The sequence below is a fragment of the Mustelus asterias genome, chromosome 4 (genome assembly GCF_964213995.1).
Source record: "Mustelus asterias chromosome 4, sMusAst1.hap1.1, whole genome shotgun sequence".
Lineage (NCBI taxonomy): Eukaryota > Metazoa > Chordata > Chondrichthyes > Carcharhiniformes > Triakidae > Mustelus > Mustelus asterias.
In genome coordinates, this window is record NC_135804.1 from 28,141,804 (window position 1) to 28,430,161 (window position 288,358).

Genomic DNA, 288,358 nt, shown 5'->3' on the forward strand with positions numbered 1-288,358 from the left:
AGAAGTGGCAGATGGACTTCAACCCAGATAAATGCGTAGTGGTCCATTTTGGCAGGTCAAATGGGATGAAGGAGTACAATATTAAGGGAAAGACTCTTAGTACTGTGGAGGATCAGAAGGACCTTGGGGTCCGGGTCCATAGGACTCTAAAATCGGCCCCGCAGGTGGAGGAGGTGGTTAAGAAGGCGTATGGTGTGCTGGCCTTTATCAATCGAGTGATTGAGTTTAGGAGTCTGGGCATAATGATGCAGCTATTTAAGACCCTCATCAGACCCCACTTGGAGTACTGTGCTCAGTTCTGGTCGCCTCATTACAGGAAGGATGTGGAAAAGATTGAAAGGGTGCAGAGGAGATTTACAAGGATGTTGCCTGGATTGAGTGGCATGCCTTATGAGGATAGGCTGAGGGAGCTCGATCTTTTCTCCTTGGAGAGACGTAGGATGAGAGGAGACCTAATAGAGGTATATAAGATGTTGAGAGGCATAGATCGGGTGGACTCTCAGAAGCTTTTTCCCAGGGTAGAAATGGCTGCTACGAGAGGAAACAGGTTTAAGGTGCTGGGGGGGGGGGGGGGGGGGGGGGGGGGTAGGTACAGGGGAAATGTTAGGGGGAGGTTTTTCACACAGAGGGTGGTGGGCGAGTGGAATCGGCTGTCGTCCATGGTGGTGGAGGCAAACTCAATAGGGTCTTTTAAGAGACTCCTGGATGAGTACATGGGACTTAATAGGATGGAGGGTTATAGGTAGGTCTAAAAGGTAGGGATATGTTCGGCACAACTTGTGGGGCTGAAGGGCCTGTTTTGTGCTGTAGTTTTTTTACACACACACACACACACACACAGGAAGTATCCGCAAACACATCATTTCACCCCTCCCAAAATTCTCATTTGTTTAGCTGTGGATTGTAAAGATGCTGCTGCTGATGTTTCAATGTGTTTATAATATCAGGAAGGGGGAAATGTGGCGAACAGAGAAACATTCTGGCCACCCCTGCACTCAGGGTGCTGGTTAGCACGGCTGCTTCACAGCGCCAGGGACCCAGGTTTGATTCCTGGCTTGGGTCACTGTCTGTGCGGAGTCTGCACATTCTCCCCATGTCTGCGTGAGTTTCCTCCGGGTGTTCCGGTTTCCTCCCACAGTCCGAAAGACGTGCTGGTTAGGTACATTGACTATGCTACATTCTCCCTCAGTGTACCCGAACAGGCGCCGGAGTGTGGCGACTAGAGGATTTTCACAGTAACTTCATTGCAGTGTTAATGTAAGCCTACTTGTGACACTAATAAATAAGCTTTAAAACTTTGTGTGTGTGTGTGCAGCTGTTTGGTTGGTCTGTGTGTGTGTGTGCAGCTGTTTGGTTGGTGTGTATGTGTGTGTGCAGCTGTTTGGTTGGTGTGTGTGTTTAGGAGGCTGGTCCTGAGCTAGCCGATCACATGGTAGTGTCTGATTGACAGCGGGAGCTGCGGGACTCTGGCTGGGATTCGCTGTTATGGAAACCTGCGGGAAGGTTGGGCAGTAGAAATGAGAGAGCGGAGCGGGGGAAATGGCCAGGTCGGGCAGTGATGGGGAGCCGGGCAGCGGCTCGGCCGACGCGCTGGAGCCGCAGCTTCTGTCCCTGGACGAGGTGCTGAGAGCGTACGAGCAGCCGATCAATGAGGAGCAAGCCTGGGCGGTGTGTTACCAATGCTGCCGCTCCTTACACCGGGACTGGCCCCGGGAGCAGGTGCGCATTGGCCGCGTCAGGGAGCTGGCTGCGATCCGACTGCACCGGGATGGCACCGTGTCCCTGTGCGGGGAGCAGAGGAGCTCCTCACCCACGGGTAAGAATACTGCCCTCCCTCACTCCAGCAGCCCCAATATCAGGGAGCATGTACAAAACATCCAGCCACAAGTTTGTAGGCTTATCACTTTATTGCCCCAGCTAACCGCAGTTACTGAGAAGTCCCTACCATAATCATAGCTACCTGTCCCATCAACCACTAACAAACTAACCCTACCATAATTACAGTTACCTGTCCCATCAACCACTAACAAACTAACCCTACCATAATTACAGTTACCTGTCCCATCAACCACTAACAAACTAACCCTACCATAATTACAGCTACCTGCCCTTGTCCCATCAACCACAAAGAAGCTATCTCTACCATAGCGACATTCCCATCAACCACAAAGAAACTAGCCACACCATAATTATAGTTTGCCAACTCCCAGCAACACCGAAAAGCTAGTCCCTCTTTTTTGGATTGAAACCAATTAAAATAAATCAGATGAATTAAAGGGGCACCCTCCTGAAGGATACTACCCTAAACAACAAAAAAAATCACAAATGAAACTGAAGACATCAAATCAAAACATAGTTAAGAGTGTCAATGATGTACCCCAGTCCCCGCGGTGCCCATCAGGCATGGAAGGCCTTGAACCCGGTGCCAGTGGACTCCACGTGTTCCTTCTCCAGGAATGGCCGTGATAGAGGGGCAGACTGTTGGGTCCGACAACCCCCTTGGTCAGCCGCTGCCTGAAACTGGTAATTGCAAATCCACTGAAAAGTTGGTCATCTCCCAACCTAGTTATAGTTTCATTAGCAAGTGGCCAGCTGTGAGTAATTGCTGACTTATAGACACACTACAACAGGGTGAAAGCCAATACATCCACTATCACTATCTCAATGTATCCTCACTTATGAACATCGAATATTGTTCTTAATGCAATCCATATATACAAATATCTAATGAACATTTCAGTTTTAAATCTCCTTTATAGAGATTAATGCTAACCCTGAATGGTTATATTGACAGATCTCAGGATATTTAAATACAAATAGACTTCTACTGTGTACCATCCATGTTTCCAAACTGTTCATATGTTGTTGCTTTATTTAAAATGTTTCTGCTTTTGAAACTTTAGATTATGAAAAAATCCTGAACTATTTCCTTAATTAGCCTGTTCTATTTCTGCAACATAGATCCAGAATTTGAATAGAGTCATAGAGGTTTACAGCATGGAAACAGGTCCTTTGGCCCAACTTGTCCATGCCGCCCTTTTTTTCTACCACTAAGCTAGTCCCAATTGCCTACATTTGGTCCATGTCCCTCTATATCCACCTTCCCCATGTCTAAATGCTTTTTAAAAGACAAAGTTGTACCCACCTTTTACTACTACCTTTGGCAACTCATTCCAGACATTCACCACTCACTGTGTGGAAAAAATTACCCCTATGGACCCTTTGTATCTCTCCCCTCTCACCTTAAACTATTCCCTCTTGTTTTAGACTCCCCTACCTTTGGGAAAAGATGTTGACTATCTACCTTATCTATGCCCCTCATTATTTTATAGACTTCTATAAAATCACCCCTAAGCCTCCTACACTCCAGGGAAAAAAGTCCCAGTCTATCCAGCCTCTCCTTATAACTCAAACCATTAAGTCCTGGTAGCATCCTAGTAAATCTTTTCTGCACTCTTTTTCTAGTTTTATAATATCCTTTCTATAATAGGGTGACCAGAACTGCACACAGTATTCCAAGTGTGGCCTTACCAATGTCTTGTACAACTTCAACAAGACGTCCCAACTCCTGAATTCAATGTTTTGACCAATGAAACCAAGCATGCTGAATGCCTCTTCACCACCCTGTCTAACTGTGGCTCCACTTTCAAGGAGCTATGAACCTGTATCCCTAGATCTTTTTGTTCTATAATTCTCCCCATCGATCTACCAAAATGCATCACCTTGCATTTATCTAAATTAAACTCCATCTGCCATTCATCAGCCCACTGGCCCAATTGACCAAGATCCTGTTGCATCCTAGATAACCTTCTTCACTGTCCACTATGCCACCAATCTTACTAACCATGCCTCCTAAATTCTCATGCTTAATCATTGATTTAAATGACAAATAACAGTGGACTCAGCACCGATCCCTAAGGCACACCGCTGGTCACAGGCCTCCAGTTTGAAAAACAATCCTCTACAACCACCCTGGTTCTTCTGTCATCAAGCCAATTTTGTATCCAATTGGCTACCTCACCCTGGATCCCGTGAGATTTAACCTTGTGTAACAACCTACCATGTGGTACCTTGTCAAAAGCTTTGCCAAAGTCCATATAGACAATGTCAACTGCACTGCCCTCATCTACCTTCTTGGTTACCTCTTCAAAAAACTCAGTCAAATTCATGAGACATGATTTTCCATTCACAAAGCCATGCTGACTGTCCCTAATCAGTCCTTGCCTGCGAAATGACTGTCGATTCTGTCTCTCAGAATACCTTCTAACAACTTACCTACTGCAGATGTTAGGCTCACCAGCTTGTAGCTCCCAGGCTTTTCCCTGCAGCCCTACTTAAACAAAGACACAATATTTGCCACTCTACAATTTTCAGGCACCTCAGCTGTGGCCGTCGACGATTCAAATATCTCTGATCGGGGACCTGCAATTTCTTCCTTACACCCCAGGACGTTGTGGGAGGCTATTTCATCAGGTCCCAGGGATTTATCTACCTTGATGCTCTTTAAGACTTCCAGCACCACCTCCTCTGTAATATGTACACTCCTCAAGACATCACTATTTATTTCCCCAAGTTCCCCAACATCCATGCCTTTCTCAGCAGTAAATGCTGATGAAAAATATTCATTTAGGATCTCACCCATCTCTTGTGGATCTGCACATAGATGACCTTGTTGATCCTTAAAAGGCCCTGCTCTCCCTTGTTACTCTTTTGCCCTTTATGTATTTGTAGAAGCTGTTTGGATTCTCCTTTGCCTTATCTGCCAAAACAATATCATGTCCCCTTTTTGCCCTCCTGAGTTCTCTCTTAACTCTACTCCTACACCTTCTATACTCCTCAGGGGATTCACTTGATCCCAGCTGCCTATGCATCTCATATGCCTCCTTCTTCTTCTTGACCAGGGCCTCAATATCCCAAGTCATCTGGGGTTCCTTACTTCTGCCAGCTATGCTCTTCACTCTCAAAGGAATGTGTTTACCCTGAACCCTGGTTAACACATTTCTGAAAGCCTCCCACTCACCAGCCATCCCTTTGCCTGCCAAAAGACTCCCCAATCAACTTTTGGAAGTTCCTCTTTAATACCATCAAAATTGTCCTTGCTCCAATTTAGAATTTTAACTTTTGGTCCAAACCTATCATTCTCCATAGCTAACTTAAAACTCATGGAATTATGGTCACTGGTTCTAAAGTGATCCCTCACTAACACTTCTGTCACTTGTCCTTCCTTATTTCCCAAGAGGAGGTCAAGTTTTGCCCCCTCTCTAGTCGGGCCATCCACGTACTGAATGAGAAATTCCTTCTGAATACACTCAACAAATTTCTCTCCATCCAAGCCCCTAATACTATGGCTGTCCCAATCAATGTTGGGAAAGTTAAAGTCACCTACTACTACCATCCTATTTTTCTTGGAGCTATCCGTAAGCTCCTTGCATATTTGCTCCTCAATTTCCCATTGACTATTTGGGAGCCTGTAGTACAATCCTATCAAAGTGATCTCCCCCTTCTTATTTCTGAGATCAAACTGTTTTTGCCTCATGAATGTAACTTATTACTTTAATGTTTTAAGTGATGCTTTTTAGAATACCCTGAAGAATCATTGTCTTGACTAGCACTTACCCTGAAATAAGTTAACCAGATCTGATCCAGACAAGAACTAGTTACAAGAGGTATCTTGCAGGGAACTGTGAAGCAATTACCCAGTCATAGGGTCCTCGTAATATTTTTGAACGTCATTTGAGCTTCTTGAATGTACTGCACTTACTTTCATTTCCTTGTTGATCTTGATTAAAGCATAGCTTTGGACTCTGGAGTGTGAGTGTGAACTAATGAGTCTTATATCTCAATGAATCCAGCTGGACTCAATATTTTAGCAGAAGAATTCTGTGCTGCTACATACAACTTTGAATACTTATTTGTTCATATATTTCACTAACTGATACAAAGGCAAAATATTGCAGGTGCTGGAAATCTGAAAAAGAAGCAGAAAATGCTGAAAAGGTACAGCAAGCAATTAGGAAACTAGTTCCTTTATTGCAAGGGAAGGTGGAGTACAAGAATAAAGAAATTGTGTTACAGTTGTACAGGGTTTTGTTGAGATCACATCTAGAATGTTGTGTGCAGTTTTGAATTCCACATTTAACAAAGGATAAAAGCAAATTACTGTGGATGCTGGAATCTGAAACAAAAACTGAAAATGCTGGAAAATCTTAGCGCGGTGGCACAGTGGTTAGTGCTGCTGTCTCACAGTGCCAGGGACCTGGGTTCAATTCCGGCCTCAGGTAACTGTCTGTGTGGAGTTTGCACGTTCTCCCCGTGTCTGCGTGGGTTTCCTCGAGGTGCTCCGGTTTCCTCCCACAGTCCAAAGATGTGCGGCTTAGGTTGATTGGCCATGCTAATTTGACCCAAGTGTCAGGGGGATTACCAGTGTGAATTTGTGGGGTTACGGGGATAGGGCCTGAATGGGATTGTGGCCGAATGGCCTCCTTCAGGCCATTCGGCCCACCGTAGGATTCTATGATACCAGGTCTGACAGCATCATGGAGAGAGAATAGAGCTATCTTTTCGAGTCTGCATGATTCTTCCAAAGAATCATCCAGACTTGAAATTTTGGCTCTATTCTCTCTCCATGGATGCTGTCAGACCTGCTGAGATTTTCCAGCATTTTTAGTTTAAGAAAGGGTATATTTGCTTTGGAGACAGTACATCGAAGATTGTCCAGGGAACAATGATGAGAAGCTGAATAAATTGGGTTTATATTCTCTGGCATATGGAAGAATGAGACCTACAAAATTCTGAAGGGGCTTGATACAGTGGATGCTGAGAGATTGTTTCTGCTGGTCGGGGAACCTAAAACACGGGGGCACGGTCTCTGGATAAGGGGGTTGATCATTTTGGAATGAGATGAGGAGACATTTCTTCACTCAGAGGATTGTGAACCTTTAGGATTCTTTGCCCTAAAGGATTGTGGATGCTCCATCACTGAATGCATCAAAGTCTGAGATAGACAGATGTTTGATCTCTCAGGGAATTAAGGGATGCTATTGGGGGGGCAGGCTGGAAAGTGGAACTCTACCTATAAGGGTTTGCCTATTCCGCTGAGTTTCCCATCTCAACTGTGCTGCTGGCCAGATTGAAACAACTCTGGCACACTGCCATGCCCTTATTGCAGCCAACTGAAGTGTGAACTATTGGGTTGTATGCTTCTTATTTACAGTAGCTGGTGCATTAGCTTGAAGGTGAGAGGGGATGGGGGGAGAGAATCAGTAGATTCACAGCCTTGCAATTTTTCAAATCAAGATGTTATTATATTGCATAGAACTCTGAATCTAATTTATACATCCTACCCTGCCACCTGCTGCATAAGCGTGCACTACTAAGAACAGTTTTTGTTCCAGCCACCTCCTGATAACGACTTTAAAACAAAATAAAGTGATGTTGTTTATCATGTGGTGCAGAGCCAAATACTGATGTAAAATCCATTACACACCAGTGCATTGAGTATTAGTTGGAAATAGCTTTACCATGATGAATTTAGTATTTGAGGAGATTTTCAAAATTCTGCCCAGTCACCTTGAGGGGAAGAAGAGGAAGTTAATTTACAATGGAACAATATTACCTGGCTTTGCTCTGATTGTGTGTGTATATATTTTTTCTATATATATATAATTTGTATTTTATAACTTAGTATTTTCTCCTAAAAGTCATATATGGACTCAATTCATAAACCTCAAATCAACAAGATGCGCAAAAAGGCTCTGTGCAATTATCCATGTTGCTGTTGGTTTTTGAAGGTTTTTCAATGACATGCACAAGTACCCAAACCAGTTCACCCACAATTCTTTAATCTACATCCTCTTTAGGAACAGATACCCTAACCAATCACCTTCTTGCTTCCCTTATCTCAGTCAGAGTTCGCTGTCCACCCATTTTTCAAGTTTACCTGGGAGGTGTCTATCTAATCATGAGAATTTCGGATTGTGTACACCAACTGTCGTCATCGGTTGTTTGTAGTTTTATGACACATTTGAATGAGTAAATCACAAAAAATATCAAACGACATTGGTGGACACCAACCACAATAAAATAAAATTCTTATGTTTTATTCCAGTAATATTTACACTGAGCTTATAGAATCATAGAATCCTACAGTGCAGAAGGAGGCCATTCAGCCCATCGAATCTGCACCAACCACAATCCCACCCAGGCCCTATCCCCATAAACCCCATGCATTTACCCTAGCTAGTCCCCCTGACACGAAGGGGCAATTTAGCATGACTTAACCTTCACATCTCTTTGGACTGTGGGAGGAAACTGGATTACCTAGAGGAAACCCACGCAGACACGGGGAGAATGTGCAAACTCCATACAGACAGTGACCCAAGCCGGGAATCGAACCCGGGTTCCTGGCAGGCAGCAGTGCTAACCACTGTGCCACCGTGCCGCCCTTATCTATTACAGTGATACAAAGGGCTATTTGCAAACACATATGAAATTAATGGAGACTGTTTGCCAGGCTTTGTACTGTTTTGTTAGCATAAGTGGGGCTGAATTCTATGAAATAATTAATTCTATTAATTCTATGAAATTATAATTCTAAAAGTTTTGCCAGGAGCAGAAAAACATCATGAGAAGCTCTCTAATAATGGCAGCCCATTGTATATGAGCAGGTTAAGTAACAATCAGTCAAATGTTTGCATTTGGACAGCCACAGTAAGGTTAGAATTTTGGTCATTGATTAATTGTGTTGACAAGATAGTATTAATGAATTCCATCAAATGTGAAAGGTTGCAAATTTGTTGAATTAATTTGAGTAAACTATTTGTATTCTTTTGCAGTTTGTTTCTGCTTAAGACCTGATATATTTTTGTAAATTAAGGATTAAATAAAATGTCAGAAATCTTTGTTTTCAAATTCATTGCCAGAATGGCTGCTTTTCCAAGACAGCGGGAAGTGTAGACAGAGTCAATGGCTGGTTTGGGTGATGGAATGGGCTTTGTTCATGATCCTTTGTATTTTTTGTGGTCTTGGATGGGGCAGGAGACACACTAAGCTGTGATACAACCAGAAAGAATGCTTTCTATGGTGCATCTGTTAAAGTTGGTGAGAGTGGTAGGGGACACGCCAAATTTCCTTAGCCTCCTGAGAAAGTAGGAGCGTTGGTGGGCTTCAGCACTGGCATGGGGGGACCACGACAGGTTGTTGGTGACCTGGACATCTAGAAACTTGAAGCTCTCAACCATTTCCACTTCATCCCCGTTGATGTAGACAGGGGCATGTTCTCCGGACAATAGTCATTAAGGCACGCTGCTTGGTTTTTCTTTGATACGGGAATGATGGTCATCTTCTTGAAGCAGATAGGGACCTCAGATTGGTTTAAAGAGAGGTTAAAGATCTGCGAATACCCACGCCAGCTGGTCCGTGCAAGATCTGAGTGCTCATCCGGGTACCCCATCCGGGCCAGTCACTTTCTGTGGGTTGACTCTTGAGAAGGCTGCTCTCACATCTGTGGTGGTGAGCTTGGATACAGGTTCTTCTGAAGTTACCAGGATGGAGAGTGTGCTCTCGCTGACCTCTTGCTCAAAATGGGCATAGAATGCGTTGAGCTCATCGTGGAGGGGTGCATTGGTGCCGGCGATTTTACATGCCTTCATCTTATAGCCTGTAATCTCTTGCAGACTTTGCCATAGCCGGTCAGATTCCGTGTGGCGAGCCTGAGACTGTAGCTTGGTCCAGTACTGTCTTTTGGCATTTCTGACGGATCTCTTGCCCTGAGATGGTGGTGATGCGCCGCCTTCTTGAACTTCTAGCAGCATGATTTAACTAAGTGGCTTCATAGGCCACCTTGGGGGGCCTGTAGGAGTCAACCGCATCACTGTGAGAATGGAATCACGTCTGGGCCAGATTGGGGAGGGATAGCAGCCAGGTACCTACCTAAAGATTACTAGTAAACCATTTGGGTTTCAAAATTTAAAAAAATCATGCCTTCAAAAAATAAAACTGCAATTGTAAGACAGCAAATTACAGTTTAACTGTTTTCTTTGCTGTTCCTGACATCAAAAGAGCAGGATATATTACAACGGGAATTTCCCCTGTAAATCAGCAGTATTTTGGTGCTTTGCAACAGTTTCTCCAAACTTCCAGCCTGTTGTTCAGTATTGATATCACAGGAGTCCGAGATCGTTCTGCACAGTAGCTACCAATTACAAAGAACAAAGAACAATACAGCACAGGAACAGGCCCTTCGGCCCTCCAAGCCCGCGCCGCTCCCCGGTCCAGGATTGAATCCAGGATCCCCGCCCAATTTTCCAGCCTATTTACATCCTAATATCCTATCCACCGAGCTGTCCCTCACAGCTACGATGCTTTGTTCATCCCAACCTATTAACTCACCCCCACCCCCCCATTCCAGACCATGTGATCTCCAGGGAGAGGCGAAAACCCAGAGTGAAAACCCCAGGGCCAATATGGGGAAAAAAAAATCTGGGAAATTCCTCTCCGACCCCCTGTGGCGATCGAAACGAGTCCAGGAGATCACACTGGTCCTGATCAGAAAATGCTTCCCAACCCTATTCATTTCCACTTCTGCTTTACGAACACCATCTGAATTCCCTGCCCCCGAGACAGGTTCCCAACTATCCGCAGTCTCGCTCTGTACTGGCACCAGCAAGATGATCATAGAATGAAGCCTTGAAACGAGAAACAAAGAACAATTAGCCCGCGCCGCTCCCTGGTCCAAACTAGACCACTCTTTTGTATCCCTCCATTCCCACTCCGTTCATTTAGCTGTCTAGATAAGTCTTAAACGTTCCCAGTGTGTCCGCCTCCACCACCTTGCCCGGCAACACATTTCATGCCCCCACGACCCTCTGTGTAAAATATGTCCTTCTGATATCTGTGTTAAACCTCCCCCCCCCTTCACCTTGAACCTATGACCCCTCGTGAACGTCACCACCGACCCGGGGAAAAGTTTCCCACCGTTCACCCTATCTATGCCTTTCATAATTTTATACACCTCTATTAAGTCTTCCCCTCATCCTCCGTCTTTCCAAGGAGAACAACCCCAGTTTCCCCAATCTCTCCTCATAACCAAGCCCCTCCATACCAGGCAACATCCTGGTAAACCTCTTCTGTACTCTCTCCAAAGCCTCCACGTCCTTCTGGTAGTGTGGCGACCAGAACTGGACGCAGTATTCCAAATGCGGCCGAACCAACGTTCTATACATCTGCAACATCAGACCCCAACTTTTATACTCTATGCCCCATCCTATAAAGGCAAGCATGCCATATGCCTTCTTCACCACCTTCTCCACCTGTGACGTCACCTTCAAAGATCTGTGGACTTGCACACCCAGGTCCCTCTGCGTCTCTACACCCTTTATGGTTCTTCCATTTATCGTGTAGCTCCTCCCTACATTATTCCCACCAAAATGCATCACTTCGCATTTATCAGGATTGAACTCCATCTGCCATTTCTTTGCCCAAATTTCCAGCCTATCTATATCCTTCTGTAGCCTCTGACAATGTTCCTCACTATCTGCAAGTCCTGCCAGTTTTGTGTCGTCCGCAAACTTACTGATCACCCCAGTTACTCCTTCTTCCAGATCATTTATATAAATCACAAACAGCAGAGGTCCCAATACAGAGCCCTGCGGAACACCACTAGTCACAGGCCTCCAGCCGGAAAAAGACCCTTCCACTACCACCCTCTGTCTTCTATGACCAAGCCAGTTCTCCACCCATCTAGCCACCTCCCCCTTTATCCCATGAGATCCAACCTTTTTCACTAGCCTACCATAAGGGACTTTGTCAAACGCTTTACTAAAGTCCATATAGACAACGTCCACGGCCCTTCCTTCGTCAACCATTCTGGTCACTTCTTCCTAAATTAATTTAGGAAAATCTTCTAAATAATTATAGTAATTGTATAATTCACCTATGCAACAATTTTTAGACTTTAGAAGAAGAACATTTATGAGGTGCTGAATTACTTTGTTGTGCTTGAAAATAAAATAAAAACCAACCTTATTTTGAAGGTTTATTTTGAAAATTATTAAGGTAATCCTTGTGTAAAAATGACAAGAAGAGAAGTTTATTCCATTTGTAAGGAAGACCTCATTACTGTCACCCCTCAGGCAAAATAGCTTTCTCATGTATAAATGCTGTGTCCCACACTTAACTACTAGTGATCCTTCACTTTTGGTTTGTTTATATGGACCTACTTAAAACAGCAACTTTATATTCCATCACAATATTGTGAAAATCAATCTTTGCTTGGACCAAGTTAGTACTCTTGGATTGATGAGCAGTTGGAACAGTGATTGTAATGTGAGCCATTTTAGTTCCCACCAAACCTGTTTTCTACAAAACGTCACACATTCTTAGGAACATTATTTTACACTAGGAAAAACATTGTGATGTTTATTCATTGAATGTAATAGTCTGTCACGCAAATCAGCCTCCCATCCAATGACTCCGTCTACACTTTTCGCTGCCTCAGAAAAGCAGCGAGCATAATCAAAGACTCCAGGCACTCCGAACATACTCTCTTCCACCTTCTTCCGTCAGGAAAAAGATACAAAAAGATCGGAGGTCATGTACCAACTGACTCAAGAACAACTTCTGCCCTGCTGCCATCAGACTTTTGAATGGACCTACCTTGTAGCTACACTAGGGTGTAGCTAGTTATAGCTAGCTACACCCTAGCTATGGCTGTAACACTACACCCTCTCCTTTCCTTCTCCCCATGTACTCTATGAACTGCATGCTTTGTCTGTATAGCGTGCGAGAAACAGCACTTCACTGTATCCCAATACATGTGATAATAATAAAATAAAATCAAATATATTGATCCTGTGCCATTACAATGTTTTGCATACTTTATGAAGTCGAGAGTGATTAAAATGTATATTCTGCCATTGTGGTTGGACCACTGAATCCTCTCCACGATAATTAAATCCTTATCTTGAATCTTGCACATGGTTGGCCGAATGCATTCTGCTCAAAGGTAGCGAATGTTTGTCATTGAACATGTTTGAGTCAGGAGAATTAATAAGATACTCTGTGACTAAGCCCTTTGACCAGCCTTCTCCTCAACTATTCATATATAAGGAAAACATGAAGAGGAACTCTGGAAGTTAATTTATATTCTGCGACCAGATTGCCCAGATGCATTTTATATAGACAGAGTAAGAATTGAAATGTAAATCATGTTCCACGGTCTCTACATCTGTTCATGCTGCAAAATGCTAAAAAAATTAAATGCTAATTGTAATCTAAGGGTCACATTGATAAGTTGAAAACTGCATCTGTTGATTTCAATTATTATTTTTTTTAATTGTCACCTGTAAAACCTTGTAATATTTAATCTATTCCACTTGACGCATTGAGAATGCCCCTAATTGTAATCTAAGAGCTGATATAAACTGCCCTGACTGCAATTTCAATCATTTGTTCCTGATCATTGCCAGCACAAGTACTCAGCTTGAACATTTGTATACTTTGTGCTTTTAATGCTAATTTTCCACAAAGATTTGCTGTCACATGAATGAAACCTACTTTCTTTCACTTTATTACCACAATTTGTAAATTAAAAGTTGGCATATTTTGGCTCTTCTGTTTAATATGTGGACTAAAACTTCCCTCAAATACTCCCATTTGTGCAGGACAAACATTTGAAGCAGGGACCTATTCTCTCCCTACAGATGCTGTCAGACTTGCTGAGATTTTCCAGTATTTTCTGTTTTTGTTTCGGAATTCCAGCATCCGCAGTATTTTGCTTTTATCCTGAAGCAGGGAATGCTTGACCAGCATTAACGTGTTATAATAACAGGAAATCTCCTCACAGCGCCAGGGATCCCGGTTCAATTCCCAGCTTGGGTCACGGTCTGTGCGGAGTCTGCATGTTCTCCCCGTGTCTGCGTGGGTTTCCTCCGGGTGCACCGCTTTCCACCCACAGTCTGAAAGACGTGCTAGTTAGGTACATTGGTTAGGTCCATTCTCCCTCAGTGTACCCGAACAGGCACCGGAGTGTGGCGATGAGGGGATTTTCACAGTAACTTCATTGCAGTGTTAATGTAAGCCTATTTGTGGCACTAATAAATTAACTTTTAAAACAATAGCTTATGGGGAATATAATTGCCACGGATTTGAGAATGTTACGTGTCCTTGAGTTAAATAGAACACTCTGCCTGCTTAAGGCAAAGTTATAGAACGAGCAAAGGTGATAGTTGACAAAAAGTTAATAAAAACATACTTCACTTGACTTGTGACTAAATTTGTCCCCCTAAAGTTGTCAGTCTTGGTAACAATTTATTTTCTCATTCTAGACTCAAAGGCGAAGATGTCCCCTCGGCTATGTTCAGAAGGACAGGTATGTGTCTGTCAATTATAGTAATTGCAATGGTTCATATTGCGTTTTGTCCATTTGATAAATATTCCATTTTATGGATCAGCCATTTAGAGCAGTGCTTCTCCGTGGTCTAGTCCATGAGTATTCTCCAGATATCTGTAAGCTCGTCCAAACTGCACGTTACAGAAGCTGGTAATCGGTGAGTTCACCAAAATCAGTTGGTGAAAAAGGTTCGGCAGCCCTGCGGCTCCACATTTTGTGGACTCACTGCCGCAGCTCTGAAAGCCCAGCTACCATTCCCAACAACCTAAAGGTGCAACCGGATTTACAAGATTTGTGTGGGGCTGAAAACAAAGGAGAGAAACGGATTGATCGTGGAGTCCAATGTGACCAGCTTGGAACCAAACATTACGTTAATGATACCTCACCAAAGGCAACATCATCCTCCCCATTAATAGTGGACAGTGAAGAAAGTTATCTCCAATTGCAACGGGATCTTGATCAATTGGGCCAGTGGGCTGACGAATGGCAGATGGAGTTTAATTTAGACAAATGCGAGGTGATGCATTTTGGTAGATTGAACCAGGGCAGGACTTACTCAGTTAATGGTAGGGCGTTGGGGAGAGTTACAGAACAAAGAGATCTAGGGGTACATGTTCATAGCTCCTTGAAAGTGGAATCACAGGTGGACAGAGTGGTGAAGAAGGCATTCGGCTTGGTTTCATCAGTCAGAACATTGAATACAGGAGTTAAGACGTCTTGTTGAAGTTGTACAAGACATTGGTAAGGCCACACTTGGAATACTGTGTGCAATTCTGGCCACCCTTTTATAGAAAGGATATTATTAAACTAGAAAGAGTGCAGAAAAGATTTACTAGGATGCTACTGGGACTTGATGGATTGAGTTATAAGGAGAGGCTGGATAGACTGGGACTTTTTTCTCTGGAGCGTAGGAGGCTGAGGGGTGACCTTATAGAGGCCTATAAAATAATGAGGGGCATAGACAAGGTAGATAGTCAATATCTTTTCCCAAAGATAGTGGAGTCTAAAACTAGAGGACATAGGTTTAAGGTGAGAGGGGAGAGATACAAAAGTGTCCAGAGGGGCAATTTTTTCACAGAGGGTGGTGAGTGTCTGGAACAAGCTGCCAGAGGTAGTAGGAGAGGCGGGTACAATTTTATCTTTTAAAAAGCATTTAGACAGTTACATGGGGTACGATGGGTATAGAGGGATATGGGCCAAATGCGGGAAATTGGGATTAGCCTTGGGGTTTTAAAAAAAAAGGACAGCATGGACAAGTTGAGCCGAAGGGCCTGTTTCCATGCTGTAAACCTCTGTGACTCTATTAATCCTAATGCGTTCTTTTGCGCTGGCAAGCAGAAGCAAGAGGGGTAAGGTGGATAGGTGACTCTAAAGAACCACCTAAGTGGTCCAGAAAGTTTGAGAACCAGTAATTTAGAATAGATTATAATAAAAACTGAACGATATAACCTGTTCAAAGCAAAATGTTGCAATTACTGTAAATCTGAAATAAAACCAAAAAATGCTGGATAAACTCAGCAGGTCTGGCAGCATTGGTGCAGTTCGATAGCCGTTACACAACTGATGAACAATTTAATATATACTTATTAGATGTTCCTTAGCAAGTGGAATAGATGTCTGAATACTCCCTCAGGCCTTCAGCAGCTTGGGAAATCTCACTTGTGCACTATGTTTGCTCCGTTCTTTGCTTCTTCTCACCTGAAATGACTGACTCCACATGAATACTGTGAGCACTGGACAATCTCCACCACCTCACCCAGTGCTCAGGTGCGAGTACAAAGAGGGAATCTTTAAACAATTATTCAGTCATGCGGATGAAGGCATCATGTCACAGGCCAATTCTGTACTTTCCCGATATCCACACACATGCACTTTCCAACATAAGTTACTGGGTTAAGAATTGTGACACCCCTACTGCCAAATTAGCTGAACCTCAAAGCTACTAGTGTAAATGGAACCGGACTAGTGATACTAATTTCTGTCTATTGATATAAGCCAGTTCAGAAGCTGTCAGCCTTGGTTCAATGCCCACACTTTTGCCCCTGAGCCAGTAAGTGTTGGCTTTAAGCCAAAGAGTTAAACCGAGAGGGAACACTCCACTGTCAGAGATGACATCTTTTGGACGAGACACTAAACAAAGGGCCCAGCTGCCCTCTCAGTTTAAGATCCCATTCAAGGAAAAATGTGAGAGTTCTCCTTGTCTCCGAGGCTACACTCATCCCTCAATCAAACCCGTCCTCAGCAGATCTCCAGTTCACTTATTGTGCGATCTTGCAGTGTGCAAACTAACTTCCATATTTACCAACATCACAACAAAGTGTTTCCTTGGTGTAAAGTGCTCAGGAATGTCCTACAAATCAGTACATAAATTAATTCATTCTTTAAGTTGAGAACTGGAAATGAAATCTTACTAGAGTGGTAATGAGTTAATAGCTCTGTTTCCATGGTGCAGGTTATTTGCATAAATATCCAACACTGTAGGTGAAGCTGAAAGGGAAGTTGGAGAATGAGGAAACAAATTGTTAACAGCCTTTGGAAAGATTCAGAACTATTCCATCTAACGTGCAAACTGTGAAAGGCTGAGGGGGGAGAGGCTTAGTAGTGGCAATTAGCCATGAAGGGTGAGGAAATCCTAATGTGCAACCATGAGTCTGCAGATCATTGCTGACAATTATAGCCCAAAACATGACCTCCTGTTTGATGGCTGCTGATGTGATGTGATGTTGCTTGAGTTGGTCGAGAGGAGGGTGCCTCTCTCTTCCTCTTTGTGTCACCGTCACGTTCCTGCCCTGATTGAGAGCCGCCCTGATCTCTGCATCTGTGCAACTTTAAGATTCGTGAAGAGAATGTAAAACCGGTAAAACAAATCAGTGAAACGGCCGACAAACGTCAGCCAATTGCAACGGCCAAAATTCAACATTATTATGCAAACTCTGGAGAGAACAATATGAATTAGTATCAAGGTTTAAAAAGAGGCCAGTTATGAATAGCAAACAGACAGCTTGCAAATGTTGTTGGCAAAGTGCTTGTTTTCCCAGTGCTGAAGTTGGTATCTTGAACTGTGCCAAGCCACTGGATTCTATATGTTCTGACCCACTCACCTGATGACGGAGCAGCGCTCTGAAAGCTCGTGCTACCAAATAAACCTGATTGACTTTAACCTGGTGTTGTGAGACTTCTTACTGTTCTATATGTTGGACAGTGCACAAGTTGAATATTTCACTGTGTTTGATGCTGGGAATTAATACTGCCCATTCTCACATACAGGTCAGAAAAGCAGAAACATTGTTCAAAGATTTGTACATACAAAGTTCCTGGTTAAATTGGGTAGAAGGTTAATGCTTGGAATAAACTCACTGCGCTATTTCAATTTTCAATGCCTGTTTTGATGTTATGAATACCAGGCATTAATATTTAGACAAGATGTGTCAAGTCAACTATTCATTTATTGAGTCCTAAAAGCATTTATATATAGGTGAAACTTAATTCAAGGTTATTCTGAAGTAACAATTTGTCTCCACATAATAGTTGGATAATATTTCACTAATATATGAATAATGCTGATCTGGTTATGATTGGAAGGCAATGGTTATGAGTGATTGTTCCTTGATGATAATTGGCCAAGTGTTTCTCACAAAGTGACTTGCCATTATAGATTGGAATAATATCGCAGCATAGAGAAGGAACACTGCAACCTCTGCATAGTGGCACATTGATCTGGTTTCTTGCATTACTTGTTGTATCAGAATTTTAAAACCTAGTCATTAGAACAAAGTGTTGGAACCTAAAAAGCAGCTTTCTGCATATATTAAAACGCCATCTGGACTTGTGCAACAGTATTCATCAGTTAAATTCACTGTGTTCCTGGATAGAGACTGTCGTAATTGCTTTTGCCCTGATTATGTGGTTATCTCCATTACTGCTCATTGCCACATCTATTGTGTCACACAAAGGCAGATTGTCGAATTCCCCTTCCTTCAGTCAACATGCTTGGGTGTGAAGTCATTATATGAAGCAGGTTGTTTAGAATCCCTACAGTGTCGAAGGAGGCCACTTGGTCGATTGAGCCTGCACCGACAACAATCCCACCCAGGCCCTATCCTCATAACCCCACGTATTTACCCTGCTGGTCACCCTGATGCTAAGGGTGACCAGCAGGTAAATAGCAATTTAGCATGGCCAATCAACCTAACCCGCACTTCTTTGAACTGTGGGAGGAAATCAGAGTTCCTGGAGGAAACCCACACAGACACGGGGAGAACGTGCAAACTCCACACAGACAGTGACCCAAGGCCGGGAATTGAACCCAGGTCCCTGGCACTGTGAGACAGCGATGCTAACTATTGTGCCACCACGCTGGCCATTTACTCATGGTGTGTTAAGGTGCTCAGCTTACAGGGATTTTTCTTTTCCCAAGAGTATACTTTATTCATAAAATTTATGAAAGTATATTTCATAATCATTTAATGTTGACATTACATAAAGTGCAAAACAACTCTCTTTTCCAGTACAGCATATTACTACATTTAAAATTGGAGTCAATATTTACAATTGCTATTGCATGTTACTACGCAGTTTGAGGGTTTCTTCCATTTCCAACTCCTCGGTGTACTATGACTGAAGGGCCTCAGACAGTGTCCTTCCTCCATTTTGCTCTTGTGGCCCCTGCTCCAAGCTTTAGTCATCCCTCAGCATCTAGCCCTGGACCTTGAAAGGTAGCAGTCTCCAACACTCTTTTGAGGACAACTCTTTGTACTGGAAGACCAACAAGTTTTGGGCAGACCAAAGAGTGTCCTTCCATCGAGTTACCGGTTCTCCAGGCACAGTTGATACTTCTCTTGGTGTGCATCCCTGGGAACAGTCCATAGAGCACAGAATCCTGCATCCTGGAGCTGCTTGGGATAAACCTCATCAAAAACCACTGGATCTTTTTCCAGACCTGCTTCATTATGACATCTTCCAGGAGGAGGTGGACAACAGTCCTTTCCCCATCACAGCCATTTCAGCGGCAATGCGCAGAAGGGATGAGACCCTTCTCACAACCAGCCAAGCTTCTTTTTCTTTGATTTATTGTGGTCACAAGTATTTATATACAGTGAAGTATTGTTTCTTGCACGCTATACAGACAAAGCATACTGTTCATTGAGTACATAGGGGAGAAGGAAAGGAGAGCGTGCAGGATGTAGTGTTACAGTCATAGCTAGGGTGTAGAGAAACATCAACTTAATACAAGGTAGGTCCATTCAAAAGTCTGATGGCAACAGGGGAGAAGCTGTTCTTGAGTCAGTTGGTGCGAGACCTCCGACTTTTTTGTATCTTTTTCCCGATGGAAGAAGGTGGACAAGAGTATGTCAGAGGTGCATGGGGTCCTTGATTATGCTGGCTGCTTTTCAAAGGCAGTGGGAAGTGTAGACAGAGTCAATGGATGGGCGGCTGGTTTGAGTGATGGACTGGGCTACGTTCACGACCCTTTGTAGTTTCTTGCGGTCTTGGACAGAGCAGGATCCATACCAAGCTGTGATAAAACAGCTTTCTGTGGTGCGTTTGTAAAAGTTTGCGCGAGCCATAGCGGACACGCCAAATTTCCTTAGCCTCCTGAGAAAGTAGAGTTGGTGCTTGTTCTGGTGATGAAGTATTCTTTGGCTCGGGGAACTATCTGATAGCATCCACCACCTCCTTTTCCCATAGGGCCTTGAGGATGTTATGTGCAGACCACTGCCTGTCATATCTCCGTTCTATGGTTATCATCAGTGGTGGATCAATGAAATGCATTTTAGTGACGCAGTGTACTGAGTGGGCCACATCAGATTATTGCATTCAGCTCTGAAGCTAGTTTGTGTTTCTAGAATCCTTGGACCATGCCATTGTTGTTACTGACTTTTTCATGCAAAGTATCTGAGGACATTAAAAAATTTCTGTTTGAACCCTTTTGAGAAAATCATAGTTGTGTCGACCTTGTGATTTTGCCTGGATTTAAAAAAATATTTCCCCAAACAGCTAGTGTTTTTTTAAAAAAGATTCTCCCTTCATATTAAAAAAAGTTGCTTTTTGCCCTTCCTCCTTTAGATTGTTTTTTTTATCTCTGAGACAGGCAGCCTCCAGCGAGCCCATTGCTGTTTTATAAGCAGGATTAGCTCTGGCTGATTTGCCTGGCATGTTGCTGGTCCTGCCCTTGCACTTTATCCTGAGGCCAACCAGAGATTAGGAACTTGCCATGTTGGAACAAACGTATACTCTGCTGCTGTACTCCATCGTATATTGTTGGACCAGCGTGTTATGCAAGCAGGCCATCTCTTTCCAAGTGAAAAGCAACAAGTGAGAGGATTTGAAAAGCTCACAAACCTGTGCGCCAAATATAGATGCAGTTTTGGTTCTTTTGGGATGCAAATTTGCTATGTAAATATTATGGTAGGAAATTGGGCAGGAACAGGGCATACTTTTGTGTACTGATTAATATCACTCAAAGCTTCAACCATTGTTCTTTGTTCCACATAAAGCCCTTAGCCAGTGAAAATCTGGATTGGTGATCACATTTTGGGTGTGCACAGAACTATAGTCTTTAACTCTTTGGACCAGTGTTTCTTTCTCTCTCGTCCTGTTATTGTTTTTGCATTCTGTAAGCAATTTTCTAAGATTGGCGCAAGTCATCATACCTGACCAATCAAGTCCTCAATCCTGCCTCCTTATAGATGTCAGTTACTGTTGATTTCCCTCAAAACTCAGCCCGTTATTCTTGTGGTTTCTATTTTTCTAGAACGTCAGAAGGAAAAAGTTGACTGTTCAGATTGCTGCTATAGTCTGTGACTGTCCCAGAATCAGATCAAAATGATTGGCTGTTACTGTGAACACTGAGTATTGAACTAGATAAACTTGATCGATACAAAAACAGAAAATGCTGGAAAATCTCAGCAGGTCTGACAGCATTTGTGGGGAGAGAATAGAGCCAACGTTTCAAGTCTAGATGACCCCTTCGTCAGAACTAGGTCTTGATAGATAATTCTTTCCTGCACTTCATTCTTTAGTCAGGGAGAGGGTTTAGAAATGGTGTGGGTGACGTTGAGGATATTGAATGATTCTCTGTCAAGAATTTGAAGCCAGTCCATATAAGTAAAGCCTCCAGCATAATATTCCAAGTGGTCATTCCCACTGTGTGTTCCTGGCCAGAGTTCATTTATCACTTTTGGTCTTTGTCCAGAGCCAACTGTAATAAACTAATGAATCTTTAATCTAGAATTAAACGTGTTCCTTTTGAAGTGATCACGATGAACAATCCGACCATTCTCAAAAAGGCACCAGTTTTTTAAACTTTACATCATTTATCCATTTTTAAGAGGCCAATGACAGTGGGAAGGTCAATGTTTTGCAAATTCGGTACCCACCCTACTGACCCGTGTGTGATCACCTCAGTGTACAAATCTCAAAGCAGCACTTTGTAGCCATGTGCCAGAATCTTAGAATCCCTACAGTGCAGGAGGAGGCCATTCGGCCCATTGAGTCTGCACTGACTCTCCCAACAGAGTATCTTACCCAGGCCCCCCACCCCCCTGCCCTATCCCTGTAAACCCCTCAACCTAAACATCTAGGGACATTATGGGGCAATTTAGCATGCCCAGTCCACCTCACCTGCACAGCTTTGAAGTGTGGGAGGAAACCAGAGCACCCAGAAGAAAACTGCGAAAACACAGGGGAGAATGTGTAAAGTCCACATTGAATTGAACCCGGGACCCTGGCGCTGTGAGGCAGCAATGCTAACCACTGTGCCACCGTGCCAATCATGGCAGGATTCATAATATCATCAAACCACTGATTATTTCTGTGGTCTGGTCAAACTTTATTGAAAAGGTTTAAAGAAAACATTGCAGAGGTTTTTATTGGATAGTAAAAGGTTAAAAGAAAAAAAATCTGAAATAAAAGCAAAAAGCGTTGGAAATGCAGCCTTGGCACCTATCACCTGCCAAGAGAAAGTGTAGGCCTTCACCTGCAGTGTGAATTTGGGAAAGGGCCAACGTGAAATGTTTGGCTAGCTTCCTTTTTCAGAGGCTGACTGTCATTGTGGATATATTTACTATTTCTGCTTTTGTTTGCGATAATTGGTGCTTCGCCATCCTGCACAGCAGCTATCAAAATACAGTGGAATGTGAGTAGCAATTATACAGGAGACACTCATCTGAGCTCAACCTACCATCTGCATTGTAGTCTGCCAAGTGCAGCTGTACTGCAGACTGGCCAGCATCAAGGTGTGATGACTGTATTCCTGCAATTATGAGTGCATCAGACACACAGTTCAGCTTTTATTGGCAGGCAGTTTTAAAAGATTAGGTGAAATGTGGCGGAAGATTTTGTTCCATCATCAGAAACAATATAAAATATTTAAAGTTCTGAGATGGGCGGGCTGCTGAATCATCTTTAACCAGATAGGAGTTGTACTTCAAGTGGTGAAGTACCTGAAGTGCCTCTGAGGTACCCCACTTGTAGGAGAGATTTTATAGCACTTAAATCAAGAGCTCATACCTACAATCACTGTTTACACTAATTAGAATTCAGAACTGTCTCTCTCGTTAACTCAGATGTTGGGGGTAAAACTGCACCCTCAAGGCGTCATAACTCCCCAACTTTAACATGCCTGGCAACCCTTTTTTTAAAAACAAAATGGCAAACAGGTTTGTATTCGTAAGCCTGAAGAAAAAAAATCAGCCCCTTTTAATGTCATCTTATTTTGCTGACTATTTTTTCCAAAAGACTATTCAGCAGGAACCGGAGATTTTTTAACAGGCTTACTATTGAACTGTGCAACCTTCTAAAGGAACAGAAGCTCTGTGCTATTGATAAATAGAAAGCATATCAAATGCCACTCCATCAGCACTTCCACTGAAGGTTTCCTTTCAGTGAGTAGAGATCAACCCATCCCCCTTCATCCAGCTCTTACTAATGCTGTCTTTGCATATAGACAATCCTGTACAGTTTGGAAGGTGCCAGAGGGTTGAATCAATGACTTTGGCACTAATAAAAGCTGCTGCAAGTTGTCCCATTTTTGTTATCACGGCATTGCTACAGTGTCCTGTTAGCAGCTCCACACACGGAGCGTAATATTCAAAACTCACTCTAGATATTGATGAAAATTTTTAATATTTTTGCATTTTTCAGCTAAAATCTTTGACATGTGAAAGAAGAGGATAAAACCTTCATTGTAAGGTTTGAAAAATATATAACTACAAGTGGAATTTAAAATTTATTTATTAGTGTCAAAAGTAGTCTTTCATTAACACTGCAGTGAAGTTACTGTGAAGATCCCCTCGTCGCCACACCCCAGCGCCTGTTCGGGTACACTGAGGGAGAATTTAGCACAGCCAAAGCACCTAACCAGCACGTCTTTCGGACTGTGGGAGGACACCGGAGCACCTGGAGGAAACCCACACAGTCGCGGGGAGAACGTGCAAACTCCACACAGACCGTGACCCAAGCTGGGAATTGAACCCGAGTCTCTGGTGCTGTGAGGCAGCAGAGCTAACCACTGTGCCACCGTGAATTTAAAAGCTTTTGGTGCTGTTAGGCTAGAGTAGTTTGCCTTGGCCGCTTCATGAGGATTAATAAAAGCACTCATTAATGGCGACAGGTACCGGCACTGGATCTATGTTATTTGCATTGGAGAATGAAGGACCAAAACCCAAAAAGCCATAGTCCAGTGAGGCTGGAAAGAACAGCAGTCAAAACAGACGAAGAAACCCACATTGCTTTGAAGAATTTTTGTGATAGGGAGGGAGAAATGAAGCAGTATGTTAATCCCATCTTCATTAGCCGTGTAGTAACTGGTGCAGGGAAATCTAGTACAGAACCAAGATTTCTGTCATCAAAGTCTGACAAAAAAATACGGTCTTCCCTTGTTACCGTGAAGAGCACATTAATGGAAGGTGGTTGCGATTGCCATTTGCAAACTGTGAAATTTATAAAACATTCCTTGAAATCACATGTTGTATCTATTTTTGGCTATTTTATCTGCTAGGCCCTATTGTCCATCGCACAGTCAGTTCCCAACAGAAAGAGAATCTTTCATTGAGTTCAAATGAACCAAATCACTTGAGTGATAGAAAATTGAAGAAACGTTTAAAAAATCTATGAGAGAGGGAACCTTATTCAGCCTCCACTATTGATCTGGCCCATACAGATCTTCCCTGGACAAATGTGGATTGGAATTTGAGATTTGGCAGTCCCATTTAACAGCGTGAAGATTGTGACAAATCTCTGAGATTCCAGAATTTTGACAATCTGATCCCATTCTCTAGTCTGACCCTGCGACTAACTTACTTTCCAACTAATTTGCATCAATTTTCATTGTATTTGCAAAGTCTTTAAGCGTATTTAAGAGCCATTGATGTACTGTGTATTTGTGAAGTGACGTGTTTTAATTTACTCAAGTTTCAGCTAATGCCATGTCAGTACTCTGAATCTACATGTGCTCTGCAGACTCACTTATCACGTAGCTGGAGCCTTGTTATGTGAGTTACACAGCCCTTAATGAATGAAATTGCCTGAAATCAATCAGCTCCTGTGCAATGTTCGGTTGAATTAAGATCTGCTGACATTGCCTTGTGAAGAGTGGTAGGTCAAGAGTTTAATAATTGCTTCAGATACTCGGTCAGAATGTAATCTCATCACATCACTGGTGCAGTTCTATTAGTGGGCGCACATCAGACCTCCTGCTGCCACTCAAATTACAACATTTCCTCTTTAAAGTCAGTATCAGATCTAACTGACTATTCCTATTTTAGTTCAGACAATTAAGAAGAAAATGTCAGTTAGGAAATGCATGATTCTAATAGGTTGCAGTCCATTGAAACAACCTCGGCCTCCTGTCATATAAAGCTGCCTTGATGGCAGTTCTGTGTCAGGATGCAGCACAATTTCCTTGAGGGTTTTTTCTGCTCCACCGCTGTAACATTGGTGAAGGTTTGGAGAAAGTCCCGTTTAATCAAGTAACGTGGATTTCCACTGGAATCACAGCAGCAAAGCAGGTGAAGCCCTGAGTGCAAACCATATGACTAGTTTAACAGCCCGTGGCTCATTCGCTGAAAGCTGTCCATTTAGGGAAGGTTCTGAATATTTTAAGCATGGCCACACAGTCTGATAGAACTCAAGTTTGCGGTGTCGTAGTGTGTTCGTGCAGTATTTTGTGTCACTGTGATGTAGGGTTTGTGTCCACTACGCTGTGTCATAGAGCAGCATATTGCATCTTTTCTACCGCAACTTTCTACCTGGTAAATTCCAGAGCAGGGCTGCACTGTCTGGGAAAATATTACACAGACATTTTCAAGAAGAAGCGAGGGAGAACAAAGTCCTGTACACACCCCCACTCTCTTCTTCCCCATCTCCAAGTAGCCAATTCTGTAGGGTCAGCTGCTGACTGCAAGTGTTATATTACTTATAAAGAGCTAGGAACTAATTACTATGAGAGTGTACGTCTGGGGTGCCACATTTACTGCTGCACTGCATTCGGGTATTAAGCAACAATGTATCAATCCACCAGTCACATGGAGAACTGCGAGAAAGATAAATATACTGGATGAAAGTCCAACATTTTGAGTCTAAAAGTGCGATTATTTCAAACATTTGACTTATTGTCACGTATTGGAATACAGTGAAAAGTATTGTTTCTTGCGCGCTATACAGACAAATCATACCGTTCATAGAGTACATAGGGGGAGAAGGAAAGGATAGGGTGCAGAATATAGTGTTACAGTCATAGCTAGGGTGTAGAGAAAGATCAACTTAATATAAGGTAGATCCATTCAAAAATCTGATAGCAACAAGGAAGAAGCTGTTCTTGAATGAGAAGATGAATCAGTAAACTGGCAACTTGCTGCCCTATTTGCCAGCTAATTCTGTGTACCATTGATATGTCCTTACAGAACAGGAAAAAATAACTCAACACAAGAACGCATTTCATTACAAAAACACATTGAATTAGGAAGACGTTAAATTATTGGCTGAAGTTCAAGTTTTGATAATGGGGTTATAATTCAGTTTCACAAGTATTCATTGAAAGTAGAAGCCACACTAAACCGTATGGGTTGAAGCAGAAAGTTAGAAAGGGACGTGGGTAGATTAGGTGAGTCAGGAAAATTGTGACAGGTGGGGTTCAATGTGCAGAAATCTGAAGTTTTGGATCTAAAAGTCAAATAATTTCTGAATGGCAAAAATGCAAGGGGGAGGCAGTGGTGTCGTGGTATTGTCACAGGATTAGTAATCCAGAGACCCAGGGTTAGTTTCAGATTGCCACAACTCACTGGGTGGAAAATGTGTTTCCTCACATCTCCTATAAACCTCTTGCCCTTAACTTAAATCCATGTCCCTTGGTTATTGACCCCTCTGCTATGGGGAAAAGTTCCTTCCTATCCACCCTATCTATGCCCCTCATAATTTTAAACACATCAATCAGGAGATTCCCCCCATGTACTCATCCAGGAGTCTCTTAAAAGACCCCCCCCCCCCCCCCCCCCACAGCCTTCTCTGCTCCAAGGAAAACAATCCCAGCCTATGCAGTCTCTCTTGATAGCTGAAACGCTCCAGCCCAGGCAAAATACTGGTGAATCTCCTCTGCACCTTTGAATATTGAAGAGTTCATGGAAATGTTGTGAAGTGTGTGTCAGAATGAGAAATAATCCAACCAAAAGGTTCCTTTAATTCCATGATCAAACACGACAATCACAGGAACTAGTAGATGTCAATTTCTTTGAAGTGGAAGGAAAGAGTACATTGTTTTGGTCAATACCTGTGGCAAGTGGATAAATGTTGAGTCTATGCCCTGTCTGTCACTGTCTGTGGGGATTTTGCACGTTCTCCCCGTGTCTGCGTGTGTTTCCTCCGGGTGCTCCGGTTTCCTCCCACACTCCAATGATGTACAGGTTAGGTTGATTGATCATGTTAAGTTGCCCATTAGTGTTGGGGGACTAGCTGGGGTAAATACATGGGGTTATGGGGATAGGGCCTGAGTGGGATTGCTGTCAGTGCAGGCTTAATGGGCTGAATGGCCTCCTTCTGTACTGTAGGGATTCTACTCTATGATTCAGTTTGCACTTAATGGATTGCCAGAAGTGTTGGTGTCAGATAATGGTCCACACTTTACATCAGAAGAGCTTGAAATATTTCTGAGTAAAAATGTGAGTTAAACCCCTTGTAATATTAGAAACATAGAAAAACTACAGCACAAACAGGCCCTTTGGCCCACAAGTTGTGCCGAACACATCCCTACCTTCTAGACCTACCTATAACCCTCCATCCTATTACGCTCCATGTACTCATCCAGGAGTCTCTTAAAAGACCCTATTGAGTTTGCCTCCACCACCACTGACAGCAGCCGATTCCACTCGCCCACCACCCTCTGTGTGAAAAACTTGCCCCTAACATCTCCCCTGTACCTACCCCCCAGCACCCTAAACCTGTGTCCTCTCGTAGCAGACATTTCCACCCTGGGAAAAAGCCGCTGAGAGTTCACCCGATCTATGCCTCTCAACATCTTATACACCTCTATTAGGTCTCCTCTCATCCTTCGTCTCTCCAAGGAGAAAAGACCGAGCTCCCTCAGCCTATCCTCATAAGGCATGCCACTCAATCCAGGCAACATCCTTGTAAATCTCCTCTGCACCCTTTCAATCTTTTCCACATCCTTCCTGTAATGAGGCGACCAGAACTGAGCACAGTACTCCAAGTGGGGTCTGACGAGGGTCTTGTATAGCTTATATAGTCTGACGAGGGTCTTATATTATGATATCACTCAGTATCAAATGGTGCTGCAGAAAGAAATTGTGAAGAGGCTTTGCAGTCCTGTCTGCCAGGCAGCAAGCGTGGCAGTAATGACCCTGTTTCTGTTTGACACAGCCAAGACAATTTTCTGTTCTCCTGCAGAGCAACCCCACAGTTTACAACACATTGCTCACTTTACAGGAACTTGGTTAGTGTTTATTTATGCTCAGAGGTCAAGGTTTACTTGGTTTGAGCCTTGCCTCAAGAGAAAAGCAAGTCAAAGTGAATCTGAGTCATAACACGCATGAAGATTAGAGAGTTTGCCGTTGACCAAAAGGTCATGTTGAAAAACCACCAAGGTGATAAAGAGAAGTGTGTGATTGGAGTTGTTATAAAGACATGAGGTGTGTTCATGTATCTAAAGAAGATTGGCGAGACTGTGTCAGAGTCATGGAGATCATTTGCTTGGAGGAGGAAATTTGACAAACAGAGAGCAGAAAAAACTTCCTTCAATCCAAATTCCCCCAGCCTCCATAGATAATGTCAGAAAGAAAATGAAAGTCAAAAAGTATTACAAAGTGAGCCAGGGTCTTTGATTAAGATAAATCAACCAATGCCACTGTCCCAGCCATTAAATTGAGTGGTCATCAAAGTTCAGGTTTTACCGAGACATGGGAAGACCAGAGTCAAGTTAATGGAAATGGAAGGTGATACGCCGACAGAAAGAGAAAGTTCTAGGTTCATTGAAATTATGTCAGAAGGAAGAAGAAAAATGTTGTTCTTTTCATTATTTCTTGTCGAATTATGATACTTTTGTTAAACACATAATTGGTGTTAAGGAATTGTTTATTTTTTAACACTTAAATTACTCTGGCTGTGATTACAGTAAAAACACATGCAACAAAACCTGTTAAATTTTCAGGTGTATTCAATGTTGGTTTAATCATATTGTATTCTGGGAACTTGCATTTAAAATACAAGTTTTATTTTGAGTGCAATGGGGGTGTGGTACTTTGTAAGAGGTGAGTATTTTATACTGTCCCCTCTGCTTCCCTCTCTGTTGAGGGGGTTTAAATGAAATTGTTTAATGGCTGCCCGAAGTTGACCATGTTTAAAGTTAGTTTATTTATTAGTGTTACAAGTAGGCTGACATTAACACTGCAATGAAGTTACTGTGAAAATCCCCTAGTTGCCACACGTTGGCGCCTGTTCGGGTATGCTGAGGGAGAATTTAGCATAGCCAATGCACCTAACCAGCAAGTCTTTCGGACTGTGGGAAGAAACTGGAGCACCTGGAGGAAACCCACGCAGACATGGGGAGAACGTGCAAACTCCGCACAAACAGTGACCCAAGCCGGGAATCGAATGCGGGTCCCTGGTACTGTGAGGCAGCAGTGTGCCACTGTGCCGCCATGCCGCCCATGTGTTAGTCTTAGTGCATTCTAATCAAAGCGTTTAAAACAAAAACGGAATTTGATCGGGTAGATGCAGTGAAACTACTTCCTCTGGTAGGGAAATCCAATACAAGGGGCACAGTGTTAAAGTTAGAGCGAGAAGAATGAAATTAGGAGGAACACTAATTTCACAAGAAAATGGTGGAGCCTGGATTCAATGGAAATTTCAGAACTGAGAACGATATTTTTGTTTTTATTAGTTATGGCTATCAAGAGATAAAGATCCACAAGTGTGACATATTTATCTCCTGTTACTGCAGCATGTCAGAAATTCTTATTGGAACAGCTGAACAAACTCTACTTTTTCATTCAGTCTTGCTAACTTTGTTGAGGCAGTCATATTTATTTATGGGAAAATTTGCGCAGGTTCTCTGCAGAGTGTCTCTGCTCTGCAATGTTGCTAAGTTTCCACAACACTGTAACTGGGTCATTATTCTCTGGCAGTGCTGATGTCAGTATGAGTGGTACCTATCCAGGGCCTGCCTTCTCTCACACACACCCAGGCCCGAATTGTGTTTTAGTAATGATGGTGAAATTGTCAGTTATTCCATTGAAACTGACAGCAACATCTGGAGTCCACACGTGAGGAGGATAACTCCAAAATTGTTGTCAGTGATTCTCTGCTTTTCCAGTGGGTGCGCTGCTGAGGACCCCCAGAGTGCAATCAATTAAACATCACTGAACTGAACAGAGCCTTCAACTCTGCTTTATTGTGACACATCCTTCTCATCCTTCCTGACCTGTGCACGGCCTTTGACATAGTTGACCCCTCTATCGTCCTGCAGCACCTCTCGCCTATTATCCCGCTGGTGGGACTGCTGGTTCCGTTCTTTTCTATCCTATATAATAACAGTCACAGTATCAAGTGCAATTGGTTCTCTTCCTGCTCCCACAGTTTACTTCTGGTGTCTCCTAAGGGTCGACCCTTGGGGCCCCTTTTATCTACATGCTGCCCCTCAGAGATATCATCCAAAAGCACAGCATTCGATTCCGTGTCTTTACTGATGAGACCCACTCTACCTCATCACCACCTTTCTGGGCCACTGCATTGTTGTTCAGTAATGGGGCTGCTTATCCACCATGCAGGCCTGCTGAGCAGAGGCTTCCTCACGTTAAATATAGTGAAGACCGAAACCATTGTGTTCAAACTCTATTCCCTAGCTAGTGGCTTCATCCCTCTCCCTGGCAGCTGTCTAAGATTAAACCCTATTTGACAGCAAGGTGAGCTTCCATATCTGCACCATCACTAAGCCTGCCTGTGTATCCACCTGCAGCTCATCTGCACCAGAAGTTCTCACTTATACCTTCATTCCATGTAGACTTGACTATTTCAATGCATTCCTGGCTGGTGTCTCACATTCTATCCTCCAAAATTTGAAGTTTTCCAAAATTCTATTGCCCGTGTCCTTACTTGATCCAAGTCCCATTTTCCTATCACCCCAGTGCTCGCTGACATATACTGACTCCAAGTTAACTAATGCCTCATTGTTCAAACTCTCATCCTTGTTTTCAAACTCTTCCATGGTCTTGTTCCTCCCTATGTCTGTACTGTAATCTTTCAGCCCCACAACCCTCCAGGATATCTGTGTTCATCTAAATCATGAGCGTTCCCAATTTTAATTTCTTCACCATCGGCGGGCGTGCTTTCGGCTGCCTAGGCTCCAAGCTATGGAATTCACTCCAGCTTTCTAACTCATGATGGTGAGCTGACTTCTTGAACTGCTGTAGTCCCCGATGTGTAGGTACACACACGGTGCTGTTAGGGAAGGAGTTCCAGGATTTTGATGCTTCGACAGTGAAGGAACAGCAATATGGTTCCAAATCAGGATGGTGAGCAACATGGAGCGGAACCTCCAGGTGGTGGTGTTCCTAGGTATCTGTTGCTTTTGTCCTAGATGGTAGTGATTGTGTGTTTGGAAAGTGCTGCCTAAGGAGCTTTGGCGAAATTTTACAGTGCATCTTGTAGATAGTGGAGGGAGTGAATGTCTGTGGAAGGGGTACCAAGGGGGCGGTACAGTGGTTAACACTGCTGCCTCACAGCGCCAGGGATCCGGGTTCCATTCCTGGCTTGGGTCACTGTCTATGTGGAATCTGCACATTCTCCCCGTGTCTGCATGGGTTTCCTCTGGGTGCTCCGGTTTCCTCCCAGAGTCCGAAGACGTGCTGGTTAGGTGCATTGGCCATGCTAAATTCTCCCTCAGTGTACCCAAACAGGTGCTGGAGTGTGGCAACTAGGGGATTTTCACAGTAACTTCATTGCAGTGATAATGTAAGCCTACTTTTGACTAATAAATAAACTTTAAAGTGGACTGCTTTGTCCTGGATGGTGTTGCATTTTTCAGTGTTGGAGCTGCGCTCATCCAGGCAAGTGGAGAATATGCCATCACACTCCTGACCTGTGCCTTGTAGATGGTGGACAGGGTTTGGGGAGTCACTTGTCACAAGATTCCTTGTCTCTGACCCTCTCCTGTAGCCACAGTATTTATATGGTTTGTCCAGTTCAGTTTCTGGTCAATGGTGACCCCCTGGATGTTGATAGTGGTGATTCAATGATGGGACAGCCATTGAATATCAAAGGGTAATGGTTCAGTCCTCTCTGCATTAGGGTTGGGGAAATGGTCATTGCGTGGCACTTGTTGCTGCTTGCAATCCATACCAGGAGGATGAAATCTTTCACTCTTTGGTCTGACGTATGTAAACATTTATATTTCTTGAAAGTGATCTGGAAAGGAGTATGTGGAAAAAATATTGGTTTATATTTGCCAGTATGAAGTGGTAACATTTGAATTTTGGTTCCTAAACATTTAAGAATCTTGTCCATTTCTTTCTACTTTTGAACTATCAACATGTACAAAAACACCAGCTTTTAGGGTACTTTGGATGTTCAAATAGGGAATGAAACTTCTTTATGGATTGAGTGATCTTTCATAAGTATTCAGCTAAGGAAACTTACACTTCTTATTATAAACCCAAAAGAGTTAACTATAAGAACCTAGAACAGAAAAATAATAAGGAAATAGAAAACTGTGAATAACAATATGAGAGATTCTGCTGTACCATGGAGTTGGTGTTGAATTTGGGTGGGTGTGGGACTGACAAACCGCTGCTGGCCTAAGTTACAGACCTGGTGTATTTCAACATCTCAATCTCATTTAAATGTGTCTGGTCTACTTTCTGCCCATTCCCAGTGGGAAGATGGCTCAGGGTGGCTATTGGCAGGAGAAGATCCAACTGCCCTAGGCTTCCTGCTGGCTGGCAGGAAAGTGGTTGCGGAACTGGTTTCCAAAGGGATTACAGGAATCGAGGGACAAGGGAACTTGGCAGCACATTTCTGCTCCTTCAGGTCTCATAAAGGTTTACAGCATAGAAACAGGCCCTTCGGCCCAACTTGCCCATGCCACCCTTTTTTTAAAAATCCCTAAGCTAGTCCCAATTGCCTGCATTTGGCCCATATCCCTCTATACCCATCTTATCCATGTAATTGTCGAAACGCTTTTTAAGAGACAAAATTGTACCTTCCTCTACTACTACCTCTGGCAGCTTGTTCCAGACACTCACCACCCTCTGTGTGAAAAAATTACCCCTTTGGACACTTTTGTATCTCTCCCCTCTCACCTTAAACCTATGCCCTCTACCTTTGGGAAAAGATATTGACTTTCTAGCTGATCTATGCCCCTCATTATTTTATAGACTTCTATAAGATCATCCCTCAGCCTCCTACGCTCCAGATAAAAAAGTCCCAGTCTATCCAGCCTCTGCTTATAATTCAAACCATCAAGTCCCGGTAGCATCCTAGTAAAGCTTTTCTGCATTCTTTCTCGTTTAATAATATCCTTTCTATAATAGGGTGACCAGAACTGTACACAGTTATTTAACCTATCCGCCGATCTTCGTCATCCTTCCCAGTAGCTGCCAACCCCTTTTAGACTGACCAGAATCCATGGCAGTATCTTTGCTGTAGTCACAGTTAAAATGCTATTAAGGCTGTATTGGCGTAGCAGGAACCTGATTTGCATCAATTCATGAGGCACCTTCCTTCTTTATGTGGCCATTCGATCTGCTACCTCAGGTTAAAATTGGAAAGGATAGGAAGGGTTCAAGCTCTGAATAGTTAATTGACTTGCTCATTGTTACTTGCCCACCTTCCTGGTTCCTGCCAGGTGGGCAGGGTTTTCTTCAATCCACTCTTCAGGGCTCCCGGTTGGCCACATGGTAAATTCCTAGTCTCAGATATGCTGGGCTGAGAGATGGGGAATGAGATGAGTTGCTACTGTACAAAGAGAGAAAACTAGAATACTTTAATGCACCTAATGTCAGCCCTGGCGCTCACCATCTTAATAACACAAAGGAGTGCTGCATAGGACTGAGAGAGCAGGGGGCGGCACGGTGGCACAGTGGTTAGCACTGCTGCCTCGTAGCGACAGGGAGCCGGGTTCAATCCCCAGCTTGGGTCACTGTGTGGAGTCTGCACATTCTCCCTGTGTCTATGTGGGTTTCCTCCAGGTGCTCCGGTTTCCTCCCACATTCTGAAAGATGTGCATTGACCCGAACAGGCGCCGGAATGTGGTGACTAGGGGAATTTCACAGTAACTTCATTGCAGTGTTAATGTAAGCCTTACTTGTGACTAATAAATAAACTTTAAAACTTTAGGTAAGGGAAATGTACAGGTGCAGAAAGCACTCAGCTGATGTTTCAAAGGTCACCCTGCTTTTTCTGGGGTTATCTGTTCCTGTTGGTGAATGTTTGACGGAATATTTGCAAGTTGTTTCCTGTCCATGGTGAGCTGATTGCTGTTGTTTTGCAATTTGCTCGTGTTCACGAATGAAAGTAAAGTCGCCTTTTCAACGCGGTGATCTCTTTCCTCTGTTTGTTATAGGTTTGAAATGTCACTGTTAAAATGATCTTTAAAAGAAACATTATTTTATTTAGAGCAGGCGTGTCCAGGTTACATGCTAACCAACTCAGTGAAGCATTGAGTGATCCAGACATTTGGAAAATATAAAGATTGTTATTGCTGTGAAATGGCCATAACTCTGAAATATCACTGTGTATAAAACAGAAATGAGAAAAAAATGGCATGACTGTAAATGTGACTTCAGATGCAATAAATGTCAACACCAAAAGAAGAAAATAGAATCCATACACTGTAACAAACAGTAAAATAAACGATATTTCTCCAGTCAGTCACGACAAATTTGAAAAGCACAATGCTGAGGCGCAACAGCTCACATTTATTGCACATCCTAAGATGCTTCAGAGGAGCATAATCGAACAACAGAACTGTGAAAGAGATCTGCCGCTCTGCCATTATATTGTGCTATACGATGGTGTCAGAGTGGTAATGTCACAGGACTAGTAATTCAGAGGCCCAAGATAATATTCTGGGGACAAGGTTTCAAATCCCACCAGGGCACTGGTGGAATTTAGTTAATTATCTGAAATTAAGAAGCTAACCTCAGTAATGGTGACCGCAAAATCATTGTTGCTTGTCGGGAAAAACCCCATCGTGTTCAACAATGTCCTTTGGGGAAGGAAATCTGCCGTCCTTACCTGGTCTGGCCGACATGTGACTCCAGAGCCACAGCAATGTGGTTTAACTGCCCTCTGAAATAGTGTGATTGTTTGCAGGAATATTTGCAAATTGTTTGCTGTCCATGATTCCTGTTGTCCTGCATTTTGATCACTTTCACATATTAAAACAAAGTAGCCTTTTCAAAATTATATATTTGTTATTGGTCAAGGGCAATAAGGATTGGGCAGCAAATGCTGGCATTGCCAGTGATGACCACATCCCATAAAGAAAGAAATATATATCTGAGGCATTGGGGAGGGGGTGGATATAAAATTGAATTCCATGCATTCAGAGATGTGCGGGTTAGGTGGATTGGTCATGCTAAAATTGCCCCTTAGTGTCAGGGGACTAGCTAGGGTAAATGCATGGGGTTATGGAGATAAGGCCACATGGAATTGTGGTCAGTGCAGACTCGAGGGGCCGAATGGCCTCTTTCTGCACTGTAGGAATCTATGATTTGACTTAAGTTTTTTTTTCTCTCCTTCCTTCCAGGTGGTGCAGTCCCTGGGATTTGCTATTTACCGAGCACTAGACTGGGGTTTGGATGAGAATGAGGAGCGGGAGTTGAGTCAGCAGTTGGAACAACTTATTGACCAGATGGCAAACAATGACTCTGAAGGCAGCAATGGCACAGCTGACGAGGGGTACAGTGGGCAGGATGACGAGGAGGAGGGTGACGGGGCACCCCGTTCAGTGAAGACTTTCGAACAAGTCATGAAGGCTTGTGCTGCACACTTGCTGAATCGTAATGAAGCAGACACACATTTTCAAGCAGTCTGTAGGGCGTTGTTTGTGGAAACCTTGGAGCTACAGACTTTCCTGATTAAAATCAAAGATGCTAAAGAGGTAAGACCAATGTTTCTTTTAAGCACTGGAGAATGCGAGATGTTTCAGATGGTTTTAAATTTATTTGTTTTTGGCGTGGTTTCACATGGGAACGGAAGTATCATTTCAGCATGGTGCTAGACTTGCTGTCAGGTTCTGCAGTAAGGCAAATGGCATGGGATGAGATCACTTGCAGATATTGATTTGAGTCTGGTGACTGGGTTTCCGGCAATTCGGATGGCATATTTGGCACACTGCCCATACTCATTAGCCAATGGGTGAATCTACTCCATTGTTGGACTGGACTCTGTAATAGAACCACTGCACATTCACATTAGAAAATTTTCTCTTCTCTTAAATTAAGAAGTGAAATGCCTGGTAGTTACATGATTTGTCTTAAATATTGGCCCAGGTGTTCTCGTCTTTGGATGTTCGACAAACCCCAGAAGATGCACTGGAGGATCCCTCAAGTCCCATTGCAATGACCTCGTAAGAAATTTCCAGGATGTTTCAACTTCAGATGGGCAATTCCACTGCCCCAAACCCTCAAAAAAAAAACCCTGTAAATCTATATTAGGAATCAGAGATCTCAGAGGGTTCCAGCTCACTTAACTGCATACTTACCCAGGAAATGTTGCACAAGAAAAACTATGTTTAACTTCTGGGTAACTATAAAACTAAACCCCCCCCCCAATAAGACCATAAGACATAGGAGCAGAATTAGGCCACACGGTCCATCGAGTCTGCTCCACCATTCAATCATGGCTGATATTTTTCTCATCCCCATTCTCCTGCCTTTCCCCCATAACCCCTGATCCTCTTATTAATCAAGCACCTATCTACCTCTGTCTCACTGATCCTCACTCAATGACCTTGCCTCCAGAGCCTTCTGCGGCAAAGAGTTCCACAGATTCATCACTCTCCGGCTGAAGAAATTCCTCCTCATCTCTGTTTTAAAGGATCGTCCCTTTAGCCTGAGGTTGTGCCCTCTGGTTCTAGTTTTTCCTACTTGTGGAAACATCCTCTCCACGTCACTCTATCCAGGCCTCGCAGTATCCTGTAAGTTTTTCAATAAGATCCCCCTCATCCTTTGAAACTCCAACGAGTACAGACCCAGAGTCCTCAACCGTTCCTCATATGATGAGCTCTTCATTCCAGGGATCATTCTTGTGAACCTCCTCTGGACCCTTTCCAAGGACATCCTTCCTTTGATATGTGGCCCAAAACTGCTCACAATACCCCCCCCCGGCCCGACCCTGTGACTCACCCTGACCTGACCTGACCCCACCTACCTGCTCTGCCACCACATATGCACTGTTTCCTGCCCCCAGCCATCCTCACGTACTCATTTACTAACGCACTGAAAAGCTATTCAAATGTCTCAAAGCTTTTTATGCTGCTGGTGAATGAAGATTTACCAAAATAGTGCTGTGAAAAGAGGGCATAGCTTGGTTTCTCCTGACAATCCTGTCTTGTGAAGAAGAACCCCGGGGTATTCTTAGCATTTCTGGAGAGACCCAGTTTGGAAGGCGAGGCCAGGAATGGGAGGTTCTAATGCTATGTTTAAAAATGAGAGTGGTATGGTGGTATGATGACTCCTCAGGAGATTCAGCACATTACTTCACCAGTTGTGCCCTTGTACTGCAGACTTTCTGTACAGACTACAGGACTCTCATAGATTTGCTATCAGCATTCATGCTGATAATCATTTCATCATTTATGACTATCCGAAAGGATGTTCTTGTGAAGGACCCTCTTGGGTCAAGTGATCACAATATGGTCGAATTTCTGATACAAATGGAAGAGGAGAAAGTAGGGTCCCATACCACTGTCCTCTGAACAGAGGGAAGTACGATAGGATGAGGGCTGAATTGGCTAAGGTGGACTGGGAGAGCAGACTGGTAGGTAGGACAGCTGAGGAACAGTGGAGGATTTTTAAGGAGATCCTTTTCAGTACTCAGCAACAATATATTCCGGTGATAAAGAAGGGCTGTAAGAAAAGGGATAACCAGCCGTGGATAACGAAGGAAATTAAGGAGAGTATTAAATGAAAGACCGATGCGTACAGAGTGGCCAGAAATAGTGGAGAATTGGAAGATTGGGAAAACTTTAAGAAACAACAAAGAATGACTAAGAAAGCGATAAAGAAAGGAAAGATAGGTTATGAAGCTAGACTAGCTCTAAATATAAAAAATGATAGTAAAAGCTTTTACAAATATATAAAAAGGAATAGAGTGGCAAGAGTGAATGTTGGACCCTTGGAGGACGAGAGGGGAGATTTAATAGTGGGAAATGAGGAAATGGCTGAAACTTTAAATAAGTTTTTTGTGTCGGTCTTCACGGTGGAAGACACAAATAGTTTACCGAATATTAACAATAGAGGGTTGGTAGGAGGAGAGGTACTCAATACAATTAATGTTACCAGGGAGGCAGTGCTTGGTAGACTAACGGGACTGAAGGTGGACAAGTCCCCGGGCCCGGATGGAATGCATCCCAGGGTACTGAAAGAAATGTCAGAGGTAATGGCGGATGCGTTAGTGGTTATTTATCAAAATTCGTTGGATTCTGGGGTAGTACCGGTGGATTGGAAAACGGCTAATGTTACGCCGCTGTTTAAAAAAGGAAATAGACAAAAGGTGGGTAACTACAGGCCGCTTAACGTCTGTAGTTGGGAAAATGCTGGAATCCATCATTAAAGAAGAAATAGCAGGCCATCTGGATAAGAATGGTTCGATTAAGCAGACGCAGCATGGATTCATGAGGGGAAAGTCGTGCTTGACGAACTTGTTCGATTTTTATGAAGATGTGACTAGTGCGGTTGACGGAGGGGAACTGATGGATGCAGTGTTTTTGGATTTCCAAAAGGCGTTTGATAAGGTGCCTCACAAAAGGCTGCTGAAGAAGATTGGGTCACACGGAGTTGGGGGTAGGGTGTTAGCGTGGATTGGGGATTGGCTATCTGACAGGAAGCAGAGAGTCGGAATAAATGGGTGCTTTTCTGGTTGGCGGATGGTAACTAGTGGCATGCCGCAGGGATTGGTACTGGGGCCTCAACTATTTACCATTTATATAGACTATCTGGAGGAGGGGACTGAGTGTAGGGTAACAAAGTTTGCAGACGACACAAAGATAAGTGGAAAAGTGAATCGTGTGGAGGGCGTAGAAGGTCTGCAGAGAGATTTGGACAGGCTGAGTGAGTGGGCGAGGATCTGGCAGATGGAGTATAACGTTAACAAATGCGAGGTTATTCACTTTGGAAGAAATAATAGCAAATTGGATTATTATCTAAATGGAAAGAAATTACAACATGCTACTGTGCAGAGGGACCTGGGGGTCCTTGTGCATGAGACGCAAAAAACCAGTCTGCAGGTGCAACAGGTGATCAAGAAGGCAAATGGGATGTTGGCCTATATCGCAAGGGGGATAGAATATAAAAGCAGAGATGTCTTGCTGCATCTGTACAGGGCATTGGTGAGGCCGCAGCTGGAATACTGTGTGCAGTATTGCTCCCCTTATTTGCGGAAGGATATATTGGCCTTGGAGGGAGTGCAGAGAAGGTTCACCAGGTTGATACCAGAGATGAGGGGTGTTGATTATGAGGAGAGACTGAGCAGATTGGGTTTGTACTCGTTGGAATTTAGAAGGCTGAGGGGGGGATCTTATAGAGACCTATAAGATAATGAAGGGGCTGGATAGGGTAGAGGTGGAGAGATTCTTTCCACTTAGAAAGGAAGCCAGAACTAGAGGGTACAGCCTCAAAATAAAGGGGGGTCAGTTTAGGACAGAGTTGAGGAGGAACTTCTTCTCTCAGAGGGTGGTGAATCTCTGGAATTCTCTGCCCACTGAAGTGGTGGAGGCTACCTCGTTGAATATGTTTAAATCACGGATAGATGGATTCCTGATTGGTAAGGGAATTAGGGGTTATAGGGATCAGGCGGGTAAGTGGAACTGATCCACTTCAGATCAGCCATGATCTTATTGAATGGCGGGGCAGGCTCGAGGGGCTAGATGGCCTACTCCTGCTCCTATTTCTTATGTTCCTATGAAAGAGAAAGCTTTGCATTTTGTTTGTCAAATCCTCAAGGTGGAGAACAGCATTATAATCAACTGGACCCGAGCATTGCACTGTCCTCTTATCGAAGAAAGCTAACTAGCAGAGATCCATTTTAAAAATAAGATGTCTAACAAGGAATTATAATGTTTCATAGAATCCCTACAGTTATGAAGGAGGCCATTTTGGCCCATTGAGCCTGCACCAACAGCAATCCCACCCAGGCCTTATCCCCGTAACCCCATGTATTTGCCCTGCCAGTCCCCCTGACACTAAGGGGCAATTTAGCATGACCGATCAATCTAATCCGCACATCTTTGGAAAGTGAGAGGAAACCAGAGCACCCAGAGGAAACCCACGCAGACATGAGGAGAATGTGCAAACTCCACACAGACAGTGACCCGAGGCCGGAATTGAACCTGTGTCCCTGGCACTGAGGCAGTGGTGCTAACCACTGTGCCACCGTAAAGAGTTTTGTTTTAAATTCTCTTTCCCAGTTAAATACTAAGCGACGTTGGCACCTGTCTTGAAGGAGTTACTAAGGCTGACTAGGAATTGTATTGAGGTTGATGGAGACAGTGATAAAACTCAGCATGAAGTGGGTAATCGTCAGCCCTCTCATTCAGTTCAGTTCAGCAAACCAGAAACCTTACAAATATCTAAAACGCTTAAAGACTTGCTGTTTAACAACAGCATTTTATGAACTAAAACAGAGGCTGTTACTCATAGTTTTCTGATCTGTTTTAATAAGGATTCCTGCTGGTGAGACTCCATCATTTTTTTTTGATTTAATAGTTTAAGAAAACAGTTTTCCTTTGGATAAGAGCACACGTATCGCATCAAGTCACATAGTAAATAGAGTGGGATGTGTTGTGTAGATGAGTCAGGTTCAAATGGAGCGTTCAAAAAGGGAATTAGACTGTGTTATCTGCAAAAGGAGAGTGTGCCGCATTACGGGGAGTAGGTGGGAGAATGGTGTATAGTGAATTGCTCATTCAGAGGGCTGGTCCATACATGATGGGCCGAATGACCTTGTCCTGCACTGTAACAATTCTATGATTCATACATTGGAGTGTGCCGAGAACAAGGCGCCATTTGAGAATCAAACATAATTTGACAATTGTTCCCAGTACTTTGCTTGATAAAGGGATTTGCATATATGCTGAATGAGCAGGTCAGGCAGGCTTCACTTTGCCTCTTATCAGGGTGATCAGGATTTATGTGATCGCTGCCTGGGCCCAGTGGGGTGGTTCTGGATTGCCTGAGTAACTTGCGAGTTTTAGGCAAAGTCTACATGGGTGACCGACCGGTGACCTACTCCTTTGCCAGTAACACTACTACTTGTACTCTGTTTTCACCCACCCATTGGTAATCTGTGAGATCTGACCCAACCAATTGCCTATTTCCACCCAGCCTAACCCTAAGTATAGCACTACTGCCTCACAGCACCAGGGACCTGCGTTCGATTCCTGGCTCGGGTTACTGCCTGTGCAGCGTCTGCACGTTCTCCCCATGTCTGCGTGGGTTTCCTCCGGGTGCTCCGGTTTCCTCCCACAGTCCAAAGATATGCAGGTTAGATGGATTGGCCATGGCAAATTACCCCTTAGTGTCAGGGGAATTAGCTAGAGTACATACATGGGGTTACGGGAATAGGGCTTGGGTGGGATTGCAGTTGGTGCAGACTCGATGCACCAGAAGGCCTCCCTCTGCATTGCAGGGATTCTATGATTTGCTCAGTGCCACCCACTGAATGGACGTTGTGAACAGATTACAAGCTCAAAGTCTGCTTTGAACATGCATCCTGACACTCCTTACTGCAGTCCGCTGTACCCCTGCTCCTGTCCTGTCACAACCACACACATCAAACGCACTTGAAATCCTTCAAGGGAGAGAAATGTTTGGTGGCCATCCAAAAATGTCAGACTTTATTTATGGGAGAATTTAACTGAGAAAATCATTTGAACAGGTAGCCATCTTGCCTCTGATTTAGCAACTCAAGAGTTTGGGTAGGAGCATACTCCATAGAATCCTACTCGGAGCCGATGTGTAAAAATATTCACCATTGTGTTTAATAGATAAACAAACTGATTAAACCAGAACAGCAGGAACAAAGACACTGCCTTGTACAAATACCCGAGCAAATATTCATGAGATGATTCAGCACAATGTACTTATGGCACATTTCTAATTTGAAACTTGCCTATTTGATTTTGTTTCTTATTACTGATGATTATCTAGTGATACATTAGCACTGGTGGCAGATCTATTCCACAAGAATGCGGCCCGCCCATAAATCCCTATGTTAACTATCTGCATTCTTTTCATTTCTGTAGCTATAAAAGTCACACGTATTTTACACCTGACTGGGCTTGTTGCTTGTTATAAACCAAAGCTGCTTTTATTGTGTCCTGTTTGGACGGTGGTCATTCAGTCACTCATAACCAGCCTGGCTCCACATGACCTCACCATTTTATATATAGTATATACGCCTGCCCTGAACATAATGTCACACTTTCTACCACTATGAGGGTATCAGACTTCAGTGTACCTACTCTGTTTTACATTCTCTCTTTTCAATAAGCTCATTAATGTGCAAGGGTCACAACTCCTAAAAGTTGTTTATCTGTTGGGTGTGAGAAGAATTGTGCTGATTATGGAGCACCTGCTAATGTGAATAGATGATCCAGAAATACTGAAGCTTATGCAGATCAATAATGCAAACATACAGCTCCTTCAATGCCCATTGTCAAACTCTCTTCTGACTAACATGCACCCGCCTACTGGCATTGTTTGCTGGTTACCTGTCGAGAAATGCGTCACTGATCAAATATTAAACAAAAAAATGGTGCGCAAAATGTTGACTTTTGATTTAAAAACATACAATAGTCTGATCGGTTAACTTGTTAAAAAACATTTTCAATGTTCAATTTAAGTGCAAAAACAAGCAAGGCAGCAATGTGAAGGGTGGCACAGTAAACATGAAAATAAACAGCTCCGGCATCAAGGGTTTGCCCTCAGATATGTGGTGCCGCATTGAATGGGCAGAAAGGAGTTATCTTTTGTGCTATTTAACTTGCAACACATATAATGTAATGCAGAAGCTGAGCTCTGGCGGGAAAGTGACTGTTCTCTTGTATGGACAGAAAGAGGGGTCTCAAGGGCACTTTTGAAAGAGGGACGGCAAAATAACTCTTACAGTGTCACTTCTAGACTTTGGGTCCATGAGAGTTAAAAGCTGTTAAGCAAGTGGTGACAGTAAAAACATAGAACAGTACAGCACAGAACAGGCCCTTCGGCCCACGATGTTGTGCCGAGCTTTATCTGAAACCAAGATCAAGCTATCCCACTCCCTATCATCCTGGTGTGCTCCATGTGCCTATCCAATAACCGCTTAAATGTTTCTAAAGTGTCTGACTCCACTATCACTACAGGCAGTCCATTCCACACCCCAACCACTCTCTGCGTAAAGAACCTACCTCTGATATCCGTCCTGTATCTCCCACCACGAACCCTATAGTTATGCCCCCTTGTAATAGCTCCATCCACCCGAGGAAATAGTCTTTGAACGTTCACTCTATCTATCCCCTTCATCATTTTATACACCTCTATTAAGTCTCCCCTCAGCCTCCTCCGCTCCAGAGAGAACAGCCCTAGCTCCCTCAACCTTTCCTCATATGACCTACCCTCCAAACCAGGCAGCATCCTGGTAAATCTCCTCTGCACTCTTTCCAGCGCTTCCACATCCTTCTTATAGTGAGGTGACCAGCGAAGCAAATGATCTAAACAGCTCATTAAAATTACTGGATCTCTCACCATTATTCTGAATGCAAATGTGTTATTTTCTACCTCCACTCCCACTCTCTGGAGGTGGGAGTCCTGCGTAGAATGTTTACTGACTTCATTACATTCTTGTCCACCAGCCCACTGCACTCTTACGTAGTTTCCAACCCATAAATGGGACTTTTCCAGGGCAGGTCAACATCACTGGAAGCTAACCCCGTGATGGGCGGCACAGTAGCACAGTGGTTAGCACTGCTGCTTCACAGCTCCAGGGTCCCGGGTTCGATTCCCGGCTCGGGTCACTGTCTGTGTGGAGTTTGCACATTCTCCTCGTGTCTGCGTGGGTTTCCTCCGGGTGCTCCGGTTTCCTCCCACAGTCCAAAGATGTGCGGGTTAGGTTGATTGGCCAGGTTAAAAAAATTGCCCCTTAGAGTCCTGGGATGCGTAGGTTAGAGGGATTAGCGGGTAAAATATGTGGGGGTAGGGCCTGGGTGGGATTGTGGTCGGTGCAGACTCGATGGGCCGAATGGCCTCCTTCTGCACTGTAGGGTTTCTATGATTTCTATTCTATGATTTCTATTTGTCTTACCACTAGTTGAACCAGATAAAACCAGAATGTTTTGACTAGGTTAACAATCCAAAGATATTTGGATTCGTGAAATGTTTTGAGCACGGCTTGAATCAAATTTCAGAAATGTTTGTTTACATATTTCTCTGAGATCACAAGGTTTGGCATTAATCACAAGACATTCCTTGAAGGCAAAAATGATACTGGGTACCTGCCCAAGTTCCACCCTGCACAAACCCAACCACACCCAAACGGTGAGAACCTGCATCCTGGGCGTCAGCTATGGCTCAGTTGGCAGCACTCTCTTGCGTTTGAGTCACAAGGTTCTGCAATCGAGTCCCACTCCAGGGCTTGAACACAAAGATCGAGGCTCACACGGAAGTCCACTAGGGATATTGTAGAGGTGCAGTCTTTCAGATGAGAAGTTAAATCAATGCCCAGACAGCCTGTTCAGATGGATGTAAAAGATCCCATGGTAATATTTTGAAGGAGGACTGCAGAGTTATCTTTGGCATCCTGACACTATTTCCCCCTCCATCAACATCAAAAAATGAACAGATTATCTGGTCATTATCACATTGCTGTTTGTGGGAGTTTGCTGGGTGCAAATTGGTTGTTGCATTTCTTTCATCACAACAGTGATGACACTTGATTGACATATGGTGCTTGGGAAAGGTGCTGGAAGACACAAGTCTTTCTTTAGGCAAATCAAGGTTACCCAGCACACCTGTCCTCACCAATCTCCATTTATCCCTCATCCCCTAAGAGATGATTTTGAATTTCTCTCTCCTGTTTATAAATTCCTTCATGACTGTGCCACACACCGTATGCCATTTGCATTGCTCAAGTTTACCCCCTATGTTCCTGTGAACCTACTGTGTTCCACACTCTTCCCTCCACTTCACTAGCTGTATCAGAGCTTTGAATCACCACACACCTACGCCTACAAATACTCTTCCTAAACTTTACCATTCCTCCTTCCACGCTCAAAAGCTTCCTCAGAAACCCGGGCACTAAGGTGGGGGTTGGTGAACCACTAAAGGTTGTTTTAAGTTTCAATCACATTTCCTAACTCTCTTGCTCTTTATCTACACTCCCACCCCAACACCAACTCCGCTCACACCCCTCCACCCACATTGTGGTGTTGGCCTGTGACATGGGAAGTAGCGTTGTCCTAAAGTCTGAACTGACACTCACGCTAGGAGCCCCCTCCAAATTTGGGACTGAATGGGGGACTAGACTTTTCAGGCTTGTTTTGAATAAAGATAGGAAAGTTTTCTACGAATGGATTGTTCTTGCAGCTCCTGATTGAGTATTTTTCCGCATCTAGTACTGTAATTGGCAACATTGGCTGGGATTTTTCCAGTTGATTGACTTTTGGCCGTTTTCCTGCCCCGCCTGCGAGGCTGCTCATTGCTGGTGGGACTGGAAAGTCCCAGCCATTGTTTGTACCAAGTTGAGGGGGAATATCCCAGAAAAATAACCTGGTTTAGTGGAAGGTCCAAAGTAGCAGAAAGAATGGCTTGGAATTTACTGTAGAAATAATAGTGATGCCAATAGTGCTGAATGTTACTGAGGAAGTAATCACAAAGCAACTTCCGGTAATTGGACGCACAATGTTAAATGTGGAAATTTATGAGTTGCTATCCAGGTGGCCCAGCTCCTCCTAAAGATGGGTGATAATTCCATCTCACCAAGTGACTCACTGTTCAAATACATTAAATGGTGTGAAATCTCCGCACTTCTTCGGGAAGGACTAAATTCATTCGAAGAAGTGAGGACCCTTTTTATGGTATTTCCAAAGATGTGCAGGTCGGGTGGAATGACCATGTTGGATTGCCCCTTAGTGCCCAAAGATGTGTAAATGCGCAGGGTTACGGGGATAGGGAGGGCCTGAGTGGGATGCTCTTTCAGAGAATCGGTGCAGACTTAATGGGCTGAATGGTCTCTTTCTGCGCTGTAGTGATTCTATGGATCTTGAGGCTTAATTACTGCCAAACAACCTTTCTGATGCTGAAAATTAACTTTCCCAACTTTTCTCTCCCTTCCGTTTTCAATTATTGTTGGAGATTTAAAGAAGTTAAAAATCTGTAATGTTTTTCCTCAGTTTTGTTTTCTGTCTCTTTTCTCTCTTTCTTAATCCCACTGTTCTTTCCCTCTGCTTTCTGTCTCTGCTTTCTGTCTCAGAATATTTAACGCAATGTAAAATCAAACTGACATTTCTTGGGGTTTAGATTTTTCCGACCCACTCGCCACAGGAATCGTAGTGGGCGGGGACGGACCATGCAGAGGTCCGTGGACCTCGGGTGGGATTTTCCAACTTGGGGCAAGCGTGGCTGGAAAATCCCGCCCTCTATGTTCATTAGTGACTCTGTGATCTGAGTGGCTATGGCGTTATACGGTTGCTTGCTTTGTTCACACAGGTTCTTGTTCTCTATCAATGGCATTCTGCTGTTTAATTTCAAAATGGCAATATGTTTCAATGTTAAAGTTTTAAAGTTTATTTATTAGTCACAAGTAAGGCTTACATTAACACTGCAATGAAGTTACTGTGAAATTCCCCTAGTTGCCACACTCCGGCACCTGTTCGGGTCAATGCACCTAACCAGCACATCTTTCAGACTGTGGGAGGAAATCGGAGCACCCGGAGGAAACCCACACTGACACAGTGAGAATGTGCAGACTCTGCACAGACAGTGACCCAAGCCGGGAATCGAACCCAAGACCCTGGCGCTGTGAGGCAGCAGTGCCACCGTTGTGCCACCGTTCTGCCCATATGCAAAATCCAAGAGAGTCTGTGGGCAAGTGTGTGTATAATGAACGATTGGCACTGTTGAGCTAAGGCCCTGCCCATTAATAAAAATCTAAAAAGTTTAAAGTTATTTATGTGTCACAAGTCGGCTTACATACAGTTTAAATTCACAAGATCATTAATCTTAAATAAGAAACCCACCTATATTAATTTAGAAATGTCAGTTGCACACAATTGGTCTGACATTCCAGTCCCGCTAGGTTCTCAGTCTCGATTCTGTGGATTTCCCTCCAGACATTATCCAGCCTATGATTCACGAAGGCCTTCTCAACCTTGCCCCTCGCCTGAGGTGTGGTGACCCTCGGATTAAATCACCACAGCCCATGGTCATCTGGGACTTGGGCGACTTTACCTTAGCTTGCAGCAGCCTGTGATATTGAGAAGACTGCTGTTTCTCCACCTCCTGCTGTTGAAATATAAATAAACTCTGCCACCTAAATGAACTGCAGAACAGTAAAGTGATATGTCTGTTGGTCAGTCCTCTAACTAGCAGTTGATTTCTGATCTGTCAGGCACAATAGAGACATCCAACAATTGGAGAAGGGACACCAGCCTCAGTGTTAGCAAGTGGCTTTGTGGAAACACCCTTCGATTCTTTCCATGCACATTCACAGCATGAGTAAAATTGCAGCCAGATGGTCCATGCATTATATAAAGGATTTGCACTGATAGTACAAATTACTATGCAGCTATTTCTCCCTTTCTGCACCTTAAATATGGAATAAGAGAAGAGGTAAAAGTTTTTAAATACAGAAATTATTGAGCTGGAGATTGTGAAAGTCACATTTACACTTGTGGTCAAGGGTCAGATTCCTGGATGTTTAAATTCCAGATAGCTGTGGGTTCGGGAACTGTGGCGCAGGTGCTATATAAGCTGAAATATGTCAAGGAAGTACCTTCAAGGACATTTCTACCCAAGGGAATTTCCCCCACTACATCCTTGAACTGGTTCAGCAGAACATACATCAGTTGAGAATTGATGTGGGTCTTTTTAAAGACCCAAAATTTCATTCTATCCGGGTAATTGTTCTAGGGGATGGGTGGGTGGTGTTGATTCTCTTCTCTAAACAAAGTCATATCAGCGGCCACAGAGGGCTCACCTTAGAAATGTGGCTTGGCTCAGGTTGGGGTGGCCACTGCTGGTGCACACTTTCAGACATTTGTGCCCACCTGTATTGCAGAAGTTGCTGTTTTCAGAATTTAAGTCCGAATCTCAGCCGGACACTGACGCTGTGAGAAACCTCCAAGACAGAGAGTTGGCTTTCTATCAAATGATAATAAATGAGTGAATTGTAAGCTGGGTCCATTCATTGTATGTTCCTGTAGAAGTCTGCTTGACCCCTGAGAAAGTAATCGCCCATCTTTTTAACCTATTTCCCTTACATTGGTGCTTTTCAGTGTTGCATGAAAGGGCTATTAACCCTCACTCCACTGGGTATTTCTAGAGCGATTTCCCTGGAAACCCTCCTTGAGACCTGGTGAAACTAGACAGCGATTGAATGGCCAAATCTCCATCCATTTGCACCTTAATTCTGCATTGCAATCCTACAACTGGCTTTAGCAGCACAATATTCCCTACCTCACAGTGCTAGGGACCTGGGTTCGAATCCGACCTCGGGTGACTGTCTGTATGGAGCTTGCACGTTCTCCCCGTATCTGCGTAGGTTTCCTCCCACAGTCCAAAGATGGCTGATTAGCCATGGTAAATTTGCAGGGGTTACGGGGATAGCGCGGAGGGGAGGACTTGGGTGGGATACTCGTTCGGAGAGTCGGTGCAGTCTCGATGGGCAGAATGGTCTCTTTCTGCACTGTGGGGATCCTATGGTTCTAAAAAGCTCCAAACAATAGTTTGAGGCAGCTTGGGTACTTGAAAACATACCTGTCCTCAATGACAGCCAGTGGCCTTGTGAAGTAGATCAGGTACACTAGTTCCTGCCCTGAAATTCAACCCCATCTTTCCGTTTAAGCCCCTTTAAAAAAAATGCAGTGAAACTACGTCAGGAAAATATCCTCTTATTTTAGTCCGCCTCTGTTAGATATCATCTACTCGATTCAGAAAAACAATGTGACCGGTATTTAACAATGATGTAAGTGAACCGCACATTAAAAACACTTGTCATCAAGTTCACCCATTGAGAAGACTCTCTTTGGGAGTCACTGAAAAAAATATTTGGACAGGGTGAGAGTTTCACATGAATCTGTAATAATGCAAGATCCATAAAAATGTACTAACCCCAAAAGAGTTTACTGGAATGAATTTCAGGTTTATGAATAAAAGTCTCTGATGAAGGGTCATCAAGACTTGAACCGCTGGCTCTATTCTCTCTCCATGGATGCTGTCAGACCTGCTGAATAAAAGGCTCAGTCCTGTGTCTAGTCATCAAGTGAGAATGAACAGAAGGGTTTTCTAACATCCTGCCATGATGCCTGGTTGCTGACTTTCTAACCCGATGTTGCAGAGAGACACAAAGCCATTAAAACAGAAAAATAATCTGATGCGTTTTACAAAGTACAGCAGGCATTGGACTTGGACCAAGATTTACATCATTTTCTTACTTTTAGGATTGCCAATAAACTGTTCATCAGCCACAGCACTTAAGATCCTATGATTTTTATGGTTGAGAGTTATTTACGGCGTTTTGCCCATCTTAAGTCTTCTCTCCGATTAATTGTTCCATGATAAAGACTGTTAACTGTTTTCTGGCAGAGCAATTCCATTGCAATCAAATGTTCTATTTACTGTGCAATGCGGGTAATAAAATATTTAATAGAGCAGGAAAATCACATGACACACAATCAGAAAATCAAAATGTGTTATAAGCAGATGGTTTTGCAATAATCCAGCAAGGATCGCCTTGTTCTTTTTTGCACCAACGTCTTTGCAGATTGCTGCATGGAACACATCAAAAGTCAAGATCCACATGAGCGCCAACAGAAAGATAGTAATTCCAGATTTAGGATGATAAAATTGTAATTAAATTGTAGAATTCAAATGACTCCCATGAACTGCCTGACTGTTTCCATCACATCACCTTGAACCACTCAGTTTCAGTTTGAAATACTCATTAAGAGGTGACAATGTATTTTGACCTACAAGTTCACTTACATTGCTGTCAAACACTGCCTATCCTGCTGACCATTCAACAGGACATAGAGTCACTCAATGATGCCTGAGATGTTTTTTCTTTAGTTATTTATTAATTTTGTAATGATTCTCAAACATCTGCCAACTTTTATATCAGCACAAGCATTATCTTCAGATCAGATGAACTTGGATTCGGGAAACAAGACTTTAGGATTGCCAATGAACTGCCCGTTAGCTGCAGAATATTAATGTCAAATTAGTAGAAACAGCTTTGCTATCACTATCTCACCAGACAACCAGAATGGTAGAAAGCAAACGCGAATACACCTGTCTTTCCTTCATCTAACAATTGCAATGTATTGCAAAGAGTCAGCACATTTGTGATAATTATCTTGATCTTAAAGGTCAGAATGGTGATGAAGTTGTTTTCTCTACATGTCACATTTGTACACACCCAAGCCCACAATTTGAAACATGTATCTCATTTAGAAATTATTTGGATTCATCCACTGAGTTTTGGGTGGGGACCATATGGCGAAAGGGTGCTCCTAGTGCCACTCCTGGTGGCACAGTGGTTAGCACTACTGCCTCACAGCTCCAGAGCCCTGGGTTCGATTCCTGGCTTGGGTCACTGTCTATGTGGAGTTTGCACATGTGTCTGCATGGGTGCTCCGGTTTCCTCCTACAGTCCAAAGATGTGCAGGTTAGGTTGATTGGCTACGCTAAATTGTCCTTTAGTGGCCCAGAATGCATAGGTTAGAGAGATTAGCAGGGTAAATATGTGGGGTTACAGGGATAGGACCTGGGTGGGATTGCTGTTGAGGCAGACCTGGGTGGGATTGCTGTTGGGGCAGACTCGATGGGCTGAATGGCCTCCTTCTGCACTGTAGGGATTCTATGGTTCTAGTGGACAGATAGGCTTTGTGTGAAAAAGCAACTATCAGTCTAATGTTAGGACAACCCTTGTGTGGGTTCTTTTGAACAAGACCAAAGCAAACAATGTTTCTTCTGATTCCTGTTGCAAAGAACAAAACTGCAAGATAAATATAAAAAATGAAATGAGGATCTGCTCATGGTCATCACTGAAAATTGAATGTTAAACGTGAACCCAAAACATTATTGAAGAATCACTTTCAAGAGTTAAGGGGCCTTATTCTCTGACCTCGCCTGCAGCTGAGATTCTCCAGTCCCGCTGCAGTGAACGGGGATTTTACTGAGTGCCAAATTTGCCGTTCTCGTTGGCAGTGATGGCGGGACTTGAACAGCTGGAGAAATCTGGCCATAGTATGTGATCATGTTGGGTCTTGGGGGGGGATGTTAATTTCTTGTCATTAAAATTGAATTTGGAAGTGTTGTGTATCTATCGGTACAGTAAGCATTAAAATAGTTGAAAACTGAGGGAAGCTAAAACCAAATGCCAAAAAATTTCCAGCTCTTCAAAATGTTGTCATGAATTATTAGCCCAACACTGACATTATTAACTAGAGAAAATAAAATGGCAAATAAAATGTGTGCCAAAATGTGTTTTAATAATTTAAATCTCTTAATACTTAGACAAAGCAGCCTGCTTGATTGGCACCCCTCCACATACATTCACTCCCTCCACCACCGATGGACAATGGCCGCAGTGTGTACCATCTACCAGACGCACTGCAGGAATTCACAAACGCTCCTTAGGCAGCACCTTCCAAACCCACCATCCAGAAGGAAACATGAGAACACCATCACCTGGGGCGGCACGGTGGTTAGCACTGCTGCCTCACCATGCCAGGGTCCCAGGATTCCTGGCTTGGGTCATTGTCTGTGCAGAGTTTGCACGTTCTCCCTGTGTCTGTGTGGGTTTCCTCCGGGTGCTCCACTTTCCTCCCCCAGTCCAAAGATGTGCAGGTTAGGTGAATTGGCCATGCTAAATTCTCCCTCAGTGTATCCGAACAAGTGAGTGTGGCGACTAGGAGATTTTCACAGTAACTTCATTGCAGTGTTAATGTAAGCCTACTTGTGACTAATAAATAAACTTTAAATTCCCCTCCAAGTCAATCACCATCCTGACTTGGAAATATATAATTGTTCCTGGGTCAAAATCGAGGAACTCCCTCTCTAACAGCACTGTGGGTGTACCTACACCATATGGACTGCAGCTGTTCAAGAAGTTAGCTCACCACCACCCTCTCAAGGGCAATTTGGGATGAGCAATAAATGCTGATCTAGCCAGTGACACCCACATTCCATAAATGAATTCAAAAATGTATTAATTTTTAAGTCTTCAAGAAAACACTTGCAATTAAATGTTTACTTTTAAACTTTCAGACAGTCGTGTACAGAGCAAAAAACCCTTCTAAACTATTTCTTCCAATGAACAGCTCTTACCTGCATATGTAATATTGCCCTGCTAATTCCCCTAACACTAGGATCAATTTAACATGGCCTAAATCAACCTAACCTGCACGTCTTTGGACTGTGGGAGGAAACCGGAGCGCCCGGGGGAAACCCACACCAACACAGGGAGAATGTGCAAACTCCGCACAGACACTGACCCGAGGCCGGAATTGAACCCGGGTCCCTGGCGTTGTGAGGCAGCAGTGCTAACCACTGTGCCACAGTGCTGCCTTAAAAATCGCAGAAGTAGAACCTATAATCCTTTAAACTTTGGAAGTAAATTATACAGGAACAGCTTTACAATCAGTTTTAGTGGCACCAGTGATTTTGGGGACCAAAGTTTCACTTTCTGGATTCTTTATACTACTTCCCACACCCATCTCTCTACATTTTAAAATGAGGGAAATGAAATATCTGAAGACTCCAGATTGGCTTAACATTAATCCTTCCTGGACTTGAGATGCTCCTCTTGGCTGTAATGAAGGTTGTAACCATAGCTTTTCAATCTCTAATCAATGTGATGTTGAGCTACCTTGGTAATAGGGATATTTCCTTTCAAAATTGGGGTTGATTGGTTAATATAACAGCAGTTTGGACAAGTGGGGGAATTGGTATTAATTCACGCTGTCCCACGGTGAAACAAAGTTGAACCGCAAAGTGGAGATGCCTTGGAGGACTGGGGCAATGTACTGACTAGTATTGAGTATTCATTGCATTTTCATTTCCTTTACAATGCAAGTGTATGTTCAATCCTATATGTTCACCAATAGTCCAATATCTAATGCATGGTGCTTCAGTGTTATTCCGAATATCACCCTTCTATTATAACACAGTCTTTTAATTCCTATTGTGTTCCAGATGCTGAAGAAGATGCAAGTTGGCGAACCACAAGCACAGCAGATTCCACTCGTAGAATTGGACAACCTGAATCATACAGACTGGGTGAGGAGTGTATGTTCATGATTGATTGATTTGATAATATGTGTGTTCATAAAAGAATTTCCAGACACTGATTTTCATCTGATTTTGTCTGAGTACGATGCACTTGGTGCATTTTACTTTGCAAAAATTTCCTATTACGTAGGAATCAAAAGATTTCTGAAAGTTTGTATTGGATATAATAGTTCTATGTTGCTAAACGTTCTCCTCATCCTTGGCAAAATCGGACAGATCTACATTGGAGTCACAATGTTGTAACTCACCAGACTGCCGCCTGGAATTTTGCCATCCTTCAATAGCATGTACCACCTTTGGTCATAAAATCTGTTGGAAAAGCAGTGCAAGGGGAGAAGTGTTTTATTAGGCAGATACAAAAATCTTATTGATAGGGAAATGAAAATGGAATAGTGCATGGACTCTATTATGTTTCTGAAAGTTAACTCCATGATATCCAAATTTCCGAAACTTGATCTCCTTGAGCAAGTGCAAAAACAAATCGAGTGCACAAACATTACTGCAATTGTGAATAAACTCCAAAGTTACAATTGTATTTAAATAGAATTCTGCACTGAACACTTTATACTATTAAGAGTTGAAACTATCTAAGGATTTCCCCGACACAATGCACTCCAATTCCAATTATAGAATCATAGAAACCACAGTGCAGAAGGAGGCCATTTGGCCCATCGAGCCTGCACCGACAACAATCCCACCCAGGTCCCATCCCCATTATCCCATATATTTATCCTCCTAATCTCCCGACACTAAGGGGCAATTTAGCATGGCCAATCAACTTAACCTGCACAGCTTTGGACTGTGGGAGGAAACCGGAGCACCCGGAGGAAACCCATGCAGACAGTCACCCGAGGCCAGAATTGAACCCGGGTCCCTGGCACTGTGAGGCAGCAATGCTAACCACTGTGCCACCGTGCCACCCTCCTTGCACTTTCCTGCACCTAGTCGTGCACTAAAGCAGACTTTCTGTCCATCTCCATAGCTAGTAGTACACGGAACAGATCACTAGTCTGTTGCTAGGGGCTTATAGCTTAATGGGCTCCGCTCCACATCAAGAGTGGCTGGCCAGGATTCTCTCGCACTCTTGCCACCAGCAGTCAGCGTGCTGGAAGGATTGACACTCGACTTGTCTGCCCGCGTTATGAACGCACCTTCCTTGGCCATCAAGTCCTGGGGTAGGACAGGAACCCAAAGTGTTTGGCTCAGAGATAGGAACACTAACCACAGTGCCACAAGACCCCCTAACATAATGCACCACATGTACAAAACCCTGTCAATACATCTCTGTGACTTCATTACTGTTTTGTGATTGAAAATATTGTTTAGAAATGCGTGAATTTAAATTGGTGAAGCAACTTGATTTTTAATTGTTTTTGTAACTTTGACACCCACTATCGAGAAACTGATTGGATCAGGTGGAGTGGATGGAGTGCTGATTTTATGTCCCAGCCAATGCCACTGTCCATTGAGAGCGAAGTCCAGCATTGTATCAAACCAGCACTGCATTAAATTGTTTAGATTTCTCCCCTGTCAAAATAAAAATCATCCACCCCATCACCACCCCCATTCCCAAAATTGAAGTAAATGGAAATCATGATACTACCAGGGAAATGGGTACCATTCCCATCTCAGATACTGAAGCACACCTGGTCCGGACACATCAAGACTTGGACAATTCAGACTTGAGCTGATAAAGAACAGAACAGCACAGGAACAGGCCCTTCGACCCATCAAGTCTGTGCCGACACAAATGTCTCTCTAATCTAATATTTTCTTGCCTCTACGTAGCCCATATCCCTTTATTCCCTGCCTATTCATGTATCTATCCAGATACCTCTTGAACGTTGCTATAGAATCTGCTTCCACCACCTCCTCCAGCAGCGTGTTCCAGGCATTCATCAGCCTCTGTGTGGAAAAGCCTGCCCCTTGCATCCCCTTTATCTTTCCCCCTTTCACTTTCAACCTATTCCCCCAAGTAATTGACCCTTCGACCCTGGGAAAAAGACTCTGACTATCCACTCTACCCAAGCCTGTAAAAATCATGAAAACCTCTATCAGGTCCCTGCTCATCCTCCAACGCTACAATGAAAACAATCCAAGTTTGTTAACCTTTTTCATAGTCCGTATCCTCCAAACCAGGCAACATCCTTGTAAATCTCTTCTGCACCCTTTCCAATGCATCAACATCCTTCCGGTAATGCGGCGACCAGAATTGTACACACTACTTCAAATACGGCCTAACCAAAGTCTTATACAGCTGCAACATGATGTTCCAATTCCTATACTCAACTCATAAGTGGCAAGTACCACTCACACCACGCAAGTGCCAGGCAATGACCACATTCAGCAAAAGTGAATCTAACCATTTCCTCTTGACATTCAATGGAATTAGCATTAATGAATCCCACACCATCAACATCCTGGGGGTTATTATTGACCAGAAACTGGATTAGATCAGCCATATAAATACTGTAACTACAAGAACAACTCAAAGGCTTGGAAATCTGTGGTAAATAACTCACGTCCTGATGCCCCAAAGCCTATCCACCATCTACAAGGCTCAAGTCAGGAATGTGATGAAATATTCTCCATTTGCCTGGATGAGTGCAATTCCAACAAAGCTCAAGAAGCTGAACAGGATAAAGCAGCCCATTTGATAGGTGCTCCTTCCATCACTGGCGCACAGTGGCAGCAGTGTGTACCCTCGACAAGGTACACCAAACCTCCTTCTACAGCAGCTTCCAAACTGCAAATTCTACCACCTAGATGGACAAAGCCAGCAGACACATGGAGATGCCATTGCCTCCAAGTTCCCCTTCAAGCCACACAACTTGGAGTTGTATCACTATTTCTTCACTGTCACTGAGTCAAAAACCTGGAACTCCGTCCCGACAGCAGCGTGGGCATAACTACACCATGTGGACTGGTTCAATAATGCAGTCAATTCATCACCACCCTCCCATGCGTATTTAGAAATGGGCAACAAATGCTGGCCTTGCCTGTGGCATTCACATCCCACGAATAAATAAAAGACAATCTGTCAGATTTAATACAACTGAGAACTCATGGCTGAGAGACATGTATTTTATTCCTTACTATAAGAACATACAAAATAGGAGCAGACCAAGTGGCCTTTTGCATCCGCTTCAACATTCAGTAAGATCATGACTTATCTAACTCGATGTCATCGTCCAACATCCCTTTATTCCCTTAATTTCCAAAAACCTGTCAATCCCAGTCTTGAATATGTCCCAGAGACTGAGCCTACACAACTCCATGAGGTAGAAAATTTCAAAGATTTTTAACCTGCTGAGCGAATAAGTTTCTCCTCATCTCAGCCCTAAACGGCTGGTCCCTTATCCTGAGACCGTGGCGTCTAATTCTAGTCTCTCCAACCAAGGGACACATTCTCACCATCTGTCAGTTACTCTTCAAAACTGCATACAGTTCAATGATATCTAAACTCTGGAGAATATATCCTGTTCTTCCTGTGTCGGCGTGGGTTTCCTCCGGGTGCTCTGGTTTCCTCCCACAGTCCATAGGTGTGCAGATTAGGTGGATTGGCCATGCTAAATTTCTCTTTAATGTCAGGGGGACTATCTAGGGTAAATGCATGGGGTTATGGGGATAGGGCCTGGGTGGGATTGTGGTCAGTGCAGACTCAATGGGCCGAATGGCCTCCTTCTGCACTGCAGGATTCTATGATTCTATTCCATCTCTCCTCGTTTCAACTTAGTGAATCTTTGTTCTGCCCCACTAAAGCAAGTATACACTTCCTTAGGTAAGAAGAGCAGTACGCCAGGTGTGGCCTGCTGTCAGTAGCATACGTCTGGATTAATGAGATTCCATCCGGGGGTATGTCTGTGACTAGCTTAGACTTTATATTTGCATTTGGAGAAATGTCATCTGAAGAAACAACTTAAGCCAAACCTGTTGCTTTTAAGAAAAAAGAAAGGTATAATCGATATTTAAATCTGAGCCAACTCGCTCATCCCTACAGCTGTTAACAGTTCACATGTTCAAGATTATTTGAAAATGTTGTAATTCTTATTAAATTAGACTAGGTTATGTAGGGTACTCTGAACACATCCTACTGGTGTGCCAGCCACAAGAATCATAGAATCCTACAGTGCAGAAGGAGGCCATTTGGCCCATCGAGTCTGCACTGACCACAATCCCACCCAGGCCCTCTCCCCATAACCCCAGGGATAGAAGATGAATTCAACATGGACTTTTCCCATTACATTGTCACCAAGGGCAATTACAGAAGGGCAACAAATTCTGGCTTGGCAGCGATGCTCACATCACGTAAATAATTTTTTTAAGAAAGTTCTTCATGCTGACCATCTCTGGCACTGAAAGTGGATGGAGATATTGTTTCCATCGCTGTTTGTTAGTTAGTTCATCTCCATTGGTGAACAATAAATCTCAGAATAACTAATGGACAAATTTCAAAGAAGCTTCACCCCAAGTAAGTTCATGTTTGGCGAAGATGCTGATTCACACCCTGGAATTCTGTAAAGAATCTGTTAACAACAAGAGAAGGGACAAATTGACTTTTATTAGAATGTTGTAGGTTGTGTGATTTAGAATGTTGTTGACTGCATTAGAACTTGTGATTGGCTTAGCTGCGGTGGTGCAATTTGTCACAGCTGTCAGAACATGAGCAGAGTTTTCAGAGCAGATTTTTGGATATGGATTGGCCTAGAGTCTGCTCTGTGAGATGGAAACTCTTAATAAACATATTTCTTTTTTTCAGCTTTGTAGTTACAGCACCTCAAGGAAGAGCAGTGTAACTGTAATAAAGTTAACATGGCGTGGCAGAGGTATTTGCTCTAATCATGTCCTCTTCATGTGTTCTTTTGGTGCCCACTCAATAGATTCTATTCACCCCCAGTTGTAATGTTAGTGTTGCTATTGATTCAGCGTATTCCAGAGTTGCAATCTGTTTGTGAATAGTTTCCTTTGTGCTTGCAGGCTCGTCTGTGGGTGCAGCTAATGCGAGACCTCCGCCATGGTGTAAAACTAAAAAAAGTTCAGGAGAAGCAGTACAATCCCCTACCAACAGAGTACCACCTTACTCCATTCGAGATGTTAATGCAGGACATTAAAGCACGCAAATATAAGCTGCGCAAAGTCATGGTAAGTATCTTGTTTTTATTCCTTTCTAGATTTAATCATGTTTTGTCCTGTCAAATGACTATTTGCATGCTGGGAAGCAACAAATCATAGGAGGGTGCAGATTATCCAGCACACTGAAGCTCGTCGGTCTAACGTCCAGACTCTCCTGTTATCATGTCATGGAACGGCACGGTAGCACAGTGGTTAGCACTGCTGCCTCACAGTGCCAGGGACCCGCGTTCGATTCCCGGCTTCGGTCACTGTCTGTGTGGAGTTTGCACGTTCTCCCCGTGTCTCTGTGGGTTTCCTCCGGATGCTCCGGTTTCCTCCCACAGTCCAAAGATGTGCGGGTTAGGTTGATTGGCCACGCTAAATTGCCCCTTAGTGTCAGGGGGTTTAGAACGGTAAATGCGTGAGGGGTAGAGTCTGGGTGGGATTGTTGTCGGTGCAGGTTCGATGGGCCGAATGGCCTCCTTCTGCACTGTAGGGATTCTATGATATGTCCAGCTGCATTTTGAAGGTCTGAAAACCGTTTTTGACTTTACCAACCCACTTGACAGAACAGTTAAAATTATTTGAGTAAAAACATTGATGTATTGCAGGTTTATCTCATGCACAACATAACGTTTAATATTTTCAATATATTTGAGTTTCACTGGAATGTACAAGGCCACAGAGGTTCTACAGTCCTTTCAGCTGGCCCTCTGAATAACCCTTTCGAATACTTCTCTCCTAAGTGATTTACACTGGCTACCTTGCTGCAGCCTTGAGTCGTCCATTGTAAACGTTTGCTATTCTCTGCACAAAGTAGTTCAACCTGAATTGGTTGTGAATCTTCCCTTCTCGAAGCTTGAACCTGTGCCCTGATTCTTTGGTTTGTGGCACAGCATCAGGGTTCAAATTCTCTGTTCCCTTAAATAACAACTCCTGGAGTCTTCTTACAGTCCTATGCTTTTTAGTCTCACCTCGTAGCTCACGTAACTCGAGGGCTCATCTGAATTGCTTATTCACAAATTCCTGAGTTCTCAGTTGATTTCAGTTCTCATCTTTCCTCACGGTTCACCACCCTCCTTACTTTTTACTTTGGATCATTCCTGTTTTTCCAATAGCATGAGGTCCTGAATGCAACACCATTCCAACCAGTGCTTTGTAATGCTTTATAGTAACTGCTTTAAATTCATACCCTATTATTCTAGCAAGGCATGCCACATTATGTTTGTATTTTAAAAATGTGGGTTTTTGTGTTATCTGGATGCTGAAGGTGTTGAGTGAATCTGATTAAAGTTCCAAAGTAATTCTTCCTCTTGTTCCTATTCCACTCTGTCTGCCTGACCCACTAAGACATGTCTCTGCGTCGGAAGGTCATGGTTTCAAGCTTCAATCTAGGCCAATATTCCAGTGTGTTGTCAAGGGAAAGATCCACATTATTAGAGATGTGGTCCTTTAATAGCGAGGTCAGACCAAGGCTCAGTCTGCCTGCTCCATTATGAAGACGAACATTGAGCTATTTTTGTGTCCTGGCCAGCTTTCAGCGTCCGTGTCCTCAGCTGACACTAGCAAAAATGGGAATTCATACTCATTACTCTTGTTGCTGCTTGTCTAACCTGCTGTGTACAGAGAGGGCTATCATAATCAGCTTTGATTTGATTTGATTCGATTTATTATTGTCACATGTATTTGTACACAGTGAAAAGTATTGCTTCTTGCGTGCTACACAGACAAAGCATACAGACATAACTGCACAGCAGACACCACATTTCAAACAACTTGAATGTATATGAAGCACTTTTATATACTTCTACGCTAGTTTTCATACATTTTATCTTTCGGATGTAAATTCCTTGACCAATGCAACTTCTTCTGCAAATGTTTAATCTCAGTTGCCATCCCTATTTTCGTATAATGAAATTTGACAGCTTGCAATTGATTATGTTATCCAGGTAAATAATGTAGATTAGATACAGCAAGGATCCATGCACCGATCCCCATGGTTTTCTGCACCCCTGCCTTCTGATCTTGTACCTCTCCATTTCTTGTTTTTTTTCATCCAGTGTTGACTTCTATCTTGAATTCTTGAGGGTCTTAAGTTTGTAAGGAAACATTTGGATGCAGAATTTTAAGCGTTTTTGCACAAACTCCCAGTTAGTGTTAAGAATTCATCTCGAAGGCCATACTTCTTTTATTCCAATATCTCTGCCTGAAGTAAAATGCTGAGGGGTCTGTTGAGTCTCTCCTGTCCCACATATATTCGATCAATTCTACTGTCCCAGCAATTTTCTAAGATGCATTCTGTAAGTTTGTGTTTTCCATTTAAAAAGGCCTCGTTTGAAATACCATCCCATCCTTTACAAGATTTCACTTTGTACCTATTTTTTTTCTGTGAAAATATCTGGTGGGCGGAATTTTCCCGTCCCGCCCACCAAGGGAATCATAGCGGCGGGACAGAAAATTTGGTGGACCGTGCACAGGTCCATTGATCTCGGGCAGGAATTTCCAGTCTTGGGGCGAGCTCGGCCTGACAATCCCATCCATCTGAATCTGTTATAAAATTAGTACTACAGTATCATTATATTTCAGTTCCTCAAAAACAGAAGTTAAATAACATACTACTCCTTCAGTTTATCTTCACTTTTCCATTGTCTTTGGTAGCTATTTGTGAGTGTGTTTGCATTTTCCTCTGGGTAGCTAGGCTGGACTGACTTCAAGCTACCTCCGTTAAGTGAGGTATCTGGGAGGGGATTTGATACGTGTGGACAGATGCATTTACTTCAGATTATCACCGATGCAGAAATTTTATAGCTGACATGCCAAATAATTTGGAGTAACCGGAATAAAAGATGCACATGTGTTTAACTAGTGAATGTGCGCTCTCCCTTCAGTTTAATTTGTTGAACAATATTTCTCGACATTTGCATGGTTTTTATAAAGATACAGTGCAGAGGAAATTGTCACCAATATGATTCAACACTCCTTTCAATATGTATTTATTTTAAGATTATTGGACATTAATTCTGCAAACTCACTGTTATATTGTGCTTCAGCTCAAAGCAAACGGATGCTGGAGAGGGTTTGTTTTCATGTAACACAATATGGGATTCTGTGCACACTCTAATCCATTTACACTCTCCACTGAGTCCCAAAAGCTTGAAAAACATCTGCACAATATGAGGATATATTGTAACTGTGCAAAACTTTCCCTATTTTTCTCTGCTGCAGTGTAGTTAAACCTTGTAGGCGAAATATCTGTTCCGAGTATATCAGTTGTGTTTAATTGTAAACAGATGCAGGGCATTAATTGGGATTTCACTTGAGCAGATACAAAAAGATACTCGCTGAAATTGGGATGTAGTTGGGTTAGGACGTATATGCTTGTCATGTTTCACTGTAAATAAATGTTAGACTGAGTAAAGATTGGCTCCAGCTGTCTTATACCAACGTGGTTTCTGGAATATAACAGTACAGATTCACACTTCAGAATATGATGAGAACCAGATACGATATTAGAATAAATGACTCACTCCCCCTTTCTCTCACCTTCTTCTGAAGTGGCCTGGTGCTTCTTGTCTTATTGTTCTTTTAGTACTGAGAAGAATTGAGCGACTGTAAAAGATTGCCAAAGAACAGCCAACGTTGCCAATTTGATTTATTGTCACATGTATACAGTGAAGTACATTGTTTCTTGCATACCATTCATAGAGTACATGAGGGAGAAGGAAAGGACAGGGTGCAGAATTTAGTGTCACAGTCATAGCTAGGATGTAGATCAATTTAATGTGTAGGGTAGGTCCATTCAAGAGTCTGCTGGCAGCAGGGAAGAAGGTGTTCTTGAGTCTGTTGGTACATGACCTCAGACTTTTGTATCTTTTTCCCGACAGAAGAAGGTGGAAGAGAGAACGTTGCTTCAGTGTGTCTATTTATACGATTTCTGCATTAGAGCTAATTTGTAAATAAGGTATTTGATTAACACACGGAGAATTTCATTTCTGTTTGCAGATTGATGGTGACATCCCGCCATGTGTGAAGAAAAATGCTCATGAACTCATTCTTGAGTTTATAAGATCACGCCCCCCTTTAAAGCCGGTAAGAACGACTCTTCGTCCCAAACCTTTCTGTTCCCATCAGACATTTCCATTTGTGTTTTCCTTTCTTCCATGGGTTTTGTTTCTTCTTCATATTTCTTTTCTCATTCCCTCTAATTGCTGTTAGTGAGGAACTCGGAGCTGGCTCTCCCACATCACTTTCAGTTTCCACCTGTTTTCGACTTGTGTTTTCTCTAGTTTACTGCTTCCTATGTTGCTTCCGGGGATTGGCAAGGCCTTCTTAGGACATCGTAAGTTTAGGTAAGAGTTTTCTCATTTTAAACATTAATCTTCCCAATCTAAATGTTATCTGCGTATTAGCTTTTATCCCCACTGCTGTGCTCCTTGACCAGACCCCAAAGTTTTTGATGCGATCCAATTAGGCGCCAATAACCTTTTCTATAAAGTCGACAAGGTTTGAGATTCAAGACACTTGCTAAGAAAATCAAGCCACAAAATTCCACCTTTCTGAACAAACAAAAATCAACTTTACTACACAAGGACAAAAAGATAAGGACAACTAGGGATGGGCAATAAATGCTGGGTTAGCCAGCGATGCTCGCGATCCATAACTTAATCTTTTAAATAATACACTAATAAAAGCAAAATATTGCAGATCTGAAAAAAAAACAAAAAATGCTGGAAAAACTCAGCAGGTAAGACAGCATCTGTGGAGAGAGAAACAGAGTTAATGTTTCGAATCTGTAAGACTCTTCTTTGGAACGTATTTTATAATACAAAAAGTTTACAGTATCTATCTTATACTCTAACATTCAGGATTGATATGAGGTACATGTGAATTAACAGGCAGACTGTGGTTGAAAATATCACACAACACAATCAATAGCAAACGCAACAAGGTGGATCTCATTGATTTCTCAGCAACCCACCCAGACTTCAGTAAACACCAATCTCATTGAAACTCTGTCTCCCTTAAGAGGACTCCAAACTTATGACTTTCGAAGATCAAGCCTCTGAATTCCTTCACAGCCTCTCCAACTCACATTGCTTCGATGACAGCCCGCAGGCTTTCAATCTCCTCTGCTGAGACTCCATTCCACTGGATTTCCGAGTCTACAATCCAATCTCAACTTGCGCAATTTTAGCTTCTTTGTTTAGCCACTAGTTGACTGACACCACCCTTGGGTTTCACCAAGCTCCAATCTCCCCAGCTACACCAAGCTCATAGGGCTTCTTCTGTGCCCTGACCCTTTCCAGCATGGAGCCATTTGAAACTATCTCAACTCCCCAGGACTGCTTCTGAGCCCTAACTGCATGGAGCTATCAAATAGCAGCACCTTTTCTGCTTAGAGCCTGCTAGCAGCAGCACGCTTTTCAGTACGGACGTTTCCCTTACTGCAGAACACTCGCTCCCACAGCAAACATAGAAAAATTGAAAGCATAGAACTTTGTTAAGCTCCACCCATCTCTGTGATAACATGGTCTTCCAGGGCTCACTGAATGCTTTTAAATTAATTGCAGCTTTAACTCCCACAACAATACAACACTCTGGGCTGCATTTCTTTGCAGTTAAGTAAGTGAACTTGTTATTTCATGATCTTGCCTTTTTCTAGCTGTTACGGCAACATGCCATGCCACCCATCCACCCTTTTCAAGTGTAATAGTCTTCAAGCTGCTTTTGTTGCATTTATCCCATTTTCTACAATTAAACTTTATTTTTCCCAGAACTAAAAGTTCTAAAAAAATCGCTAAAATATTACCATGAGCTAGCTATTGGTAACACCACTGAAAAATATGGCAGTTATCCCACGTCTGAATAGATGTCATTTTTGAATGAATTAATTTCAATGAGGTATCAATTAACAACAAGATCTGACACTGGATTATACAAACCCTTGTTATCATTGTACCTGCAGCTCATGTTGATCACGTGTGTAAGAATAGGATGAGGTTTGTCAGGGCGGCACGGTAGCACAGTGGTTAGCACTGCTGCTTCACAGCTCCAGGGTCCTGGGTTCGATTCCCGGCTCGGGTCACTGTCTGTGTGGAGTTTGCACATTCTCCCTGTGTCTGCGTGGGTTTCCTCCGGGTGCTCCGGTTTCCTCTCACAGTCCAAAGATGTGCGGGTTAGGTTGATTGGCCAGGTTAAAAATTGCCCCTTAGAGTCCTGGGATGCGTAGGTTAGAGGGATTAGTGGGTAAATATGTGGGGGTAGGGCCTGGGTGGGATTGTGGTCGGTGCAGACTCGATGGGCCGAATGGCCTCCTTCTGCACTGTAGGGTTTCTATGTATGTTTCATTTTAGACTTCTGATGCCTGTGAATTTCATATTTCGAAGCTTTGATATTTTAACGAATTATTTTGCAGAAAAGTATTGGATGGCTATATTTTAGGAAAAATTGGTTGTGTGTCCAGGCAGGGCAGGCATTACGATTAAAGTCGTGTTCTAAGGCCTCACTACTGTTTCCCATAAATCCATCTTGTCCTCTGTTTGCAATGGCTCAGGTTTTGCAGTTACTGCTGAGCAGAACTAGATTTACTCTGGGCTTTTTCACTTATCCCTCGGCTTGTCAGGTAGGAGGAGAAACAGCACAGCGCTCCCTACAGGCCATCTGGAACTTGTGTGCAGAAGGGAAGTAATCGCGTGTCTCCTTAACCAATCAAATTGAAGAATCCTCACTGGGACATGCAGCAGTGATATTGAATTCAATACCAAATCTTGGACAAAAAGTCCCGTTCAGACTGGGAAAGAAATATGGGATTGAGAGGGAGATAAAAGAGACAGAAAGAAAAAGTAATTTAAAAAAAAAACTCAAACAATAATTAAATCATGAAGGAATGAGATTCCACGTTTATAAACAAAAATATATTTTTGTATGCCAGAGAGGATTTTAGCAGACGTATAAAGTCATTAAAAAGATGCTTACACTTGAACGGAAGACTGGTAGCTTTTCTGGCAAGTTTAGTTGGAATCGAGAGGGAAAGTGTTGAATTTCCTGGTGAGATCTTGTCATAGTGAAGTTTCTGGAGAGGCAGTGTAACTCGGACAGCAAATTCCGGATTTCCAGGTTTGTGCACAAGCTAGGAGTTGCTGTCTGGTTTGCTAATAGCCTCACCATTTAATTTTACTGCAGAAACCTGAGCCAATGTATTTTAATGAGTGTTTTTGTTTGAAGGGAACACTGCTCTGATGGGAAGCACACTCAACTTAAAAGCACTTGTTTCTCTTGTCTCCTCATTAAAGAGCCATGTAGAAAACGTCTTTTGGAACATGTCACTGAAGGCTCCTCCAAAACCTGCTCACTGCTAAGATGCAGTTTACTTGCCTGACTTAACAAAGACCTGCTCAGGTTCCTTATCCAAGTGGGTCGCTGGCTGTCAGGCACCACAAACATTGATCAGCATTTGTACAGATTCTGAATACTGATCCGTGTTCATCGCCATTTTTATTTATCCAGTTGCAACAGTTATTTTTCTTTGCTGCACAATCTATAATTCTGACATCACACTCCACACTTGTACAATATTTGTTCAAACACCAGTAAAACCTCCTGTCCAATATTCCAACATTTCATCCTCCTTAAGTTTAACATTGGCACTCACGAAACTGCACATGCCTTGTCTAATAGAGTCCATACTAATATATGCATGTTTTCTAACATTCATTATTTGTACAAATAAAAAATCAGATTAAATCTATCAAGCTGTATATTTGTGTACATTTGGTTTTCTGATGGCTTTCTATTTCCAAACACGAGATGTAAGTCCCTTTCCTGACATCTGTTTATCAAATTAAATGCAACTTTTTGTCCTGGTGAGCTTCTGCTGCTAAGTAGATGCTTGGTAGGATTATGCAGACTCTTCACACTGTGTGCTGCAGATTCATTCAGAGCTCCATTGTACAGTTGAGTGTGTGCACAGGCACTACACAGGAGACAGCCCACACTTATTGTGTGGGGGACATGGATTAATAAAAGGGTCATGGAAATTACATATAAATCATAGATTGCAATCTTATATGTTCCTCCCGTTTGATTTTCTTTCTCTTGTAATTACTGTGCTTTAGCCAGTGTTCCTTCTGGGTGAAATAAAAAGCTTCTGACTAATTGCCCTCAGGTCTCTGAAAGGAATCTTGGACCAAAGCCTCAGAAGCCACGCAGTCTGCATGAGCGAATTCTGGAAGAGATCAAGTCGAAGAAAAAGCTTCGACCGGTGCAGACAGCCGGTCGGAGTAAGAACACTGGTGAGTTATAGTTGTTATCGGTCACTGGAGAAAGCTATTAGGTCCCTTGGGCCTGTTTCAACATCTAGTTAGATCATGGTTGATTTGTACCTCAACTTTACTTAGCCATCTTTGTACCATATTCCTTGATACTCGCAGAATCTGAATCACAAAACTCTTAGTTAACAAAAAAAATCAATCTTAAATTTCAACTGACCCATTCATTTGGGGTGGAGAATTACACATTTAGAATGTATTTGTGTGGAAAAGGTGCTTTCTGATTTCACTGCTGCTATCCCTGTATATAAAATTAATATTGCTTCCAAAGTTCTCTCTATCCCGCAAAACCGTGCCAAAGGAAGGTTATCAAAGAAAACAAAATAATACCAAGGATGGAGAGGCATCATCCACTGTTATACCATCCGGATCCGCGCAGTCCCGCACGCCGGGGATCCGCTCTGTCCTGCTTGTCTGGGATCCGCTCCGTCCCGCTCACCTGGGATCCGCTCCGTCCCGCTCGCCTGGGATCCGCTCCGTCCCGCTCGCCTGGGATCCGCTCCATCCCGCTCGCCTGGGATCCGCTCCGTCCCGCTCGCCTGGGATCCGCTCCGTCCCGCTCGCCTGGGATCCGCTCCGTCCCGCTCGCCTGGGATCCGCTCCGTCCCGCTCGCCTGGGATCCGCTCCGTCCCGCTCGTCTGGGATCCGCTCCGTCCCGCTCGCCGCGGGGTCCGCTCCGTCCCGCTCGCCAGGGATCTGCTCCGTCCCGCTCGCCTGGGATCCGCTCCGTCCCGCTCGCCGCGGGGTCCGCTCCGTCCCGCTCGCCCGGAGGTCCGCTCCATCCCGCTCGCCCGGGGGCCCCGCTGCGCCCTGCTCGCCCGGGGTTCCGCTGCGCCCTACTCGCCCGGGGTTCCGCTGCGCCCCGCTCGCCCGTGGTTCCGCTGCGCCCCGCTCGCCCGGGGTTCCGCTGCGCCCTGCTTGCCCGGGGGCCCCGCTGCGCCACGCTCGCCCGGGGTTCCGCTGCGCCCCGCTCGCCCGGGGTTCCGCTGCGCCCCGCTCGCCCGGGGTTCCGCTGCGCCCCGCTCGCCCGGGGTTCCGCTGCGCCCCGCTCGCCTGGGGTTCCGCTGCGCCCCGCTCGCCCGGGGTTCCGCTGCGCCCCGCTCGCCCGGGGTTCCGCTGCGCCCCGCTCGCCCGGGGTTCCGCTGCGCCCCGCTCGCCCGGGGTTCCGCTGCGCCCCGCTCGCCCGGGGTTCCGCTGCGCCCCGCTCGCCCGGGGTTCCGCTGCGCCCCGCTTGCCCGGGGGCCCCGCTGCGCCCCGCTCGCCCGGGGTTCCGCTGCGCCCCGCTCGCCCGGGGTTCCGCTGCGCCCCGCTCGCCCGGGGTTCCGCTGCGCCCCGCTCGCCCGGGGTTCCGCTGCGCCCTGCTTGCCCGGGGGCCCTGCTGCGCCCCGCTCGCCCGGGGTTCCGCTGCGCCCCGCTCGCCCGGGGTTCCGCTGCGCCCCGCTCGCCCGGGGGCCCCGCTGTGCCCCGCTCGCCCGGGGTTCCGCTGCGCCCCGCTCGCCCGGGGTTCCGCTGCGCCCTGCTCGCCCGGGGTTCCGCTGCGCCCTGCTTGCCCGGGGTTCCGCTGCGCCCCGCTCGGCCGGGGTTCCGCTGCGCCCCGCTCGCCCGGGGTTCCGCTGCGCCCCGCTCGCCCGGGGGCCCTGCTGCGCCCCGCTCGCCCAGGGGCCCCGCTGCACCCCGCTCGCCTGGGGTTCCGCTGCGCCCCGCTCGCCCGGGGTTCCGCTGCGCCCTGCTTGCCCGGGGGCCCTGCTGCGCCCCGCTCGCCCGGGGTTCCGCTGCGCCCCGCTCGCCCGGGGTTCCGCTGCGCCCCGCTCGCCCGGGGGCCCCGCTGTGCCCCGCTCGCCCGGGGTTCCGCTGCGCCCCGCTCGCCCGGGGTTCCGCTGCGCCCTGCTCGCCCGGGGTTCCGCTGCGCCCTGCTTGCCCGGGGTTCCGCTGCGCCCCGCTCGGCCGGGGTTCCGCTGCGCCCCGCTCGCCCGGGGTTCCGCTGCGCCCCGCTCGCCCAGGGGCCCCGCTGCGCCCCGCTCGCCCGGGGGCCCTGCTGCGCCCCGCTCGCCCAGGGGCCCCGCTGCACCCCGCTCGCCTGGGGTTCCGCTGCGCCCCGCTCGCCCGGGGTTCCGCTGCGCCCTGCTTGCCCGGGGTTCCGCTGCGCCCCGCTCGGCCGGGGTTCCGCTGCGCCCTGCTCGCCCGGGGTTCCGCTGCGCCCCGCTCGCCCGGGGGCCCCACTGCGCCCCGCCCGCCCGGGGGCCCCGCTGCGCCCCGCTCGCCCGGGGTTCCGCTGCGTCCCGCTCGCCCGGGGTTCCGCTGCGCCCCGCTCGCCCGGGGTTCTGCTGCGCCCCGCTCGCCCGGGGTTCCGCTGCGCCCCGCTCGCCCGGGGTTCCGCTGCGCCCCGCTCGCCCGGGGTTCCGCTGCGCCCCGCTCGCCCGGGGTTCCGCTGCGCCCCGCTCACCCGGGGTTCCGCTGCGCCCCGCTCAGCCGGGGTTCCGCTGCGACCTGCTCGCCCGGGGGCCCGCTGCGCCCCACTTGCCCGGGGGCCCGCTGCACCCCGCTCGCCCGGGGGCCCGCTGCGTCCCGCTCAGCTGGGGTTCCGCTGCACCCCGCTCAGCCGGGGTTCCGCTGCGACCTGCTTGCCCGGGGTTCCACTGGCTCATCTTCTTGTCCTCTTTCACACGCACTGAGACGCGAGGAATACCCATCCAAGCCACACAACATCCTGACTCGGAAAATATCACTGCTTCCTCGCTGTCACTGGGTAAAAACCTGGAACTCTCTTCCTAATGGAACTGCGGGTGTACTGTGGATTGCAGTTGTTCAAGATGACAGCTCTCCGGGGCTGACAGGGACAGTACTATTCCCAGTTTCACACCTTAGTGTGACCCGGCGACCCAATTTCACAGCCTTGTTGCATTTCCCAATCTGCAGGTGCCGTTGTTGGCAGCCAAGTGATTCGCAGATTCCTGCTCCATTTCTAGCTCCGGCACCTGTTCCACCTCAGCTGTGCACTGATTCACCTGATCCCTTCTCCTCAAACTCCTCAGGACTGGCTGTTGTTATACTTGTCCCAGCGAATGTTGGTGAGGTAGCCTGAGGCCTTGTTTGTGCTGAAACCCTGACGGTGCAGCCAGGCTCATCTTCCTGTCTGATGGTCACAAGTAGAACAAATGCTGCTAGGAAAACATTTGGTGTTAGTCTGGGGTGAGGGGGATGGTGTTAGTCTGGGGGGAGGGGGATGGTGTTAGTCTGGAGCGAGGGGGATGGTGTTAGTCTGGGGTGAGGGGGATGGTGTTAGTCTGGGGTGAGGGGGATGGTGTTAGTCTGGAGCGAGGGGGATGGTGTTAGTCTGGAGCGAGGGGGATGGTGTTAGTCTGGAGCGTGCGGGATGGTGTTAGTCTGGGGGGAGGGGGATGGTGTTAGTCTGGGGGGAGGGGGATGGTGTTAGTCTGGGGGGAGGGGGATGGTGTTAGTCTGGGGTGAGGGGGATGGTGTTAGTCTGGAGCGAGGGGGATGGTGTTAGTCTGGGGTGAGGGGGATGGTGTTAGTCTGGAGCGAGGGGGATGGTGTTAGTCTGGAGCGAGGGGGATGGTGTTAGTCTGGAGCGTGCGGGATGGTGTTAGTCTGGGGGGAGGGGGATGGTGTTAGTCTGGGGTGAGGGGGATGGTGTTAGTCTGGAGCGAGGGGGATGGTGTTAGTCTGGGGTGAGGGGGATGGTGTTAGTCTGGGGCGAGGGGGATGGTGTTAGTCTGGAGCGAGGGGGATGGTGTTAGTCTGGAGTGAGGGGGATGGTGTTAGTCTGGAGCGAGGGGGATGGTGTTAGTCTGGAGTGAGGGGGATGGTGTTAGTCTGGAGCGAGGGGGATGGTGTTAGTCTGGGGCGAGGGGGATGGTGTTAGTCTGGAGCGTGCGGGATGGCGTTAGTCTGGAGCGAGCGGGATGGTGTTAGTCTGGGGGGAGGGGGATGGTGTTAGTCTGGAGCGAGCGGGATGGTGTTAGTCTGGGATGAGGGGGATGGTGTTAGTCTGGGGCGAGGGGGATGGTGTTAGTCTGGGATGAGGGGGATGGTGTTAGTCTGGGGTGAGGGGGATGGTGTTAGTCTGGAGCGAGCGGGATGGTGTTAGTCTGGGATGAGGGGGATGGTGTTAGTCTGGGGCGAGGGGGATGGTGTTAGTCTGGAGCGAGCGGGATGGTGTTAGTCTGGAGCGAGCGGGATGGTGTTAGTCTGGAGCGAGCGGGATGGTGTTAGTCTGGGATGAGGGGGATGGTGTTAGTCTGGAGCGAGCGGGATGGTGTTAGTCTGGAGCGAGCGGGATGGTGTTAGTCTGGAGCGAGCGGGATGGTGTTAGTCTGGGGCGAGGGGGATGGTGTTAGTCTGGGGCGAGGGGGATGGTGTTAGTCTGGAGCGAGCGGGATGGTGTTCGTCTGGGGCGAGGGGGATGGCGTTAGTCTGGAGTGAGGGGGATGGTGTTAGTCTGGAGCGAGGGGGATGGTGTTGGTCTGGAGCGAGCCGGGTGGTGTTAGTCTGCATCGGGCAGGGTGGAGCTGGTCCGATGCTCTCAGGAATGTGTCTGATATCAGATCCTGTGGAATCCAATACTATAAACAAGAGTTGTGGCCTTGCAGAATAGCAGGGAACCTGGTTAATGCTTCAGGGGTCAGTACAATCAGCATGAAATACATTCCCTTTATCGAGCTCCAGCTTGTGCCGGTGCAATTACTTCCATCCCTCAGCAAATGATGAAATGAGTAAGGTTTATGAATTCAATCAGAATTTGGGGGGTTTGAGAAAACAGTGAAATTTATTTGTTCTGTCCAAATTAGAATATGCTTTTGAAAAAATTCCCAATTGTCCCCGTGTCGCTGCAATCAAGTGGAAAATCCATCCCCACCACGTCTTCATGTTATAAAGTGGCTCACCTCTACTTCATGTAACTGCTGAATATATCTAACCTGCTCAATCATTGTAAATATCAACAAGAATTCAAAATCGTATTAAACTCAGTGCATGTTGACAACTCTTTTCTTTTGAGCGAATTGAATGGTGTCAGATCAGTCCTACACTTTGCGATGGTCGCTGCAGGCTTAAGCTAACTGGTTACTTTCCCTTCATGTTATCAATGAATTGCCTTTGCAGAAGTGACCTTTGGATCACTGCCATGCCTTGTGCATGCCTGCTCTGATGAACTGAAGTCTACATCGTGCATGGATCTCTCCAACACTGAGTCCATGGGAAGCACACAGCGTCCTAGACCCAGGGTGCTACTTAAAGCCCCGACACTGGCTGAAATGGACGAGATGAGCATTTCCGAGGTAACCCACTTCAACAACTCCATGGGAACTGAAATGTTTCTAACCAGTGTGAAGACAGCTAGATCTTTGGAGAAAGTTAAAGCCTGTACTACAACGAGGTACATTCCTGATGACGTAAGCTACAAGAGCAAAGCTTGACATTCCTGAGAACATTGTGCATTAAGATGCGTCAGCTATGAATTCACTGTGCTCTCTGTAGCTGAGTAATGTAGATCAGGAAGGATTTCCATCTTGTTTGCAGGAAATGGCTACCTTTACTGTCCATCCATATTTTCCTGAGTGGCTGATTGGTCCACTGCAGAGCACAGTTGAGAGTTAATCATATTGTTGTGGGGCTAGGGTCACGTATAGAGCAGATCAGGTCAGGATGTCACGGTGGCACAGCGGTTAGCACTGCAGCCTCACAGCTCCAGAGACCTGGGTTCGATTCCCGGCTTGGGTCACTCTGTGTGGAGTTTGCACATTCTCCTCGTGTCTGCGTGGGTTTCCTCCGGGTGCTCCGGTTTCCTCCCACAGTCCAAAGATGTGCGGGTTAGGTTGATAGGCCATGCTAAAATTGCCCTTAGTGTCCTGAGATGCGTAGGTTAGAGGGATTAGTGGGTAAATATGTAGGGATATGGGGGTAGGGCCTGGGTGGGATTGTGGTCGGTGCAGACTTGATGGGCCGAATGGCCTCTTTCTGTGCTGTAGGGTTTCTATGATTTCTATGATTCTATGAATGCCAGGGACCTGGGTTCAATTCCGGACTTGGGTCACTGTTTGTGTGGAGTTTACATGTTCTCCCTGTGTCTGCGTGGGTTTCCTCCCACAGTCCAAAGATGTGCAGGTTAGGTTGATTAGCCATGTTAAATTGACCCTAGTGTCAGGGGGTTAGCAGGGTAAATATGTGAGGTTATGAAGATAGGGCCTGGGTGGGATTGTGGTCGGTGCAGACTCGAAGGGCCAAATGGCCTCTTTCTGCATATAGAGATTCTATGTCCTCTCCGCAAAGATGTTAGTGAACTTGGTTGGCTTTCCAACAATCTGGCAGCCTTTATGGTCACTTTTACTTATAGCGTTATTTTTTATTTCCAAAACTTTGAAACTGAATTCACTTTCTCATACTGCCATGGATTGGGAGTCTGTGGTCTCTGGATTGCTAGACCAGTAACCTAACCACTAGATTGCTATATCCCTAAAGGGTCTAGGTTGTCTTTACAGGTTAGGCAGAGTTAGCAAATTTCACTGAGCGCTGCATTGTACCTGACACCATATTGTTAAGGATTTTTGGAGTTTGATGGTACTGCAGCAATATCAATGACTATTACCTTTTACTTTGCACCAGATTACTGAGAAACCAACATATAATAGACATAGATAAATTACCCTTAAAATGGTGGAAATTTTCATTATTCTCAACAAAAAAATGATCCACAAGCATTTGGGCCTGATTCGTAGGAACAAGGTTAAGTTGTACTAAATTGCTCCATTATTTTGCATTAAAACCAGTTGTTGGTTAGTTAGCCACAGGATGTGATTTGTAATCCCACCATAGCAGTTTAAAGAATTGGAACTCAACTTAAAAATTCTGGAAATGGAGAACGCTAAGTGACCAAGGAGTTGCCGAATTATTGAAAAAGAAAACAACTGGTTCACGAACCTCTTTTTGGGGGTGGACGTCTTTACCTGGTCTGCTTTAAAGGTGACACGTTGCCCTCTGTAGTGGACTAGCAAGCCACCATGACAACCATGGATGAGTGAAAATGGCCACCTTGCCAGTTATGTTCATTTCCTGCACATTTATGAAAGTTCTGTGTATTAAATCAAAGTCCCACCGGCCTATCATATTGTACATGCCAGACCATTTAGAGATGTCTTCTCCATATCTAACCTTTAAAATGATAGCTTCGTCCTACCCATGATTCTGAGAAAGCTGAAAAGGCTTTGATTATTTTAGTCAAATCAAATGTTCTCCCCGTTTCGGCGTGGGTTTCCTCCGGGTGCTCTGGTTTCCTCCCACAGTCCAACAATGTGCGGGTTAGGTTGATTGACATGCTAAATTGACCCTAGTGTCAGGGGAATTAGCAGGATAAATATGTGGGGCTACGGGGATAGGGCCTGGGTGGGATTGTGGTCGGTGCAGACTCGATGGGCCGAAAGGCCTCCTTCTGCACTGTAGGGATTCTATGAGAGCAAAGCTGCCGGTGTGTCAGAGATCGCAAATAAATCCACCAAAGTTTGGGACCCTAGGATATTACCATTTGTGTGACTTTTTCTCATACTGGACCAATCATTTTCATTGTAACTTCCTATGAAGTGGGATAATGTTGTTTGTAATTAGAAGCAGTTCCTGATTTGAGGAATGCACAAATGCAGAAATGTAATTTTAGTTGCATTGTTTATTTTTAAAAGGAGGAAGAATCACCAAGTGGAGAGATGCGAAGGATAGTGAGTTCCCCGGTTCCATTAAAACGTGATCGCTCATTCTCAGAACACGATCTCATCCAGTTACAGACTGAGTTTGCTCTGTCGCAGTCCGATTCTGTTTCTCTCTCATCAAAGAGTTCCGATGCAAGACTGTACTCCAAGACCGAGACTGACCCTGCAACCGGAGCTATGTCTCTGAGCAAAGGTAAGTTAAAGAGACTAAGTTCTTCTTCCCATGGAGAAACTGCTCGCTCATTGTGCAATGTTCCCTTTGGATTCTCTAACCAATAGTGAAGCCTTTGCATGACTGCAGTTGGGTGATTGCTGATAAAGCCATAGAGTCTGAGACCTTCTCCACCCCAGCATTCACTGCTTAACATTCAGTGAAGCATCTTGGCTGATAATTAAGACTCTGCAGCTCCTGACAACCAGCCTGAATTTCAAAGTTATTACATTCTGATAGAGGTGCAGGGCTGAGTGAGAGGATTGAATAAATTTTACTACGTCAGTACAGGAGATAAAACAGGTAAGGATTTTAAAAAAACAACTTCACCTGTGAGCAAATGAAGCACTGTTTTTCTTTTTCAACTTTTGCATGAGTATAATTTCGATACTTGTAGATCCTAGATTGTCAATTGGCTGTCCTTAAAATAAAAATTATAAAAACAAAGTACTGCCTACACTAGAAATCTGACAAAATGACAGAATCATAGAATCCCTACAGTACAGGAGGAGGCCGTTCGGCTCATCAAGTCAACACCGACCACAAACCCACCCAGGCCCTATTCCCGCAACCCTCATTTACCCTGTTAATCCCCCGACACTAGGATCAATTTAGCATGGCCCACATCTTTGGACCGTGGGAGGAAACCGGAGCACCCAGAAGAAACCTACGCAGAAACGGGGAGAAAGTGCAAACTCCACACAGACAGTGACCTGAGGCCGGAATTGAACCTGGGTCCCTGGCACTGTGAGGCAGCAGTGCTAACCACTGTGCCACCATGCCGCCCTCCTGGAAACCTGGAAATCTTCAGCTGGTCAGGCAGTATCTGTGGACTGAGAAACCTTTGATCAGAACTGGATAAGATAGAGATGATGTGGAGATGCCGGCGTTGGACTGGGGTGAACACCGTAAGAGTTTTAACAATACCAGGTTAAAGTCCAACAGGTTTATTTGGTAGCAAAATACCATTAGCTTTCGGAGCGCTGCTCCTTCGTCAGATGGCGCCCTGTTTGAAGCCCTTCGTCAGATGGAGCCCTCTGTGCCCTGTTTGAGAGCACATTTCCACTCCAACTGACGAAGGAGCAGCGCTCCGAAAGCTAATGGTATTTGATACCAAATAAACCTGTTGGACTTTAACCTGGTGTTGTTAAAACTCTGACTAAGATAGAGATGTCAGAGGTCGTCAGCAAGTAGCGGGGTAAAGAAAGGAGGTGGGTGGAGCAGGGGCAAGAACAAAAGAGAAGGTCTGTGACAGGCTGAAGGACAAGAGAGAATTAATGGCAAAATGGAGTCTGAATGAAACAGTAAAAGGAGCGAATGATGGATGGAGAGGAACTGTATATGAGGAAAGCAAAGTCATTGCTGGCAATGGCTATCTGAAAGAAATAGGAACAGTGTTTACGATCTGAAAATGTTCAACTCGGTGTTGAGTTCAGAAAGCTGTAAAGTGTCTCATTGAAAAGTGGGGAGTTGTTCCTTGAGGGTCCATTGAGCTTTATTAGAACAATATCAGTGGCCAAAGGCAGAGAGGTCTAAGTGAGGAATTAAAATGACAAATGACCGGAAACACAAACTGAATAGATGTGTTTGCTCAAAGCAGTCACTCAATCTGTGTTTGGTCTCCGCAATGTAGTGGAGTCTAAATTGCGAGCAGCCAGTTCGGTTTGGAAGGAAGGGGATAAAAGGGCAGATGTTGCATGTCCAGCACTTACATGAGAAGTTAATGGTAGGGCATTGGAGAGAGTTATAGAACAAAGAGATCTAGGGGTACAGGTTCATAGTTCCTTGAAAGTGGAGTCAGAGGTGGACAGGGTGGTGAAGAAGGCATTCGACATGCTTGGTTTCATCAGTCAGAACATTGAATACAGGAGTTGGGACGTCTTGTTGAAGTTGTACAAGACATTGGTAAGGCCACACTTGGAATACTGCGTACAGTTCTGGTCATCCTATTATAGAAAGGATATTATTAAACTAGAAAGAGTGCAGAAAAGATATACTAGGTTGCTACAGGAACTTGATGGTTTGAGTTATAAGGAGAGGTTGGATAGACTGGGACTTTTTCCCTAGAGCGTAGGAGGCTTAGGGGTGATCTTTTAGATGTCTATAAAATAATGAGGGGCTTAGATAAGGTAGATAGTCAATATCTTTTCCCAAAGGTAGGGGAGTCTAAAACTAGAGGGCATAGGTTTAAGGCGAGAGGGGAGAGATACAAAAGAGTCCAGAGAGGCAATTTTTTCACAGAGGGTGGTGAGTGTCTGGAACAAGCTGCCAAATGTAGGCGGGTACAATTTTGTCTTTTAAAAAGCATTTAGACAGTTACATGGGTAAGATGGCTAAAGAGGGATATGGGCCAAACGCGGGCAATTGGGACTAGCTTAGTGGTTAAAAAAAAGGTGGCATGGACAAGTTGGGCCGAAGGGCCTGTTTCCATGCTGCAAACCTCTATGACTCTATAAGTTGCCACATAATAGGGAGGGCATGTTGAGGTCATTGGTTTATTCAGATACTTGAGCAACGCAAGCACTCGGCTCCTAACTGATAGATCACAGTGCCATATAACAATTCTTTGATTTCAGCACTCTAGTTTTGATTCCAATGCCTGCATTGCCCTGAAAGGGTAACAGGAGCAATTGACAAAATGCTTCATGTTCAGACAGTGCTGTTATAGCAAAATGAAAACTGAAGTGATCGGGACTTGAGATGATCCTTTTGGAGTGCATTTTCTTTCCTTATCAGCATTCTGCCTTTAGATATTTTATTATTCATTCTTTGTTCATGAAAATAAGCTAGTGCACATCTTCAAGTAGCTTTCTCAATACAGAATATTCTATGTTGGTTATAGAACATAGAACAGTACAGCACAGAACAGGCCCTTCGGCCCACGATGTTGTGCCGAGCTTTGTCTGAAACCCAGATCAAGCTATTTCCTCCCTATCATCCCGAAGTACTGCATGTGCCTATCCAATAGCTTCTTAAATGTTCCTAAAGTTTCTGACTCCACTATCACTGCAGGCAGTCCATTCCACACCCCAACCACTCTCTGCGTAAAGAACCTACCTCGGACATCCTTCCTATATCTCCCACCATGAACCCTATAGTTATGCCCCCTAGTTACCGCTCCATTCACCCGAGGAAATAGTCTTTGAACGTTCTCTCTATCTATCCCCCTCACCATCTTATAAACCTCTATCAAGTCTCCTCAACCTCCTCCGCTCCAAAGAGAAAAGCCCAAGTTCCCTCAACCTTTCCTCATAAGACCTACCCTCCAAACCAGGCAGCATCCTGGTAAATCTCCTTTGCACTCTTTCCAGTGTCTCCACATCCTTCTTGTAGTGAGGTGACCAGAACTGCACACAATATTCCAAATGCGGTCTCACCAAGGTCCTGTACAGTTGCAGCATAACCCCACGGCTCTTAAACTCAAACCCCCTGTTAATGAACGCCAACACACTATAGGCCTTCTTCACTGCTCTATCTACTTGAGTGGCAACCTTCAGAGATCTATGGATATGAACACCAAGATCTCTCTGTTCCTCCACATTCTTCAGAACCCTACCTTTGACCCTGTAATCCACATTTAAATTTGTCCTACCAAAATGAATCACCTCGCATTTGTCAGGGTTAAACTCCATTTGCCATTTTTCAGCCCAGCTCTGCAGCCTATCTATATCTCTTTGCAGCCTACAACAGCCCTCCACCTCATCCACTACTCCACCAATCTTGGTGTCATCAGCAAATTTACTGATCCACCCTTCAGCCCCCTCCTCCAAGTCATTTATAAAAATTACAAATAGCAGAGGACCAAGCACTGATCCCTGTGGCACTCCGCTGGTAACCGGTTTCCAGTCCGAAAATTTTCCATCCACCACCACCCTCTGTCTTCTGTTAGATAGCCAGTTACCTATTCAATCGGCCAAACTTCCCTCTATCCCACACATCCTTACTTTCTTCATAAGCCGACCGTGGGGGACTTTATCAAACGCCTTACTAAAATCCATGTATATGACATCAACTGCACTACCTTCATCTACACACTTAGTTACCACCTCAAAAGATTCTATCAAATTTGTGAGGCAAGACTTGCCCTTCACAAATCCGTGCTGACTATCCCGGATTAAGCTGCATCTTTCTAAATGGTCGTAAATCCTATCCCTAAGGACCTTTTCCAGCAACTTACCAACCACCGAAGTAAGACTAACCGGCCTATAATTACCAGGGTCATTTCTATTCCCTTTCTTAAACAGAGGAACCACATTCGCCACTCTCCAGTCCTCTGGCACCACCCCCGTGGACAGTGAGGACCCAAAGATCAAAGCCAAAGGCTCTGCTATCTCATCCCTTGCCTCCCAAAGAATCCTAGGATATATTTCATCAGGCTGTTTGTTTTATTTGCCCTTCTCAAATTTTAACGACAGCTCCTATGTACAGAGCGCAGCATCTAACCGCGGAGCATTGCCAAACAAAGTTTGACACCAAACCACATGGAAATATCGGGACAGGTGGCAAAAAAACTCGATCAAAGAAACTGATTTTAAGGAGCGTCTTTGAGGGAGGAGAGAGAGGTGGAGAGGTTTAGGAAGGGAATTCCAGAACACACGGTCTTGGCAGCTGAAGGCACAGCTGCAAATTTTCTATTTTTTTATTCATTCGTGGGCCATGGGCGTCGCTGGCTGGCCAGCATTTATAGCCCATCCATCCCCAGTTCCCAGAGGGCAACTGAGAGTCAACCACATTGTTGTGGCTCAGGAGTCACATGTAGGCCAGACCAGGTAAGGACGGCCGATTTCCTTCCCTAAAGGACATTAGTGAACCAGATGAGTTTTCCAACAATTGACGGTGGTTTCATGGTCATCAGTAGATTCTTAATTCCATAAGTTGATATAAAGAAGGAGAGATTTGCATTTATTTATATAGCGCCTTTCACATCCTCAGCATTACCCAAAGCACTTTACAGCCAATGAAGGCATTTTGAAGTGTAATTATTGTTGTAATGAAAGGAAGGAATTGTTTAAGGAGCTAAATCCCTTTCAATCTAAATAATAGAATAACCTTTTGTGAATGATGAGAGAACCTTCACTTTTTAAAAAATATTTGACCAGAAAATTGAGCTCACAGGCATAGTTATTGTGTGGGCTCCATATATTAATACCTAAAATGATGCAACAACTGAGCAGGTTGTAAAATCCTGTGAGGTGCATATTTAATAGCTTCTTGCACTCCTCTGATTGCTCAGCTGATGAATGGGTTTGTGTAACTCAGCGATAGAGCTCAAGAATAACGTCAGCTTTCACCTTCCAATCCAATCACCAGGACCCTGGGTTAGGAAGAAGAGAATCTACCAGGATTCCCACTCTTGTATGGAAACTGGTGGTGTGGGTGTTGGACAAAAACACATAATTGGACTTTGCTGTTGGTCCTTCGCAATTGAAATGTCTTCTGACTCTGGGTGTGACCGGGTACAGTGACCGGGTACAGTGACCGGGTACAGTGACCGGGTACAATGACCGGGTACAATGACCGGGTACAATGATCACGTACAATGGATATCAGAGGCCATTCACGAAAGATGTGAGCGTGGGTTTCCTCCGGGTGCTCCAGTTTCCTCCCACTGTCCAAAGATGTGCGGGGTAGGTTGATTGGCCATGCTAAATTGCCCCTTAGTGTCCCGGGATGCGTAGGTTAGACGGATTAAAGGGGTAATTACGTGGGGTTGTGTGGATAGGGCTTAGGTGGGATTATTGTTAGTGCAGACTCGATGGGCTGAATGGCCTCCTTCTGCACTGTATGATTCTATGATTCTATATTTAAAGGAGGAGGGGAGAGGAGAGAATTGCTGATAACAATATACCTTTGATCTTGCTTTTCTACTCTCCCTAATTCCTACAAACACATGTTTATATTTTCAGTAGAAGAGAATACAGGGATGCAGACTACAGATACCCAGGCAGCTCAGAGCACTCATTCTTGTGTGACAATGGAAAACGACCTTCAGTCTACGAAGGGTATTCCAGAGAATGTTTTAACCTTCTCCAAACGTCAGTGGCTGGTGAGTACCTGTTCCCACTATTAGGGAAGCTTTGCGACGAGATTTCCCATTTTAAAAATGCAAAGTATGCACCTATTTTCACACAGCCTGCTGCTGTTTCACTGGAAGGAAAGTTTGTACATTTGAGATCTCTGTCTGTGCTGATTGATTATTAATGGTGATGTTTGATTTGTAGTGGGTTCATTTTAACTTTTGCTGACAGTGTAACTGGGGTAATCTTAGCTCAGCTGCCAGTTGTAGACTTCACCCAGTTTTAATTTCTGTTGAAGTCAGATGTTGGGATCTTGAAGCAATGTTACTTGCATGGCCATATTAGGAGGCATTTGCAATACAGACCTGCTTCAAGGGTCTTTAAGATCACAGTATTCTGAGGGAGCGATTCTCCCAAAAACATTCAAAGTGTCGAATTCACGTAAAAACTGGAGTAAATCCTGTTGGCTTTTTCAGCGGGATTTTCAAAATGAATCTCCCACACTCTCTGCACTGCAGAGTGCACTAGCGTGAATCACGCTAAAAATCAGGGCGGGACCTATTCCCGCTGGAGAGGCCGGCAACATAGCACTGAGCGGGCAACATAGCACTGAGCGGGCCACTGCACAAGTACCGAGCTGTCAGCGCCAAGATCAGTGCATGCACTGCCGGCCTCCCGATTACTGGCCAGCTCAATCATTGGCCAGCACAGCAACCCCTCCACGGCCCGATTGCTGGATCCCCAGACGTATCCAGTCCAGCTTCGTCTCCAAGCCCCCTCCTCCCCCCACCAGCAGCCCCGAACACCCCCCCCCGCCCCCCCCCATCCCACCTCACTGGCCAGTCCCAATCGCTGGCCTGGCTCCCTCCCTCTGTCGCCCAGCCCAAAGTGCAGCATGGCAGCAGGACCCCACCCCCACTGAACCCCTCTCCCAGATGCCCTGCCCCATTAGGCCCCACCGCCCCTAGCCCAACCCCCTTGGCACTGCCCAATGCCCGGTGGGCAGTGCCAATGTTCCCCCTGGGCATTGCCACTTCCCCCTTGGGCAGTGCTAGGGGGCCAGGCTGGCATGACCAAGCTGACAACGCCCAGGGGCACCCCCCCTTACCCTGATCTCCGTGGGGGGCCTTGATGGCCCCCCCTTCACTCCAGCGATGTCCAGCCGCCAGCCCTCTGCAAGTAGTGAACTGTTATAAACCCTGCTGGAGTGAAACACTCCTGCCAGGGAGAGGCTAGCAGGCCTCTTCAGTCCTGGGCTCGCTAATTTGATGCAAATAATATTAAAATGAGGATTACTATATTTCATTTAGCTCCACGCTGATTTCTGGCGCGGAACCGACGGCACCAGAAATCCTGTGCCTGGAGACTCACAGAGGCCGTGGCACCCAGCGGGCAGCCTGCTAAATAGCCTCCGCGTGAGCCTCCCGGCCCGTTGCCCAGTGGGCTGGGAGAATCGCCCCCAGTGTGTTTCATATCTTTGTTATTTGAAGAGGCCCAACCAGGGCGGAGGTCAATCCACAAACAAGGTTAGATCAGTGGCTAAGAGGATGTTCTTAGAATCTTAGAAACCCTACAGCACAGAAAGAGGCCATTCGGCCCATCGAGTCTGCACCGACCACAATCCCACCCAGGCCCTACCCCCATATCCCTAGATATTTACCCACTAATCCCTCTAACCTACGCATCCCAGGACACTAAGGGCAATTTTTTAGCATGGCCAATCAACCTAACCCGCACATCTTTGGACTGTGGGAGGAAACCGGAGCACCCGGAGGAAACCCACGCAGACACGAGGAGAATGTGCAAACTCCACACAGACAGCGACCCAAGCCAGGAATCGAACCCAGGTCCCTGGAGCTGTGAAGCAGCAGTGCTAACCACTGTGCTACCGTGCCGCCCACAAACATAGAAACCCTACAGTGCAGAAGGAGGTCATTCAGCTCATCGAGTCTGCACCAACAACAATCCCATCCAGGCCCTATCCCCGCTTAGTTACCCTGCTAATCCCTCTAACCTACCACATCCAGGACACTAAGGGTTAATGTCCAATCAACCTAACCCGCATATCTTTGGACTGTGGGAGGAAACCGGAGCACCCGGAGGAAACCCATGCAAACACGGAGAGAATGTGCAAACTCCACACAGACAGTGACCAAAGTCGGGAATCGAACCCAGGTCCCTGGAGCTGTGAGGCAGCAGTGCTAACCACTGTGCTATTGTGCCGTGCCAAACCTCTGTTTGCTGAAAATCTAAACAATCTGTAAGACTAGTGCGCAAGGCCGTCATAGAGAAGAACTAAGTCCCTGACCCATCCATTTAGCTAACAACATATACATTTGCACCAATATTATCCTCAGCATTACTCCAGCGTCTATGAATCTTTTGAACTCCTGGTATCTGATCTTCCACCATTAGATGGAAATTCTGGACAAATATGAAATAAGTGAAATCAACATATTGCCTAATAAGTGGTCAATGTAAATGCCTATTGTGTTTTACTCCAGTGCCTTCTCATGATGACAAGTGTGTCTCCCTAAGCCTGTCCAGGCATTTCTGACTGACTGTAGGTTGATCTGGGATTGATATGTCCTCCCCTACTTTATGCTGGATTATGAAATGCTCTTGCAGCTGGTACTGCAATGCCCAGTGCTTTGGTCATTGATAGGTTCTACCCTACCCACATCCATCACCGAGTGTGGGTTGGGGGGGGGGGGGGGGGGAGAGGGGGCTGCTGTACATCTGAACCTGAGGCCGCTGTTGGTTCTGAACATTCAAAACCGATATTACAACAACGACCTGCATGTGTTATGCTGGCTTAAAATTTACCAAAGTGTTAAACGGTGGCAGAAAATTCAAACATTAAAACAAATTAAAGAAGAGGATTAAGAGAGGTAACCAAAAGCAAAGGAGAGGAGAGCTAGCAAGATGGAAGGACTTGGACACAATGTGGGCTCAATGCAACAGAACGCACTGCAGGCAAAATGAATGAAAAGAATTTGCTCAGAATCGTGTGAACAGAATAATAGGACTGAATGAGGTTGAATGATGTGGAATGGAGAGAGTTGTACATTTGCCTCGTGAGAAAAGTGAATAGTGAGCACAAGGGTCACAGAGGATAAAGACTATGTATGAATAAGATGCAGATACAGGATTTTCTTAAGAATTGCAATTTGTAAAAGGCAAGATTCAGTATACTGTATACTCCAGGAGCAGACAGAATACCCGTGAATTATTTCTGGAACTACATGTATTTTTATTCACATAATCATTCATTATGAGGTATAGAATTAAGTCAATCTGCAGGAGTTTCAGTTTTCCATTATTAAAGGGTAGATCTTTCTTTACATCTCCTGTATCGATGCAGTACAGGCTGCCATTGGTTTCTTCAGATACATTTTATCAACTATTTGTTGCACCTGCAGGCACAGATCAGAATGATGTCGATCTTTTACCACCATTTTCTGCTGTGTAGATATTTACGTGTTTCTGCAAGGTCTTTGAAAATTTCTGTTGATTTTTTTAAGCTTACCTACCCATAACTTCATATTGAACTGGTCCAATGCTACATCACTGTCTCAGAGTATGACAAGTGTGCACTGAGTGTACATGGCTGTCTCATGTAATTTCAGAGCTTGTCAGAATAAAGCCATTATTTTTCTCGGCTTAGAAGTTATTTGTGTAAACCTGTAACACGAGGCAACCAGAAGTGGTGTGAGATTCAATTTAAAAAGTAATCCTTTGGATGAAGTGGCCCCAATAGCTTTCAGAATGTTTCAGCCTCGGAAGTTGTGCACCCAGCAGAGCTTTGTGATTTTTATTCTGTAACCATGGTGTAGCCTCTTTATAAATTCAAGACAGCTTGGTGCAGGAAGTCTGAAATATTTTTCTTTTGCAGGAAGAATTCAGTCATCCAGTGGAGAGCCTGGCGCTAACTGTGGAGGAAATTATCAACGTTCGGAAAGTCTTAGTCAAAGCTGAAATGGAAAAGTTCCTGCAAAGCAAAGATCTCTACAACAACCTGAAAAAGGGAAAGGTACATGTCTTGTGCACTTTTCACAGTTCTGTAACGATGTTTATTTTTCAATTCCTGCTTCCTCTTTTCTTTTTGTCTTTCTTTCTGTCCTTCTTTCTTCCTGTCTTTCTTCTTTCACTCTCCCTCTCTCTTTCTTTCTTTCTCTCTCTTTTTCTTTCTCTCTTTCTTTCTCTCTCTCTCTTTCCTCTCTTTCTCTCTCTCTGTGGTAAACCACTGTTAGCTTATTGCCTGTGTGTGTGACATGCTTGGACACATCCCTGCTGGCCCTACCCAAGACTCCTCCCCCCCCCCCCCCCCCCCCCCCGGTCCAGGTATAAAGGCGACTGCTCCCCACCCCCCTGCCTCAGTCTGGACCAGTTCATCGGCATGGGTGTGCTCCAAGTCTTTTGCTAATAAAAGCCTATTTGTTCTTGCATACAAACTAGTCTTTGCTCGTTTCATGGTGCATCACTCTCTCTTTCTCTTTCCCTATCTCTTTCTTTCTCTACTGCTCTCTTTCTCTCTCTCTCTCTCATTTCTAACAAAGCAGTTAGGAGCAGGGACAGGTGGCTTCAGCTTCACACTTCAATTCTGTCTTGTCCTAATCAGTGATACACATCTCAATCAAGTGAGACAGGCAGCCCATGCCAGTATTTCCTAAGGTTGTGAGTGTAGAACTGGTTTGAAACCCAGCTTAACATGTAAGCTGGAGCAACATCCACTGCTGAGGTTGAAACTGCAATTGTTACTGAAAATGAGGAACGGGAATATAAAACTGACTTCAGAACATTTGTTCTTTGTCATTTTCCAATCAACAAACAAGAATCTTGTGCTAGACAACTACTTTGCATAAAAAGTTTATTTATTAGTCACAAGTAAGCCTTACATTAACACGGCAATGAAGTTACTGTGAAATTCCCCTAGTCGCCACACTCCGGCGCCTGTTCGGGTCAATGCACCTAACCAGCACGTCTTTCAGACTGTGGGAGGGAACCGGAGCATCCGGAGGAAACCCACGCAGACAATGACAAGCTGGACTAATCCTCCCACTCAGCCACGTCAGAAAGTATATCCAATACAAAGAGTGAGGATTATATTCCTTTGGGTGTGAATTTGAAACTTTTATTCTAGATTTCCATGTTTGTAGCTTGTTAACTTTTTAAGCACAGTCCTCCTGATTGGCATATCCAAACAAAATGCAGAACACTGCAGACACGTCCAATGTTGATCCAGTGATGACATTACTGATTCACTTCTGGGAATATATTTTACTCTTTGTTTAAAGTTATTTTGCTGAGAAAATTTATGATGATTTTGGTACTGCAATAGAATAACATTTGTCTTTACACACAGGGCAAAATGTGCCCCCAGCTCTTCAAATATTCCAGAATGTCACTTGGTCTGAGTTTATTTTTCACTAGGATTATGAAAACATGAAGAAATAAATACTTTGCAGTATGTTCTTGTTTCTTTCCCTTGTGCCCTCTAGCTCTCCATCAGTCCTAGTTTATTTGCCGTATGTTTTAGGGTCACAGATGAAAATAGTCAAGAATGCTAAAATGAATTCCTGTTTCATACATTGCATTTTATAGAGTTATTTTGTAAGATTGGATTTTATGTTGCATCCTTTTGGTGTTCTACCATCTTACCTTTGCTCGTTGCCATGCAGGTGTGCTGCTGCTGTAAGGTGAAGTTCCCCTTGTTCTCATGGCCCTCGGCATGTTTATTTTGTAAAAGGTAACTTAACAAAAACCAGTTTTACCTTTATCTGTTTTCTTACTGCAATTGTGCTGGTTAAGAATGTCTGAATATGCTGTCAGTTAATCCACCAGTTCAGTCAGGACCAAGGCTTTCCTGGAAAGAATAGAGTATTGTAAAACTGTAAGGGAACAGAAAAGATTCAGATTCCCCTCCTTTATCTATGGAAACACACTGAGCTGTGTAAGTTAATGGAACCCTTTCTGGGTCACACAAAGCAAGCGCACAATCATGTCCCAGAAAGATTTTCGATTTCATCAAAACACCTTAGAAAAATGTTCCAAACCTCAGATACCAGAAGAATGCTTTATTTGACTTCTGCAGTTAGTCACCTCTAACATATTGGGATATTTCTTTATGCTAAGTGTGTTATATAAAGAATAATCATTCTTATAAACATTATTCACACAAAATCTAATTGATGAAGGTTTGTGGATTGCATTATTTTTAAACATAGCCTAAAAATCTAATGCTTAAAACTTGCCAAATATTTGTCAAACAACTGCAGTGTAAAAATGTCATCATTTAGTTACAATGTTAAGAACTTGATTATGTTGACCTCAAACTTGACAAGATTATTAAAATAAATACATGAAAGATAGCCCAAAGCTTTACTTATCAAATTGTTCGTTTAGATAATTTACTTTCTTATACTGTTAACAAGCTTTCCTGTGAATTTGAATTGAATGAATGACTTGATTTATTATTGTCACATGTATTGAATATAATGTTTCTGGCGAGCTATTCAGACAAAACATACCATTCATAGAGTACACAGGGGAGAAGGAAAGGAGAGGGTGCAGAATGTGTGTTGCAGTTACCAATAGGGTGAGGAGAAAGATCAGCTTAATATGTGATAGGACCATTCAAAAGTCTGATTTTAAAAACACACTTATTTTCTTTCTCTTCAGATCAGTTTGTGGTTCTTGCAATGTAAAGGTAAGGTCTGTTGCAAAAGTTACTTGATAAAGAATTCTATAAACACTTTATCACAGAAATCTGATCCATGAAATCTTGATCCACATACTTTCCAATGAAACCCTTTTGGCTCAACAATGTGTTGACTCTTTTAAAGTTTGTTTATTAGTCACAAGTAGGCTTACATTAACACTGCAATGAAGTTACTGTGAAAATCCCCTAGTCGCCACACTCCGGCACCTGTTCAGGTACACTGAGGGAGAGAACTTAGCTTGGCCAATGCACCTAACCAGCACGTCTTTCAGACTATGGGAGGAAAGCGGAGCACCCGGAGGAAACCCACGCAGACACGGGGAGAACGTGCAGACTCCGCACAGACAGTGACCCAATCTGGGAATCGAACCCGGGTCCCTGGCGCTGTGAGGCAGCAGTGCTAACCACTGTGCCCTGTTGATTGGTTGTTAACACAGAATAAAAAGACCTAAAACTAATGGAAAACGACAGTAAATGCTGAACCCTCAAAATAGGAGCAGTGTGTCATATCATTATCTGCTCATCATTTTGCAAACTCTGGAGCAGTAAATGCTTATGTCCCGTATGTTGCAAACATCCACTTCCCTGAACAATAGACGTGATTAGGAAGTAAGTGATAAATTTGTCAGTGGTGAGAATGTGAAGGCCTGGACACCTGGCAGCCTTGAGTCTTCCTATAGAACGAACAACCAATTTCAAACATGAAGAGACGCATGATTAAAGGTTGCGAAAGGTAGTGGTTGATTTAATGTATCTAAGATGGCATTCATTCCAGCTGTTTTTAGAGCTACTGATTGTAACAATAAACAAGATCCTTGAAGCAGACTGGCTGACTGTCTGCTGCTTATACAGTGGCATTTTAAATTGTAGTAGCATCTGTATCTACCCACGATAACTCCATCGCCCCGAAAGGACTTCCTTATGCAACTGGCAGTAACATGCAAATTCCTGACATCCCTCAACACATTGGCACTCATAAATAGTGCATTTGCTGGGGAATGGTAGACTGATTAGCAATCAATATTTACCATTAGAAAGTACAGGCTTGATATTTTGGACAACGTTTATAAAAGGTTTGCAAATGCATTTAGTGTAGAGTACAATCATTGTTGAGCAGACACAATAAAAGGGTAGGTTGTCGTATCTATTTTTTTGGTTGAGGCTTGTTTAAATTAAAAATATTCGAGATTGGAGAAGCTTTGCTTGTAATGTCCTTACAAAAAAAACTTGCATTTATAAATGGAAATTATTTATAGTAGTGTGAAGTACTAACTATTTTAGCAGATTAACAATTTTGTATATCATGTGTCTTTTAATGGGCATGTCATTATAATGAGAAGAGCTGAATTAGAGTCAGTCTTCACGCAGTACATGTGCACTAATTATTGGCTTGTTCTAATAAAAGAAAAGTCTTATCATTCCCCACACACATTCCTTACACAGAACGTGCCTCTGCAGCTGCTTTTACAGATAGAATTGGTTTAAACAACTTTTTTCTTCCTAATTCATTATACAAGACTGCACTTCATTCTTAATGATTTGATTTTCGTATAAATCATTCTTGCGTGAAGAACCAAGATCGCGGCTGAGTATTTTTCATCCCGTGACCAGAAATGGTACATGGAAGTTATAGAAACAGCGGCGTGCCTATAATAGAACTATAAAAACTAACTATGCATATTTTCTGCAGATCAAGATTCCTTCCAAGAAATTTGCCCATATACCTGTTTACACTGTGGGTTTTGAGACTTTCCAGGGAACCAGTCAGACAAAAACCACTCAGACCAAAGGATGTTTCCAATCTCAGTATGTATCTCGACTATCTGCTAAACTGGATGTAGAATTTTTCCTTGGGTTGAACTTTTTTTATTCATTCGCTGGCTGGACAGCATTTATTGCCCGCCCCTAGTTGCCCTTGAGAAGATGGTGGTGAGCTGCCTTCTTGAATCGCTGCAAGTCAACATGCTATGGGTTGACCCACAATGCCCTTATGGCTTTGTTGAGACTTTGTAGCTAGGCCATTTCTGAGGGCAGTTGAGAGTTAACCACATTGCTGTGACTCTGGAGTCACATGTCGGCCAGACCAGGTAAGGATGGCAGATTTCCTTCCCTAAAAGACATTACTGAATCAGATGGCTTTTTCCGACAATTGTTTTTTATTGAATTAAAATTCCACCATCTGCCATGGCGGGATTCGAATCCAGGTCTCCAGAACATTAGCTGAGTTTCTGGATTAATAGTCTAGCGATAATACCACCAGGCCTTCGTCTCCCCTTCATTTTAGTGAGATATTAAGAAGTATACAACTGCAGCAACAGTGCTTTTCATTAACTTAGCTCCATTGCCAGCACTAAGGCAGATGATGCTGTGTAGGTGGATGTATAAGATATAGAATTTGAAACTGAGCTCTGAGTCACAGTGGATGGGGAGGCTGCTCACCATTGGCATTGGGCTGAGTAAACAGTTTGTGTCGATGGATTTACTTGCCATTGTGCAATGTAATATCAGACAATGTTAGTATGTTTCATGCCATTCATATCTGTGCTGCAGGATCTGTGATTGTGATGCACTTTTATTGTATGCTAAGCCACGGTTTGTGAATGGAAAATAACCACTCTCTAAGAATCCGCGTCATCTTTGGAAAATGCAGGAACAGCTATATATAGAATTTTAATTATTTTTGCTTTCATTTTGACAAGTGCACGTGATGTATTGTTCCAGCAGTTTTGTCAGTGGGTCTCTGGGTGAAACAGTCTGCTACTGGGAAAAGTAAAACTAGGACAAACTGTGTCAAATTGCTTTGTAAAACCTGCCCCACGGAAGTGGAACATCTGCAGTGCTCACTAATGAATTTTTCTTATAGAACCATATAATCCTTACAGAGCAGAAGGAGGCCATTTAGCCCATCGAGTCTGCACCGACTCAGGCTCAATGCACCCCGCCCCCCTCCACACACACACACACACACACACACACACCCCCCCTCCACACCCCGTTCTATTCCTGTAAACTCGTGCATTTACCACGGCTAATCCACCTAACCTATACAGCTTTGGACACTAAGGGGCAATTTAGCCAATCCACCTAACCTGCATACAGATACTTTGAAGTGGGAGTTCTCCAATACTACAACTATGCAGTGTGGAGAAAAGCTATTAAACTAGAAGACTAAGACTGTTAAGTTCAAAATATTCTAGGAAACTTCTCCGGAAGGCATATAGAAAATATCGATGGAGCCAGCAAAGAATTTAAAGGCCTGACCACAGGCCTGGTAGTTTTTTTTAAGGAGGAGAACTTTGTAGAGAGAGGGAGAGTTTTAAAGAACGGAGCAGCAACCAGGCAACTGAAAATGCTACAACCAATGATGTGACAAAGAAGCTGGGGTCAGCGGAACAAAAGGTTCGAGGGGGGACTGGATACGAGACTAAAGGAGAATGCAGAGATAGATGGGGCAAAGTCATGGAAAGATTCAAAAATGACTTTGAACTTGCAGTCTTGAGACAGGGCATTAATATAGGTCATGGCGGACAGTGCAAGATATGTGCAGCGGAGTTTTGAAGTATTAAAGTTATTTCTTAACTTGGATCTCCATATCCGAATGCTAATCCCCATTACCTACCTGGTGGGAAACTACATGAATTCAGGAAAAATCTTAATCAAACTTGAGAAAAGATTAAAAATTCCTTGTGATCTAAGATGTTCTCTGGCCCCTGCATTTGTGAACAAGCAGAAGTAAAGGAAAGAACTTGAATTTGCAAGAAGTTATAAAAACAAAGAATAAAGAAAAGTACAGAACAGGAACGGGTCCTTCAGCCCTCCAAGCCCATGCCAATCATGATACTCTAACTAAAAGAAAAAACCTTCTGCCCCCACCCGGACCGTATTCCTTTATTCCCTCCCTATTCAGTTTAAAGTTTATTTATTTGTGTCACAAGTCGGCTTACATTAACACTGCAATGAAGTTACTGTGAAAATCCCCTAGTCGCCACACTCCGGCACCTGTTCGGGTACACTGAGGGAGAATTTAGCACGGCCAATGCACCTAACCAGCACATCTTTCGAACGGTGGGAGGAAACCAGAGGAAACCCAGGCAGACACGGGGAGAACATGCAGACTCCACACAGACAGTGACCCACTGGGAATTGAACCTAGGTCCTTGGCGGTGTGAGGCAGCAGTGCTAACCACTGTGCCACCATGTCGCTGGGTATTCATGTACCCATCCTGATGCCTCTTAAATGAAGTCCTTTGTGTTCAGACAAGCTATATATTTTTTAGTTGAATGTGGGGATGCATTACTGTTGATGTAAATACTAAATGTTGCCAGATACAATTCTTCATTTGGACGATTATTACTGCTGCAACTAACCCAAAATGCTTGTAACTAAAATAACTAAAATTAAATAGATGAAGTTTGAGTTGCTAATAAATATTCTGATAACTGGGGAGAGCAAGATTATCAAAAGTTGTAAAGGACTCCAGTATTTTGACAAATAAACCCCGTTGGCCTTCCGATACACATTTTGCTGACAGCATGATGTCTTTTAAGTAAGAGTGCTGGCCAGGGATTATCCAACCTTTCAACGCTTGGTTCTTCAAATCTTGTGTTTGGTCCTGTTATGTTTTAGAGCTCTGAAGAATCTCAGTAACCGGTCAGTAGAACAGGAATTTCCACACCTTTACACGCACGGCTGCAGCTTCAAAGATGTTTGTGCCGAGTGCGCAAAATTTGTGGCCGACGTCATCAATTCGAGTCGTAAAAGCGTGGACCTTCTGAATAATACCCCCATGAGGAAAGCCCAGTCTATGTATGCACGCTCAACAAGATCCTGAAGAAAGAAAGAGCAAGAACTGATGGTACTACAAGTCACCACATGATGCCAGCCAAAGCTGCTCAGCAGCCCCACTGCACGTGCTGGTGTTAGTTCTCGAAAGAACAATATGCAATGCTTCAAAAAAGTGCCCATTTCATCTGATCTCCTGGATGCGTGACAAATGTGAGGATGAAGGACACAAATGAGTCAGGTGTTTATGGCGGTCACTTTGTAAGGATTAACATTTTCTTGTTAAAATGCTTGCTCGTTGATGCATGACTCTCCAGTTGCTGCAGAAACAAGGCAAAATGAGGATGCTCCAAACGGGTCCATGGGCTTGGAGTCCTGGCCTTTGAAATGGGGATGAAATCTGAACATTCCATCCATTGCTGGGAAGCAGCTCTGAAAGCTGGGTCGGGGGAAAGGATTGACAGAGATGTACAGATTTTGAAAGTTTGAAATTCAGCCATCTTGACAGGGACAAGAGGCTAAGTCAACTTAGAATGCAAAAAAAAATTGTAAAGTTTATTTTTTCGTTCATATTATTTTGAATGATTTCATTAATATTTATTTTTCTTTAGTTGATACAATCTCCTGTGGGCTTCACAATGCTGTGTGTTCTATGTTTCCTTGCTCCTGAAGCATCTGCTGCTGACCTTTCAGTTCTGTTACACTGGATACTTCAGTATGATCTATACTGAGCACAAGCTTTAAGATTGGCTCGATGTTACACATCTAAAACTAGCCTAGCCTCCTGTTATGTGCTATGGATTCAACCACTGATTTTACTTTAAATTAATTTTGTGGCAGTTCTTGAATAAATGTCCTCATCTTAATCACCATTGCCTAGTGCTAACATAGACACAGGGGATCATGTTTATGTGTCCTGTGTTGTGGTTTTGCAGGAGGCTCGTCACAATATGAAAAACATCACAAGTTAAATCCGGTTTAGTGTAGCCTAAGGTGATTTGTTATTCCCTAGCTGTGTTGCCTCTGTGTGAACATACTGTAAGTTAAGTAGCTTTGAATCTTACTCCCATAATATGTGGATCAAGAGATCAAGCGAGGTTAGTTGGAACTCAAAATGAGAGATTATATTTGGACCCTTTTATTTAATTTACCACAGTTTACAGCCTGAGTGAACGGCAATTTTAAAAAAAATTTCCTTTGGTTACTAGTTATCTGATTGGCTGCTGCAATGCCCATTGTGAATAAGTAACTTACTGTGGCACTTTTGCTCCACTTAATGGACATTGCCTTGGTAAGATAGTAAAACATCTTCTAAAAACATTAAGTGTTAGCAACTGCCTCATAAATCGACAGGTTTATTTGGACCAGCATATACCAGTGGTATCTGTTGCTAAAAGTTATATAAACTAGTGCTTACATGATAGAGTAACTGTGCAAACGTATCATAGCTGCCTTGAATCTCATATCAGTACTCAGCTGGATCTTTTGTATTGATATTTCAGAGCTTCACGGTAGTATGGAATGGACACTAACACAGATGATACTAGATATGGAAAATATTAAGCTCACAGAGCGTTATAAAATTAAAACCTGAGTGATTCAACTAATATTGCAAACCTAAACTACTTGAGTCCTTTTATGAGGTCATCTAACTCAAGAAATCACAGCACCAGTATAATTCATACATTATCCAAGCGGTTGGGGTTTGCTTGTTTTTCTTTACTTTGCGTTCTGCCTTTCTTGCGGTTACCACATTCAGGCAACATCAGGTAATGGAAAGCAATGAGGCTATCATGTTCGCAATGATATTCACCATTAGTAAACAACTAATGAAAATTGGGAACGCCAACTTCAGGGAGAAAAATTAAACGTTAAAATTAAAAGCATAGCTATTGTTCTGCAAACCTACAATTATTTTAATGCTCTCCTTTCTTATGGCTTGACCGTTTTATTGACAGATACAAGAGCAAATAATGAATGGGCTGCAGACTTCATTGATTTAAATTTCAGTGATTAAGACATGAAAAGGCAGGCTTCATGAAATGTGGAACGCTGTATGTTTAACGGCTTATAAAGTTGTCCATTACTGACAGTTGAGCCTTTCAGAGGCCAGATAATTGAGTAGCGATTGTAAGAGTGCTTTTGAATGTGACAAAATCTGTTCAGGAATAGCTGCAATATATACTGTATATACATGCTGTATACATGTATATGTGGGCAGCTAATATTTCTGCTGTTGATCCTATTCTAGCATAACGTTTCTGATTAGCATTTTTGCATGTTTAAAATGTTTACCCAAGGTGACCCAATAAGGCAAGTGCATGGTGGTAGCATTTAATGTGCTTGATGGCTTCCTGATTGAGTACGTTGCCAAAGTTTACTGTGGCCACCCTCCTGGATGCAATGCATGCTATAGGGCAGCCACCAGGAATACAATAGCAACTCAACAGAACACCACACCGCCGCAGGATAGGACCCACAGACATGCACTGCACACTATCAATGAAGCTCCTCAATTAGATTTGAAGACCTGTCATAACTAGGAGTAAAGCAGTTTCAAACCAGGTCATCAGATATGCGTTTGTGTGCAAATTGCCCATCCAGGTGTCCATTCAAAGCAATGCTCAAGCAATCACAGAGCTCCTGCAGGCATATGCTACAGAGCAAAGCTGTTAGCTTCTGGTTAAGAAGACATTGCACTGCAGTGAACATTTGCACCTCACCAAAGGAACTTATGAAGAAGAAAACCTGTGTTTAAGTGCAAAAAGATTTCAGTATAAGCAATGAATATGTCTAATTATCAATACAGCTTCCCTGGACAAATGGGATGTGTGTTGTGTGAATAATGACTGGATTTCAGTCAATCAGCATGCTAAAAAATAATATTATGCAAATAGAGAAATAAATATTTTATGTAGGGCCAGCAGGCCAGCACAGGATGTAAAGTTTATTTGGTATGTATGTATTTTTTCTTGTAAATATAAGTTCTACTTACTGCAGGATTAAATAAAACTCTGCAAACTGTCCAGCCGCTCCTTGTCCATAATACTTGATAACTTAAAGTTGTAAGTAAATTTTTGATGGTTTCACTGCTGCCTGTTACTGTTGCCAATCGCGGTGCTATAATCAGGATTGCAAGTGAAGTGGGCAAACTTTCATTCACATGACTTGTTTAAATATGCAGAAATATAAACATGTTTTAAATGAATCATGCATTGTACAATATGAAGGTTTTTGATGGGTACTCAGTACATCATTAACATCAAATAAAGGGACATAAGAAATAGGAGCAGGAGTAGGCCATCTAGCCCCTCGAGCCTGCCCCGCCATTCAATAAGATCATGGCTGATCTGATAGTGGTTTAGTTCCACTTACCCGCCCGCTCCCCATAACCCTTAATTCCCTTATTGATCAGAAATCTATCTACCTGTGACTTAAACATATTTAACGAGGTAGCCTCCACTGCTTCAATGGGCAGAGAATTCCAGAGATTCACTACCCTCTGAGAGAAGAAGTTCCTCCTCAACTCTGTTCTAAACTGACTCCCCCTTATTTTGAGGCTGTGTCCTCTAGTTCTTGTTTCCTTTCTAAGTGGAAAGAATCTCTCTGCCTCTACCCTGTCGAGCCCCTTCATTATCTTATATGTCTCTATAAGATCTCCCCTCAGCCTTTTAAACTCCAACGAGTACAGGCCCAATCTACTCAATCTCTCCTCATAAGCTAACCCCCTCATCTCCGGTATCAACCTGGTGAACCTTCTCTGTACTCCCTCCAAGGCCAATATATCCTTCCGCAAATAAGGGGACCAAAATTGCACACAGTACTCTAGTTGCGGCCTCACCAGTACCTTGTACAATTGCAGCAAGACCTCCCTGCTTTTATGCTCCATCCCTTTCGTGATAAAGGCCAACATTCTATTTGCCTTCTTGATCACCTGCTGCACCTGCAAACTGAGTTTTTGCGATTCATGCACAAGGACCCCCCAGGTTCCTCTGCACAGTAGCATGTTGTAATTTTTCACCATTTAAATAATAGTCCATTTTACTATTATTCCTTCCAAAGTGGATAACCTCACACTTGTCAACGTTATACTCCATCTGCCAGATCCTCGCCCACTCACTTAGCCTATTCAAATCTCTCTGCAGACTTTCCGCGTCCTCCACGCAATTCGCTTTCCCACTCATCTTTGTGTCATCCGCAAATTTTGTTACCCTACACTCGGTCCCCTCCTCCAGATCGTCTATGTATATGGTAAACAGTTGAGGCCCCAGCACCGATCCCTGCGGCACGCCACTAGTCACCAACTGCCAACCAGAAAAGCACCCATTTATTCCAACTCTCTGCTTCCTGTTAGATAGCCAATCCTCTTTTCAAACGCTAAGTGAGGACAGAGACCTGACTGTCTGTGTTTAATGCTGTATTATATATATAGCTAGAGTTTTAACAACACCAGGTTAAAGTCCAACAGGTTTATTTGGTAGCAAATAATGGCATTTGCTACCAAATAAACCTGTTGGACTTTAACCTGGTGTTGTTAAAACTCTTACCGTGTTTACCCCAGTCCAATGCTGGCATCTCCACGTCATTCTATATATCGCTGCTAGAGTTTCACACTGACAGCATTTTGAGGTCTTAGTGCACAAGCCACAATCCATTAAATCAACATGGTCCAGTCCTGTCCCCTCAATGCTATTTCTTTTGTTACTCAAATTGATCCTGGTAACTGCAGACAGGGATTCTCATCCACAAGTATAAGGCAGCTTGATTCACTTCAGTTAGCAGCAGACTCTGATAGGGTGAAATAAAAACAGCAAATACTAGACACCCTCAGCAAGTCAGGCAGCATGTGTGCAGAGAGAAATGGAGTTAACATTTCAGGTCAAATGACCTTTCATCAAAAGATCACCCTCCACCCTGAAGCATTGGGCTGTAACTTCCTCAGAGAAGCAATCAGCATCAGATTGCCATTCCGTGCCCAAATACCTGCGCCAAATCTCTTCCGTGTCTGTCTCGCCTGACCTTCCGACTCCGGCTGGGTGAGATCCAGTGCAGGAGAGGTGAACTGGAGGAGGACAACAGCCCAGCTCCTCTTTTACAACACTAACTGCCGTAAACCAGGTACGTTTAAAGGTTCAATTGAAGTTAGGAGGCCAGGGAGAAGATAAGTACTTAAGGTAAGTGAATAGGATTTCGGACGTATGCGGCAGGTGGGGAGGGTGGTCTGATATTTGGGGATGGGTCAGAACTTGGGGGAGGGTTAGTGATCGATGGGCTCCAATTAGGTTGGGGGGGGTTGAGAGTCAGACCTGTTTGGGGTGGAGGCGGTGGGGTAAGGTCTCCTGTGCAGGCAGGCTAATCCCACAGTGGGTTATGGGTGGGGGAATACTGTGGGGGTTGGTTAGTTGGATGTTGGTTAGTTGGGAGCTGGAGGAGTGCCCTAGGAGGTCAGATATCAGGGGGTGACCCCCAGGAGTGGGGCATTCCAGTGGGGTGTCAGTCAGTCTCTTTTACAATAGTCACCCAGAAGTTAGAGGAAGTTTTATTTCTTCTAATGTTTTCTGAGTAACTATTAGTGTAATCCTGCTTGAAGCATTTTCGGATGGTTCCCAGCACAAGGCAATTGCCCAGAGAAACTTCTGGAAAATTGCCGTGTTAATACTGTGCAGTTCCGAGAGGAATTCTGCAGTGTATCTTTGGGGTATTCTCCCCAATCTGATGCTGGGGAGCTCAGAAGTTACGGCCCAGAAACCGCTCCTCTCTCCATTGATGCTGCCTGACCTTGCTGACTATCTCCAGCAGCGGACGGCAGTGAAGGGAGGAGAGAAAGGAGGAGGAAAGGATTGGGAGTAAAATAGGAATGATGGGGCAATGAAAGAGGGGAGTGTGAGCTTGCAGCAGTATGTTGAAGTGGGAAAGAAATGAGAGTCCCAGCATTAACCGAGAGGGAATGGGGAGGAAGTGTCTTATAATGAAAGGAAGGAGAGGGTGATAGCTAGAATGACATGAACAACATGGCAAAGGAGGAGTGGGGTAGGGGGAGCTAAATGTTTATTTATTAGTGTCACAAGTAGGCTTACACTAACACTGCAATGAAGCTACTGTGGAAATCCTCCAGTTGCCACATGTTGGTGCCTGTTCGGGTACACTGAGGGAGAATTTAGCATGGCCAGTGCACTTAACCAGCACGACGTTCGGGCTGTGGGATGAAGCAGGAGCACCTGGAGGAAACCCACGCAGACACGGCGAGAATGTGCAGACTCCACAGAGACTGTGACCCAAGCCAGAAATCGAACCTGGGTCCCTGGTGCTGTGAGGCAGCAGTGCATCAGTTCCATAAACTGAGGAGTGTGGGGAGCAGAGGACAGTGCCTCCATGAACTGGAGGTAGATGGTAAAGTGCCAGCTGAGGTGAGAGCTAGGCGAGTCAGTATGAATTAGAAGTGGATAGAATAAAGCACACACCTCTACTGCTGATTGGTACTAAAGAATTAAGGTGGACATTGTTGACCATCTAAAGCTGAGTGTATAATGAAACAAACTTACTATTAACCTGAACTACACTATATATTTATGATAATTTCAGAGTGACTAATATTACAGAATTGAAGAAAACTTAGAAGTGAAAAATCCAGAAATCATTGTATTTCAGGAATGTTGGAGATGTCATGTCACAACAAGTAGATCTGTCTTTCAGTTTAGACTCTGTGTATATTTATAGTGCAGCCAATAGCACTGTCAAACAGGAAGCCGTTGGTGCTGTTGACAAGCCTGTGCTACAATTGGGTATGACAGCAATGGCATTTATTCTGACTTTCCTCAGTCTACACCCAGTGTATGTATGGAGTCGCTCCAGTTACAGTGCATTACTGTTAAGCCAGAAAGATAGGTGCGGACAAATCTGATTATAAAACTCCCAAAGCCATCCTCTACAGCAAGCTGCAGTCCGGATATCGCAGCAGGTGGGCAAGTGAAACATTTCAACAGCATGCTAAAGGTCGCCATGAAATCTTTCAATATGAACTTGGTGTTAATCCAGACTGCAGGAAGTCATGGCCACCAACAGACTATGATGATATTGTGATAGAACATTTCATTACAAAGCATATGTTTTTGAGATAGTCCCTTAGAGCGAAGGAGAAAGAAAGCCTTCCAGTTTCTAAGGAAAGAAAAACTTCTGGGCAAACTGGAATTGGTTGAACCTATATAAATAAATATAGGTTCTCGGAGGAGAACCTATGTTGTTGTTCATGTCATTCCAGCTATCACTATTCTCGATGTGCTTTTGTTTCTTAAAGACTTGATTAGTTGTAAGTATTCGCATTCCAACCATTATTCATGTAAATTGAGTTTGTGTCTTTATATGTTCTGTTTGTGAACAGAATTCCCACTCACCTGAAGAAGGGGCTTGGAGCTCCGAAAGCTTGTGTGGCTTTTGCTACCAAATAAACCTGTTGGACTTTAACCTGGTGTTGTTAAACTTCTTACGAAGTTGATGAGTCCAGTGGTGTAGTACAGGCAGGGCGAAAAACACCAGAGGCCAGATCCAGAAGCTGAGAATAAGTTACTGCAGCTGTTCTAAAGGTAACATTGGTGGATGCATGCCATCAAGACTGAGTTGAGGAGGTCCTACACATGTTTGCCACTTTCAGTGAAGACGATGCCTGTGGAATTTGAGTTGTTGTGCACTGCTGTTAGCTGAGGATCAGTCTACATCTTAGAGGGAAAGGAACTGAAATACTTTGTGAGGAAGACAGAGGTCGGAAGTCTCCGATCTCGCTTGCTCCGCTGCCATTGACAGCAAGAAAAGACAATTACACTTCCAGCCAAATTGCCGTTGACTGAAGCGGGACCAGATATTTCCTGCCATGGGCAAGGTCAGAGAACTCCGGCCAGAGTTTTAAAGGGCTTAGTGACTAAGTTTGATTACAAAGAACAAAGGAAAGTATAGGACAGGAACTGTCCCTTCAGCCCTCCAAGCCTGTGCTTTCATGATGCCCTAACTAAACTAAAAAAACCTCTGCCCTTACTCGGTCCGTATTTCTCTATTCCCTTCCTATTCCTGTACCCATCCAGATGCCTCTTAAATGTTGCTAATGTGCCTGCTTCCACCACCTCCTCTGGCAGCGTGTTCCAGGCATCCACCATTCTCTGCATGAAAAACTTACCCTGCACATCTCCCTTAAACTTTCTCTCTCTCACCTGTAATTGACACTTCCACCCTGGGAAAAAGCACCTGACTATCCTCCTTGCCTATGCCTCTCATACTTTTGTAGACCTCTATCAGGTCTCCCCTCAGCCTCCATCTTTCCAGTGAAAACAATCCTAGTTTATTCAACCTCCCTTAGCCAATAGCCTGATGGACATTCTTTGCACTCTCTCCAAAGTTTCCATGCCCTTCTGGTAGTGTGGTGACCAGAAAGGCACACCGTACTCCAAATGTGGTCTCACCAAGGCCCTGTACAGCTGCAGTAAGACATCCTTACTCCTGTGCTCAAGTCCTCTTGCAATGAAAGCCAACATACCGTGTGCTTTCCTAACTGTTAGCTGTCTGTACCTGCATGCTATCTTTTAGTGATTGGTGTATTCGGACACCCAGGCCCCTTTGTACGTCAACATTTCCCGATCTATCCAAATTTAAATAATACTCTGCCATTTTGTTTCTCCATTCAATGTAGATAATTTCACATTTATCCTCATAATGCATCTGGCATGTATTTGCCCACTTATTCAACTTGTCTAAATCACCTTGAAACCTCTTAACATCCTTCTCACCACTCATCTTTCCATAAAGTTATGTGGGGGGGTGGGGGGGTGGGGGGGGGGTGGGGGGGGGGTGGGGGGGTGGGGGGGGGTGGGGGGGGGTGGGGGGGTGGGGGGGGGTGGGGGGTGGGGGGGGTGGGGGGGTGGGGGGGGGGGGGTGGGGGGGTGGGGGGGGGTGGGGGGGTGGGGGGGGGTGGGGGGGGGTGGGGGGGTGGGGGGGGGTGGGGGGGGGTGGGGGGGTGGGGGGGGGTGGGGGGGTGGGGGGGGGTGGGGGGGTGGGGGGGGGTGGGGGGGGGGTGTGGGGGTTGGGGGGGGGGGGTGGGGGGGGGTGGGGGGGGGGGGTGGGGGGGGTGGGGGGGTGGGGGGGTGGGGGGGTGGGGGGGGGGGGTGGGGGGTGTGGGGGGTGGGTGGGAGGTGGGGTGGGTGGGGGGTGGGTGGGGGGGGGTGGGGTGGGTGGGGGGGGGTTGGGGTGGGGTGGGGGGGGGTTGGGGTGGGGTGGGGGGTGGGTGGGGTGGGGTTGGGGGTGGGGGTGGGGGGGTGGTGGGGTGGGGGGTGGGGGTGGGGTGGGGGGGGGGGTGGGGTGGGGGGGGGGGGGTTAGTTTTCCCATCCCGCCTGCCATGGGAAGCGTAGCAGGGGGAGGGACCGTGCAAAGGTCCGTTGTCCTGAGGCAGGATTTTCCAGTTTTGGAGCGAGCGTGGCTGGAAAATCCCACCCCTGGTCTCTAATCCAGACTGATTCACCTGGTTGGAGTTCTATAAATCATGCACTCCTGGCACTAATTGTAGTTTCTGGTCTAATTTTCAGGTCAGGAAAACAAAGATAGTTTTAAGGGATGGATATTTGTATTGTTAAATATTAGAAAAAAAGAATGGTTTTAAGTCAGTTTCAGTTTGTGTTTCTGTGCAAGGAAGGGTAAATGTTAAGTTAGATTCATGCTCAACAAAGGTGTTTATATGTGTGGGAGTTTTGGTTTCAATTCAAATTGTGCTTCTATTGTGCTTAGAGAGCGTACAGCGTAAAATGAAATAAAAGCCTGGAGAAGCAAAAGTTGTTGCTTAGCAATTGGGGGCACCCGTATGGTAGGAATAATTTTTGAGTTTAGTTTTAGTTGGATATTTGGAAGTTGAAGATGGGAAGTCAGGGTGTGACATCTCTCAGATCTGCCAGAAGGAAAGTTGGACAGAGCTAAGGGGCTACAAAAAGGCGTATGGTGTAAAGTGAACTCAGGAGATGAGATAGACAAAGGGGACAAGTTAGGTGAAATTTCAACACAACTTTATTGAACACTTTATCAAGGAAAAAACAATAATTATCAGACTCTACTATTATACTTCAATTAAACTCTATCAAACTATCAATCTCTTCACAGGACTCTTCAGTAAACAGTCTTAAATCTCTAAGTTAACAGTCTCAAATTTACATTAGCTTTCTAATTCAGACACAAGCTTCCAAGGATTCGCTACACCCTATCGCTACACCCTATCCACATGTCCCTATCACTGTATTTAAACAGTTTGTCTACAAAAACTGGTAATACCCATTCCATAAGGCTGGGACAGTCTGTTCCTTGATCTTTGAGGGCTGGCAGATGTTTTCAGGGTCTGAAGTCATTGATCTGAGCTTCCCTTCTCGTCTAAGGCTGATTCTGGTCTTCAGGACGTCTCACTGGGATGGTCTTCTGGGTTTGGTCAGTCTGTTATGCTCGCCACACGGTACAAGGAGTTGAAGATGCTGGGCTGCTCGGCTGCCAGTCGAAGGTGCTCTCTGGAAACACCATTGAAGAAGGTGCAAAAGCAGAGAGAGCTGGGGTTGTCCCTTTTATCTCCCTCTTCAGACCCTTCTCCAAGATTCTGTGGCCTGTGGCCAATACTAGCATCAGGTAGGGGCGGGAAGATCCAATGAGGTGATTACTTTCCATATTTGGAAGTTGCAAAATATGGATTTGAACCTTCAACTGTCAAGTGCTGCTATGCCTCTGACTTCCTACTGAGCTGGGTGCCACCCCCACTCCATCTGACGAAGGAGCAGCGCTCCGGAAGCTTATGGTATTTGCTACCAAATAAACCTGTTGGACTTTAACCTGGTGTTGTGAGACTTCTTACTGTGTTCACCCCAGTCCAACGCCGGCATCTCCACATCAATTCCACACAGACAGAGACCTGAGGCTGGAATTGAATGATGTGGAGATGCCGCCGTTGGACTCGGGTAAGACTGCTGGAATTGAACCCAGCTCCCTGGCGCTGGGGCAGCAGTGCTGACCACTGTGCCACTGTGCTGCCGCTCCTCCCTCTCACACCCCTTCACAGCCCCTCCCCCTCTCACCCCTCCCCTCACTGACCCCTCCCTCTCATAACCCCTCACCGCCCCCCTCACACCCTTCCCATCACTGACCCCTCCCTCTCATAACCCCTCACCTCCCCCCTCACACCCTTCCCATCACTGACCCCTCCCCATACCCCCTCACTGCCCTCCCCCTCACTGACCCCTCACCCTCATGCCCCCTCAGCCCCTCCCCTTCACAGCCCCGCCCCTTCACAGCCCCGCCCCTTCACAGCCCCTCCCCTCAGCCCCTCCCCCTCACAGCCCCTCCCCCTCACAGCCCCTCCCCCTCACAGCCCCTCCCCTTCACAGCCCCTCCCCTTCACAGCCCCTCCCCTTCACAGCCCCTCCCCTTCACAGCCCCTCCCTATCATAACCCCTCACCACACCCTTCCCATCACTGACCCCTCCCCATACCCCCTCACTCCCCTCCCCTCACTGACCCCTCCCCCTCATACCCCCTCTTGCCCCCGCCCCCTCACTGCCCCGCCCCTCCACACCCCTCCCCCTCATGCCCCTCCTCTTCACAACCTTCCCCTTCATATCCCCGACCCCTGGTTAGCCCCTCCCCCTCTGACTCCTCCCCTCTCGGCCCCGCGCCCCTGTCTAATTTCCGGCCAGCTCGCGGTTGCGGGCCGGGTTTCCGGTGGGTTTTGCGCAGACTCAGTCAGGCCGGGCCCGGGTGCAATGTCTTCCCGGGGCCTGCGGAAGCTGCGCGGGGAGCGGGTCCAGGAGCCGCTCGCTCACCCTGCCGGCCAGGAGGAGGAGGAAGAGCGGCCGCTGGAGCCCGCATCCACCCGCAAACAGCGGAGGAACAAGAAAAATAAAGCGGCAGCTGGAAACCTGTACCGGCTGGTGAGACAGAGACTGGGGGAGGGAGTGAGTGAGGGGGACAAGAGAATGGAGGGGAGGAGAGAGGGGTGGTGACAGGGCAAGAGATTGAGAGCAAGGGGAGGTTGAGGGGGGTGAGAGATGTCTGGGGGGAGGGGCGGTGAGAGATGTCTGGGGGGAGGGGCGGTGAGATGTCTGGGGGGAGGGGCGGTGAGAGACGTCTGGGGGGAGGGGCGGTGAGAGACGTCTGGGGGAGGGGGCGGTGAGAGACGTCTGGGGGGAGGGGGCGGTGAGAGACGTCTGGGGGGAGGGGGCGGTGAGAGACGTCTGGGGGGAGGGGGCGGTGAGAGACGTCTGGGGGGAGGGGGGGTGAGAGACGTCTGGGGGGAGGGGGATGAGAGACGTCTGGGGGGAGGGGGGGTGAGAGACGTCTGGGGGGAGGGGGATGAGAGACGTCTGGGGGGAGGGGGGGTGAGAGACGTCTGGGAGGAGGGGGCGGTGAGAGACGTCTGGGGGGAGGGGGCGGTGAGAGACGTCTGGGGGGAGGGGGCGGTGAGAGACGTCTGGGGGGAGGGGGCGGTGAGAGACGTCTGGGGGGAAGGGGCGGTGAGAGACGTCTGGGGGAGGGGGCGGTGAGAGACGTCTGGGGGGAGGGGGCGGTGAGAGACGTCTGGGGGGAGGGGGCGGTGAGAGACGTCTGGGGGGAAGGGGGCGGTGAGAGACGTCTGGGGGGAAGGGGCGGTGAGAGACGTCTGGGGTGAGGGGGCGGTGAGAGACGTCTGGGGTGAGGGGGCGGTGAGAGACGTCTGGGGGGAGGGGGCGGTGAGAGACGTCTGGGGGGAGGGGGAGCGAGAGATGTCTGGGGGGAGGGGGGCGAGAGACGTCTGGGGGGGGCGAGAGACGTCTGAGGGGGGGCGAGAGACGTCTGAGGGGGGGGCGAGAGACGTCTGAGGGGGGGCGAGAAACGTCTGGGGGGGCGAGAGACGTCTGGGGGGAGGGTGCGGTGAGAGACGTCTTGGGGAGGGGTGGCGAGAGACGTCTGGGGGGGTGAGAGACGTTTGGGGGTGGGCGAGAGATGTCTGGAGAAGCGGGTGAGAGGCGGGGAAGGGGGAGTGAGAGACGGCGAGGGGACGTAGGAAGGGTGGGGGTGACAGAGAGAGGGACGGAGGATCAGAGTTAAGAGGTGCTAGAGTTGCACAAAGTGTGAACGTGTTATGCCTAGGGAATGGAGTTGTGACCCTGACACTTGTACCTTTCTACAACGTCCGGACATATTTTTGAGTGTAGTTGTGAGGTCAGTTTGTTAGCAATGTACAGGCTCGGCAAATTTATGAATAGTTATTTTAATTGAAGGGATGAATGCTAACCAGAACGCTTAGAACTCATGCTGTTCTGTGATTACCGTGGGACCTATGTCCATCTATGTAGATGATCCTTGACTTCAGCTTCATGTCTTGTCTAACAAATAATTATTGCATTTGCGTTATTTTATATTACAGAAGTTATTGTCCGTGCGCAAGAACCATCCTGTATTTTCCTAACAAGTGGAGTGTCTGAGTGTTTTGTTTAATATAATCAAGTTTTCTTTGAATGCTGAACAGTACAATTCAAATTACTGCTCATTCTTCCCTTTTTGACTTGGTGGAATATTCTGAGATTTTGAATAGAAAATGATTTTACCCAGCTTCTGATAATGAAACCAGGGTTTGGAAAGTTTGCCCCTGGGTTACTCCATAATTTTAGTATCTTCTATTTCATGAGTTTCATTAGCAAACTCAGTATTTAATGACAAGTATTTCAGTATTGGCGTGGCTATTTTAAATGATTTCATTAAGGACATAATGATGCATACATTTCATCCAGTAATCCTGACGAACTGATGGAGAAATACAAAAAACTGTGGACCTTCTGGTATTAATAAATGGAGGTCAATAGAGCCCTTGTACATGTTTCTGTATTTTTTTCTTTTCCTGTAGATAAGTGAGCCTGATGCTGAGAATGATGCAGTGAATGAGGAAAATCCTACAGAAGAGCCAGATGGCATAAGCCTGAGGCTCAAAGACCCATTGACTGGGGAGGATGATCAAACTCAAGCAATACAAAACATAGAAAATGAAGAACTAGAAAAGAAAAATGAAGAATTGGAAAATGAATCTGACATATTGCAGGTAAAATTTCAGTATTTCCGTGTATGGAGTTTAGTGACTAATCTCAAACTTTACAGTGGTTTTATGAATTGTACGTCATCCCAGAGTCCTTGAAGAAGCGCATGGGAAAAGCTTTTGTACAAACACGGTTTTTAATAACTAAAATAACTTAATTCTAAACTAATTCATTGTTTGTTGGGCTCTGTTATACATCTTTAATTTAAACACTTTCCAAGCATTCCAGTTTAAAGAGACAAACAAGGACAGTAATTCAATTATTTCTTTATTTAATACTTCCAGTACCAACTCGAACATAAACAGTTGCAACTCATTAACTCTTTACTGAACTTTAACTCTTAAACTACACTTTAATTCTAACTGAACATCAACTTTAACTATTTACCTGAAAATAGATACTACCGAGTTTAGGTAAACCTTGGCCAAGAAATATCCTCGATGTAGAATCGATCATCTTCTCTCTGAAGCATTCTTCAGGGTACAAGCTTTGTTACGATGGTTGGTCTCTTCTGAGTTATCACTGTCAAACAAAAACTTGCGTGTCTTTTATCCACAATTCTCCACTTGCTTCCGGAAGATTCTCTGTCATCCAGCCAATTGTGTAACCAGAGATCGATCACATGGCTCGAACATCCAGTGAAATTACTTTGAACGAAGCCATGATGCTTAGCACATTTTATATGTCCCATACATAGCAGCCATAGAAATCGGAGCCACGGTGTCTCAGTTAATGCAAACAACTTCCCTGATCTGACCAACACAGGAAGCTTCAGATCACAGCTCCCAGGCCAGAGCCTCTTTACGACCCGCATCTGGTTTTAATCTATAAGTTGACCAAAATTCCCAGCATGCTTTACTCTCAGCCAGCTTAGCCATTTTAAAGCCACTATTGCCATTATTGTTGTTAAATCATTGTTGTAGCCGTTTTTTCTCCATCCACCGCTCCATGACAGAAATGCTTTTGTCTCTCCTTTTTGTGCCAAATTTCATTATGACTGGCAGATCTCCAATATAAATTCTGGAACAGGGTTATGATGTCCTCCAAAGATGGAGCAGTGTTTAACCCAGTTTGGACTAAACTGTGGTGGATGTGCATGAAGTTCATAATGTCATTCCCACCCATCCTTTTACTGTTAAATGGTTGTTACACTAAAATCTTGCAGCTTTATATTTACATGTTTGGAAAGTTCAGTCTATATTTCATGGAATACTTCTCAAGAAAAGTTTTTTTTTGATTCTTAGACAAATTCAAATAACAAGCCCAAACGGAAAAAGAAAAGAAAGAAAATCCGCACCAATTCTCCTGCTGACTTCCAGGTGATGTGAATGGTTGTTATGAATGGTGATTAAGCAGCACTTTGCAAATTTTTTTAACTGCACGTAACTAGTTTTCTATGTTAGTGCATCATCAAAGGAAAGTGGGTGTAATATTTGCGTCTTGTGCTTAAAGTATTAATTTAGTTACGGGCTATTTTGAATTTACAATGACCAACCTGAATAGACCTCCTTTCTACTTAACAATAAGTAGAGCCGTCCTGTTAAGTCTTACAAAGTGTTTGTCCTCTTTCCAGGAAGGTGCTACTGATGACATTGATAGCATTCTACAAGAGATTGATGGATCCAATGGTTTCCAGTACCACGCACACGCTGTCAGTGCAGACACAAGACCGTTGTTGTATGTTGAACATAGGTGAGGAATAAAATCACATTTTGATCATGTAGGAGCTTTAATGTTAGCTTTGACCTTTTGCTATTTTTGACAAATTAGCGCCATCAATTTGTGTACATTGTTGCCTTTTTATGGGGTTAAGTTATTTAATTTACATATATGCTATGCCTCGGTGTTATCACTCTTGCTTTGAAGTGTCACAAAAATATATCCGGGAAATCCAAGAAATTGTAATTTTTCCGTTGGTTATTTTTGTCATTTGTAAACTGTTAGTAAGATAGTTAAGGCTGTGAATCTAAACTCTGCATTTGATATATTAATGAGCCTAGCAAAACTGTAAACCGATGTTTACCCAAGGCAATTTAGTTAGAATGGGTACGGAACAAAAATAGATCTGAATGGGTTGTTAGGATTCAAAGGATAAGATATGCAAGGTGTGAAAGAAAGGTGTCATTGGGAAGGTGGTTAAAATGAGTTTACTTTTCTTTTAAACTCTAAAAGCAAAAATAAAGGGATGAAATTAATTAAGTCTGGGAGAGAGCGGTCCTAAAGAAACTGAATAAGGGAGCGATCAAAGGGAAAAACGTATTTAAGGGAATACTGAGACCTATGCAGGGAGCCACTTTAAGCCTTAACCAACAGCAGGAATAGCTGTTGAACTTCCAGCAAGCAGTGTGAAGGAAACCAGATTTGAAAAGCAAACTGCTGGCTAACCTCAGAAGCAGCTCCGACCAATGTGAAGGCTTTGTTTGGTAATAGTTACTAGATTTTTATGGATTTTAAAATCTGTAAAGTGTTGTGGAACAGATTAGGGAGAGTTACCTCTGAAGGCGGTTAAGGTGAGATTGTTTGGACCTGTTTGAAGTATTGATATTGTGTAAAACCATTGTCTTATTTAGGCATACATCTATTTTACATTTTTTCCTATTTCTTAATAAACATTTTGGTTGTTACGAAATGATCGTAAGCAGTCGGGGACATTGTTTCTAGATTTCAAACCCCTCACACAAATTGCAAACACAGTTATTTCAACTTTCCCTTCTGGGATTGAGCAATTTGGCATTTACCATCAACTGTGTCCGTAACGGAGGTTGGGAGGCTGCAGGTCCAAGTTACACTCCAGAGACCAGAAGACAAAATCAGTGAAGTATTGAGGGAATGTTGCACTGTCAAAGTTGTTGAGCTTTGCAGGATGTTAAACCGAAACTCCATCTGCTCTCCCAGACGGATTTAAAAGATCCCATGACATTACTCAAAGAAGAGCAGGAGTTTTCATTGGTGTCCTGGCTTTATATCTATCCCTCCACTAATACCACTAAAGCAGATTATCTATGATTTTCACTTTGTTGTCTATAGAAGTTCGTTGTGTGCAAATTGCCTGCTTTGTATCTGATATTACAATGCTTCAAAAGTATCAAATTGGCGATTAAGCACTTTGGGAGTCCCTGAGATTGTGCAAGCCATTATATAAATGTGAACATTACTTTTTTATTTAATGTTCACTGTTCTCTATCTTATACTTAAATTAACTTTCACTTCCTGCAGAAATCTGAATCCAGAAACTGAACTGAAGAGATATTTTGGGGCTCGAGCAGTTCTTGGGGAACAACGGTTAGTTTGGGTCATTATCTGATGTAGTCTTGCATTATCTGATTTTGATCTTCTGTTTAATTCAAAGTCTTTTGTGTAAGTGGAGAAACCTTTAAAGTTTTGATTTCTGTTTAAGTTGTCTTTAATTCTATGTGCTAGTTGCTGAAATATTTTTCACTTGTAAATTAAGAACTGAAGCTTTCAGGATTTACTGCTTGTTCCATTTAAAATATTTTAAATCAGGTCAAAGCAGAGGCATCGTTCATTACACAGGAGTATGTGGCTCACAACACCAAAAGATACCTGGCCAAGATACACTAAAACAGGTAAATATATGCAGCTACTTGTACTGTTTTATCACATGATGGCTTCATAGTGCAACTCCAGATAGAGCTGATTCAGCTAGGCTATATTTAGAATAGAAATGAAGAATGGTGTGAATGTCTACTCATAAGTAATGCAAGAAAACATGGTAAAGTAACTCTCACTTTTCAAAATACATTGTTGATATGTTGCAGTGATGGTCAGCTGCTTACAGACTTTTTTCCCCTCATGACCCAATAAAGAATTTTGGAGTTTTAAAATTGGCCTATTATTGCAAGCTATAGCAAGGACTCTAGTACACTACCTGGTGGCGCAGTCCAGAGCACTGGATACCGAGATATACAAAGAAATGTACTTCCAAATTCGATTACAAGTAATTAACATATACCAGTCAGAGTTGTACATTTATCTATATCCGCTCACAACTATTGGTTTGGTTTACATCATGCATAAGGTACAAATACTACTAACCAATCACAACATGTGCATATCTACTTGATTATAATATCCATAGGGGCGGCACGGTAGCACAGTGGTTAGCACTGCTGCTTCATAGCTCCAGGGACCTGGGTTCGATTCCCGGCTTGGGTCACTGTCTGTGTGGAGTTTGCACATTCTCCTCGTGTCTGCGTGGGTTTCCTCCGGGTGCTCCGGTTTCCTCCCACAGTCCAAAGATGTGTGGGTTAGGTTGATTGGCCAGGTTAAAAATTGTCCCTTAGAGTCCTGAGATGCGTAGGTTAGAGGGATTAGCAGGTAAATATGTAGGGCCTGGGTGGGATTGTGGTCGGTGCAGACTCGATGGGCCAAATGGCCTCCTTCTGCACTGTAGAGTTTCTATGATTTCTATGATTTAGTGTAAAGGCTTGAATATGCTATCTGGTCTGATGTACCCCCAACTGCAATTTGTTCTTAACATAACTTGTGTCTGATTTGGGGATATCAATTATCCTCCATGTCCAAGGGCCTGGTGCTTGATGAATTTGTCAGGCTTGGTGGTTTGGTGTTAAAGTGGTAAATACAGTAAGAAGTCTCACAACACCAGGTTAAAGTCCAACAGGTTTATTTGGTAGCAAATACCATAAGCTTTCGGAGCACAGCTCCTTCGTCAGATGGAGTGGATATCTGTTCTCCAACAGTGCACTGTTGGAGAACAGATATCCACTCCATCTGACGAAGGAGCTGTGCTCCGAAAGCTTATGGTATTTGCTACCAAATAAACCTGTTGGACTTTAACCTGGTGTTGTGAGACTTCTTACTGTTCTTACCCCAGTCCAACGCCGCCATCTCCACATCGTTAAAGTGGTAAACAGTGTTTGGTTTGGTGTTAAAGTGGTGAACAGTGTTGCCTCCCTATGTTATCTTCAGACCATTTGGTTGACTGAACTAATTGAAGGACTGCTCCACATTGTTTTACAGTCTGAGGGTTGACAGCTGCGATATTTCTGCCGGAGAACTAACAATCTACAGTTTGTGCCTTTGGGTACTTACTGACAGCTAGCGCTAGCAGTGTATATGATTTTTCTGCTTAACTGAATCTTTTAACCCTTTCAGTGAGTATGATTGTTGGTATGGCTACTAGCCTCCTTCAGTTGTTTTAATGTTTTCTCCTTCCCCCTTTCCTCATTCCCCGCCCCAACCTGAAAAAAAAACTTTGTTCAAATATCTACATGATACACAAGGGGAAGACGGTGGAGCAGTTGCATTAACTCTGGACTTAAATCCAGAGACCCAGGGTAATGTTCTGAGGACCCAGGTTCAAATCTCACCAGGGCAGATGGTGGAATTTAAACTCAATAAACTATGTGGAATTAAATCTAATGATGACCATGAAACCATTGACATTAAAACTTATCTGGTTTGCTAGTGTTCTTTAGGGATGGAAACCTGCCATCCATATCTGGTTGCATGTGGACTACCTGTAACTCCAGACCCAGCGCAATATGGTTGACTCTTAATTGCCCTCTGATATGGCCTAGCAAGCCACTCAGTTGTATTCAACTACTACAGAGAAAACACAATGGAGTGAAACCAGACGGACCATCCAGCATCGACCAAGGCACCAAAAACAATAAGGGCAAACCCCGCAAAGTCCTCCTTTCTAATATCTGGGGATTGAACTGTCTCCCAGACTAGTCAAGCAACAGCCTGACATAGTCATTCATACTCATGGAATTATACCTTACAGATAACGTCCCAGACACCATTCCTGAGTATGCCCCGTCTCAGATGCACTGCAGGAATTCATCAAAGTTTCTTAGGCAGCATCTTCCAAACCCACAACCACTAAAATCTAGAAGGACAAGCGCAGCAGATACCTGGGAACACCACCTTTTGGAGGTTCCCCTCTAAACCACTCTATCCTGACTTGGAAATCCATCACTTTTCCTTCCTGTCTCTGGATCACAATCCTGGAATTCCCTCCCTAACAGCACTGTGGCTGTACCTACATCTTGGACTGCAGCGGTTCAAGGCGACAGCTCACCACCACCTTCTGAGGGGCAATTAGGGATGAGCAATAAATGCTGGCTAGCCAGCGATGCCCATGTCCTGTAAAATGAATAATAATAAGTACTCTTATTATCAGTGGTGTTGAAAATCTGAATCAATCCAGAATTTAACTCTTGCTTTGTCACCTGTAGGGATTTCGATGCAGCTGTTAGAGACAAAGGGAGGAGCTCAATATTTTAGCTTTGAACACAATCGAGATTATCAGCAGGCCCAGTTCAAGTTCTTGGATGCAGTAGATTCAATGGATCCGAATAACATTCTGGTAGGTCATTAATAGATTATCAGAAATTAAGTATGTGGCAATCAAATTACCTGATTTTTGTAAGAAAAAAGGTTATAGCAGTATCTAAATTGTCTTTTAAGATTTCACTATGTATCTACAATTATACTGCTGGGTCAGGAACAAATCAGATGTATTCATTATAGGCTCAATGTACCAATTCTTTCAGCCATTTGCACAACAATTCTGTATATAGGTTGTTGTACAAAGATCATGTTCTATTAGAAACTGAACTTTCCAATCATATAAATACTGCAAGTTTGGGCACCAATTAGGAATCCTGCGGCGAGTAACTCAACTCCTACTCCCCAAACCCTGTACACCATCTACAAGTCACAAGTTCGGAATGTTATGGAATGCTGTCCACTTACCCAGGTGAGTTTGGATCCAACAACACTCGAGCTTGACACCATCCAAGACAAAACCCATTTGATTAGTACTCTTTCTACAAGCATTCATTCCCTCCACAACCAATGAACAGCGATAGCAGGGTGCACTGGCAGCAGTGTGTACTATCTTGAAGATGCACTGCACAAACTCACTAAGGCTCATCCAAACCTACAACTGCTACCATCTAGAAGGATAAGGGCAGCAGATACCTGGGAACGCCACCACTTGGAAGTTCCCATCCAAGTTACTATTTAATCCTGACTTGGAAATATATTGTCATTTCTTCACTGTTGCTGGGTCAATATCCTGGAACTCCCTCCCGAACAAGACTGTGGGTGGGACTGCAGTGGTTCAAGAAAGGTAGCTTGTCACCACCTTTTGAAGAGCAACTAGGGAAATGAATGCTGATTTAGTCAGCGATGTTCACATCCTGTAAATGAATTTTTAAAATGTCAAAATATCCAATTGGTATGCCCATAATTCTGTCATTGTAGCAGTAATATCTAACTGATGAGAGCTATTTATTCCACCTTTGAATAGAATGAATCAATTTGCAAACTTCCAAATACGTTGCTTGAAGTTATAATCCCTCGCTAACCTGTACATATGGCATTGAAGTGTTAATATTGGTTTTGCAGAATACAATCTGTGGACGTGAGAATCACAGGCCCTGAACTGACCGACTCTCTTCTCCCGCACTCTCCCATCTTGTTTAATGTGCTGTCTGATGGTATAACTACTCCCATCAGCATTTTCTGACTCTTGTTATTCCTAATTTTCTTCCATACTAATCCTACTTCCTGATATTTGAGAATCATCAGAAAACAAGTAGTGAGAAAAACACTCGTTCACCAGTGTCTCTTAACAGCTTGGTACTTTAAAAAAAAACCTGAAAGGAATAGGAGCCAGATCCCGTACTAAACATGACTTGTTATTAACACTGTTGCATGTTGTGTGACACTTCAGTCAACAGATTGTTGTTACTATCAACACAACCGATGATTTTTTTCCTTCCCTGGTTCTAGGCACTGCTCCGTGTGAACCCACATCACATTGACTCTCTATTGCAACTAAGTGACATCTGTCGGATGCAAGAGGATCAGGAAATGGCACGTGATCTAATTGGTGAGAAGCAGGCTGTAATTTCAAAACCGAATTACTAACGCATTGCCATTGAGAAGAATAGTCCCATACCAGTTGGCTTTTCCCTTTTTCCCCCAGCACTTGTGGTCTAGAGGAAAACATAGTCTCTGCCTTTTTACATTTGGCTGCAATTCACAATTTACCCTGGTTGAAATTAGGATAACTTCTGTCCTTATGCATAGCTGTAAGCTTAAATTTGGATTTGAAGTAACCTCCCAGGTGTGTAGCCACTTGATTTGATATAGCTGTTTAAATAATCTAGTCATATCTAAATGTAATTTTTTATTTGTTCACTGGTTGTGGGCGTTACTGGCGAGGCCTGCATTTATTGTTCATCCTTATTTGCGCTTGAGGAGTGGGACTTGTGCTTCAGTTTCCCACAGGGATTACATTGTCATAAATGTATTAGCTTGAATAAGCCTATGCCTGTGGGTCTGTAAATGGTGTTGATATTTTCAAGTTGATATTTTCAAGTTGTAACTGGTCATTTTTGGTATATTCTAGCTTGATTGAAGTTGCTGTTCCATTAGTAAATTTGGGTAATCAAATAATCTTTAATGGGCTTGTGAATTATTTTACTTGGTTTTACACTGTTGCTCAGTGGACATAAGTTGACTGGGAATTGTAAACTGTCACAATAAGCAGGCCATTCAGCCAACAAATCTGCACTACTGTCTTTCATGTAAATTTTGATCACTTCCCATGCTGCTTCAATAATTCATTTTTCAAGTAGCAATCCAATTTACTTTGAAAATAATTTATGAACTGCTCCAGCACCAGTTTGTAATAGAATACTGCAGTTCAATCACCATACCAACCATCCTAGTTCTAACAATCTCTTAAATCATCATCATTTGAAATTTGTGATCATTTGAAATTCATATCCTCTTGTTATTGTCTCATGAATTAATGGAAATAATCTCTCACTATTTACTTTATCACAATCTTGAATACTTGGTCAGATTCTTCTAGCTGGCACTAACTAAATCAATATAAGGGGAAGTGTCCAGCTGCATTGTTATGAGATTGGAAGTGAAATTGCTTTATAAAAACATAAGGAAATTTTCTATTGTTTCTCTCAGAAGAGTTGGGGTGGTTTATCAAAGATTATATAAATCAGTAAGTTATTTTTTCTCACTTTCCTCCATTCAGAAAAAGCACTATACTGTTTTGAAAGTGCATTTCACCCAGTCTTTAGCCTGACCAGTGGAAATAGCCGGTTAGATTATCGCCGAACTGAGAACAGGTTTGTACTACGCTTGTTAAAGTGTTGGATTTAATCTTCGTATCAACAGTTTCTCTTTGAATTGTTGGAAGCTTGCTTTTGCTGTGTTGGTTCTTTGCATGGTACACCAGGCTCTTGTTTAAATCCGTACAAATATTGGCCTAAAATATAAACAGATGTTGGAAATATTCAGGTCAGGCAACATCTAGGGAGAGAAAAACGTTAACATATCAGGTCGATGACTTTTCTTCATATTAATGTACCTTAATCCAATTCTTGTTACCCACAACTTCCGTTGGTTTCAGTTGGTTATCTCGCACATTCATTTTTTAAGTATGACATTGTTGAAATCCTTCACTTTTACTGTGTCCAGTGCTGAATTCAACACCCAACATCCCCTTCATTCAGACCACCATTTGGCTTTTCCCATGTTACTTGGTGTTGCCATAATGCTGGTTGATCACCTTGATGTCCGCTGTAATTCTTTTGGAATTGGCAGGTGATTTTACAGCTGGATGCACTTCCTGCTGCTCAGCTTCCCCATTTTATCTGGGGCTGGGAACCGGAGCATGGCTAACCAGGAGTGTCTCCTGCTCTTAGCGCTTGCCACAGGTGAATTGGCAGGATTTACAAGTTGATACTTGACCCATTCATTCAAATAGCACTTTGAAATGAATTCAAACAGGACAGAATTGTCATTGTCTTGGTATGATTGACAGCATAAAATTAATTTTATCAAAGGCAAATGGTACAAATGAAAGGTTTAAGTGGTGCTTGTGAGCCTTTCTTGAACTATTTTAATATCATGCTTGAAAATTTTGGATAATTTATATCACTTGGTATTTGTAATTATGATCGACTGAACTGAATCGGGATAGTCACTCACTTGTTACACGCCCATTTTCTTGCATTCTTAAGTATTGCTTTATAGTTTATTATTAAGTACTATAAAGCATTGCTAAGTATTAAGTATTATTAAGTATTGCTTTATAGTTTAATTACATTCTAGGTTATTGCACAGTCCACCTTTTCTTCCCCTAAAGAGAGTACTACTTTTTACTGTTTAACTAAGTTATTTTATCTGATGCAGATTCTCACCATTTTGTATTTGAGCAGGTCATTCTTCCTTGCACTCTACAAGCATATGATATTCCTCGAGAAAAGGGGTTGCCCACGCACAGCACTGGAGTTTTGTAAGCTTATCCGCAGGTAAGAATCAGAAATCGCCTGTTAACACATATATCCCGTTGATAGCTTTGTCATATTTCTGAGGTTGAATTGTTCATTGAGGGAAAGATTCACCAAATTAACTTCCATGACTGGACAGAAGTAAATATTTGCAAAATTACTAGCCAGTCCCAAATTTAAATTTACAGTGAAAATGTACATGCCTCTGTCACAAGTGTACTAATGAGGCTTTGGGAATTAGAAATTATGTACTAATTGAAAGATTAGGAAATGAGGCTTAATAAATATTGCTCTTAATTCTGGCACAGTCTAATTCATGGTGTCTGTATCTTTAGCCTGGACCCTGAGACAGATCCATTATGTGCTTTGTTGATCATGGATTTTTTGGCATTGCGAGCACGAGAATATGCTTTCCTGATACGACTCTATGAGGAATGGGAGGTGAGGATATGTCTCTGGTTTGTTTGCTTGTTAGATTTAATGTTATGTTGAATGAAAACAAATAATATAACTAATTTTTATTTCCCCCCATAACCCAATCTTGATTATCTTGACTGGGTTGAAGTACAACTCTACAGGTGCCAGTTAGCCAGCATTAGTTTTCCCAAGTGTGAGCATAGCAATGTATTTGACTGTTTGGGACATTCTAGCCACCCACCTAGACTTATTGGAATCGGGAATAGGAAAACTGGCTCACATTTTCTCTTAATTCTTCATCCCAATCTTAGCTCAGGCAAGGGGTACTTTGGGAAACATGATACTAAGCAGCTTAAGGTCTGTGCTTGGGCTCTAGTTTTGCACTGACTATAATAGCATCCTAAATGCAACTCTGAAACTAAAACCAGCTGGTAAAATCACGTTTTGTTGCTGATTTAACTTGCACCCATGTATTGTAATCTTTTGTTAGTACTGGTGAATGGAAACTGAAAGCTCAGCATCTTGTTCTGAGGGTGTGGGCCACTGCTTGTCGATATATGCAGTAGCAGAGCCATTCGAGGACTTTGAGCAGCTGGTTCATTGTCTTCCTTAAAACTGAGTGCAAGTGACTACAGGACAAATGAATTGTGAATTTTTTATCAGTGATTAATGCAGTGAAAATATGAACGTGTAAATAATTTCTTATGTGAATATAATGTGATTCCCAGCAAGTTAATTTTTAACAAAATGGAAAAATATCTTTAAAAGCAAGCTTTAATAATATTGAATTGTAGCTGTTTTAATGTTGTTGGGTATTTTTATCATGTTTGGTCATGTTTATCAGTAATATATTATTCATTTCTGCTGTCTCTCAGTTCCATTTGAATCTGTCTCAACTCCCTAATTTTGCATTCTCCGTTCCACTGGCTTATTACCATCTTAGTCAACAAGAAGATGTGTCAGATACTGAGCGCACTCAAAAGCAGGAGAGAGCCAAGCGTCTGATACAAAATGCTCTCATTGTGTTTCCAAGTGGTAAGTTTCAAATGTTGACCGCGTATTTTCAGCTGAGAATTTCTATGGCTATGTGTTAAAGGTGTTCTCTTCAGGACATGTTCAGTGGCAATCCCCTTTGTCATAATTTTTATAAATTTTCAGTTAGCCAACTAATGGGAAAGTGAGGCATCTATTGACAATTAAACACTTGGATTAAGGAGGGTGGTTTGCTTCTGTTTAAAAACTTTTAAAGAATTATCTTGTCTATCAGAAGCAAAAGGAAGATGCATGGCAAGCTGCAGATGTATTTCAAAATTGATCCTTTAAGTGGTGAGCTGAAAGATTTGTACTGGATGTATATAAAACCATGCACTTGCATAACATCAGCACGAGAACATATCTTTCGCAGAAATTATTTTCTGCAATGTTTATTACTAGCATTGTAAGATTTGATAAATGGGAATTTGCAGTGTCTTGTTATGAATTGATATTCAATCTGTTGGGTGGCACAGTGGTTAGCACTGCTGCTTCACAGCGTTAAGGACCCGGGTTCAATTCCTGTCATGGATCACTGTCTGTGTGGAGTTTGCACGTTCTCCCTGTGTCTGTGTGGGTTTCCTCCGGGTGCTCTGGTTTCCTCCCACACGCCAAAGATGTGCAGGTTAGGTTGATTGACCATGGTAAACTGCCCCATAGTGTCAGGGGGACTAGCTACAGTAAATACATGGGGTAAAGGGGATGGGGCCTGGGTGGGATTGTGGTCGGTGCAGACTCGAGGCCAAATGGCCTCTTCCTGCACTGTAGGGATTCTATGAAAAAATAATTATTTTGAAGCTTGTGCCTCCATAGTTTGATAGTTCTGTTTTTTTTAGTGGTGGTGGTAATTTAAAAAAAACTTATACCATGGAGTATTTTCTTGTGTCAATATAAATAGTGTGCTTCATTTGATGGGTAGTGTGGAGGGAATGCTTCCCTTATTTCCCTCTGCCTGAGTGAGAAAGCAGCTGGAGACTTATTCCTGGGACTTTGCTGATGTTCCTAAACACCTTAAAAACCTGAGGTGATTAAAACCTCAGATTTTCTCATTGCCTGTGGTGAAAGTGCCTAGTCTCTGTTCAGCATCTTAGCAAGAAATCATGATTGAAATTGCACAATTGCAGGCACAAGTATGCTCTGGAAAAGTGCATGTTGGAACTGCAATGCATTAAGTTATTGTGCCACCCTTGTGTACCTAAGCTTGAGATAGACAGCTGCTCAAGTGTTACAGGGCTTGCGACCTTTGTTAGCTGTTACTCACTGTAGCCAGAAGAATAGTATTGCTAACTAAATCTGAACACAAGTGAGAGGTGACAATATTAAAAAAATACAAACTATGTGAGAACTTAATTTGTTGAAGTGATCTCTCACCTCATCAATACTGTTTGACAAAGTCCCACACGAGATTATTGTGCAAGATTAAAGTGCATGGGATTGGAGGAAGTGTATTGAGATGGATAGAAAACTAGTTGGCAGAAAGGAAACAAAGAGTAGGAATTAATGGGTGCTTTTCAAATTGGCAGGCAGTAATTAGTGGGGTGTCACAGGGATCGGTGCTGGGACACCAGCTATTCGCAATATATATTAATGATTTGGATGAGGAAACAAAATGTAACCTCAAATTTACAGATGACACCAAGTTGGGTGGGAGGGTGACGAGGATGCAGAGATCCTTCAGAATGATCTGGACAGGTTGGGTGAGTGGGCTAATCAATGGCAGATGCAGTATAATTTGGATAAGTGTGAGGTTATTTACTTGGAAGCAAAAACAAGAAGACAGGTTACAACCTGAATGGCTATAAATTGGGAGAGGGTAGCGTGCAGAGCGGGACCTGGGTGTCACTGAAGGTAAGCATGCAGGTGCAGCAGGCGGTAAAGAAGGCAAATAGCATGTTGGCCTTCATTGCGAGACGTTTTGAGTATAGGGGCAGGGATGTGTTGTTGCAACTATAGAGGGCCTTGGTGAGGCCACACCTAGAATATTGTGTTCAGTTTGGTCTCCTTTTCTGAGGAAGGATGTTCTTGATCTGAAGGGAGTGTCAGGGAAGGTTTACAAGGCTGATTCTGGGGATGGCAGGACTGATGTATGAGGAGAGATTGACTAGGTTAGGATTGCTTTCACTGGAGTTCAGACGAATGAGAGGGGATCTCATAGAGACTTATAAAATTCTAACAGGTCTAGACAGGATAGATGCAGGGAGGATGTTCCCAGTGGTGGGGTGTCCAGAACCAGGGGTCACAATCTGAGGATTCAGGGTAGAGCATTTAGGATGGAAGTGAGGAGACATTTCTTCAGCCAAAGAACAAAGAAAATTATAGCACAGGAAGAGGCCCTTCGGCCCTCCAAGCCTGCAACGACCATGCTGCCCGACTTAGCTAAAACCCCCTACACTTCCGGGGACCATATCCCTCTATTCCCATCTCATTCATGTACTTGTCAAGATGCTCCTTAAGCGTCACTACCGTATCCGCTTCCACTACCTCCCCTGGCAAGGAGTTCCAGGCACCCACCACTCTGTGTAAAAAATCTGCCTCGTACATCTCTTTTAAACCTTGCCCCTCGCACCTTAAACCTATGCCCCCTAGTAATTGACTCTTCCACCCTGGGAAAAAGCTTCTGACTATCCACTCTGTCCAAGCCCCTCATAATCTTGTAGACTCCTATCAGGTCTCCCCTCAACTTCTGTCGCTCCAGTGAGAACAAACCAAGTTTCTCCAACCTCTCCTCATAGCTAATGCCCTCCATACCAGTCAACATCCTGGTAAATCTTTTCTGTACCCTCTCCAAAGCCTCCACATCCTTCTGGTAGTGTGGCGACCAGAATTGAACACTATATTCCAAGTGCGGCCTAACTAAGGTTCTATAAAGCTGCACCATGACTTGCCAATTTTTAAACTCAATGCCCCGGCTGATGAAGGCACGCATGCCGTATGCCTTCTTGACTACCTTCTCCACCTGCATTACCACTTTCAGTGACCTGTGTACCTGTACACCCAGATCCCTTTGCCTATCAGTACTCCTAAGGGTTCTGCCATTTACTGTATATTTCCTATCTGTATTAGACCTTCCAAAATGCATTACCTCACATTTGTCCGGATTAAACTCTATCTGCCATCTTTCCGCCCAAGTCTCCAACTGAACTGTATCCTCTGATGGTCCTCATCACTATCCGCAAATCTACCAACCTTTGTGTCGTCCGCAAACTTACTAATCAATCCAGTTACATTTTCCTCCAAATCATTTATATATATTACAAACAGCAAAGGTCCCAGCACTGATCCCTGAGGAACGCCACTTGTCATGATGTGGAGATGCTGGCGTTGGACTGGGGTGAACACGGTAAGAAGTCTCACAACACCAGGTTAAAGTCCAACAGGTTTATTTGGTAGCAAATATGGTATTTGCTACCAAATAAACCTGTTGGACTTTAACCTGGTGTTGTGAGACTTCTTACCGTGAACACCACTTGTCACAACCTTCCATTCAGAAACGCACCCTTCCAAAGAACAATACAGCACAGGAACAGGCCCTTCGGCCCTCCAAGCCCGCGCCGCTCCCCGGTCCAGGATTGAATCCTGAATCCAGGATCCCTGCCCAATTTTCCAGCCTATCTACATACCAATATCCTATCCACCGAGCTGTCCCTCACAGCTACGATGCTTTGTTCATTACAACCTATTAACTCACCCCCACCCCCCTATTCCAGACCATGTGATCCCCAGGGAGAGGCGAAAACCCAGAGTGAAAAACCCCAGGGCCAATATGGGGAAAAAAAAAATCTGGGAAATTCCTCTCCGACCCCCTGAGGCGATCGAAACGAGTCCAGGAGATCACAATGGCCCTGATCGGAAAATGCTTCCCAACCCTAGTCATTTCCACTTCCATGAACACCATATGAATTCCCTGCCCCCGAGACAGGTTCCCAACTATCCGCAGTCTCGCTCTGTACTGGCACCAGCAAGATGATCATAGAATGAAGCCTTGAAACGAGAAACAAGGAACAATTAGCCCGCGCCGCTCCCTGGTCCAAACTAGACCACTCTTTTGTATCCCTCCATTCCCACTCCGGTCATATAGCTGTCTAGATAAAATAGATTTTGCTACCCTCTGTCTTCTTTGACCGAGTGGTGAGCCTGTGGAATTCATTACCACAGGAAGTAGTTGATGCCAAAACATTGAATGCATTCAAGAGGGCAGCTGGATATAGCACTTGGGGCAAATGGGATCAAAGGTTGTGGGGAAAAAGCAGGATTAGTCTATTGAGTTGGATGATCAGCCATGATCGAAATGAATGGAGGAGCAAGCTCGAAGGACCAAATGGCCTCTTCCTACTCCTATGTTCTACGTTTCTATGTGAGGTTTCTGTTGATGAAGATCTAAACCATATCTATAATTGCAAAGTATGTATTATAATTGATTTATTCCAAATTTGTCTCTATTTTGTGTTTTCAGTGCTAATTTAGTGTGTGATAATCAGCTGGCTAGTTTTGCAGGGAAGATCTAGTTCATGTTTGAGGCAAATAATATTTGCACCTACAAATTGCACGAGTAATAAATGGAGGGAACTGGGCAAAAGCACAGATTCTCAGTCATTTGATCAGCGCTGAATGGACTGTTTGTCTCTAAAAGGATCAGCAATACTGATGGCTTTGAAAAATAACATTGAGGAACGCAAAGAACTTTGTGTATGAAAATCGAATATCTTTTCAATTAAAGCTTGTACTATCTAGCTTAAATTTATTTTAAAACTATGCTACAATCTCCATAGAGACCGATAACTTAAGAGATTTGAATTTCCAGTGACTGACTGGAAGGATCACAAGATAAGGTTTCAAATATTAAGACTTCTACTGTAACAAACAAACTAAAAGCAACATTGGCTCAATCTAATCCGTACACAGCCTATCCTCTACACTACTGTAAAGATCTTCACTTAACGTTTAAAATGGCCAAGAAACCCCCTTCATGTTTATACTTTACTCTGTCTCTTAAGTACAGGGATCTGTTCTGGGACCCTTGCTGTTTGTCATTTTCATAAATGACCTGGATGAGGAAGTGGAGGGATGGGTTGGTAAGTTTGCTGACGACACCAAGGTAGGTGGTGTTGTGGATAGTTTGGAGGGATTTCAGAAGTTGCAGCGAGACATAGATAGAATGCAAGACTGGGCGGAGAAGTGGCAGATGGACTTCAACCCGGATAAGTGTGTAGTGATCCATTTTGGCAGATCCAATGGGATGAAGCAGCAGTATAATATGAAGGGTACCATTCTTAGCAGTGTAGAGGATCAGAAGGACCTTGGGGTCCGGGTCCATAGGACTCTTAAATCGGCCTCGCAGGTGGAGGATGCGGTCAAGAAGGCGTACGGCGTACTAGCCTTCATTAATCGAGGGATTGAGTTTAGGAGTCGGGAGATAATGCTGCAGCTTTATAGGACCCTGGTTAGACCCCACTTGGAGTACTGCGCGCAGTTCTGGTCACCTCATTACAGGAAAGATGTTGAAGCCATTGAAAGGGTGCAGAGGAGATTTACAAGGATGTTGCCTGGATTGGGGGGCATGCCTTATGAGGATAGGTTGAGGGAGCTTGGTCTCTTCTCCCTGGAGAGACGAAGGATGAGAGGTGACCTGATAGAGGTTTACAAGATGTTGAGAGGTCTGGATAGGGTAGACTCTCAGAGGCTATTTCCAAGGGCTGAAATGGTTGCTACGAGAGGACACAGGTTTAAGGTGCTGGGGGGTAGGTACAGAGGAGATGTCAGGGGTAAGTTTTTCACTCAGAGGGTGGTGGGTGAGTGGAATCGGCTGATGTCGGTGGTGGTGGAGGCAAACTCGTTGGGGTCTTTTAAGAGACTTCTGGATGAGTACATGGGATTTAATGGGATTGAGGGCTATAGATAGGCCTAGAGGTGGGGATGTGATCGGCGCAACTTGTGGGCCGAAGGGCCTGTTTGTGCTGTGGCTTTCTATGTTCTATGTACACACTTCATTCTCCAGGAACTAATCCAACAGGTTGCTTTTTCCTTTTCTAGCTGGATAACTTCTTATCTCCAAGTTGACTTTAATGGTGAAGGTTGCCTTGGAGATTACTTCCTCTTGCCAAAGCTAGGCAAAACTTCCAGCCTTGTTTAAATCCTCATGTGTTTTGTCTGTTCAATCTGAGTGTGAGCTCCCACCTGCATTCTACATGGTGAACAATAAAGACTGGTTGCCCTTATCGCTCTGCTCGCTTGTGCTGTCTGATTTTTCCAGACTGACCTTTTACTGTCAGGTTTAATGGTATCTTAGCAAATAATACTGCTATTACTTGTTCCTCTCAAAACCATCTCCATGACAGTATGAATCACATGGATCATGTATCCAGATAGAAATGCTAATTAGCTCTCTTTTAGACTCCCAAATCCATTCTATCTTTAGATAAACACAAAATACTGCGGATGCTGGAATCTGAACAAAAACAGAAAAATGTTGGAAAATCTCATCAGGTCTGACAGCATCTCTGGAGAGTGAGTAGAGCCAACATTTCGAGTCCAGATATTCTGACGAAGGGTCATCTAGACACGAAACGTTGCATCTACTCTCCCTCCCCATTCTATCTTTAAATTAGTTTAAAGTCTAACCGTTTATAAAGCCTATGAGACTACCAGCACAGATGCACCTACCATTGTCTGTAGGTGTGAACATCTTGCTTCATCTTCACAATAAAACAACTTGGGTATCCTGTTAACCTTTTAACAACCAAACCACCCAAGCCTCTTGGTGCAAGGTTCCGAGCAAGTCACGTGACCCCTTTCGTTCTTCTATTTTACCTCAAATTAATGTTCCAAAACATAACCGTATAAATGTTGTATTTGTACCAACTATAATATGGACTTAAAATTTAATTTATTTAAACAGCACAGGTTCACTGGCCTAAGGCCAACGGCTCATTTTTGATTCAAAATTATATCCATTCTCTTGGTGAAGGGTTTGTAATAAATTGCCACAATAGAGAAAAGGAGCTATATCTATTTATTGGAACAGCTATTGTTAACTGAAAGAAGCGTGTCCAGAAACCACCCCATTAAATAATGCCATGTCAAAAGCATTGAGCTCTTGTTTGTATTCTTTTCCAGTACTAATGCCATTGCTGGATCTGTGCGGTGTGCAGGCAGACCAGGCGGTTTTGTCTCACAGCTTTTTTGGATTTGAGGTACAGATAAGGTATGTGCCATGAAAGAAATTATTTGATAACGTGTACTAAAATTAACAACATTCTGCAGGTATCAACTAATAAATTCTAAGCAAATGAGCTAAAGACCTGATTAGAATCACTTTTGATCACCAGTTGGAACATGGAAACCTGCTAGCAGTACAGACTGCAACCACAGTTCCAGCTCACTATCCTGCCTAACTGCACAAATATACATATTGTCCTTAATCCCCAAACTCACTACACCAAACTAAAACTGATTGAAATAGATGTTTCTGCCATTCTCCTGTAAGTACACTCACTGCATAGATGACCAACTACCCACCAACACATCACAGATGGCTGTCACTTGAGAGTACGTGAATTTACTTCTTGGAATTTTACAGAAGAAATACAAAATCTTCATAGCATAAAAGAAAATTTCAAGCAAAGCAGAAGTTATATATATCCAGAATTTACTTAAGTGAGACATCTTACAGTCTACAACACGAGTTGAATTCTACTCCTTGTCTTGCCGCTCAATTTTTCTCACAAATTGCTGGAATTATGAGATAATAAAATATACCAATCTGCTTTCTAGTTAGAGCCCTTGTTTGAAATTATGGTCTTCATTATAAAAAAAACACTGACTTCCAGACTTTATCATCATCAACCTTTTATGTAAAGATATTTAGTCAGTTAAAAATAATTGTGTACACAGAGATAGTGAAACATTGTTTAAATTTAAAGAAAAATGGCAAGTCTCAGAAATCCTAAGGATTTACAATATTAAACAGAATTGACAATGAGGTATAAACAAAGCCGGACTTGAATTTACAATTTTAACCTTTGCGGGCCAAACCAAATAGAAACGGTCCATAATAAATTACAGGAAGACGTAATAAACATGCAGAATGGACATGTAATTAGTAAATAATCTTGAAAATACCATAAGTGTGAAGTGGTACATTTTGAGTAAGAAGGAGGAGGCCCTTGGAAAATCAGTGTCTAAATGTGATAGAGGTGCAGAGGGATCCAGGGTTGTAGATACAAAAAAGAGCAAAGCAATAAGTCTATTTTAGCTCCGGTCTCCAAATTATAGAAAGGATATATAGGCACTGATGAAGATGCAAAGACGATTTATAGAATGATACCAGAACTGAAAGATTATACCTATTGGGAAGGATCGAACCAGCTTATGTCACATTTCCTCAGACAAGAAAAGACTGATGGATGACCCAATGGTGGTTTCCATAATTGTGAAATGCTTTAATAAGATAGCTGGAGGCTACAATTAGGGGTCAGACATATGGGAGCACTTGTGTATCAAATGGGAAACGAGAAAAACCTATTTGCTTAAAGAGTGGTTAGGATTTGGAGCTTGCTATATTAAGGAATTGTTGAGGTGACCGGCATAGATGCAATTAAGGGAAAGCCTCATAGACACGAGAGAAAGGATACATTAAAGAAGGAGGTTGATTGGAAGCTTGTGTGGAGTATAAAGGTTGGCCGAATGGCCCATTTCTGTGCAGTGCATAGTATGCATGTGTGTGGAACACTTAGTAATGGGTTATAATTTGCTGTGGCAGGATATCGTAACAGATCTGCTGTTACTTAGACTTTTCCTTGCTAAGTGATAAATTTAAATCTAATTGTACATGTTGGTGAAAGTGTGAGCTGATGATGATGCAACTGGAAATAGGATGTTTTCTATAGCTCTGACAAAGGGTCATCCAGATTTGATAAGCACCTGAAAAGAGAGATTTGCGGGGCTACAAAGAGAGGTCAGGGGAGTGAGACTCACTACGTTGCTCTTGCAGAGAGCCAATACAGACTTGATGAGTCGAATGTCGCCCTCTTGTACTGTAAACATTCTATGATTCTATATTGTTGTTGATAACCTTCATTTCTCCTCCTCTTCTCCCCCTCCACCACCACCAACCCCTGCTGCAGGCAGCCAAGTGCACTAAAGCAGTTAGTGGAGCTGTTTATTGGAAGAAACTGGATGCTCTGGAAAGAAGCAAGAGTCATGTCTTGGTTGGAAGAGAATGTGAAGGAGGTTTTAAGACGAGTAGATGCAAAAGACCCACTTGTACAGGAGTCTGAGAACAAGTAGGTGCTTCATGAAACTATGACCAAGATTAGGGGCTCCTCTAAAGTCCCAGCTGACTGACTCCATGGGAATTGCTTGCGAAGTTTTGAACAGCCAAAGGGCAATTCCACTGCTCCCCTTGACCCTCCAAAAATAGTTTTGAACTCCCGTTTTGTCTATGGTGCATTAACTGATTCTTCTGACTTAGCAATTTTCTTTGGGACATTTGCCTCATGCTATCCCCAACTATGTGTGTAGATGTTCAGTCACATTTCATACACTTCTCTCTGTCTGTCAAGCCTGTTACCTTTCTTCATCAAAACATGAGAAATTGCACGTGTCTAGAGAAATGCTTGCATCATTTACACTGTTGTTTATCTTTCTAATTGTATGTTTAATCTTTTAAAATATTCTCCCCCATTGGCTAAGCAGATATGGTCCCTGCAGTTGTTGTTTTCCTACTTGCATTATTCACCAATATACCATGTAAAATGTTTTCCCCTGAATGTTTTTGCTAGAATGTCATTCTCCATGATGCCACCATGACAGTTCCTCAACCTCATTGTTCCCTTGACATAAAAAAAATTCTCTTTGGTAGCTTTTCCTCCTCATCCCAGCTAGCTCACTGAGTACCAGTGTAAAACAATAGATCCTTGTGCTGGTTTAAAAAGCATTGTGCAGGATGCTGGCCCAAAGTTACCGCCCCTCAAATCAGATTAATGAATAGAGTTTGTGCCGATTTCTGGCCTCTTCAAGTTAAGCTCCTATAGGCACAAACGTGCTAATTGGCATGTTTTAAGAGATTTTTTTTTTAACTTGCCAAGAAACTGGCTATTGTACACCAATGAAACTGGGAAATGGTTTTGAAAAGGTTTTAAACTCATTTCCAGTGATTTAAAATCAGCTTAGTCACAAGTGGTGGACTTGACACTTTTATTAAAAATGCCTACTTTTTTGTGAGATCCCTTTTTGTCTAAACTTATAAAACTTCACCGGGTTACCATTCTTAAATACGTCAATGAATTATTTTCTTGATGCAAGGTGAAAAATATAAAGAATTGTGTTTTGTTTACACTACCAATTGCACTGGTTCTTGGAAGAGTTTGTGTTTAGTGATATGCAAATAAATTTGAGCGGTAACTTGAAGCAAATCTTCATTTTGGATAAATAATGCAATTTCAAGCGCAATTAGCGCTGAATGGCTCGTTGTGTCCAAAGTGGAAACTTCACCCTGTTATATAGCATAATATAGAGCCTTCTTTACCTTTGAATTTAATATATATCTCTAATTTTTATAAAAAATGTTAATTAACACTGACATGTTTTGAGAAACCTAGACCCTTGTTGAGTTTTAGAATGTACAATTAACTTTGATACATTAGAAATATAGGGAACTCCTGAAATGAATGAGTGTTGAAGCTCAGCAACAGAATGCCTTTTTACCTAATCCTACTTCCAGAAGCACTTGTCCTAATTAAGGGATCCAGTGTTTTCATGGTGAGTTAATTTTTAAAAATACTCAGGAATACTTTTTATTTTAACTTTCAAAAATAAGGACATTACTTCAATTTTGCTTTCAACAAATTAAAGTCAGCATTAGGTTTCCTTTAAATAAAAGGTACAGCTGCGATTAGATTTAAAAAGTATTGATGTTTCCTTCCATTTCCTGTAATATTCAAGGAGCCTCCTAACCACAAAACAGATTAGTTCAATTTTAGACTGACAAGGGAGTCGAGGGCTGTTCAGAGCAGGCAAGAAAGTGGTGTTAAAGCCATAATCAGATCGGATCAATGATCTTATTGAAATGGTGGAGGAAGCCTGAGGGGCCAGATGGCTGCTCCTAATTCTTATGTTCATGTGGCATGACAGGGCTGCACTTTCAAATCATAGAATTTTATGGTATAGAGTGAGGTCGTTCTGCCCATCATGCCTATATCAAATCTTTAAAAATAAACTCTCTGCTTAGTCCTGTTCTGTTGCCTTTACTATTTACCCTTTTATAGGGCCGTAGTTTAGTCGTGTTATAATTAGGATTATGGAAGTTCGGTATCTTTCTGTCTGAGATTGTGCATGTTTCTTTTCCCCATTCCAGGAGAAGGATTAGATATCAGAATGTTCCCAGGAATATCTATCGTCACATTATACTGTCTGAGATAAAGGAAGCTATTGCAACTCTTCCACCTGTGAGTAATGTTGACATTGGCTTGGGTGACTGTCTGTGCGGAGTCTGCACATTCTCCCCGTGTCTGCCTGGGTTTCCTCCGGGTGCAGTGGTTTCCTTCCATAGTCTGAAAGACGTGCTGGTTAGGTGCGTTGGCCATGCTAAATTCTCCCTCAGTGTACCCAAACAGACGCTGGAGTGTGGCGACTGGGGGATTTTCACAGTAACTTCATTGCAACGTTAATGTAAGCCTACTGGCGATACTAATAAATAAACTTTAAAAAACATTACACAAACTCTGTATTGCTCTGAAAACTTGGACTTTGATTTATTAAATTGGGATCTTGACTCTACAACCCATGAGTACACAACCAAGATCACCTGTTGTTTTGTTCCAGCTTTTATAAGTTAAAAATATTATAATCTATATTTAATATAAAAGAACATTGGTGAAGGGACAGGACTCATATTTCAGGCCACCATCAAATTGAAAAGCGCAGAAGAGAAGAATAGGTATGTCATAAATAGTGAATATAGGTGATGCCAAAATTTTGATTTTAAAAGCATTTGGTCAGGAAATGAAAAGATCTGCAGATTATAGGGGAAAGGTATTTCAGAGGTAAGGAATTCATCAAAGTTTAGAAGTGTTCGGATGCAATGAGTAAGAGCAGGTTGATACTAGTGGTCCTACAGGATCTTATTTTCCTTGATTCAAACGAGAACGTACAGCTGGTACCTGTAATTATCTTGTCGCATTATTCTGTTCATAATTTCACAGAAAACTAACTGCTTGACAAGGATTTGTGATACTTGTAGAGCAAGGAGTATGAAAATGTACAACTCAATTATCTTCCAGGCTTTGGAGTGTGTGGGAGAAATAGAGATTTTTTCACAGCTTGCGAAATGGGTGAATTAACGGACAGTTAAACATTTTGTAGACCATTGATTAAGTTGATCAATTTGTCCAGAAACCAAACTGGTGGTTAAGTATCATTTTTGTGAACACTGTTTCAAAGTCATTGACTTCCCAGTTACTCTTTTTTTTTGGACGTGGACAACGTTGACAAGATCATATGTATTGCCGTTCTCCAAGTCAGCCAATTAATAATGGGTACTTTTATATGAAGAACAACCACTGCGCCACATTCGATAAATATGCAGATTAAAATTAGATTATTATTTTTCAGGAAATAACTGCTCAGCCAGTGATGGGTTATGATCCACTTCCTCCATTAGACGGCATTGTCACGTACTCTAGACCTGAAAGGTATGGATCATTAGAATTTATTTTTTGTGAAAGTTATAACAAGTTAACTTGTCTCCCAGTAGAATGAGCATTAAAATTAGCATACTGCTTTCTTAAATTGTTTGGTCTGTTTACTTGTACCTGTTTTCACATCTTTCCACAAATAATTTTTTTCTAATGTTTGCATATAATATCAGCAGCACAGCATCATGTATCTGAGCATTGAGTATACTAGCTAGTTAGCCATGTTGTAGAAGATATAGGGGTTGGGAGCAGGTTATATACCTCGTCCCAGGTGTGTTTAGTACAGACATCTGCAAGAAAATGGTAAATTTAATTAACTAATATCTGATGAGCAGGGCAATATAGAAGCAAAGTCATAAATGTGATATATCAGTAGGGGTCCTCAGTGGAAAACTGTAATAAGATATATGAGTAGATGATATTAGCCTTGTTTACGAAGAGGCGTTTGATGAGAGTTTGGATATGTGGTTGATTATTATGAGGGAGTGGAAATATGCTGGGAATGTCTGGCTGGATTAGAAATGGTTGAGTTTGCTGTTTTTTAAAAAGGTGACAAAGACTCAGGCAACTGCAGGTCCGTTATCCTCACTGTAATGCTGGGACAAGATAACAGCATATGTTTTAGAAGTAAACTTGAAGATTACTTGTTTGATAACATAGAAGATAAGACCAAACTGGATAAAGGAGCTAAAGATTCTGCCTAACCAAACTGCTTGGGTATTTCAGAAGCTGATGTCCCAAGTGGTCTGTGGAATGGGCTTTGATGAAGATTTGCTTACACACGGGCTTAAAGCCACGTGAAACTCGTGCATAGATTGAAGAAATTGCTTATGGGTTGGAAGTAGTGGTCACTTGTTTCTTATTGAGGTTGAACTGCAGAGGAAGTGTTGAGTTGAATGCTGCATAGATTGGTGCTGTTCCTTATTTTCAGGAGCTCCATGCAAATTAATCAAACTTCCATTGAATACCAAACCGGACTAGGGAGGAGACTAATTGCTTGAGAAGAGACGTAATTACATGATACATTTGACAAAAATATGCAAGTGGCTGAAATGGTGGCAGGTGAAATTTATTTTAGGCAAGTGTAAATTAGGGTGAATCGAAAGAAAATAAGTGAGTGTTGTAGCAACTGAAAAAACCCTAGCCAGTTCAATATCCAGCATGTCTAGTCATTATAGGATAATGCTTAACTATACAGTTGAAGAATGTAGGCAAATCACTAATATTCAATAGAAGAAGGCTATGGTTATAATGCAATACTTTGGTCAGACCGTACCTAAAGAGTATGTGTTCCAGTCTCTGACATGAGAGACACTTAGTCCCCAGAGGCCGTAAAGAAGAGCTGGAAGATTGATCCCTGATGTCAGTGTTGAGTTGTGAGAAATGGCTGGATAAATCTTAGACTTGGGAAAATGACTTGGAAGAATACAGGGCTTTAAAAAGAAAATAAGAGTAAGAAGGTTATGAGAAAATAACTGAGGTTCCTTAGAAGTGTAAATGCGGTTGAAATCTAAATGTAAACAGTTCAGTATATACCAAATGATTAATTTCTGAAAGCTCTCATGAGAAGAAAGTATTACCTCAACCATCACAGATGGTGCTACAATTACTTACTTTTGCTTACTTGACATTACTTGCATGGAGATATCAGATGAGCTAAAAGCCAAAAGTGCTGACTGAGACTAGAAGCAAAATCTACAAAAGGTCAAAATCACCTTGATGGCTATATTGTCAGACCAGTGAAGTATAAGTTTGAGTCCTGCTAAAGCTCCCTGATGTATTACTCAGACAGTACTTTAAATATTATATTCAATTCTGGTCACCAAATACGCTGAAATATCTGATTGCCCCCCAGAAATGATACAGGTTCCTGATGTCGGAGGCCTGAGTTATGGGGAAAAGGGTAGCGAATCCCAGATTTGTCCTTGAAAGAATGCAATCGAGGGAGTTCTATAGCCATGTACTTGATGCAAAGTGAAATAGAAATGTCTCAATGCAAAGTACTATTTGAAACAGGATTATGGGACAAAGTGCAAACTGGTAAAGGACACATCCAGGGCTACACACAATGATTGGTACAGCTTACCTGGTAGGGTAGTGAAACGTTTTTAAAAATTCTGCCAGTCATTCAAAAGGTGAGTTTGCAGCATAGTTTTGCAATATGGGTTGAAATATAGTTTTACAAAAATGTCCTTTAGATCTCCCAGGTGAGAAACAGTATTGAATGAAAATACCTTTGCATGTTTAAGTTTCTATAAATGCAGTAGGAAGATCTAATAATTTTGATATTGTAAAGTTACACTTTTAATTGTAATTGGACCATAAAGATATTTTATTCAGATGTGTGTCTTCAGTCAGATTTATCCTTGATTTCATCCAATTTTTAATGTACTTACCTTCCCCTTTATCATCTACGACTTAATTTTGGGATTAATGAGTGACAATCTTTTTTTCCTCCAGGGTAACCCAAGCAGCAGATGGAAGTACCTTGTCACTGTTCTTTCGGTCTTTGTTGCCAAATTTTAACCTCCAGGTAAGTGCTGCTGAAGAGGGACTGAGTGAATTTTTTTTAAAATCCAGAATATTATGGTAAAGTATATGAAACCATATAGTCCTTTTTGGATTGAACAAATGAACTCTGGAACAGGTGCAGCAAATTCTGACCTAGTTGTTCTTAATTAAATAAAAGAGAAAAAATCTGTGTCTGTAGAAAGTTCATTGTTCTTTACATTTTTACATTGCTCTTTTCCTAGTGTCGCTAAAATATTTATACACAGCTTTATACCAGGGACTAAAAAGGCAGCAACTTCTTCAGCATAGCTGTGAAAATCTATTTGTAAAAGGGAAAACTATTAAACAAATTCTATTTTCGGTGTGCACCCAGGTATTCATAGAACATAGAACAGTACAGCACAGAACAGGCCCTTTGGCCCACGATGTTGTGCCGAGCTTTGTCTGAAACCCAGGTCAAGCTATTTCCTCCCTATCATCCCGAAGTGCTCCATGTGCCTATCCAATAGCTTCTTAAATGTTCCTAAAGTTTCTGACTCCACTATTTGAAATTGAATTATTTCAAATGATTGAATTATTTCAAATGATTATTTGAAATTGAATTATTTCAAATGAATTATTTGATATTCGTGCATCAAATAAATTTGTTGGCACTATAGAAGTAGACGATAAGGCTTTAAAGTTTTGAACCTTTTATTATTGTGAAGCTTTATCAATATCACATCCAAGTAGCAGGTTTTCAATAAGATTATTACAAATGCATAAATTTATTTTATGATGGATTGAAGTTGCATTATACCACCTAACTTTACCAGCTGGATAATTTTGTAATTTATTTCATTCTCTCCCTCCACCACCCCACCCAAAATATTCATCCTGACATCTGGTATAACGTGTTTTTCAGGAGGACAGGAGACCCAATATGGAAGGTGAGGGTGCAGAGGTCCAACATGAATTGAATCAGGGAGTAAACCGACTCATGGCTGCAATGAGGGACATGTTGGCAAACATCCGCTTCCAGGAGCCACCACAGGAGGAGTATCAAGACGGTGACGGTGATGGTGATGGAGAATGGGACTAAAACGTCATGCCTAAATCTTCAGTGAACTTTATCTTATGCCTGTAATAGTGCATTCTATGACTGCTTACAAAACTGCACCACAGTGATATGGAAACATTTATTAAAAGATGCAATCGTATTACACTTAGTTCCATGGATTATTATTGACAGTAAGTGCTAGCAAAAGTGAAAGAAAGCACTTTAGCAAGAGTAATTTTCAAATGATTAGAAATAACTCAAAAGAAAAAATAATATGGTAAGTTCCAACTTCCCATTTGGCAAAATTTGATTTATAAACCTTAGTAAGATAACCATTTTGAATATGCTTTCAACATAAAGGGGAATCAGCACTATCCAAAAACTTTAAATTGCAAGCACAGCTGACGTTTTGTATTTATTGCCGTCTTAAGGTCAGCATCTAATTAAATTAAATAAAATTAACGTTATCTAGAATTTACACGAGCTCTCTATAATGAAAGATGCAATTACTAGGAATGAACAGTTCAGTTGCATGACAGCAGTATGCCTGCTTTGCACTGTTAAATTCCTAGTTTTGATTTGCAGAAAGGTTATCTGTTAAGCTGCTTAGCTATATATTTGAAGACCATGGTTTCCTTTTATCAAAGTTGGTGCTACATCTTCACTTGGAATCAAGCTAAGTTGCTTTTGCCTAAGTCTGTAGAATGGACACATTTTACTGAGAATGGAGAATCATAGAGAAGTTGGCAGTCAAGTTTGTAACTTGAGGGTGATAATGCAATGAATCTAAAAACCTAAATCCACTGATAGAAGAGCAATAAAAATGTAAAAACAAAATCAATTTTGAGGTAATTCTGATTGCAGTCAAGCAACAGTAAGCATGACTATAAAAGCAAAATAGTGCAGATGCTGGAAATCTGAAGTAGAGGAAAATATTCAGCAGGCTTGTAACAATTGTAATTAAGGACTCTCCAGTCACTATATTTAAAGGCTACTCCCTACCACTGACAATTTTTAAAAATTAATTTACAGGATATGGGAGTTGCTGGCTAGGCCAGCATTTATTTCCCATCCCCTAGTTGCCCTTGAGAAGCTGGTGGTGAGCTGCCTTCTTGAACTGCCACAGTCCCTGATGTGTAGGTATACTGACAGTGCCAGAGAGTTCCAGGATTTTGACCTGGTGACAGTGAAGGAACGATTATATTTTCCCAAGGCAGGATGGTAAGTGACTTGGAGGGAAACCTCCAGGTGTTGGTGTTCCCAGGTATCTGCTGCCCTTGTCCTTCTAGATGGTAGAGTTCATTGGTTTGGACTAAGCAACCTTGGTGATTTCTTGCAGTGCATCGTGCAGATAGTACACACTGCTTCTATCTGAATGGCTATAGATTGAGAAAGGGGAATGTGCAACGAGACCTGGGTGTTCTTTGTACACCAGTCGCTGAGTAAGCATGCAGGTACAGCAGGCAGTGAAGAAGACAAATGGTATGTTGACCTTCATAGCGGGAGGATTCAAGTACAGGAGCAGAGATATCATGCTGCGGTTTTGCAGGGCCTTGGTGAGACCATACCTGGAATAAATATTGTGTAGTTTTGGTCTCCTTACCAGAGCAAGGATATTCTTGCTATGGAGGGAGTGCAGTAGAGGTTTACCAGACTGATTCCTGGAATGGTGGGACTGATGTATGAGCAGAGATTGATTTGGTTAGGATTATATTTGCTGGAATATAGAAGAATGAGGGGGAAATCTCATAGAAACCTATAAAATTCTAACAGGACTAGACAAGATAGATGGAGGGAGGATGTTCCAGATGGCAGGGAAGTCCAGAACCAGGGATCACAGTCTGAGGATACAGGGTGGACCATTCAAGACTGAGATGAGGAGAAATTTCTTCACGGAGTAAGTAATGAGCTTGTGGAATTCTCTACCACAGAAAACATTTGAGGCCAAAACATTGCAAGTTTTCAAGAAGGAGTTAGATATAGATCTTGAGGCTAGAGGGATCAACGGATATGGGGAAAATGCAGGAATGGGTTACTGAGATGATTGATCAACCATGACCATAATGAAGTGGAGCAGGCTCGAAGGGACGAATGGCCTACTCCTATTTTCTATGTTTCTATCCTGGATAGTGTCAAGCTTCATCAGTGTTGTTGGAGCTGCACTGATCCAGGCAAGTGGAGACCACTCCATCACACTCCTGACTTGTACCTTGTAGGTGGTGGACGGGCTTTGGAGAGTCAGGAGGTGAGTTACTCACTGCAGGATTCCCAGCCTCTGACCTGCTCTTGTAGCCACAATATATGATATTTAATTTTATATAATTAAAACTATTATTTATACTTACAACTAGAAATTCATAAATTAACAAGCATACAAGATAATCAGGAGGATAAATTTGTGAAAATAACTTTGAGGCCTGAAAAGTAAAATCGATTTGAAATGTTCTCTTGTTCCTCATTCCACATGCTGCCTGACCTGCTGAATATTTCCAATATTTTCTGTTTTTATTTTAATAGAAATTTACTGTTGCTAAGTTTTACTGATATTATGGACACTAATATATTTTATCTTCATATTTTTATTTCTGAAGTTGATTTAGAATCATGATTTTTAAAAAATTTTCTGTTTTCTTCCCTTAAGATAACCTTTTTAACTCCTTGGAATCTGTGGGTTGTTTTCACAAATTGATTGATGTTAATGAAGTATTGTCTGAAATCCTGATTCAGTCTTAAATATAAATAACTATATTCTTCGAGTTGTTTAATAGTACAGAACTTGAGTTTTGCTGAAAACATCTTTGATGTATGTTTTTACAGCAGTACTGTATTAATGATCTTGTCAGTGGAAGGAGAGACCTTTAGGTAGTGATTGAGGATTCTGTATTAAATTCACCTATACTTCCTGGCAAAGGTCTAGTGGCACAGTGGATCCTATCTCTGAACCAGAAGCTCTGGATTCAAGTCCCACTTCAGGACTTATGTGGCCAAACAGGTTGATTATCAGCCTGTAAATCCTCACCAGATGCCTGATGGCAGGCGCTAAGAGCAGGAAAGTTTCCTGGCCAGCCGCACTGCAGAAGACGACAGCAAACCACTGAAATGCTTGCCAAGCATAATCACGGATCACTCCAATGGAGGTCCGTGGCCTTTTTAGGGCATGGTACCCCAAGGTCGAGGAGTAATTCTTGGCAGGAAAAGACCAAGGTGGCTTAAATTGTGCTCTGACCAAAGAAATACAAACCAGCAACAGTAATTAAATGGATTTTAAAATGATTATTGAAATTAGTTATTTTTCATCCTTTTCTCAATGAGATTGCACTTTTTATGTGGTGGTCACAGCTTGGCAGAAGTTCTAACCTTTTTGGGTGCAATGACACTTAATTTTGCACAATGAAATCTGTCATTTGAACCCATGTAAGAATGAGTATTCAGATTTTTGTCACGCTTTTCAATTTCAGGATAAACTCATGAGAACAAAACATTGGCATTATGCAAAGCAGATCAATGCATAACATGTTTACGTTGATTCTAATGTGATTGAATGCTAGTAAATTATTCTGAATTATGTCTGGTTTATTGCAGAATATCTTTTTCTGTGCATGCCGTGTTTTCCCTAATTCACAAAGTTAGAGGTGATATTGGAAAGAAAAGATTTTAAAATCACGAAATGAGCATTAAAATTGCTGTTATTCAAAAAAACGTTTTTTTAAAGAGTAGGGAACCTTAAAATAGTGGAATCTGCATCCTGAATGATGCCTGGCTAAGGATCTTTAAGGAGATGGGACAAAGTGAGCTTAGTGAAAAAGAAGAAGGAGGCATACATAAATTTCAGGAAATGGAAAACACTCTTGAGGAATATCGAGCAGGGAAGAGCTTAAACAGGGAGTTAGGAGGGCAAAAAGGGGCCATGAAATGCCTTTGGCAGGCAGGATTAAGGAGAATGCCACCAAGGCTTTTTATGCGTATAGAAGGAGAAAGAGGGTAGCTAAAGAAAGGTCCACTCAAGGATAGTGGAAGGAACTTGTGTGGAGCCAGATGCGGTGAGGGAGGTCCTTAACAAGTACTTTGCATCAGTATTCACAAAGGAGAAGGATGTGGTGGGTGGTGAGTGTAGAAAGGAGGATGTTGACTTTCCATGACCTGTTGAGATAAAAAGGAAGGCGGTGCTGGAGGTTTTGAAAAACATTCAAGGTGGACAAGACCCCAGGGGAAGATAATGTCTATCCCAGAATACTGAGAGGTGAAGGAAGAAATTGCTGAGGCCTTAGTCAAAATCTTTGTATCCTCTTTAGCCATGGGCAAGGTACCAGAGGATTGGAGAGCAGATAACATTGTTCATCTGTTCAAGAAGGGCAAAAGAGAGAATCTGGGAAATTACAGGCCTGTGAGCCTTATATTAGTGGCAGGGAAAATATTGGAGAAGATTTTTAGGGACTCACACCTGGAATAGAATTGGCTTATTAGTGATGGGCAGCGTGGTTTTGTGAAGGGGAGGTCGTGTCTCACAAACTTGATTGAGTTTTTTGAGGAAGTGACAAGAAATATTGACCAGAGCAGGACATCGGATGTTGTATAAATGGACTTTAGTAAAGTCTTCGCCGAGGGTTCCTCATGGCAGGCTGATACAGATTTGGTGGGCCAAAGAGCCTGTTCCTGTGCTGTACTGTTCTTTGTTCTAAGTGCTATACAAACCCCTTGGCTGCATCTTTGAGTTTGTTGCAATCTGAGGCTATTTGCTTTGACCTCCAAAGATATTAACATTGTTCCAATCTTTAATAGTACAGTTGCGGATGACTATAGGCACATTAGGTTGACGTCAGCAATGATTAAGGCGTTTAAGAGAAAATTATTAAGCATATATTACTTGGCTACTTAGAGAAGTTCATAGTAGACACCCAACATTATTCTGATACTGAAGATCGTGTAGTTTTTAAAGAAATCATGAGGATAAGAGATGAGGGAAACCCAGTAGACAATGTCCACAAAGACCTCCAGGAAGCTTTTAATAAGTTACAGCCTAAGAGACTTTTCTACAAGATACAGTATTCTGGAATTTGTGGTAATTTGCACCCAGATTGAGAATTGGCTGAATGCCTGTAGGCAGGATTTGGATCTCCTGGAGAATCCTGCAGGGATTGGTACTAGATTGGTACTAGAACATTTGTTGTTTGTTAAATTCATAAATGACCTTTATGTAGATGTTAGGTGGAATTACCTGCAGATCTGCAAGTTTGACCAATGTGTGAAAGGTGGGATTGGGGCCTGTGATTGAGAAATGATGTTTAACTTAGAAAAGAGCATTGTTGTGCTTGTCCACTGGTAAGATGATGAATTTACCTACACCATTGAGGGAAAATAATTAAAGGCAGTGGTGAAAGAGACCTAACCATTTTAGTGCATCAATCTCTAATGGTTCATGACCAATACCACAAAGCCATAGCTACATAAAATAAGGTGTAGGTAGAAGACAGTGTAAAACAAAACGTATCTTTTGGTCTTTGGTATTGATAAAATATCGTATCCCAGTTTTAATTTCCTCACATGATGGCTAATATTGAAACTTTGGAATGAGTGCAGAGGATGGCCAGAAGATTAATTCCCAGTTTAAAACACCTTGGTTATCCAATTAGACTCAAAGATTTGGGTTCCTCTACTTTAGAGAAGTGGTGATTTGTTCAGAGTTTATTAACATATTGAAGGGATGAAACTAGAGACAAATTGTTTGAACTGAATAGGTTAGATATTAGGAGTTTCTTATTTCTTACAGAATAGTGGACCTGTGGAGCAGGTTGCAGGGTCATATGAACACTGATTTGTTGAATTGTTAATTGAAGATCACTGTACAAAAGTCCGTACTTTGTAATGTTACTCAGGGTTGGGGCAGTCTTTTGGACTAGTTTTGATTTCCTAATGGAGGTCAGAGAGGAATTTTAAAGTTCTTTGCCTCTGTAATTGGCTTGGGTTTTTATTGTTTTTGCCCCTCCTAGAAGGTTACTTCGTGGGGAGTGCATTCGTATGGAACAGGCTGATGGGCCATGGGTCTTTTTTAATCTTTTCATGTAAAAGCTTAAATCCCTCCAAAAACAAGTCAACTTATTCACCAAATATAAAAGTCAACTTGTACACCAAAGTGAATCAGTGCTGTGTGTGGTTGCCATCTTTGTCATCTACCACATAGGATCTGCTCTGTGTGGGCATGCTTTAAAATCCCGTGTGTTGTTGCAACCCATATTGCCGACTTGACCCCTAGTAAGTGAAACATATATTTGTGGGTGAAATATAGGCTGATTTTAATGCGAGTATAGCATGAAAAAGGGGTTTACTTTTGCAAAAGCATGACTTTTGGAACTGAAAAAATTAGATTGTCTTTTACGCCAGGTAAACTTGTCTGTCGTGGACAACAGTAGACTAAATCAAACACAACCCTTGTTCACCATCCTTTTTATCTCAAAGTTCAGTCAAGTTAGTCACATGACTTTCCCCTATCAGTCATATTGATGAATCTGCTTCTCTAAGTGACTTATGCAGTCATTTTTTTCCCAATAATTTGCCCACCACCAATAGGCCCATTCCTCCACACAGTTAGCTTCTTAGTCTCTAATTGACCATAATCTTATCCTCTTTGTGTGTTTACAAAATACCTTCTGAGTTTTCCTTGATTTCACTTGCTAATATTTTTTTCATGCCCTTTCTTTACTTTCTAAATTTCCATAAATGTTCTGAACTTGTTATGGTATATATAGTTCATTAATCCTCATGATAACAAGGCCATGAGCTGTGAACCTTTTAAAAGTGGAATTTAAGTAAGGACGTTTAGGGGCCAAGTTATGGATGAACCCAAGTAATACCAAATTGGAGTTTAACATCTGCATAAAAACATCTATAATGTAACGAAGCGCAGTAGATGTTGGGTGCTCAATAAGGGGTGAATTAAAAACAGTGAATGTTCATGCTGTGTGTGTGAGATTACAACTTTCCAGTGACAGGAAACTGGTTATTGTACCATTTATTAAGCTGAATTTAATGATTCTTCTTGAGCAATCTGGGGAAAAAGTTTGACCATTGAGCCCTTTGTGAAATGCCTCTGCAGAGCGGGCTGCAACTCACTGCAACCTTTCCTGCATTCAGGGAACTTTGGAATATTATAACCAATGGATCTACTATCTCTGTTGCCACTCCCTTTAATACACTAGGATGTAGGCCATCAGGCCCTGGGGACTTGTCTGCCTTCAATCCCAATTGTTTGTTGAGTACTATTTCCCTATTGATGATGATTGTTCTAAGTTCCTCCCTTTCTATTACCTCTGCATTACCTGGTACTATTGGGATGGTACTAATGTCCTCCACTGTGAAAGCTGAGGCAAATTATTGATTTCGCGTCTCTGTCATTTCTGTGTTCTCACTATTAACTTCCCGTCTCATCCTCCAAGGGACTGACATTCACTTTTAGTTATTCTTCCCTTTTATACACTTATAAAAGTTTTTGCTATCCTGTTTTACATTTTGTGCTACTTTTCTTTCTTAATTTACCTTTTGTTCTTAACCCTTTGTTGTTCTTTAAAAGTTTCCCAATCTTCCAGCCTGCCACTGGTCTTTGCAATATGGTATGCCTTAGGTTTTGTTTTTATGTTGTCTTTAACTTCCTTAGCCATGCATTTTTTCCCCTCCAACAATCTTTCTCCCTCTCTGGAATATATTTTAGTTGAGAGGAATTGAATATCTCCTTAAACAACTGCCACTGCTCGTCAAGTATCTGACCTTATAGCCTTCCTGCCCAGTCCACTAGGGCCAGGTCTGTCCTCATGACTCTGTAATTACCTTTATTTAACTCCAGAATGTGAGTGTGCAACCCCAGTTTCTTGCCCTCAAACTAAATTTTGAATTCTATCATACAATAATCACTCTTGCTTAGCGGATCCTTAACTGAGGGTATTAATTAATCCCTGCTCATTACATGGTACCAAATCCAGAAGAGTCTGCTCCCTGGTTGGTTCTACAACATATTGCTCCAAGAAACAATCTCTAATACATTCAATGAATTCTCTCTTGAAGCTACCCTTGCTGATTTGATTAATCCAGTCTATCTGCATATTAAAATCACCCATGATTATTGCTGTACCTTTCCTGGTTTATATGGTGCCCCACTGCAGAACTACTGTTTGGGGACCTATAGATTACTCTTACCAGGGACTTCATTCTTTGCTATTTCTTATTTCTACCCAGACTGATTCCACCTCTTGATCTCAGGTGCTTATATCATTTCTCACTACTGCACTGATCCTTTCCTTCATTCACAGAGCTTTGTGGCGAAGGTTGATTGTTCAGCCTGAACAATCAACCTTCTCCACAAAGCTTTGCGAGTGAAGGAAAGGATCAGTGCAGTAGTGAGAAATTATATACGTTTGGCGGAACAGGTTAACCAGCCTAGATGCGTGTTGATGCTGTGGCCCGGGGGTCTGGAGCTACCAGCCAGCCTGGCCCGGGGCTGGGGGGGGGGCTGAGCCTGGGTGCGGGTTGATGCTGGGGGTGGGTTGGTAAGGGGGCTGAGCCGGGGGGGTGGGTGATGGTGTGGCCTGGGGCTGAGCCTGGGGGCGGGTTGATGCTGCGGCCTGGCCTGGGGGTGGGTTGGTTGGGGGGGGGGGGTGAGCCTGGGTGTGGGTTGATGCTGTGGCCCGGGGCTGGGAGGAGGGGGAGCTGAGCCTGGGTGCGGGTTGATGCTGCGGCCCGGGGGTAGGGGGGCTGAGCCTGGGTGCGGGTTGATGCTGTGGACTGGCCCGGGGGTAGGGGGAGCTGAGCCTGGGTGCGGGTTGATGCTGTGGACTGGCCCGGGGGTAGGGGGAGCTGAGCCTGGGTGCGGGTTGATGCTGTGGACTGGCCCGTGGGTAGGGGGAGCTGAGTCTGGGTGTGGGTTGGTGATGCGGCCCGGGGGGTAGGGGGGCTGGGCCTGGGTGCGGGTTGGTGATGCGGCCCGGGGGGTAGGGGGGCTGAGCCTGGGTGTGGGTTGGTGATGTGGCCTGGGGGGTAGGGGGGGCTGAGCCTGGGTGCGGGTTGATGCTGCGGCCCGGGGGTAGGAGCCTGGGTGCGGGTTCATGCTGTGGCCCAGGGGTAGGGGGGCTTAACCCGGGCGCGGGTTGATGCTGCGGCCCAGGGGGTAGGGGTCTGGGCCTGGGTGCGGGTTGGTGCTGCGGCCCGGGGGGTAGGGGGGCTGGGCCTGGGTGCGGGTTGGTGCTGCGGCCCGGGGGGTAGGGGGGCTGGGCCTGGGTTGATGCTGCGGCCCAGGGGGTAGGGGTCTGGGCCTGGGTGCGGGTTGATGCTGCGGCCCGGGGGGTAGGGGTCTGGGCCTGGGTGCGGGTTGGTGCTGTGGCCCGGGGGGGTAGGGGGCCTGGGTGCGGGTTGATGCTGCGGCCCGGGGGGGTAGGGGGTCTGGGCCTGGGTGCGGGTTGATGCTGCGGCCCAGGGGGTAGGGGTCTGGGCCTGGGTGCGGGTTGGTGCTGCGGCCCGGGGGGTAGGGGTCTGAGCCTGGGTGCGGGTTGGTGCTGCGGCCCGGGGGAAGGGGGAGCTGTGCCTGGGTGCGGGTTGGTGCTGCGGCCCGGGGGGTAGGGGTCTGGGCCTGGGTGCGGGTTGGTGCTGCGGCCCGGGGGGTAGGGGTCTGGGCCTGGGTGCGGGTTGGTGCTGCGGCCCGGGGGGTAGGGGGGCTGGGCCTGGGTGCGGGTTGATGCTGCGGCCCGGGGGAAGGGGGAGCTGTGCCTGGGTGCGGGTTGGTGCTACGGCCCGGGGGGTAGGAGCCTGGGTGCGAGTTGGTGCTGCGGCTCAGTGGTAGGGGCCTGGGTGCGGGTTTAGCTGCGGCCCGGGGGGTAGGGGCCTGATGCGGGTTGATACTGCGGCCTGGGGGGTAGGGGCCTGGGTGCGGGTTGATACTGCGGCCCGGGGTAGTGGGGCTGAGCCTGGGTGCGAGTTGATGCTGAGGCCCGGCGGTAGGGGCCTGGGTGCGGGTTGATACTGCGGCCCGGGGTAGGGGCCTGGGTAGTGGGGCTGAGCCTGGGTGCGGGTTGATGCTGCAGCCCGGGGGTAGGGGCCTGGAGGTTGGGGCCTGGGTGCGGGTTGATGCTGCGGCCCGGGGGTTGGGGCCCGGGGGTTGGGGCCTGGGTGCGGGTTGATGCTGCGGCCCGGGGGTAGGGGCCTGGGTGCGGGTTGATGCTGCGGCCCGGGGGTTGGGGCCTGGGTGCGGGTTGATGCTGCGGCCCGGGGGCAGGGTCCCGGGGTTAGGGGTCTGGGTGCGGGTTGATGTTGAGACTCGGGACCGCCGCTTGTTTACTTCTGGATTCCAAGATATTCAACCTAACTTGCTGTGAAACCGCTGAGCAGCCAATCAGAGCAGCTGGTGGGCAAGTAGCGTCACCTCCATTGTGCGTCTTAACCAATGGGAAGAGTCTCCGGGCAGAATAATCTGCATAACATTACATCGGGCAGCGTTGACCAATCAGAGACCAGTACACCCTGTCAATCAGGCTAGCCCCCTCGTGAATGATTGGCCGGTGGGCACGTCAATCAAAGCCTCAGCCCAATGGGAGCGGCGGCAGAAGGAGTTAAGTTTGGGTGCGCTCAGCCAGTTGCCAGTGGGCGGGTGGAGCGGCTGGGCCGGGAGCGGAGCGGCTGACTGACTGACTGCGGAACCCTGGGCCCGAGCTCGAGACCGCAGCCCGGCCCGCCTCCTGTCTTCAATCCGGGCAGACACCGCTCACAATGCCGTCCGAGAAATCCTTCAAACAGAGGAGGACTTTCGGTAGGAGCTGCGGGGCTTCGGGGGTCAGGGCGGGGGCTGGAGGGAAGGCCCATCCCCCGCCCGACCGTCCGTCCGTCAGTCAGTCAGGCCTTGTGTACACAACCGCCCGGGGCGGCTGCGGCCTTTGTCCCCTGGAACCGCGGGGCGGGGGGGAGGCTTCTAGCAACAGAAACCGTTAGTTTAAACTGTTTGGGGGGGGGGGGGGGAGTCAGAGGGCAGGTACAGACTCGATGGGCCGAATGACCTCTTTCTGTAGTGTAGGGATTTCATGAGGGGGTGGGGGTGGGAAGCTGCCGGATGCAGTGTTCACTGGCGAGCTTAACAGCCGTCATTGGGAGAGCTGTAAGTGGGTCAAGGATGTAACCGTGTGTCTCGGTGGTTGCATGACTCAAATTTTGCTTTGATCTCATTCGCCTTTTATTCTTAACTTTGCAACTGAAACACTTGATTCCTCAGCTTCATTTTTTTGTTACATGGAGTCAACGAGAGTATTCTATCTGAGAAGAAGCTGTTTGACTTGTCAAGATCATCTCTCTCCAGTGGCTGTACATCTATCTTGAAACTACCACTACGCAGGCTCTATTTGAAGTAAACACCCCCCCCCCCCCCCCCTCTCTCTTAATTGCAGTTGAGTAATAAAATGACGCAAATGTGCTGCTGAAATTGCATTATTGTTGCTGTAATACCGCACTCCCGTGAGCCTACCAGGGGCCTGAAGAGGAAGAATAAACAGATATGGCTGGACACATGGGGAAAATGAGAAGAGATGCCCCCCCCCCCCCCCGAATGTTTTAGAATAAATGCGACCTGAATTAATGATGAATTGGCTGCATTCCAGCTCTCAGTAAGTCTCAAGGATGTGTTGATGTCAGGCAAAATGACAGCTGCTTGTTTCATTGCTTCATGACAGTTAGGCTGATTGGTTTCCCGCCCCCCCCCCAGTCATCTTTGTGGCAAGTGCACACATCATTTCGAATTTCCCTGAATGTGCAAATGCCTCCCTTTTGTGGGGTCCGTGCTGTGATTTTGTTGCGTTCATGCATACTGCACCAGCATTCTTAATTTTATCAAGACCAATGGGGAGGATGCATTCAGCATTTCTCCCCATTCCAAGGTTTATTACCAGGAAAACGCTACAAAAGTCTGAGGACACGTACCAACTGTCTCAAGAACGGCTTCTTCCCTATTGTCATCAGACTTTTGAATGGGCCTACCTCGCACTAAGTTGATCTTTCTCTACACCTTAGCTATGACTGTAACACTACATTCTGCACTCTCTCCTTTCCTTTATGAATGGTCTGCCTTGTCTGTATAGCGTGCAAGCAATAATACTTTTCACTGTATACTAATACATGTAACAATAATAAATCGAATCAAGCCCAGTTTTCTGCAAGAGTTATTGCCATTTTGTGTCTAACTCCAGTTTGAATCATGGCATATCTTAGCACTGTCCTGGTCTGCTTATAATTTTGTAATGAATGAAAACTGTCGGGAAGTTTGAGTAATGATGTATAGGTTGGTCTGAAATGACCATTGTTGCTTTATCCTGCCCCCACCACCTACAATATCATAGATGCCATTCTGATTTTGTTTCTTTTAAAGTTAACTGCACTTGTGCCTTAATGAGTTGATCTTCAAATTGATGACTAATTAGTGTCCATAAATTAGATGGGATCAGGGAATAGTTCAGTGGAAATTGATGCGTATGGATGTACAGAAGGTTTTAAAATCAAATCCAAACTTGGCAGAACGTCATGGCAGGTCTGTAAGCAGGATTGACTACGGGCTAAGAAATCTAGGTTACCCAGTTCGTCTACAAGTAGGATTGATCACAGGCTAAGTACCTAGTTGTAGGCATCTTATGAAAGGAAAGCATCATTTTCAAATGTTGAGACAACAGGGTGATTTTAAAATGTAAACAAACAGCTGTAATGGATGTCCTTCACATAGCATTTTCTTCACATATAGCATTTTGTACTCAAAAGAGATTCTCTGTTAACAAAGCTACCAGTCTTGGGATTTACTTGATAACTTGACATTCCAGATTTGACCTCCTGAACATTGGCCTAGTCCCTGTGAAGGTTATCGATCTGAGCTAGATTGAATTTTAAAGCAATTGCCAGGAAATATTGGCTTGCTATTATTAAAATTGCTGATACAAAGGTAGAAAAGAAAGTTGTGAAGAGGACATACAGAGGCTACAAAAGGATATAGATAGGCTAACTGCATGAGCAAAGATCTGACAAATGGAATACAATATGGAAAAATGTTAAGTTGTCCATTTTGGCAGTACAGTTAAAAGCATATGGTGAGAGGATGCAGAGGGATCTGTGTGTTAGTGCAGGAGTCACTGAGGTTTAGTGTGCTGGATCAGCAATCACTAAGGAAAGCTAATAGAATATTATCATTTATTGTGAGGGGAATCTGTACAAAAATAGGAAGATATGCTTAAATTATACAGGGCATTGATGAGACCATGTTCATTTAAGGCAGATATGAAGATGATTTTTTTTCCTGAGGGTCATGCTTTGGAATGCTCGTCCTCAAAAGGGTTGTGGAAGCAAAATGTTTGAACATACTTGAGGCAGAGCCAGATAGGTTCCTGATGAATAAGAGGGTGCAAAGTTATCTGGGCAGTGAGAATGTGGAGGTTACATCAGCTATTTTTTTTGAATAGTGGCGCAGGTTTGAGTGGCCACCTCCCGCACCTAATTCGTATGTTCATATCCAACTGTAAAATCACTTGATTAGTCTGAGCAGGAATTAATAGGGGGCTACTGGATTGTAGGGACCAAGAACTAAATAGTTTGAGTCTTGAAATCTGAAGTTGAGAGTCTCTGGCAACTGGTGCAGGAAGGAGTGGATAAGTTTTCTTTTCTGCTGAGAAACATTCTTTACATTGAAAATGAACAATACGTTTTAGTGGTGACTAATGGCAAGGTTTCTTTCTTGGAATAGGTTTGAGGGGTGTTTATTGCTTCTGAAGTTTGAAATTATGGCTAGATTATTAAAATAAGTAGGTTTTGGATGGGTTGAGGTTAAATTGTCACTTGGATGTGATATTTGGTCAGATTTTAAGGCTTCTTGTATTTGAAGAAAACATTATGCTAAATAACCCATTTTACATTGTGCATAGGAAATTAGATTTTTGAAGGTATTTCTACATTGCTGATTTTAGTAATTATGTATTTTTATGGCTAACATTGAATCAAACAGTTATGTTTGATCTTATGTATTATCTATATAAAAATAACGTCTCTTTAGTGCGGCAGCTATCTTGGAGTAAATCAGAAGGACAAGATTAGATTTGGACATTTCTAAGCAATAACCTCCACTGGCAATTCTATGCCAGCTACATCTAATTGTTTCTTTTAGTCCTTCTCCCAGTATGAAGAATAAACCTATATATTATTTTGCATCATTACCCAGTTCTGATGCCAATTTTGTTTCCAGCTCACTGCTGTTTGGTCGTCTTTTTTAAACATCAGATGCAATCAAGTTGGAGCACGGTAATTATGGGCTCTTTGGTTAATTAACCTTCCAGTTAACTAAGTTTGTTTGAAGGGATTGACAAGGTAGGTAAAGGGAGTGCAGGATGGTTTCAAATGCTGTTCCCTGTGGGCAGCGCTGAGTCCCACTTTGTGTTATATGTGTATACAAATAATTAGGTTTAAGCACAGTAGAAGATGGTCTCAAAATTTGTTCCAAACTGATGATTTGGCAAGTGCCCAAGTGGACTCAAGACTTCAGAAAGAATGGGAGTGGCAGAAAACTGGCAAGTGCAGTTTAATGTGAATGCAAGTGTTAGATATATTTTAGGAAGAACAAAGAATGGCAGTATGTGCAGTGAAAAATAGAGAAGGATCTGGACAAACAGACCTATGGATGCAAATAATACTTCTCCATAAGATACTTCATAATAAAACGATGTCAAAGCCAAAATACACAGCATTGGTTTACTTGGATGCCAGGGGTCAGGACCTGTGGTTAGGAACAGATCGTGTGACTATTTCCATTTAATTAGAGGAAATTTGAGTTTTTTTATTTAATTATTTTTCATAGTGAAATAGAAAAGATTACTTCCACTTGGTAAAAGGTGTGATACCAATTTAAATTGTAAGAAAATAAGTTAGAAATTTCTTCACGTAAGCTTTTGTTGGAGCATGCAATGCCGTGCATCAGGATGAGTCTAATTCCAGTTTGAGCGGCACGGTAGCACAGTGGTTAGCACTGCTGCTTCACAGCTCCAGGGTCCCGGGTTCGATTCCCGGCTCGGGTCACTGTCTGTGTGGAGTTTGCACATTCTCCTCGTGTCTGCGTGGGTTTCCTCCGGGTGCTCCGGTTTCCTCCCACAGTCCAAAGATGTGCGGGTTAGGTTGATTGGCCAGGTTAAAAATTGCCCCTTAGAGTCCTGAGATGCGTAGGTTAGAGGGATTAGCAGGTAAAATATGTGGGGTAGGGCCTGGGTGGGATTGTGGTCTGTGCAGACTCGATGGGCCGAATGGCCTCCTTCTGCACTGTAGGGTTTCTATGATCTATGATTCTATGAGGTAGGCAAAATACTGCAGATGCTGGAATTTGAAACAAAAATAGAAAATGCTGGAAAATCTCAGATCTGACATTTGTTGCCTCTCTCATTGCCCTTGATGTGATGATGAGATGCCTTTTGGACCTGCTGCAGTCTGTGGAGTAGGTACACCAGGGATTCCAGATTCATGATCCATTGACAGTAAGAACAGTGAAATAGTTCCATGTCAGAATGGTACGTAGCATGGAAGGGAATGTGTGGGTTGTGGTATTAAAAATAGTAATTACTGGAAAAATTCAGAAGGTCTGGCAGCATCTGTGGAGAAAGAAACAATAGTTCGATATGACTTTTCTTTGGAACTGAAGGGAGATAGCAATGTGATGGGTTTTATACTGTTGCAAAAGAGAAGGCAAGGCATAGGTTAGAGGGCAGAGGAAATTAAATGCACAGATGTCATGGTACACAAGGCAAATAGTAATAGTATTGGTCCAATTAGCCGCTAATAGAATGAAGGTTAATACCCTCTGAAAATCTAACAGCAATTCTATCTGAAAGCAAAAACAGGAGAACAAGATGTGGGCTGACACTTGGCTGGGGGCGAGAGAGATGGAGGACAGAGTTAATGACCTGAAGATGTTGAACTCAAATGTTAAATCCAGAAGGCTGTAAAATACCTAATCGGAAGATGCGATGCTGTTCTTCCAGCTTGCGTTGGACTTCACTGGAGCATTGTAACAGGCCAAGCACCGAAATGAGAGCAATTTGGCATATTGAAATGGCAAGCAACCAGGAGGTCCAGCCATGCCTGCTGGCTGAGCGAAGGTGTTTCGCAAAACAATCACCAAGTCTGCATTTGATCTCCCATATATAGAAGAGCTCACACTGAGCAGTGAATACGGTAGACTAAATTGAAAGTACAAATAAATTGTTGCTTGACCCAGGAGTGTTTGGATCCTTGGACAGTGAGATGGGGCAGGTGTCACACCTTCTGTGATTGTGTGGAGGCAGGTGTCATGGGAAGGGGATGAGGTGTTGGGGGTGATAGAGGAGTGGACCAAGCTGTTGCAAAGATCCCTTTGGGATACTGATGGGGGAGGTGAGGGGAAAATGTATTTGGTGGCGGAAATGGCAAAGGATAATCCATTGAACGCACAGGCTGTTAGGGTGGACAAGAAGGACCCTACTGTGGTTTTGTGAGGGAGGGAGAAAGGGTGAGAGCAGTAGTACAGGAAATGAGTCCACCACAGTGGCCTTCTGTCCTCCACAGTGAGGTGAGGGAAATACTTTTTTGAAGAAAAAGGAAGACACTCAGAAGTGCCATTCTAGAGTAGCATCATCAGAACAGATGTGACAGGTAAAATGGAAAGGAGTCCTAATGCAGGGTGTGAAGAGGTATAGTGAAGGAAACTGTGGGAGTCAATGGGTTTGTAATGAATATTGGTAGACAGTCTATCCAAGAAATGGAGGTACAGAAGTCGGGGAAGGAAAATATCAGGGATGAACCAAGTGAAGCGCTGAGAGGGGACTCTAATGTTTGCGTGCAGCTCCAGCCGCCTTCCCAAGTGGGGGCTGTGCATGTGGGAGGTCCATCTGAAGAAATCTGTGATTTTCCCAAAAAGTATCCTGGAGGTGTTAGATGCTTGGTCATGATACAATGGTGATGAAGAGAATGCATGTTTATGCTGGTGGTTTGATGGTAATTAAAGCTCAGTTGAATGGTTTGAACTTTTTGGTGTTGCAGCTGCACTCCTCCAGTCTAGTGGAAGAATTCCATCGCACTCCTCCTGTGCCATGCCATATTAGATGGTGGAGAGATTTTGTGAAGTCTAATTGTGAACCACTCGCCACTGAATTGCTCTTCATTATTTTCTCACCTACTGAGCAGTTCCTAAGCCCAAGTTTTATTTCCAGTTTTCCCTTTGAATTACTCAGATGTGGCACTGACTTCACGACTGATATTTGCATATGTGTTTATGGATAAAAGTAAATTACTGCAGATGCTGGAGTCTGAAACAAAAACAGAAAAGATCTCAGCAGGTCCAACAGTATCTGTGGGGAGAGAATAGAGCTAAAATTTCAAGTCTGGATGACTCTTCGTCAGAGCTCAGGTTTTTTTGTGTTTTTTTGAAGTTTGTTCTGAAGTGAATGGGTGTCATTTACCTTTCAAAATGTTTTGATTTTGACAAAAAATGCTAATGAAAAGGTGTTTCCTGACTGGATCTGATCTTGTCAAGAGTTGAAGCTTTCAGATTTGGAGCATGGAGGTTCAGAAACATAGATTTACAGCACTGAAGGAGGCTATACAGCCCATCATGTCCCATGTTTAATTTTGGGGGACCTTATCTTTGTGTACGTAGAGGGATATTTGCTTGATGTGCATGGTAGGACTGCTGTATCTTGTTTATTTGAGCCTTTTTTTGTGTATTGGGGGCTTGCTTTTTATTATAGGGCTCTTGATTGTTTTTGCATATTTTGGGATCTGTAATTGTGTTGCTCCACTATGGCAGATCTAATTATCTTATGGGAGTATTTTTTGGTGTCTGGAGGGTCTTGTTTTAGCCACTTTATTTGTTGTATATTAGGGAGTTGCATTATTACATGACTATTTCTTGGCCTCTCTGGTTTTGCTAAAAAAAATTGGGTCATGTCAATGGAGAGGAGCTGCTGGAGGTCTCTTGTAGATCGCCAAACTATTCTAAACCAGAGAACATCTGGGCATCAGCTTAATGTGATTTTTTTATTTAGCAGTCCCAGTTCAAGGTTTTTGCAGTATGGTTTTTTAAATTCATTGTTATGCTATTTTACAGAGCAGAGAGTGGAAGATGTGCAACTTATTCGAGAACAACATCCCAACAAGATCCCTGTGAGTATTCTTGGGGGAATTTAAAACTAAAATGGCTTTTGTTCTAAGAATAGTATTTTAAGTTGTAAAATAGTGTACTGGCAATGGCAATTGAGCATTTGTTTAATATAGCACATTTATTGGCTCTTTGTGATATGACATCTTGGGTCAATTTGACTTGGCAAGTTCTTCATGCAAGTTTCACTGAATATGTAAATAGACATCCCCAAAAAGTGGACACTTCCTAACAGTCCTGTGTAATTTGCAATATAATATAATTGCACTTTAAACCACTGACTCCCTCAACTTACAAACAAAGGACAACCTACAATGCACCAAGTTATTAAATAAGTAAATCACCTGACCTGCAGGTCATTGAGGTGACAAGTGAGCAGCAGCTAAATGGAGATCTCTTTACCCAGCATGCACAGTAACAAAGAAACTTCTGTTCTTTAAATAAAACTTGCCAGACAATATAACAAGGACAGAATAGTTTCTTTGTCACTACACCTGGGTAAAGATATCTCAATTGGACAACTGTTAGCTGGGGAAAGTCACAAATCGGGCTGGCTGAAATTGTGGGGTTGAAACTATGGGGGTGGTTAGCAGGTGGGAAGAGAAGAAATGGAGCAAATGCTTTCCTGTTCCCTCTGCTGTCCCTGCCCCGCCTAGTCCACTGGTTCATGAAAGTTCTCACAACGGTTGCTGGCATAAAGCCACAAATAAAGATTCTGAGCTATACTTAGTCTTTCACTTGTACACTGACAACACCCAGCTCTTGCATCACAGCCACCTCTCTCGACTCCTCCACTGTTGTCAGGCTGCTTATCCAATGTCCTCCAATTAAATATGGGGAAGACTGAAGCAATGGTTCCAAATTCCAAACTTTAATTATCAACTCCAGTCCACCCCTTGGCTACAGTCTGAGATTAATTCAGTTTGTTCCAAACCTTGGTGTCACATTTGATCTTGAGTTGAGCTTTTTGATTTCCTATTTGTGCCATTTCTTGATAACATTGATCAACTTTACCCCCATCTTGGCTGATCTGCTGCAGAATTCTTCATCCATGCCTTACTCTAGACTCGAGTAATCCAATACTCCTGGCTGCTCACCCACATTCTACCTCCATAAACTTGGCCTGTTACCCTTGTCATAACTCGCAGCTAGTTCTGTTCACTGACCTACAAAAATGTCTCCATTTTAAAATTCTCATCCTTGTTTTCTAATCTCTCTGGATTTACACCACCTTATCTCAGTAATCTCCCTCAACTCCACAATCCTCTGAAATATCTGCATTCTAATTCTTGCTGCCTTCCCTACGATAGCCGAGTGACTTTGCATGCACAAGCTTTAAAGGGAGCACGGGTTGTGTACATCCTGTTTGTTTCCTGCACGATATGCTCCACGTTGCTGTCTGGTCACTCCACACAGCTAAAAGGGAAAATTAGTAGCCACTGATGTTAGATAGAAAAACACAGTTGTCAATTTATGCACTGGATTCATGATCAGTCCCTTTTTTGTAATTTTGGTTGAGAAATTGATTTTTGGCAGGAAGACTCTGCTTTGCTTCAAATAGTGCAGTGGATTCTTTAACGTACATCTGAGAAGGCAGATTGGGCATAAAGTCCGATCTCACTGACAGCAAGTATGACAATTTAGTGTTGTATTTTTTTGCCATGTTAATGTGTTAGCTTAGATTGCATGCTCAGATTTGACAGTCGGCTTGATGGGCTGCACAGCCTTCTGGACACAAGTTCGGCAACTCTGTCACAGTCTGCCCTCATTTTATTTTTCTTTGCTGGTTTTAGTTCTCTTTTTTTGATTTCATATGACAGCTGTTCCCGATTCTGTCATTCATGCATCCTTTCTACATGTCCCAATACCACAGTCCTTGGCCGTGCACCATGAAGACTTCTGTCATTTAATATTTCTTGCCTTCCATCCTATCTCAGATCTTCCCTTTTTTGTTCTTATTAACCACCCTCCCCCTTTCACTTTGTTATAATTTATTGTATTTATCATGATGAAAGGCCATCAACCTGAAACATTATCTCTCTCTCTGTCTCCACGGATGCTGCCAGATCTGCTGAGTATTTCCAGTATTTTCTGTTTTTAACGCAGCTTGCATTCATGATATTCTAGCTGGAGGCAAGAGTGCTACCACTGAGCCCATGCATTCACCAACTGAACCATGTTATACTTTGCTTTCCAATTTTCAGGTCATAATTGAAAGGTACAAGGGAGAAAAGCAATTGCCTGTTTTGGACAAGACCAAATTTCTTGTCCCAGACCATGTAAACATGAGTGAACTGATCAAAATCATAAGGTAAATTTTTAGTTTTAATTCACATTTAAGAAATGGATTGTTGCTTTGTCTATCAAAGGTGCTGGAATATTCTGTTCTGTGATATGTACAATGCTAGCAATTTTTTAATCAACAAAATTTGACAATTTGGACTGTGATAGCTGAGTCGCGATAACGCCTCTTTGTAACTGATATTTGAAAGACAGGAAGGAAAAGGAGGTGGGGTAGCTCTGTTAATTAAAGATAACATCAGAGCGGTAGTGAGAGACGATATAGGCTCTAAGGAGCAGAATGTGGAATCGTTGTGGGTGGAGATGAGGAATAGTAAGGGGAGAAAGTCACTGGTGGGCGTGGTCTATAGGCCCCCAAATAATAACTTTGAGGTGGGTCGGGCTATAAACAAGCAAGTAATGGATGCGTGCAAAAACGGAATAGCAATAATCATGGGGTATTTTAACCTGCATATTGATTGGTTGACTCAAGTCGGACGCGGTGGACTTGAGGAAGAGTTCTTAGAATGCTGTCGGGATAGTTTCCTTGAACAGTATGTTACAGAACCTACGAGGGAGCGAGTTATCGTGAATCTGGTCCTGTGTAATGAGACAGGTAAAATTAATCTTCTTGTGAGGGACCCTCTTGGAATGAGTGATCACAATATGGTTGAATTTCTAATACAAATGGAGGGAGAGAAAGTAGGGTCCCAAACCAGCGTCCTCTGCTTGAACAGAGGGGAGTACAATAGGATGAGTGCAGAATTGGCCAATGTAGACTGGGAGCGCAGACTAGTTGGTAGGACAGCTAGTTGGTAGGACAGTGGCGGATTTTTAAGGAGATTTTTCTCAGTACTCAGCAAAAATATATTCCTGTGATTAAAAAAGGAATGGAAGAAAAGGGATACCCAGCCGTGGATAACTAAGGAAATAAAGGAAAGTATTAAATTAAAAACCGATGCGTACCGAGTGGCCAAAACTAGTGGGGAATTAGAAGATTGGGAAAGCTTTAAAAAACAACAAAGAACTACTAAGAAAGCGATAAAGAAAGGAAAGATAGATTATGAAACTAAACTAGCACAAAATATAAAAACTGATAGTAAAAGTTTTTACAAATATATAAAAAGGAAAAGAGTAGCTAAAGTAAATGTTGGACCCTTAGAAAACGAGAAGGGGGATTTAATAATGGGAAACGAGGAAATGGCCGAGGCCTTAAACAAGTGTCGGTCTTCACGGTAGAGGACACACATAGCTTACTGAAAATTGATGGCCGTGGGACTGTAGGGGGTGGGGTCCTTAAAACGATTACTATTACTAAAGAGGTAGTGCTCGGTAGGTTAATGTGACTAAAGGTAGACAAGTCCCCGGGCCCGGATGGAATGCATCCCAGGGTACTGAAAGAAATGGCAGAAGTAATAGCGGATGCGTTGGTTGTAATTTATCAAAATTCGCTGGACTCTGGGGAAGTGCCAGCTGATTGGAAAACAGCTAATGTGACGCCACTGTTTTAAAAAGGAGGTAGACAAAAGGCAGGTAACTACAGGCCGGTTAGCTTAACGTCCGTAGTTGGGAAATTGCTGGGATCCATCATTAAAGAAGAAATAGCAGGACACCTGGAAAAAAATGGTTCGATCAAGCAGACGCAGCATGGATTCATGAAGGGAAAGTCGTGTTTGACGAATTTACTGGATTTTTATGAAGATGTAACGAGTGCGGTTGACAGAGGGGAACCGGTGGATGTGGTGTTTTTGGATTTCCAGAAGGCATTCGATAAGGTGCCTCACAAAAGGTTGCTGCAGAAGATTAGGGTACACGGAGTTGGGGGTAAAGTGTTAGCGTGGATTGAGGATTGGCTATCTAACAGGAAGCAGAGAGTTGGAATAAATGAGTGCTTTTCTGGTTGGCAGTTGGTGACTAGTGGCGTGCCGCAGGGATCAGTGCTGGGGCCTCAGCTGTTTACCATATACATAGACGATCTGGAGGAGGGGACCGAGTGTAGGGTAACAAAGTTTGCGGATGATACAAAGATGAGTGGGAAAGCGAATTGCGTGGAGGATGCGGAAAGTCTGCAGAGAGATTTGGATAGGCTAAGTGAGTGGGCGAGGATCTGGCAGCTGGAGTATAACATTGACAAGTATGAGGTTATCCACTTTGGAAGGAATAATAGTAAAATGGACTATTATTTAAATGGTGAAAAATTGCAACATGCTACTGTGCAGAGGGACCTGGAGGTCCTTGTGCATGAATCGCAAAAACTCAGTTTGCAAGTGCAGCAGGTGATCAAGAAGGCAAATGGAATGTTGGCCTTTATCGCGAAGGGGATGGAGTATAAAAGCAGGGAGGTCTTGCTGCAATTGTACAAGGTACTGGTGAGGCCGCAACTGGAGTAGTGTGTGCAATTTTGGTCCCCTTATTTGCGGAAGGATGTATTGGCCTTGGAGGGAGTATAGAGAAGGTTCACCAGGTTGATACCGGAGATGAGGGGGTTAGCTTATGAGGAGAGATTGAGTAGATTGGGCCTGTACTCGTTGGAGTTTAAAAGGCTGAGGGGAGATCTTATAGAGACATATAAGATAATGAAGGAGCTCGACAGGGTAGAGGCAGAGAGATTCTTTCCACTTAGAAAGGAAACCAGAACTAGAGGACACAGCCTCAAAATAAGGGGGAGTCAGTTTAGGACAGAGTTGAGGAGGAACTTCTCTCAGAGAGTAGTGAATCTCTGGAATTCTCTGCCCATTGAAGCAGTGGAGGCTACCTCGTTAAATATGTTTAAGTCACAGGTAGATAGATTTCTGATCAATAATGGAATTAAGGGTTATAGGGAGCGGGCGGGTAAGTGGAGCTAAACCACTATCAGATCAGCCATGATCTTATTGAATGGCGGGGCAGACTCGAGGGGCTAGATGGCCTACTCCTGCTCCTATTTCTTATGTTCTTATGAAATCACATTACTTGGGTCTGAGCTGTTCGTTAAAATGCTCCCAAGGTTTAATCTAAATTTATTTTTATTAGCTCGTTGTAAGGGTGAGAATTATTTTTAATGTAAAGGTACAAAATGAAGTGATTAAGCTTCTGCTCCTCAAAGATTGAGGAATGGCACTCACCTTGGGCATTGTACACTCTTGATTTCTGTTTTTCCTGTGAGCAATCATCTTGATCCAAAGCGTACTAGATTTGACACAACACTAAGTAGATCGATTTGTCAGTGTTTTTGATCATCAAAATGTCTTTTTGCTGAACAGCCAATCATCAAGCTCGAGTCACCAAACCAAAAGTTACTGAGAAATGAGACTTAATATATTCATATAGGTGCACATCTAAATGCCAGAGAAATTGGACACAAATTGGCAAGGCTTGGGAAGACCCAAAGTATGTGAAAAGGTCTGACTGAAAGTTTCCTAGCTAAAACCAGACTGCTTACCAGAGAGCTCTAGTAAGCATCTTGCTGCTTGCCCATTCAATTACCCTGTTTATAAACACATTGGTTCACCTTTATAGTAGCAAAATGTTCCAAAGTGTTGCACAAGAGCATTATCAAACAAAACAAACAAATATTAGAACAGCTTTATCAAAGAGGAGGAGAAAGAGATTTAGTGAGGAAGTTCCAGAGCTAGGATTGTAGGCAATGATTTAAAGCCGGAGCACATTAGAGGCCAGAATGAAAGGAGCAAGAGACCCCTGGAGTTCTCTGGTTGGAGACGAGCTTCGGGAGAATACTGAGATATTCTATAAATACATGAAGGGGAAGAGGTTGACCAGGAAACGAGTAGGGCCAATTAGGGACCAATCTGTGTCTGAAGCTGCAGAACATTGGAAGGGTGTTAAATGAATACTTCCCAAGAGTCTTCACTCAGGAGGAGGCTGTAAGTACAGAATTCAGGAAAAGGGACTGAGGACCTTGAGCCGTTTGACATAGGAAGTGTGGAGGTTTTGACAGACTTGAAAATGAACAGATTTTCAGACCCGGATGAATTACATCCCAGGCTGCTGTAAGAGACGAGGTAGGGAATTGCAGGTTCTCTGACGCAAATTTTTAATTCCTCTTTGGCCTTGGGGGAAGTCATGATGTGGAGATGCAGGCGTTGGACTGGGGTAAGCACAGTAAGAAGCCTCTCAACACCAGGTTAAAGTCCAACAGGTTTATTTGGTAGCACAAGCTTTTGGAATGTTGTTCCTGAAGAAAGGAGCGACACTCCGAAGCTTGTGCTACCAAATAAACCTGTTGGACTTTAACTTGGTGTTGTGAGACTTCTTACCATTGGGGAAGTGCCAGAGGACTGAAGAATGGCTAATGTGGTCCCACTTTTCAAGAAGGGTGATAGAAATGAACCTAGGAGTTACTGACCGGTGAATCTCACATCAGTGGTAGGGCAACTATTGGAGAAAATTCTGAAGGAAAGAATTATCTCCACTTGGAAAGGCATGGGTTAATTAGCGATAATCAGCATGGCTTTGGCAGAGGGAGGACATGCCTAACAAATTTGATGGAATTTTTTGAAAAAGTGGTTGTGTGTGGATGAGGGAAGCGCTGTTGATGTAGTTTGTGGATTTTAGCAAAGGCTTTGACAAGGTCCCACATGGGAGACTGAGAAAGTTGAAGCACGTGAAATTCAGGGAAACTAGGTGAGATGGATCAGAAACCGGCTCAGTAATAGGACGCAAGGGTAGTGGTAGATGGCTGTTTGAGTGACCGGATGCCAGTATCCGGTGATATACAACAAGGATCAGTACTGGGATCCTTATTGTTTGTTTTTATACATAAATGTTAGAGATGAAAATGTGGGGGCACTGATGAGTAAGTTTGCAGATGACACCAAGATTGATAGGGTGGTTAATAGTGAAGAAGGTTGTAGGTTACAGGAAGATATAGATGGGTTGATCAGATAGGCAGAGCAGTGGCAGATGGTATTTAACCCTAAGTACAAGGTGATGCACTTTGGAAAAAGTAACAAGATAAGGGAGTGTTTTATGAATGGCAGGACATCAGGAAGCTGAGAAGAACAGAGGGATCTTGGGGTACTTATTCACAGATCCTTGAAGGCGGCAGAGCAGGTGAATAGGGTAGTTAAGGCATATGGGACACTTGTTTTTATCAGTCTTTGCATAGCGTATAAGAATAAGGAGGTTATGCTGGAGCTGTACAGAATGTTAGTTCGGCCACAGCTGGAGTACTGTGTGCAGTTCTGATCACCTCACTAGGAAGGGTAGAAGGGATACAGAGGAGATTCACCAGGTTGTTGCCTGGGATGGAGTATTTGAGCTATAAGGAGAAATGGGATATGCTTGGATTGTTTTCTTTAGAGCAGCGAAGGCTGAGAGGGGACATGATTGAGGGGTATGGACAGGGTGAATAGGAAGCAGCTGTTCCCCTTGGTTGAGGGGTCAATCGGAAGGGGGCATAATTTTAGGGTGAGGAGTGGGAGATTCCGAGGGGATTTGAGAAACAAAATTTACTCGAGGGTGATGGGAATCTGGAATGCATTTCCTGGGAAGGTAGTGGAGGCCGGAAATCTTACAACTTTTTAAAAAGTACTTGATGAGCACTTGAAATATCATAACATTCAAGGATATGGGACAAGTTCTGAAAGATGAGATTAGTGGTAGTTATTGTCGGTGCAGACTCGATGGGCCAAAGAGCCTTTTCTGTACTGTATAACTCTGACCTTGGAGACCACGATTACTGCTGCAGCTACAAGTCTATTATTTGCCTCTAAAATTGGAACATGGGCTGCTTAATGCCTTTGACAAGGTCCCTCATGGCAGACTGGTGCAGAAGGTGAAGTCGCATGGGATCAGAGGTGAGCTGGCAAGGTGGATACAAAACTGGCTCGGTCATAGAAGATGGAGGGTAGCAGTGGAAGGGTGCGCTTCTGAATGGAGGACTGTGACAAGTGGCGTTCCTCGGGGATCAGTGCTGGGACCTTTGCTGCTCATAATATATATAAATGATTTGGAGGAAAATGTAACTGGATTGATTAGTAAGTTTGCGGACGACACAAAGGTTGGTTGATTTGCAGATAGAGATGAGGACCATCAGAGGATACAGCAGGATATAGATCAGTTGGAGACTTGGGTGGAGAGGTGGCAAATGGAGTTTAATCCAGACAAATGTGAAGTAATGCATTTTGGAAGGTCTAATACAAATAGGAAATATGCAGTAAATGGCAGAACGCTTAAGAGTATTGATAGGCAAAGGGATCTGGGTGTACAGGTACACGGGTCACAAAGTGGCAATGGAGTTGGAGAAAGTAGTCAAGAAGGCATATGGCATGCTTGCCTTCATCGGCCAGGGCATTGAATTTAAAAATTGGCAAGTCATGTTACAGTTTTATAGAACCTTAGTTAGGCCGCATTGGAATATAGTGTTCAATTCTGGCCGCCACACTACCAGAAGGACGTGGAGGCTTTGGAGAGGGTACAGAAAAGATTTACCAGGATGTTGCCTGGTATGGAGGGCATCAGCTATGAGGAGAGGTTGGAGAAACTTGGTTTGTTCTCACTGGAACGATGGAGGTTGTTCCATGGACAGAATGGATAGTCAGAAGCCCTTTCCCAGGGTGGAAGAGTCGATTACTAGGGAGCACAGGTTTAAGGTGCGAGGGGCAAGGTTCACAGGAGATGTATGAGGCAGATTTTTTACAGAGAGAGTAGTGGGTGCCTGGAACTCGTTACCGGGGGAGGTAATGGAAGCAGATGCGATAGTGACTTTTAAAGGGCATCCTAACAAATAGATGAATAGGATGGGAATAAAGGGATATGGTCCCCAGAAGGGTAGGGGGCTTTAGTTAAGTCAAGTAGCATGGTCAGTGCAGGCTTGGAGGGTGGAAGGGCCTGTTCCTGTGCTGTAATTTTCTTTGTTCTTTGTTCTTATTTGTACCCGTGTAAAAAGTGGCTTGCAACCTGTTAGATTTCATTAAGTCCATATCTGATTTTGTACTTGGTCAGAAATGTGGGTGGAGTAGGAAATTTAAATACAAAATAATTATTTCATGCTAAAAGTACCAAAATATTTTTAATACACATGAGCACAGAAGATTTTTTAAAAGAAACTAAAGAAAATGGTTGTAAAATGGTTAGATTAGATGGAGTTAAATAGTTTACAAGACTAGTCTCAAGATGTACAATAGAAACTTCAGCTATTGGTACTGAAAGCATTGTAAATGGGAGTGAAAGGCTGGTATTCCATTGCAAGCAAGATGTGGAGAATCAAGTGACTTTCCTATTTTAAACGTGCTTGTTTTGTTAATAACACTAAGTAAAGAAATTTTTAAAAAGCGTAGCCTTCAGAAGTGGAGCTGCACATCAATTTTACATGTTCCATTTTGTACTTACTCATCACTGGGGGGGCAGTTGGAGTTGAACTTAAATGGCTTGTTGGTGGGATATTTATCATGGAAGTTATTGTATCCAAACAGGTTCCTGGCTACGTGAACAAGGGGGAGCTCTAGCTGTCTTTAACAGCCCAAACTGATGAAATCCACTAACTCCTGACTTAAATGATTTGGTACAATACCAGACAGTGTATTCTTGTTTGTTTCATAACTTGAAATTACTGTTGGAATTTGCTGTAAGGAAGCCTTTTAAATATCAAGACTTGATTCATGGCATTTATCAGATGTATTTAAATGATGATTTTGCTGATGGACAAGTGCTAATATTACATTCTAATATGTTTGAAAGAGGAGAAATTATCAAATGAATGAACTAATATCTGCTTTTTGGCATGTGCTTTGTAGGAGGCGTCTGCAACTAAATTCAAATCAGGCTTTTTTCCTGTTGGTGAATGGGCACAGCATGGTTAGTGTTTCTACACCCATATCTGAGGTTTATGAACGCGAGAAGGATGAAGATGGTTTTCTCTACATGGTCTATGCATCCCAGGAAACCTTTGGAACGGACACGGCACTGTAACCACAATCCTGTTTTGGAATAGCTCCCTCCATGTTCCTGTAGTGCCCCTATCATAGTGCATTGCACGACAACAGGTGATTTCCCCAGCTCAGCCAGGAATTAGAAGAGGCGATGCATAAAATTATTTGGATCTAAAAGTTGGTAGTGTAACTGCAGTCCTTTTGCTTGTTAGGTTCTGAAAAATTGGATATGATATTCTTGTAAATGCTATCTGAAGCAATCTTAAGCCAAATCCTAATTGTGTTCAGAGGTCATCGGGTATCTTGCATTGACTACAAACCCTCGAGTCAATTTAAGAGACTTTTTAAAAGTAACATTGACTAAGCAGACAATGTTGCTTTGAGTGAGATTATCAAGAAGTATGTTTTAAAAATACTTTAAACCCTAAAATTCCCATTTTAAAGTGCCATCATTGGAGAGCTATTAAATGGCTAATTTTCATAAAATGGCTGTTTCTAACCTTTATCAAACACTGCTATATGACCACCTCATTGAGACTTGGGCATGAAATTTAAATGGGTGTGAAAATACTGCAAGCAGTAATATGAATCCAGCAACGAGGTGAGACAGGAGAGCCATTCTTTGTGAATGAGCTACTAAGTGGGGAATTAATTAGCAGGTTCTAAAATGGAAAAGGCTGATCACACTCTCTTTCTGTATTTTAATTTGTGTTCAGAAAATACCACAATGCAAACAATCTCTTAACATGTTTCTTCATTCCATGTCCCCAATCCAGGGTAATTTTTTTTTTAAAATGCTCTTTCTCATGAGCAGCTGTTTGGTTGCTTTCAGATTGGTTTCCACTGGGCTGTTTCACAAATGTATCTAATCTCTAGCTATCCCTGCTGTTGCTCAAATTTATTAATTGTTGACAAATTACAGGCTATATGAAAAATCAACCCACATTCAAAATATATCTAGAACATGTCTCTTGTGAAGCTATGATAGAAAAGCATCAGAAAAAAGTTTTCAAATAACAGTTCCAAAAATGCATCATATACGTACACTTAGTCTTCAGAAATATACATACAAATCATAAAATGCTTTACCATTTTGTGTAAAACCTTCATATCCTCATTTGAACCTTCTAATCACTTGTAGTGAAATTAGTCCGACATTTTATTATTCATGTGTACTCGTTCTCAAGCTACTGTTGATATTATTGCAAATAAATTGGTTAACCCGTTCTCTGCTGTATGCCAATATTTCGAATGGACCATGAATTTGGAATCAGCCCTTTTTGAAGTGCTAGGTATCTGGAATAGTTAGGCGTGCAGATTGTAAATTCAAATATCAGTCATAACATTTCATGTCTTATCTGTACATCTAAAGATTTTATTCTGTTTTGTTTGCTGACATCAAGTACCTTTAACTATTATCTTTGCTACAAAACGTATTTAAACAAAACTTGTTCTGAAGTTCTTGGAATGCCAATGGGGCGGGACATTTAAGAATATGAAGCTGACTGAATAATTAAGCTTATGCTATGACTTGTTATGCACACCTTTTGTTCATGTGTTAATAGTGGAGGCAGTCTCATCCCTGATGCTCTGCTTTTGCTGCATACATTAAATACCAAAAGGGGTAATAATTACAGATAATGCTTGATGGCATCCTCAGATTACCATACTGTTATAGGCACTGAGCCAGTAGAAGGGTTAATAACATTAAAGTTTATGAGTGATGTTATTGCCTGGAACTGTTGTACTTTTTTAGTTGTAAAATTAGCTACTGCTGGCACTGTCAACATCTGGTGGGGCATCAGCTGCATTCTGGAATTCTTGATATAATACAGCAGGTTTATTTAACTAATTCTAATAGGTTTGATAAATATGCAGTATTTTATATCAGAACATGCTCAACTGTTAGTGATCCACATTCCAAAATCTGTCCTAAAACAGAAGCCATGTATTGAAGAGAATTATTGATGGCCAATGAAACTAGGAAATTGGTGCCAGACATTTCCATTGTCACCAGTATTTCACTTGGTATCTCCACTGTACACTTGGTCTGATTGTAACAGAAAGTCACTGAAACCAGAATGCAACAAAAGTCCAAAAATGTTCAACAGTGCCTTTAAGTTTTTAATTGTCATTTTAATTTTTTTACTTTCGCATTAATTCTGGAAATACTTCAGTGTCATTCAAGATCTTCACTAATGTATATTATCGAGCACATAAAACAGATTTGTGTGTTTTGTAATTTAGAACTTTTTTTAAAATTGTATTATTTGGATCTGCTGTTGACGAACCTGAACTGACGACTTGTAAATATATTGTATATGATACTGTTTTGAGACGTGTGCCTGTATGGAAAGATGCATTTGCCCTTTTCAAAATAAATAAGAAAGGTATCAAATCTATCTTTTTTTTTCAGCAGTACACAAAAACTACATAGAGTAAAATCTGTTCATCTTTAACTATCTACAAATAGACAAGAGTAATCATAATTTCATAGTTTGAGGGTGAGGAATTTGGGTCTGAAACTAGTGTCTGGGGACAGTTGGCAAAATGGTGAAAAGTAGAGAAGCAATGATGCATTAGGAGATATTTCATGACTTTCAACAAAGATATATTCCATTGTGAAAGAACTCTACAAAAAGGATGCACCATCTGTGGCTAGCTAAAGAAATTGGGGCTGGTATCTAATTGAAAGAAAATACGTATAATGCTGCAAAGATTGGTAGGTCAAAAGATTGGGAAGATTTAGAAACCAGCAAAAGATGGCTTTTAAAAAAAGAGGGAGAACTTAGAATTTGAGAGAAAACTAGCAATAAATGTAAAAGCTCCTACAAATATATAAAACATCCTGGGGGTTAGCATTGACCAGAAACTGGACTGGATCAGCAGCAGTGTGTACCACCTGCAAGAATTCACCAAGGCTTCTTACTCAGCACCTTCCAAATCCACGACCACTACCATCTGGGAGGACGAACAGCAGACACATGGGAACGCCACCACCTGGAAATTGCCCTCCAAGCCACTCGCCATTCTCACTTGAAAATATATCAGTATTCCTTCATCAGCATTGGGTCAAAATCCTGGAACTCAAAGAACAGCACAGGAAACAGGCCCTTCGGCCCTCCAACTCCTTTGCTAACAGCACAGTGCGCTTACCTACACCAAAGGGACTGCAGCGGTACGAGAAGACAGCTCATCACACCACCTCGGGCAATTAGGAATGTACAATAAATGCTGGCCTAGCCAGTGACCCCCACATTCTGTAAATAAGGAAAAAGGTAGGTACAGTGTGCACTGATCATTAGAGGGTGTGATTTGGGGATTACTGATGCCAAAGAGGAATGTAAAACATGATCACTGGAAGAAAAAGTGCTAGGAAAACCAATGGGACTAAGGGCTGATAAGTTCTCTGGACCTGCATCCTAGGGTCTTAAAGGAAGTGGCTACAGCAATAGTGGATAGTTGCAATCTTCCAAAATTTCCTAGATTCTGGAAAGATTCCAGCAGTTCGGAAATCTGCAAATGTAACTCTAGTCAAAGAAGGAAGAGGCATCGCTGAAATGCTGGAATTCATTATTAAGGAAGTAGTAGTGGACCTTTAGAATTAGCATGGTTTTGTGAAAGGGAAAAACTGTAAAATGTGTTAATTCTTTAAGGGTTTAATGAGTTGAGTGGATAAAAGTGAATCAGTAGATGTGTATTTGGATTTCCAAAACGGTTATTGTGGAAGATAAGGGCTCATTGTGTTGGGGGTAATATAGTAGCATTGATAGAGGCTTGGCTAACTAACATGAAATAGTTGGGATAATGGTAATTTTTCAGAAAAATAGCGGAGTGCCACGGACATCGGTACTGGGCCTCAACTATTTACAATCTTGTACTGACTTGGATGAAGGGACTGAGTGTCTTGTAACCAAATTTGCTGGTGATGCAAAGGGAGGGAAGCAATTTGGGAGGAAATGCAGCTAGGCAAAGGGAGCTAGAATGGCTAAATGAATCAGCATAAATTGGCAGATGGAGAGTATAATATGGGAAAATGTGAGGTTGTTGACTTTGGCGGGAAGAATAAAAAGCAAAATATTTGAGTGGAGAGAGACTAGAATATTGCAATACGAGATGGACCTGAATCACAGCAAGTTGGTGTGCATATGCAGTAAGTAATTAGGAAGGGAATATTGGCTTTTGTTGGAAGTGTATAAACTGAAAGTCTTGCTACAACCATGCAACGCATTGGTGAGACTGCATCTGGAGCACTGTACCGTTTTGATCTCTTTAGTTTAAGGATGTACTTGCATTGGAAGCTGTTCAGGGAAGGCTCCCTCGACTTATTCCTCGGATGAAGGATGCCTTATGAGGAAAGGTTGAGCAGGTTGGGGCTATACTCATTGAGGTTTTGAAGAATGAGAAGGGATTTATTAAAACGTATATAAAATCCTGATGGTGCTTGATAGTAGATATTTTTGTTTATGGGGGAATCTAGAACTTGGGACTCTGTTTCAATAAGAAGTCTCCCATTTAAGATGGAGTTGAGGAATTTCTGAGGATCGACTAGCCTTTGGAAACAGGTGAAAGGTTGATGGGCTGAATGGCCACCTCCGATTTTTTTTGAATCTTGGTTAACAAGTATATTAACTGCAATACCATATTTGTTGCAAAGGAATCCTTCATTTGCTAAATTTTAAAGTGGTTTAAACATTCAAATATCAACATATATAAAAATTGCCATCAGTGCGTAGGTGGGAGCACTATCACTTTCTGATTAACCACATATGGTCAAGCCAACTTATTTGTAATAATTGGTCAATGCTCTTGATTTTTGTGTGGGTTACCATGCTCTTTTTTTTGGAAGTTTTGAAAACAATCCAAAGACTCTTCCTATACACTTTGAACTTTAAACTTCTCCACAGTCATTCTGTTGAATTATTCTGACACTAAACTTTAAAATATTGATTGAAGCTTAACCAGCAACTGATATTAGGTTCCAAGTTTTAAATTCTGTATGAAACATGTCCATTGTTGCATAACTTCAAAATGTGGAAACTTTTTGACCCATAACATTGAGTTCAACATTGTTGATGTGTTCATTGGAAGGCAACTCTTGTTGTTAAAGTAATCGATCCTAATGCATTCTGGTACAAAAGTCTCTGGTCCTGTTTAGAATAGAAATATTCATCCACTCAATAGATGAAAGAATTGAGTTTCAACAGAAAATATTGAACACTTTCCCAGGCTGACTTAACTAGGAATCTCTAATCCTTAGGGTGTACACTGACCTCGTAATGAGTGAACTCCTGAATAAATGTTAGAATTATAGTCTTTGAAATCCCCAAATGCAAGATTTTTGTTTCTCCACAGATTATCCATGACTTGGTAGAAACTCTGACATTTAGAAAAGAAATAAATATTTACAAAGAATGCAAGAAATGGGACTAGCGCATATCGCTGCAGTTGAGAGGGTTGGCTTATGAGGAGAGACTGAGTAGGCTGGAACTATACTCATTGGAATTCAGAAGACTGGGGGAGTGGGAATCTTATAGAAACATATAAAGTTATGATGGGAGTAGATAAGATAGAAGCAGGGAGGTTGTTTCAACTGGCGGGTGAAACTACAACTAGGGGGCATAGCCTCAAAATAAGGGGGAGCAGGTCTAGGACTGAGTTGAGGAGGAACTTCTTCCCCAAAGGGTTGTGAATCTGTGGAATTTCCTGTCCAGTGAAGCAATTGAGGCTACCTCGTTGAATGTTTTTAAGACAAATATTTTTGAACGGTAAAGGAATTGAGGGTTTTGGTGAATGGGCAGGTAAGTGGAGCTGAGTCCATGAAAAGATCAGCCGTGATCTTATTGAATGGCGGTGCAGGCTCGAGGGGCCAGATGGCCTACTCCTGCTCCTAGTTCTTATGTTCTAGTAACAGCAGAGCTGTAATCAATCAAATGGCAGTCTGTACTGTAGTCTTCCATTTCAAGGTTATTTAACAGTACTGCATCTTTGAGTATAAAGTAAGCCATCCATCACCTTTTCTGTGTGTGCCCACGAATGGACAGGAGCTTCCATGAGGAAATTACCTCTTAAACCAAAAACTCCTTCATGCTCACTGCTGTGTATTAGTGTGCTAATATTTAACAATTATCAGCAAGTCATTTAATGTTGATCCCCTTATCGACTAATGAATTATAAAAGATTTTCAAATCTCCAGTGACTGACTGGCAGGATCATGTGACCAGATCTCACATTTTGGGACTTTTAGTTTAATAAACAACCTAAAAGTAACATTGCCTGAACACACAATAGGGAACCTATACTTTAAAGTACAGAAAAGTTCCCTCATTTAGCTTTTAAAATGACAGAAAATCCCCTCCACTATTGCACTTTACTCTTGTCCCTTAAGTGGACATATCATTCTCCAGGAACCAGTGCAAAACTATTCTCAGCTCCCAATGGCTTGCTTCCTTCTTCGTTTTCCAGTTCGCTAATTTATAATCCCCAAACTGACTTTCACAGTGAGGGTTACCTTGGCGATCCCTCCCTCTAGCCAAAGATAGGCAACTTGTCCAGCCTTGTTTAAATCCTCACAAACTTGGTCTCACCTGTCCAAGCTCAAACTCCCACATGCATTATAGTCACCTCTACCTCTGCTTTCTCGCTTTCAGATTTTTGCAGACTCACCTATCTGTGATGTTCAAGGATATCTTAGGACAATTGTAAGCCAATAAGCCAATACTACAATGGCTTGCTATGGACTTTTGTCTCTCAGAGCCCATCTTCATGACAGTGTGAATCACATGGGTCTTGTGTCTACATAGAAATGCTAACTAGCTGTCCTTTCAACTCTGGGTTCCCAAACAGGGTTCCACGGTGGCACAGTGGTTTGCACTGCTGCATCACAGCGCCAGGGACCCAGGGTCGATTCTGGCCTCGGTTCACTGTCTGTGTGGAGTTTGCATGTTCTCCCCATGTCTGCGGGGGTTTCTTCTGGGTGCTCTGGTTTCCTCCCACAGCCCAAAGATGTGCGGGTTAGGTTGATCGGCTATGCTAAGTTGCTCCTTAGTGCCCCGGGATGCGTAGGTTAGATGGATTAGTGGGGTAAATATGTGGGGTTACGGGGATAGGGCCTAGGTGGAATATCTCACACCTCCTTCCCAGTAAGACAAACTGACCGCCCCCCCCCGCCTTTAACAAACAAGTTATTCAGCTTTTCCCCAGGCAAATTTCAGAACAGGTCACACAACCCCCTTCCTCCATTTTACATGATTAAATTGATAGTCCCAAAACATACCAATCTTCCAAACTTCTTATTTGTAATAATTAGCAATTAGTGAATATCACAAGATCACAAGAAGAAAGGAACAGAAGTAGACTAATTGATCCCTCAAGCCTGTCCATTATTCAATAAGATCATATCTGATCTGATAGTGGCTTTTGCGCCGGTTCCCCATAAACCTTAACTACCTTCTAATATCAAAAATATGTGGGATGCTAAGTTCTCTCATCAGTTAAAGTGGAAAATACTGCATTGTTTCACTGTAAACACATAGAAATATGTTTGTCAGAAAGATTCAGTAAGACAGTTAAACTATTTTTAAATGCAATTTTCTCTGTAAATTTCTATTGGAGTTGGTCTTTAACTCATGATTCAGACGGAATAAAATTATTCTCTTCACTTTCAAACCCTGTATTGGCATCTGTAGACTTAAGGAAATTATTTCATCAGTTCTGTATTCCCACATATTTAATCTTCAACTGACAGGTTATAATTGAGATTGATGGACAGTTTCTCTTCAGGGAATTCCCAAACTAACATTAGGACAGATTGCTTTTTTATTATTTTGCCATATAGAATCATAGAACATTACAGCAGAGAAGGAGAGTCTCTTGCAAAGAGCAATCCCTTTAGTCCACTCCACTGTTCTTTCCTCCATGCACTATTCTTCCAAGTATTTAACTGTTGTATAAAAGAGAATCCTGTACAGAAACTATAAATGAAAGCAGTGTAGTAGGCAATATAGATTCCATAACATTAAAATTATTGTAACAACTTTAATCAGGCAATTGAGGTGGGCCTGTTAGAATATGAACTCCCTGATTAAGGGCCAAATTGATGGGCCGATCAGAGAGCCTCTTGCTTTGTACTTAACCAGGCATGTCAGTTCCTCTGGGACTCCTAGTGTAGACTGCTAACTGATAACACTCTGTATGCTGCTGTCAGACTTGTAAATAAAGGACTTTTGGTGAAGGATCTTCTGCCTCTGAGGACTTATTACAATTATATCCTAGTCCTGGATTATGTTCAAATCCTCCATTATATAAACATATTTTTAAAATAATCCTTTGTGATGCTAAATGAGATGCCTTGTGGAATCATTGGAGTAGACAGCGATACTAGTGACAGTGAAGACAATCTCTTTTTTTAGTTTATTTATTGTCACAAGTAGGCTTACCTTAACACTGCAATGAAGTTACCGTGAAAATCCCCTAGTTGCCACACTCCAGTGCCTGTTCAGATACACTGAGGGAGAATTTAGCTTGGCCAATGCACCTAACCAGCACGTCTTTCGGACTGTGGGAGGAAACTGGAACACCCAGAGGAAACCCGCACAGACACAGGGAGAACATGCAAACTCCACGCAGACAGTGACCCCAAGTTGGAAATCGAACCTGGGTCCTTGCTGCTGTGAGGCAGCAATGCTAATCATTGTGCCACTGTGCCGGGAAATGCAGCAAATTATCAAACGTCAAACGTATAACATTTTTCTCAGCTATTTAATATTTGTACGGTTAAGTTCCAAAGTTGAGGGGAGAGACAGCTGTGGTTAAATATCCAACAAAATAAATAATTTGTAAATAGGCTGAAATGTTGTAATCATAAAAAGTTTTGAGTTTATTTATATTTCATTATTACTCCAATTCATTATTGGAAAGACAGAGGCTGTTGTATTCAGTCCCCACTCTATTCCATAGCTACTGACATTATCCCTTTCCCTGACAATAGATATTCCAAAACCTGCATTAGTACAGATTTCTTTTTGTGCCATTATAGAATCATAGAACATTACAGCAGAGAAGGAGGTTCCCATTGAGTCTCTTGCAAAGAGCAATCCCAATAGTCCACTCCATTGTTCTTTCCTCCTTGTACCCTTCCAAGTATTATGTTGTGCAGGGGTCAAGAATTCCTGAGGTCTGAGACCAAAGCAGCCTGGTCACAACCTTCCTGTCATATTTTACTCCAGAATTAAATTCTGAACATACATTTGCACCATTACGAAGACCATCTGTGTCCTCCTCCAAAACTTGGCTGTTGTTTAAACCCTCATTAATTCAGGTTACCACTAGACTTGACCATTTCTATGAACTCCTGGCTGGTCCCTCGCATTCGACCCTCTGTAAACTTGAGGACACGCAGAGCTCTGCTGTTCACGCCTTCACTCACACTGTCCAGTTTACCTTTCACACTGTGCTCACTGACGCACATTGGCTCCCAGTCAAGCAATGTCTTGGCTTTAAAATTCTTGTCCTTGTTTTCAAATCCCTCCATGGCCTCACTCCTCCCTGTCTCTATAATCTCCTCCAGCCCCCACTACTCTTCAAGATATTTGTTCTCGCCTAATTCTGGCCTCTTGAGCATCCTGATTTTAATCACTCCATCATTGTGGGCTGTGCCTTCAGATGCCTTGACCCTAAGCCCCAAAATTCCCTTCTGCCTCCTCTCTGCCTCCCCACTGCACTTTCCTCCTTTAAAGCACTCCTTAAAACCTACCTCTCTGACCCAGCATTTGGTAATCTGGCCTTAAAACACCTATTTGAAGGAAAACATGTCTTGTCCTGGTTTCCTGGAGTGCATTCCTCCCTCGTCCAACACCAGAATCTGATTGCTCATTGCTGTTTGGGCTGCTGAATTTACCAACTCTGTAACAGTGATGGCCCTTCAAGAGTAATCCATTAGTTCTGGAATCAGAGAATCCCTACAATGCAGAAGAAGCCATCGACTCTCTGACAGACTATTTTACCCAGACCCTCTCCTCCCCCCATCTCTGCAACCCCACACATTAACCATGGCTAATCCATCTAACTTACATATCTTGGGAAACTAAGGGGGCAATTTAGCATAGCCAATCCACCTAACCTGTACATACTTGGGACTGTGGGAGAAAACCGGAGCACCAGGAAGAAACCCACACAGACACGGGGAGAATGTGCAAACTCCACACAGAGAGTCACCCAAGGTCAGAATTGAATCCAGGTCCCTGGCACTATGAGGTAGCAGTGCTAACCTCTGTGCCACCGTGCCACCCTTTTGGAGTACTTTGGATCATGCTGTAGATATATTAAGGTGCAGTATATTATTAATTGTACACACAGGTCATGACACCATTTTAAACTGAACAGAACATGTGCTAACTAGTTTCAAGTTATTTTCTTCCTATGTTATTTGAGCATTTAAAGAACAGTGGGTAATTTGGATCGCTCTTACAAAGGCCTCACGCATGTAAGATGGGCTGAATGGCCACTTTCTATGCTGTATATTTCAATGCTTCTCTGTTCAAACCTGTTTCCCCTGTATGAACAGTAAGAAGTCTCACAACACCAGGTTAAAGTCCAACAGGTTTATTTGGTAGCAAATACCCCTGTATGATGCAGGAATTTTGAGTTTTTTATTGATCTCGGGAATCAGCTAAATGAAAATGTGCAAATTTCATGGAGGTTATATTGAACACTGCCAAAGGTAAGTCTTCAGAAAGAAAATGAAGAGTTGTAAAGACTTTCAGCGCATGACATAGCTCTGATGTATTGTCAGTGGAACTAAATGTCCTGCTTTTCCAAAGGAGTTTCTGAGCGTAACATCTCTCTCAGGGTAAAAAGATCATAGATCAGAGGTGTTTTATTCATTAAAATCTGAAGAACACAGTTCACCTTTCATAAAATAACCAAGTGTCATAATCACCGACAGAAGATGGCACTATTGGGTTTCCTAGCATCGTTGGATTTTTCAGTTGAAGCATTTCTTCATGTTCAAACAATAAAACAATTTGAAACTCACGTTATTGTGTGGTGTGAGTGGGATGCTGAAAACCTTCCTGGGTCAAACACGTCAGCACCACACTGTTTATGTCAGTGTATTTCTACTTCAGCAGACCATTCTAATAAAGCCTGTAGTGCTGGAAATTATATTTATCCGTATAATTATTACATTTAATGTAACAAATGATTACATGCTGACAGACTCACTGAACCACTGAAACATCAGAGAGTGGAGGAAAACTCACTTTCAGGTAAGGCCAAAAGCCAAAGTGTTGAAATCAAGAATTGATCTTGAGATGGATGAAATGTTGCACAATCTAGTAATTCATATCTTCTGGGAGACCTGGTACACAGAAATTATTGATTAATTGAACCATAGAAAATTACAGCTCAGAAACAGGCCTTTTGGCCCTTCTTGTCTGTGCCGAACCATTTTATGCCTAGTCCCACTGACCTGCACTTGGACCATATCCCTCCACACCCCTCTCATCCATGAACCCGTCCAAGTTTTTCTTAAATGTTAAATGTTAAAAGCATTTACCACTTTATCCGGCAGCTCATTCCACACTCCCACCACTCTCTGCGTGAAGAAGCCCCCCCTAATATTCCCTTTAAACTTTTCTCCTTTCACCCTTAACCCATGCCCTCTGGTTTTTTTCTCCCCTAGCCTCAGCGGAAAAAGCCTGCTTGCATTCACTCTATCTCTACCCATCAAAATCTTATACACCTCTATCAAATCTCCCCTCAATCTTCTACGCTCCAGGGAATAAAGTCCCAACCTATTCAATCTCTCTCTGTAACTCAGCTTCTCAAGTCCCGGCAACATCCTTGTGAACCTTCTCTGCACTCTTTCAACCTTATTTACATCCTTCCTGTAACTAGGTGACCAAAACTGTACACAATACTCCAAATTCGGCCTCACCAATGCCTTATATAACCTTATCATAACACTCCAACTTTTATACTCGATACTCCGATTTATAAAGGCCAATGTACCAAAGGCACTCTTTACGACCCTATCCACCTGTGACGTCACTTTTAGGGAATTCTGTACCTGTATTCCCAGATCCCTCTGTTCAACTGCACCCTTCAGAGTCCTACCATTTACCCTGTACGTTCTACTTTGGTTTGTCCTTCCAAAGTACAATATCACACACTTGTCTGCATTAAATTCCATTTGCCATTTTTCAGCCCATTTTTCTAGTTGGTCCAAATCCCTCTGCAAGCTTTGAAAACCTTCCTCACTGTCCACTACACCTCCAATCTTTGTATCATCAGCAAACTTGCTGATCCAATTTACCACATTATCATCCAGCTCATTGATATAGATGACAAACAACAATGGACCCAACACCGATCCCTGCGGCACACCACTAGTCACAGGCCTCCACTCAGAGAAGCCAGAGAAGGAGTGTGCAAGGAGGACATGCAGCAATGCTTGACTGAAGAATTGTATGTAAAGACAGGCAGATAAGGTGTCATCAGAGTCAACACAGCATGTAGTACGTCCTTTGGAGTTTCCAGGAGGTGTACCTTTAACATTCTGACAGGTTTTGTGTGGTCAGATTAGAATTAAATAGATTAAAACTAATCAGGAAGGTAGTGATCAAGTATAATGACATTAAAAGCTTAATTCGATTAAGGTTTTGTGGTTTTAACTATCCATTTAATCTATATGCATAATGAAATGACTTGTGTCTTGTATATGGATCAAAAAAGGTCATAGGGTATTGAGAAATTGTCTTGTAAAGCATGCTGATTGATGTTTTTAATAAATGAGCTGTTTCAGAATCAATACCATTGTCTCAAACTATTTTCTCACCATTTTTAAAATCGCTCTACACATTTCCCATTCACCAAGAAGCAACAATTCATGAATGACCACAATATGAAGATGAACAGTTTAATTGTTTATGCAAAAGGAAAACAATTTATGACTTTAGTTGCTTTTCAATGGTTAGAATTTAAAGAGATTTTTAAAAAAAATCTTTTCAAATACAGAGCTTCCCAGTTTGCGACATATCAATCAAAGTTGTCAGTCCTCGATGGTTTCCCTTATTGCTGCAGTTGTGTGTGTTCAGAAATTAATTGTTGAAGGTTATTCAAAGTCTAGGTCAGTCCCTATTGAGATGTTCATGTATGTAAATTTGCAAACTCAAGGAAATAATAGAATTCATTACTTCTAAAACTGACCACCATGATCACCTTGAAGAGAAGACAGTTAATATCTCGCATTTGATAAGTGTGACGATAAAGTTTTTCTGGCACTCCGATTACTGGTAATTTTCCATTAAGTATTGGCATTCAAAATTTAGCCTCCAATCTGATTCAGTTTCTGTATTTAATTCCAAATTCATGTAGTGGAAGGTGACAGTACTTGACCAACAAATAAAACATTGTGTCGAAATCCTTATGGACCAAGGTAGGTAGAAAGTAAGTTGTCAGGAGGAGGTTAAGAGTGTACAAAGGGATTATAGATGGGTTAAGTAAGTGGGAAAAATTTGGCAGATTGAGTAAAATGTGGGAAAAGTTGTCGACTTTGGCAGGAAGAATAATTCCTAATATATGAGAATTTGGTGAGACAGAGGATGTCTGGTCCACAAATCACAAAAACTTAGTATGCAAGTACAGCAAGCAGTGACAGCAAGTGATGCAGAAGACAAATGGAATGTTGCCATTTATTGTAAGGGAAATGGAATGTAAAAGTGGGGAAGTTCTACTGCAGTTGTATAGGTTCTTGGTAAGTACTGTGGAGTACTTCACTTCGAACCATAGAATCCCTACAGTGCAGAATGAGGCCATTTGGCCCATCGAGTCTGCACCGACTCTCCAAAAGCACATCTTTGCGCATTTACCATGGACAATCTACCTAATCAGCACGTCCTTCAGACTGTGGGAGGAAAACAGAGCACCTGAAGGAAACCCATGCAGACGTGGAGAAAACATGCAAATTCCACACAGAAAGTCACCCAAGGCTGGAATTGAACCCAGATCCCTAACACTGAGGCAGCAATGCTAACCACTATACCACCATGCTGCCCTGGCGTAGTTTCAATCTATTTATTTGAAAAAGGATGTAATTGCTTTTGAAGCAGTTCAGAGAAGGTTTATGTGACTCATTCCTGGGCTGAAGGGCTTGTCTCTAAGTTTGAACAGGTTGGGCATATACCCATTGGAGTTTAGAAGAATGAGAGGTGATCTAACAGAGAAACATAGAAAGTAGGAGCCGGCATAGGCCATTCGACCATCTGAGCCAGCTTCACCATTCATTATAATCATGGCTGATCCTCCAACTCAGTAACCTGTTCCTGCCTTCCCCCCATATCCTTTGATCCCATTAGCTCCTTCTTGAAAATATACAATGTTTTGGCCTCAACAGCTTTCTGTGGCAGTGAATTCCACAGGCTCATCACTCTTTGGGTGAAGAAATGTCTCCTCATCTCAGTCCTAAATGGTTTACCCTGTATTCTTAGACTATGAATCTTGGTTCTGGACTCCCCCAACATTGGGAACATCCTTCTTGCATTTATCCTGTCTGGTCCTGTTAGAATTTTCCAGATTTCTATGAGATTCCCCTCTCATTCTTTGAAATGCCAGTGAATATAATCCCAACCAACTCAGTCCCTCCTTTTACGTCAGTCCCGTCCACCAGGAATCAGTCTGGTAAACCTTTGCTGACCTCCTTCTATAGCAAGAACATCCTTCCTCAGATAAGGGGATCAAAACTGCACACAGTCGGTGCGATTCTCCCAAAAGTGCTGAATTGGTGGGAAAACTGTTCTAGATCACGACTGTTTTGTCAGTTCAGCTTCTCACTCAAATCTCCCCAGTCTGTGCACTGCAGAGGTCCCAATCGTGAATATCATTAAAAACACATGGGGGTGGGGACTATTCTCGCCGGAGTCTGACAGTTCTGGAACTCTGCGCATGCGCAGTGGCCCTGATCTGTCAGTCTCCCCGTTTGCTGGCCAGCTCGATTGCTGGCCAGTCCGGGACCTCCACAGTGCTGCCCCTCCCACGGCCCGATTGCGGCTCCCACAACAATTCCCAGCCCTGACCCCCCCATTCCGGAGCACCCCGATGTCCAGGCACCCCCCCCACGGCAGTGACGATCCCCCCACCCTCCTCACCCCAGCAGACCCCCCCCGCCCCCCACTGACTCCCCTGGGGTCAGACCCTCCCTGGGAGGCAGCCCCCCCCCCCCCCCCCCCCCGGTACACCCCCCCCCCCCCCCCCACCTCCTCCAGCCCGCCCCAATCGCTGCCCTCTCTCCATCCCAGACCGATCGCCATGCAGAGTGGCAGTGGGACCCCCCTACCCTCACCGATCACCCCTAGGCTCTGCCCACAGTGGGCCCCATCCCCCTGGCACTTCCGGATGCCCAGTGGGCAGTGCCAAGGTACCCCCTGGGCATGGGCACTTTGCCCTTTAGGCAGTGTCAAGTGACACAGGCTGGCACTGCCGGGGTGCCCATGCCCAGGGGGTGCCCCCCCTGCCACCCAACCCCCTGGGGGGGCCCCGATTGCCCCCCTTCATTCCGGCGGGGTCTCCCGCTAGTTCCCCAAATGTGGGGAGCTACTCTAAACCCTGCCGGAATGAACTACTCCTGGCGGATGGGAGATTCAATAGGACCTGGCAAGTTCCCAATAATGAAATGTAAAACATATTTAAAATACATTTTAAAAAGATTCAAATGACTTATCTGGTTTCCCGCTGATTTCCAGTGTGGTCAGGTCTGCGACTGTTCTCCAGCTCTGGGAGGTGCGCACGTGTTCCCGGCACATGCGCAAATCCCAGAACAAGACCAATGGAGTGCATTTCCCATCGCGACCCGCAAGAAATGTTGTGGGTTGCAATGGGAGAATCGCCGCCATTACTTCAGCTGTGGCCTCACCAAGGCCCTGTATAATTGCAGCAACAAGAGTTTTAACAACACCAGGTTAAAATCCAACAGGTTTATTTGGTAGCAAATGCCATTAGCTTTCGGAGCGCTGCTCCTTCGTCAGATGGAGTGGAAATCTGCTCTCAGAAAAGGGAACGGAGACACAAAATCAAGTTACAGAATACTGATTAGAATGCGAATCCCTACAGCCAACCAGGTCTTAAAGATACAGACAATGTGAGTGGAGGGAGCATTAAGCACAGGTTAAAGAGATGTGTATTGTCTCCAGACAGGACAGCCAGTGAGATTCTGCAAGTCCAGGAGGCAAGCTGTGGACTTGCAAGTAACCCCACAGCTTGCCTCCTGGACTTGCAGAATCTCACTGGCTGTCCTGTCTGGAGACAATACACATCTCTTTAACCTGTGCTTAATGCTCCCTCCACTCACATTGTCTGTATCTTTAAGACCTGGTTGGCTGTAGAGATTCGCATTCTAATCAGTATTCTGTAACTTGATTTTGTGTCTCTGTGCCCTGTTTGAGAGTGGATTTCCACTCCATCTGACGAAGGAGCAGTGCTCCGAAAGCTAATGGCATTTGCTGCCAAATAAACCTGTTGGACTTTAACCTGGTGTTGTTAAAACTCTTACTGTGTTTACCCCAGTCCAACGCCGGCATCTCCACATCATAATTGCAGCAAGACATCCCTGTTCCTGTGCTCAAATCCTCCTGCTATGAATGCCAGCATACCATTTGCCTTCTTTACTACCTGCTGCACCTGCATGCCTACTGGTGTACAAGGTCACCCAAGTCTCTTTGCACATCTCCCTCTCTCAATCTATAGCCATTCAGATAATAATCTGCTTTCCTATTTTTGCTACCAAAGTGGATGACCTCACATCTATCCACATTATACAGCATCTGCCATGCATTTACCCACTCACTCAGCTTGGCCAAATCACACTAAACCATCTCTGAATCCTCCTCACAGCTCACCCTCCCACCCAGCTTTGTGTCATCTGCAAATTTGGAGATATTACATTTAGTTCCCTAATATAAATTATTAATATATAATGTGAATAGCTGGGGGTTCTGGCACTAATCTCTGTGGTACCCCACTAGTCACTGTCTGCCATTTGGAAAAATGGCCCATTTATTCCAACTCTTTTTTTCCTGTCTGCCAACCAGTTTCTATCTATTTCCATGCACTAGAACTAGGGGACGCAGTTTAAGAATAAAACAGAGATAAGAAGAATGTTTTTCTCTCAGGAGGTGGAGGCTGGTTCATTGAATTTATCCAAGACTGAGTGATATAGGCAAGGGAGTGGACGGTTATGGGGGACAAACAGGAAAGTGCAGTTAAGACACTATCAAATCAGCCATAGTCTCATCGAATGGTGGAACAGGCTCCAAGTGCTTGCTCCTAAGTACTCTATTGATATGTTCCTATGTTCCTCAGACAACAGCCTGCAGACTCTAGAATTGGTGACGACACAAATCCCATTTCTGCCTAGGCGAACCCGAAATACGGACTCGCACCCAATTCAGATAAGATTCTCTCAGGCGTATATTGATTGACTGTCATTTATTGCTTTTTGGAGTGAAACACAGAGAATTGGGGCACGATTGGTGGTCACTGGTGCTTAAGAATGTAAGAATGGGGTCATTACTGGTCCTGTGATATGCTATTCCATTCAGGCATCCATTAAGAAGATTCGGTCAGTTTATGAAAACTCTTTGAGTTGAGCTTGAGTTAGAAGTATTGGAAGGAAGCCTGAATCATTGCAATTACCACAAAAACAACAAATCATTTTTTTTCAATCTTCTCTGAGTGGTGATGTTGGTTTTCCGCCCACTCCTTTACTAATAATAAATTTATAGCATAATTGCAGGACAGGCGATATTGTAGAAGTGTTCATTCCTTCTAAAGATGAGGGGAAAAAAGAATCAGAAAGGCATGAAACAAATCTTAGGCATATTTAATGTTTCGTGATCTCACGCAATCGATTCCAATCCATTTCATGTGTGCTTTGCTCAAAAGCATGTCCGTGGTTCATTGTCTGCTGACGCCTCATCCGGATTAGTTTTCTTGACATTTTTTGTCAGTTTGCTATTGCCTTCCACTCTCAGGGGCAGGGTTTATTTATTACTGTCACAAGTAGACTTACATTAACACTGCAATGAAGTTACTATGAAAATCCCCCAGTTGCCACACTCCAGCAACTGTTCGGGTACAACTGAGGGAGAATTTAGCATGGCCAATGTACCTAACCAGCACGTTTTTCAGACTGTGGGAGGAAACCGGAGCACCTGAAGGAAATCCACACAGACACAGGGAGAACGTGCAGGCTTCGCACAGACAGTGACCCAAGCTGGGAATCTAACCTGGGTCCCTGCGCTGTGAGGCAGCAGTGCTAACCACCATTGGAGGTAGATCCTAAATCTACCTCAACCAGAATGGGAATTGAACCACACTCTGGCCATCCAGCCCAGATGGGCTACTTGCTCCCCACGCTCCCCCCACCCCCAATCTCCCCACCCATCAATTTCCATCATCCTATTATAGCAAAATACCTTTTAACATTAGCTGTAAATTGTAGTGTTACAATATCCGTCTGCATCTTACAATCGACTACTCATAGTTATGTTGTTACATTATTATTATTATTGTACAGGCAACAGGTCAGGCATATTAAGAATAATATCAGTAATGTTCCATAACAGAGATATAAAGTGCCAGTAACATTATTTTGTCAATGCATGATTTTATTTATACAAAATCAATGGTTTTCAATGTTTTCTATGTGGGAAACGCCACCCCCCTTGAAAATATTCACACATTCTGGGATCTGCCCCTCTCTATCACCACCTCTGCAACAAATGAAAACAATATAATCATTGTCAACGACAACAGGAAAGTACGGAACATTTGAGAGCTCAGGAGATCCCACAGGAACCCAGTGTGGACCTGTCTTAGGTTGCATTTGAATCCATATTCTGCTCATTCATTTTGGCCCATGGTGTCAAGAGCCGTGTCTGGCTTTGCAATGCACTTGGCCAAACTTAGGATCAGCAAAGACCAGTGAACGCGAATGACCCAATTGCTAATAGCCAGACTGACTTTAAAGCCGGAATTTGCCCGCCACAGGAATCGGAGCGGCCAAGGGACGGAGCATGGGAAAGCCCGTTGACCTCGGCGGGGGATGGGGGGGGAGGGGTGGGGGGGGGGGGGGATTTTACGGTTTCGGGACGAGTGAGGCCATAAAATCCCGCGTTAATTGTCAGCTCCGCTTGTTAATTTTCCCCAATTATCTTCTGCTGTTGCAGTCAACAATATCGAAAGCATTCCATAGTAAAAGGACAGAATGTTCCTCTGGCACACAGCAAATCTTTCTGAACACCCCCTTCTTCAAGGCATCCTCTGCTTAGCCACCATCAGACATATGTTGGCTGATTTGATCGGCTTTGCATCACCAGGAACTCAGTGCCTGTTGGAGCCGACCCTATCTCAAATGCAAGAAAAATCCATTAATAAACTGAGGACACTTTACTGTCCTTTCATAATGCATGATGTACTTGGCTGCACAGACTTCATTGATGTGGGATTTCCTCAGGAACCCCCACCTTTAAAGTCAATGTGGTGGAAAAGTAATTGGAACTCAAAGAAAATCTGAATGCAAACATTTGATGCACCAATAAACTGATCAGGCCCCAGCCACAAACATTTTGGCCCTTAGGGCTTTCTATTGACCCGTGATGAATGTCTGCAGCATTGGTAATCCCTCACCTTACGAGAAGCAAACCCCAACTCAAATCATTTGTCCTCTCACCTCAGGGGAGGCAGAGTATTGGGGATGAAGTAGGCCTGAAGTTTCTGCACCCAATGAAGTCATTATGGATCAGTCAATTTAACAACAATTGAAGAAAAATGAAACTGAAGACATGTAGGGGAAATGTTTATTCCTAGAATTTGCTAGACCCCTTTTGGGGCCTTAAGAAAGAAAAAATCCCTATTGCTATAGTGCCTTTTTCTTCACACCCAGTGAAGTTGTTTTGAAATGCGATCATTGTTGTGATGTAGGAAACAGCAGCCAAGTAGCACAAAGCAATGGCCCACAAAAGTGATGGGATAACTACACCAATATTGGTCACAGTATTTGGCTCTGTATTGCCGGTACATTTGGCATTGCTGATGCCAGTTTAGATGTAAAATGGAGCCATATTGCTTCCGCCTACTTTCAGCATGGGCTGTGCCAATGCCGTCATGGTAAGGGCATTGGCACAAGCAGCATAGGCATGTGTCAAAACAATGCTGAGCAGGCAGATTGTGGCATCAGTCAGGGATCTAATTTGGCATCAGTCACCACTGCTCCAGCTAACACCATCTTTCAAACTCATGTTCAGCAGCACAGAGACCAGCTATTTGAAGGCAACATCAGCCAATTTACAGGTTAGTTGTTCATCACTTTCCACTGGTTCTGTCTGAGGCTTTGGAAGTGTTTGGAGGGATTGGCGAAGGCTGCGGGGATTGGTGCTGTATATGGAGAGGGTATTCATAGAATCTACGGCATGGAGACAGGCCTTTCAGCTCAAACTGGTCCATGTTGACCAGAATGCCCATCTAAGCTAACCCCATGTGCCTGCATTTGGCCCATATCCATTGATGCTACTGCAGGAGCTCTGGGTACACCACTTGCTGCACCACTTTGGATGCCCTATTAACGGAGGGAGAAGATGCAGAGGCAACCAAAAGATGAGGAGTTGGAGGGGGAGATGGCCACTCAGCAGAAGCCATTTAAATGTAGAGTCTTCTGAAAGCACCTCTCCCCAGGAGCTGTGATCCACTATCTGTGATTCATCGTGGAGGTGGTCACCAAAATCTGCCACCTCTTGGAACCAGATCTGCAGCCACAAAACCAAGCAAGGGTGGCACTGCCAGTGGCCATGAAGGTGGCCGTGGTCCTCAACTTCTATACAGCAGGATTCTTCCAGCAGAAATCATAGTTGGTAGCTCATGGTGTGCTGTCAATCATTGCCTCCAGGAGGTGGGTAGCCCAGGAGAGGAGACCTCATTGTCTACCCTCTGAACAGAAGGAAACAGGAGGTGCCCCCAAGTGGCTTTGCCAGGGTAGTCGTCTTGTCTATGGGCTTCAGTGAATGGCTAAAATCTTGAATGCACTGCCTGAAAGTGTGGTGGAGGCAGATTCGATCGGCTTACAAAAGGGAGTTATACAATTATCTGAAAAGAAAAGGTTTGCAGAGTAACAGGGAAAAGTAAGAGAATGGGACTAGATGTGTTGTACTCGTAGGGAGCTGGCACAGACACAATGGGTCAAATGGTCTCATTCCTCATTTCCATTAGGTGGGGCGCCATCAACAGCAGACATGTGGCTTTGTGAGTGCTGCATCTCAATGCTGAGATGCATCCTAAACTGCAAAGGTTGCCATTCACTCCCTGTGCAGTAGATATGTAACAACCCTCAGCACGGCGTGGCGGTGAATGTCAGCTATCCTAGCACTGACATATTGCACTCATTCTGTGCCAGTCAACTGTTCATCAATCTTTCAGCCATTACATTAAACCAAAGGGCGACTGCTTAGCAACACGTGCTATCAGTCCTATACCTGCCTGATGGTCCCCTCACAACAAATCCACTTGTGGCAACACTCATATAAATGAGAATCATTCTGCCACAAGAAACATCGCTGAGCTGACAATTGGAGTGCTGGAGAAAAGTTCCTGTTCCCTTGGCTGCTGTGGAGGAACCTTCCTCCAATCGCCAGAGGGAGTGATAATGCGCTGCATTCTCCACAACCTTATATTCAGGAGGACACAGCTTAGCCACTGATGCACCATTGATTATGCAAAGACTCGTTGTTGCGAAATAACAGGCTTTTATTTACGAAAGAATTGGAGCACACCCGAACCAATAGCTAATCTGAACTGAGGCAAAAGGGGCGGAGAGCAGTCGCCTTTATACCCAGAGAAGGGCGGAGTCCCGGATTGAGGCAGCAGGGGCATGTCCAGGAATATCACACAAACAGAAAATACTACAGTGGTTCATCACAGCCACCGTGGATTTGGTGATGATTTCAGCAGGAGTAGGAAGAAGAAGAGGAAAAGACACAAAGGAGGAAGGGAGGATGCAACCAGCACATTCAGTTTGGGCTGTTTGCCCATGCCTAATCGACTCTGTTTTCCCTGAATCCAACCGCAGGTCCCTATTGTTGAGTAGTCCATTCCTCAGTTTTGGACCAGCACAACATCCTCTTGGCCAAATTCCTGAAGATAAAAGTCACAGCAAAACAACCATTTCATACTAACGTTATATAATCGATTCACCCATGTTCCTTGCTGTTTGTCTCGCCTGCCTTTGCTTGGCGCAGTGCTCCTATGCAAGGTAACCCCAGTGGCTACAGCAGGACTGATGGGAGGTTGAGTTGTTTAATGAAGGAGCCTGCACATGGACTTGCAGGATGCCCTCAAGCGACTCTGTGACCAGAAGGCCCAACTTCAGACTGCAGCTAAATTAAAGTAAAACACCGCAGATGCTGGAAATCTGAAATGAAAACAGAGCATGTAGGAAAAGCTCAGCAGGTCTGGGAGCAACTGTGGAGAGAGAAAGAAAGTATTTATATTTGGCATCCATATGACTCTTGGTCAGAGGAGTACTGGAGAAGGAGGGTCCACAGATGCTGCCAGACCTGTAGAGCTTTTCCAACATGCTCAGTTTGTATTTCATACTGCTCCATCTTTGACAGCAGCCTGGCTGTGTGGCTGACAGGCAACAGCAGGGCCAGTGGCAGACTGGCAGTGATGGGAGTACTAATGCTCTCATCCTGAGAGAGAACAGATTCAGGGTCCATAGAACCACTGCCTCTCCCCCATATCAGCGCCTTAGCAATTCCAGTAATATCTCGAGGCACAGATTGCTGGACCTGCTGTCAGAACCTGCAAGTTGGCAGCATCTGAACTGGCATCACTGTGAACATGTGGCTCATTGCCTCAACCTGAGCTTCCAGTGCAGCACTCAGACATTGTGTGGCTTCACTTTTGTCCGACAAAGGAAGCTGAGGCACTGGCCATCAGACATTGTATCATGGTTGGGTTTACAAGTGTTCTCAATGGAGTTGGCAACCAGCTCCAGGCTGGAATGGAAAAGCTCCCAGCTCTGCATGAAGTCCAAGCAGTTGGAGGCAGGTTCTTTCATGCTCCCTTATACCGATAGTAAGTTCTCTGACAGGCCTGTCAATGCACCAAACATTTCCATGTGAATGGTCATCCATTTGCCTTTTTTGTACATCCCCCCATTGTATATACTCCACTGGGGAACTCTTCTGTTACTTTGCCCTCCAGAGAACTGACACACCCATTCTCCCTTGCCAGGCTGTACCAGGCATGAGTGACAATGTGTCTTCCTCCTTTTTTCCTCTGAGCTGTCAGCTTCCCACATCACTGTCTGGTCAAACTGTAGTCCTTGGTTATCTGAAAGCAAGAAGGCACAAAGGCAGGGTAGGGGTAGGGAAGGGTGTAGGTGAGAGGTTCACGGTTACACCATCTGCAGCTTTAACATTACAGCAGATTGTAGGCTGAAAGTCAACTGAGCTGTGAGACAGTGGATCAGGCATCTTCCACCCTGCTGCTGGCCATGGCTTATAGTGCTGGCCTCTCTGTCTCCTCCATGGCCACTGGCTGTCCCCTGCCAGTTAGCTGCTGCTGGTGCCTATAATGGAACATCTTACCTGTGAGAAAAAAAGGGAAGCTTCTCAATGGATTTGGAGCATTGAATTTGGATGACGAGTCTGCCACGGTTGAATAGTTGACAGTGTGTATACAAGCTGAAATGTGAGGGGAGGCTATGGACATGAGATATAAAATTTGTTTGACAGAGATTGTGGCTAAGGAAGTGATGGGGGTGTGGTGCATTGAGCAGTGTGCCAGGCTAGTGGTGTGGTTCATGGGAGGTGGCATGAATGCCACTGAACTTGACCATTTGTTTGAGGTCATTGAATTTCTTTTGGCACTGCATCCAGGGGTTAGACCGCTGGTTTTGACCACCACAATATATCTACTCTCACCAACTTCTCACTAGCTGTCTGGACGGCCTCCTTCCCCCTGAAGGAAGACCTCTCCCTCCCTGTGCATCTTCAGTGCTGAGTCTGGGATGTACTCTGTGGCCTTTTGCACCATCTCTGTACATTCCTGCAACACTTCAATATTTCTGTAATCATTTCTGGCTGCTGAAGCTGCTTAGAATACACTTCACCCTCAAGAGGTGCAGTCTGGCTTGAAATAGTGCAGGTTAACTTCCAGTGACACAGAAGCAAAAATATCGCGCATGTGGGAAATCTGAGTTAAAATGATAGAAATACTTAGCAAGTCAGACAGCAGCAAGGGGGGAGAAACGGACAATCAGAATGAGATGTCACCGACCGGAAAAGTTGAATTAATTTTCTCTTTTCACAGTAGTTTTAAGTAATGCTAGCCTTGCCTGAACATGGGCCTCCCTCTGAGACACAAGCCACTCAGCAGTGCATTCAGTGCTGTGCTGTGTGCCACAGTCATTATAATTAGCTTGAACTTTGCAGGCTGCCTGCATAACTGTGATCAGACACAAGGTAATGGTGCACCATGATGCACCATGACCCCTGCTCCACACTTACTGTCAAGCTTCCTTTTCTCTTGGATGACAATGTGACCCATAATATAGGTCTCAGGGACAAATATTGACCGGAACACTGGCAGAATCCCTTTGCTGCTTCTTTGTCCTGAGAGATCAGATGGGGCCTTAATGATTTCACCCATTCGATAGCAACTTTGTAAACGCAACCCTCAGTACTGCATTGCACCAATTATCTGCTCAAGTCTCTGAAGTGGGATGCAAACCCACGTACTTCTGACTCAGAACCAAGAATGCCACCACTGAGACCAGGGCTAACACCTGATAATAGTACTTAAACTGACACCCTTCACACAGAGATTGATAAGTATAATTGAATGGTTGGTTAATGCAGCTTCTTTACCAGGGCACAGTGACAGTGCAGCTGTGCTGAAACAGTCAAATTAATTTCCAGACTCGAGATGGTTCACGGGACTTAGTCAGAAAATGTTTGACACAACTGAGTAACGTTCATTCTGTTTTAGTTTCTAACAAGTGAAGTTTTGTCTAAATGCTTCACTAATTGCATATGAAACAGCCAGCACAATATATTTATTCAAAAATGTCATTCAGTTGTTACCATGACATGATGATTGATGCAAATGCATGTCATTCTCTATGCAATCATCTATGTTGGAGATAAATCTATATGCAGCCTTCTGAGCCTTAGCAACTTGTAGGTCTCGAGCAAGAGGCCTAGAGTCATAGAGTCATAGAGGTTTACAGCAAGGAAACAGGCCCTTCTGCCCAGCTTGTCTATGCCACCCCTTTTTTTAAAATCCCTAAGCTAGTCCCAATGCCTGTGTTTGGCCCATATCCCTCTATGCCCATCTTACCTATGTAACCGTCTAAATGCTTTTTAAAAGACAAAATTGCACTTGCCTCTGCTACTCCCTCTGGCAGCTTGTTCCAGACACTCATAAGAACATAAGAACATAAGAAATAGGAGCAGGAGTAGGCCATCTAGCCCCTCGAGCCTGCCCCGCCATTCAATAAGATCATGGCTGATCTGACGTGGATCAGTACCACTTACCCGCCTGATCCCCATAACCCTTAATTCCCTTACCGCTCAGGAATCCATCCATCCGCGCTTTAAACATATTCAGCGAGGTAGCCTCCACCACCTCAGTGGGCAGAGAATTCCAGAGATTCACCACCCTCTGGGAGAAGAAGTTCCTCCTCAACTCTGTCTTAAACCGACCCCCCTTTATTTTGAGGCTGTGTCCTCTAGTTTTAACTTCCTTACTAAGTGGAAAGAATCTCTCCGCCTCCACCCTATCCAGCCCCCGCATTATCTTATAAGTCTCCATAAGATCCCCCCTCATCCTTCTAAACTCCAACGAGTACAAACCCAATCTCCTCAGCCTCTCCTCATAATCCAAATCATCTATGTTGGAGATAAATACTCACCACCCTGTGTGAAAAAATTGCCCCTCTGGACCCTTTGTATCTCTCCCCTCTCACCTTAAACCTATGCCCTCTAGTTTTAGACTCCCCTACCTCACCCAATGCACTGCATGAAATTCCTTCGAAGTACATTTAGTTGATGCAGAGAGGTTCGCCATTTTCATTTGTTACTGAGGTCCCAAGTAGCATTTCCTTTGTTCATAAAAAACAGAAGCCCGTTCTTTTTTCCTTCTTTTGCACTCAGTGTAATCCTAGCTCACTGTGGATTACTCCAAGGGAATGTGTGTCCGAGTATGTTACTGCCTTTATGCTTTTCCAGCTGTTTTCCAGTGTCTGCTAGCCACCGACTTTGCAACCGGTGCAGTGAGAAGCTCTTGAGAATGTGTGCCAGTGAATTGTCTTCTGTTCAGCAAAAAGGTCAGGAAGGAACTGAAAAATAATCACAGAGAAACAGAATTGATTTCAGAAACGAACGTCTGCTGTCAACTGTGCTCTAAGTATATGATGGACTTTTGGGATAGGTATGAATAACAATAAATATGGAGCAATAGCAAATAAAGTCCAATTTCAGAATGTCAGATTTACAGAATATGGAAGTAAATGGGGAATAGAAAAGTTTAATTTTAAAATGATTCAATATTTCAATCAATGTATGATAATGTTACCTTGCTAAAAGAATAGAATTACTGAAGACAAATCCTGCTTAAATCCAGCCGATTTATCCCATCACAGTAAATAAAGAAAAAAATCTGTTTTCAGAATATTAAAACAATTAAGTTGCCTCCCTGTAAAAAGATTATCTGGTCACCACCTTTCAGCCATTGTTCTCCTCTCCACTCTCTCTTTTATTCGGTGCTATAAACTTCAGTTTCCAATAGATTATGCCTTTGTTAATTAAATTGGTAAAAGTGGCACTGTACAAAGACTCAGTTCCAAATGTGCCCTCATTAAGAAGGTACTATTAACAGTAACCTAACCCGTGCTGTCTAATTGAACTAACAGAGATCTAAACTAAAGCAGTATTACATCTGTCAGTTATACAATGAACATCCTGCAGTGCCCACTGCCCTCACGGAAGTCTTCGAGCAGTCTCACAGACACTGCTTGCTCCCTCTTCAGGGTCACTGGGGAACAGGCTAGACTGGGGAAGAGAAGCAGACAACCTGAACGATCTCCATTCTGCTCCTGTGAACTGCTGTTTCAGCCTGGCTGGCGAGCAGGTCTGCATACCCCCTTTGCATACCAGGTCAATCCATATTGGGCAGATATTTAGAATCATAGAATCCCTACAGTGCGAAGGAGGCCATTCAGCCCATCGAGTCTGCGCTGACAACAATCCCACCCAAGCCCTGTCCCCTTAACCCCACGTATCTACCCTACTAATCCGCCTGACACTCAGGGGCAATTTAGCATGGCCAATCAAACTAACCTGCACATCTTTGGCGTGTGGGAGGAAACCGGAGCGCCGGAGGAAACCCACACAGACACAGGGAGAATGTGCAAACTCCACACAGACAGTCACCCAAGGCCGGAATTGAAACCGGGTCCCAGGCGTTGTGAGGCAGCAGTGCTAACCACTGTGCCACCGTGCCGCCCATATTTGGTGAGATTTACTTACGTGTACAAACAAAATAAAGGTGCAGAAGCACAAATTCCTCGTTAGGATATTGCATCAGAGAGTGAGGACTATTTCCAGGGAGGCTTAATTAGTTTTTGACTGATCAGAATTGAATCTTATAATGAATTATTCATATTGACAGCAAACCAGTTTTTATGATTAACATTTTTCTCAACAGCAGCTAAAATCAAGGAAGATGCAATTCATTACAATATTATAGAAAACATGCACATAGTTTGGAAATAACACGCAGTACCCAAAAGGGTTAAATAATCAATGAAGGAATTTAACTACAGCAATTCATGTCACCACAAAGGCCTTTCAAAACAGATCTCTAAAATGACTAGAAAAATATATATTAACTTCTTCACTGGTAAATGTGGGTCTTTATTATTGCTGTTACTCCATTTAAGGTTATTTTGTAAACTAATTAATGAATCAGATCGTCAGAAAGTTCTGTGAAATCAAACAGTGGATGATGAATGGTATCAGTCTGTGCACCATGTAATTATCTGCAATGTAATACATGGGGGAAGGCAAAACAGCAGCTTCAATAAGTTCAACAGGTTGTCTATTTACTAAAAGCATCTCATATTATAGAAATATCATCAAAGAATTTACCAAAATAATTATATAATGCATGTATAATAATTTGCAACTAAACAATGAGATTAGAAACCAGCTTTGGCGCCGCAGTAGCAAAAGGAAAAGAAAGACTTAATAGCCACATTGTGCTAAAGTCAATGTGATTCGAAGTTGATGGGCATTGGATGACTAAATTGTTGAATTACGCGGAAGAATATAAGCAGTGTAACCATGGAAGCATATAAGCTGTGTAACTATGGTTACAAATATAAATTCAGATCAAAAGCATGTGACTAGTGGCTGATTGAAGGGACTATATCAACCCACTTCTGAGCTGGTTGCCTACAATATTGTAACAAGTCTTCTACAGGGGGCTCTGCAGTCTTTCTCCATAAAACCCTGCCTCACCAGGTACAGAAATCAAGGATATACACACAAATCTTTTCAGAAAGCGACTGCTCCCAATGCAGTGGATCTTATTTTAAGGTATGCTATTACTTAGAAAACTATTAATTTGGGGAAAAGTGCAAGTTTGAAAGAAGGAAACTGACAAGAACCTTCTATTCCAAATCTTAAAAATGAATAATGTTCATGTACAGTAAATTAAAAACTGACTAATGAAGCTTACAAAATACATCAAATAAACATAGTTTACAATTTGAAAATCTAGACTGTTGATTATGCAGATTATATTCCTTAATCGCTTGATTGAAATACTAACTGCATTGCTTGTAAAATAAAAAGGAAGACAGTTGCAAGTAGGGATATGGATAATTTCTTTTCAAATGTATTAGCATTATCTCCCAGCATGAAGGGAAGTTGATAATCCGAGATGTTAGCTACCTTCAGCTAATCCGTTTTTAGCTGTTTTTGTTTTAAATCTAATTAATTGTTAATTATATGTGAGATGCTTATGTGTGACTGTATGCTAAAGTTGCGATTTTGAATCAACAACTCACCATGGATGCTCACATTAATAATTTACTAACTAACCATTTATTATAGGAAACTAAAATCAACAATATTCAACATCCTGGAATGGAATAAATGTATTAAAAAATGCCAGTGGATATAAACAGCTGAACGGACATACGAGTTAGTAGATTTCAGAATCATCGTATTTATATAGTAAAGGAATAAATACATTAATCACACCTTGATGAATGAAGCAGTAACAGAAGAATGCACCAAGATTCTGTTTTAAAATAGATTCCAAATGCATTACATTTGAACAAATCTTTGAAAGTTCTCTTTTTTTAACATAAAGTCAATCTTTAGGTATCCATGAAGCAATCATTTTTCAAGATGTTTTTAGGAACGTCAGCAAATGCTTTTTGAAAGTCTTTCAGTTTTCAGGGGTTAAGTAATCAGTTTGCGATAGACAAGTGAACAACTTTGGTATGGCGTGTGTATATTAATAATGTCGTCTTGAAGAAAATATATTGAGTGTAAATAATGGCAACTGCTTATTTTTCAGCACTCAGTGGGGCCACAGAAACATCATCATCCAAGTTAAACCCTTTATCTCCTCTTAACCTTGAGAAAGAAAGACTTATTTTTCCACTATGAAAAACGTGAGTAGATTTCTGACCCCCACTAATATCTCCCTGGCAAATGCAGCTTCCGCAGGGACAGACTTGATTTACAAATCCATAGAGTACAAGGCTGCCTCGGTGCTGTTGGTGTTGGCCATTTGTGGAACTGGGATCATCGGGAATATTATGGTGGTCCTGGTGGTTCTGACTGCCAGACACATGCGAACCCCAACCAACTGTTACCTGGTCAGTCTTGCTGTGGCTGACCTGATGGTCCTGGTGGCTGCTGGGTTACCCAATATTTCTGACAGTCTGATTGAGGAATGGATCTATGGGCATGCAGGCTGCCTGGGTATTACCTACCTCCAATACTTGGGCATTAATGTGTCATCATGTTCCATCACAGCATTCACAGTGGAAAGATACATCGCCATCTGCCATCCAATAAAAGCCCAGTTCATGTGCACTGTCTCCAGAGCTAAGAAAATCCTAGCATTTCTCTGGGTAATTACCTCCTTCTACTGCATGCTGTGGTTTTTCTTGGTGGATATCAACATCAATAGCAGGCAGAATGCCGAGTGCGGCTACAAAGTCTCCAGGAATCTATACTTGCCCATCTACTTCATTGACTTCACCATCTTCTATGTGATACCCCTGATTGTGGCCACAGTGCTGTACGGTCTGATTGGGCGAGTCCTTTTCCTCAGTCCTCTTCCAAACCAAGTTGAGACAGGAACGGAACGTTGGAAGGAGCGCCCCGGGACAGAAAGTAACAGCTCACAATCTTCCAGCCGGACAAGCAAGGGGGCCATCTCATCCAGAAAACAGGTAATGCCATGTTCCAGGGAACTCGACAGACCTCAGCTTTTGGATTTTATTAGTCTGGAAAGCTACATGAAATTCCATGGCCTTTAGTGGTGACCATTTTAATGAAGGAGGGAGATTGCGGAAAGTAAATAAATGATGCAAAGTCAATAAAAACATTTGAAATTCTGTGGAAAATAAGAAAAATAAAGAGCAGCCCATGGTACAATTTGATAAGGATTTTCACCCTTCAACAAGTAATGCAGTAAGGAACATTTTCTCTTCATGAAACTTCTCTGCCTGGCTTTATTTTAGATTACATGTCTCACGCAAACTGCCATGGTGATGATGCAGCGCTTATTTTTAAATCACACCTTGACTTCTGGCAATTTCTCCTCCTCTGACCGTCTCCCTTTGTTCAATTACACTCAAGATTCACCTAAGTTTTGTACAAACTTTCTCACTGAGGTATCTCTCTGCTTTCCTTCTTCACCCCCTGCACTAGGCAGCTTCTCATCTTTGGTGATTTCAATCTCTATCTCCATTCTTCTTACTCTCTTGTCTCTGAGTCACTGCTCTCACTTCCTCCATTAATCTTGCCTTACATACTCACTATCCCCCCAACATTCACAACCTCCTTAATCTTGCCAACTCACGTGGCCTTGCTATTCCCATTGTAATTATCATTGATAAGGTAACCTTTGCTCACTTCCTGATATTACTTTCCATCTATTTCCTCTTTTCCCCTCCTAACCCCACTTCTTTCTGTGTTAACCACTGGAAAAACACTCCTGCAAATCATTTCCCACTGCACTTTCCAATTCCCAACTATCAAGCCTTTGGCTCACAAGTCATCATGACATTTCTGCAGCAGCCGATCTGTTAAATCACACTCTCTCTGCCACCTTTGAGCCCATTAAAACCATTACAGTTTCTCATCCTAGTGATTCCCCAAGTCATTTCTCCCGCTTCCCTCCCCACCCCTTACCTCTGCTCCCTTAAGTATAGGGAAACAGGTTTGAATATATTTATTGGAGAAACTAGCTTAAGCTCCCTTTACCAGATCCAGCTGGACCACACCAAAGTATGATTGGATCCTGGTCACCATCACGAAAACTGCTTACTGTTCAAAAATCATGCAGGAAAGTAAAGGTGGTTTCTCTTTCACCACAAGTTATCTCCCTAAAACACCCTCCCTTCACCTTCACCTCCAACAACAAGTATGAGGGCCACATGGATTTATTGGGTGGGATTTTCTGGCCGCGCTCACCCCGAAACTGGAAAATCCCATCCGAGGTCAATGGATCTTTCCATGGTCCGCCTCTCATTCGCTCCGATTCCCGTGGCGGGCGGAACGGGAATATTTGCCCCAAATTGTCACAAATATCATGACCTTCCATTCAGCTGCCTCTCCTGCTCTATTTCTAATGGTCCCGATAATCCTCGTCCCTTGGTGACATCATCCAAAAACACAGCATCATTCTCCACATGTACTCTGAAATCACCATCCAGCGCTACCTCATTATCACCTCTTTCAATCCCTCCATTGTCTCTGCATGCCTGACTTCCAATAGTTCAATGAGCAGAAATTTCCTCCAACTAAATATTGAGATACAGAAGCCCTTGTCTTCAGTCCACTTCACTAACTCTGTTCCCTCGCAACTGACTCCATCCCTTCCCATGGGAACGGTCTGAGGCTGAACCAGACTGTTTGCAAACTTAATGTCATATTTGGTCTCGAGATGGGCGTCTGATCATTTATCTTTGGCACCACTGAAACTGCCTATTTCCTCCTCTGTAACGTCGCCAGGTCCAGCGGAGGTTCACGAGAATGATCCCGGGAATGAAAAGCTTGACGTCTGAGGAGCCTTTGAGGACTCGGGGTCTGTAATCGATGGAGTTTAGAAGGATGAGAGGGGATCTAATTAAAACTTATAGAATACTGAAACAGAGTTGGATGTGGGGAAGATGTTTTGGTCGGCTCTGAGGGCACAACCTCAGAATAAAGGGACGACCCTTTAGAACCGAGAGGGGGAGGAATTTCTTCAGCCAGAGGGTGGTGAATCTGTGGAATTCATTGCCACAGAGGGCTGTGGAGACCACGTTATTGAGTGTATTTAAGACAGAGATAGATAGTTTCTTGACTGATAAGGGAATCAAAGGTTATGGGAAAAACGCGGGAGAATGGGGTTGAGAAACTTACCAGCCATGATTGAATGGTGGAGCAGACTTGATGGATTGAATGGCCTAATTCTGCTCCTATATCTTATGGTCTAATCTCTGTTTCTGCCTCAGCATATTTGCTGTTGAAACTCTCATTCATGACATTAATACCTCTGGACACATTCTTTCCTCTGTAATTTTGAAGCAGTCATCTAAAACTTTGCTACCTGTGTCCTAACTTGCACCAAGACCCATTCACCCATCACCCATGTGCTGTTGACCTACATTAGGCCAGCTACACAAATCCTTGATTTTAAAATTCTCATGTTTTAAATCCCTCACTATCTTAATGATCTCCTCCAGGCCTCGGACCCGCTGAAATATCTGTGCTCTTCAAATTCTGGTCTCTGTACATCACCAACTTTAATTGCTCCACAGTTGGTGGTTGTGCTTTCAACTGCCAAGATCGTAAGCTCCGGAATTCCCGCACTAAGTATCTCAAACTCTCTTCCATTCTGTCCTTTATGATGCGCCTTAATACCCCTTTGACCAAGCTTTTGATCATCTGCCCTCTTTATGGAGCTCAGCATTAAACTTTATTTGATAATACACCTGTGAAGGACCTTGGGATGTTTCAATACATATTTAATACATATTAGTGCAAGTTTTTGTTTTAAAGTGTCTTTCCCGGGTTTGGAATTTGAGCTTTTTGTTGGGTTTTAATGAATCCCCATTCAGTGATCGATACTCTTCAACTGAACAAGGGTTAAAAAAATTCATTTATCCTTATGTCAAGTTCCTATTTTTGGGTGAATTTTAGTGCCTATCGAAATATGATTGCTGCTACTGTGACAATGTTTCTTATTGTAGACTGAGGGGCAGCACCTCAGGCTATTTGGACATTTGTGGCAAAGATCAGTTGCAATAAACAGTTTCACCAAATACCTGTGACAATACAATCAGTGCCTGCTTGGCTCACATCAGTGGCACGTTTGCTCTGAATTAGGTCATAGTGCAAGCCACATTCACAACTTGAACCCTTATTTTATGAATTTGACCCTTTGAGCCTTCTTCACCACTTAACAGGATAGATTCTTATCTTCTATCTCAGTTATATCTCCAGCACTAACCCTACATCCCCTGATTCCCATTGTATCCAAGAAGCTTTCAGTCCCTGATTGAATATCCTCAATGGTGGAGCATCCACTGCTCTCTGGGGCAGGGAATTCCAAAGGTTCACAACCCCTGAAGTAAAACAATTCTTTTTGTTTCAATCCTAAATAGCTGACTCTTTATCTGGAGACTGTGACCCTCAGTTCTAGATTCCCAAGCCAGGGGAAATATTCTCCCAGCACCTATCATGTCAAGCCACTGAATCTGTTCGATCTCTCCACATAGTCTAGTTGTTTCATCCCAGGAATCAGTCTCGTGAACCTTGACCCCCTGAATATCAACATTTCCCAGTCTCTGGTATTTAAATAAATATTCTGCTTTTCTATCTAACTTCACATTTTTGCACACTATATTTCATCGGCCATATTTTTGTCCTTTCACTTAACCTGTCTCTTTCCTTCTGCAACCTCTTTGTGGCCTCCTCACAGCTTCATTCCCCACTAAACTTTGCATAACCGGCAAATCTGAATACATTACACTCACTCCCATCATTTAAGTTTTTGATGTAGATGGTAAATGGCTGAAGTCTAAGTAGTCATTCTTGCAATATCCCACTAGTTACAGCCTGCCAACCCATAAATAACCTGTTTATTCCTATCCCCTGGTTCCTGTTCATTAAGCAATCCATGATCAAAGCTAATTTAGTGTTTTCAATCCCACAAACCTTAATCTTGTGTAATAACATCTTGTGTGGCCCATTATTGAATGATTTTTGAAAATTCAAAGAGATTACATCCACTGGTTCCTCTTACCTGCATTGCTAATTACCAAAAGCTCCAACAGATTTGCCAACACAACTTTCCTTTCATAAATCCATGTCAACTCTGCCCAATCATATTATGATTATCCAAGTAACCTGTTACCACATTTCTAGCATTTTCCCTACTACTGATGTCAGGCTAACTGGCCTCCAGTTCGCTGTTTTACTCTACCTCTTTTCTTGAATGCTTTCTCTTCCAATCCTTGAAGACTTTTCTAGAATCTAGTGAAGATCAAAACCAATGCATCCACCATCTCTGCAGCTACCTCTTTTGGAATCCTCCGATGGGGGAGTGAGATCTGGGGGATTTGTTAGTTTTTAGTCCTATTAACGTCTCCAGTGCTGTTTCTTTGATAATACTAATTTCCTTCAGATTCACATTTCACTTTCAGACTACAAGAGAAATTACGAGGCCCTGTCAGCCTCTATTGTAAAAGATCCTACAACATTGTTCAAAGGAGGGCAGCAGAGCTCTCTAAGGTTCCTGAAAAACATTTGACCCTCAACCAATACCACCAAAAACAGGTTTCCTTTTCCATTTATCGCTTTGCTGTTTCTAGGATCTTGTTATGTACATTTTCTTCCCTGTATTGTCTGCAGAACAAGAATGCCTATCTTTCAAAAATAATGCACTCTAAAGTCCCACATTCAAATGAGAGTCTATCTGTTTTGTTGGTAGCGATTGCTGGATAAGTGCCAGCCAGGAAAGCCTCCCTGTTCTTCTTCCAGTTTACAGTAAGAAGTCTCACAACACCAGGTTAAAGTCCAACAGGTTTATTTGGTAGCATCATGCACCCCAGTCCAACGCCGGCATCTCCACATCACTTCTTCCAGTTTGGCAATGGAACCTCTTTACCACCATAAGAGACAGCTGAAATATTGACAATGGAACCATACTGACAAAACAAAGGCTGCTGTAGACTGGAATACTTTTTTTTGTTCATTCATGGGACATGGGCGTCGCTGGCTGGCCAACATTCATTGCCCATCCCTAGTTGCCCTAGAGAAGGTGGTGGTGAGCTGTCTTCTTGATCGCTGCAGTCCATGTACTGTGGGTTGACCCACAATGCCATTAGGGAAGGAATTCCAGGGTGTTGACCCAGCGACTGCGAAGAAACGGCGACATATTTCCAAGTCAGGATGATGAGTGGCTTGGAGGGGAACTTGCAGATGGTGGTGTTCCCATGTATCTGCTGCCCTTGTCCTTCTAGATGGAAATGGTCATGCGTTTGCAGTGTAAGACCTTGTATGGACTAGGATGTAAGCAGCGGAGCTCTGGATGAATTAGAGTTCGCATAGGTGGAGCTCAGGAGACTGGCTTAAAGAATATTGGAAGGAATAATCTGATACCCCATTTATACTTCTTTCTAGACTGAATGGACCTGAAACACAAATCAAGCCTCCTTCTAACAGGCTAAATTTGATGAACCTTCCACTCTTTTGCATAAAATAGTTCAGTCAAAACTGTCTGTTCATCTTCCTTCTTTTGAGTTAGATTTCATGCCTCTGGTTACAGAAATGCAAAGTATTGCTGGGGTTTAGTTTATTCGTACGAGAATCTTTAAGATATTCTCTCTTGAGCCTTTTTCCAGTTCTTTAGTTTATCATGGTATCTTAGGTACCCCATCTCCAGTTTTAGCATTCTTGTTTGTCTCTTTCCTCACCAAAATCAGGCTGGGGAGAAGTTAGTTTTTGTATTGCCAATTTATGCAGACACTTATCATTCATTTAAAGACCATTAACATTTAAAGAGAAATGTGAACATCTCATTTTAATCAAAAGAAATATATTGCAAGATTTCACTTGTTTTTTTAACAAACCACAAACTTAATTGCAAAAGGAACCAAATAAAAAAAGCAATCATGATTAAGTTAACACTACAGATTATATCCACATATGCTAGACCCTTAAGTTTCTTCTTCCTTCCCCTAAGAATTATCTTATTTGTTATGATAACTTAAAAGTTATTTCTTCTTTGGGAACAACCATAACAATGTGCCAGCCAATTGTAACAATGTACAATTCTCCTGAGCACCAGCTACTCTCAGAGTTAAAACCTTCATTTACTGTCTCTCAACCATGGAGGCTTCAGTCTTTTGCTTTGGTTACTTTCTGAATACTTCCAAGTTAACCTGTTGGCTACTTTCTTTTGCCACACAACTATGAGGACCATTATTGATTTTTCCATTACTTTCAAACTAAGCCATTTTCTGTCTTTGTTTCCTCAGAAAATTCAAACTGAGTTCAACTCTTACTCATTGTCTGTCTATATGGTCAATAATGAAGCCCATTTCTTTTTACTCTGCTTACAGTACAGGTCTATCTAACTGTCATTTACTTTGGTTATCTTCTCTCAGTGACTTTCAACTGCACAAGGTCTAAGCTGCAACAACCTTTACCAGGAAAACATTCAAATAAACTGAAATCAGAAAACCTTCCTAGGCTCCACCCTCCTCCATGATGACAAAGCCTGTTCTAGGATGTCCCCAAACTGACCTTTAGATTAATTATCCCTCATTTCCAATTTCTTCTTTGGCCTGATGAAGTAAACAGGATTTACATCTTTTCAGAGTTCACTAAATGCTTTTAAACTAATTTAGTTCTAATTCTCAAAACAAACAGATCTCTCCGGAATGCTCTTCTTTCAAACATTGCAGATGTCACATCTCTAGTTCGTTAGCTAAGTAAGCTCACCTGCTGTTTTATGAACTTCCCTTTTTAGTTGTTAATCTCCTAATAATACATAGCCCCAACTGTTTAAGAGTAATAGACTCTAAACTTGCTTTAATTGCATTGGTCCCATTTATTACAGTTTTTTAAAAATTCCTAAAACTTAAATTTATGTGTTAAAGTGCATAAACCATGAACCAGCATATTCGCAACAAGGCCTATACCAATTTCAAGGGTGGAGATAGTGCTACTTGAACGGATTTCTCTCCCTTGATGTTCTATTGTAGCACAATGACCTGAATTGTAGTTGAACCAATGTTTCAGACAATGTTGTACCATCTTGGCTATATATCAGGAGGATAGAATTTTGGGAACTTGTTGCATTTCAGCTCGTAGCTTTGTGCAAAGTCCCACTGCTGAAAGTCTGAGGATAGGCCACTTGCTGCCTCTCTTAGGCTAAGATCACATTTGGCCTGAGATATGGGAAAGGAAGCAAAATGATTAAAGACATGGGACGACATCTTGTCGAGCCGATGGAGGTCTTGCCTGCTGGCTGAAGAGCCAACGGCAGGCCGTGTTGTCACCTTTGGCTTGTGGTTTGGTTAGCCTTCCACAATCAGCTGGTGGGGTATCCAGTACAGGCCTTTGCCTGGGATCAGGACATTGTGGACAGGGGTCATGCCTACCGAAAGCTGCCAGCCAGTCAGAGACCTCTGGCTCTTATACACAGGAAGGTGGTTGCTCATGCAGGAAAGACACCCACCACAGGCCCAGGATCACAGAGCGACCCAGGCCACAGGTAAGTAATAATGGGTGGGGGAATCGGGGGGGTGTTGGCAATGATGGCACGGGTGTGGTTATCAATGGATCCTCCCTGCCCCTCCACAATGCCAGGTCCCCCAATCAGCCAGTGAGTGCCCTTGAAAGAGGGGTGATTCTACTGGGAAATGATAAGCATAAATAGTAAGTTTATTTGTCATGCACGCCACACAGCAACATACCTCCTGCTGCTGGGTTAATAGAGGCAGCACGATGAGGCACTTAAGTGGTCATTAATTGCCCACTTAAGGGCCTCAATAGGCAATGGGGCAGGAAGGTTGACCACGGGCCCTCCTGCACTGGACTTAATCGAGATGGAGACAGGAAGGTGACGAGGTGCTCATCCATCACATTCTGATCTGATTAAATGCCCTCTGTGCTTCCAAACACGCCACTAGAGAGGACAATACAGTCCACCCCTGAAGTTTTTGATAGTCTTGTACATTGAATGCTGGTCTGGGATAGTTAGATAAAATGATGGAAAGCAGATTAATTAATGCTAGTGGTTGGAAAATAACTTCACTTTTCAATACATCTTCCAGTTTTCAAATGACAAAGGTGCATCCAAATCATGTTTGCAACAGCTCACTTTCAAAGGAAGTTCATGAAATTTGTCACCAAATTGTGTCTAAGATTTGCAAGAAACTTCCTGAAGCAAAGTACATTTTATTCAAGATAACCTAAAAGGCTGTTCACAATGTATGGATTTGATTCCTTGCAGGTCACTAAGATGCTGGCAGTGGTGGTTATTCTGTTTGCTTTGCTCTGGATGCCTTACAGAACAATAGTGGTGGTCAACTCCTTCATAGACAAGCAGTATGAAAATGCCTGGTTCCTTTTATTCTGCAGACTGTGTGTGTACGCTAACAGTGCTATCAACCCTGTCATTTACAATCTAATGTCCCAGAAATTCAGATCTGCTTTCAAAAAACTGTGCAACTGTAGCCGAGACGACACTCAGCCGCGTTCCTTGTACACAACTCCCCTTAAGTACAGTGTAGTGCGAGCTCCAATCAGTGGGAGCCCTGAAGTCAACGGCAAGACACAAGGTGATAAACAGACACAGCGGGAGGAAGCTTCCAACATCAAAACGGAAGAATGTAAATCTACAGCTAAAGGCCAGATGTACTTTAGTGTTGTTTAAAATACGACCTTTATCTAAGATAATTTGAATCAAAGTAGAAGAGTAAAATAGAGAAAGTTTCTCTGGCTATGAATCGAAGATTATGTAAAACATTTAGACGACATAAGTAATGCCCAGGAAAGCATGTTGAGCATACCACTGGGACTGTTCTCCATAGTTACAAATCATCTGAAACAATTTCAATTTCTGACTGTGATTGCAATGCTCTGCTTGAAGCTACAACAACCTTGCCCTGAAAATCTGCAGTCCCTTTGCTTACAGTGTCAGCCGATGGGGACCCTCTGCTCCTGATCCTGCTCATCATTCTGGGCTCAGTAATAATATATCCTGTCTGGTGTCTGCACCCATTAGGAACAAATCTCGGTACAGTGTAGGTTGGAGATGTTCAACTGCTTTCAGAACAGGAGCGGTGCTGTCCACAAACGGGCATACGTTTCCAATCGAACTCCTTTCAGAAAGGGTCCCATGGTTCAGAATTTCAGGAAGTCCAGGTTGCGTCTTTTTCCCCAGTCACTGTCCTGCGGGCAGGCCCTGACACACCTTCTCACTGGGTGCACTGGCTTGCTGGAGGATTATCAGCCCAGGGATGGGGAAACACCTAATCTAAAAGTTCCCCAACCCTTGGTTACACCTCCTTTGATGCAGACAATGGCCTTGACCCAGGCAGCCCCAATGAAGTGGGAAGGGTGGGCTTGGACACAGGATTTTGGTGTTTACTTCACACATGCGGCCCCCACCTTAAAGCAAGAAGTTCCACTCTTGTCCACCCCACCCCCCCCTTCCACCTCCCCCTCTTCCCCCAAGGGCCTCGGGCCTCATTTCAGTAATTGAGCTCCAGCTGGTGGTGCCTCAGTTGGAGCTCGCTCAGTTCGGGAAAATAATTTTGGGCTTTGTGGGTGCAGCCCTTGGCGGGGCCCGCAGGAGTTTATGGGCGCAGGTGGGTGGGCGATAGAAGTAGCAGCTGTCAGCAACCAGCTGCAGTGCTGCACATGAATCTTCTTAAGAAATGGAAGATGCCTTTTAACACCACAACCACGCACAGAAAACCTCCTGTATTCAGGGCAGCTGAATCTCCACAAGGGCCAGAAAGCATATACAAGGCTAGCATGTTATTTTTAGGCATCCTTAGGGCCCAGGCCATTGCCCTTTAAAATGGCCATTTTGGCCACCACTTTCCATCCAATTTCTACCCCAATGACCACATTACACAGTTTTTTTTATGATGGAATATACACTGTGAGGGAAAGTATTTTCAATTTACTCGATAGAGAATAAAGCTAACTTTATAGCTGCGGAGCCAATTGGTCGGGGGCATAGATTGTACAAATAGATAGAAGCTCAATCTAAAATGGGCTGCATTTTACAACAAAGATACAATAAACTGCATTGGTCTCACTCAAGCTCCAATTTTCACCTTAATTGGCCCATGGTTGTATTTTGCAGTCGCTTCCTTGACAGTGTTGCCGCTGACACATTTGAAAATGAAGAAATGGATGCAGACCCTCATCTAGAATAGATAGAGGCTGGAATTCTCCAATCTCGTACGCCCCACCACTGCTGCCAGCGAGAATGGAGAATTTGGTGCTCAGCCAAATCTCCGTTCACTGCAGCAGGACCACAACTGGGGGTGAGGTCGGAGAATCCGCCCCAGAGCGCAGGGGTGCGACACAGATTTGACCTGTGTCCTCGACTGCCTCTCTGTCACAAACATTCCGCTATAGGGAGTGGGGGAGCATTTTCTCCAGCAATTTATCTAGAGGGGAACAATTATCTGCGGGAAACATGCATTCACTTTAGATTGGCTTCAATGGAGGCCTAGGATATCTCATGGCAAGTGCATGAAAATAGAACCTGAGGACATTTTTTTTTAAAGAGCTTCTAAACTCTTCAATAAAAAGCACATTTAATTTTAGTTTAAATATATTTCTCTTTGGATCCATATTAGAATATATTATTTTTTCATTCTTTGGAACTGGACATTGCTGCCAAGGCCAGCATTTGTTGTCCATCTCTGATTGCCCTTGAATGGCTTGGTTGGCCATTTCAGAATACAGTGAAAAGTCAGCCACAATGCCCTGTGGGTCTGGACTCAGCTGTAGGCCAGACCAGGTAACAATTTTCTCCCAAATCAGATGAGTTTTTACAACAGTTGATGAGGATTGCCAGGGTCACCATTACCAAAACACCCAATTCCACAGATTTGATTCATTGGATTTAAATTCCAGCAGTTGTCATTGGAGTTTGAATCTGTGTCCACAGCACATCAGTCTGGGTCCCTGGATTACTAGTCCAGTGACATTCCCACAACACCACCATCTCCCTACACATCGCTCCATTTGGAATTGTAGCCCAATTAAAAAAATAGATGATTTCAGAAAAAGGATTGAAGTTCATTCTGGATTCAAAAATGATTAAGATTTTGAGATCATGCTTCATCTTCTAATTTGGGAAACACCTGTTTTCTTGGTATCTTGTGGCTCTTTTCCTGAGCTTCTCTTCCAGGGTGGCACAGTGATTAGGACTGCTGCCTCACAGCGCCAGGGATACGGGTTCGATCCCCAGTTTGGGTCACTGTCTGTGTGGAGTTTGCACTTTCTCCCAGTGTCCGCGTGGGTTTCCTCCGGGTGCCCCGGTTTCCTCCCACAATCCAAAGATGTGTGGGTTTGGTGGATTGGCTATGCTAAATTGCCCCTTAATGTCAGGAGGATTAACAGAATAAATGCAAGGGTTATGGGGATAGTGCCTGGGTGGGATTATGGTCAGTGCAGATTCCATGGGCCGAATGGCCTCCTTCTGCACTGTAGGATTGTATGATTCTAATTGTTGGTACCATGTGCATGCTCTCTGTTACTGTAATCTATCTTACTTTGTTCGTGTACCAAAACCCAAGTTTAATTTTAACTGTTTGATTTTTACTCTATTACTATAGCATGTTAAATGTACCTGTGTATATATTCTGTATACTTTATCCTGTATTGACAGACATATCTCAGATACCAATTTGTTTGGGTGCATGTTACTTGCTCAATAAAGTCCTTCCTTATTATTTAAATACAGACACTTTGATAGTTGATACAATGATACTTACATATTTCAGTGGTGTTAATTGTTAAAAAGATTAAATAACCTTATAAATAATGCAAGGTTCATGTTTGCAACGGTGTAACAATGTGCCAGAATATATTCATACAAGTGAGGTATTAAACTCATTATCAGCTCAGTGACTTGCGTGCATGCATTCTGACAGAGAAATTGGACAGTATCACAATGTTAAATGGTGTTGGTTATGAAACTGTTTAATGTAAATTATAGATAAGCAATTTTTGATATGCAATATAACATCTTAATGCATGAGAAATTTCTACAGTTTGTTTGCCCGATAATGTAGTGTTTAAAGCACTGCCGTTATGGTGTTGTAATTTCCGAGTCCAGGCTGGGTCTGTCAATTTTCTGTCAATTTAACACAGACTGGCTTTAGCCTATGTCTGTAGCTCTTTCAGTTACCAACTGAAGGAGGAAGTATAATGTAATGTTTAAGGTGGTGACATGATACTGCTGTGATTACTCCAGTCTAGGCTGCATCTAGCAGTTTAACATGGAACAGCATTGGCACTATGGTGGCTGCTTTCACCAGCTGAAGTTGGAAGATTAAGAGGATGCTGCATATATATTTCTGCATGGCAGGATAGCATAAATAACTTTTGCATAATTAAACAGCTTAGTAAAACAACAGGCATTTATTTAATTTATTTATCTCCTAACGGAATCGGCAAGTGAGCAGGCTATGAATCCGAAACCATACTGTTAACAATTAACTTTGGTGACATTGAACGGTTTGAAAATACATTCTGTGAAAGATGCTGAGGGGTTTTAGTCTTGTGCTTTCATTTTCTTTTCACTAAAGGCCTCTTGCTCGTACGTGCTTCCTGTCAGCCAGATAAGCAGGCAGGCTTCTCGGCCTTTTGGCTAAGATCAAGGATCGGATCAAGCCCAGGCTGGGGGTGCAGTACCTTAGCTTGTCAGCTTGGATTTTGTTTGTCTCTCTTGTGGGGACCATGAACTGGATTCAATTGAAACTTGACTTTGCTTTTCCCAAGCAAGGGATGGATTTGGATTTGCCCGCTCCCCTCTGAGCATTTGTAACTTTAAGGCTGGAGTGGAAAATTTGAAAAACAAATCCAGACAGTCCAATCTCCCGCATCCACTTCCCAGTGATTTTAGGTCACTGGTTACAAGTCAAGTGAGCATCTTGCTTATTGCTCCATGTGACTCAGAATGTTACTGCTTTAAGAGGCAGTTGAGCTGGTGAGATGCTGAAAACTGCTTGGCACAAATGAATGTTGACTGTTCCCAAACTGAAGCTAATACCATTATCAATAAATTTATGGACTATCCAATTAATTACATATTTTTCAATTTGATCTAGAAGCAGCCTAGACACAAAAACGTTGGGGGGGGAATATTCCCGTCACGTCTGCCACGGGAATTGTAGCGGGCGGCGAGGGGACGGGATGGTGGACCATGCAATCAATGGTCTGTTGGCCCCAGGTGGGATTTTCCGGTTTTAGGGTGAGCACGGCTGGAAAATCCTGCCCGTTGGTGGAACAATAGTCACACATGAGTTAACTGCAGTGGGATTTTGCAGTTGTTACACGTACACAATTTTAAAAAATGAATTTTGCATAATTTGCATCAAATTTGCTTGTATCTTAGATTTGAGCCTGTAAACTGATGTTAATTATATAAATGAGAAATGTTACATTGCTGGCACACTCTCAGCTTGCTGTAGCGTTTGGCAGAATTAGCAGCTGTTTTGACCAGATGTATTGTTTGGTACAAATGTGTCCCTGATTTCTAAATGATTTTTATTGTATTACTGTAGTATACGGTATAATGTAATATGAATGTCATGTTGAATATTGAAACTGGGATATCAATATGTTACTTTGGCTTGAAAAAATAAAAATGAAAACATGCACTTTTTGTTTGTCGTGATAATTCTAAATGACTTCCATTCCCATTCTTTTCAACAATGGCAATGTAGAGTTCTACACTTGGTTTCTACATCCATTGCTTAGCTTGAACAGATTTCCAACTCCTTACACCGTCTTATCACACCTGCTCCAAGAAAGAAAGACTTGCATTGATATAGCGCCTTTCACAAGCTTAGGATGTTCAAAAACACAACACAGCTAATGGCATATCGGTGTAGTTACTGTTGGAATATAGAAAATGAGGCAGTCAAATTGCAGACAACAAATTTCTACCTGTCTCCATCCAGGCAGTGCCAGCTGGTGGGATCTTCATGTATGGGAGGCAGCGATGGACTCAAGTTAAGGTAGTAGGCCGGAGGTGCAGAAGGAGGTGTACTGATAACAAAGTGGTCAAGTTAAAAAGCCCACGTTCATTCGCTGATACATTTGTCCAGTTCTGTAAATGAGTGCAAAGCCTTCCTCACTCTACACCGCTCAGCCCCTCAAACCTTCATACCCAACCCTTTTCACCCTTTCACCCACTCACTCTCTTCACTCCTTCACCCCAATCTCCCCGTATCCACTTTATAATGGTAACTCACAAGCTCTATAATAACTTTTGGTGGTCTTTGAAAAGGTCATGAATGTGTTAAAGCAAACAAACAACACTTGAATCAGCACTTAAAAACCATTATCCTCTTAGGAGCTCATAAATCTAACAAAATAAACACACTCCCCTGGATAGCTGTATAAACAAACCTTGCAGTGCAGAATCCAATAATGTGTTTGAAGGCAGGAAAAATCTCAGACATTGTTAAAACTTTGAAATAGCAAAATAGATGACTGAGATGCTCTTTAAAGAATGACTGAAAACCCTGGGAAAAGTTTCAGCAATTAGCTATTGATTTCACATTGGGCTACGCTTTCTGTATTGTACAATGCATAATCATGCCAAATCCAGTGGACAAATTCGAATGCAGCTGAAGACTCTATCTGCCTCATTTATGGTTCACATCAGCACTCAGCAGATGCAATTTAGAAAAGTTTCCAAAACATGGCTGCTTCCATGAAAGCCGCAGAAGTTCTGAAATGCTCATTGGCGGAATGGTGCCAGCAACTTTGAAACAGCAACCCGCCCACCCCCTTTCCTGCAACACTAAAAATACAGTAAGAAGTCTCACAGCACCAGGTTAAAGTCCAACAGGTTTATTTGGTAGCAAATACCATAAGCTTTCGGAGCACTGCTCCTTCGTCAGATGGAGTGGAAATGTGCTCTCAAACAGTGCACAGACACAGAAATCAAGTTACAGAATACTAATTAGAATGCAAATCTCTACAGCCAGCCAGGTCTTAAAGGTACAGACAATGTGGGTGGAGGGAGCATTCAACACAGGTTAAAGAGATGTGTATTGTCTCCAGACAGAACAGCTAGTGAGATTCTGCAAGACCAAGGGCAAGCTGTGGGGGTTACTGATAATGTGACATAAATCCAACATCCCGGTTTAGGCCGTCCTCATGTGTGCGGAACTTGGCTATCAGTTTCTGCTCAGCGACTCTGCGCTGTCGTGTGTCATGAAGGCCGCCTTGGAGAACGCTTACCTGAAGATCCAGGGCTGAATGCCCGTGACTGCTGAAGTGCTCCCCCACATCAACACTAAAAATAGCCAGAGATGGAAATGTGGGGGGGAGTGAACTTCCACATGCGTGCTCCAGTGCTATATTTTTCTCCCACCTCACACTGTGTAGTGAAAAATCCAGTCCACAATTCCTATCCTTCATCAAAGAATTATTGAATCCCGACAGTGCAGAAAGAGGCCATTCGGCCCATCGAGTCTGCACCGACCACAATCAATATCCTTCAAAATCTAAAAGCAGCTATGTTTTGGCAGAGCAAGTTGCATTCCGACTAATGGCTAACAGTGAATTCACTGCGACAACAGTATGAAGAGAAAGTCTCAAATCGTAAGCCACTGAACTCACCGACTGCTGTTGTTTTCACTGTACAGATGTATACCAAAAAGCATGAGAACAGTTAAAGAATGGAGAATGACTTTGCAAATTAGTGCATTAAGAATTATCACAAATATAATGTTTTGATGATAATCATCTGTCCCCCCAGAACAAAAGAAGACTATCAATAATCACTAATTTAATAGAATCCTATAGGATGGTTTAAGTAAATGACTTCACTCGAACCAACACATTCCATGCTACACTTCAGGCAGGAACCTTCTGACCTGAGGCTGATGGTCACAATAACTCAATGTCACTTTCATTCTCAGCATAGATATTTCATTTGATGGAGGTAAATGTCTACTTGGAAATTACTTTGTGGCTTTTCTTTTGTCCCTTGAACTTTAATCTTTTTAATTCCCCTCCTCAGGCTAAATGGGAATAAATTCTGTTCAGTACCCTGATTGGTATTTGAGTAATTCCTTGTCTAATCCAGGGTTGAAATACAAGAACAGCATTAAGGCAACAAGAAAATAATAGTTCTGACAAAATAAACCTGCTTTGAGACTATAAATAGCTGGAGCATTGGATATTTAATATCTTTTGTAATGTAATAATGAACAGATAAGATTTCATGTCTGGTGCAGGGAAAAGATCATAAATCACTATGTGCAAATAACAGTGTTGAAAGAAGTCAGTGGAGGTTCAGTGGCATGGTGGCAGTGTTCCTAATTCTGGGTTCAAATCCCACCTCAGGACTTAATGTTGCTGAAGGTATATTCACTCATAGACTGATTATCAGGCTGTAGATCCTTCCAGTGCAGGTGAGAAGCTACAAGAGAGTTTCCTAACACTTTGCCAAGCATAATCATGGATCAATTCAATGGAAGTCCATGGTTGCCAATGCCCTCTTAGGGCATGGATCCTAAAGGAGGAGGCAAAGATGTCAGCACCTTAGCGAGAATGCTAAGATGCATTCTTTTGTTTGGCAAGGACAAAGTAACAGAAAAACCATACTTCATTTCACCAAATTGACCTCAAGTACAAGTGACATAAAGGTGCATTATTCAGTTAACATGAATATGCCGAGTGCTTGCAGCAAATATAAGCAGGTTTGCCAAATCATCTGTCGTTAGAGAAGATAAACAAGCATTATTCACTATTCCCATTGCAACAGCGTACATTAAAAAAAAATCATCTAAACTTAGAAAAAAATACAAGTGATCAGAGATAATTAAGCCGATGGGAATTTGGAGGCCACATGAAATGGCAAAATCAGGGAGATAGCTGTGAATGAGAGTGAGAGAGTTTATGTGGAAGGAGGATAGGATGTCAGTGAACCCAGAGGAAAGAGGACAAGCTGAGTAAAGAATGAGGTTGAAATAAAAGAGGATGGCTGGGATTCTGTGCTGTCGTGCGCCCCACTATCACTGTCAGCGAGAACGGAGAATTCGGCACTCAGCCAAATTCCATTCACTGCAACGGGACTGGAGAATCCCAGCTATGGACAAGGTCGGAGAATCCCAACCGATATGTCTCATGGTGCAGTGACTGAGAGAAACAAGTAGTGAAGCTATCTCAGATCTTGGCCGGAATGTTACGGCCGTTTATGTCGGCGGGACTTTTCTAACCTAAGATGTTTAGGTTGGGGGATTAGTGGGGTAAATGTGTGGCATTAAGGGGATAGGGTGGGGGGTAGGCCTGGCTAAGATTCTCTGTCGGACAGTTGATGCAGACTCGATGGGCCAAATCGCCTCTTTCTGCACTGTAGGGATTCTATGAATGTATCTGCATTGTCATTAAAACTGCCTGTTTCTACTCTTCTAATAACACCTGATTTTTGCCCCTGCCTCAGCTCTTCTGCTGCTGAAACCCACATTCATGTGTTTGCTATCTCCAAACAACTATTCAAGTGTATCCCTGGCTGGTCTCTTACATTTTACCCTTCATAACCTTTCGATCATCCAAACCACAGCTTTCCATGTCCTAATTAACACCAAATCCCATTTATCCATCACCCCTGTGTTTTCTAACTTATACTGGCTCCAGGTATAATACCTTGATCTTAAAATTCCTATCTTTGTTTTCAATTCCCTCCATGGTCTTGTCCCCCTCCCGATCTCTGTAATCTACAGCTCGCAACTCTCCAAGAAATCTGCACTTCTCTCTAATCTCTTCAGCATTGTAATTACTCCACCACTGGTGAACGGCCCTTCAGCTGCCAAGCACCTAAACTTCAAAACTTCCTCCCTTAACCTCTCCACTTCTCCATCTCACTTCCCTCTTTTAAGACGCTCCTTAAAACCTACAGCTTTGACCAAGCTTTTGATCATCTGACTTAGTAGCTCTCCAATGAAGTAAATATTATCATTTATGATTGAATCATGTGGTACAGAGGTAATGATTGAGCACCTGACACTGTGCAGACCAGCAGTAAACAAACCTGGAAACCAGTGAACCATCACACATGAATGGGCTTTTGTGCATTACAAATACTGCCGCACTATATTGTGTACAGTGAGCCAGTAACGTGCTTGGATGTTGTGGTAACACTGTACTACTGTCATTGCCTGTTATGCGTTATCCTTTCTATTTTATGGAATATTTCATTCCTTTGAGATTCACCATCTGAAGAAGCCAAACATTTTGCGAGATCTCATGTTATTTTCTGCAGCCCATTTGATAGTCTGTGAGGTCGTGATCGTTGCATAATAAAACTTAAATAAAATCAGCAGCTGAGGGTTAAAAGGACAACGCATCTATATGAAATACAAGAGGTATTATATTTGATTTGATCTGATTTATTATTGTCACATGTATTGGGATACAGTGAAAAGTATTGTTTCTTGCATTATACAGACAAAGCATATCGTAGATAGAGTACATAGGGGAGAAGGAAAGGAGAGGATACAAAATGTAGTGTTACAAACATAGCTAGGGTGTAGGGAAAGATCAACTTAATATAAGGTAGGTCCATTCAAAAGTCTGATGGCAGAAGGGAAGAACCTGTTCTTGAGTCGTTTGGTACGTGACTTCAGACTTTTATACCTTTTTCCCAACGGAAGAAGGTGGAAAAGAGTATGTCTAGAGTGCATGGGGTCGTTGATTATGCTGGCTGCTTTTCCGAGGCAGTGGCAAATGTAGACAGAGTTAATGGATGGGAGGCTGGTTTGCATGATGGACTGGGCTATGTTCACAACTCTTTGTAGTTTCTTGCGGTCTTGGTCAGAGCAGGAGCGCTTGGTCAGAAAGGATGCTTTCTACGGTACATCTGTAAAAGTTGGCGAGTGTCATAGCAGACATGCCAAATTTTCTTAGCCCCCTGAGAAACAATTGAGTTCAAACAACCAACAGGCAATGGGCATCACTGGCAAAGCTAGCACCAACTGTCCATTTCTAATTACTTTTCACAAGCTGGTTATCATATTATGTGCTTATTATGGGTTCTTTATATTGCAATGATGGTGGTTCATTGATGAGATCTTGAGGCTCATTGGTCGACCTTGTCTTTTTTTCGAATCCGTTTATGGCATGTGGGCGTCATTGGCTGGGTCAATATTCATTGCCCATCCCTAAATGGCCTCCATTTCATAGGGCTTTTGAGAATCAACCACATTACTGTGGATCTGGAGTCACATGTAGGCCAGGCCAGGTAAGGACAGCAGACTTCATTCCCTAAAGGAATGAAAGTGAACCAGATGGATTTTTGACAAAAAAAAACCAATTGCTTCATGGTCATCATTAGACTTTTAATTCCAGATATTTATTGAATTCAAATTTCACCATCTGCCATGGTGGGATTTGAACCCAGGTCCCCAGATCTTACAGACTTACTAACCCAGTGACAATACCATTACGCCACTCCCTCCCCTATGTACAGTTTCAAGTATTGTCTTTTATGATATAGCTTCCACCATTCAGGCTCACTGCTTAGGGATTTCTGTTTTCTGACCATGTGACTACATACATCACACTGCGGGTGGTACCACTCTCCAGTCCCACATTAACCCTTGCTCTTATATTATAATGCATGCAGGCACACATCATCACAGTGGTGAACTACCACAGTCCATGTGATGTAGATAGACCTACAATGCTGTTAGGCATGGAATTCCAGAATTTTGACCCAACAACAGTGAAGGAACAGCAATGTATTTCCAAGTCAGAATAGTGTGTGACTTGTTGCTGAGCTGATCTCACTTAGGGTCACAGATGTCCGTTTAAGCACGAGATGGCATAGTGCCCTGCTGCCTCATGGCGCCATGGGTTCAATTCCTGGCTTGGGTCACTGTCTGTGCGGGGTCTGCACGTTCTCCTCGTGTCTGCATGGGTTTCCTCAGGGTGTTCTGGTTTCCTTCCACAGTTCGAAAGACATGCTGGTTAGGTGCACTGGCCATGCTAAATTCTCCCTCAGTGTACATGTCACATGTATTGGGATACAGTCATTTTCTGGTGACTAGGGGATCATCGAATCATAGAATCCTACAGTCCAGAAGGAGGCCATTCGGCCCATCGAGTCTGCACCGACCACAATCCCACCCAGGCTCTATCCCCATAACCCCATGCATTTACCTTAGCTAGTCACTAAGGGACAATTTAGCTGACACTAAGGGGCAATTTAGCATGGCCAATCCACTTAACCTGCACACCTTTGGACTGTGGGAGGAAACCGGAGCATCCGGAGGAAACCCACACAGACACGGGGAGAAAGTGCAAGCTACTAAAGGAATTGATCATGGGTCTCTGGCGCTGTGAGACAGCAGTGCTCACCACTGTGTCACTGTGCCACCCACGGATTTTCACAGTAACTTCATTGCAGTTATATAAGCCTACTTGTGACACTAATAAATAACTTCAGAGTCAATGTTCGTAGAGGGGTGTGGAACATTTCCTTTGGTCCCTTAAAGATTTTTGGACATAAACATGAATAACGTTTAAAATAAATATAATTCCCTTTGATTTCCTGCTTCATGCTCTTCAGCAGTTTCGCTCTATAAACTCACAATAACAATTCTCCAGAACTGGTATTATTGATCCACACTCCTATACCGCAGATATCCATTTTCTGTCTCAGCCCATCTTCTGTTTTCAAACCAGAAGATCCACGATAATCCATTTCCTTTTCTTCTGCTTTGCTGCCCACTCCTTTTACTCTTTAGTCCTTTTGTTCCTTTCAGACTTGTGTAATGAACGGGGGATGAAGCATTCAAACTGCCGAGTAAAGTATCAACAAAGATGCTGAAAAACGGAAGCCTGATAAAAGAAAGAACTTGCATTTACACATCTTTTACATCCTTTCGACGTCCCAGAGCACTTCATAACCAACAATATATTTTGCAAATGTCATCATTATTATCTTGTAGAAAAATGTTGCAGCCAATTTGCTGACAAGAAAACTCTACACAGAGCAATTACCAGATAATGTGATACGGTAGCTGTAACGTTCTTAAACGAATGAATGGTCTGACGAGAGAAATATATTCTGGAAATTGATTTTCTAAGAGTAACCAAGAGAGAGAATAGAAAAACAGCAGCTACTAAATGGTTAATTTGTAGAAGGCTTCATAAGAGAAAGAAAAATATCTGACTGGTGTAGTAGAGATTAATTCTATGAATGTGGGATTAGGTCACAATGTTAAGGGAGCTTGATCCAGCCTGTACTTTTCATGACTTTCAAGTGTTTGATTGTGGCAGTGCATGCAAAAAGCAGAAACTATTTCCTTATTCAGAAAATTATCTTTCATCATGATTAGTGACACCAACTGCAGCATCCCAAAGGACAGAAATAGGTAGCTGCAGCTATTAGAGAGGAGGCGGATAGGGTATGGCTTAGATTGTAAAATTATATGCTAATCTTATTTTTTTCATTTCTCCAAGTCCCCTCTTCAGATTCATGTGAGTTGCGACCAGAGCTTTCCACTTTGGAGCAGCTACTGAGCTAAACAAAGCCTGACTCATCTTCTGATTTTCCTGTCAGTGCTCGCAGGGGAGGCAGTTGACATCTGCACCCATTGATTATTATGCTGGGCTTGGAAATGAATTTTTTGAACTCCTATTAAATACAGCACATGAAGTCATGAGGATGTGTTAGGATTGGCAGTAAAAGGTTTTTAATACCTTGGGACATAGATAAAAATAAAAGTGCCAGTATTTCCTCTGATTTGGACTTGCACCAATTTGTAATTGTAATAGCACATTTTTGAGGCTATTTATGTTTGTATATGCAGTCGAATGGGAATAAACTAGTCTTCAGTTGGGTACGTTTGAACTCATTGTGCTGCTCATAGTCTCTTTTTTGTCCTGCAAAGATTCACAGTCTGCAACAAGGGGGATTGTAAATGTTCCTGGCTGAACAAATTTGGATTAGAGATGCTTTGAGCAAACCAATACAGGTCCTGTGTATTTTTCTTTGCTGTTTGTACACTGAAGATGGCTGCATCAACAAGCAGTATTGGGCAACTGGGGGAGTACAGCCATGGCCAAGGATCTCTTGGTGAAGCGGGACAAGAATTTCACTGCTAATAAAACCCTTGATGTCCTTGATGATCCGACTGTAAATGATGTAATGGGGGGAAAGGAAAAGGGCAGTATTTCTGACTGAAGCAGACCCATAAGTGTACAAGACGCTCAACCCAGTAAAGCCAAAAGACATGCCGCTGTCAAACATTTTGTATGATCTTCAGCGGCAAAACCTTGCCAAGCCATTGGAGATTGCATAAAGCCATCAGTTTGGAACAAGGAATCAGTTACCCAGTGAGGGCATTGAGACTTTGGCTGGAATTTTACTGCCCCGCCCGCCCTGGAATCGGGATGGGCGCTGCTCGCAGAACGGAATTCTCCGTTGGCCTCAGGCGGGATTTTACAAACTTCGCCCGAACGAGGTTGTAAAATACTGGCCTTTATGTGGCTTTGAAAAAACTGTTGGCCATTGTAATGTTGGAGAATTTCAAGAGGCAGCATTGCTGAACAGACTTGCATGCGGTTTGAAAAGTGAATGCATTGTTGGTGACATTGTCAAAATTAACTTTTGATATATCTTGCCAAACAGCAATGTCCACGGACATGTCAGAACATGACTCAACAGGAATTAGTGTTAACAATCACTAGTTGTCTACTGAAGTTAATAAGTTGCAGCTGAGTAAGCAGGATGCTCCAATGGCAGCAATTAGTAGTAGCAGAGGTACTAAAATATCCTGTTACCAGTGGTTAGATCAACACTGGGCAAAGAATTGACCATTTGTGAAGACAGAGTGGCACAGCTGAAGAAGGGTTATCTTGCCAAACCACATTGAATCACAGAATCCTACAGTGCAGAAGGAGGCCATTCGGCCCAGACGAATGTGCACCGATCACAGTCCCACCAAGACCCTATCCCCACAACCCCATGCCTTTACCCTAGCTAGTCCCTCTGACACTAAGGGTCAATTTTAGCATGGCCAATCAACCTAAGCCGCACATCTTTGGACTGCGGGAGGAAACCAGAGCACCCGGAGGAAACCCACGCAGGCACAGGGAGAACGTGCAACTCCACATAGGCAGTGATCCTAGCCAGGAATCGAACCCAGGTCCCTGGCGCTGGGCCACCATGCTGCCCCAGATTGGAAACAGAAAAAATACTGTTTGGAGGGAACAACAGTCACTGCATGCAGTTACCAAACAGTATCACATCAATGAAGAGTTGGTTGAGATCCATACGATCCAAAGCACAAGGATGTCCAGTGGAAATTCACAGGGCATCGCAGTCCAAGTAACATTGGATAGAACCCCAATAAACATACAGGCTGGCACAGAAGCCTCATTTTTTGAAGAATGAGTTGTCCGTTGATGTTGTGTTATATGGGTAGCCAGAGTTGTAATTCCTAAAAAATACAGATTCCAGTTGCTATGTGGCCTTCATGATTAACACTTAGGGATGAGTTTGACAAAGAGTCCAATGTGAAATGATCTTTGGTGGTCAATGTGAGATAAGGACATGGAAGTTAAAGTGTGTAGTGCATGTCAAGCAGTCGAAAAGAAGCCACCATCAGTAGCTTTGGAACCATGGAAATGGATAGCTGGAGCGTGGCAGAGGCTGCACATAGATTTTGCAGAATTTGAAGGAGTTATTCATTGTGATAGATTGTGAAGTAGGTTGAAGGGTTTCCAATGAATCAAAGAACAACTCAACTTGCAAAATTCTAAATATTTTGTGCAGCTTGTTTCTTGCTTATGGGTTTCCGGAGGAAATTGTGTCTCGGTTCTGTTCAGAAGAGTTTGTAAAATTTATGAGAATGAATGGGGTAAAACAAAAAGGATTTCCACTGCATCAACCTACTTCCAATGGAGCAGCAGGGTACATAGTACAAATTATTAAGCATGCTCTTGTTAAATAAATTCGAGATACAAATTGGAAGAAACACTTCATTCATTGAATGGGGAATATTTTGTTGTAACACACCTCACAGAACTACCAGCAGGATGCTAGCAGAATGGTTTCTTAGAAGACAACCTAGGATAAGATTTTCATTGTTGAAGTTACATTCAGCACAATTGGCAGAAAACTAGGCAGAGAGTCATAATGGGGATACAGTGAGTAAAAGAAGTCTGAAGTTCAACTAGAAGTTAAAGTGAAAGAGCATCTTCATAAGTGGTTGAAGTGGTAACCAGAAAGGGTCCTAAAACATGTGGTCCTCCCACCTATTTGGCCAAGATGTTTGATTGTAGAAAGGTTAGGTTTGTACGTATAGATCATGTTTTACCTTCACAGGTTCATGTACAAGGAGGGAATTGGGAGGAATCGAACGAGTCTGATGAATTCGATAGTTGAGATACAAGTAGAGTAACAATAGTTACTCCAACACCAGTTGAAACCAGTTCAGATCCAAGTCAGAATCAGACCGACATGCCTGATAAAGTTGAAAATTTAATTGAAGATCAATATTACTTTTTGTTTGAAGAAAACGTCTCCTCAGGCTCAGGCCAAATTGGGTCAAGATCCTTCCCAATTCCTGCAAGGTTAGGTCAAGAAAGGGGGTATCCTCTTAGGAATCAGAAACTAGTGATCAAGTTGGATTTGTAAATAAATAAGAAGCAAGAAATATGTGCAAGTTGTATGGAATTTGAATTTTGTGTAACTTTTTCATTAAGAAGGGTGGAGGGTAATGGTTCTCTTTTGTGGTGACTTGTGTATGTATATAGAGTTAAACTGGAATAACCTAATTTTCAGTTGGGTACTTTTGAACGCCATCTGCTGCACGCAGTCTCTTTTCTGACCTGCAAAGTTCTCACAGTAATTTTACTTCTGAATCAAGCCTAACGGACTTGTCTCACATAATGAGCAAATCTGTTGTGCATCTGGCTTTCCCTGAGCATTGACCCTAAAGTATGTAACTCTCACGTACTCACCAATATGTTAGAAAAATATGCTGTTCTGCAGTAACCTTTATTAATTAGCAATTATTCATCGCGTGGAATAACTTACTAGCTGTTAGGTGTGCTAGAGACAATACAGTAGATGACTCACGAGCACTGCAGTGACTAATTACAGTGAAGGGAAGATGTAACCTTTCATTTACAGAGTAACAGGCCAACTCCAGTAATGGCTGAAATGTCTACCAGAATGACATGCCATTTTGCCTGTTGTGAAATGTGTCACCTTTTTGGCAATTGACAGAGAAAAGCATTTAGAAAACTAAAAAGATGTATATTTAATTGCCACATTTTTGTTTTGGCGGAAGCTGGTTTTAATTATTACAATGCACTTTAGTGACTTTTCACAATTTCCCCTTTTTGAGTACAAGGCCTTTTCGGCTTTATAAATGTCACATCTAGTGGGACACTTTACATCATTTGAATGACAGGTTTTTGTACAAAATTCTACTCAGAAGCCAACTTTTGTTTTCATTCTCGTGAAAGATCATTGACTAGAAATGTTGAACTAGAGTTTTCCTCAGGTTTAGGATCTTGGTATCGGGGCCAAATGAGAATCCCGAGCCCACACTCACCTGGCAGTGAAACCAGCAAAGTAACCTTCCTGAAGGCAACCCCTTAATTGGCCAACACCACAGCTGGCATCCAATTAAGCATGGTGGACATGCTCTTGATGTTCTCAACCAACCAGAGGGCCATCACCTAGGTAGCCCCACCAGGAGAGATGGGCACGGGTGAAGCAGGTAGGAGGAGATCACAAAGAACCAGCAACATGGAGATTCACTCAGAGAATGAAAATTTAAATGGAAACTTGAGAAGGGCCAAGTCAGTGGGTCCCTCAGAGAGGAGATGAAACCCCTCCATGGAAGCGTTGTGTACAGTATTGGTTTCCTTATTTAAAGAAGGATGTAAATACATTGGAATCAGTTCAGAGGAGGTTTATAGGACTAATACCTGGAATGGGTGTGTGGTCTTATGAGGGAAGGTTGCACAGGCCAGTCTTGTATCCACTGGAATTTAGAAGTATAAGAGGCAACTTGATTGAAACATACAAGCTACTGAGAGGACTTGACGGTGTGGACGTGGAAAGGATAAAGTTTAAAGTTTATTTATTAGTCACAAGTAGGCTTATATTCACACTGCAATGCTGTGACGGTGAAAATCCCCGAGTCGCCACACTCAGGCGCCTTTTCAGGTACACTGAGGGAGAATTTAGCACGGCCAATGCACCTAACCTGCACGTCTTTCAGACTATGGGAGGAAACCGGAGCACCCGGAGGAAATTCATATGCAGACTAGGGGAGAACATGCAGCCTCTGCACAGACAGTGACCCAAGCTGGGGATGTCTCCTTTTGTTAGAGAATCTAGAACTGGGAGTCACTGTTTAAAAATAAGGAGTTGTCCATTTAAGACAGATGAGGAAAGAAAATTCTCCGAGAGTGCTGTGGAATTCTCTTCCCTCGAAAGTGGTTGAGATAGAGTCTTTAAGTATCTTCAAGGTAAAAGCAGATAGATCTTTGATAAGCGACAGGTGAAAGGTTAGCAGGGGTAGGCAGGAATATGAAGCTGAGGTAAAATTTTGATCAGCCATGAATCTTACTGAATTGTGGTGCTGGCTCCAGGGGCCATGTAGCCTTCTCCTGCTCCTAATTCATATGTTCGTATGGTTTGATTTGATTTGATTTATTATTGTCACATGTATTGGGTGCAATACAGTGAAATGTATTGTTTCCTGCGCGCTATACAGTTGAAGCATACCATACATAGAGAAGGAAAGGAGAAGGTGCAGATTGTAGTGTTACAGTCATAGAATTGTGCATTGTTAGAGAGTTTATAAGAGTTAGAATAGAGTTTTAGAAACATAGAACGATTTGGCTCAGTTTGCAGCCTTTCCTACAGGTGATTTGATTTTGGGGGTATGGAACCCCCTATTCCCCTAGCATTCCCACCCTAACCCACTGAAAGAATGCTACCTCTATGAAGCTTGTGGCTTCCAAGTATGGTCACCCCACCACTAACAAAATGCCAGCAATGCCACAAAACCACCCCTAATTGGGTGTAAATTGATTGCTCTCCTCTGTTCAGTGGGTAGCCAATCTATTTTCTAGGCTACCCCTGGGAAAATTGAATGGGGGGCCACCCTGGATGACCCCACCCCACCCACTCCCACGACTCTCTATTTTTCTGGCCCCTTCTCACCTCTAAGAGCCGGGAAAATTCCCTTGTTAACTCTGTTTCTCTCTCTATAGATACTACCTGAACTGATGGACATTTCCAGCATCTTCTGTTTGTATTTGATTTGCATTGCATGCTTTGAATAAAATTGTGCCTCTTATTTAGTGAGGTCCAAGTAGGGGGCCACCTTGTAATTTTATAAATTGTTTTGACATTCTAGTTAGCATGGTTTTCTCCTCAGTAAGTATTAATGACTCAGATGTTGAATATATGTGGGCGGCAGCTCAAATTGTACAATTTTGAACCTACATTCTAAATTTTACAGAATGATTTTGTGAAGTTTCACAACCAATGCTCGTCCTACCAAAATGCATCACCTCATACGTCTCTGCATTGAACCTCATCTGTCACCTGTCAGCCCACTCCATCAACTTGTCCACATCCTTTTGGAGTTCTACACTGTCCTCCTCACAGTTTACAACTTCCAATTTTTGTATCATCCACTAACTTTGAAACTAGCTCCTGCACACCAAGATCTAGATCATTAATATATAACAGGAAAAGCAAGGGTCCCAATACTGGCCCCTGGGGGCTTCACTACAAACTCTCCTCCACTCCAAAAAACATCTATTGACTGTTCCTATTATTCTGCCAATGTTCTACCCACATTGCTGCCGTCCCTTTTATTCTGTGAGCTATAACTTTTCTACAAGTCTGTTGTGTGGCATTGTATCGAATGCCTTTTGAAACTTCATGTACTCCACATCCAGAGCAGTGACCTCACTCACCCTTTCTGTTACCTCTTCAAAAAAATCTCCAGCAGGTTAGTTATATTCAAGGCAATTTTAAATGTATTTTACAAATTGCTGGTCACACCAATTCCAGTCGTTTTTCCCTAATTTGTAATGCGGGCTAAGCCAGCATTTGTTCCTTATCCCATAAGAAGGTAGTGGTGATTTGCCTTCTTGAAACATTGCTGTCCATCTGGTGTAGGTACATCCATAGTGCTGTTAAGAAGGGAGTTCCAGAATCTGAACCCAGTTACAGTGAAGGATGGTGTGTAACTTGCAAGGGAACTTGCATCCGGCAGTGTCCCCATGTGCTTTCAAGTCTTGCGGTGGAGGTAGTGGATTTGGAAGATGCTTACGAAGCAGACTTGGCAAATTGCTACAGTGCATCTTGTAGATGACACACACTGCTGCCACAGCCCACCAGTGGCATTAGGAATGTTTAATGTGGTGAATGGAGTACCAATCAAGCAGGCTACTTTGTCTTGGATGGTGCAGAGATTCTTGAGTGTTGTTGGAGCAGCACTTATCCAGGGAAGTAGAGAAAATGCCATCACACTCCTGCCCTGTGCCTTGTGGAGAGTGGAAAGGCCTTGGGGGGGGGGGGGGGGCAGTCAGGAGATGAGTTACTCATCACACAATCACCAGTTTCCAACATGGAGAGGCGATGGTCTAGTGGTACTATTGCTAGACTATTAATCCAGAAACTCAGCTAATGTTCTGGGGACCCAGGCTCGAATCCCACCACGGCATGGTGGGATTCCATCATTGTGGAATTTGAATTCAATAAAAAAATCTGAAATTAAGAATCTATTGATGACCATGAAACCATTGCTGATTCTCGGGAAAAACCCCATCTGGTTCACTAATTAATTTTAGGGAAGGAAATCTACTGTCCTTACCTGGTCTGACCTACATGTGACTCCAGAGCCACAGCAATGTGATTAACTCTCAACTGCCCTCGGGCAACTAGGGATGGGTAATAAATGTTGGCCAACCAATGATGCCCATGTCCCATGAATGAATAAAAAAGAATGCTCTTATAGCCCCAATGTTTATATGGCTACTCCAGTAGGCAAACCTTGGAATATCGCTGGTGAGGGATTCAGTGAGGGTTAGGTCATATATAAGCCAATCTGGGTTAGCATTACAGATTTCCTTCCCTAAAGGATATCAGTGAACCAGATGGGTTTTACAACAATATTTATGTTTCATAGTCACCATTACCTTGAGAAGATTTTTATTCCAAATTTATTAATTGAATTTAAATTCCACTGAGCAGTCAGGGCCATATGTTTTTTAAGTTCAGGCCACTGTCTTACCAGCAACAGTAGCATTGTCATACCATTCCCATTAATTTAATTCCACTGAAGGTGAATCTTTCCTAGTTGAAAGTTAGCTAGTGTTTTATTTCCCACTCTTAAACTGTTCAGTGCTGAAGGAGTAAGAGGAAGGAAGCCTAAAGTGCCACCTGTGAACATGTCAGCACAAATCATTCAAGCCGTAGATCATAGCCAGAATGTGGTAATAGAGTTTATCACAAAATAATAGCAATAACACAGCCTGTCTGATATCCTTATTCCACGAATATATTTTGTGGGATGCGATCAACCACTTTTTGTTACATTGCCTGTGTGAATTCAGTCATATAATAATGCAGCGTGAGACACTGTCCAGGATTCTGATGGTTAGTAAGTGTGAGACACAGAGTTGTACACGTTTAGATCAAATGCAGACAATTAGTCCAACCTCTACCAGTGGAATTTCCCGAACACTAACTAATTTCAATAATATCATCCTTCATGGAGTAGATTTGCTCAGAAATTCACTGATGTGATAGTCAATTCCACCTAGATTGGAAATGTATTAAATGTAGTTCCAATGTATTTCAAATGCTGTCGATGTGATTTAACAATAGACCATTATTACTGTCGCAGAGTAGGAATCTAAAAGTATTCTTATCGGTGTTGCTTGGTTGAGTTGCACGGATCATTAAAATCAGTCTTATTGCTGATTCATGAATCCAGACTTTCACTGTCGTCTGCATAGGTCCACTCCTTGACCCATCATTATGAATGCTTGGCTAAGCTCCCAGACAACCATTACTCTTATTGAAACGGCTACGCCCCAGAGTAAACATTTATTTGATTGACAGCTGAGGCTTTCTGATCTCTGCTGGCAATTTCACAATGTTCCTTTGTGAACATATGAACATACAAATGAGGAGTGGGCCATTGGTTACAAGAGCAGGTCAGAGGATGGGAATTCTGCACCATCTACAAGGCACAAGTCAGAAGTGTGATGAAATACTCTCCACTTGCCTACTTGAGTACAGCTCCCATGACACTCAGAAAGCTTAATATCATCCAGGACAAAGCAGCCCGCTTAATTGGCACCCCATCTACCACCTTAAACAATCAATCCCTCCACCACCAATGCACAGTTGCAGCAGTACATACCATCTACAGCATTGCACTGCAGGAACTTTGACAGCACCTTCTAACTCAAGGGAGGTGGTGGGTAGTGGAAGAGACATCAGCAGAAGAGGAGCATAAGAAACTAATCTATCCGCTATTTGTTTTGGTATTATTTGGGAATGTTTATTGGGTTACTGAAGTTTAAATTCGTACAGTAAGTGGTGGTGAGAAGAGGCAATGATTTAATTTTTAAAATAATTACCAAATTAATCAATTAAGAAACAATAAGGAAGGCAAGTGATGTGTTGCAGCTGCAGAATGTAGGAGTGCCTGGCCACCAGTGTGTTCCAGGGCAAGTATGTCTATAGTAAATGTCTGCAATGTGAACAGCTTCAACTCAGGGTCATTGAGCTGGAGGCTGAACTGCAGACTCTGTGATGCATCAGGGAGGGGGGAAGTTACCTGGCCATTTTATTCCAGGAGGCAGTCACACCCCTTTTAGAAAAACCCTTCTGATTCAGTCAGTGGTCAGGGACAAGAGGATGTGACTGTGAGTGATAAGGGGATCAAGAAGGTAGAAGTGGAGGAACCTCAGCCCTTGCAATTGTACAGCAGGTTTGAGGTACTTGCAAACTGTATGGATGAAGCAGGATGGATGAACAAAAGTGGCCATGGCATCGTGGTACGGGAAGCCATTCCTGGCCGGTGGGATTTTCCGGTCCTGTTAATGGCGATTCCCACCCCCCCCCTCCCCCCCGCCCCACCCCGCTTCCCTTCCATTGAATGTTCCCCAGGCAGAGAGTGTGGGACATGTAACATGCGATAAACATCAGCGGGACCAAAGGATCCCACTGCTGGCTAATGGCTGACTGCCTCCAGCCCTGGAAAATATGCCACAGGAGGACAGAAGTTGATCGGAATATAGTGATAATAGGGCACAGCATAGTCAAAGGGATAGACACAGTTTGCTGCAGCCAGAAGCAAGAGTCCATTCAATTAAAAACCAGAACCTCTAAGGTAATAATCTCTGGATTATTGCCTGAGCCACAAGCAGATTGGTGTAGGGTAAATGAGTGATTAAAGGGAATGGCTCAAGGTTTGGATTGGGAGAAATGGGGGTGGATTTTGGGGCACTGCTACCGGTACTGGGAAAAATGGGAGCTGCACCATTGGAAGGGTCTTCACCTGAACTGTGCTGGGATCAGTGTTCATGGTGACTCATATAGCTAGGGTGGCAGAGAGGGATTTACACTAAATAGTGGAGGAGAGGGATCTAGTGCATGAAGGTGCGATGATTTAAAGAGAGAAGACAAGCCAGGAGAGCAAGATAGCAATAAAGAAGTGGCATGGCAGAAAGGGAGAAAGCATACATGCGTAAGAGTGAGCCAGCAGATAAAGCCAAAGGTTGCAAAAATAGTTAAAGGACAGAACTAATGGCTCTGGCTGAAATTTTCCAGCCCTTCCTGCCAACGGGATCTTCTGATCCTACTAATGGCGATCCCCCCATGGAATGTTTGCCAGGCGGAGGATATGAGGCAAACAAAATACCATAGAGATCAGCTGGACCGAAAGATCCCACCGCCAGCCAATGGCTGCACCCATCACTGGAAAATATGCCACAGGGCGTGGGAAAATCTAAATGCCTGTAGCACTTGTAACAAAACGGATGAAATAAGAGCTCAAATAGAATTTTATATATACAATCTACTAGCCAATTCAGAGACATGGCTACATGATGACAATGGCTGGGACCTGAATATTAAATGGGACATGACATTTTGCAAGAACAGGAAGCTACTAAAAGGTGGAGCAGTACCGATCAACACTAGTATCTCTCCGCTTCCCCCTATCATCGCCAGCATCTCCCTCTCTCCCTCTGCCCCCAACAGTAATCTCCGGTATCTCCTTGCACCCCCCCCCCCCCCCCCCACTGGCATTTCCTCCCTCTTCATTGAATGCCCTCTCCCTCCCCACCACACATAAATGCCCCCTGCCACCAATGAAGCTCCCACTAGGGCCTGCTCCCTGGCACAGATTGTCACTGCCAGGTTTGCATTATGCCAAACTGGCCATGCCAAACTGGGCCGGTGGCTAGTGCCAGAAGGCAGTGCCCAGGTATGCCCCTCTCCTCCCCAGGGGCTATACTTACCTTTGCACCCCTGGGGGGAGATCCCCACGACAGATTCATGTCTGGATGATCCTGTTGTAAACCTCGCCAACATGACGGCAGGTTGACAAGGTGCGAAAGTTTAGTGAAGAGGGAAAGTGACTGTGAGTCAGGTTCTTGCCTGTTTTGGGTGTGAACCTAAATACATCGCCAGTGAGGGGCAGTAAAAATCAGAAATCGCAATCTCGCCAGCAAGAGTCGCAATATCTGGGTTTTACCAGATCTTGAGCCCCCAGTGCCAATCCCATGGAGATGGGCTCAAGATCGCCCGCAAAGGTTTTTGAGGTAAGCGCAATGTGGAGTTGAGGCCACAATTAGATCAGCCATGAACCTATTGAATGGCAGAGCAGGCTCGATGGGCTGAATGGCCTCCTCCTGTTCCTAGTTTTTTTTCACAGTAACTTAATTGTAGTGTTAATGTAAACCTACTGGTGACATTACTAAATAAACTTTAAAAAAAACTTTAAATTTGTTTCTAATCAAATTGGCTAGCAGCTCTTGACAGTGGCATGGTAGCACAGTGGTTAGCACTGCTGCTTCACAGCTCCAGGGACCTGGGTTGATTCCCGGCTTGAGTCACTGTCTGTGTGGAGTTTGCACATTCTCCTCGTGTCTGCGTGGGTTTCCTCCGGGTGCTCCTGTTTCCTCCCACAGTCCAAAGATGTGCGGGTTAGGTTGATTGGCCATGCTAAAAATTGCCCTTAGTGTCCTGAGATGCGTAGGTTAGAGGGATTAGTGGGTAAATCTGTAGGGATATGGGGGTAGGGCCTGGGTGGGATTGTGGTCGGTGCAGACTCGATGGGCCGAATGGCCTCTTTCTGCACTGTAGGGTTTCTATGATTTCTATGATTCAGGCATCCTCCCACTGAGGGGCCAAATTCCCACTCTCATCAGGTTCATGCCACGGGCAGCATGTTATTGCCGCGAGGTGGTTTATTGAACATGGCATTCGACATTCCTTCTGGGGCAAAAGTTTTTTTTAGTTTAGTTATTAGTGTCACAAGTAGGCTTACATTAACACTGCAATGAAGCTCCTGTGAAAATCCCCTAGTTGCCACACTCCTGCGCCTGTTCGGGGTTACACTGAGGGGGAATTCAGCATGGCCAATGCACCTAACCAGCACGTCTTTTGGACTGTGGGAGGAAACCGGAGCACCCGGAGGAAACCCATGCAGACATGGGGAGAACGTGCAGACTCCGCACAGACAGTGAATCGAACCTGAGTTCCTGGAGCTGTGCGGCAGCAGTGCTAACCACTGTGCCACTGTGCTGCCTGAGGGTGAGCAATGCACCCCTTCTCCCACCCATAAAATTCTTTTGTGCTCCAAACTGAAAGCCTCACAAGTTGGCCACGTTTGGTAAGAAATAGCAGGACTATGACCCATAATTTTCTTATCACTAACCTAATGCCTACAATACATGTGGTTGCTGGATGATGCTCCCTACCCTAATATGTCAGCATTCCAGACTTTAAAACACAATCCATTGTCTATTCCCAATGTTTTTTATGGTGTTTTAAGCATATTTAGTAATGATGGAAGTAATTGTTTTGCTGAATCCCTTCCTTCCGATTAATGACTTTGCCAACACAAAGAAAGTTTCATTTTGAAAGATAATTAAAAGATGTAAGAATAGCACTTTTGAGCATTTATCAATATAATTATCACAGCAACCACTGGCACTCTGGGTGAAGCTCATTAAACCATTGTTAAATACTATGCTCTGAACGTAATTCCTTCCAAAAGCAGATATGTCATATTTCAAAAATAAAGGAGTCTTGCAGGCAAAGATTATTCAATGTGATTAATACAGTGTACGCTTTAGGAGAATGAAAACACTTCAATATTGGTTCAGCTCAGATGCACTATCATCTGGTAAATAAAACATGGAGGAGTTTTTCAATGAAGGAAAGTGATATATGGAAATGGTTTGCTTTTATTTTGTCAGTTTAACTCCATGAAAATCAAAATATTGTTTGGTTCACAATGAGATTCAAAAAAGTCAGCTTATTTTTAAAAAACTGAAACAAATAAAAATGTTGTTGCTGTCCCATGGTTTATTTGGCTGTGTGAGTATGAGTCACTTCAGAATGTCTCTCATAACTCATTTACACAGTGATAATTTATTAAGTTTAATTTTATTTATTAGTGTCACAATTAGGCTTACATTAACACTGCAATGAAGTCACTGTGAAAATCCCCTAGCCGCCACCCTCTGGTGCTTGTTCGGGTTACACTGAGGGAGAATTTAGCATGGACAATGCACCTAACCAGCACGTCTTTCGGACTGTGGGAGGAAACCGGAGCACCCGGAGGAAACCCATGCAGACACGTGGGAATTATCACAATTGGAATTAAATGCTCCCCACAAACAAGCAATAAAAACAACAAATTATATTTGCTGTTAGGTATCCTGGGAGGAAAATATAGCAGGCAAAACCTGAGGAAATTGCAATTTTAACATAAAGAATTAACTGCAGGTCAGAATTCTCCTGCCATTCACGCTAGCAGGATCTTCTGGTCCCACCAATGCCACGCCCTGGCTGTGGGTTTCCTGGCAGTGTGAGGTGTAGTCAGTGCGAAATCCCATTGACAGCAATGGGACTAAAAGATCCGGTGAACGGCGCACTGCCTTCCGCCGCGAGAAACACACTGCAGGGAAGCCAGAGAATCCAAGTTACACAAAGCCGGTAAATGGAACATCGATATAGAATTTATTTTAAGATCCATCTTTCTCTCTGTACTATTCCATGCTGCTAAAACTACTTAGAAGTAAGTGGAATTCTTCCACTAACTGCTGATCCCTGTTTGAAGTCCATTTTGATGTTTCCTCATAAAGGAAAAATCAACTTCCCAGAGGGGTTACAGAAAATCACACACTGACCACGGTAACACTCCATCAAGAAATCCAATCTTCACGAGCAAACAAAACCAAACTTTCCTGTAAGAAATTGGCAACAATATTGAAGCAGTTAATTATTCATCAAAACTCACCTCACTCGTTACACTTCCTGCTGTATCACAAACAAAAGAAAATTGGGAAAGTTTGCAGATTATTCATTTTGATAGTTTGGGACAGCTACACCTGCAATACATAGGCTGCGCGAACAATTAATTTGCTATGTTATTAACAATACATTAGCTATGTTTATGCCATCAACGATGCAAGTCGATCATACTGTTATTTTCATGTTTTAGAGTGTACCGGGCCAATTTGACACAGTTGCTCTTCTAATAGAGGGCTTTGTCTGCCAAGAAGACAGAACCAGGAAATCATGGAGCATGCTGTTCACAATTTTAGGAATATTAAAATTCATGGGTGGAAAATTGTGGCAGCGCTCCTACAATTTCCTGGCTTTGTGCTTCCTCTGAACAAGGCGTCATGCCAGCCACACACATCTATAAAATTGGCTTTTGCAAGTAAACTGCTGGATTGTCACTTACCTCCTCTTGTTTCTAGCTGTGCAGGGTTGGCTTTGATTAATACTTGGATGGGAGTGTCGAGTACCACAGCAACATTTGGCAGTAGGAATTCCCATTGTTGCTTTTTTTTTATATCTCGAATTATAAATACATCCAAGAAGAAAATCCTCTGGTTGCTGTTTCCGGCAAAATACCAGGGGAAATCCTCCTTGGACCTCAGAGCTCATCTCAATAATCGGGTGAGCTGTCACACCTCTCCTGCACCACCCTCCACCCACGCTCCAGCTCCTCACTCCAACATCTTGCTACCTGGCTCACATTCAAATGCATTGGGCAATGTGAAATGCCCGTACTGGCACTGAGGACACAAATTAAATCTGCCATGATAAGTTAAGTGAAATCATTTCAAGTCTTTAATGGTGTGGCAAATGTTAATCACTGCCAGCCAACCTCGTTGGTTCTAAAATTAACTGTTTTTAAAATTTGTTCATGAGATGTGGGTATTGTTGATAATAGTTTAACTCTTTCAGGCTTTAATTGTTGAACATCGTAATAAATAAATCTTTTCTCTCTTTTGCTTTCTCTCTTTTTTCTCTCTCGCTCTCAGTTAATTTAATATTACAAAGATATGCGGTGTAGAATATTAATTTGCAATGTCACCTACAATATATAAAATACATATGTATAGAACTTTTTGAAAAGAACATTTTGTGCTAAGCAATGGACACTCGCCTATAGCAGCTAATAGGTTCCACTTGTGACGGCCGCAAGCCACTACATGGAGTCTACACAGCTCTCAGAGACACTGGCCAAGATGAGTCCCAAACTGAAACCAGAGAGAGGTTATGTGACCAAGGTTTTAGATGTGACCTAACAGACAGACACTGTGTGGTGGACTTCAGTTGTGCCTTTGTCCTGCCTGGACCACCGTTGTGTGTTTGTCATGCCTGGACACATCCCCTGCCGGCTCCTCCCCTTGTCAACTAGTATAAAGGTGGCTGTTTCCTCCCCCTTGTTCAGTTCGGGTCGGTTACCTGTTGGGATATGCTCCTAGTTCTGTAACGAATAAAAGCCTACAGTTGTATTGGCACACAAATAGTCTTTTGCCTAATTGATAGCGCATCACACTGTCACTGGGACAGTAAGGGCAACAGCCTTACACCAACACCCCCCTCCCCCCACCCTCTGAAACCTCCCTCACCAAAGCTGAGCCCTGTTTGTGGTTTGATAACCCACCAGAGGACCTCACACATCTGTAAAATTGGCTTTTGCCAGTAAACTGCCGCATTGCCACATACCTCCTCTTGTTTCCAGCTATGCAGGGTTGGCTTTGATTAATACTTGGATGGGAATGCCGAGTACTACAGGAACATTTATTTGGCAGTCGGAATTTCCATTGTTTCTTTTTATATCTCGAATTATAAATACATCCAAGAAGAAAATCCTCTGGTTGCTGTTAACCAAGAGTTCTTGAAGGAGAATTCAAACTCAACATCGCTGTCCTCAAGAGAAAAGAGGATTGGCCAGTCACCACTGCAGGGTAACTGCTTCAGTGAGAAACAATAGTACCAGCAACCAATGTGGAAAGTGACTCTCTGTCAATCCGTGAAAAGCTTTTCTGGGCTTTATCTTTTTCACTCGGCCAATGTTTAACATCTGATACTCTGTAAAGCTTTATTTCTTTTGTGCATTGCTTGGGGAAGTTGAGTGTGTGTTTTTTGCATTAAGGGGAAGTTAGCCATATTTATAGATTTGAAACCTTTTTTGTTAATTTTTGTATCTATACCTGAGTGAGTTTTAGTAATAAAACTGACTCCTTACTTGTTAACTCAATGAACCTGGCTCAATTCTTACACCGTGCTTTACACACTTAAATACATTGCCGGTATTTTATGAACTTGCTCGGGCGAGGCTCATAAAATCCTGCTCGAGGCCAATGAAGAATTCCGATTTTGGGGCAGGCTTGCCGGTAAAGTTCCGGCTAATTTGGCAACGTCACATTTTTTAAAAATTCAAACTCTATTATGACCAAGCCAGGAGTGGAACAAAACAAGACATTAGCTCACCCTTGCCACCCTGACCTGTTTGTAACACTAATCTTGCTTTCTCTCCTTATTTCTCTACCTGTACTTGATTTAACATTAAATTCACCATTCCGACACTGCCTTCTCAGTCCTCGTACCGTGAACTTCATAATCCTTCAATCAGTTTGGTTGAGGAGATACACAGGTGTTTTCCCTATTCCCTGAAAGCGTGCCTCATTGTTTCCATATCATACTACCAGCAACCTGCAGTGGGAAATAAACAGGTAAGTATGTAGGCCCATATATCCAAGGATGCACAGCTTTCATTTGCACAGTTTAATAACAAAGCAATGGCAGGCCAGAGTGCAATATTCAAATAGATGCCAATTCCTGCTACAATGAGCATTTGGGGGAATTGGTGCAAGGGAGTAGTTCTGTTTGATAAATACAGCCATTAATTATATACTTTCCTCTCCATTCTCTCCAGCTACTCTTTGGCTTAACGTGGAAACTAACCATTTCTCTTTTCACGATATTGTTAATATTATCTTTTTTCTCTTCAGCGATAGTGCCTGGAGAAATGAATTGGTTCAAGCTAAGTAAGTCTTTACATCTCCTGAGGATATATATAGCAAGGGCACCATTTATGAGCAGATGTGATTATGATATAGCCTGGAGAGTATAATTTATTTTCATCCTGTGAATTAGAGTGCTCCTGGCTCATGGAACGTTCTGCAATTGTGACCTAAAGGTTATCTGTCCAAAGCCATTGATAGTGGAGGTATAACATTCACTGCTTCGACTTCTGAACACTGTGAAGAGCACGGCCATCGAGAAATCTATTCCCTATAGTCTTTGATCAACTCATCACATATGGTTAAAAATGTTTTTATTCATTCGTGGGACGTGGGTACCACTGGCTGGCCAGCATTTCTTGCCCATCCCTAGTTGCCCTTGGAGGGCAGTTGAGAGTCAACCACATTGCTGTGGCTCTTGAGTCACATGTAGGCCCAACCAGGTTAGGACAGCAGATTTCATTCCCTAAAGGACATTAGTGAACTAGATGGGTTTTTATGACAATTGACAATGGTTTAATGGTCAGCAGTAGATTCTTAATTCCAGATATTTTTAACTGAATTCAAATTCCGCCATCTGTCCAGAACATGAGCTGAGTTTCTGGATTAATAGTCTAGTGACATTGTTTCAGACAACCCTCTGTGACACAGTGGCCTCACAGCGCCAGGGACCCGGGTTCAATTCCAGCCTTGGGTGGCTGTCTGTGTGGAGTTTGCACATTCTCCCCGTGTCTGCATGGGATTCCTTTGGGTGCTCCGGGCTCCTCCCACAGTCCGAAAGACATGCTGGTTAGGAGCATTGGCCATGCTAAATTCCCCCTCAGTGTACCTGAACAGGCGCCGGAAAGTGGCGACTCAGGGATTTTCACAGTAGCTTCATTGCAGTGTTAATGTAAGCCTACTTGTGACACTAATAAATTAAAAAATGGGCCAGAAAGTGAATGCAGGCCAACAAGGATATGGTGATTGGTGAAAAGAACTTAGTACAAGCTAGGACTCAGGTAGGATCGCTTTAGTTTTTCCTCATGGTACCTTCGGCTCACATAGTATTCCATCCTACTGCAACCAATCAAATTTAACCAAACAAGCTAAATGAATGCAAGTGACAAACACCCCTAATCATGAACAAACTCACCACAGCATGTTGTCATTCAGAGAGAGTATTATCGGCTCGGCAAGCTGTTAGCAAACATCCTTTTACTGAACTCCCAGTGATCCAAATTGACTTCAATCTTGCAGTTAAAATGAAATTATTGTCACACCTCTTGAGAATTCAAAGACAGAGATGACTTTATTCAAGCATTAGGACCTCTGTGGAAATGCTATCAAGTGGAAAATTACTATATTGGTAGTTATGTAACAACAGTTGAACATTGGGCTGCAGTACAGAGTTTGACATTGACTTTTCATTTCAGTACAGTGGAGATAAGTGCATCATCCCACAGTAAGGCGATCCCTGCAGTAAGAGCAAGCTGTTGTTGAGTACAGATGGAAAGGTCAATTGGTGCAGAAGAGAGGTGAGTACTTAGAGAGATTGTGAGTAATAGTCTCCATGGTACATAGAAAGATCTCAGTCCGCCTTCTTTTGAGACAAATGATTGTGTGGCATTTACAAGGACACAGTACAATAGAAATATCTTCACAGAATCAGGAAGATAAAACTTCCCTGGCTCGTCTGTAAGAACACGCTGAAAATTCTACCTTTTACTTAGATATTCCCAAAGGTAATATTAATATGCTAAATTAACTTTTCTCAGATAGGAAATACTTCTTCACCATGAAAATTACCATTATTCCCAAAATGAATGGTGGCTATACATGTTAAACATCTTCAAGCATCTTTTTCTCTTCCAAATATTTGTGAGCCAATCCCCAAAGAAATCACGACTCCTCGTTTTTATTTTTCTTTATATAGCACCTTGCTTATTCAGCACTGCCTGTTTAATATGTAACTGGTTGCAAATATTCCTTCTGTTAGTCTCTTCCCTTAGAACAAATTCAGAACAAAACACCCCCATAGAACCAATGGACTAACCCAACAACCAAACACCTCCATTGAGACAATGGACCAACCAACAACCAAACACCCCCATAGAGACAGTGGTCCAGTTCAATGTTTGGGGGGGGGGGGGGGGAGGGTTGTACTGTGCTTTGAAGTAGCCATCCTGCCACTCCCTTACATTACTTCAAACTATGCATGCATCTTTTGATCTTTCTTTTGTTTGAGGCAAATACAACATGTCACCATGTCCACACTACCCTTTTGGGCAAGTGCAACATATTCATAGAATCATAGAATCCCTACTGTGCAGAAAGAGGCCATTCAGCCAATTGAGCCTGCGCCATCAACTATCCCTCCCAGGGCCCATCCCTGTAACCCCATGTATTTACCCAGCTAGTCCCCCTGACACTAAGGGGCAATTTAGCATGGCCAATCAACCTAACCTGCACATCTTTGGACTGTGGGAGGAAATTGGAGCACCCATAGAAAACCCATGGAGACACGGGGCGAACGTGCAGACTCCATACAGACAGTCACCTGAGGCCGGAATTGAACCGGGATCCCTGGAGCTATGAGGCAGCAGTGCTAACCACTGTGTCACCGTGCCGCCACATTGAAGACACTGAAGTGAACTTGCAGCATTTTCTGGTTTTAATTCTGATTTCCAGCTGCGAGGCCCCACCTCCAGGCCAAAATGCGAGCAGCGTGATTCCTCAAAATAGACAGAAACAGTTTTATCCATATGTAGTTTGGTGAGGCCCTCAATCAAAACTCAATTCCATTTTCTTTTGCTTTCAGTAGTATTAACTCAGAGCTTAATCACACTGCAACTTCTTCCAAGTAAGAGGTTTCTACAAAATAAATCAGGAAATGAGCTGTGCTCTGTTTGAGATTCTGCAGCGTGGAACTCATGATGTTTTTGTGTCAGATGTGAAGGTATCAATGTTGGACAGCCTGCTGCTGTGTGTGTGCTGGTATCAGATAGTCTGGAGGAGTTGTGTTGCTGTCACCACCTGTGCCTTTTGCAGCCATCCTCCTGCTGTTAAAAATAAACCACTTTGTCTTAATCTCACCACTGATTCATCCACTCTGACACGCATCGAGTAAAGGATAGAGGACTTTAAGTTGTCCACATGCTTCCTTTTGAACCCCCATATTGTTTTCCCTTTCACTTCATTTATCTGGAGGCACCCTCCCCCCTCGGCCGCACGGCCTTGACTAAAATCCATAAATGCATTAAATCCAGTTTGAAGTTTTAAGAAGACCGAATGATTTGGGTTGGAGTTTCTGGTTGTGCCCATCCCAAGATTGGAAATTCCCACCTGAGGTCAACGAACCTTTAAATGGTCCTTTCCATCGCACTTGCCCGATAATGGTCTGTGACCATTCTCACGGCGGGCGGGACTAGAAGATTTGCCCCTTTAATCCCCTCCCAGCCGCCCATCTGCAGGCTGCTAACTTTAAATATGCTCCAAAAAGATGTAATCAATGATAAGCTAGTTAAGTGTGTGAAGGAGAAAGGAATAGAAGGATATGTTCATAGAAAGTATTTGAGGCCAAAATGTTGTGCGATTTCAGGTAGAAATTAGATATAGCTGTTGGGGTTAAATGGATCAAGGGATATGGGGGGAAGGCAGGATCAGGATATTGAATTTATTGATCAGCCATGATCATAATGAATGGCAGAGCTCGAAGGCCGAATAACCTACTCTGGTTTCTAGTTTCTGTGAATGAGTTAGGATTAGGAAGTAGAGTTTAGAGCTTAAATATTAACATTGGTCTTTTGGGACAAATGGTTGGTTTCCATGGAGTCAATTCTATATAATTTGAATTGCAGACTAGATTGCACTGTAGCAACTCACCAAGGTTGCTTCTATACCATCTCTCTGTGACTCCTATAAAGCAGGACAAAGGCAGCAATGATATGGGAACACCATCATTGTCAGGACACAGAGCATCCACACTGGATCAAAAACATGGCTAAAGTTTAAAGTTTATTTATCAGTGTCACAAGTAGGTTTACATTAACACGGCAATGAAGTTACTGTGCAAATCCCCTAGTCGCCACACTCCGGCGCCTGTTTGGGTACACTGAGGGCGAATTTATCATGGCCAATCCTGCACATGTTTGGACATGGGAGGAAACCAGAGCACCTGGAGGAAACCCACGCAGACACGGGGAGAATGTGCAAACTCCACAAAGACAGTGACCCAAAGCAGGACTTGAACCTGGGTCCCTGGCGCTGTGAGGCAGCAGTGCTAACCACTGTCACCGTGCCGCCCCATTTGTAGCTTATCAGGCGAGTGCAATGGGCAGGACCATCTGTCAGCTCCTGACAATGATTTCATGCTGTCTGGCCAATTAACATGGCCAGTGTGAACCCTGCGCTGAGGGAGGTTCAGCGCTGTGGGGGGAGATCATTTACCTCTTACGCCTCTTGACTCTTACACCAAGTAAGGGTGGTTTTCACACGGCTCCCTGGCAACTGACAGCTGCTGTCGAGATGCCTCAGGGAACTGCAGTGTCGTTACAAGGATGTTTCCACACAAACTGTGGATGAGTGGTGTAAAAGGAAAACAAAACACAGGCATCATGTCAGATGTTCAATAATATAGCTAAGTTGACAGGATCAGACACAGAGATTAGTCATCTTAAAACAAAAGAGTTATTTTTTAAATAAAGGCACCAAGTGTTGAAATCATTTGGACCCCATTCCTGTCCTAATAACCATATGCTGAAAGAGCTCGGCTGAATAGCAAACTGCAGGCAAATTCCAAATCAGGGGCTGTGAATTCACCTCATCCCTTAACATATATCTGTCAGGATATCAATCCCAAATCCCAATGTTCCTACAAGGCAAAGGCAACAGCTTAAATTGTGTTGGGATGTGACAATATCACTGTTGCCTATAAATTACTCGGCCGCTTTCTCAAATCTGGGTACTTTCATTGACCTTTTGTAAGTTTCTTGTTAATTTACTCTTGTATAGCCAGTTATTTATTTTCTCTAAGAATTATAACAGAAACAAGAGCAGAAGGAGGTGTGATGACTCTATATGAGTTTGTGAGGCACTCTGTTACGGAGGATACTTGTTCACCCATGGTTGCTTACACAGTGAATTCATTGCAATAAATCAATAATGTCAGCAGCAGTTTTGTTTGCATTCATCTCTTTCAGGATATGGTTATTTGGCCAGGAATGGGGTCAAAATGATTTCAACACTTGGTGCCTTTTTTTCCCCCCCTAAAAAATCTCTTTTGTTTTAAAATGACTAACCTTTGTGTCTAATCCTGTGAATTTATCTATATTACTGAACATCGGAGGTCCTCTTAAGGTCCACTGTCTGTCTGAAGATTAAAACAGCCGTGCTCCAGAGGTAGCTGCTGACTTCACCTGCATCATTTATCATTGGAGCTAAGAAAGGTTACATTTTCATAATAGCTGCAGCTCGGAATTTTAATTCAAGGCTTTGTCCAAAGCCTCCTTACTTGTTGCAGTCCTCAGAGAGTCTGCCTACTGTACGCAATTCACGTGTCACAGTAGTCCAAAGAAGGCAATTTTCATTTCTATATTTAGAACAACAAAAATGTTTCAGTGCAAATGTAGTAATTATGTATCCATCATATATTCCATAAAGAATAATCATTTACCTGTTGCAATTTTCAATCTTACAGCATTTTCAGAATTGGAATCTTTAATTTGTATAAATGTTAAACATTAATAAAGTACAGGTATTGCTGTAGTGGAGGCAGGCAATTTTGTCTTCTCTCACAGTTCCAGATCTGCTCATCATTAACTTTTATGTCCCTGACATCAATAGTCAGCAAGATGCCTATTTTTTGCAACTCTTTGGTTCAGTGTTCATGCACATAGGATTTCAGAGTACATTCAAGGATAGTGCGTAGGCAAGTTTATTAGTCCAAATCTATCCATGATACTGCCCTGTCACTCATAGTGCCCCTGCGCCATGCTGATGTCCAATCTCTGAGCAAAAATAAAGGTGGATTGACATCTCAGTGACTCAATTCCTTGACCATTTTTGCAGAGGCCTTAAAGAAGGGTTAGTAACATCGATCACCTGACGACAGGGGCAGCTTTCAGCTTCAGCAGAAGATCGCTGCAGTCATTGGGTCTTTCACGGCATGGCAACAAATCTGGAAAGGTTCCCAAGATGCATGCTGAGAGGTGCTGACCCATGATGTTGAAAGCACGCAGTCTTGCCTGGAATAGGATTTCCAACACTGCTTCATGATTGTCACATCATCATAGAATCACTACAGTACACAAGGAGGCCATTCGGCCCATCGAGGCTGCACTGACCACAATCCCACCCAGGCCCTATCCCCGTCACCCCACCATATTTACCCCCTGACACAAATCAGGGGCAATCTTTTTAGAATGGCCAATCCACCTAACCCGTACATCTTTGGAGCGTGGGAGGAAACCAGAGCACCAGGAGGAAACCCACACAGACACGGGGAGAATGTGCAAACTCCACACCAGTCACCTGAGGCCAGAATTGAACCCAGTTCCCTGACGCTATGAGGCAGCAGTGCTAACCACCGTGCCACTGGCTTCTATTTGCCCTATTCCCATGCCCGGGCCATTGGTCAGAAGATATGGTCCATCCTTCTGTCATGTCTGCGTAGTGTGTCACATGATTATGTGGTGACATTATCAGAGACATTTGGGAGATTTTCCCTCTCTTCCATCCTGGACAGTAAGCAAGAAACACCTAGTTAATAAAGCTCCACAAACTGGTGAAGTAACCCCATGTGTGACAACCTTTTCATTCTCCTATCTTTACTGATAAAGTGAGCTGACCACTTTAGGAGATTTCAGCTTCAACTCTGCTTAATCTTGGTTACTAAAGCGTTATTCATGTTTCTTTGTGAATAGTTGCTTCTCCTATAGCAGGTTCTCTCTTTTTCACTGTGTTCAAGGACCCAACGCTGCAGCTCGCCACGTGTGAAGGTGCGCACCTTGAAAAGACTCCGCAGCTTCGCTAAGTAAACTGGTTTTTACACAGCCTGCTTCCTTATTTTCTTTCTTTTGCTCATTTTCTAGAGGACAGACCAATAGATTTCACTTCGAGAACATTGACAAGCGCTGAACAAAGTTCCGCTCAATAGGAAAAGGAAGCCCTGAGTATAGTTTTTGGAATCAAGAAAAACTGAAGCTAGCTTTCCCAAACCTGTGGGGTGGTAACTATTTGCTGGATTTAGCTCATAGAGTTATATAGTGTTGGATGTTGTTTGGGGGAAAAAGGGACTTCTTTAGAGTTTAGGAAACATAGGTAGTTGGGAACAAGGGGTAACTTCATGAGATAATGTGTGAATTTAGCCATTATTGTAGTTAAGAGTCCTGTTGACATGTATTATGGTCTTTCTTATTGTGTGTTTTCTTCTAAGTTAATAAATATTCTTCATTAATTGATCACAAGAAAACTGGACTGTTCCTCACTGGTTTTGTATATCTTTTCTCACATTATACCAAATCAGCAAGAACCCATGTTCTGAATTATTCCTTTTGGTTTTGGGATACCCTCGCATCTAACATCAGCGGGGTTCTGAACAGAATTGGAGGCTCTTTGGCAGGATTTTTGAAAAGCATAATTCCATGGGTGTAGGGGAATTAGTGACTTGTAAACGCAACGAGAGTGAGGAAAGTGTTGAACCAAGTGAGGAGGTATGTGATTTAATATGAGGTAACTGCAACATGGCTTTTGCAATGGCTAAGACTTGTTTGGGAGTAGCCAATATAACCTTGGAAAATTTGCAAAGTGTACCTAAAGCTAAATTGATTGAACTGACAAACACGTTACAGTTAGGGTTATCCACTGGAACTAAGAAAGCTAAGGTAATTGAAAGAATATCAAAGCATTTAAACGTACTGAGTTGTCAGATAGACCAAGTATTTTGAAAAGTGAAATAATTGAATTGGCTAAAATTCAATTACAAAGAGAAATAGAAATGAGGAAGCTTAAAATGGAGGAAAAAGGGAAAAAGAAAGATCTTTTCAAAGGGAAATAGAAATTGAGAAAACAGCAATGGCAGAAAGGGTAAAGGAGAGGGAGAGAGAGGATTTCAATTTAAAATGCTGGTAATTAATGCAGAGACACTAGAGCAGGTTGAGGAAGGAAATAGTTCTAGACATGGAGGAGATGTTTAGGTTTTTATAGGCTCTTCCAAAACTTGAGGGAAAGGATGTGGAGGCATTTTTTAACTCATTTGAGAAAATAGAGAGGGAAATGAAATGATCACAAGATATTTGGCCACTGCTCTTACAGAGTAAACTTACAGATAGGGCTAGCGAAGTCTATGCATCTTTGTCAGGGGAAAGGTCTAAGAAGAATGATACAGTGAATTAGGTATTTGGTATCATCAAATTTTGAAACTTACCCCATATTTTACTGTTGAAATATATCAAAAAAACAGCAGTCCAAGCACTGACCATGAGATAACACCACCGTTTCCCATCCTCCAGCCTGAAGAACAGCCATCTACCATGACCCGCTGTGGTCCCTGCTTAAGCCAATTTTTATCGAACATCCAGAAAGCAGACACAACTGCCCTGTCTCTGAAGCAGTGGGTGAGCTGCAGCCCGAAGCTGGGTCAACTGATGTGAGCACACTGTGATTAGGGGATAATTTCAACCTGAGCTCCCTGACAATGAAAATGGAGCAGTTCCTGGACACTGTCCCAATTTCAATCACCAGTGAAGTCAATGAGGAGTAAAATCAGGCATGGTGTAAAATTATCAAATCCCTCCTGTGATGATGGAGGCCATTCAGCCCATTGAGTCTGCAGCAACTCTCCAACAGAGCATCCCACCCAGGCCCTATCCCCACGTCCCCACATATTCACTCTGCTAATCCTCCTAACCAACAAATATTTGGAGACTGAAGGGTAATTTAACATGGCCAATCCACTTAACCTGCATATCTTCGGACTGTGGGAGGAAACTGGAGCGCCCAGAGGAAATGCACGCAGACACAGGGAGAACGTGTAAACTCCACACAGTCATCAAAGGCTGGAATTGAACCCAGGCCCCTGGAATTGTCAAGTAGCAATTCTAACCACTGTGCCACTGTGCCACCCAGTATAATGAGCAACCAACCCAATGGACAACCAACCCAAATCTGCCATTATTTAAGTTAGGTTAACATTAGCAAGAGTGGCCTCAGATCCTGGAGGATGAGACAGGTACATCACTATCATCGTCCAGCCTTTCTCTGAATCACGAGAATGACTTAGACAAAGCATCAGACTAGTTATCCACCCATAAAACACACTCACTGTTAGGAAGGAGAAACAAGGGCTGGAATTTTACCGGCCCGCCCGCCACGGGAATCGGAGCGGGCGAGGGGTGGGGCATGGGAAGGTCCGTTGACCTCGGGCAGGATTTTACGGTTTTGGGACGAACGAGACCGTAGGATCCCACCCATCGAGAAAGTACCACACACTGAAACTGTGAAGTGAAAGGAAAAGGATACTGGGGTGCAGTGAAATGTGACATCACCCAATTCACTCCCTCCACGTTTCACACTTCTGGCCAAATCTTAAATCTAATTTCGCTCGAACATTTCAGTAAACGTGTAAATTTATTGCAAGATTTCCCTTCAGCAGCTCGATTTCGCTCGACTTTAAGCAGTTTCGCGGTAGCTTTGAAACTCTTGTGTTGTTAAATTAACATTGAGATTGTTTGTTCAGCATTATAAAGTGCTCTATCATTTGAATAATCCAACAGAGCTTCTATTCAAAAGATCAAATCAATTAATTATAGAAGCTTAGTGGTGAGTCTAACCTGCTTGAAGTGAATAGTAAATGACACAGAAAATTGATCATACTTTCGCTCTTTAGAAGTCAAGTATTGTGAAAATGGCATTTATGTCTGTCCGTTCAGGAAAAGAAAAATCATTAATAACATGATCAGTGATGTGGAAAAAAAAATCATTGTGCTCAGCCTTAGTCTCTGACGTTTTTCTCTTCAAGCTACAGATAGGAGAGGAGATGTCAAAATTGCAATTGGATGCCCATACACGTTGTACACTGATGTTTGTAGACGTGTAATCATTTTCAATAGACTGTAAATAGACTTCACATTCTGCTATTCATCCTGTCCTCCTCACTTGCTGTACTTGTTTGACATGGTTCACCTCTCTTTGGTCCATCTCTGTATCACTGCATTCACTTGATCCCGGTTCTATCTGTTCCAACATAACCAGAACATCTGCAGTGATTTCTCCTCCTGCCCAATATAGCTTCAGATCTAGCCAATGAAAATATGATTAATCTGTAGCCCATCCTTAATTGCCCTTAAACTGAGTGGCTTTACTAGCCCATTTCAGAAGGCAGTTAAGAACCAACCACATTGCCGTGGATCTGGTGTCACATGTAGTCCAGACGAGGGAAGGAGGGCAGATTTCCTTCCCTAAAGGACATTAGTGAACCAGATGGGTCTTTACAGCAATTGATGATAGCTGCCATGGCTGATATCAGTTTTATAATTCCGAAATTATGGATTAAATTTAAATTCCAGCAGCTGTCGTGGTGGGATTTGAACCCATGCCCCCTGAGCATTAGCTTGTGCCTTTGGATTACTAGCCCAGTGACATTACCACCATGCCATTGTCTCCCCCACATGGTCACGCTACCCCTTTATGTAATAACTCATTGGATCGTGTTCTGCTTTCGAATGCTGAAAACACCAAGTCAACCTCTTTGGGAGGGAACGTTCCCAGCATCAGGGAAGTGGGTATGTAGGCGGGAGAGGGGCTTGGAAAATGGCAACAAAAAAAGGACCAGACCCGTTCCCAACATGTCTCCACTTGTCTAATTTGGAGGAATTCCTAATCAAGGGTTAAAACTTTTCCTGCTGGCGGGATCATCCGGTCTGCCAATGGTGTCCACCCGCCACTCTCCCCCGCTCCCCCACCGCCGACACCTCCCGCTCTCCCCATGGCGGACTCCCCAGAGGCGGAGGGTGTGAGCCATGGAAAAAACATTGATGCTAGCCAATGTCAGGCTGCCTCCACCACCCACAAAACATGTCATAGCCGTAGGCAGTGAGGTGGGAAATCTTATCGAATATCAAAGTTAGATTTCATGCTATCATTTCCATCTCAGCTTCACTCATCATTCTTCATGAACAATCTGCCATAATTAGAATTGTTTTGTGTGTTATAATTGGACGCAGATGACAGGAAATGACCAATAATACAAAATACAAGATGACATAGTCAGGACCCAAGAAGGTGGGCTCCAACTTTAGAACGAGATGCCTTAGATTGAGCACCAAGTGTGGTGCATGTGGCTCCTAAGCTGAACATAATTCAAGCGCTATTTCTGGACAATAAATGCTGGCCTTGTAAGTAATGCCTACATTTCATGATTGAGTAAAAAAAAAGAACTTGTCGTCTGTCACTTACGACTCTAACACAAACTCCATTGTGGACCTCCCCGGAGTCAGCAATCATTGAAGTCAGTCAGAATTTCAACCTTCCTACTCCCACCTCATTGTTCAAAACCCCGTGAAGAATTGCATCTTGTTCAATCAGACGTAACTGGGTACAACGCTGTGATTAATAACATTTGATGAATAACAGAACTGGCCCTGAAGAAAAATAATTGGAGGATCATGGAGTGCTGTTCGCTGTTTATTAATTCGATCTTTTAAGCTAAATTTTTAAATTTTCAAAGTTTATTTTTCAGAATATTTTCACCCCATGTAGATGTGCCAACCTTTAATCTGATTGATGTAAAATGTTTTAAATGGATTTTGTTTTGCTGGTTTTTGTTTCTCTGTCGGTTTCTATGAATTCGCTGCTTGTGCAGTCCGATGCCATTGTTGCTGCTCCGTGCTGGGCATGCCCAGTAAAGATGCTGTGATTGGTTACAGGACCAATGCATGGTGATGGAGATGACATTCTCACCAGAGAGATCGCCCGATCTCTCAGTCAGACTTACTTCAAGGTAATGGCTGGTTCCTTGCTTCACCACTGATCAGCAACTCCAGCCTATTACCAAATCCTTTAATATTGACCTCTTCAGGGCCAGCTCAGTGTGCTCTAACAGCTATGGGAACCAAATTCGCACCTCAATATGCCAACATCTTCATGCACAGGTTCGAACGAGACTTCTTCACTGCACAGGACCTTCAACCGATGCTATACACTAGATACATCGATGACATTTTCTTCCTTTGGACTCATGGTGAACAATCACTGAAACAACTATATGATTGATGCGCGATTAATCCACTCGGGAGGCTAGTTCGTACCCGGGAATAAAGGCTTTTATTTGCAACAAGAATAGAGCATACTGCTTAACAATACTATCCCAGACTAAGGGTCACTAGGAAGTGGCAGTGACCTTTATACTCCTATAAGAAGGCGGAGCCAAACGGAGTGTACCACAGAACAATGCTAACAGGTGGAACACCCCAACCCTAACCCCAACAGTAACAAGAGTAACATATGTACAAGTACCCATAGTGATAACCATCTATGGTTCAGTACCCATAGTGGTAACCATCTATGGTTCACCACAATGATGACATCAACAAGTTCCATCCCACCATCAGACTCTCCATGGACTACTCTCTGGAATCGGTTGCATTCTTGGACACATGCATCTCCATTAAGGACGGTCACCTCAGCACCTCACTGTACCGCAAGCCCACGGATAACCTCACGATGCTCCACTTCTCCAGCTTCCACCCTAAACATGTTAAAGAAGCCACCCCCTACGGAGAAGCCCTCTGTATACACAGGATCTGCTCGGATGAGGAGGATCGCAACAGACACCTCCAGACGCTGAAAGATGCCCTCATAAGAACAGGATATGGCGCTCGACTCATCGATCGACAGTTCCGACGCGCCACAACGAAAAACCCCACCGACCTCCTCAGAAGACAAACACGAGACACGGTGGACAGAGTACCCTTCGTCGTCCAGTACTTCCCTGGAGCGGAGAAGCTACGACATCTCCTCCGGAGCCTTCAACATGTCATTGATGAAGACGAACATCTCGCCAAGGCCATCCCCACACCCCCACTTCTTGCCTTCAAACAACCGCACAACCTCAAACAGACCATTGTCCGCAGCAAACTACCCAGTCTTCAGGAGAACAGTGACCACGACACCACACAACCCTGCCACAGCAACCTCTGCAAGACGTGCCGGATCATCGACACAGATGCCATCATCTCATGTGAGAACACCATCCACCAGGTACACGGTACATACTCTTGCAACTCTGCCAACGTTGTCGACCTGATACGCTGCAGGAAAGGATGTCCCGAGGCATGGTACATTGGGGAAACCATGCAGACGCTACGACAACGGATGAATGAACACCGCTCGACAATCACCAGGCAAGACTGTTCTCTTCCTGTTGGGGAGCACTTCAGCGGTCATGGGCATTCGGCCTCTGATATTCGGGTAAGCGTTCTCCAAGGCGGCCTTCACGACACATGACAGCGCAGAGTCGCTGAGCAGAAACTGATAGCCAGGTTCTGCACACATGAGGACGACCTCAATCAGGATCTTGGGTTCATGTCACACTATTTGTAACCCCCACAACTTGCCTGGACTTGCAAAATCTCACTGGCTGTCCTGTCTGGAGACAATACACATCTCTTTAACCTGTGCTTAATGCTCTCTCCACTCACATTGTCTGTACCTTTAAGACTTGATTAGCTGTAAAGACTCGCATTCCAATCATTATTCATTATTCTGTAAATTGAGTTTGTGTCTTTATATGCCCTGTTTGCTGTTTGTTAGCAGATCTCCCACTCACCTGACGAAGGAGCAGCGCTCCGAAAGCTAGTGGCGTTTGCTACCAAATAAACCTATTGGACTTTAACCTGGTGTTGTTAGACTCCTTACAGTTTGCTCTACCCAGCGACGCACACCCAGACTAACATTAGATGTTGTTGGAGGATCGTCAACTCAGTGAGAGACGCTCTTTGGTCTGCCCAAAACCTGTTGGTCTTTCAGTGCAAGGCATTGGCCCCAACCGAGTGTTGCAGACTGGTACATTCCAAAGCTCAAGACTACGGGCCCGATTTTACCAAAATTTCTGGGCGCGGAATCATGGTAAAGTTGGGTGTCGGGCCTAAAACGCGGTCCAGACCCGACCCAAGGCCAATCGCGCCTTTACCAACGGCCGATCTGGGCGCCGAATCGGTCAGCGGGCCGATTTAAATGCATTTGCCCGTGGCGGGGGGGGAGATGTCACAACCCCCCCCCCCACCCCCACCCCCCCCCCCCCAGGGAAGAGACACCACATCCCCCCCCCCCCCCCCCACTCAGGGAAGAGATGTCAGATCCCCCCTATCCCCCCCCCCTCAGGGAAGAAACGTCACAACCTCCTCCCCCCACCCCACCCCCACTCAGGGAAGAGATGTCAGATCCCCCCCTATCCCCCCCCCTCAGGGAAGAAACGTCACATCCCCCCCTACCGCCCCCCGCCCCCTCAGGGAAGAGACGTCAGATGCCCCCCCCATCCCCCCCCCCCCCCCCCGCCAGGGAAGAGACATCTCATCCCACCCCCCCTACCCCCCACCCACCCCTCCACCCCCCCAACCAGGGAAAGTCAAAGGCAGCACAGAGAGCAGTGCTGTCAGCGCTGCCTTTGACTTTCGTGCTCGGGCGCGCTGAGTGCTGTCGGCCCTATGCGCAGTTCGGTGCTCCGACAGATGCAAATGCGCTAGGCTCCGCCCACTGGGCCCGCGCCGAAAAAAGGCGTATGGGGGCGCTGGAGCGCGGCTGCCGGGCGTGGGTCTGATTTATGACCGCACCCGGCACTTAGAGCCGATTTGGTAAAATCGGCCCCTACCTGCTGAGGGATTGACTAAAGCTTGGAGCAGCCAACAGAGGAACAATGGGAGAAGGTCACTGCCTAAGTCCTATCAGCCACAGTGATCTGAGGGGGGTAGAATTATATAGAAGCCCCTCGGGCTGTATGAATGTATAGAGTGAACATTATACGTATCACAACTGTATGGAAACACTCCAGAGTGCAACCTGATCTATGTAGACCAATTAACTACCTTTGCACCATTTGTAATAACCATTTGAAATGTCTGTTTCTTTGACTGCATTGAAGCAGCTCAGAGTGCAACATGATGTATGTGGAGAATATTATTGCACTGTGTGTGATGGCCATTTTAAAATGTTTGTAATGTTCCTTCAGATGTTTTACAAATAAAGTATATTTTTGCAAAAAAAAAACTTAACCACCAAGCAAGTCTTACCAAATGAAATCCAAACAATATTTGTCTTTTGCAGCATTCATTTTAGACATCTTCACCATAATGCGTTTGTTGTAAATGTCACCCACTTCTTGATGAGTGCCTGTGTGTCTCTCATGTCAGAATCAGTGGCATCTGTAGCAGAGGCGTTATCAAAGGTTGGGCCAACCTCCCAGCAGCAGGATTTCTGCCCAATCCGCCCCAGACCAGCAGCCTTTAAATGCATTTTGATCTCATTAGTTGCTATTTTTATGAATATTAATTTTGAGTTTATAATTTGAATCAAGAGAGTTCGTGGTTAATAATGACCTTATTTAAAAGTCACACTGGCTGCATCATCAAACCGCTGATTATATTCAGCCCCCACCATTAGACTGCCCCCGCACGGCTTAAAGATGTCAAAATTCCAGGAACCCAACCTCCGAGGGCCACAGCAGCGAGATTATTCAGGCAACTTGAACTTGCAACGATGTCTGATACATCCACCTGAACATTGCAGCTGTAAGGATGGCAAAACTGCCAGAAGAACAGAAACTGCTGTCACTGATTGTGGTGAACCATCGTTGGTTCCCACTGGATAGTACTGAGCCAGGGCTGGCCAGCACTACAGGGATGTATATAGGTTACCGTGGGATTGTACTAATGTTGCTGTTGGGTTAGGGTGGGATTGTTACACCTGTGTTTGTTACTGTTGTGGCACATCCCAGTCGGGCTCCGCCTCCTGGGAGAGGTATAAGACTCCCTGCTCGGACGGGACCCCTTCAGTCTGGGATAGTGTGTTAAAGTTCTGATAGTACCATTGTTAGTTAATAAAAGCCTTCTTTTACCGAAGCTTCGAGCCTCGTGTCCAATTGATGCGCATCAATTTTATTAACTAAAATTAAACTCTCGACGGATGAAAAAAAGAAAGGAGAGTATGGAGCAAATCCTCAAGCCAGAACGTCTGACGCTAGATCCACGTGCGGTGGGCGCTTCTAACACCTTCGACCACTGGCTGAAGTGTTTTGAAGATTACCTAGCAGCCTCCGCAGCGGTCACCACAGATGATGACAGACTCCGGGTCCTCCATGCGAGGGTAAGCGACACTGTCTACCTCGCGATCCGTGCGGCCACCACTTACCCGAAGGCCCTCGAGCTTCTAAAGAAGCGCTATACGAAACCTCCTAACGAGATCCACGCTCGTTACCTCCTCGCTACACGACGTCGGCAGTCGGGTGAAACCATGGAGGACTACGCCAATGAGCTCTTACAGCTAGCCAGGGGCTGTGACTGCAAAGCTGTGTCAGCTGAGCAGAGCATGTACGACCTCGCCCGAGGTGCGTTTGTGGCCGGGGTCGGGTCTTCATACATCCGTCTCAAGCTGCTAGAAAAGGGTAATCTCAACCTTACCCGGCCATGGAATTAGCTGAAATGCTCGAGTCGGCTTCGAATGGCTTAGTCCTGTATCCGGAGGACCACGTGGAGACAACGTGGCAGGAGCAGTCGCAAATCCCTCCCCGCCCCTCGGGCTTGAAGTGCAGTGTTATGGCGTGTTCCCATGTGGGCCAGACGATGGCTGCAGCCCCATGCGGCCTGCGGTGCTATTTCTGCGGAGGAGCCAAACATACCCGACAAAAGTGTCCCGCTAAAGCGGTAATCTGTACCGCATGCGGTAAAAAGGGGCATTATGCAAAGGTGTGCAAATCGAAGCCCAGGAGCGGCAGTGCGGCCTGCGACCCTTCAGAACTGGGATCATCACCATAGTCGTCGAAGTCCTCGCGGGGTTCGTCCACGTGCGAGTCCAGGACGATGCCATTGCGGTCGACGGAGTCGGAGGAGGATGACCACCAGGGGTCGCTAAGTTTGGCGCCCTCACCCATGTGCGATTCATGGGGGCGGCCATTTTGGTCGACGATGACCACGAGCGACCAGCAGGGGTCCTCAGCGTCGACCTCAGCTGCCTGCAGTGACGTTCACGGACCAACGGTGGCGTCGATCACCCTGGACCAGGCTAAGCCTCACAGGCTTGATTGTTCGATAATGGATATCCAGGTAAACAATCATGTGCTTTATTGTCTGTTTGACAGCGGGAGCACTGAGAGCTTTATCCACCCTGACACTGTGAAGAGGTGTGGACTCCAGATTCAACCTGCCAAACAGACAATCTCTATGGCATCAAGGTCCCGGTCTGTCGCTGTGCTAGGACGTTGTGTGGTAACCTTGAAAGTACAAGGCACAATTTACGAGCGTTTCAGGCTTCTTGTGTTGCCGTATCTTTGCGCACCAATTCTCCTCGGACTAAACTTTATGGTCCACATGAAGAGTGTGATCCTACAGTACGGTGGGCCACTCCCTTCGCTGGCAGTGGGAGAACAGCTGCAGTCTCCAAATTGCCCAAAGCGCCCCGCCTGCAATCTTTCTACGTTAAAGATCACCACACCCACTTTATTTCAGAATCTGGTACCAGGCTGGAAGCCCATCGCTACTAAAAGTAGGCGTTACAGCACTGAGGATCGGATCTTCATCAGATCTGAGGTTCAGCGACTCCTCAAAGAAGGGATCATACAGCCCAGTGTTAGTCCGTGGGGAGCACAGGTTGTGGTGGTCAAGAGCGGGAACAAACCCCGGATGGTCATTGATTACAGTCAGACCATTAACCGATATACGCAGCTGGATGCGTATCCTCTCCCACGCATATCTGATATGGTCAATCAGATTGCGCAGTACCGGGTGTTCTCCACCATAGACCTCAAGTCCGCCTACCACCAACTCCCCATTCGCCCAGAGGACCGACATTACACGGCCTTTGAGGCGGATGGTCGTTTGTATCATTTTCTTAGGGTTCCATTTGGTGTCACCAATGGGGTCTCGGTCTTCCAGCGTGCTATGGACCGAATGGTGGACCAGAACAGGCTGCGGGCTACCTTCCCGTACCTGGATAATGTCACCATCTGCGGCCATGATCAGCAGGACCATGACACAAATCTCCAGAACTTCTTACGCACTGCATCTCGCCTGAATTTGACCTACAACAGGGAGAAGTGTGTATTCCGTACACGCCGGTTAGCCATCCTGGGATACGTGGTGGAAAACGGGGTCATCGGCCCTGATCCAGACCGTATGCGCCCCCTTGCTGAACTTCCCTTGCCCGCTAGCGCAAAAGCACTGAGAAGATGCCTAGGCTTCTTCTCCTATTATGCGCAGTGGGTCCCCAACTACGCGGACAAAGCCCGTCCGCTTATTAAGTCCACGACTTTTCCACTCACGCCAGAGGCCCAATTGGCCTTCAAGGAATTGAAACACGACATCACGAAAGCCACGATGCACGCGGTAGACGAATCCATCCCTTTTCAGGTGGAAAGCGATGCATCTGATTTCGCCCTGGCCGCCACACTTAACCAGACGGGCAGGCCCGTCGCGTTTTTTTCCCGCACCCTCCAAGGCCCCGAAATTCGGCATTCAGCGGTGGAAAAGGAGGCCCAGGCCATTGTGGAGGCCATCAGACATTGGCGCCATTACCTGGCGGGAAAGCGGTTCACCCTGATCACGGACCAGCGGTCCTTGGCGTTCATGTTCAACAACTCGCAGAGGGGCAAGATCAAGAATGACAAGATCTTGCGGTGGAGAATTGAACTCTAACTACGATATCATGTATCGTCCAGGGAAGCTCAATGAGCCCTTGGATGCCCTCTCACGCGGAACATGCGCTAGTACTCAGGAGAATCGCTTGAACGCCCTCCATAATGATCTGTGCCATCCTGGGGTCACTCGGCTCTACCACTTTGTCAAAGCCCGCAACCTGCCTTACTCGGTGGAGGACGTCAGGTCGGTGACAAGGAGCTGTCTGATTTGCGCGGAATGCAAACCGCACTTTTACCGACCTGACCGGGCACATTTGGTCAAGGCCACTCGCCCCTTCGAGAGGCTGAGTGTTGATTTTAAGGGCCCCCTTCCCTCAACGGATCAGAATGTGTACTTTCTGAACATAATAGATGAGTACTCCCGGTTCCCGTTTGTTGTCCCCTGCTCGGACACATCGGCTGCCACGGTGATCAAGGCATTCCGTGATCTTTTTACCCTGTTCGGGTACCCCAGCTATATCCATAGCGACAGGGGCTCGTCGTTCATGAGCAATGACTTGAGGCAATCCCTGCTCTCATACGGGATTGCCACTATTGGACCACGAGTTACAACCCTAGGGGTAATGGACAGGTGGAACGAGAGAATGCTACAGTCTGGAAGGCTATCCTATTGGCGTTGAAATCCAAAGGTCTTCCAGTCTCCCGTTGGCAGGAGGTCCTCCCTGATGCGCTTCACTCTATTCGCTCCCTCCTGTGTACGGCAACCAATGCTACTCCCCACGAGAGGATGTTCTCATTCCCTCGGAAGTCTTCCTTGGGGATATCTTTACCAGCCTGGTTGACGTACCCAGGACCCGTCCTCCTGCGGCGACATGTAAGGGCCCGCAAGTCCGACCCCTTGATCGAACAGGTCCACCTCCTCCACGCCAACCCTCAGTATGTCTATGTGGCATATCCTGACGGGCGAGAGGACACAGTCTCGATCGAGACCTGGCGCCCGCAGGGGACATAGCAACTCCTGTCGCTCCCATACCCCCAGTGACGAATCCGTTATCCCTTATTTCTCCCCTGGACGTAGCGCGGGCAGCATCGGGACCAGTGCTTAACAGTTTTACTCCAATGCACAGCTTGCCTGAGCCCCGAAGATGGTCGCCACCGCAGGATGTGTCAGGATCCCCTGCACTACCGTCTCATCAGGGTCAACCGGCCTGTGAGTCCGTGGGAGAACAGCTGGACGCCGTTTTGGGGAGAATGCCACCGCAAGTGCCTACTCCGGCGTCACCGCCGGTATTGAGGAGGTCACAACGACGGTGCGGTCCTCCAGACCGTCTGAACTTATAATCTGCTGACATTTTAGTCTGTTTTCGTACCCCGCCGGCCTTTGTTCTCAAAGGAGGGGTGAATGCGGTGAACCATCGTTGGTTCCCACTGGATAGTACTGAGCCAGGGCTGGCCAGCACTACAGGAATGTATATAGGTTACTGTGGGATTGTACTAATGTTGCTGTTGGGCTAGGGTGGGATTGATACACCTGTGGTTGTTACTGTTGTGGCACATCCCAGTCGGGCTCCGCCTCTTGGGAGAGGTATAAGACTCCCTGCTCGGACGGGACCCCTTCAGTCTGGGATAGTGTGTTAAAGTTCTGATAGTTCCATTGTTAGTTAATAAAAGCCTTCTTTTACCGAAGCTTCGAGCCTCGTGTCCAATTGATGCGCATCACTGGTGTCCAATCCCCCCCATGGGCTGCACTCCTGAAATGCCTACAGATTATATTTTCAGAAATCAGAGACAGAACAGATGATCATTTCTCCTTCAATTTATACTGTAATATACTGTAATACTGCTAATACCCCCCTCCCCCAAACATTGCCCATTGTTAATGGGGTGTAACTGGATTTCTAACGATGTTGACCAACTTAGAACTATTGCTGAACAACCTCTCTGGCCCTGGAGAACTAATTTTATATTTATGTAATTTTCTTCATGATAAAAATTTCTTGTTGAATGTAATGAAACTGTTTTTTAAGTTTATGATATCTTGCAATTCCTGATGTTTAAAGTTTTAAAGTTAAGGTTTATTTATTGCTTTCACAAGTAGGCTTACATTAACACTGCAATGAAGTTACTGTGAAAATCCCCCGGTCGCCACACTCCGGCGCCTGTTCGGGTACACTGAGGGAGAATTTAGCATGGCCAATGCACCTAACCAGCAGGTCTTTCGGACTGTGGGAGGAAACCGGAGCACCCGGAGGAAAACCACGCAGACACGGGGAGAATGTGCAGACTCCGCACAGACAGTGACCCAAAATGGGAATTGAACCCGGGTCCCTCGCGCTGTGAGGCATCAGTGTTAACCACTGTGTCACCGTACCATGATGTATGTGTCTCAATCTTAATTTCATTTAGCAAAAAAATATAAAAAGTGAATGATAATCAGTGCATTTTACATCCTAGTTTACTGTCTGTGAGAATTCCTCAATGCGCTTGATTGTTTATCCGGTTTAATAGCATTTACGTTGCTGGAGATTCTCTCGACTTGATGCCAGGTTCAAATGAATACACATCAGAGAGATCACATGATCTTTGTGGGCAACTTCCGCTGAGATCAGCAGCGAGTTTTGTCTCTTCACCACTGACCACTGGGCCCTGGTTTCATTCAACCCACTCCTCCTAATTCTTCGTGCTCTCAAGTTTCACAATCAGTGTTTGACAAAATTGTTTCTTGATAAGAAATACTAATGTTAAACCATTTTAGAACCATAGAAAATTACAGCTCAGAAACAGGCCTTTTGGCCCTTCTTGTCTGTGCCGAACCATTTTATGCCTAGTCCCACTGACCTGCACTTGGACCATATCCCTCCACACCCCTCTCATCCATGAACCCGTCCAAGTTTTTCTTAAATGTTAAAAGTGACCCCGCATTTACCACTTTATCCGGCAGCTCATTCCACACTCCCACCACTCTCTGCGTGAAGAAGCCCCCTTTTTCTAATGGTATTGTCAAAGATGGGGTGGGTGGTAACTTTAATACCCAAGAATAGATTAATTGGGAGTGATTGGGTTGTTGAAATCATTGATTTTTGCATTGTGACCATCTAAGTCATTTCCAGGTTTAAAGCAGACACTTCTGGATGTTTGTGAGTGACCTACTTGTTGCAGCCAGGACCTTAGTGCAGGTGGGTGGATGCTTATTGCAGTCATTAATCGCTTGCTGGGATATTGATTAAATCTTTTTCAATGAAATTTCACTGACCTTTAAGTTTAACATCTGTTAAGCAGGCTTCCCAGGGCTTGGGAAACACAACAGCTAAAGGGAGGTGAGAATAGCTGGGTGGATTGGACAAGTGCTATTTTAGCACTGCTTGTGGATCTGGAGAGTAAGAGTGTTCCCCAGAGAACCATAGAAAAGTTACAGCACAGAAGGTGGCCAGGCAGCCCGAGGATACCCAGGTGCCCTTTCTTATCCCACCTTCCTGCACACAGCCCGTAGCCCTGTAGCTTACAGCACGTAAGGTGCAGTTCCAGGTACATTTTAAAAGAGTTTAGGATCCCTCCCTCCATCATCAACTAGGGCAGCGAATTCCAGACACCCACCAACCTTTGAGAAAAAAGTTTTTCCTCATGTCTCCCCCATACCTACTGCCACTTATCTTGAATCCATGTCCCCTGGTTCTAGAATTCTCCACCTAGGGAAACAATTTTATCCTGTCCACTCTCGTTCTTCCCCTCACAATTTTGTACACTCTATCAAGTCTCCTGTTCTACACCCCCTTGCCATGCACTAATCATCTCTCCTCTCTTTCACAGGAACATTTGCGAAGCAACAGAGGCCATCGACGAGCCAAACCCATGACTCAAGACCTAAAGACATCTCAGACGATGAATCTAATCACAGATTAATGGAAGACCCATCACAGCATTCACCCATATCCCCCACCAGTGCAGAAACACACATCGTGCTGAGACCTAGTTCCAGAGTAGCCTCGAGAGTCACAATCTGGTGAGTGCGTCACACTATCTGAGCCACCGCAGGCCGATGCAGGGACATCCCAGGGTACTGCCCCTCAGAGGACAACCGGAGACCAGGAATCTGCTGCGTCCCAGTCAGATGAAGAGCATCTGGACTTAGCTCGAGCTCAGTTGCAAGAGCCAGAAAGAGAAACTCAGAAACGTAGAGAATGGATGTCTGCTGCACTCCTCGGATTGTAAGGCATGATGGAGAAGTCTGTATTCCCTCAGACCAAGGTGAAAACACCAAGGTCAACACTAGTAGGATGGGAGCCGCCGTGGAGACCTTGGTCCAGGACATTGGTCCTGCACTGCTGCATGAGCTGCACTCCAGCGCTGTGGCACAAGCTAGCATCCATCAGTATAAATCTAGAAGGGCTGAGGGGTGTCTTGATCTCACTCCAGCTGCCTGTTCTCCTTGAGGAGTCAGCCAAGGACCCTTGGACACTCATAAGGAGAAGAAGCAGCAGCTCTACCAGCTGGGGATAGCCATACAGGTGATTGTGGTTGTGCCCAGCTACTCACAATCACCTCTTCTTGTGATCCCATTAGCTCCGTATGTCGAGAAGGGTGCCACTGCCACACAGCAGGACTCTGAAAGCAGGACGAGTGTTAATCACTTGCATAAAATGTTCTCATTATCATGTCTCCTTGTCTATAGCTCTTTGTTATAATGAGGTGAATGAGCCATGGACCTTTCCTGGGCATCGTTCACAGAACCTGTATGATCCATTTATTATGGTCATAGACAGGCTGAACATTGAACAAGTAGAAGCCCTTACAGTTCACATACTAGACTGCTTGTTACCAAGGAGATCTCAGAGCCTCATGAGTGCAGTCGATGATATCCCGCACCTGTGAAAAACTGCAATTCTCAGAAAATCTCAGGGCTCTTGCTTCCTGGTTCACCTGATCACGGTCAAAATTGACAAAGTTATGTACTTTGGCGAAAATGATGTCTGTGACCTCCTGGCCACATTTGTGGTGGAGGCTTGATAGGTCCCACACAGGGTATCAGTGAAGGCCTGGGAGGAGCCACTGTCAGAGAAACTGAACACAGTGGCCATTTTCAATGCCACAGGCAGTGAATGCCCTCTGAGTCCCCGAGGTGCCAAATTCTGCAGAGGGTGGCGTATGTAAGTAACTAGTTCCCCTTGGCAATCGCAGTTTTGGGCACCACTGGCTCTTGCTCATCTGCAGGTAGAACAAGTGCCATCGATATACCCTGGGTCAAGCGAGGCACCTACAAATGACGGCTCTCTGTGGATCTCCCACTACATACAGGGGAGGTCCAGCTGCCCCTTGATCTTGAGGGTTGTGTTCCTCACTTTGCCAAGCCAGCCGCCTCTGCTGCATTCTTCTCTTTCTTCTATCCAGCTTATAAGCCATGTGGCAGACGGTAAGAACGCCAGGGTCTATGTTCCTGATAGTCTCCTCACTGCATTACCAAACAGAAAGATGCATTTGTCTCCTAAGGATCTCTCTTGGTTAAGTTTCCAGCTCCGGCTGCATCTCAAGGCCCCTTCTCACTTGCTAAAGAGTCCAGGACATCACTTGGATGGCCAGTGTTTAGTTACCTTGATACCTAAACAAAGCTCCATCCACCTCCAACCCACCCCACGTGACTGAGTGGTGACAGCTCCAGCCACCCGGCTGCATCCGTGCTCTCCAATAAGGCACAGGTTTGTCCTAACCTGCACCCCAAGCTATGTGGTTAGTTTGGACCATGTGGGGCAGTGCCTAAAGCCTGAATCGCTACAATGCAAGGGGTTCTGAGTGCCTCCCTCGGTGACTGTTCCACGCCCACCTCCCACAAGGGGATCCTTTAACTTGCCCAGTTGTTCCACAGCACATAAAACTCAACTTAATTTGCAATGTGCTCCCAAAGGGTTAAAAGTTCAGGAGCTCTTAGTAGTGCTGTCAAGAATTTGTGTTGCCTGAGTGGGCATAACGGCTTCAGAAGCCAGATTCCAAGCATGTCAATAGAGTTGATGCTGAATGGTCTCAGCTACAGAAGAATGCTCAAACTTGAAATGTTTTTCCAAATCCATGGCCAATTTCTTCACCTTCCTGTCTGTGATGCCTTACTCCCTTCCCCCCACCTGCACTGGAGCCCTTGCTGTGAGGCTCCCCTTGGTGCTGCCATGCAAAACCACCCCCCAACTCATTGGAGCCCTTGTGATGGCACTGCGCTGAAAGGCAGCCGGGAACAGGGTTCATTGGACACCATAGAAAGGGTGCAGAGGAGATTTACAAGGATGTTGCCTGGATTAGGTGGCATGCCTTATGAGAATAGGTTGAGAGAGCGAGGTCTTTTCTCCTTGGAGAAGCGAAGGATGAGGGGTGACCTGATAGAGGTGTATAAGATGTTGAGAGGTATTGATAGAGTGGATTCTCAGAGGCTTTTACCCAGGGCTGAAATGGTTGCCACAAGAGGTCACAGGTTTAGGGTGCTAGGGAGTAGATACAGAGGAGATGTTAGGGGTAAGTTTTTCACTCAGAGGGTGGTGGGTGCGTGGAATCACCGGTAGTGGTGATGGAGACGGATTCGATAGGGTCTTTTAGGAGACTTTTGGATAAGTTCATGGAAGTTAGTAAGATAGAGGGTTATAGGTAAGCCGAGTAGGTAGGGACATGTTCGGCGCAACTTGTGGGCCGAAGGGCCTGTTTGTGCTGTAGCTTTTCTATGTTCTACCTGCAACCCACCCTGAACTCCCCCTGAATCCGCAGCACCACTTCCTTGAATTCCTATGGGGGATCCTTACAAACGATACGCTAAGCTCCGACTTCCCCTCAAAGACTAGGTCGCCAGGCGCACACTTTTTAAAGGCAGTTGTAAATCATACCATTCTGAAGTCACACTGATGTGGCATCTAAAATGTAATGCTTTGAATTTAAGACTTATGTGGTGGGTGGATAATCTTGACGTGTGACCACAATGAAGAGACGCTTACCTTTTAAAATTAAATTCCCGATGTTTGACAGTGGGAAACACGGCCTACCATTGACAGGGGGAGGGAATTATTACGTCCTGGATTTTTGTCATCAGGAAAGATGGTGAGGACCTTCTCGTGAGATTCTCTGATCCCGCCACCAAACACACCCGTCAACATGGGGCATGCCCCAGGCTATTTATCCAGCCGTTGCCTTATTTTTCCTCAAAGAAACCATAAATACGGTCATGAAGGATGCATTTCCAGGGGGTCTGCAGCACCTGTTGCACGACTGTTTAGGAATAATTATTCTTATTGGACATTTTGCAAAATGCTAATGTTGCTAAATTTTGTAGCTGCCTTTTTGACTGTGAAGCAGTCAATTCATACCCACATACAGGTTACGTTAATAACATAAAAAATAAACATTTCAACGTAATTAACTTAACCAATTAGCGTTTTTTATTAATCTATGTTCTGTCTCACGAGGTCTCCAATTTCAATGTTCCCTTCAGATGTCGAGTTCAGCTCATTGCTGGCTCCCCTCACCAGAAATGGGTCACTGATCAATGTAACAGAAAATTACAACTAACGGCCACAACTGATTTTTATTCTTTTTCAACGTATAATTGCTGAAGTCAAGCATTGATTCCAGTAATTTTATGTCAGGCCGACGCACAAATTCATAACATTAAATTTGATTTGTAACTGAGCTAAAAATAGAAACCAAATGTACGCGTTGGAATTGAATGAACAGATGGTTTACCGAGTGAGATTTCTCTCGCGTTTCACACTGCTCAATTAGATCTGAATGTGGAGGCCCATTTCCATGCTCAACTAACTGTGAAAAATTAATGTGTGATTAGAATTAGAAATAGTTGCAAAAGAGATTAGGTTTGCGAATCATAGATCCTAATGCGTGTTGGACATCAATCACTGCAGCAACAGGGGCATCTTGAACTTATTTGGTAGTTTCAGAGTGAAACAAATATTTTCTCTCCAGCATCTTTCTTTGCTTCTGGAACTTAAAATCCCTTAACTTATTAAAATCTGGAGTTCTGAAGGAGTTAAATTCCAAACTAAAGTCATATTGGACTCGAAATGTTAACTCTGTTTCTCCAGCCAAGGATGCTGCCAGACCTGCTTAGTTTTTCCTACACTTTCTGTTCTTATGGGGCGGCACGGTGGCACAGTGGTTAGCACTGCTGCCTCACAACGCCAAGGACCCGGGTATGATTCCTGGCTTGGGCCACTGTCTGTGTGGAGTTTGCACGTTCTCCCCGTGTCTGCGTGGGTTTCCTCCGGGTGCTCCGGTTTCCTCCCACAGTCTGAAAGACGTGCTGGTTATGTGTATTGACCCGAACGGGTGCCGGACTGTGGCGACTAGGGGTATTTCACAGTAACTTCATTGCAGTGTTAATGTAAGCCTTACTTGTGACTAATAAATAAACTTTACTTTAAAAACTTTAACTATTTCAGATTTTCAGCATCCACAGTATTTTGCTTTTATCAAAATTGAGAGATGTCTGCAAAATTAATATGAACCTTATTATTGTTAATTGATGGCAGTCCTTTTTTGCTTGAGATAGAACCTCAGTAATAATTCTTTACACTTCTTATCTGAACAGATTGTAATGTTTTCTCCTGAAACTCTTAGGAAGCATTTGCCGCTGTGTTGTAGTTTTCTGGAATAGATTGCCATCGTCCCATAAAATGAATTTGATTCCTACCACATAGTTGCATGGGAATATCTTGCTGTGATATATTGGAGGCTAGTCCTGGATTTAGGAAGGAAACAATAAGTCCTAAATTAAACAGAAGACGGTAATAAATGATCTTCACATTTGTACTTCTGTCAAAACTTTTGAAATCATGTTCCATAATTCCAATTGCTTTTTTTTTCTGCCTGAACTGCATGTGGTGTTTACAGATCACTGGGCCCAATTTAAATTTCAGTGTGACAGGTTATTCAGTCAGCTGAAATCTAACATTGATAGGTTGTCGCTGAATCACCAAGACCGAATGATGTGGATCCGCTTTCCAGCCAAGGCAAGAAAGATGTGTCAGCATTAATATACCGAGCCTTTGACGGATTCCATATTGAGAATATTGTACACTAGATAGACGATATCTCACAGCGACTGCAAAGCTCACATTGCTCCTTTACGCTTTTTCCCTCCCCGTTATGGTGGGGAGATTTCTCTTCTTGAAGACATGAAATAGTGAAACTATGTCGCAATGAGGATGGTCTATGATACCTGAAACTTAACTCTCTGCAAACTCCATTTACACTCCCCTGTTTTCAAATGGAGCATTGTATGCTTACACATGGCAAAAAACTAAAAGTATAAATTTCTCCCAATATACATTCGGCTTCATGAGATCAGCCGTCTAAAGTAGGAGCACCAGAGACTCAGAACATCCTCAACCAATCAAATATCTAATTTTTAAAAAGTTCAACATAACCAGTGGCACAGTGGTTAGCACTGGTGCCTCACAGTGCCAGGGACCCGGGTTCAATTCCAGCCTCGGGTCACTGTCTGTGTGGAGTTTGCACTTTCTCCCTGTGTCTGCGTGGGATTCTTCCGGGTGCTCCGGTTTCCTCCCACAATCCAAAGATGTGCGAGTTAGGTTGATTGGCCATGCTAAATTGACCCTAGCGTCAGGGGATTAGCAGGGTAAATATGTGGAAATATAGGAATAGGACCTGAGTGGGATTATGTTCGTTGCAGACTCGATGGGCCAAATGTCCTCCTTCTACACTGCAGGGATTCTATAAGCTGATCATTTTAATAGTATGCCAGGGAGCAGTGGAGAATGGTTAGTTTCAATATCTCACTAGATGTGTTCCATTTAAGTAATGATTTACTGAGATTGAGCACATAGTTTGAATTGGTGATTCAGTGACTGGGGCACAAATCTGTACAATAATCATTCAATTTCAAATCTTCACCTAAGTATTCCACGTAGTATTAGGGTATTCAGAGCTGAAAGAGTTGATGTGTGAGACTGGAGAAACAGTAGCGCTGACATGATTATGTCAGAGAAAGTCACATGACTAAGAGTCTCGAAGGAGAATGCTTGACTCAGATTGAGTAATATCTATTGTTCTGGATAGAAATAATTATGTTCTCACAACAAACAGTCATTGTTCAGACATATCTATGTCCCTGCAACTGTTCCTTAGCCAGTCAAAACCAGCATGCAACAGTCCACAAGGGGTTAGAAGGAAAAAAACATGTATATTGGAAGGGTAGATGGAGAGAATGCAGTCGATGTAGGGTGAAATCTTACCAAAACTTACTGTTGGTTCTGGTGCAAAATACGGAGTGTTTTGTGCCAACGGCATCAGTGTATTTTCAGGCCAAATCTTACAGTTCATTAGTATTAATTTCTATTCCCACGAGTTTCATGCCCCTCCAGCAGCAGGCTCCCTCTAATCCGCACACCGCGTAATAATGTAACAGCTGCAAGCTCCATATAACAGCTCCCCAGCACTTGTTCCACAACCACTGCAGGGATGGCAGCCAAGAAGCCAACACCATGCTTCACAGAGGGGGCACTGGCCATACTGCTCAACAGAGTGGCGCAGAGGTGGGAAACCCCTCCAGGAAACGGCCATCCAGCAGGGTGATCACCATGGTCTGGGATGCAGTGGCAGCCCTGGTCAATGCAAGAGCACTCCAGAAGAGGACGGGGCAGCAGTGTTGGAAGAATGATCTTTTTTGCTCAGCCAGGCTAAGTGACACACCCCAGATCTCCCACTGGATACCCCCTCGTACCCCCAACTCTTTCTCTCACTCAGCCACCTTGGTCTTTGCCAACTGCAGGCAGCAGGTACCTCCCTCCCTCCCCCAATCACCATGTTCCCTGCTATGCTCCTCACACTCCAGCTCCCACCCAAACCTCATCACCATCTTAAATGTCAACACTCCCACCTCACTCTCCCGATCCGTGTCATTGTAGGATAAACTTGAGCATAACAGACGTGAGTGGACATGCCATCGGGAGTCATGCCAGAGATCTAAACCCTCACACACTTCGAGGAGAGAGCTCTCAAGCTGGCTGGGGAGGAGGAAGAGCGTGCCTGCACTGCTGGTGAAGTGGGGACAGCAGAGAGACGTGAGAATCCTCAACATATCTGCTATCATTCCTCAAATTTCAAGTGAGTGAACAATGTTCCCTCTGTGTCCCGTGTAATGCACTAATGCCATGTCCCTTCTCTTACAGGTCGATCAGTGGAACAGGCCGGAACACCCTTGCGCTCCCTGGACCGACCAGACTCCAGCAGTGCAGAAAGGGATTTCTCCAAACCCACCATTGAAGAGGCGTCACAGCTGTCACCCACACCCGGCACCAATGCAGATACTCAGTGGGTCCAATAAGTAGGAAGGCCTCTGGGTCACTCACTGGTGAGCACCTCACAGCTGAAGATACACAGCAGGCGAAGGCAGAGGCATCCCAGTGAACCGGCACTCGGAGGGATGCAGGAGCCAGAAACGCTCCTCGGAGTTCAAGACCGATTGGAGGAGTCCCATCACCTTCCACCCAAGGAGATGGTACCATCATTATAACGCACTGAGGCCAACACTGCGAGGCTGGCGTCTGCAGTAGAGACCTTGGTGCAGGACGTGCTCTCCATGGCTGGGGATGTCCATGGTTTCTCTGGCACTGACACTCATGGATTTCCACCAGTGCCTGCACCATGCAGTTAAAGCCCTGCACGTGACCTCAATGTCTAAAGGTGTGAGCTCCATGGACGGCAGAGCTTCTGGATCTCACTCCAGCTGCCCTTCCATCCCATGAAGGAACACAGGGGCCTCAGGAACCTGAAGGGAAGAGGAGCAACAGGAGTATGGCCCGGGGCCCTCCAGCCTGGGACCCTGGGCATCCCCAGCCCATCTGACACACCCCTCCCTGTAGGTGACACATCTCCAACGCCTGACACATCCGTGTTGCCTGAAAGCAGACCTGGACCCTCCAGGTCCCGGCCCCCAGGGCACACCCCAACAAGGTCATCACAGGCCAAAGGGCATGGAAATCAGCAAGCCGAATCAATCTCAGCTGTGGATCCTGGGGAGACACCCAGACACTGTTGGAGGGTGAGGAAGACTAAGAAACCATAGGTACTTAGTGACACGGGTGAATATAGGCACTTTGCAGTAAATTCACCATTTTGTTCTGAATGTTTGTCAATAAATTTCCCTTTGTTCACCCAGAGCCTCCACCCTATCTATTGATGCCAACAAGCTTGGTGGAACCACCACGTTCACCCGGTACATCATCCCTGCAGAGTGTGAGAATGGCAGTCCCTCTTACCCTCTAGCCAGCCCCTAGGGCACTCCCTCAGCTGCGATATGGGCAGGAACCCAGGAAGGAGGACATGGAAAGCACTGCCTGCATACCAACCTTCACAATCCCTTTAAAGCAAGGGGCACCCTGACATGAAGGGTGGAGAAAGCCTGCAAGTGACTCCTCCCGACCTCTCTCCCCAAAATGTCTACTACGGGTCCAGCACCCCTGGCCCTGAGTTGAAACCATCCATGTCCTCTTGTCCTCTCTGGTCCCCCCTGAGCAGTGCACACTGGAAGGGTGCTGGCTGCCTGAGTGCTCAGCTCTGAACCCCCCCCTCGGAGGTGAAGGTGCTAGCATCACGCTGGTGCCAGCTGGATATTCTGTGCGGGCCCAATATCCAGACAGAGTGCTCGCGAATGACATGCTAATGTATTAAAATGAGCTTTCAGCGGTCCCACAGCGTGTTTCAGACCAATCCGCCAGCGAGGGGCTGGGAACATCGGAATTCGGAAACTCACCGGCACGAATCACGCTCTCCAGAGTTTGAGCACACGCCACCATTCCAGCGTACGGAGAGTGCGGGCTAAATATTGCCTCCACAGTGTAGAACAGTTTTAAGTGGATTGCTCGTTCGAAAGAGTTTCAGCCTCAATACCTGAGCTGGATTTGTCCCAGATCCTAGAGCTGTAAACTCCAGGCACGGTGCCACAGTGGTTAGCATGGCTGCCTCACAGTGCCAGGGACCTGGGTTCAATTCCTGGCTTGGGTCACTGTGCAGAGTCAGCGCGTTCTCCCCATGTCTGTGTGGGTTTCCTCCAGGTGCTCCAGTTTCCTCCCACAGTCTGAAAGTCATGCTGGTTAGGTGCATTGGCCGTGCTAAATTCTCCCTCAGTGTACCCAAACAAGAGTGTGGCGACTAGGAGATTTTCACAGTAACTTCATTGCAGTGTTAATGTAGCCTACTTGTGACACAAATAAATAAACTTTAAACTCCACACCTCAACCACTGCAAAATTCCATATGTACTCCCTATGGATCAGCGATCCAAATCCATTCCTTATTTCCTTTATCCATTGTAAATTGGCTTGCTGATAGAATGACTGCACTTATTCACTTCTGGTTATGAGGAGCATTGGCACAGACACTGGCTAGTAATTTATTTTATAGTGACACCCACCATAGAGCACTTACTGTAACAGACAACAACCCATGAATAAGTAGAAATACAACATCTTAGATGTCAATATCATGCTCCAAAATCAGCTTGTAGTAATTACGAGATAGATCAGTTGAGATTATATTTTTTAAAAATTCCACTCTTATTTGCTGACAGATTGTAAGTAATGGATCATTCACGAAGGTAAACGAACAGCTCCCTCCCCCAATTCAGTTCATGTGTACCAGGGAATTTAGACTGCAGCGTGCTGCGTGTAATTGAGACCTTACACTCTGGGGAATATGACATTCTCCTAATTAGTCCATTTAATGAGCACTCTTTATTTGTAATTGAGGATCAGGGACACAGGAGACCTTGAATAAATTATCCCTAATCAGACTAAAGCCTTCTTCGAGCAATGATTGAATTGATACTCAATTGCCCCAAGCTTCAGGACGTTTAGCATTGAAACATAGTCTCCTGAAAGGGGAACGTAACTTGTGAGTTTATAAAGGGGAAATGCATTTCTGAGAAAGGGAGACCCTTGCAAGTGAGAAATGGTGTAATGAATAAATTGTAAAGTTAACAAAGCTCTGGGCTTTTGTGTTCCATCACCAGGCATTCTACCAATCTCCGTCACTTCAGTTCATGCTCGACAGACACGTGACAAACTAGTCTAAGCACAAACTGTCCTCTGCAACGGACATTCTTGAAGCTAGTGGGATATTCAGATAATGTAACAGTAAAATGAATCATTGAAAGGTATTTCTAAATTCACATATTCCATGGGATTTTTTGAATAAATTACATCTGCTTACATTTTCTTTTGGCTTGTTTCTCATTGCTATTGGTAAGACATTATTACTCCTTGATGAGTGCAGTAACCTATTGTTTATTATTACCTGCTTATATTTCTTCTTCTCCTTGCCTGAAGCTGCTGAATCATTGGGTTAATGTTTCAGAAGTATTGGTTGCTCTCTACTGACTTGGCAATGTAGCTGTTGGGTTTCAACCGTGCCTGTTAACAGGCTACTTGGCTATAGGCAGCAGGACACAGTGCTGCCTCTCCTAATGCCCACCCGTGCATTTCCACCATAGGTTTTGACAGGAGTGTCAAAATGGGAACCCAGGCTACCTTATTCCTGATATAATTGTATTGGAGATTCACCAGGATGCTGCCTGGGATGGAACATTTAACTTATGAAGAGAGGTTGCGTAGGCTTGGGTTGTTTTCATTGGAGCAGAGAAGACTGAGGGGCAGCCTGATCGAGGTGTACAAGATTATGAGAGACATGGACAGAGTGGATAAGGAGCAGCTGTTCCCCATAGTTGAAGGGTCAGTCACGAGGGGACATAGGTTTAGGGTGAGGGGCAGAAGGTTTAGGGGGGATTTGAGGGAAAACCTTTTAACGGCACGGTGGTACACTGGTTAGCACTGCTGCCTCACAGCACCAGGGACCCGGGTTCAATTCCAGCCTCGGGTCACTGTCTGTGTGGAGTTTGTACATTCTCCCCGTGTCTGCATGGGTTTCCTCTGGGTGCTCCGGTTTCCTCCCACAGTCCAAAGATACGCGGGTTAGGTGGATTGGCCATGATAAATTGCCCCTTAGTGTCAGGGATTAACAGGGGAAATGTGTGGGGTTATGGGGATAGGGCCTGGGTGGGATTGTTATCGGTGCAGACTCAATGGGCCAAATGGCCTCCTTTTGCACTGTAGGGATTCTATGTTTCTATGATTCTATGAACCCAGATGACGGTGATGGGCTGGAATGCGCTGCCTGGGAGGGTGGTGGATGCAGGTTGCCTCACATCTTTTAAAAGTACCTGGATGAGCACTTGGCACATCATAACATTCAGGGTTATGGGCCAAGTACTGGCAAGTGGGATTAGATGGGTGTTCACGTGTCTCTGTGTAGACTCGATGGACTGAAGGGCCTCTTCTGCACAGTATGATTCTATGATTCTATAATTCTGGATCTCTAAGATCATAGTGTAGCATTCCAATAATGTTCCAACTGTGATCAATTAATTCAGCACAGATCAGGGACCCCAGCCAGTAACCTCTCTCATTTTTAATCACTGAGTTAGTTAAGGAGATTAGTAGCTGGTTTGCTCGGTACAAGTTAACAACATTTAACAATAAGGAAATAATTTGAACATATATGCTGATTCTCACAACTTCGGTACATCCCTGATCACTTCACAGTGAGTGAAGAAATTTTTTCATTGTAGACACTGCTGTAAATAGGGAAAAATAATGGCAAATTTGCAATCTATTTTAGTGATATCAGCTGTGGGATAACGGTTAGCCAGACACTAGGAGAACTCTGGGGCTTTTCTTCATCACAGAGTCATTGGGTGGAATTTTCAGATCATGTAAAGGCCTGTTGATCTTGGGTGGGATTTTCCGGTTTTTGGGGTGAACGTGGCTGGAAAATCTTTGATGAGAGGGCTTCAATTAAGCACATCGCCCAAAAGATGGCACTTCTGACAATGCATGCTTGACTGACGTGTCATTCTCAATGATGTGCAAGATTGGGGCACGAATCTACGTCTTTCTGACTCAGAAATAAGTGTGCTACCACTGAGCCAAGGCCGAGATTCAATCATCAAAAGAGATACCTTCATTTCCAATTTAATTCTCCAAATCAATAGTTTACTGTCACTGTCTTCCTGCTCAATATATTGTTATTTAATGAGAAATGAGGATGAAAGCTATTACATTGGTCCATTGTTTGTGGAGGTCAAGGCTACGTCAGTCAGACTCTTTCCTAGTTACAAATCTTCCGATGGCTAACGACATGAGTACATCTTTAACTCTCAAATGTCACAGTGGGTGGGACTTTATGGCCTCGCTTGAGTGAGACTGGACATTTCAACGGACATTTCCATTGTCCACCCCTCACCCGCTCTGATTCCGTGGTGGGCGGGGCAGTAAAATTCCGGCGAATGTGTCTCTCTGTACTTCCTGCTTCTATTTCAAATTTCCACTTTTTGTATCTTTTTCTTCTCAATGTGGCAAAATCTACAGTTGCTGGAAACCTGAAATATTAACAGAGAATGCTGGAATGAAGGCAGGTATGTTTTCACTGTACAGATGCTGCCTGGCCTGTTGAGTGTTCGCAGCATTTTTCTGTTTAGATTCCTTTTTATGAGTTATGAATCTGTCTATTTCTTTTTTGACCTCATTGAGCGAGCATATTATTCACCTCACTGACTCTCAGTCTCATTCCTCTGTACACTTGCAGATAGAAATCAAGTGTCAAATTAGCTACCATGTTTGCACTTCAAATACTATTACTGCCTTTACTAAACTAAAATAAAATGATTCTTTTAATTCAATCTACGTTAGTTTTTTTTAATGCATTCTCTGATGTGGTTTTCTCAAGTGCTGAATGTACACGACAAAAAAATCACCTTTGAAAGCTTCTAGTTTATCACATTATCTCAATCTTCCCGTCTCCGAACCCATCATGTGCTTAGAGTGTTCTGCATAACATAATCCTATTACAGGGCCAGTCGAGCCTGTGTGAGACACAGGCTACATAATAAACGGGCTTCTATTTCTACGCTATATAATCAGGCCAAATTAAAATTGTTTATACAGACAAATTGCATGGAGTCTTCGACAAAACGTAACCAATAAAATACTGCAAATCTTTCAAAAATAAATTATTAATTTCAGTTAGATGCTGATCACAGTCAGTGTGGGAAAACAGTCTGCTTTTTGTGTGGATGACACACCAGCAATGTTGCAATTTGAATTCAGTGACAGCATTCTTGTAGCAACACATGTTTTCTTTAACAAAGCCAATACAGGCTGAAAATATCATTTGGGTCACAAAATAAAATAGGAGTCTTTTATTTTTATCTTTTTATTGTGAAAATCGGATCATGCCCTGAGTGTAAAATTTCCAATACTAGTCTTAAATGGTGTTGGAATAAAAGAAATTGTTTAGAAAATTTTAAAAGAAATCTGGAATAGAGCAGTAATTAATTATTAGGGAGCCGATTATAACTCCCAGTGGTTTACCAGCCATGGATACCAGGTAGTTTCCAACCTGCTGGATAGTAGCATGAGGCCCGAGCTTTTTTTTTTGCTGCCAGTCATCATCACTCTGCTGCTATTCAATTTCTTTTCTTTCTGGAGTGGGAGCAGCCGCAGGTTGCAGGGAGATATGGAGAAGGGACCTTTGGGAAGGTCTGAGAGAATGGGAGAAGTCCAAGGTGGTGTGTGGGGGAGGGGCGCAGGGTGGGGTGGAGGTGTGGGGTGTACTGGTGTAAATCTTCCTTTTGGTATCCAAGAGGAGCACCCCTGATCCAGACCTCTGCTCCATACTGCGCCTAGCTTTGAGTTTCTCCACATGGTGGATGATATAGTGGTCTTGTAAAAGATGCAGGGGAGAATAATTCCTGGTTTAAACAACTGCAACAATACAAATGAGCTCAAGCATCTTGGTGTTTAGGGCTTCACAGACTTAGGAGTGATCTGTAGAGCTCTGTAAAATAAATGAAGGGCTATATAGCTTGCCTAACGATAAATTACTCCAGTTTAACAGATTGAGCAGGACCAGCAAGTTGAAACCATGCCAGTCTAGATATTAGGTGGTTCTCATTTTCCCAGAGTGTAGTGAGACTTTGGAGTACATTATGAGTGTTGGGAGCTGACTTTCTCAAGAAGGCTCTAAGCCATGCCTGACTGGGGTACAGATTGCATCATATAGAAAGTAAATGTCTTTACAGGTCTTATTTGGCATTGCAGGCTATGCAGATGATCATAGAAATCATAGAAACCCTACAGTGCAGAAGGAGGCCATTCGGCCCATCGAGTCTGCACCGACCACAATCCCACCCAGGCCCTACCCCCACATATTTACCCGCTAAACCCTCTAACCTACGCATCTCAGTGGCAATTTTAACCTGGCCAATCAACCTAACCCGCACATCTTTGGACTGTGGGAGGAAACCGGAGCACCCGGAGGAAGCCCACGCAAACACGAGGAGAATGTGCAAACTCCACACAGACAGTGACCCGAGCCGGGAATCGAACCCGGGACCCTGGAGCTGTGAAGCAGCAGTGCTAACCACTGTGCTACCGTGCCGCTTAAAATTACAAAGGGATATTGATAGATTAGGTGAATGGGCAAAACTGTGGCATGTGTTTTTCAGGCAACTGTAAGCAAGCATGAGGTTATTCATTTTGGACCGAAAAAGAATAGATCAGATCACTTCTAGATGGTATGAAGTTATATACAGTAGATGTCCGAAGAGGGGTTCAGGTGCATAGATCTTTAAAATGCCACCAACAGGTGCACAAAATAATCAAGGCGACTAATGGAATGCTGGCTTTTTATCTCGAGGACCGGAGTATAGGGACACAGGTCTAACCATGGTTAGACCTCACTTGGAGTACTGTGACCAGATGTGGGCACCACACCTCATTGGCCTTGGAGAGAGTACAAGGCAGGCTTACAAGAATAATACCTGGACTTCAAGGATTAGTTATGAGGAGAGATTAGACAAATTAGGCCTGTTTTCTCTAAAATTTAGAAGGTTGAGGGTGATCTGATCAAAATCTTCAAGATATTAATAGGAAAAGACATGTGATAAAGATGAACTATTTCCACTGGTTGGAAGTCAGAGCCATGCAGCTGACTAGGGATGGGTTAAGCAGCCAGTGAAAGAAAGGTAAATGCTCAGGATTCAGGGGAGCAGGTGGGAAAGGTGGGTAGGAGGTCTGACATTGAGTGAGGGGGAAAGACAGAAAAGGCAGCTGTAATTAGACATAGGCAAGAATGAGGGAAATGGGCTCTTCCTCAGTGAAACACCTGGCACAGCAGAGCTGCATCAAAAAGTGAAATACTCCGATCTTTCACCCAGTCTCTGGACAAAAAGCCTTTTGGCTAAGATCAAGTGTAGTATTGACATCTTGCACTTGGTTGAAGTCATGAGGTTACATTGAGGCTTCATTTGAAGCAATTTTTAAAAATAGCATCTCGGCCTTTTGGCTAAGATGCAAATGAGATCAAGCCTTGGAGAAGGTGCAATGCCTGCTCCAATCAGCTTGGAACATGTAGATCAAGCCCAAGACAGGAAGTGGGAAACCTGTCTTGACAGCTTGGGTCGGGAATGTCTCACTTGCAGAGACTTTGAATTGGACTTTGATTGGATTGAATTGGATATAAACAAAAACATAAACAAATAAAAAACATCATGGAATGCTGAAACCAAAAGAGAGAACTTTAACAAAGGGTCATCCGGACTCAAAACGTCAGCTCGTTTCTCTCCTTATAGACGCTGCCAGACATGCTGAGATTTTCCAGCATTTTCTCTTTTGGTTTCAGATTCCAGCATCCACAGTAATTTGCTTTTATCATGGAGTGCTGGGTGCTTTAATTATTATTTTTTTAAAATACTGGAATAATGTGCAAATAAAGTCTCCAGAAATAAAACATTGAAGCAAAAGAATGTTTAAAAACCAAGAGATAGTTGACTTTGCTTCTTTATATTCAAACAGAACAAAAGAATTAACATTCAAATGCTCCTAATATCTCGAGCTGGGGTGAGAGGCAGCTACAGGCTCTCAATATTTCCTCATATCACAGGCTTCTCTTATCTGAAATGTATAGCTCTTTATTATCAGTCCAGTGCAGGCAAGGAACACAATACTTCTCAATTCATGTGGATTTTTAGTTATGACATCCAACAATGGCTTAATTGGTGAAATGTTTCCTCAGTGCTAATCTATGTCACCATTTGCATTTATAAAATAACAGTTGACAGCAGAAATGTAATGTATTTGTATTTAAGCATCCTGTGAGGTGGGCATCATTAGGCATGTGTGTTACTGATGATCATTTACATCATTAGGCTTAGCACTCTAATGATTAAGAGCATCGTATGCCATTGTTATTTTGAAGGTTAATCATTAAAATTAATCTGATTGAACATAAAAGGCTGCAAATTCATACCATTATTTCCAGTAGTGTATTGCAAAAAGATCAGAAACAACAGCAGGAGGAGCCATCACAGTTGATCTGATTGTGACCTTAACTCCTACCTGCATGTGCCACATAATCCCTGACTCTCTTGTCAATCAAAAATCTAACTCAGCCTTGAATGTAATCAATGACCCAACCACCACTGCTCTCTGGGGAAGAAAATCCCAAAGACTGGGCTTGCAAAAGACAAGGCTTTTGCAACCATCTTCACTGGTGCCAGTACCTCATGAATTGAAACCCATTCCTCCCACAACATCCTTGACCCATGCATCCAATGATCTGATCTTAACCAATGCCAATTGGTTTGTTGCTGAGCTAGTAATCAAACATTATTACCTTTGGAGGTTCTGCTTTTTAATCTAGTCCCTAGCTGCTTATACTCCCTCAGCAGAACTTCTTTCTTAGTCCTACTTATGGTGTTGGTACCCACTTGGACCACAACAACTGGATCCTTCCCCTTCCACTCTATTTCCTCTCCAGCCCTGAGGAGATGTCCTTAATCTTGGCACCAGGCAGGCAACACAGAGAATTGTGTCCATGTCTCTAACTATACTGTTCCCTACTACAATGACATTCCTTTCTGTTCACCCCACTTGAATATCACTTAGCATGTCATTGGCTTTGGGTACAAACAACATTTAAACTTTTGTACTTATGTACTCAATTTCCAAGCTTTAATAACTTGTGCACAAGTGAGAACACGGTGCAGCACAATGCATTGCAAGGTGTTCTGTTGATACGAACAATGTAGCAGTTATAGTCAACTACAGCAAATGAGAAACGAGCAGCCTTCTAACCCTTCATTCGCATACATATCCACCAATCAGAGCATTGCTTTTTGCCCTTTCTTATCCAATACAAAACTGTCTCCTGCTAATCTTCATTAGCATAATATATCCCCATATCTTGCTGTTTGGTTTTTTTTATGGAATTGTCTTATTTTCCATCTCTGGTGAAGGCTGGGAATGAAACTTTTACAGAACTTACATAAGGTGAAGATTAGTTGCTTATCCTGAATATACAAGCACTGGCTTCACTGAAGGCCTTGTATGCTGATAGCATTTTCCATTACTTGAGAGACTTTTTTTTATAGTTATGGAACTTTAATTTTCACAATTGTTGTAATCTAACTTCATCAAGCACATTCCACACAAGCTACAAGAACCTTGAACCCTTTGGACAATTGCAAAGGCTGAGGCTCCTCTGGTCCCCATACCTGCCTCTCTGATAATCACAGCCTCCTGTCCCTAACCACAGGCCAAATCTGAAGTCTAAGGGTTGTGACTGCCTTCTGGAACAAAGTTCCTGGGTAACTTTTCCCATCCCTGACGCATCACTGTGTCCAAGGTTCAGGCTCCAACTCACCAACTTGGAGCTGGAGTTTCTCGAGCTGTAGTCATTTCCTCCAGATGTGGTTGCCATGGGTCACATTGGAGTCCACCAGCTCTCACAGGCTACAGCTGTATCACCTGCCCTGCTACTTTTATTTTGTTTTTATTTAATTAATTAAGTTTAAAGTTTAGAATATCACGCAACGATTATCTTATATTATGGAACTTAATCAATTATAAATGTAATATATTGCTTCTATCTACCGGTTTAAACTCCTGCCTCAGCTTAGAGGGAAGAAAAACTTAAAACTGACCAAAATCTACCTGCACACCTAATTAATGCCTCCAGGTTTCCGCTCTCAGGTCTGGCTGTCTCTGGTCCCATTTCTTGGACTACTTCTTTTTGCAAAAAAACAGAACAACATCTCTTTCACAATGCTGAACTCCCACATTTAGCAAATTCCCAGATCTAAGCACTCGATTTCACTACACTCAATCTCCGCTGCCGTCTGTGTGTGACTAAAGTGAGATTTTTTTTCAGTATTCTTTTGCTCAGTTCGAGTCCCAGAAAAAGACAACCGTTCAGTTCAGTTGTGCAGATGGTTTTAATTGGTGGATTTTATTTCTTGGTATTTGCCAAGTTTCGCCCAGATGACGAGGGAGGATGACGGACACGTGTGTGATACCAAGGATCAAGGATGACAGATGAGGTCCAGTTGACGGGACAGAATTAGGACAAGTCTGAGGAAGCTAAAATGCTGCAGTTCCATCCTTGACCTGTTCACTGTCTGAAAGTTCAATGCCGGCAGAGAGTGTGACATGCATCAACGTACTCTGTTCACTTCGATGATACGTCACCGCCAGTTCATGGGAACACATATCTATCACTCTGGGACACCATGTCAGAATGAATTTGGCTGAGACATTTTAGCACCGCGATCCATATTCATGCTCGACTGGCTGGGGACTCCCTCATGCATTTAATTTATTCCTCAGTAAAAGTCACAGTGGATGGAAAGCAAAATGCTGCAAATGCTGGAAATCTGAAATGAAACCAGAAAATGCTGCAAGTACTCAACAGGTCATCAGCATGTGTGACAAGAGAGACAGAATTACAGTGTGGGGGCGGGGGGTGGGGAGGGCAGTGGAAGGAAGAGCGGTACACTCTCCCTCTTCAATCAGTTGGTATGTCGCCAACTTTAAAACTGCCTGCCCGGCAGTAACAATAAGCTGGGGGCAGCCTTAACCAGGTGACAGCGGGACTTCTGGCCCTCAACAGCAGCCAGACAATCTGATTGGCCAGCAGCTGAGTAGTCCCAGCAGTGCCAGAGAACAGTAGTAGCCGTTGATGGGACTACAAGGAGTCACAAAAGGAAAGAAGATGGATACTGGACCTCAGAGTGACTCTGGGGAATTTGGTCAGTGAAGCTTTGAACAAGGGTCAGGGGAGACTTTTAAAGGCAGGTTCGGGGCGGAAGAGACAAAAAGGGATATACAGGCTTGGGGCGGTTGCCCTTTGATAGGCACAGGGCACCCCCCCCAAAGAAGGTACTCTTCCCACCTTTTAGTCAGGCTGTTAAAGTTGCATCCAATGGCGGCAGAGGTGGAATGAGGCCATTAAATGGAAGTCAATATATGTGTGCAGCAAACAGTGTTAGCGAAGTAATGGATTCCCCCATAGGGGAAATGGGGCCAGAGTCAGTCAGACCTGAGAGCTTTCGCATGGCACTTATGCCAAAGTTAACAAGTCAAGAATTCCTATGAGACTACAATGTGGAAATGCCAGTATTGGACTGGGGTGGACAAGTTGAGAGGTCACACAACAGGTTATAGTCCAACAGATATATTTGAAATCACAAGCCTACGGAGTGAGATGCACAGGCATAGAATATACCAGCAGATTGACGATAGCCCGACACTAACAGGTAATAAAGAATATCAATGGATAAGTACAGACAGTGTAGAGCAGTGTAGGCTGGCTGAATAACAAGTCTTTACAGGTACCATGGTGTACACGGGATGTACTTATGCATCTCGGCCAACGTAGTCTACCTCACACGCTGCAGGAAAGGATGTCCTGAGGCATGGTACATCGGCGAGACCATGCAGACACTACGATAACGGATGAATGGACACCGCGCAACAATCGCCAGGCAGGAGTGTTCCCTCCTAGGGGAACACTTCAGTGGCCAAGGACATTCGGCCTCTGATCTTCAAGTAAGCGTTCTCCAAGGTGGCCTTCAAGACGCACAACAATGCAGAATCGGTGAGCAGAAACTGATAGCCAAGTTTCGCATGTGTGAGGATGGTATTAACCGGGATCTCGGGTTCATGTCGCACTACATGTCACCCCACCATACTGTTCTGTGGGGGAATTATCTCCCTCCCTGTCCTGTTTTGACACCATGCACACCTTGATTACGGGTGATGATCTCTCTGCCTGAGTTAGTTTGCATAGTGTTTAGTGCCATCTTAACTCTTTGATTATTTGTAATTATCTCTCTGCTTTAAAATATTGGTTCTTAGGTCATCCCATCACTTGTTGTACAGCCTGTCGACACTCTACACATACTGATTATACTTAACTGCTTGCACATATTTATTAGCATCCGTGATTAGCTGTAAAAACTTGTTATTCAGCCGGTCTACACTGCACTACACTGTGTGTACTTAGCCTTTGACACTCTTGATTACCCGTGAGTATCAGGTTATCATCACCCCACCTCTATATTCCGTGCCTGTGCACCTCTCTCCACTTCACCTGACGAAATAGCAGTGCTCTGAAGGCTTGCGATTTCAAATAAACCTGTTGGACTATAACCTGGTGTCATGTGACCTCTCTCATTTTATGAGACTACAGAAGAATCAACATGCAGATTAAGCTTAAATGCAACTACATGCTTTATCAAGAAAAGCCTCAGCTGTGCAAAGAATTTGTTGTATATGTAAGCCCTTATGAGAGTGTTAACCAATTAAATGTTGCCATGGAAACATAAAGGAATGCAACAATTCAAACTAAATGCTGGATGAGTAGAGAAAAGCAAAATACAGCTGAGCTGACCAACAGAATATTCTTCACAAAGCCTTGGAGCAAAGAAAGAGCTGGAGCTCTTTTGTAACCTGTAAAAATGTCAGTTGACTTGCCTGCAATGTGTGAGGCAGTAGGTTACAAACTTACAGGAGAAATCAGAGGCCAGTAAAAGCTGGCAGCCTCCCTGTTGCCTAGATGGGAGGGGGGAATGGGGGTGGGCAGGGATGGGGGTAGGGTCACCTGCGGCCTACAAGGCCCCTTTGTGAATATATCCCCCCACCCCCTTGCCAGGGTCTTTCTGGCGTCCATGATGCTGCTTCCTGGTGGGTTTGCTGGGATTGAAGAGCTGCCCGTCCTCCAACAGGCCAGAAGCTCTTGGAATCGGGAGTTTTTTCCTGAAAGAGATGGGCACCCCAAAGCCAGGCAGTTAATTGTCTGACAGCAACAGAGTCAGGTCAGGGTTCCAGAAACGACCAAGGCAGGATTGCCCCCAGCTTTCTGCCCCGCCATCACCAACAATAAACTCAGCCTCTCGTTTCGGTTTAAAGTTTAGAATTTCTTCAGCCAAATACAGGCCTGGGATATTTCAATTCCCTGGCCTTATAATTGCACGATTGAGTTTCCTACTGAATCCACTGGAAACTTCCCCAATTCCAGAGAAACAAGCCACTCAGAGGCCTATTTAAAACAGGCATTGCACCTTTTAAAGAGAGATTTTATTCCCCTCTGGCTTCTTTGGACTCGGAGGTGTTGAGAGGGGAATCTATGAAATGAGTGGTAAGCAACCTCTCAAGTTCTCTGGAACCTCCTTGAAAGAAGTGAGAGAGAGAAAAAAGAAATCTTGTTCCCCAACAGTGTCAGAAGTTTGGAGATTTAGCAAAATTGTGCAAGAGAAAAGGGATCGCAGGTTATTGTTTTGTTTTGAATAAAGTGGCGGTTGGGGGGTGGTTTGCAGGTGATTTTAAATTTTAAAAAGACAGATTTTAAATCGCGCAGGACAGAGTCAGAAAATAGGGAGCTGTTGATCATGGTAACCATGGATAGCTAACAATGCATAGTCAGGGTGAGTGCAGCAAACAAGTGAAATGGAAGCACTCTTTAATCTCCAAGTAGTCTCACAACACCAGGTTAAAGTCCAACAGGTTTATTTGGTAGCAGGAGCTTTCAGAGCGCTGCTCCTTCATCAGGTGAGTGCAAGATTTGTTTCACAAACAGGGCAGATAGAGACACAAACTCAATTACAAGATAATGGTTGGAATGCAAGTCTAATCAAGGTAATCAAGTCTTTATAGGTGCAGACAATGCGAGTGGAGAGAGGGTCAAGCACAGGTTAAAGAGATGTGAATTGTCTCAAGCCAGGACAGTTAGTGAGATTTTGCAATCTCCAAAATCAATTAATCAGGGGAGCACAGAAATCCTATTAAATGATATTAATGAGTTTATGTCTCTACGTTTTCTTACAGGTCTTATCAGTTGATGAAGCCAATGAGGCCAATTCTACAAAGTGTTGCTGGATGGATCATCACTGGCTGGGACTTCCATTCTGGGGTCCAAGTTATCCCTAGGATCTTGGTTTAACTATATTTCGTTATTATTATTCATTAGCCTGTGATTTCTGTACAGAGTCAGAACCTCTGTTAAAAATGACAAAAATGAGGTTCAAGTTGGTAATGGATTTCTTGGCTCCTGCTGGGTGGGGGAGGTTAACATTTCTAATGGGAAGAGGCTAAAATTGGTGGGGACATAATTGACTCTTTCTTTATTCATTCACGGCTGGGCCAGCATTTATTGTCCATCCCTACTTACCATTGAGCTGAGTGCTTTGCAAGACCATTCAGAGGGTATTTAAGAGTCAAAGACGTTCCTGTGGATCTGGAGTCACATGTAGCCAGGGTGAAGATTTCCTTCCCTAGATGTGTTTTTACGACAAACCACAATGGCTTCATAGTGATGATTAGACTTTTAATTCTATCTTCCATGGCAGGATTCAAAACCTGGTCCCCAGAGCATTACCATGGGTCTTTGGATTACTGGTCCAAAGACAATACCACTACACCATCACCTCTCCCGATTCAGTAAGTTTCCTTTTTAATCCTTCTTGTATCAAGGTCACTTGCTTCAACAAATCCAATTAGCGTGTTGTCCATGACATTCAAGTCAAACACGCTTTAAGCTGATTTACAAACATGCTAATAACAGTGTCACTTTAGAATGTGTTTAAAGAATACTCCAAGAAGTACTCCACCTGGTGGTGAGAGTTAATATTACCAAATTGGTATTCTGTGTTGCAGTCAGAAACTGTCATTATCAGCAGATCATAGAAATCATAGAAACCCTACAGTGCAGAAGGAGGCCATTCGGCCCATCGAGTCTGCACCGACCACAATCCCACCCAGGCCCTACCCCCACATATTTACCCGCTAATCCCTCTAACCTACACATCCCAGGACTCTAAGGGGCAATTTGTAACCTGGCCAATCAACCTAACCCGCACATCTTTGGACGGTTAGGGGATGATTTTAACCTGGTTCTTTCAGTAGAAGCCAGGTGGCTGAGCAGTTGAAACCAGTCGAGTGACTTACAAGCTCCCTCCCTCCAGTCTTTGATGTTAACCTGCTGTCACAAGCAGGCAGCAGGGCTACCAGTCTGAAACCCCTGGGATCCATCAGATCCCTTTTCAGTGACACAGAATCTCTGCAGTGCAGAAAGAGGCCATGTGGCCCATCACCGACTCTACCTAGACCCACTCCCCTGTCCTATCGCCGTAATCCCACACATTGATTGTAGCCAATGCACCTAACCTGCACATCTTTGGAGGAAACCGAAGCACCCGGAGGAAACCCACACAAGGTGCAAACTCCACACAGACAGTGACCCGAGGACGGAATCGAACCCAGGTCCCTGGCGCTGTGAGGCAGCAGTGCTAACCGCTGCACCACTGTGCCGTCCCACCTTTGGTGCCAGATGGTGGTTTCCTGTCGTCCCACATTCTGTTGCTCCCCTGTACAGCTGTTGGGATTGGATTTGTAATGAGACCAGGGAGCTAAAGCTGCCTGGGCTCGACACTCTCATGGATTGGGGAATTTGGTGCAGGCCTGAGGCCACAGGCCTCCTCAAAGCCAATTCACACTTTGGGCTAAAGCTGGTATCATTGTTCACTGCTGGAGCTAAGCACTGTGCTGAAAACGAGTTCTACTCTTCAAGTGATCATCCTAAATATAAGGGGTCACTCATGTTAGGACAGTGATGAGGGGTGGGATTCTCCGGCCACACTCGCCTCAAAACCAGAGAATCCTGCCCGAGGTCAATGGACCTTTGCATGGCCCACCTCCCGCTGGCTACAATTCCTGTGGCAGGCGGGACAGGAGAATTCCGGACAAGGAGAAAACTTTTCTCTCAGAGGGTCATGAGTTTTGGAACACTGTTCCTCAAAAGGCAGTGGAAGCAGAGTCTTTGAATAGTTTTAAGGCAGAGGTAGATAGATTCTTGATAAGCAAAGGTTGAAAAGTTATCAGAGGTAGGCGGGAATGAGGAGTTCAGGATACAATCAGATCAGTCATGAATGGCCTACTCTTGCCCCCAAGTTGTATGTTTACATGTAGTTAGAAAAGTGAAGATTACTTTTCTTTTCTGACTGAATCATGCAGTTATTGCAGTGAATCATTTTATTTATTAAAGGATATTTGAAGTATTATCTGTAGCTAAGAGATAGACACTGAAGAAATATCTGTCTGCAAACATTAAACTGACCTGATGGTGGAACATTGGCCCATTGATGCCATCAGTAAGAATGATCTGCAGATATGAATGAAGAGATTTCAAATAAAGATCAGAACTTGAAGTAAAGACAAATAAAAAGGTTAGTTTGCGGTTCATTGCATTAGCCATTTTGATTAATAGTTTACTATGAAGTACAGACAGTTTTTCTCTTATTTGGAACCAATAAATTGGGTCGTGATTCTGTAAGTTGATGAATTGGTGCCACAAATTCTCCAAATCCATTAATTTAATTCAACAAAATAATTTGACACCTTTTCCAAATTCAACCTTTATCTAATTTCTTCAGAAAATTGGTCTTTTATGTAAAGAAGCAGTTGTTTGATGTATTAAATTTCAAATGGTACATAAAGTGTAGAGGTTAGTGTCAGTGGGGAGGCTGACAGCAGCCAGTATTTAATCACAGTTCATATTCTTTTCTATGGGCTAAATTGCACACACATTTAGCTTAATAAGTTTATGTTGTGCCTCAGTGTTTTGTATTGACACATTTAACATTTTTAATTTATTGTCTTCACATTTTCGGCTTTCAAGTGTTTTCAGTTCTTTGTTGAATGGTACCATAAGATCTTTTACATCACAAGAGACCAGATGGGGTTTAGTGCCTTGCAGAAAAGTAACACTTGCGACAGTGCAACACTCCCTCAGTACTACACTGAAGTGCCAGCTTCAGGGTTATGTGCTTTGGTCACTGGACCATTAAAAAGGCTTATTAGAGGTGAGAGGTACATTGTGCATAGGGTTTTTGGCTTGTATTCTCCAGCTGTAACCTTAAATGCCAAAAGCCCAGCACAGTGCTTCCACAGATGCAGTCTAAGCTAAGATATGTCAAAAGCACCTCACCCACAACTTGTACAGAGTTCGTGGTTTAGGCTCCAGCTCAGCAGAATGCTTGATCTTTGGTAAGTGATGAATGAGCTTGTTGCCTGGATTTGTGTGATCCAAACCTGGCAGCACATCAGCTGGTTAGGAATTGTGACAGCAGGATAGCGTTGATTCACAGCCTTCCAGTGCATGCTGGGACACCAGTTTGGGCACCAGCTTTTGGATGGATTGCCATGCAGGCAATGCAGGAAGTGGCTTGCACTGCAGCATGTCCCAGTGAAATGGCACTGCTCTTCAGGTAAGCAGCACTGCAGAGATGAAACACCCGCCCAAGCTGTTGCTGGTGATGGTGATAATTCATTACCATTTAAACTTATTAAGCTATGCTTAGATGGCCACGTGACCGATGCTTTCAGTTTCTTGAGTGTTCTGCTACATATTCTGAGCACTTAACCTCTGACCATAAGATATAGGAGCAGAATTAGGCCATTCAGCCCATCGAGTCTGCTCCACTATTCAATCATAGCTGATATGATTCTCATCCCCATTCTCCTCTCCTCTTGCTCGAGCGAGACTGGAAAATCTCGCTCGAGGTCAACAGACATTTCCTTGCTGTTCGCACCTTGCCCGCTCAGATTCCATGGTGGGCGGGGCGGTAGAATTCTGGCGATTCGAGTCCAATACCTCTCTTCCCTGGAACTGAAAGGGAGGTAGAAATGTGAAGAGTTTTATCCTGTGATGCGCTATCAATTAGGCAAAAGACTACTTGTGTGCCAATACAACTATAGGCTTTTATTCATAACAGAATCGGGAGCACATCCCAACAGGTAACCGACCCGGCCTGAGCAAGGGGGAGGAGACAGCCACCTTTATACTAGGGGAGGAGCCGAGCCGGCAGGTGATGTGTCCAGGCATAACAAACACACAACGGTGGTCCATGTAGGACAAAGGCACAACTGAAGTCCACCACATCCTGCAGAAGAGAGGAGGGCAAGGTAGGACAATAGGGAAGGTCTGGGATAGGTTACAAGGCGGTAGAGATTTAATAACAAAGATACCATGCAACAAAGTGCATAGGGAGTGAAACAAAGCATTGGTCCAGAGTAAGTTTTAATGGCAGAATAATGGACAGCTCTGTCTGAAAGCAAAAACATGAAGACAAAGATACAGACTGGCAATTGGCAAAAAACAAACAAAATGGAGGACAGAGTTCATGGTCTGAAGTTACTGAACTCAATATTGAGCGTGGGAGGTTGTTAAATTACTAATCGGAAGATAAGGTTTGTTCCTCGTGTTGCTAGCTATTTTAATTCACCACATTGCTCTTGTTCTCACATTTCTGTTCTTGGCCTGTTACGAGATGTCCTAGCAAAGGCCAACTCAAGCTGGAGGAGCAGAACCTCATCATCCAATTAATCATTTTACAGCCTTCTGGACTTAACAGAGTTCCACAACTTCAGACCATGAATTCAGTCCTCCTTCTTGATTCTTTCTTTACTACAAGCATTACTTCTCCCTTTGCCTTTTGTCCCATGATTTCTGTTATTAAATCTCTCCTGTCTCCTTTACCCTACCCCAGGCCTTCGCCCTCCATTTTCAACAGGATGAAATCCATCATATTTCTATCACTCCTAAGTTCTGAAGAAGAGTCGTATTGGAATTGAAAGTTTAATTCTGTTTCTCTCTCCACAGATACCCCCAGGTCTGCTGAGTTGTTCCAACGCTTTTTGTTTTTATGTCAGAAAATTAGGCAGATCAGAGCATACACTTGTAAAGAAAGTCCCCCACTAACTTCAATGTTGAAATATTGGAAAGTTCCTATCAAGGCAAGTATTCTGACTTGCCTGCTTCACAGTTGCCAGGCAATCTAGCCATCCTGGATGAATAACCAAAACACTTACCCGCTGTGCTCCCTCACAGTTAATTATTGTAAACTATTCTCTGTCATGTTAAATGTCTTTTAAAAATATATAGTAAAAGTATAGCCAGACGCAGAGTTGCCAGACCAACTGAGTAGGTGAATCCGAATCATATAGGTTCAGATGCCAGGAATAAATTAACTTACTAAATGTATTAATGTTGACAGAAAATGTAAGTAAGTTATATATTTACATACATACCCGTGGGACATTCCTCTCTTTAAAAGTTTATTCATTAGTGTCACAAGAAGGCTTACATTAACACTGCAATGAAGTTACTGTGAAAATCCACTAGTCGCCACACTCCGGCGCCTGTTCAGGTACACTGAGGGAGAATTTATCATAGCCAATACACTTAACCAGCAGGTCTTTCGGACTGTGGGAGGAAACCGGAGCACCCGGAGGAAACCCACGCAGACACGGGGAGAACGTGCAGACTCCACACAGACAGTGACCCAAGCTGGGAATTGAACCTGAGACCCTGGCCCTGTGAGGCAGCAGTGCTAACCACTGTGCCAGCATACTGCCCTGCCACCATACCGCCCTCTAGTCTTGCCTTTAACATTAATTCCATTCGAGGAGTGTTTTCAACGCAGAATATCAAATAATGACTGAATGTGAGTGCCCTTACATACATAGATGGGCAATGTCAGATATTGTTTCTGAGATTATTGTTGCGTAATCTTGGTGTTATATGCTATTACACCATGGGATGGCAATGTTGCATCACACTCTCACCATGTTTGGTGACAATTCCCAATGATATAATCTTCACACCCTAATAGCTAAAATGGCTCCAAACTAGCTATAATTCTTACACAAAACCTTTATGCTTCCTAAATAGCATGAATCCGAGATCTTTTGCTTACTTAGAATTCCCCACAGAATCTCCAAGAATCTAACCCAAACAATGTGCTAGCCTCAATCACGTAAAATACATTCTCACAGTACAAAGATATTAATCCTGACTTCTGTATTGGTAAATTATTTTTCATAATATGCATTATCCTAAAATAGATATTAATGCCTTCACATCAGATCCATGTCAAACAATTGGTTCACTTGTTTGATTTTTTTTAGTTGTAATCTCCAGTGTAGTCCTAGAATCATAGAACACCCACAATGCAGAAGGAGGCCATTCGGCCCATCGAGTCTACACCGACTCTTCGACAGAACATCTCACCCAGGCCCACTCCCTGCTCTATCCCCATAGCCCGTGCATTTACCCCGCTAATCCCCCTAACCTACACCTCTTGGGACATTAAGGGACAATTTAGCAAGGCCACCCCATCTAACCTGCCAGCGGATAGTTTATGGAGCTGATGCAGAGTGCAATGGGAAATTTATGGATTGTTTTTCAAGGTCAGAATTCCCCTGTTGAAACATTCTATCTGAATACTTGCACAAATCTAGTACTCTTCCTCAGACAGGTCACACACTCATTACATCTAAATGGCTATTACATTCCCAGCTACTGTGCTGATCACAAGCGCCAGGTCTTGAACTCATTTTCTTGTTTATCGTTTACTAATGAAAAATATATTTGAACTATTATGAAGAACTTGAAACAGACATATCGCCAATGAGATCCTTGTTCATCTCGGCCTCCCTGTGACAAATTGCTGCAGTGGCATTTAAAGTCTGCTCCAGCAATCCTTCTCAAATAGGCTTGTGTTATTACTGGAGATTATGTATTTGTACTTGTGGGAAAGATGATTGTTAGCAGTGGACCAGTTATATGGACTAATCTGATCAGTGGGCCCATTTGCTGATTTAAGCAAATGTGAGTAAGTACCACCCTACTTACAGTGCGGTGGTAAGGCAACCAAGTCATTGCAATCAAGTCATTGCAACTGGGAGTTGAAAATAGTTGTTGTCCATGATGATTCCTTGTGCACAGGCTGATACAGTTCACTCTGTTGGACATGCTCCAAGTCTGGAGATGCCTTATACTTGTTGAAGCGTTTTTGTTTATGGGTTAAGATGCTGCTGAAACTCTGAGATATTTCCTTACATCAACACCATCATGATGGTTGTCATTTTCCTTCAACATGATCCGCATCTGAAGAGATATATGAGAAACATTGAAAAGGCAGCAGCTTAGTGACAAATACATTATTTATTAAAGATTCATGTTTCAAAACTAAGATTTTACATAACGTCTGCAATTTTTGGATGGACTATTGGGGCTGTTATGCTGTTATTTGTTTGTTCTCATTCTCCTTTGGTGTCCTCTGCTCACTCTGCACGCTTGAGAGACGGGGAAAATGGTGGTCCTGCCTTTCAGGATGAAACTCTTTTAAATTCATGAATTTTGCCAAAATGACAAAGATAAATACAGCCGAGGAGCTTTAACTTTAACCCAGCTCGTTCCAGGAGAGTTTTCTTTTTGCGAGGTTGTCTCCTACCTTGTGTTTGCTTGCGCTGTCGCACTCCCCCCTCTCATGATTCTGTATTCAGGGGAATGATGATTTCAGAGCAAACCTATTTCACTTAACATTGCATCACAGCCTTTCACTGTTAAAATCAGCGAGCCTTCAGCTGGAACTTGAACTCTGTTTGACTCAATCTTCAACATGTAATGCTGGACCATCACCTTTTTCTTCCTGAGAATGCTGTTTGGGGTCAGATTCTGGAGACTCACATCCTGCTTTTTACATGAATAAATCCTTTAGCTCTACGACAGATGTGTAAGACCCAGAAAAACCAGGTAACAATTCTGCCATCGGGATAAGGGAGCTATATTTAGTTACATACTGCAATCTGATTTTTTTTCTAAAAAAGCACCAACGTGGAAAACTGGCTCTCATGGTCATCTGTTTGTCATACCCACTGGCCAATCTGAATACACCATCATCTATAAGATGAATAACGATACCTATTTAGTAAGCTTGAATGCATAGCTGTAAGTAAGAGGCTTCAGAGAAAGTAAAACTCATTAAATATTACCTCGAGCAACCTGTGTAACTAGAGAGATTAACTGGACCCTTCAATAGATACTAGGAGCGATCCTCTATTGTAATCCACTGGATTCTGCAGGATTCCGCTAGGTCACGGAGGGTTGAATGTGGAGGGACAAGGATATATGCTGTACAAATGATGTATTTGTTTTGTTCAACAATTTGCATTTAATTACATTTGCATGTCAGAGAAAGCATTGCAAAACTGCCATTCAGAACATTAAATAAAATAAATGAGCAGAGTTAATGATGAGGAATGGGTTTTGAAGTGTTGAATGATTTTTACTCATTATATGCTTTTCATATTGAGCTATTGCTTATTTGTGTGCATGCCCTACCATTCTTCATCAATATTATAAGAACATAAGAACATAAGAAATAGGAGCAGGAGTAGGCCATCTAGCCCCTCAAGCCTGCTCCGCCATTCAATAAGATCATGGCTGATTTGATAGTGGGTTCAGTTCCACTTACCCGCCAACTCCCCATAACCCTTAATGGTTAAAAATCTATCTATCTGTGACTTAAACACATTTAACGAGGTAGCCTCTACTGCTTCATTGGGCAGAGAATTCCAAAGGTTCACTACCCTCTGGGAGAAGAAGTTCCTCCTCAACACTGTTCTAAATTGACTCCCCCGTATTTTGAGGCTATGCCCCCTCGTTCTTGTTTCCATTGTAAGTGGAAATAACCTCGCTGCTTCTACCCTGTCTAGCCCCCTCATTATCTTATATGTCTCTATAAGATCTCCCCTCAACCTTCTAAACTCCAATGAGTACAGGCCCAGTCTACTCAATCTCTCCTCATAAGCTAATCCCCTCATCTCCGGAATCAACCTGGTATCAGTGATATCAAAGCAATATTAAGTGCACTAATTATATTTAGTGCAACCAACTCAGTTGTTGAACAGAGAAGTAGTCGGTGTGAACTTCAACCTGTACTGCAATGTGTGTTATGAATCACCAATAATGCACCCTCTACTGGAGGCAATGTGTAAACAATACTAACAGTAAATGAAGACACTCTGAAGGTTGCAGACTTTCATTTTAGTAACCTCGATATACAATACAATTCACTAATTGTTTATATGTTTGAACACATTATTAAATTCTGTTTGTTAGTTTTATGACTACACACCCTTACATGGGTACAGATCATTAAGGAGCATCAAGGATTAAAAATAGGCCCGATTCGTTTGGTTAAAAAAATCTTTGGCAATAAACCAGGTATTGATGCATTAATGTGAAGTATTGATTAGTTTGGACATTCATCTGATTGTGACTTGTCCACATCATTGGAGTAGCAGCAATGATGGTCTGATTGCCACTGCGCTCAGAAATTTCCAACTCATCACTACCATGCATTTTCCCTGGGATCTTCCAATCCTGGCAAGAGTTGGGGAGAGACAAGAGAGAGATGCCCTTTTTACGACACTAGTTGCTGTCAGTCTGAATGGGGGAGTGGATGAATGAGAGGGAAGTTGGGTGGTTGAGGAGAGAAATTGGGGTAGTCAGGTAGTTGGAAGAGATAGTCCAGTGGGGGTTCTCTCCAGGGTAAGTTCAATAATCTGTTTCCTTCAGTTAAAATTTTAACATGAAGGATGCACTTTACCATAAATTTAATATTGCTGTGAGATGGTTTTCCCTTCATACTGACACTAAATGTGTTGTATAACTTGAGAATGCAGTCTAATCTCTCCCCAGGGAATGGTACTACTGTGAAACACCCTTTCAGGAGCCAGTTTATCAAATGAAAGAACTCACTTTTAAAATATTAGTTGAAAGTATTTAAAACGTAAATAATAGTGTCTCCAGCCCCGACTCCCGAGGTTCTTTTTGCTCACCCAGAATAAACCACTGAAAGCACTGAAGGACAAAAATAAAATTCAATGGATAAATGTAATCAGTGTTGTGAAAAATGTCACTTTTTGATTTTTTGGTTAAACCTTAATTTTGGACATTGAGAAACAAATTCTATATAAGGTATAGAGGAAATTTAAATATGATTAATTTTGAAGGATCTTCATTGAAACAGTGTGTGGTAAATGGCACCATGCATTTATATAGCACCTTTAACTAGTTAAATATTTCAAAATAATTCAGAAGAGTGTTCACAAAAATCACGTGAAACTGAGCAACATTAGGATATACCAGGTCAGGTGACTTCAAGTTTGGTCAAAGAGGAAGGAAGGGAGGTAGAGAGGTGGAGAAGTTTAGTTCCATGGCACCAATGGGGGATCAATTCAATTTGAGAATGTCCAACCAGCCAGAATTGGGAGATTGCAGAGATCTTGGGAGCCTGTAGAGCTGGAGGCAGTTATAGAGGAACTGAGAGGTTAGGCTGTTGACAGATTTGCAAAGAAGGATAAAATTGTTTTTTAATAATCCAGGCACTGTTTAACTGGAAGCAGGGTCTGATGGGTAACTGAGGCTTGGTGCAACTTAGGGAATGGGCAGCAAAGATTTAAATGAGATTAAGTTAATGGAGGAATATAGAGGAGGCTTATCAGGACTGGTTTGGAATAGTCACATTTGTAAATAACAACGGCATGGATGAGGGTTCCAATAGCAAATAGACTTGGGTATGGGCAGAGTGGGCAATGTTACAGAGGTGAATTTAGACTGTCTTGGCGGTGGAACAGAAATGGATTTGGAAGCTGATCCTTGGGTCAAATGGAACACAGATGTTGAATAAAAATAGATTCTGGCAGATGCTGGAATCTGAAACTACAACAGAAAATGCTGGAAAACCTCAGCAGGTTTGATAGTATCTGTGGAGAGAGAATAGAGCAAACGTTTCATTCATCAGAGCTAAAGACAAAGAAAATAGGACAAGATTTATACTGTAAGGGTGGTTTGTATAAGCTGTCATAGACAAAAAGACAAAGGGAATGTAAATAGTGGTGATAAAGGCTGAGAATTGTGCTAATAGCATCCATTAAGAGACTGGAATGTTGAATATTCTAATTGATTTGCCAGAGATAGAGATGAAGTCAGTGGCGAGGGAATGGATTTTAAGGTAGGGTTTAAGACAATGGCTCTAGTTGGGGGAAATTACTGCTCCTCCAATACTTGATCCAAACAAGCTGTCTGACAAATGGCAGGTTCGGGACAGGTGATGGATCCCGGCATGCTTTCGAATGATGCCCTGAGGAACAGAATGTAGATGAGATATAGGAAGGGGCTTGTGGAGATTCCTGGGGGACGCCAGAGCTAATGATGTGGGTGCCAGGAAGAAAAACCACTTTCCCATCATAGCCACAGAATATAATCAG

General features: G+C 43.7%; 4 protein-coding genes across 4 annotated transcripts; all 4 read left to right on the forward strand.

The window, feature by feature from the left end:
- Positions 1-1,539: 1,539 nt before the first annotated feature.
- On the forward strand, positions 1,540-95,511 carry spire2 (spire-type actin nucleation factor 2). Its single transcript, XM_078210239.1, has 15 exons — positions 1,540-1,816; positions 14,325-14,368; positions 35,646-35,999; positions 53,509-53,592; positions 58,582-58,746; positions 62,719-62,805; positions 66,881-67,007; positions 72,166-72,341; positions 74,733-74,952; positions 80,877-81,016; positions 84,883-85,020; positions 86,669-86,736; positions 87,669-87,696; positions 89,399-89,514; positions 92,336-95,511. The coding sequence occupies exons 1-15, from the start codon at positions 1,540-1,542 to the stop codon at positions 92,538-92,540; spliced, it is 2,229 nt and encodes a 742-aa protein (XP_078066365.1). The 3' UTR covers positions 92,541-95,511.
- Positions 95,512-104,213: 8,702 nt separating this feature from the next.
- tcf25 (TCF25 ribosome quality control complex subunit) lies at positions 104,214-134,739 on the forward strand. Its single transcript, XM_078210731.1, has 18 exons — positions 104,214-104,425; positions 106,378-106,569; positions 107,809-107,883; positions 108,138-108,256; positions 109,781-109,846; positions 110,069-110,151; positions 112,789-112,919; positions 114,353-114,452; positions 115,623-115,716; positions 116,812-116,904; positions 117,219-117,324; positions 118,176-118,335; positions 125,446-125,533; positions 127,455-127,613; positions 129,686-129,776; positions 130,942-131,021; positions 133,485-133,557; positions 134,440-134,739. The coding sequence occupies exons 1-18, from the start codon at positions 104,258-104,260 to the stop codon at positions 134,614-134,616; spliced, it is 2,055 nt and encodes a 684-aa protein (XP_078066857.1). The 5' UTR covers positions 104,214-104,257; the 3' UTR covers positions 134,617-134,739.
- Positions 134,740-145,132: 10,393 nt separating this feature from the next.
- On the forward strand, positions 145,133-165,292 carry LOC144492578 (microtubule-associated protein 1 light chain 3 beta). Its single transcript, XM_078210735.1, has 4 exons — positions 145,133-145,357; positions 152,693-152,748; positions 154,948-155,054; positions 162,760-165,292. Exons 1-4 carry the CDS (start codon positions 145,318-145,320, stop codon positions 162,932-162,934), a joined length of 378 nt encoding a protein of 125 aa, XP_078066861.1. The 5' UTR covers positions 145,133-145,317; the 3' UTR covers positions 162,935-165,292.
- On the forward strand, positions 155,004-207,106 carry LOC144492577 (thyrotropin-releasing hormone receptor-like). Its single transcript, XM_078210732.1, has 3 exons — positions 155,004-155,054; positions 192,538-193,423; positions 201,706-207,106. Exons 2-3 carry the CDS (start codon positions 192,626-192,628, stop codon positions 202,126-202,128), a joined length of 1,221 nt encoding a protein of 406 aa, XP_078066858.1. The 5' UTR covers positions 155,004-155,054; positions 192,538-192,625; the 3' UTR covers positions 202,129-207,106.
- The last annotated feature ends 81,252 nt before the right edge of the window (positions 207,107-288,358 follow it).

What these genes read in the sequence shown, in the direction of transcription:
- spire2 (XM_078210239.1), top strand. Translation starts at nt 1,540, where the DNA reads ATGGCCAGGTCGGGCAGTGATGGGGAGCCGGGCAGCGGCTCGGCCGAC. An exon ending in GAGGAGCTCCTCACCCACGG is followed by an intron (nt 1,817 to 14,324) that starts GTAAGAATACTG and finishes TTCTCATTCTAG; the next exon opens with ACTCAAAGGCGAAGATGTCC. An exon ending in ACAACCTGAAAAAGGGAAAG is followed by an intron (nt 85,021 to 86,668) that starts GTACATGTCTTG and finishes GTTGCCATGCAG; the next exon opens with GTGTGCTGCTGCTGTAAGGT.
- tcf25 (XM_078210731.1), top strand. Translation starts at nt 104,258, where the DNA reads ATGTCTTCCCGGGGCCTGCGGAAGCTGCGCGGGGAGCGGGTCCAGGAG. An exon ending in GCCAAGATACACTAAAACAG is followed by an intron (nt 110,152 to 112,788) that starts GTAAATATATGC and finishes TGTCACCTGTAG; the next exon opens with GGATTTCGATGCAGCTGTTA. An exon ending in TCTCATTGTGTTTCCAAGTG is followed by an intron (nt 118,336 to 125,445) that starts GTAAGTTTCAAA and finishes ATTCTTTTCCAG; the next exon opens with TACTAATGCCATTGCTGGAT.
- LOC144492578 (XM_078210735.1), top strand. Translation starts at nt 145,318, where the DNA reads ATGCCGTCCGAGAAATCCTTCAAACAGAGGAGGACTTTCG. An exon ending in AACATCCCAACAAGATCCCT is followed by an intron (nt 152,749 to 154,947) that starts GTGAGTATTCTT and finishes TCCAATTTTCAG; the next exon opens with GTCATAATTGAAAGGTACAA. An exon ending in GAACTGATCAAAATCATAAG is followed by an intron (nt 155,055 to 162,759) that starts GTAAATTTTTAG and finishes TGTGCTTTGTAG; the next exon opens with GAGGCGTCTGCAACTAAATT.
- LOC144492577 (XM_078210732.1), top strand. Translation starts at nt 192,626, where the DNA reads ATGAAAAACGTGAGTAGATTTCTGACCCCCACTAATATCTCCCTGGCA. An exon ending in CCATCTCATCCAGAAAACAG is followed by an intron (nt 193,424 to 201,705) that starts GTAATGCCATGT and finishes GATTCCTTGCAG; the next exon opens with GTCACTAAGATGCTGGCAGT.